General features: G+C 44.4%; 1 protein-coding gene across 6 annotated transcripts; it reads left to right on the top strand.

The window, feature by feature from the left end:
- The first annotated feature begins 149,347 nt into the window (after positions 1-149,347).
- On the top strand, positions 149,348-284,680 carry BAHCC1 (BAH domain and coiled-coil containing 1). 6 transcript variants are annotated; one of them, XM_089539693.1, is made up of 28 exons: positions 149,348-149,401; positions 174,297-174,822; positions 238,240-238,527; positions 242,403-242,525; positions 242,935-244,623; positions 247,160-247,265; positions 247,843-248,051; positions 249,312-249,470; positions 249,662-249,885; positions 252,613-252,928; positions 253,682-254,383; positions 257,217-257,416; positions 258,002-258,138; positions 258,447-258,572; positions 267,202-267,316; positions 268,017-268,284; positions 269,362-269,541; positions 269,988-270,295; positions 270,550-270,651; positions 271,064-271,196; positions 271,726-271,840; positions 272,766-272,841; positions 276,086-276,194; positions 276,354-276,473; positions 276,896-277,060; positions 279,620-280,701; positions 282,949-283,185; positions 283,769-284,680. In XM_089539693.1, the coding sequence occupies exons 2-28, from the start codon at positions 174,519-174,521 to the stop codon at positions 283,973-283,975; spliced, it is 7,800 nt and encodes a 2,599-aa protein (XP_089395819.1). In that variant the 5' UTR covers positions 149,348-149,401; positions 174,297-174,518; the 3' UTR covers positions 283,976-284,680. The 6 variants fall into 6 exon arrangements, with proteins under 6 accessions (XP_089395819.1, XP_089395810.1, XP_089395855.1 ...); XM_089539684.1 differs by lacking the exon at positions 149,348-149,401 and adding an exon at positions 169,176-169,644; XM_089539729.1 differs by lacking the exon at positions 149,348-149,401 and adding an exon at positions 169,177-169,644 and having other exon boundaries at positions 238,240-238,416; positions 249,665-249,885.
- The last annotated feature ends 3,678 nt before the right edge of the window (positions 284,681-288,358 follow it).

Here is a 288,358-nt window from a genome sequence, read left to right as displayed (position 1 = left end):
GTGGACAGACTTTTTGGCCCATGCAGATGAGGACTAAGTTACATTATGTTTGTAATTAAATGAAGGGTAATACCATTCCTTTAATACTTTTCTAGGCCGGAATTGTATGTCACAGTGGACACTACATAATTTTATGTACAGACTGGCCCAAAAGACTGGCCTGTGGGTGGAGTCAGGATGCAGTGTCCTGACAATGCTTGCTCTAACTCCGCCGAATGATGCAGCACCAAAGTGGCACCATAGAGCTGTGCTGTTGCAGTTATGGCGCCCTTTGGAGGGTGCAAAGGGCACAAAAAGGAGCAACTTTTTGTGGCTCCTTTTTGTGCCCCTAAAGGCTGAATCAGGGCCATGGCATGAGGTTGCCGTGGCCCCAATCCAGCCAGGAATGGGACAGCCTATATAGCCCTTAGTTACATGGCAGAGATATAGAGGAACCCTCCTAGTGAATTTGAAGATCCCTATCATAGCACTGGCAAGAGTGTTCCAGTGCTCATTGTGGGGTGCCCAATGCATATCAGCACCTATTCTGCATTGGTCCCATTGTGCAATGGCCACTTTGATGGCTCCCATATGTAGTAATGTCACGGCAGCCCCTTCCTGAATATGGACATTAAAAAACTGCTCAATTCTATTTCCCACAGAAGTAAGTCCACTTACAAAGTTGCAAGTCACCAAGTAAATTCTAATTATAGTTGCAAGGATATGGCTTCACTGAATGATGAAGGAGGAATATCACATGGATCAAGTACTGTCTTGTGCTCCATTGTCAATGCTGGGGTAAATGCAAGGTAGACCTGAGGACAGTTCATTTTGTAACTCCTCAAATCTTTCTGACGGTTTATTTTTTTAGCATGGGTCAGCAGCCTGTAGCATTCAGGCATTTTGGGGTAACCCCAAAGCAACTGTTGTTCTAGTTACTTTTTGAAAAGCTGAGAATTAGTGTTAGTGTCCAAATGCATCTGAGGAAGTAGACTTAAGTCTATGAAAGCTCATGCTGCTAACATCTTTCTTTCAGTTAGTCTCAAAGGTGCTACAAGATCTTTTTATATACTGGGACATTGTGTGTGCACACATGTGTGCGTGCGTGCTCATGTGTGTGTGTGTGTGCGCGCACACACACACACACACACATACCCCATAGTGGTAACAAATGTATTTTATGGGCTTCAGTACTGTAACTCATTACTTTTTAATACCAGGGGTGTGTGCATCCTGCAGATGTTCTTGGGCTACAATTTACACAAGTCCTAGAGCCAACATAGCCAATAGTGAGGAATGCTGGGAACTGTAATCCAACAACATCCAGACGGCCCCACTTTGCTCACCCCTATTTTGAGGTCACTTCCCAGGTGTGTTCACATGCTCTCCCTCAGCATGGAGAATCTGGGCAGTGGGTTGCGTGGCCCTTGGCTTCCTACATCTTACTGGTAGCATTGAACCTGGGGATGAGCTAGTACGCTTTCTTCTGGTCCCATCAAGATGTTCAGTTGGAGAGACTGGGGGAGCTTGCAGTGCCCCTGCTAACTGCATGTGGCCTCCTAAGAAAACCAATCTCCTACTCACAAAACTGTTGATCTCTATCTGTAATTCTACAATTGCTTTTAAAAGAAAGCGGCAGTCCCTTAGTGTTGCTGACTGACCTAATGGGATCACTGATGCCCTTGAAGTTTTGTGGCTTTCATGATAAAGCCTGAAATTCGAGGCACAATCATGGGAACACTTGCTGTTCCACCAGCCAGCACCCCATCCCACCCCACCCCACCCTACATTGCCTACAATAAGGAAGTTGAGCAGTGGAGCCATATTGAAACTCTGGAGCTCAGGGACAATTTTTTTTAAAGAAAGCTTCTCACATGAGAGCACACATATCAAGATGTGCAAAAGGAGCTGAGATCCTGAATGGGGTATATGTGATTAACCAAGCTGGGGAGGGGGAGCAGAATCTTCCCTCGATTTTCCTGGGCAGGACATACACCCTCCTGCCCTCACCGCTTAGAAATGTCAATATGAAGGGAGGTTGGAGACCTTGTCTCTCTCTTCAGAGATTCTCCCACAAGGGGGGTAAGTCCTGTAATGTTTAACATCAAAACAAAGAGGCCCTTCTTTGTGAAAGGAGCTGAGCTGCTGAAATGGTAACTGCACAGCCCTGTTATCTTTGCTCTCCATAGAATACCAGCCCCAGCAAAGCTGGCTGGCTTGTTTAATTTTTAACGAAGTTCTGATTGCTGTTTGGAAAAAAAAAAGGGGGGGGGGGTTAAAAAACACCACAGAACTTCAAACTCCACATCCCACCACCTCACTTGAAACTAATCTTAAAACACTGATGATGTGGCCCTATCTGTCTTTTAGAAATAACAGTTCTTTTTATGATGGTGGAAAGGGGGAGAGAACCAACAAGAAACTTGCAAAAGCATTCCAGAAGAGTAGCCATGTTCTTTTCCAAGGTTTTTCTCTCTTTAGAAACAGATTTATTTATGAATTTTCACAACAAGCTATGCCCTGCCTGTCATGCTGGTTTGGAGTAGCTGCTTATTTAAGAAGAACCACTAAAAACAACTCTATATCATCCTAAACCTGCCGCTCTATGTGTCTGGGACTGCAGTTCCCATAGTCCTGCAGTTAGTATAGCCCCCAAAGATCCAACATATCTGGAAGTCATGCCAGTTGAGGAAGGATGCCCTAAATTGTTAATTCAATAGCTACATGTATTGGTCAGATGTTGTCATTGTTAACTGTCATCAAGTTATGACCACCTTATGAATGAGAGACCTCCAAATCACCCTATCACAAATAGCCTTGTTCAGGTCTTGCTGACCCATTGCTATGACTTCCTTGATTGAGTCTATCCACCTGAAATGCAGATGTCCCATCAGACACATCAGTAATAAAATACCAAGATGGGTATCTATAAATGAACCCTTCCATAAAAGAGAAGAAACATTAGTGGGGAAAGTGAATGCCATATTTTGAAACTCTGGTAACAGATAAAGGAAAACAGAGATTGAAAACAGTGGAAGAAATGGGGAAAAAACATTAAGTGTAACTGGTTCTTATACATACAGATAAAGGAAAGATATAAAATGGATCAGAATATACATGGAATTTCAAAAGTAGAAACAGATATTGAAAAAATATTAATAAAGGAAAAGGAACATTTAATATCAAAACTTTACAAAACTCTACTGAAGTGGGATACAGAAGAGGAACAAGTCAAAGAATGTATGGTCAAGTGGGCTCAGGATCTAGGAGAGACAATTCAGATGGAAGAATGGGAGAGCACATGGAAGAAGAGACTGAAATATACTGTTAACTATGACATGAGAGAAAGCTACTACAAAATGCAGTTTAGTGGTACCTTACACCAGAAAAAATAGTAAGATTATACAAAAATACAAATAACTGTTACTGGAAATGCAAAGAAGGTAAAGGTTCCTTCCTACATGTGTTGTGGTTATGGAAGAGTGCCAAGGAATTTTGGTCTCACATTCATAAGATCATAACAAAAATTAGAGGAGTTATTTTTTTTTAAAAAAGAACCCAAAATATATCTGTTAGGAATATTGGATGAAGAAATAGAAAAGAAATATGGAAGGATTCTCTTTTACATGATAATAGTGGCAAGGATGGTATATGCCAGAAGATGGAAAGAGGAAGAAAGGCCAAATGTAGTAGAATGGATATGGAAGATGCTAGATTATATAGAAAGTGATAAGATAACCAGTATGATCAGAAATAAGCCAAAGGATAGATTTTAAAAAGAGTGGTTGGAAATGGTCAAGTTTCTGAAATTAATCTTGGGGTGAAAAAACAACAGGACAAGGAAATCATGATTTAAGAAACTTTGATGAAAAATGAGGAATATTTCTCAAGAAGATAAGATTGCGTAAGAATGAAAATTGATGTATGAAAATTGGTAGAAGTAAAGATAAAGAATAAAGCGATAGATGGAGAATAGAGACTAGGAAGTCTTTTTATTATTATTTGTTAAAATATACAGTATTGTATGAAGATTATAATATAGTTGAATGTTTGAAAGTTTGTTATATGATGTCATTTGTATGTTATGTTTGTCTGATTACATGTTTATTAGTTATATTATTAGTTCAAATAAAATATTTAATTAAGAAAAGTCAGTTTCTTGAGACAAATGAGAAGCTTGTGTATGGTGCCAGAAACAGAAGGCAGGATAATTGTCTGGATGCAAAGATCACCCCTTTCCATGCTGTTCTTATTATTTGTTGGTTTAAAGTCTTTTAACCTTGGCATTAACTAAACTACCATATTCTAATCATCAGCTAACATTAAGTGGCTTAGATCTTGTGACCTAAACTTTGTAATTGCCAACCCTGAGAGATAAACAAAAAAGCACAAAGACGTTTAAGAAAAACCCAAGAGATTTTTTGCTGCGTAGTGCTTTGAGTGTTGGACTATGGCTCTGGAGATCAGGGTTCGATTCCCATTTGGCCATGAAACCTGCTGGGTGACCTTGAGTAAGTCATATTCTCTCAGCCTCAGGGGAAAGCAATAGCAAACCATCTCAGAACAAATCTTGCCAAGAAGACTCCATGATAGGGTTGCTTTAGGACCACCATAAGTCAGAAACAACTTGAAAGCACACAACCAACACAAAGAAAAGTTGTGTAATGTAGTATTTGTCATCACTGTCTCTTATTCAATTATTTAATACTGTAATTTGGGAATTAGGCTAATACTAAATACTAACTTGGATGAATTAACTAATTTGCCCTGTTGGGTTAGAAAATTTCCAACTTAGTTGATAATTTAATTGATTTTAACTGGTTAGTTGCTATTCTGACTCAACTGTTTTAGACCACGTGTGGCTGTTCTTTAGGCACAGATCATTTCCTGGCAAGTGCAATGATTCTACACACTAACTGTGTACTATTAAATGGGAGTACAAGCTCATGCCAAAAGCGTAAATCACTTTGCGTTTTAAAATTACCTTTTTTAAAAAGAAGGTAATTGTTTGACCTGTGTTGATAATACTACTATGTACAAAGCATGTAGCCACAACAAATATTGGCAAAATACATACAGCGTGATTCAGCTTAAGTTAGAAAAGCTAGCTACACATAACACCAGATGGCCGTAGGCCTGGCGGATACATATCCCTGTGCTGTTTGAAAGAGGCACCTAGCCATTTCAATGAGATCTACCCAGGATGAACATTGCAATGTGAAGTGGAACTGGTAGATGCCTTTAAACATCCTGTATTTATTTTAGTCTCAATGAAATTGAAACACCAAGCTAATTTTTTGCCACTGTTCTCTATTTGGTGTGATAGATTTTTCATAACAGAATTGTAGTGCATGTAACTTACTTCTGTTCAAAATTAAAGTGAGTCTGTCTGTCTCTCGGTCTATGTAAAGCAAAGATGACAGTCATACAACTCTTCAGATGTAGAGCAGAACAGGAGAGAGGGAAGGAAGGGAAGGAAAGTGTTGATAATCAATGTGGTGTAGTGGTTATAATGTTGGACTACAAGTGAGGAAACCTGGGTTCAAAACCCTCCCACCACTCAGCTGTGAAGCTCTGTCTCTTCACAGGGTTGTTCTGAGCATAAAAACAGGAAGAAGGTACCATGTATACTCTCTGGAGCTTGATGCAAATGTAATAAATGGATCAAAAAGTTACTTCATGTTCTTGGTGTGAAGCAGAAACAGAAGTCAGGGGAGGGATTTGCAAAAATGAACTGGGGTTGAGAAAGGCAATGTTCTCTGTTTTAATGCAGCTTTTCCCTCACACCCCAAGTCTTAGAATGAGGAAGGGGCAGGAGGCAAAGCAGAGTGAATTCAGGCAGGGTCTAGAGCAAGGGTGGGCAAGTGCAGGCTATAAATGATATGCAACCCCAGGGCTGTTTTTGTGGTCCCTCCAGGCCCCCAAGAGTCAACATTTCCCCCCTCAAATTTTTCTTTCTCCTCCCGCCAAATATTTTTGCACCAATATGACCTCTGGGATTGGGGGCCATTTCCACCATGTTTGGAGTCCCCCCACCTGGGACCTTCCCAGGGGTCAGAGGAAATATTTTGCACATTTGAAAGAAAAACTTCAGCATGACCCCAAATACCTTCTTGGGGCACAGAAAGGCCCCCAAACATGGTGAGAATGCCCCCATGTCCCCTATAAGGCATTTGGGGGCAAAACAACCCCTCCCTTTTTGCATGAAGAGGTCCAGGGAGTGCAGCCCTTCAAGGTCCCTTAGGAGCTAAAACCATCTGCAGGAGGCTGCCCACAGTATACTTGCGCCAAGAGGTTCCACAATTAATACAAAGAAAGGCTGACAGGAATTCTTTATTACCCTCCACTGACAGTCATCCACAAGGGGCCTTCAGCCTAGCATAGCAAGAGAGCTTAGAAAGATACTTGAAAGTTAATATTGCATGCATATGTGGCTCTGAGTTACCTGTCGACTTATGGCAACAGGGTTTTCTTAAGCAAGGAATACTCAGAAGTGGTTTTCCAGTTACTTACTCTGAAATATAGCCTACAGCACCTTGAATTCATTACCAACATTTTAAAGTGAGCGAGTGTTACCATTCCAAGGTCCAAACAAGCAAATAGTTACTTTCATACTTGTATTTTTAAAATTATTTTCTCCTTAGTCAGAGTAATGAAAATAGTTACATTTGGTTACTTTCAAGCACACACACACACACACACACACACACGTTAGACTGGTACAAGCCATTTATCTGTGGTATAAAACACTGCTAAGTAGTGAATCAATTTAGCTATCAAAGTAACTAAAGGTGCTGTAGTTACTTCACAACAAAATGAGTGATGATATCCCTCATCAGTTAAAATATTAATGTAACTGAGATGTGGTTCACTATGTAACTTCTTGTTTTTAACTATTTCCTTCCAAGCTCTGTATGGAACTGGCTCACAGGTGAAGTGAATGTCCTATATATGAACATGGTGGACCATAGACTCCTAGAGTTGGAAGAGACCACAAGTGCCATCCAGTCCAACCCCCTGCCATGCAGGAATACACAATCAAAACCCTACCATCCCAATAGGTGGCCATTCAACCTCTGTTTAAAAACCTCAAAGGAGGAGACTCAACCACACTCTGAGGCAGCTTATTCCACTGTCAAACAGCTCTTACCATCTGGAAGTTCTTCCTAATGTTTACATGGACCCCAAGATTATAAGGAATTTTGTTTGCTTTTCTGCTTCCCTTCAGCCTAAGGTCAGAAGAAGTGTGCTTTGAAAACATGATGGGTGGCATCCTGTTAGTGACATATGCAAGCTCAATTCCACCTTATCCATGTGTATTTTGATGAGGGGGTGTTGTCATTGTTGCACAATATAGTATTCCCTTTCTCCCTCCACAATGGCAAAAGTCTCCATCCCAGAAAACTGTGCTGTTGCAGTAGCCATATGCAACTAAATTTGAATCCTAATAGAAAGCGAAGTGTGAGGAGCAAAGAAGCATCTGGCTATGTTCCCGTAGCCAGATGCAGACTAAAAACATCATCTGCTTGAGACTTCTGAAGGACCCCAGTGAGTCGTAGTGAATGTTGTCCTTGGTTTGCATCTGGTTATGGGACTATAAAGAGCTGTTGTGGTATATTGTTTGAAGATTTGACTGTGATTCTGGAAAACAGAGTTTGAATCCTTGCTTGGCCATGGAAACCCACTGGGTGACCATGGGTAGGTCACACTTTCACAGTCTCAGAGGCAGGCAAAAGTGAACCCCCTCTGAACAAATCTTGCCCCACCAAAAAACCCTGTGACAGGGTCACCTTGAAGTCGCCATAAGCCAGAAACAATTCAAAGGCACACAACAACAACAACAACAACAACAACAAGAATGGGAACATAGCATGATGCCTGTCCAACCCAACCCCCACACACTCTCTAAGAGCCACAGAATGGCTTTTGGGAAGGGGCTGTTGTACTGACATTGTAAGTCCTGGGGGTGGTGACAAGAGAGCTGTGATGGTTTCTCACGTGCAGAACTTGGACACTTTGCATAATCATGTACAGTCTCAGCCAGTGTCTACCTGAACCCATTCCATACATACTCTGTAATAATCCAGTATCTTTTAAGGTATGGAGCAGAAATCCCCACTTTGCAGTTTAAAAGACCATCCAATGTACTGCTTTCAGTGCATTATGCCCTGGAATAGGTGCCAAAATCCACCAACAGGAGTCAGGTGCCAAATTAGTGGAGAGGAGGTCCTGTTATGCTTAGCATCAAAGAACGAGCTGAACTCAGTTTTCTACCACACAAAACCAGTCCTGGAAGTTTGTTTTGTTTTGTTTTTCATTTTGAAGTCTAATCAGATGAGATGGTGAGCTAAGGTATTAATGTTGTTGTAGTAAAACTGTGCGGAACTTGAAACCTCTCCTGATCAAACGCCAAGGTAGATGGCATCAAAATCCACCAAGAAAGTCAACATGGTCAGACTTCTCCACCTCCCTATCTTTCCTTTGGCAAAGGTCACAGGACAATTAAGGCAGTTTCACCCCACCAGCCCTATCCCAACCATACCTGACTGACATCTTCCCAGACAACCAAGGGATTTTGAGATATTAGTGTGTTTCTAGTCAAGTCTAATAAGGGATCCAGATGTCTAGCCTCAAGAGATCAATTTAGTTGCGGCATTAACTTATTTTCTCTCAGCTCAGAAAATTCAAATCCTCTCTCTCTCTCTCTCTCTCTCTCTCTCACACACACACACACACACACACACACACTCTCTCTCTCTCACACACACACACACACTCACTCACACACACACCACAGATGGACAGCAAACACATGGGTTCCAACAGAGGTGACCTGTTAGAAAAATTATGAGTGCTATGGCCCTCCCTTGCATAAGGATTGTGACATCAAGTTAGGAGTGATGCCCGCAACAGCATATCTAGTGGTGTGGGGTGTGGACCACAATAAGTGACATCTTGGAGTGGAGTGTTTCCTAGTACACTTGTGTGAAGGGACTGTGTTCCAGTGTGTACTGCTGCACCTCTCCATAGACAGGCCAAGACTCCTGGAGATTGAAGATTCTGGGAAGGACCTGGTCATGGTGGCAAGAAAGATGGTTGAGATGCTGTTAGGATGCCATCGTGAAACTTGGAGGCCACTCCCTTCACCAAATAGTTCATGTACCCCTTCAGAAATTGCAAACAAGGCAGGCAACTCAGAATGGCTTGGGACATGGATGGTCCCCATTGGGTGCCATGGTCCACCAACTATTGGTGGCAAGTAGACCACAGTATTTCTCTTCCATTGTAGAGGCCCAATCTATTCCTGTGAGACCATTGGCCTGGTTGGAGAGGGTACCAGGCAGCCTGGGGTTAACATGAGTTACCATACTGACACCAACCCTGGTGATGCCACTTGGCACCTGTGCATGCCAGCTATTTTGTGACTCTTTTAAAAATTCATCTATGTAAGTTTGGTTCCACTACTTCAGAGGCTGAACACCCATTCAAGTACAGGAATTCATCTGCTCAATTTAAAAAAAACAAAATAATCAGAACAGCATGAAAACAGTCTTATCTTTTTTTTCCTTTCTCTCACCAAACCACCCAGCACTCGACCATTTTAGAGTCTTTTGTTTTTAATTGTAAGTCATTTGCTTAGTGCACTGAAGGCTCTTCAATTATGCACATTTTATCTGCTTGTTAAAAAAGAAAAGCTGGGCATAGTACAGTGAAGAGCTGGTTCAGCACAGTGGATAAGAGACTGAGCCAGCACTCATGGAATCCCAGAGCTTAAGGAAAGTCCTCAAACATCGTGTAGTCTAAACCCGTCCTGAATGCAAGAAACCCACCACTTCAGCATCCCTCCGCAGTGGCCACCCAACCTCTGCTTAAAACCTGTGATGAAGAAGCTACCACTTTCCAAAGCAGCCTGTTCCACTGTTGAAGAGCTTGTGCCATCAAAAAGGGTTTCTCAATGCCTCATCAAATTTCTTTATTGTAATCTAAACTTACTTACTGAATGCATAAAACAACCAGTCTCAGAGATTTCAGAGAAGTTCACAATAGATTAAAAGAAGCAAAGACAAAAGTTACCAAAAACAAAGCATTCATTTTTAAGTCCTACTCTCTGGAGCAATGGAGAACAATTTTGCTCTGTCAGCTATACTGTGTAACAGGCATTCAGTTATTCGGAAATGGCTAACCTTTGTTTTTCAAACCTCTCTTCTCTAGGTTATGGTCCTCCAACTCCTTCACTTTTCTTTAGTTTATTACCATCTTTGCCATCTATCACTATCTTTGCCATCTTCGTCTGTTTTTTTTTAACATTTTATTTATCAACAACCATAAGTGTGAAGTAATAGAAAAACAAATACTTGTTACATATATTGCAATCCATTACAACTCATTTTTACATACATATACTATGTTGTTTTATTTTTATCAATTATATATCAATTCCCCCCCCCCCCCATGGCAAACTTTATATTTCGTTTGGTTCTACATTAAGCATCAAATGTTCAATATTCTTTCTATACCAATTTCATGACTGTCTTTATCTGTGTGTTTCTACCAAAATTGTCAATTGTAATTATAATCTGTACTACCTGTACTTTAAGTAATTATCCATCAACATTAAATTATATTCTTACTGATTAATTAGTTTATTATTCTATCCACCTATATATTCAGAACAATATTTATCAGTTTTATTTAATTTTTTTATTCTTCTATCTGCAGATGTTTAATTTCACTATTCTTACTTAGAACATTCTTTAACTGTACACAATATAATTCTTGATATTATTATTTAATAGACCATTATACTTTACAGAAGTTTGATAACAATTCCCAGTCTCTGCTCCATCCTTCCTTCCATTTTCCATTTAATACCACAGTTAACCTATCCAATTCAATTATGTCCAAGCATTTTCTAAGCCACTCATCTAATGTTGGAGTCTCTTCCACTTTCCATTTTTCTGCAAAAACCAGTCTGGCAACCGTAATCATGTATAACATAAATTTTAAATGTTTTCTTTCCTCATTTTCTTCTATAATATTGAACAGGAAACTCTCTGGTTTTAATCTAATTTGAATTTGTAATATTGTTTGAAGTGTATTATGTGTTTTCTTCCAAAATTTGATTGCTGTTGGACATGTCCACCAAATGTGGAATAATGTTCCCTCATTCTTGCTGCATTTCCAGCAAAAGGGCCCAAGCTCGACTCAGGCTTGCATCCTTCTGAGGTCGCTAAAATGAGTACCCAGACTGTTGGGGGCAAATTAGCTTACTTGCTAATTAGCTTACTTGCTGTTCACCGCTATGATCTTTGGAATAGCGGTATATAAATAAAACAAATTATTATTAATTAATTTACCTTTTTCATCATGCCTTATTTTTGCCACTTTGGTTGGTGTAAGGGACCATCTATGTACCATTTTATAATAATTTTCTTTTATATCCATGGAGAGTGTGAATTTCAAATCCTGGCCCCACACTCTCCCCCAGCTTTCCAATTGTATAGTCCGACCAATATTTTTCTCTCATTTTATGGTACATTCTTTTATTGTTTCATTTTCTAATTCTCTCTTCAAAAGGAGTTTCTATAATTTAGATACTATGGATTTCTGTGACTTTAGTACGATTTCATTTGTTCTGGACCATGGCACCCAATGGGGTCTATCTGTGTCCCAGGCAATTCTGAGTTACCCGCTTATACCTTCCAGTAAATCCATTTTGAATCTCTCATTGATTTGTCGGTACGAGAACCAATGGCAGGTGTGACTATTTTCTTCCAATTCTTTACTAGATTTCAGGTTTGATTTTATTCCTTCCCAATTAATTAAATCTTCATATTTTAAAGGTCATTCTGATTGGGTTGCTTGTCTGATTTTCCATGCTTCCTGAGGGCATAACCATCTCGGTAATTTATTGTAAAATTTTGGCTTGATTTTGTTCCAATTTGTCAATAAAGATCTTCTAATAATATGGTCATTGAATGCTTTATTAAGGTCTTCTCTTTTGTACCATCGGTACCCGTGTCAGCCGTATCTCCTATTGAAACCTTCAGAATTTAGGGTTCTCATATCATTGAACTTTATCCAATTACTAATCCAATCCAATCTAGGGCACATGAATAGTAATAGATTTTGAGATCTGGTATTCCTAGGCCACCTCGTTCTTTAACATCCTTCATAATCTTCCACTTTATCCTTGGCCTTTTCCCTGCCCATACAAATTTTGAAATTTCTGATTCCCATAGTTTAAATATTTTATCATTATATAAGATAGGTAGATTCTGAAAAAGAAACATAAACTTGGGTCATATGGTCATTTTAATTGAAGAGATTCTGCCCAATAGAAATAAATTTAAGTTTTTCCATCTATCCAATTTTTCTTTTATCTTTCTCCATAAAACTGTATAATTATGGTCAAATAATTCTGAATTCTTTTTTGATAACATTATTCCAAGTTATTTTACTTTTTTACAAATTTGAAATCCAGATTTATGTTGTATTTCATTATTTTCTTCCTTTGACATATTCATTGTTAAAATATTTGTTTTTGGTTTGTTGATTTTGAGTTCCGCATATTTTCCAAATTCTTGATTTTTTCTCATAAATAATTCTAAATTTTCTTTAGGCTCTTCCAAATTTATCACCAGATCATCTGCATAAGCTCTAATTTTATATGTAGCTTGTGGTTCATTAAGACTCTCCAGTCTTTTCCATCTGTAAGGAGAGGTCTCCATTCAGATCTCACCTCTGCCATGAATTCATCAGATGGCTTTTGGGGAATGCCAGAGCGTCTCAGTTTCAGCCTCCTCCACATGTAACATAGAATCATAGAGTTTGGGAAGAAGGTTGGAAGAAATAATAATATTGAATTATCTACAACATCTACAAAGGTGTTAGAAGAATTACAGCTGGATAATGCATGAGAAGCACTTTGAAAACCTGAAAATGTTATACAAAGGTTGTTTGTTGTTAGTGGTACCCACACCCCAAAGCAAAGAGGCAGTCATACCCTCTTTTCGAAAAAACAGGCAGGGTGACTAGAGTCCTCCTTTTCCCAGACATATCCTAAATTTCAGACTTCTGTCCAGGAGGAATTTCAAAATGCCTTCCGACTGGAGCAGGACTAAGAAGCATTAATTTATATTTCTATGAGTGTTTTTTAGCTTTTATTTGGTCATGTCCTCCCTTCTTCTTGAATGTCCTCCATTTTGGTGCCTTGTCCTCCTTTGCAGTTAGGACATCTGGTCACCCTAAGAAGCATATTACTGGGCTAATTCACACATACCAGTGGCTGTGGCTACCATTTTGCTTTTTCTGAAGGCTTGAGTGGGGAACCCTTTATCTCATTCTGTATACTTGACTCAGGCAGCTACCTGCTGACGAACTGCACTCTTTGTTATGACAGTGATGATACCACTATCCAGATAGCATGAGCAAATAGCAAGCTGAGCTATTGCTAATATTTTTATAAATAATTTCTTACTGTTACTTAGAATCATAGAATCGTAGAGTTGGAAGAGACTACAAAGACCATTCAGTCCAACCCCCTGTCATGCAGGAACTCTCAATTAAAGCATCCCCAACAGATGGCCATCTTGATGTGTATTGTGTTAATAATTAATAACGTGTTATTTCTGTAATACATCAGCATTCTCTGAAGATGCCAGCCACAGATGCTGGCGAAACGTCAGGAAAAACTCTTCTAAAACATGGCCACATAGCCTGAAAAACTCACAAAAAACTATACTTCATTTATTTTTACAAAATACAATTTAAAATATAAATACTGTATGGTCCCAAATCCCCCCAAATAACCCCAGACAATACTTTAGAACCAATGAGTAAAGTTTACCCCTTTTATTTTTAAAAAGTAATGGTTTTATTATTTATTACACTGGATTTTTTTAAATGTTGCTATTTCCTCAGTATTCAGGGTGGGGGTGGGTGGGGATGCATTACTTGTAATGCCATTACATGTAACACATTAATTCTAAGCTTTGGAGCTCAAAAATGACAGGCACACTTGTACAACTCACTTCTGTAAAATGGGAATAATATTTAAGGAGATTGTTGACATCATAGAGGGTTCTGCAAGTCTATCATATCATTACACTTTAAAGTGTTTTCATAAAATGACGGTAATTTTAAAAATGTGAATATTTCATGTGGGGCTGTGTATAAGATTAGAATTTGGAAGTAGAACTTCTTTATATATGATTAGAAAGTAGAAGTGCCACTTGGGATAATAGTATGAGGCAGTCGCCTGGTGATATTTCTAGCAGGAGGGAGAATTTCCTATTTTAGAAGCAGAGAGCTTTAACCACAGTGGCAGATGCCGTTTCCATTCCCAGCTCCATCTAGGACATGTGTTAGATCAGTCCTTTGGATTGTCATACGGCTAATTTCAAATTTGCTTAATCATTAGGTAGACAACAGGCATCTTTAATTTTCATGTGCTTTCCCTTGAACTAGAGTCTCATGGGGCCACAATTTATCCAGTGATTCATACTGACCGCCCAGTGATGAAAGGAAATGGATATCTGAACAGCACACACAACTTTTTAATTTTTCTCTTATCATCTGAGAATTGGGGCTAGCAAGAGTGGCTCATTCTGAGGTGGCTGCTCAGAAACCACTAATTCAAACCTCATCCAAGACATGAACTTGTCAAGTGGTCTTCAGCAAGTTATTTTGCAGGACCCTTCCACCCTCCAGATGTGTAATATCAGGACAATTGTTCTGACCTACTTTACTGGTTTGTAAGTTACTGATAGAACAAAGGCAAAGTGTGTCATCCTAAAGCACCCAGGGGATCTTCATGCTATACAGTTGAAGCACTTTGATTCCTCTTGAACTGCCATGGCTGCATCTTGTAGGAGCCTGGAATTTGTAGTCTTGGAAGGGAATACTAAATACAGTACTTCGTGAAACTACAAATCCCAGGATTTCACAGGTTGGAAGCATGGAAGTGGAATCAAAGTACTAAAATTGTGTAGCATGAAAGGGTCTTTGGTAAGTCAGACTTCACCAATCTGGTGCCTTTCCAAATGTGATGGACTACGACTCTCATTATTTCCAGACAGCACAGACATTCACCGTCCAAGCTGAAGATGGCAGCAATTGTGGACCACACACCCATAGGGCAACAAACTAGGGGAAGATGCTACAGATGCTAAAGACGTGCATTTCTTGTGCCTGATGGAAATTTCTATGCGACTCTCAAGCTTTTATAAAATTTTAGAGAAAAAACATTAAAAAATAATCTGCATGTGTGTGTGCACCTTGTTGCTTTCACTGAGGCTACAGGGCTGTGCAGACCTGCAGTTTGGACTGACTTGGGAGCAGAGTCAAGGTGTAGGGTCTACACTACACACCGTGACACACACCCCAGCTCCACACCACACGTGGTATCACAGTGCTCCTCCGGCACTGCATACATACAACGCGGTGCTGAAGGAATGCCACCAAGCCACAGCAATGTAGCTATCATGCCCTTTGCAGAGCACAAAAAGGAGCTAGATTGGGGCCGTGGCATGCGGTTGCCACAGCCTTGATCTGGCTGCACAGCCCCTACATCCACACTGCAGAATTAATCCAGTCTGACACCAATTTAATTGCCATGGCTCAATGCCATGGAATTCTGAGAACTGTAGTTTTGTGAGACATTTAGCGTTCTCTGTCGGAGAGCTCTGGTGCCACAAAAAACTATAGTTCCCAGAATTCCATAGTATTGCGACATGACAATTAAAGTGATGTCAAACTGGATTATTTCTGCAGTGTGGATGTTGCCTGGGTCATGTTCTAATATCTCCTGAGAAAAGACCTCAGCAAGGGCACCACATGAGCAAACAAGTCGTCCCCATAATAGAAGACAATTCTTTGGGCTGGCAACATAAAGTGATGATTTCTCTACTTGTTGTTGGTTGTTTTTAGCCTAAGAAAACAGACAGACAAACAAGACAAATTGAAAGACAGATAGAGAGGGACACACACACACATCTCAGCTCTGCCTGTTGCAGCCTAACAAGGGGAAATTAAGCTTTTCCTGCTATGGGGATAAAGATGTGGAGAACTTTGTATGGTTAATGTCTGCATGTCAGGATACTATTATATGCAAAAGATGAAAGTCATTTTTTTAAAAAAACTTGGAACCCTAACACAGTGAATACACAGGAGCAGGAAAAAGAGTTGTTAATTTATTCATCTCCCATTTTCTTTCAAAACTAGGAGTCAAGGCAGATTACAATAATTAAAACAAAGATAAAAGTATATGCAAAGCCACAGGTAAAACCATACAAAAAGTTATTACTAAAACTTAATTAAACTACTTATAACATTAAAATTGTTTAAAGCAAATCCATTAAAAGGCAAAATAATAAAAAATCAATAGAACAGCACACTATTAAAAGCCCTTTCAGTCCGCACTTAAAAGCTTGTTGGAATAGAAAAGTTTTCACTTGCTGACAAAGGATAGTTAAGAGGGAAACATCCTATCATCTCTAGAAAGGGGTCCCAAAACCTGGGCTGCTGCCACACTACATAATTAATGCAGTTTGACACTGCTTTAACTGTAATGGCTCCATCCTATGGAACCCTGGGATTTGGAGTTAGTTGTAGCACCAGAAGTTTCCAACAGAGAAGGTTAAATATCTCAAAACCAGAGATCCCAGAATTCCATAGCATTGAGTCATGGTAATTAAAGTGATGTCAAACTGCACTAATTCTGCAGTACTGATGCAGCCCCGGGAGCAGGCACTAAGCTGACCTTCCCTCCTGTTCCCAGACTGAAAGAAGGCCTAAAGCATTTGTGCCAAATGATAATAACCTCCAATATTTGACAGGTGAAAACTGGAACAATTGTAGCCAAGCAAAATCAGACTGTGGCACAGATGGCAGTAGTTATGAAAGAGGAAGAACATACAAGTTAAGCAAGGTTGCAATAATTTGTTTTTCATGAACCCTAATAGGATCCCTCCTCTCCTCTCCCTGCTGCTGAGTTTACTGAGTTCAAATTGATTTTGCACCAGAAACTCAGTTTGCAGCAATTGAAGGAAGAGGAAAGGAAGAGGAAGAAAGAGAAACTGGGCCATTTAAAAAGTGGCTAAACAGATGGGCCAACAGATAGTTAATTGGGACCATCACTAAGGAATAGTTAGGACAAATGGAAGATTTGGATGGGGCAATCCTTCAGACAGCCTGGGCTTTATAGGGCATAATCAGCACTTTGAACTATGCCTGAAGCAGACTAGTGTCAGTGGAGCTGTTGTAACAAGGAAGGCATGTATTCCTCGTAAACAGCCCCATTCAATAGTTTGGCTGCAATTTTTTGGACCAACTGAAGTTTCTGAGCACTTTTCAAAGGCCACCCCCATGTAGCACTCAAATGAAATGTGACTAAGTTATATGTTACTGTGATGAGATTAGACATTTGCAAGGATGGGAAGGCTGGCACGCTAACTTTAAATGTGCAAAAGTACTCCCAGCCACCACAGAAACCTGGGCCTCCAGACTCAGGACAAAATTCAGAAGTACACCGAAATTGTAAATCTGTCTTCATGGGGAAAGTAATGCCATCCATGAGAGGCTGGATTCCTGTTCTCTGGCCTGCTTTTTGGCTGACCAGAACCAACTCTGTCTTGTCTGGATTAAGCTTCAATTTGTTCATCTTCCTGAAGTCCATCACTGACAACAAGCACTGCTTTAGAACTGAAACAGTTTCCTTGGAGTTTGGTGAAAGGGAGAAACAGAACTGGGAGTCTTGAGCCAACTGCTGACATGGGACCCCCAAACTCCAGACAACCACTCTCAGCAGTTTCACATATATGTTAAATAGTACTGGAGACAAAACAGAACAGTTAAAATGTTCAATCATGTTTGCTTATGGAGCAGTGCAGTAGCAACAGTTGCGCAGACTGAGCCAAAATGAAATAATTACTATCTGTGGCTTATCTTGGCATCTCCTCTAGGTGCAACTATCATCACCAGTTATTAGAGTACATGACACTTTACAGAGTGAAGTGGATGGCTCCCTGCCCCAAAGAGCTTGCATTCTAAAACCTGATACCACTGAGACAGCTGATAAGGAAGAGAGAAATGGATGAAGGGAAGAGCAAGACAAAAAACAAGTTTTTATTACACCAGCTTAGGTGACTGCATGCCTAAAGATGGTATTCATGGTTGTGACACCCTGTCATAGAGCTCCTTTCTCAGTGTCATTCTCCTGCCGCCAACGCAATCTTCTGGGGGCCAGGGGAAGATATTGCTTTTAATTTCCAAAGGCTTTTAAATATTGCTGTTTCAACAGGTTTTATTTCTATTCTGGCATGATTTTTGAATCCCCTCCCCCTGTTTTTGTAACACATTAACAACAACCCAGAATACACTATTGAAGGGTAGTGTGGTAATTCTCCCCATCCCTTCATTCTTTTGCTTCCAGTCCAGTGCCTTTGGGGCCTGGGGCAGAAAATTCAGATGACACTCCCTTCCTTTTAAATAAATAAATTTATAAATACATTTTCAAAATAGCTGTCAATTAGCTGTCCTTTGACATTGCCCTTCATCTTCCCCAAGACAACCAGCCTACTCTACTTAGGTAGGGTTCATCCTTTATTTCTTCCTACCTCCTTCATGTTTTTCAGTTCCTTACACATCTAACTCCTGATAGCAGCTCCAGGGAGTCTAGGGAAGAGGTAGGGATGAAGGTTGGAAGTACCTGTTTTCCCACACCCGTTTCAGCATGTCACTGCAGCACCCAGTTGGCAGCACAGGCAGTTGCTGTATGGATTGGACATGTCCTTGGGGACGGTCAAACCTTTTCCTTTTTTTTTTACCTTCCCAAGGATGGCTCAATGCTGAGACGAAGTTTGAGAACTGCTGATCCAGTGCTTTCTTTCTTTTTCTGCACACCTCTATATACACACATACTCACACCTGTCCATCAGTTGTCTTCACCTGTCTGCTATTTTATGTAATATTCAGATGGAAAGCTACTGGACTGTGAATAATGTTAACCAACAAGATGCCCTTTCTGTAAGGAGGGGGAAATAATCTTGCCCCCCACTCTTGTGCTTTATAGGACATGTGATCAGACTTCAATTCTGCCTATACTACCAGTCATTACCTTTAGCCAATGACTGACCTTTAATGGAAACAGTTCTTTTGCTAGGGATTTAAAAGCTCCAATGTAATGAGTTAAAGAACATCCTCATGGATGGTGTCCCAAAGTCATGCAACCCAAATCCTTCACTGAAAGGTCTTCACCCATTAAATCCCATAACATGGGTGCCCCAATTAAGTGGGGAGGGAGAACTTGGGGAGGTTATTTTTTGGACAACAGCTCAAAGAATTCCCCAGCTACCATGGCCATCGGCCAGGCTGGCTGCAGGATTTTGGGAAACATAGTTCAAGGCCTAAATCCATTTGATAGTCCCAACTCAAAGAGCACCACTGAATCAATGAAAACTTGGTAAAACCAACAGTTATGCAAGCTCCCTTGATTTAGTGGGTCTCCTCTGGTTGGGAGAAACAGTTGAATTTTAGCCCCTCCCAAAAGGTAACTTTTCCAGTCTCTGGGGAAGGGGGGATTTGACTGTTTTTGTCTTAGCCTTGCAAAGCAAAGAGAGAGGCCCTGTCTCAGCTCCATTTGCCTCTGCCCCCAGACTTGCCAAATTATTTTCCAACCCTTTGAGTAGGCTTTGTAGGATCCCAGCATCACATCTGCCTCAGTTCTTATAAATCAGTATACTCCTTCACTAGTTTTTTCCCTCCTGGTGTGTGTGTGTTGTATGCCTTCAAGTCATTTCTGACTTATGGTGATCCTTGCGGGGAGGGGGCTATCATGGGGTTTCCTTGATAAGATTTGTTTAGAAGAAGTTTACTTGCCTTTTCCTAAGACTGAGAGCATGTGACTTACCCAAAGACACCCAGTAGGTTTTATGGTCAAGCAGGGACTAACATTCCCACCATCCCCAGACAGCTGGGAGTTATAGTCTAGGACAGTTGATGGACTTGAGGCTGAGGGAGGCTTCCATAAACCTTCTGAGCATTCCTGACCATTAAAGTCAGCAAAATTAACACACACACACAAAAGAACTGTGAATGAAATGGCTGGAGGAATGTATACCCAGGTGTAACTGCAGCTCCATACAAATGCTGGCAGTTTTCAAGGTCCATGTGGGGGCCAGCCCTCTGTTAGGGCAGAGGCAGGATACTACCCCAGCTAAGATATTTCAGTGTTGCACTGAAAAATTGCAAACAATTTGCTGCTCTTTCATATATGCTTACCACTATAAGGGAGATACTTCGTTTGCATTCTCTCTCTCTCAGGAATATTTAAAAAAAAAAAAAAAAAAGGGGGGGGGGCTGCCAGCTCAGTGGGAGATTATTTCTAAACACAAATACAAACTTGGAATGTGAGGCAGTGTGGAATAGTGGTCCATGTGCATTCCCACCATCCAGATGCTCCTAGACATAGTAAAAGGCACACCAAGGAATCGATGGACTGCTGCCCAACAGTAACATTTCTGTCCAAACTGCTGGAGTTTTTTCTCTGCAGGCCCTCTCTGCATTTTGCTTCCATCCTGAAGGGTCTTCCATCATCCCTGCTGTCCCAGAATCATGTCATCCAATGGATTAAGCAAAGGACAATGAGGAGGTCTTAAGCTGCTTTCCCTCTAAGCCATTTTTATTGTTGTGGCTGCTGCTGCTTTTTCATTCATCTGGTGATCTAGGCTTCTGCCCAGTTTCTAACTGCCAACTCAGAAAGGAGAAGTCAAAGATATAGCTGTGTTAGTCTGTAAAATCAGTTTGTAGAGAGATCTTGTAGCACCTTTGAGACTAACTGAAAGAAATTGGCAGCATGAGCTTTCATAGACTACAGTCTACTTCCTCTGATGCATCTGGTGCATCTTCATCAAATGCATTTGAGGAAGGAGACTAAACTCTACAAAAGCTCATGTTCTCAGTTTCTTTCAGTTAGTCTCAAAGGTGCTACAAGATGCAAAATCCAGGCTCTTGTTCCCACCTAGCCCTAAAGATATCCAGCAGCCAACCAATTGCTCTTCTTAGAGAGTTGTTGCGAAGATAAAATGGGGAAGAGAACCCTATTCACTGCCTGGAGATTATTGGAGTAAAGGTGGAATATAACTTAATGCATTTTTTAAAATGGTGTCTTACCTCAAGCAGGAAATTGTCTTGAATTCCACTTCTCTATCCCAATTGCTTGGTTTAAGCCAGACTTCAGAGCCTTTCCCAAACTGAACAATGTGGGAATAAAGCTCCTGTTTGGACCTTGCATGGAAAACAGAGTTTTATGGCTTTGTTCTTTAAACCCAACAACATTCAATTGATCTTGTCTGAAGGTATTATTATTATTACATTTTATTTATAAAGCGCTGTAAATTTGCACATCCATATCATTCCAGTTTAAACTTTGGGAGTGTATTTGGGATTACTTTCCTTTCCTCAGAAATTATTTAATCTTTTTTACCCATGTAATCTTCTGAACCAAACCCTCATAGATTCAAGGGCTGACTCTTATCCCAGTGCATTAAATGCAGAATTGAAGGGGCAATGAAGATATACTAGATAACCAGCCATGGTTACAACCAATGTTTTCAGTGGGTTAGAATTGAAGCCTTAAAATGCAGTCATTGAAGTGACAATTTCAGGTGTAGGCAACCATGCTGTTGTTGTTTTCTTCACACTGTGGATCACTACTTGTGATGTGTGTCCTATCAATCCACTAATGCCTCTAGAAAATAGATTTGGCAGGTTTCTCTGTTGTAGTCAAAGCCTGCCCAACCTGTTTGAACAGAAGCAATTGAGAAGGGAGTGATGGCAGAGTGGGCACAGGACCTGGTTAGGAGCAATCCCTCTTTCAAGTCACTTTCTGCTCTTTCAGACACAATTGTTAATTTCCCCCTCCCCCCATGTTTACTGCAAAGTTTATATCTTCAACAAACAAATTATATGGAAGTTCAATGTGCTTAAGGAAATAAAACTTAAGTATATTGTGTTGTAAGTTTAGCATATTGGTGCATTCCTCTCCTTTGCTGTGTTAGTGTCAGGTCTTGTTTAGAATGTCGCCTCCTTCCCCGCAACCCTTTTTGGTGAAGTTTGTGTTAACACTTTGACGATCTGTTCTAAACACATTTATTTAGACACCCCAGTGGCATCAACAAAGTGGACTACAAGCCCTGTCCACAAACTAGCATGAGTATAGTTATTATTACAATGTGGCCCTATTTGGATCTGATCTGTAAACAACCTCAGAATGACATACCCTGCAGTGTAGGTCATCATGACACCTGTTTTTCAGAACTTGAATTCATGGAGGTATCAGAATTAAAATCACAAGTTTGCAAATCAAGACCAGTGCCCTGGTTCTGTGGACTATGAAATCAAGTGCCTGGATGTCTTCAAATGAATGAGGTGACTGAGGCCGGACATGATTGCACTCTTCAAATACAGTACTTCAAGGGCTGTCACAGAGAGGAAGAAGCAGGCCTGTTCCCTGCTGCCCCAGAGGGTAGGACCAGATCTAATGGTCTGAAGTTACAAGAGAATAGACTGAACATTAGACAGAACCTCTTGAAGGTAATATTGAAATGGTAGAGTCTCCTTCTCCTTCCCTGGATGTCTTCCAAAAGAGGCTGGACAGCTATCTGCTGGAGATGCTTTAGGTAGAGTTCCTTCACTGAGTAGGAGGTTGAACTCCATGGCATATGAGGCCCCTCCCAACGCTGTGATTCTGTGAAGCCACTTGGCTGAGCAAAATGAGACCTTTGGATCAACATCATTGTTCCATAAGACATCTCTTTATTTTTATCATGTGTTACGTACGTATTGAGTGACAATGGTATTTGTACACACATTCAGGGCACAGTTCTCCATTTCACATCCAAACAGCAAGAAAATGCAATTGCATATGAATGCTCTCTTGGGCTGGGAAAAGTATAGTAGGGGCTAGAAAGCATGCAGACAAGAATGGATGATTTGAAGAAGAGATGGCAAAGAAACAAGGGCCTTATGCATCCCTATAATGTAAACGCTTCATCTGAAGTTTGGACATCTGGTCACCTCCATTCCTATTCCCAAAGGGGAGCCAAAAATAAAAAGGCAAGCCATCTTTTTGGTCTGGTACACGCCAGCGGAGATGAAGCGATCAGAATGGAAAGCGTTCCTTGCACACTCAGGATCCATTTATAAACTACCTCCTCAAAGGTGAGCCAAGCAAGACTTTTGAAACAGCCAGGAGCTCCCTGCTCCTTCTCTTCTTTTCACATGCTTTCTCTCCTTTCATTTTAAAAAGTGTGTGTGGTATATGTGTGTGTATACACACCGACACACACTTTTAAAATGAAAAAATGAAAGGAGGAAAAGTGCATGAAAGGAAGAGGGGCAGGGGAAGCTCCTGGCTTCTTTTAACATGCATTCCCTCCTTTCATTTTTAAAAGTAGTATTTGTGTGTACAGTGTGCGTGTGTGTATACACACACACACAGACATATATATACACACGCACACTTTTTTAAAAATGAAAGCATGTTAAAAGAATATCTATCTCTTCATCTTATCTATTTAATCTTATCTATCTCTCAACCCTATCTATCTCTCCATCTAATCTATCTCTCCATCTTATCTATTTCCCCATGTTATCTATCTATCTATCCATCTAATCTCTCTCCATCTTATCTATCTATCTATCTATCTATCTATCTATCTATCTAAGCTATCCATCTATCTCTCCATTTTATCTATCAATATATTTCTCCATCTAATCTATCTATCTATCTCTCCATCTTACCTATCTATCCATCTAATCTTTCCATTTTATCTCTCTCTCTCCATCTAATCAATCTATCCATCTATCTCTCCATCTTTTCTATCAATTTCTCCATCTTATCTATCTATCTCTCCTATCTCTCTATTTCTCCTATCTATCTCTTTCCCTCTCTCTGCCTAATCTCTCTCTCCCTCTCTCCCCCATCTTGCCAAGGGCTTCACCAGACATTCCCCTGAAAGAGAGGCCTCATCCTGGCCTTCCTAACCGGGATGCAGGTCAAGGGGCTGGGGTTGCGGGGTTGTTGCAATGCCTCCCTGGCAGGCTAGGGCAGGCCTGGAGCCCCCCAGGGCCGGCGGGGGTTTCGGGAGGCTGGGCAGGGGAGCGAGGCCTGCTGCTGACCCTGCCGAGGAGAAGGCTTCCCGCCGACGGAGCTCTGGCGCTGGCCTTGGAGCAACTGCGGGGGGAGGGGGGGGCGGATTTCCTGCCGAAGGAAGGCGAGGGGGCGGGGGTCTCTCTCTCTCTCTCTCTCTCTTGTGTCCTTCTCTTTGTGTGCTTACAATGGGCCTTCGCAGCTCGGGGCCTGTCCCTGGGAGGACTTTGTTTGGCCGCCTCCCCTTCGGCCCCAGGGAAAGGCCCCCAAGACACACACAACTACACCCCCACTTTCTGACACAATCAACATGGAGGACGTTCCAGGGAAAAGGGAGGACAGGAGCCAAGAGGACAAGCTGCTAGAACCCCTCCTCGGGGGCTGTCATCACAGGGTCGGTTGACAGCGGAGGGACAGAGGCAGAGAGGGGCAGTGGCCGGAGTGCTGGGCTCAATGGCTCTGGAGAGCAGGGCTGGAGCCCTCCCCATCCAGCCATAGGCAGGCAGCCTCTGGGGGACCTTGGGCAATAGGGGCCACTCTCTCAGCCTCCTCAGGGGAAGAAGGGCAATGGCCAGCCTCCTCTGAACACCTCTTGCCAGGAAAACCTCCGGATGGGCTCGCCTTAGGGCCGCTAGAAGTTGGAAGGAACTGCCTGGAAGGCAGCCACACAACCACGGGTTCCATGGGCTGCATTCTATTCTGTCCTCCTTGCCGAGGAGTTGGCTTCCAATGGCCTCTGAGCCAGACGAACCCTTCCAATGGCCCTTCCCTAGCACGGAACCTTTGGCCAGTCTCCCCTTGAGTGATCCTCTGCCTTGAGCCTTTGAGCCAAGGACGAAAACCAGGGGCGCCTTCTTTCATCCTTCGCTTGTGTGCTTCTGAGTCAATGCTCCAAAGGGGGGACTTTTTGCCATTCCTCCAGGGCAGGAGGCTCAAATGGAAGACGGGTCCTGGAAAAGGAGGACTTCTGGTCACCCTGGCGGGCGGGGGGCCCTCCAACTCCCAGAATTCCATAGCCTTGAGGCAGGGCAGTGAAGGCGGTGCCAAGCAGGGTTATTTCTCCAGTGTGGATGCAGCCGCACAGCATTCACACTGCAACAAGAATCCGGTCTGACACCACTTTCAGCTGCCCTGGGGCTTGTTTGTGACTCCGACTGCAGCCCCCAGAATTCCATAGCATGGATCCGGGGCAGTGAAAGTGGTGTCCAACCGGATTATTATTTTTCCAGTGTGAATGCATCTTATTTTGCTTTCTTTCCCAACTAGGCTGGCACTCCCCCTCCCCCCCTCTTTCTGCCTGGGAAGGGGCCTCTTGGCTCCTGTTTGTGGCACCCCAAGGCTCCCTTGTCCGGGGTGGCTCTGGCTCCGTGTGTATTGTGTGTGTGTGTGTGTGTGTGTGTGTTGAGGGAGGGAGGGAGATGGCGTCCTCCTCTTCTCCCGCGCCTGGGAGGCAGGAGGCTCGGGGAGGCCACTCGCTAGGCTCGCCGGGCTTGGATGCTTTCTTTCCAGCGGAGGGAGGGAGGAAAGCCTGGAGTCAGTGCCGCGGAGGGAAGGGAGAAGGCGGCTGCAGGCGGGTGGCTGCTCTTCCAGAAAGGCACCCGTGGCCTCCTTTTCTCCCTCATCGGAAGCATCTGGGACCGGCCTCCGTCGGAACCGGACGGGGCTTGGAGAGAAGGCTGTCTGGGGTTACCTCCAGCCGGGGACCTAGGAAGGAAGGAAGGAAAGAAGGAAAAATGGAAGGATGGAAGATAGGAAGAAAACTGGGTGGATGGAAGGAAGGAAGGAAAAATGAATGGATGGAAGGAAGGGGAGGGCGCTTCTTCCATTCAGGCCCGGCCGTCTTGGAGGCTTCCTTCTGCTCCCCTTTGGCTTCCATCCGCCGTCCTTGGAGGTGAGTGGTTCATCCGGCCGGCCTTAAGGCTCCCCTTGGATGCCCTAGCCTTCCTTTGGGCTGGGAGGAAGAGGAAAGAGAGAGACCTCTTCGGAAACCCTTCCTGCCGCCCCCTCCATCGCCAGGCTGGCCCCATGGCCTTGGAGGACCGGGCCCCGCCAAAGGGAGGACAGGCAAGGGGGAAAGGTGGAGGGACGCGACCCAAGGAAAGCTCATCCCCTCCTAGAAAGGTCCACCCGTGCTTCTTCGTCGGGCTCCAAAGGGAGGCTACATTTTGCCATTCCTCAGGGCTGGGATGGAGGACAGGTCCTGGAAAAGGAGGGCCTCTGGCCAGCCTGTCCATCGGGGAGTGAATGGCAGTGTTGCATCTGCGGCTCTCTTTCCGATTAAGAGAGAGAGAGAGAGAGAGAGAGAAAGTGTGCTTCCCCCTGATCCCCCGGCCAAAGTTTTGCCTTTCCCGGGTCTCCTGCAGAAAAAGAGGGTGCGAAAGAAGGCAACGAAAACCGGGGGGGGGGGGGGGGACAAAACGGACCGCGATGATGGAGAGCAAGGAGCGGCCGGCAGTCTCTCTTCTCCACCCCCCCCCACTGAGTTTCTCCATCCAAGTGTAGGGCTTCGAGGAGTCCAAGAGACCCCTTCTTTCTTTATTTGTAAGGTGACCCTTGTATTGCAAGGGTCCCCTATCACCACAAAACACACACAGAGAAACACACACACACTCCGAGAACTCTGCGACGCTCCCTGGATATGGAACCGCACTGCGGAAATAATCCAGTTTGGCCCCGCTTTAACTGCCACGGCTCTAGGCTATGGAATCCTGGGAAGTATCGTTTGTTGTGGCACAAACGACATTTGCCAGAACTCCATAGCCTAGAGCCAAATCGGATTATATCTGCAGTGCGGATGCACCCAGTATTTATATTTCCTGTCCTCTCCGAATTCAAAGAAATTTGCTACTTAGTAAGGACAGGTTGCTTACCTGTAACAGTATTTCTTCGAGTGGTCATCTGCGAATACATACAAATGGGTTTCACTGCGCCTGCGCAGTGCTGCTCGGAACCTACTGGAATCACTGGGCAGAGTTTTACTCTGCAACATATTGAAACTTTTTGGCGGTAACTCCGCCCACCCGTTATAAGGCCCCTGCCTTCCCGCTCTTTTCCCCAGTTCCGCAATTTTTCCGCCAAGCAGGCGAAGGAAGAGAGCCAATGAGAGCAGGACACTGAGGGGACGGACGGGTGGGATTTGTATGTATTCGCAGATGACCACTCGAAGAAATACTGTTACAGGTAAGCAACCTGTCCTTCTTCTTCGTGGTCTCTGCGAATCATACAAATGGGTTTAGACTGACAAGCTTAGGTATGTGGCGGAGGGAGTGTCCTGAGACCAAAGCTATGGTAAACCAAAGGTATATTTATTACAAATAAACATCCTGAACCATAAAGAGTCAGTCTTTTTGTTCATGCATAGATAAAATAGCAACAACTTGCTAAACCTGAGAAGGGAGCAGAGGTCATGCAAGACCGATCCCATAGGAGTTGTGCAAATCAACATTCAACAGTATAAACAGTGTAAACTGTATAACACAAATACATCAGTAGTGCAATCAATGCAACCCTGAAACCAACACAGCCCTCCCGAAAGCTGCGTCTCGGATGGCCCTGGTGTCCAACCTGTAATGCTTAATAAAAGTGAGAGGTTGGGACCAGACAGCAGCCTTACAGACATCCTCCAAAGGAATCCCAGACAGGAATGCTGAGGATGCCGCCACAGCTCTTGTGGAATGTGACCGAACCCTGCCAGGGAGAGGTTTGCCCAGCAGTTCATAGCAGAGGTGGATGGTACTGGCCACCCATTTGGAGAACCTCTGCGTAGACACGGGCAACCCCTTCTTCGGTTCCGAGTAGCATTGAAAGAGTCTCTCGGACCGGCTGGAGGCAGCAGTTCTGTCCAGGTAAAACGCCAGCGCCCTCCTGACATCAAGGGAGTGTAGGCGTCGCTCCTCGTCCGACGTCGGATCGGATGCTAGAGTGGGCAACACAATGTCCTGGCACATGTGGAAAGCAGACACCACCTTTGGCAAGAAGGTGATGTCCATACGGAGGACCACCTTGTCCTTGTGGAACCTCAGGAATGGTTCGTCCCTCCGTAAGGCACAGAGTTCGCCCGCACGGCGGGCAGAGGTGATGGCCACAAGGAAAGCGGTTTTCCAAGTCAACAGTCTCAAGTCCGCTGAGGCCATGGGTTCAAAGGGCTTGGATTGGAGAGCGGACAGTACCGACTCCAAGCTCCAAGCCGGTGTTGGTACCGGCACAGGAGGATATAGGTTGGCACAACCCTTCAGAAAGCCCTTCACCAAGGGATCCTTAAAGAAAGACACCCTCCCCCCGAACTGATATTTTGCACAAATGGCAGAAAGGTAGCCTTTGATGGATGTGAGGGACAGCCCTCCGTTCAAAAGCGCCATCAAAAACTCTAGCACCACTGGAGTGGAAACCTGTGCAGGAGACAAGCCCTTCTGGTCAAGGAAGAGGCAAAATCTCCTCCATTTCAGGGCATAAGAACGCTGGGTGGAAGGTTTTCTGGCAGCCAGGATCACCGTCCTAACCGATTCCGGCAAGGCGGTCAGGGCCGGATCTTCCAGGCCACCAGCGGCAGGCTCTCGATGTCCGGGTGGAGAATTCGTCCGTCCTGGATCGAGAGCAGGTCCGGACGCGGGTTGAGACGGAGGAAGCATCTCCCGGAGAGGTGGAGAAGGGATGCGAACCATGGTTGTCTCGGCCACCACGGGGTGATCAGGATCGCCTGCGAGCGGTCCATTGTCATTTTGGACACCACCCTGACGATGAGAGGGAACGGAGGGAAGGCGTAGAGGAGCTCCCCCGTCCAGAGGAAAGCGAATGCGTCTCCAAGGGATCCGTCGAATCGCTTCCTGGAGCAGAACTGGGGACAGTGGCTGTTCCAGCTGGTCGCGAAGAGGTCGATCCGGGGGGTTCCCCACCGATCGAAGAGGTCGCTGACCGTCTCGGGATGGAGCCTCCACTCGTGGCACACCGATGGAGATCTGCTGAGGCGGTCTGCCAGCTCGTTGTCCTCTCCGGGAAGGTGAATCGCCTGGAGGAGGACACGTCTTTGGATGCACCAGTTCCAGATGCGGAGCGTGAGGTCGAGCAGGGTCCTGGACTTGGTACCACCTTGCTTGTTGATGTAGTACATTACGGTGGTGTTGTCCGTCCTCAGGAGGACCACTCTTCCTGAGACAGCAAACTCGAATGCCCTCAAAGCCTTCTCCACTGCGAGCATCTCCAAAGCGTTGATGTGGAGGAGCTTGTCTTGTGCGGACCACCTGTCCTTGACGACAAGGTCGAGCAGGTGGGCGCCCCATCCCTCCAGGGATGCATCGGTTGTCAGCGTCAGCTGTGACTGAGGCTGATGGAAAGGCATCCCGGTGCAGACGTTGGAGCCGTCTAGCCACCATCTGAGGGAAGCGGCTATAGGTCTGGGTACCGTGAGCCACTTTGAAGGTGGGTCCGTCAACGGAGAGAAGACGGAGAGGAACCAGGATTGGAGAGGACGAAGACGCAGTCTTGCCCAGGGGGTGACGAATGTCGTCGATGCCATGTGGCCCAGGGCGACTTGGACGTCTCTGGCTCTTATCCTTCTGTGTGAGATGCACGGCCTGAGGGATGTAGCCAGGGCCTGAAACCGGTCCGGAGGAAGGAAGGCTAGGCAGTTGTCGGAGTCGAGGATGGCCCCGATGAACTTGACCTGTCTGGTCGGCGTGAAGTGGGACTTTTCCCTGTTGACAACCAGCCCAAGGGAGTCGAAGAGGTGCAAGGCGAATGAGACTGCCTCGTGCAGCTCTTCCTGGGATTCGGCTGCAAACAGCCAGTCGTCCAGGTAGGGAAAAACCATGAAGCCCTTCTGATGAAGGTATGCCACCACCGGCGCCATGCACTTCGTGAAGACTCGTGGGGCCGTGGCCAAGCCGAACGGGAGCACGTTGTAGTGGTACGAGTCGGAGCCGACAGCGAAGGCGAGGAATCTCCGGTGGGATTCTCGGATCCCGATGTGGAAATAGGCTTCTTCGCCGCCGCCTTCATCCTGAACTTGCGGTTCAGGCGGTCGTCGGTCTCGGCGTGGAAGAGGCCGGTCCCGTCGAGCGGCATGTCCTCAATGGCCGCTCTAACCGTCGGGTTGAGGTCGGAGGCCCTGAGCCACGCGTGGCGCCGAAGAGCCATGGCAGCTGACATGGACCTCCCGGAGCAGTCCGCCATGTTCCTGGAAGTGGTGATTAGCCAGCTTCCGATGGAGTGCGCCTCGTCTCTGATCTCCACCAGCTGCCTCTGGAAGTCATCTGGGACGTCCGGAACCATGGGAGAGATCCGTTCCATGAGGGTTTGAATGTAGGCCCCCATGCAGGCGGTGTAGTTGGCGGCCTTGACCCCAAGAGCCGAAGCCGAATAAGCCTTTTTTGCCAGTCCATCGATCTTCTTTGCCTCTTTGTCGACAGGGGAAGTAGCCTGCTTCGGAACGAAGCTGTGCTGGGCCCCCTCCACAATGGCCGAGTTTGGTCTGGGGTGTTCTGCCAACCAGGAGCAACTCGCCGGGGCGACCCTATAGAGGGATTGGACCTTGCGGGAGGGTGCCGATAGGGCGGCCGGAGCATCCCAGGACCTTTTTACGATGGTCTGGAGAGAGGGGAGGAGAGGAAGGCATGGCGGAGTGGGGACCCGTCCATGCACCCTACGCTCGACCGGGTCCTCTGCGTCGTCCTCCGCAGCTGCGAGCTCGATGTCGAGGGCCCGTGACATCCTGACCACGTGCTCTGTGAAGGCCCTGACGTCGTCCGACGGCGAAGACGGCCCTGGGTTGTGCATCCTCTGAGGGGAGGCCGAACCCGAGAGGGCATCCTCGTCCGAGGGTGCCTCCGAAGGTGGCAGCGGTTCGTCCTCAGAATCCAGGTCGGAGGAGAGGGGGTCCGTCACCCTGACCTGGGATCTCGGGCGGACGAAGTCCACTGATGATCGGGAGCGTCTGCGGGTTGAGGACGGCGACCTCTCACGAGTACGGAGTGGAGACGGCGACCTCTCGCGTCTACGGGGCGGCGATGATGACCTCTCGTAGACCGACACGGTGGGAACCGATCTGGCCGGGTCGGCTCGGTCTACGGGGTGGGGGTTCAGTCTGGTGAACTCCCTCAGGGCTCTGTCCTCCGGCACCGACATGTAGTAGCGGCGCGACTGCACGTCGTAGAAGAGGTCCGGGATCCCCTGTATGTGGGCCGAGTGACCTTCATCATCGGTCGCCGGATGGGAAGGAGACCGATGATCAGGAGAGCGAGGGGCGTCATCCGTCCCGTGGATGAAGTCCAAGGCCGGGGGAGGCAGGGATGTAACTGGGGTCCCCTGGTCTACCGGCGTCGGCTCCTGGTATGGAGCTGGCAAGGCGGAGGCGCGGGCCTGTCTGGAGTGGGAGCGCTTCTTGTCCTTTGCCCTCAGCGGGTCGGTGGTGGGCCGGTCCTTGGAGGGCTTGGCCTTCTTAGGGGCCGGATCACGGTCAGCCTTGTCATGGTGCCTCTTCTTCCCAGGCTTGGGAGTCTCCTCCGATGGGAAGAAAGGGTTGTCCGGGAGGTCCAGGAGGACAGCAGTCGGTGTCGATGACGAAGGCCTCGGGGACCTTGTTCCTTGCACCGGTTCGGTATGGTCGCTAGGCATCGCATGCCGTGATCCCTTGGATGCCTTGGAGGACAAAGGCGAGGCGAGATGGACCTCCGGTTTGGGAGCCTCCTTGGAACGGGGGCACTCCGATCCCTCCTTTGGCTTGGAGGCCCGTTCGGTACCCTCAGTCCCCGATGGCTTATGGGGGCGCTTGGAGGGTTTGTCGGTGGCACTGGGCGGTTTGGAGCCACGGGCCACATCGGAGGTGGTGGAAGGAGTCCCGGCCGGGACGCACACCACGCTGGGGACGGCGGCTCTCCCCGATCCCACGCTGGAGACACTTGCCCGAGAAGATGAAGCGGGGGGTGGCAGAGGCGGGACAGAAGAAGACCGCGGACCCCTTTCTTGCAATTTCCCCAGGGCAATCGCCGAAGTAAGCCGGGACTCACGGTTTTTCCGGGCCTGGGAAGAGAGGGATCTGCAGAGTGCGCAGGCCTTGGGATCGTGGCTTGGACCAAGGCAAAGCAAGCAGGTGGAGTGCGGGTCCTGAACGGGCATCTTGCCCTTGCAAATGTCGCACTTCTTGAAAGCCGCAGGCATTTCAAAGTCGCCAAGTCGATGGGAGATCCGAAAACGAAGTCAACAGTCCGAAGGTCCGAAGTTACCAGGGGCAGGAGACAAAGAATGGTCAAAACGAAAGTGATTCCAAGCAAGCAAAGCAAGCGAAGGTTCCTCTGAAGCAGCTAGCGCGGCGGAAAAAAGGAACTGGGGAAAAGAGCGGGAAGGCAGGGGCCTTATAACGGGTGGGCGGAGTTACCGCCAAAAAGTTTCAATATGTTGCAGAGTAAAACTCTGCCCAGTGATTCCAGTAGGTTCCGAGCAGCACTGCGCAGGCGCAGTGAAACCCATTTGTATGATTCGCAGAGACCACGAAGAAGAAACATAGATGGGGAAAGGATCGGTCCCTTCTTAACACTTCAAGTAAAGAAATAGTAACAACTTCCCTATTGGGGAAAAAGAGAGGTGTGTGATCCAATTGGCTATGAAGCGCATCGACTGATGTAAAAAAAAAAAGGAGGGGAGGCAAACTTAATGCACCACAACGGCGTTAGAAACGTGCGATTTAACCCAAGGGTGGGTCCGAGAAGTGGCTGGATTCAAACCCAAACCTTTCCCCCTGCCTGAGGTTTCCTTCCCAAAGCCTTGGCTTGGAGAGAGGGTTGCCCCCTGATTTACCGAGGCCCTTACTTCTCTCCTTTCCCCGACACCCCCGTCTCTCTCTCTTTCCCCCCCTTTCTTACTTTAAAAATTATATATCTTCATGTCACAACCGTTTTCCTTTTAAAAGCACAAGCATCCAATTTGGCTCAGTGTAATAAAATCAGTCGGAGATCCTTAAACGCTACCATTCCCCTGAATTAAGTTGTGAAATCTAATCTATTATATCCATAAAGGAGAATGCTTTCATTGTAAATTCAGGTTATAAAGAAAACTCTACCTGGAGCAGTCAAGGCTCTCTCTCTCCAGCTCTCGCTCTCTCTCAACCCCCCCTCCACAATTTCCCCCTCCCCACTCCCCCCCCCCCACCTTCATCTCATTCGGATTTGCTACTTGATGGCTTATCAAATTACTTCAAAACGGCCGGTCTCCCCCCTTTTTTTCCATATCTCATTGGAACCGAAATTAAATGTGGCAAGACGTCCCCTTTTAACAGCATGAAAAGGTCATAAACCGGCAACAACAACACAGGAAAGGAGAAGACACACAAAATTATCCCAGCCCTGTGCAACCGAGGCTCTGCCATCAAATTGGGACCAGAAAAAATAAATACAATTTTAAAAAAAATCATCTCTCTCTCTCTCTTTTTTTTTTTAAAAATCCACAACAAAAGCGTGCAACTCAATGTTAACTCACTCCGCAAGGCTGGGGTGCTTTGGTCAAACGGCATTTACACAGCGTTTACTCACTCCCAATGGAGAGCGATCCCACTGTGGAAACAATGGGCGAAAGAGAGATCCCTTTTCCAACCGATCGGATCGGGCTGAGAAAAGTCGGAAGGGAAATGCTACAATAATAATAATAATAATAATAATAATAATAATAATAATAATAATAATAATTTAAAAGCAGGGAGGCTAAAGGGAAGGGCGAGAGAGAAAAGAGATCTTCCAAAAAAACAAAAGATCTGACTATTGCGAGATGAGAGCCCACAGGGATCTGAGATCCTGTTCAAAGAAATCTCTTTCCGGCAAAGGAAAAGGAGGAGACCCTATTTTCAATCCCATCCCCTTCCAATGTAGCCATCCACAAAGATTACACTTCTAAAACCTTTTTTTTTTTTAAAGACATCTTTTTTATTAAAACGTGGAGGAAATCACTCCCGCGTCCCACTCGGAGGCAGAGGGACAAAACCCATTACAGAGCAGATCCTCCCCAGTTTAACCATTAAGGGGAGGAATGGGGGCCGAGAGAGCTGCTGTTCTGTAGGACGCCGCTTTTGTCAGATCTTGGGAGAAAGATTTATTAATGTGTGGCTAATGTCCCCAGTGTTATATCCTCCTAAAGCCCTGACCGATTTCCTAGCCTAATCTTTTATTTCCATCTAATTATTTTTTTCCCTGCCACTTCCAACTTAAGTCTTAAAAGAGAGAGGGAGGGAAAAGGGGGGGGGGAGGAGGAGAGAAGCAAGGAAGGAAAAAAGGAGGGGGAAAAAACCCCTTGCAATTTGAACTCTTGCAAAATCTTCCCTTGCCGCTGAAAACCTCAAACGTCCCAATCCTAAAGACAGAAAACGAACAAGGGTTTTCTCGAACCAGATCACAATGTTTCTTTTTTTAAAATGGGAGGGAAAGGTGGTTCATCAAAAGGATCGTAAATAATGTTGGGGGGGGGGGGAAGGGAGGGAGAGATCGGAAATCGGGTGGAAGGGGGAGGGAGAAGAGGAGAAAACTGAATTAAAAATAGTAATATTGAATGTAAGAAAACCAAATAAAGTGTAAGAAAATCCAATAAAAGGAACTCGCCTAACCAAGGCCAGGCTGCAAAGAGGAGTTCCTAAAAGAGGCCGAAAATACAAATATGTTGTAAAAACAAGCACATGTAAACGATTCCGGGGCGCCCTCTCCTCTTTCTTTGTTTTTTAATTATAATTAAATCTGAGATCGTGTTTCCAGAACTAGTTAAAGTCATTAATGTTCCGATCGCCTAATTCAGACGACGACGACCGTGGTTCAATAGCAAGGGAAAGAGGCACCAGAATTTGTATTCCTTTCATCTATGTTTAAAGGCAATCCCTTTTGCTGAAGGAGGAGAGAGAATCAGTTTAAGATTTAGAGAGGGAAGAATAAAGGGGGAAAGCCTCTCTGGGATAATCTGTACCAAAATCAAAATAAAAACGTAGAGGGGAAGACGGTTCACTTTCTCTTTTTATTCTCTTTTTCTCCTTGGGAAACAAACACGATTTACATGGCAGCAGAGTCGGCCCCAAACCCCACCGATCGCCATAGGAAGGCTGCAGTCAAACCTTATCAATTTCAGTGCGACTTGCTCTCGAGTAAGCATCATGAAATTGCAGCCTAACCCATGTAATCCTGTATGGGACTAGTCCGAAATTAAGGTTTTAAGTTAAATGAAATAGGATTGCAGCCTCCATCTTTATGGAGTAATTTTAAGCCCCTGGGCGAGGAAAGATCAGATTTATGCGGCATGAGCCAAAATAGAAAGAATTCGAATAGAATAGAAATATTTGCGGGAAAGTTATTGCAAATAAATCTACAAGCAAAACTTGGGGTGTGTATTTATTTATTTTTAACCCCTCACCCTGTGAAATCGTGTTTATTAAATGAAGGTTTTCAATGAGAAAGCAGAAGAAACATGTCTTCTGAGACAAATTCCTAAATTTCTCTCCAGTAATGATTTAGATTATTTAAAGACGTGTTTGGTTGGGTTTTTTTTAAAGTTTTTTTTAATCAAATCTGTTTCTATTTTTACAAAATTATAAACTTCAGGTTTATAATTCATTTCCAAGCATTTAAAGGGCTTCCTCCCAAGAATTCTAGTTAATATAGAATATTTGCTCATTTCAAAATGGAATATATACAAGCCTTTGTGGGGGAAAAATGTCCCTTTTAAAAGCCTGGAGATCATGGTACCAATGGCCCTGGTATGTATGTATGTATGTATGTATGTATGTCTGTGTGTATATACACACACGATGCAGCCCTTTGTTCTGCAGACGACTAACACCTTATATTTATAAAAAACTGGGAAAGCCGTGGGCAACTTGAAATAAATGTGGGCCCTCTTTTGTGTTTTATCTACTATTATGCATTCTAAGCTTTTAAAGACAAAAGGAGCGCCTTCATAAAATCCCTTTGTTCGTGTCATTATGGACGAAAACAAAGCTATTTCTTGCGTCTTCTTGTTTTCTTCCTTTTAAAATTCAGAATAACCGGAATATCTAGAATTTCCTTCCTCACCATGTTAAAGGGTTTTTTGGGTTTAATTTAAATGAGACCGATTTCTTATCCGAAACTTGGGATTTAATATAAATTCTTTTCGTTTTCGACTAAAAAATATCTTGAAGCTCCCCAAGGCTACTCAGGAGTAAATCCCGCCGCCGTGAATGGGGAAAAAAGGGTGCATGGTGACAGCTTCAGCTAAACGTTTCCATCTGGCCCATCCGGAGCCCTGAATTAAATTTCGATCCGAGATATTTGAACACTGATCTACTGTGATCCACAGTGTTTCAAACCCCCTAAGATTTTATTTATTTTTGAATCCAAAAAGTCGAGGAAAGGAAGGCCACCCCAGGCTCACACCGCTCTTAAGAGTTAAGGGTTATTTATATCTCGTTAAGGCAATCTAATTAGCAATAACGTTATTGGGATTGTGGAGGGAAATGATGCCAAGTGCCAGTTAGCCTTCACTAAATCTGGATTTGGGGACTTCCCCACTTAGGTGGGCGAATTTCAACACACGTTTTTCATGCTTAAAAAGCAAACGTTTTCAGGTTGCTAGTTTAATAGAAAACAATACGATTTCCTTATCCCCAGCATTAAGACTATTAGAATTGCTTACTGCGGATGAGGCGGTAGGTAAGCACCGTTAAAATCCTGCATTGGAACCTCTTTTCCATTTGAACCTAACCCTGAAATGGCTGAGGTCTGGAAGTCTTTTGCCCTGACAGACATTTTAAACCAAATCCTAGCTGGCAACCCTACGCTCTGCATGGAGGAGAACGGCCTCCCAAAGCTGTGGAGCCAGCGTCTCCAGGAGAGGAGATAGGCTACTACACGGCTTTGATTTAAAATGTGCGGAGCGAGATCTCCGGGTGGCAGAAGGCATTTTAAATATAGCTGTAGCTACATCTATATGTGTATCTGTATCTATTCATATATCCCGGCTCTAGCTTTGGATACACACACACACACATATCCAAAGCTAGAGCCTGGCTTCCCCGTCGGGATTATGAATAGATATGCATCTATCTTTATAAATATGCACATACATCTACACACATATATAAATGTAGCTATCTTTATAAATCTATGTATGCATGTATGTATGTGTATTTTTCCATGATCCCGACGGGGAAGCCAGGCCCTGGGTTTGCATACACACACACACACACACACGTATCTGTAGCCATCTTTATATATTTATGAAATGATTAAATAAATAAATAAATTTAAATAAGACACATAACTCTATGTTCAATAGACGGAAACGACCTACCTGCAAATCCAGAAGTCAGGTCCTTCCTTCCTCCCTTCTTACCCACCCATTCACTCCATCCATGAAGAATTATTAATATATTGGGGGGGGGGGGGGAGCTGCACAGATCTCTTTTCCCCCTCCCCCTTCTCCCCATAAAATATGGCAAGGCCAGGCGGGCTTTCTGTGCCTGGCTTCCCCGTGGGGAGCGTGGCCTGGGGCCAAGCCCTTCTCTCTCCTCAGCCGGGGAGAGGAGTGGGAAGCGGCAGAGAACTGCCCAAGACCCCCCTCCCCCCCGCGTGGGCCCGGTCTCCTTCTTCTTGTTCTTCTTTCCCCAAAGGTCTCCATCTTCCTTTGGCTCATCCGGGCCTTTGCCTGGCCGCCCCCCTCTTTCCCCCTTCGGCCACCTGCGCCTCGGGAGGAGGAGGAGGAGGGGAGGTCTTGCCTTTGCTCTGCGCTGCCGTCCTCCTTTTCCCGGACGCGCCCTCCTCTCCGGGAGGAAGGTCACCAGCTCCTCCATTTGGAGCATCCCCTCAGAAGCATGCGTTGACAACGACACAGCGGTGCTTGGAGCATGTGCTCTGGTCCCGTCCTCCACAAACAGGAGCTACAGAGATCTCTGTGTCTCCTCTGGAAGGTCCTCCATTGGAAGCATTGGGTCAGAAGCATGCGTCTAGCGTTCCAGAGCAGTGCTGGGAGCTTGGTCTTTGCTCACCTCCTCCCGGTGTCCATGCATTCCCTCTGGAAGGCCCTCCCTTTGGAAGACCGGAGCACGCCTCTCCTTTACCCCGTCCTCCATCTCCTCTGGAAGGCCCTCCATTTGGACTCAGGGCGCAGTGACCCCGGAGCGTGTGGCGCTTGCTCTTCGGCCCCGTCCTCCATGTCCTGCTTTCTTTTTCCTCCCCTGGAAGGGCCTCCATTTTGAGGCATGGACTCAGCAGCGAGAGCAGCGGGGGGAGGGGGAGTTTGGTCCTCCTCCTCCTCTTCCTGGGCCAGAAGGGCCCCCGCCCGGCCACCCGGAGGGCCTGGGGGTGGGGTGGGGTGGCCCCAGTTCCCCCTCCGGGACAAGCTCCTCTCTCCCTGGGAGAAGGGCCAGGAGGGAGACAGACAGACAGACAGACGAGCGCAGGGGAGCCCAAGACAAGGAGCCCCCTTCCTCCTCCAGACAGAGAGTCAGGGCTGGCTCCGCCTTGGGCTCCGTCCCGCTCCTCCTCCTCCTGCTGCTGCTCTTCCAGCCTCGGGGCCTAGCCCTTTCCGAGAGAGAGTCCTGGCCTGTCCCCTCCACGAACCCGGTCCAGAGCCGCTCCCGGTCCGCTTCGGAGGGAAGCCAGCCAGCCAGCCAGCCAGCCAGCGAGAGCCGCCCAGGGGCCTCCCCTTCCTTCTCGGGCTCCGCTTCAGGTCTCACCCCCAGGGACTCCGCCGCCGCCGCCGCCGCCGCCGCCAAGGGAGAGGAGCTGGGGAAGGAGAGCCCGGGGCGGGAAAGAAGGAAGGAGACACGCCAGGGAAGGAGGGGGGCCTTGGCTTGAAGCGGCCGCCTCTCCGCCTCCCCTTCCCCCACCGCCGCCTCTCCTCGCTTTCATCAATGGGAACCACGCCGCCAACGCCGCCGCCGCCGCCACTCTCTTAAGGAGGAACCGGGGGCGGCCTAGTTGCCAGGCTGGCTTCCTCCTCCTCCTCCTCCTCTTCCAGCATATAGAGCAAGAGCAGCCTCATTGATTGATTGATTGGGGGCATTTATTGATTTAGAGTATTTATACCCCGCTCTTCAGCCCTAAAGGCTCTCAGGGCGGCTTGCAGTCTCAAAAGACAGGCCCCCAAAGGCGAAGGGGACCCTGCCCCGCAGTCCCTCTCTCCTCCGAGGCCTGGGCCAAGGCAGAGGGCCTGCAGGGAGGAGGAGGGCCCTTCTTCTTGCTGGACTCGGGCCTGCCTCAATTCCACTTCCTTGACATACTGCTTCCTACCGCCTAAGGCTAAGCTGCCTCTAAGGCGGGTTACAACTGTAACCAATCTAGAGGGTAAGACAAGTGGGTTCTTGGTATCCACTGGCCTGGGGACCTCCTCCGTGGATACCAAAACCCCTGGATGCTCCAGTCCCATTATACACACACTAGCGAAGTGAAATGATATATCCCTTATATAAAATGGCAAACTCAACGTTGCTTTTTGGACCTGATTTTCAAAAAAAGGATTTGCAAGCCCCAACTGCTGGAGGCCCCAATGCTTCTTTGCAGACCCCACCTGGGCCTCCTCTCCTTCTCAGGGGAAAGGGCCTGAGGGAAGAAGAGTTCATGGATGCCCGCATTTGGCCTATGGGGACCCTAAGGCAAAGCTACAGAGGGTTTTCTTAGCAAGTTTCTTCAGGGAGAGGTTTGGCCTTGCTTCCCTCTGAGGCTGAGAGAGTGTGACTTGAACAAGGTCACCCAGGGGGCTTCCCTAGCCAGGCCAGGATTTTGAAGCTAAAAGGCTCCCAGTACAACAAGTAAATGGGTGTCGTTTATATCAAGTGGCAAAGAGAAGCTCTGCTTTTTGGAACAGATATGTGTTTTAAAATATTTGCAAGCCATGGATGTTGGAATCTGTGGACGGGGCGAGCGGGCACTTCCGGATCCCAGCCGCCTCCAGCAAGTAGGCCGCTCTCTGCTCTTTGCTAAGGCCCGGTGGAGCTGCTCCTGGGGGGAAAGCACGGGGTTGTTGTTGTGTCCTTCCAGGATGACCCGAAGGTGAACCTATCCTTTGGTTTTCTTGGCAAGTTACTTCAGAGAGGGGCTGCTTCTGTGGCTGAGAGAATGTGACTTGCCTAAGCAAACCCTGGTCTTCTAGTGTGCAACTCCAAAACCACTACACCTCACTGGCCTTCAACATGACGCTGTCAGAGGATTTTCTTGACAAGTTTCTTCAGAGCGGGGGGGGGGTTGCCTCTGAGGCTGAGAGAGTGTGACTCACCGAAGGTCAGCCAATGAGTTTCCATGGCCCAGCCGGGATTCCAATCCTGGTTTTCTACTTAGTCCAGCACTCATGCCATTACATTTCACTGGGCCAAGGGCCCTGGTGTGGTGACCACGGGTCCTCCTCATTTTCTAGGACCTGGCCTACATTTCAGCCTTTCGTACAGGAGGAATTCCAAAAGGTCTTCCAGTTTAAGCATGGCCCTCAGGGTTTTGGGGTTTTGTGTGTGCGTGTGGCAACTTTCTTCAGAGGGGGGGTTGGCCTTTGAGACTGAAAGAGGATAAAGAGGGCTTCCATGGCTAAGAAGGGATTCGAACCCTGGTCTCCTGAGTCAGAGCCCACCTTAAATCCCCTCTGCAGTGCCCTCCCCCCTTTCCCTCCCTACACCCCTTCCCCAGGCCTGGCCTGACTGGCCCTTGTTCTTTGTTTGCAAAGGGAGGGTCTCTCCCCAGTGGACCAATGGGGAAGGGAAGCCCAGCTCTTGGGAGACACCCCCCCCCCAGCCAAGGGCCCAGGCAGGCTGACCCCGGCTCCTCCTTCTGCTGGCCCTGTCCAGGAGGAAGTCCACAAGGGCCTCCAGTTTAAGCATGGCCAAGGCTGCCAAAACCACCTTAAAATTTGGCACTGTGCATCCCCCCTCTCTCAAAAGCCTCCCAAAACACACACAACAGAAAAAGAAGCAGGAGGAGGGGAAAATCAGCCAAGCCTCATTTAAAATGGCAGCTGGGAGTGAGTGGCATTGGCTGCATCCGCACTGCAGACATAATCCACTTTGACAACGCTTTAACTGCATTTGATACAAATGCATGCTTCTTAGGCGGCATCTGTGCTGCAGAAATACTCTGACACTAGTTTAACTGCCCTGGCTCAAGGCTATGGAATCCTCGGAAAGGGTAATTTTGTGGGACATTTAGCCGCCACTGTTGTTAGAGAGAGCTCTGGTGCCACAACAAACTGCATTTCCAGAATTCCATAGCTTTAAGCCGTGGTAGTTAAAGCAGTGTCAAACCGAAGTATTTCTGCTGTGCAGATGCATCCTAAGAAGCATGCATTTGTATTTTATATTAGAGTTATGGGCTTTTTTTTGGTCATGTCCTCCGTTTTTCTGGAATGTCCTCTATTTCGCCTCCTCTATGGCTAGGACAATGTGGTCACCCTGGGTCCTTGCTCAGCCATCCTGGGAGTGCCCTGGGGATGCCCTTTCTGAGAGAGCGGCCCTGCCAACCTCTGCCAGCCACTCCTTTGTTTATTTGCCCTTTCCAGCTCCACTCATCCACAGAGCTATTAGGCTGTCTGTCTGTCTAGGCCAATGATGTTTGAACAGGCAGGCCTTCCAGCCTGGGACCATTTCAAGGGAAGGGCACATGATTGATGGTTCAAATATGGGTCTCTTTTTCAAAAAGAGGCCACATTGACAGGTTACCCAAGTTATTTTGGGCTGAACTCAATCGCCTTTCTAGCTGCATCCACACTGTAGAAATAATCCAGTTTGACAACACTTTAACTGCCATGGCTCAGTGCTACAGAATACTGGGAATTCTAGTTTGTTGTGGCACCAGAGCAGAGTCACCAGATGTCCTCTTTTCCCAGGACATGTCCTCCACTTCAGCCTTTTGTCCAGGAGGAATTCCAAAATGTCCTCCATTTTGAGCAGGCCTAAGAAGCGTGGATTTACATTTTTTTAAATGAGGGCTTTAAGGTTTTCTTTGGTAGTGCCCTACATTTTTATTGAACATCCTACATCTTGCTGTGCCTTGTCTTCTTTTGCGGTGAGAACATCTGGTCACCTCGCACTAGAGCTCAGCTCTGAAGGATGTACTGAGGAGTCAGAACCGTCCAAGCCATGGTATTCCCCCATAACTATGTACGGATGTGAGAGCTGGACAGTGAAGAAAGTGGGTAAGAAGAAAATCAACTCATTTGAGATGTGCTATTGGAGAAGAGTACTCTGCTCTGGTGCCACAACAAACTACAGTTCCCAGAATTCCATAGCATGGTGCCATGGCAGTTAAAGTGGTGTTAAACTGGATTGTTTCTGCAGTCTGGACGCAGCTAGCTGACGTTGCCCCCTCCCCACAATGACCTTCCAGTCCTCCAGGGAACCACCTGGTCGGGACCAGAGGAGAAAAAATAATCACAGCTTTTCTCTCTTTATTTTGAAGGGTGGTGTCAGCTTAAAATCAATCCCATCCAAGAAAAATAACAAGTGAAGAGAGTTGTTAACATTTCAGAATCAATCTATCCGTCTGGTCTGGGAGTTGTTTGTGGCTGTTGCTTTTAAACTAGGGCACTCAGACCAGTTAATGGCTTTAATTCTGTCAAGTCTTTCGCTTTTAACCAATTAATAGATCAATTATGGTGCAAAACTTTTAATACTCTGATCAGAATTAAGTCCTGATTGCAGTGGGATTTACTCACAGGTAAGTATGGAAGGCAATGGCAAACCTTCTCTGAAGAAACTTGTCAAGAAAGCCCTGTTACAGATTCGCCTTAAGGTTGCTACATGTTCAAAACAACTAGAAGAAGCAAAACAACAGCAACAAGTATGGATAGTACTGTGACTTGAACCAATGAAAACCAAGATGGTATCTCAATATAGGGACAGATATTTTTAGAATATTTGAGGAATATTTTTTTAAACAGTCTTTTACAGAGGAGGGAAAACTTTATTTTAGTGATGTTCTAAGAAATCAGTTGAAGCACCAAATATCTTTAAGAAAGACCAACTTTAATTAAATTCCAGCCTGATTACTGAATGAAATGTCAGTAAATGAACACCATTAATTCATTTACTTTTGTCTATTTTTACACTGTTTTTAATACAGCCTACAAAATTCACATTCAAAGGAGACAAAATTGTAGATAGCATAGGATGTGTATTCAGTTGTATTCTGAGGTAATATTGCTGTTTCAGACATGTATGTTTACATGGAAGTAAAGTGCCCTAATTTTAAGAGACTTCTTCTGCAACTCAAGGCACAGTTCACTTCTTGCAGCTTAATTCCAGAAATGAGTCCAGGGAAAAAAAACCCTAAACAGCTTTCTGTCCTCTTATGACTGTGACAGGCATCATACATTTAACAGTTTATTCCTGGGTATGGCTCTTGTAAATAATTTGTAAGGCTTGCACTGCTTTAAAACACCACAGGTAAACCACTACTGCTAAAATAAATAATAATCAATGGTAAGATCTCATTCCTTGAACTCGGACAGTAGATTTCAGTTTAATAATTTAAATTGTAATGATAACCACATTCCGGCAAAATAAGATTTTTTAAAAAAAAGTGGAGAAAGCCCCACTAAAGCATATGATTTCTATCCTAATTTTACTTGAAATTCGGATACGAATTTGGGTGACTACCAAAATGTTGTTTGAACTAACAGCGACAAAGGATTTTGTGATTGTGATCCTATTTATCCAAAAGGGATTCTAAGTAAACTTCTCTTAGGATAGCACTCTAAACGCTTACTGTTCACATTTCCCTGGAATTAAATCCCCTTAAATTCAGTGGAATGTGTTTTCGACTAGATGTGTGTAGGCCTGCACTGCTTTTTTTAAATATCAGATCTAGTAAATATTTTAGTGTATCTGGATCTAGAATTAATTTCTGTGTGATAAGAATTTGAATAGGGAGGGAGAGTCACAAAAAGGGGTATCTTGAAACATTCCAAGCAATCCACTTTTAATCAGAATTTTTCTTCTTTAATTACCCCTAGAAACCCTGGAGCAGTTCTTCCAGCCATTCAGACCTACTTCCTGCATGCATCTTTTCAGAACAGCAAGGAAAGACAGGTTTGATGCTATGGACAGAGTGAAATTGACTCGGGGTTGTCATCTGTCAATAAGCAGCACTGGGGACCGCCTGCCTTTAAATCCATTCCCATGACTGTTCTTATTGCCTTTACAAACGTTCTCGTGGGGTAATAATTCCCGATTCAGATTTTTCCTTGAGTAAGGCACTTTGGAATTCACCCTGGGAGCAAAAATGGGTCATGTGACGATGATGATGTGAGGAAGTCAACCATAAATTTCAGAAATCATTTATTCCAAGCACTTTCAGTAGAAGGAAATTGGGTCATGGCATTGTTATCTCTTGATGTTAATCCAGAGTAATACCTACAGTATGGGGCATTCACACAGTCTGGAGCAGCCATGCCTAGTGCCAGGCAAGGAACAGTGGTTTTCCTTAAGGAACATTTTTGGAGTGTGGTGGTTGATATAACTGAAAGGCACCAAATTGACAGTTATTGTGTGTTTGGTGTTTGTTTGTTTTTTAAACAAAAAACAAAAACAAAACTGTGCGGTGGAGACTTAAATTTTCTGCCTCAGGTACCAAAATATATTGGGTTGCATCTGACTACATTTGCTTAACATCTGCTGCAGAGTTCAACTGCTTCCTATATGTGCAAGATACACAACAGATATTGTTGGCTGTACATTCTAAAATCCACATAGCAGCTGCCTCTCATTTTAGCAATGAAGCACTAGGACTGGGAAAACAATTCCAGACACTTGGTCACTCAGGAGCTTAACCCTTGGCTGATGGTGCCTAAGCATTTAAATCTTTTCTTAGTTCTGTACAGGGCTTGTCCTTAAATATTTGGTGCTCACTGTTTGGAATTTGAAATATTTTCCCAGCCTGCAAACTGCTTGTGCTTTTATTTTCTAAAATATATCACTGACAATCTATCACAGTTTAGGTAAGGTTTATTTTAGTTGCTCCCCAGCACATAAAAGACCCCTGAATGCAACTGTTCAATGACTAGTGCATAGTGATACAGAGAACTACTATAACAATCAATGCAGAGAAGTAGAAGTTGACAACAAAAAAGGAAGAATTAGAAAGCTCTTCAACAAGTTCCAAGAAATCAACGGGAAGTGAAAACCTAGAGTGGAGATGATATAGAACCAACAGGGGAATATAATGCATGGCCAAGTAGAAATAAGAAGAAGATGGAAACAATACACCAAAGTACTATACAACAGAGATTAAAGGATGACAGATTCATTTGAATTAGAACCATATGAAGACTAAATTTTAGAAGGTAAAGTGGAAGCAGCAATCAGTGTGCTGAGGAGAAATAAATCTCCTGGGAAAGATGGCATAGCAACAGAGCTGCTTCAGTTTACAAAAACAGAATCTGCTTTAGTTCTTACTAAAATCTGTTAATAAATATGGAAAACAAACCAATGGTTTACAGACTGAAAATGATCAATACACATTCCAACCCCCCCACCCCCCAAAGAGGACCAAAGGGATAGTAGCAACTACAGAACTATTGTAATTAATTTCCATGAAAGCAAAGTGATGCTCAGAATTCTACAACTAAGACTTTTACAATATATGGAAAGAGAAATGCCAGATGTTCAAGCTGGGTTCAGGAAAGAAAGATACACTAGGGATCATATTGCAAACAAGCAAAGCTGAACAGTGAAAAAAGCTGATAGGAAGAAAATAAACTCATCTGAGATGCAGTGCTGCAGAAAAGTTCTGTGGATAGCATGGACTGCCAAAAAAAGGCAAATAAGTGGGTTCTACAGCAAATGAATCCTCTAGAAGTCAAGAGGACTAAACTGAGGCTGTTGTACTTTGGACAATAATGCTTGTAAGATAGAAGGAGTAGGAAAAGGGGAAGGCCACCTCTTGGTAGATAGAAAAGACACAGTCATGAGTCTGCAGGGGCTGAGCAAGACTGCTGAGGATAGGGTAACTTGGAGGTCTCTCATTCATGGGATCACCAAAGTTGACTCAAAGACAGATAACAACAACAACAACAACAACAACAACAACATGAAAGAACAACCCCCCCCCCAACCTGATGCCTTTCTGAGATGCTGGAGTACAATTTTCATCATCTCCAGTCCCCAACATCTCCAGCCAGAATGACTGGAGGGCACCACATTGGAAAAAGCTAGCTGAAATATGATTGCATATTTGTTAATGCAACATCTTTCAGTTTAGGGAGAAACAAAGCTTGGGAAAATTAGGTACTTGGACCGGCCAATGGAAGACCCTCTGTGGACATTCTGGGAGTTGTAGTAACTTTTCTCAGCTTTGAGAGTGAGTGGGCCACTGCATACCTCCTGACTCTTGAGCTCATAGGTACTCCTCAGGCACAGCTTGGTATGGATGACACACTCACAAACCTCCTTTGGCACATGCCCATTTAATTTTAAACACCCCCTCCCATACCAGTTCTGTAATTTCAGAATTGCTGTAATGAGCCCTTCAGAAAAAGTTACCAAACTCAGCAAACTGAAATATTCCAGAATATTTCCCCCCCTCTAAATGCTGTCAGTTCCAATTTTGCAAGCAGACAAACATTTCCAATCTGAGCATATTTTAATGGGTTGGCAGTTTATTTATTTAAAATGAAGAAAGTACTTTGGATTCCTAATATTGTCCTGAGAGATTGAAAATGGACATATTTTTAAATGCAGTAATTTGCTGTTCAGCCTTTAGTCTGCTTATCCATGTCAAGAGATTTGATTTTTTTTTTTAAAGCACCCTATTCCATTCAGTTTCATTTCACTTCCTTTCTTCTTCTTGCTTTCCTCATTTCTATGCACTGCTACAATCATGTTGCAATCTCTGGGTTGGGCAAGAGCTCTTTAGACCCAACCCAACTTCACCTATTTGCATTGAAATGAATCTTAAAAGCAATTAAAGAGATCCTGTTTGGCAAACTCCACCCTCACCTTTGTTACATCTGGGGTGGAGAGGGGGTTGTTAAGAGCAGAAGAACAGCTGCAGTGAGTCAGCCCAAGAGGCCACTAAGCCCAGTATCATATCTCCGACAGTGGCAAGATCCAGATGCCTGAGGAAATGTATGTAAGTACACAGTGTAGTAACCAAGTAATCTGTATGTGTGTGTGTGTGTTCATTCTCAAGACTGGCTCGGATAATAATTTTCCCTGCTTGTACAAGCAGTGCTTGCTCACGTCACTGACAGTGGCATCCATAATCTGAAGAAAAGAGCCCTTGTGTCTTGTGTCAGTGTTAATAATCTGGAACATCCTTCGACAACCTGGCACCGTCTAGATGTGCTGGAATAATCTCCTATCATCCCTCTGCAATGCCTATGTTTCCTGGTGTGATGGTTCTTACATATCTTGAGGATGCTGGATCATGGAACTAGAATACTAGAACTTTGGCAGTGTAGAAGCTGCTTCTGCACTTAATTCCCCTCTGCAGTTGTTGGCTGTTTTCTACACAAGGCTGCATTTTCCACATCTGTAATGGAAGTGTGTGTGTGTGTGTGTGTGTGTGTGTAAATAAAAATCTATACTGTGTCTGGAATGTATTTCAGGAATAAGGTCTCATTTTCTGTTCTTCATCATGAGTGAGAGAAAAATTCAAATGTTCTTCTACTAGCAACCTGTACTGTTTATTCATACCAAACCAAAGCTTGGAGAAGTTATTTTTCTGGATTTTTTTATCCCAAAACCTATAAAGCCTGACTATAGGCACTGGCTTTTCCAAGTGTCAACATAATTTCCCAAGCTTGGCAAACAATATCCAGAATTGCGCACACAGAGAAAACATTCAGGGGTAGCTGTGTTGGCCATTTAACAAATACAAACAAAAATCCATCAGTGATACCTTTATTGACTAACCAAAACGCACAGAATACTTGTTGCAAATTTTCTAAGTTCCATGGGCTTCTTCATCAGACAAGATGTTACAAACCAAACAGCAGACAAAACAACAACAACTGGAAATGTTAGACAGATACTTGCATGTTGTTTCAGTCCCCATGTTATGATGGGGAGGATATCTTGTGGCCATGTGGCAATAGGGAGATTTTCAAAGTCCAGGAAATTTAAAGTCCATTTGCATCTCAACAGGGGCCCTTCTTTGGCAATCCAACATGTCTCTATTCCAGTGAGGTCACAGGCCTCTTTGTAGGCAGAGAACAACCGATTCCTCAAGAAGTCTCCATGTTTTTGAATCAGGAAATTTTGGTAGAAGTAAAACATGTGAATTCAGTCCAAATTTAAGAAGAAAAAAATTGTTTTACCTTGGTTGAAGTCCCAGTCCACGGGCTACTCTTCATGGTTCCCCTATTGCAGCGACAATGCGGTATCTCACAATACAGAAAACATTCAGGGGTAGCTGTGTTGGCCATTTAAGAAATACAAACAAAAATCCATCAGTCATACCTTTATTGGCCAACCAAAATGCACAGTATACTTGTTGCAAGCTTTCGAAGCTACACACACACACACACACACACACACACACACACACACACGACATCTAAAAGGGACTTCTGACTTCAGCATGCTAGCAACTTGCAGAGAAGTGGGATTCATGGCAGCTCCCAGGATTCCTCATCACTGACCTTGATGACTACGACTGTTAAGAACTGCAGTCAAGCAATGTCTAGAAAGTGTATGACTGAATCCTCTAGTCTGGGGCATACTAAATTTCAACTAGTATTCTATCAATGGGTTACAATAGTGTATTTCAATTTATACAACCACAAGGCACTTTTCTGGTTGTTGCAGAGGAGTCAACAGAGACATGGCTATGTATTTTCCTGTTGGCAAGTGCCCTACAAGGACATCTATAGAGACCTCTCAAGGATCTTGCAGTGTGCCCAGCAACAGGAAAATAGCTGGACTTTGTCTGCTGATCTCCCTATCCTCCAATGGCATGGAAATGGCTGTGTTGGGAATGCTGCATGGTGATGGCAACCTTTTGGAGATCAAGTGCCCAAACTGAGTGGCATTCCTGCACTGGGTGTCACCCAGTGCCAGGGGTGGGGTGGGACTTTGGGGGCGATACTTCTGGGGGAATGGGCTTCCACCTTCTTGGGCAGGACATCCTGGGAGAAAAACCCAAGACACACACTCTCAGCCTCAGGCTAGCAATAGCAACCCCCCCCCCCCCCACTGATGAAACTTACCAAGAAAACTCCATGATAGTTTCACCTTAGGGTCGCCATAGTCAGAAACAATTTGAAGCCACTACACGCACAAGTCATGGTCATTCAGCCTCAGAGGATAGCAATAGAAAACCACCTCTGATGAAACTTGCCCTATAACAGTTTCACCTTAGGGTCACCAAGAATGGCCTCTCAGCCTCAGGCCAGCAATAGCAAAAAAACCAAAAAACAAAACCCTGGCGAAACATGCCAAGAAAACTCCATAATAGTTTCACTTTAGGGTCACTGTAAGTCAGAAATGACTTGAAGGCACCACACACAAAAGTTACACTCTCTCAGCCTCAAGGGATGACAAGGACAATCCTCACCCCCCCCCCACCCACTCTTCTGCCTTTAAATGGATCTGGGAGCCATTTAAAGGCATGGGGTGGTGATGGAGGAATACGCACATGCCTGCTCCTCAGGAAGCCAGTTAAAGGCATAGGAGGACTGGGGAAGAGGAGGAACAGGCATGCACTGGCTCTTCTTCTTCCCCTTTTGTCCCTTTAACTGCCTCTCCAGAATCAGTTGAAGAAAGGAGAGGGTGGGGGAAGAGGAATCACCAGTGCTTGTGCTGGCAGAGAGAGCTCCATGTGCCAGAGATTGACCACCACGGGCTTAGAAGCTGGGTTTGGGCTGAATAGTACTGCAGGTAGGGTTGCCATAATGGAGGACCTCCAAACCGGGACAAATGTAGGACCAGGTATGAAAATGTAGGACTTTTTTTTTTTTTTTTTTTTAATTTCCTGGCTAGGAAATTAAAAAAAAAAAAGTCCTACATTTTCAAACCCTGTCCTCCTCCTCCCGGCTTCGGAGGACGCCTAGGCTCTCTCCCAAGCCGGGAGGAGGAACAGGGGCCGCTTGGAATCGCGCCGCGGTTCCAGTGGCCTCTTCCTCCTCCCGGCTTCGGAGGACGCCTAGGCCGGCTCCCAGGCCGGGAAGGGGCGCGGGGAAGCTTGGCACTGTGGCAATCGCCACGGTGCCAGGCTTCCTCCTCCTCCTCCCGGCCTGGGAGAGAGCCTAGGCCGCCTCCCAGGCCAGGAAGGGGCACGGGGAAGCTTGGCACCGTGGCGATCGCCACGGTGCCAGGCTTCCTCCTTCTCCTCTCGGCCTGAGAGGGAGCCTAGGCCGCCTCCCAGGCCGAGAAGGGCGGGGGGAAGCCTGGCACCGCGGAGATCGCCACGGTGCCAGGCTTCCTCCTTCTCCTCTCGGCCTGAGAGGGAGCCTAGGCCGCCTCCCAGGCCGAGAAGGGCGGGGGGAAGCCTGGCACCGCGGAGATCGCCACGGTGCCAGGCTTCCTCCTTCTCCTCCCGGCCTGAGAGGGAGCCTAGGCCGGCTCCCAGGCCGAGAAGGGCGGGGGGAAGCCTGGCACCGCGGAGATCGCCACGGTGCCAGGCTTCCTCCTTCTCCTCTCGGCCTGAGAGGGAGCCTAGGCCGCCTCCCAGGCCGAGAAGGGCGGGGGGAAGCCTGGCACCGCGGAGATCGCCACGGTGCCAGGCTTCCTCCTTCTCCTCCCGGCCTGAGAGGGAGCCTAGGCCGGCTCCCAGGCCGAGAAGGGCGGGGGGAAGCCTGGCACCGCGGAGATCGCCACGGTGCCAGGCTTCCTCCTTCTCCTCCCGGCCTGAGAGGGAGCCTAGGCCGGCTCCCAGGCCGAGAAGGGCGGGGGGAAGCCTGGCACCGCGGAGATCGCCACGGTGCCAGGCTTCCTCCTTCTCCTCTCGGCCTGAGAGGGAGCCTAGGCCGCCTCCCAGGCCGAGAAGGGCGGGGGGAAGCCTGGCACCGCGGAGATCGCCACGGTGCCAGGCTTCCTCCTTCTCCTCTCGGCCTGAGAGGGAGCCTAGGCCGGCTCCCAGGCCGAGAAGGGCGGGGGGAAGCCTGGCACCGCGGAGATCGCCACGGTGCCAGGCTTCCTCCTTCTCCTCTCGGCCTGAGAGGGAGCCTAGGCCGGCTCCCAGGCCGAGAAGGGCGGGGGGAAGCCTGGCACCGCGGAGATCGCCACGGTGCCAGGCTTCCTCCTTCTCCTCTCGGCCTGAGAGGGAGCCTAGGCCGCCTCCCAGGCCGAGAAGGGCGGGGGGAAGCCTGGCACCGCGGAGATCGCCACGGTGCCAGGCATCCTCCTTCTCCTCTCGGCCTGAGAGGGAGCCTAGGCCGGCTCCCAGGCCGAGAAGGGCGGGGGGGAAGCCTGGCACCGCGGAGATCGCCACGGTGCCAGGCTTCCTCCTTCTCCTCTCGGCCTGAGAGGGAGCCTAGGCCGGCTCCCAGGCCGAGAAGGGCGGGGGGAAGCCTGGCACCGCGGAGATCGCCACGGTGCCAGGCTTCCTCCTTCTCCTCTCGGCCTGAGAGGGAGCCTAGGCCGCCTCCCAGGCCGAGAAGGGCGGGGGGGAAGCCTGGCACCGCGGAGATCGCCACGGTGCCAGGCTTCCTCCTTCTCCTCTCGGCCTGAGAGGGAGCCTAGGCCGCCTCCCAGGCCGAGAAGGGCGGGGGGAAGCCTGGCACCGCGGAGATCGCCACGGTGCCAGGCTTCCTCCTTCTCCTCTCGGCCTGAGAGGGAGCCTAGGCCGGCTCCCAGGCCGAGAAGGGCGGGGGGAAGCCTGGCACCGCGGAGATCGCCACGGTGCCAGGCTTCCTCCTTCTCCTCTCGGCCTGAGAGGGAGCCTAGGCCGGCTCCCAGGCCGAGAAGGGCGGGGGGAAGCCTGGCACCGCGGAGATCGCCACGGTGCCAGGCTTCCTCCTTCTCCTCTCGGCCTGAGAGGGAGCCTAGGCCGGCTCCCAGGCCGAGAAGGGCGGGGGGAAGCCTGGCACCGCGGAGATCGCCACGGTGCCAGGCTTCCTCCTTCTCCTCCCGGCCTGAGAGGGAGCCTAGGCCGCCTCCCAGGCCGAGAAGGGCGGGGGGAAGCCTGGCACCGCGGAGATCGCCGCGGTGCCAGGCTTCCTCCTTCTCCTCTCGGCCTGAGAGGGAGCCTAGGCCGGCTCCCAGGCCGGGAAAGAGGCGGAGGTTGCTCCTCATCGTGGCGATCGCCGCGGTGGGAAGCGGCCTCCTCCTCCTCCCTGGCCTCGTGGAGGCCTTGAGGACCCCGCGGCCGGAGCTCCGACCGCGGAGCCGCCTCCAAGGCCTCGCTGGGGCCTGGGAGGGAGCGTCTCCGCGGCTGGAGCTCCAACCGCGGAGAGCCTTCCCAGGCCTCAGCAAGGCCTTGGAGCCGCCGCGGGGCCTGAGGTGGCCGCGGTGGGCGGGGCCGTCCCGGTTTGGGCGCCAAACCGGGCCGGGACCGGGACAGCACCGCCCAAACCGGGATTGTCCCGCCCCCCGGCGGGATATGGCAACCCTAACTGCAGGATATAGCTATAGAGACATGGTTTTGTGCAACACATACCTCTCCTGATGCAGATTCTAGACTTGATGTTCTGTACCACTCTGATGACACAAATTATAATATGTGGGCCTCTGAAGTGCAGAGTCTGGAAAACCTACTTCTTTGAACTACAGTTCCCAGGATTCTTCAACCAGGATTACCAGTAATGTGAGAGAGAAGGGTTGAAAGGCCCAGTGGCCACATTCCCTGGAAGATTCTGGGAGTTGAAGTCCAAAAGTAACCTTTTCAAACTTAGTTGGAACTTGACTCTCAGTCCTCCTTCATGGTTACAGAAGAGGTAGAGGCTCATTACCACCTCACACAAGGCGTTTGGAGCTGCATGCTGCTCCCAATCAGGAGAACACCTATTTCCTTGCAGAGGGGCATTGCCTCCTTCACTTGTACAACAAAGCCAGCCTTGTTTTTTTGCTCATGTTCTTATCCTTGCCCACTATGAATCTGCCTTACCCGTTCCTAACTCTGTTTATGGTTTTTGGACAAGGCTTGTTAAACTTTGTGGCTGAATGATGTAGCGTGTCTGAAGTGCAATAAGGGGCAAACCCATGTCTCCTTTCTTTCTCTTTGGTGTGGCTAGCCATTTTCACAAGTTTGCCCTGAGTTTTATGGGGTTTATTTACAGATAAATACATGAGAGCCAGTATAGTAGTGGTTTGAGTGTTGGATAAATACATCTCTGGAGATCAGGGTTGGATTCACAGATTGGCCATGAAACTTGTTGGGTGGACTTAGGCAAGTCACACTCTCTCAGCCTCAGAGGAAGGCAAAGACAAACCTCCTCAGAACAAATCTTGCCAAGAAACTCCCCCATGATAGTGTCACCATAAATAAAAAAATGACTTGAAGGTACACAACAACTGATACCCCCTTGGTAACAAAGTTATTTTGGAAGAAAGTTGGCACCTCCCCCAAATATTATCTGACTGGCCCTCCAAGTCCTGCTTTCATGAAGCAGGGGAGGCTTTTCTGTCCCAGCAGCTTTATTTTGTTCCCAGGCAAATGCCTTCTATGTGGCCTAGAAGCCTGCAAAGTTTGTCTGTGTGTGTGCGCGTGTGTGTGTTAATGAAGCCAGTAGTCTTCCCTTTTAGACACTGTAACTATTTAGGGAGAATCTGAAGTGTATTCAACAGGTTGGTATAATGATGCAGTTTTGCTACTGGTAAGAAAAATAGTTTCTGAGTAACCCAACCTCACTGTCAGCTTTTTAGGCTGGTGGTAATAGGGGAATGTCTAACCCTTAAAAAAATATTTCTACATTCAAACACAATTTGGTACGTACTTGCCCTTTTGAACTTTTGCAATGGGGCGTGATGTTGGTGATGGTTAAAGATGTTCCACAAGGCAGCTGTATCCGGGAGCAACTCTAGTTCAGTAAATATGGAGCAAATAAGTGCAGCATTCACAATAGCCATACTGATGACAAATGGTAACACTCATTTTATAAAAAGCAAAGGATGTTTTTTAAAAGAACCAACACCACAAAAGGACCATCAATACATAAATCCAAATTGTACTACTGTTTGGAACACGGCTGAGCTCATTACCACACAGATGCAACATCCTGATTGGGCTTCATCATGCCTTTGCAGTATCAGTTTACCATAGGCCATTCGTTGTGTAAGGCTTTGGGCAGCAGCAGGGGGAGGAAAATTGCTTGGAAAATGCAGGGCTTCTCCAAGTTTTGAGTGTGAAAGCCACAGACCATCTGCTTCACGTGTGGTCTGTTCCAGTATCTTCCTGTTCCTTGCTTCAGTCTCCCTTCCAGCTATCTTCCCTCCCAGTCCTCACTCTGTTCCTGGCTCTTCCTCTAACCTCAGTTTGATTTACAGTTCTTTTGGCTTTCTGTCTCTGATTCTGATCTCCCGGCTTCTGACCAAAGGACGACATGGCTCCTGGCTTGGCTTTTCCCTTTAGTTGCACATTCAGCCCTGCCCTCTCTGGCTTTCATTCCACACAGACTCACTGCTGCGCCCAGCCATGCCTCAGGCTAGGTCTGACACAAGGACATCACTGTCTTGCTTAAGGAGGCAAGAACTCTCTGCTGTTGTGTCACACCAAGAGTCCTGCTGGCCAGCATTTTGTTTCCAGCAGCCAGAGCTTGGAAATGTTCTCGCTTTTTATTGCAACTCCCAGAATGCTCCAGAAGCACTGGCTGAAGGAATGTGGGAGATGCACTCCAAAAACAGGAACATTTCCAAGCTCCCCTAGTACTGGCCAGCCAGGTAATATTAGGAAGCTCTGAAAGAAACAGACCATGAAAGAAATGATTTGCTGGAATAATTTCTGAAAGGAAATCACCTAGTAGTAGTACTGAATGTAAACATCTTCAGTAAATAACTTCTCCTTTGCTCTGGTCTTTAACATATTTTTAAAGAAATTTTGCTCTTGATGCTGTTACCATCTTTTCTAATTTATTGTTTAATTTTGCTTGGTTTCCCACGTGCTGATGATCTTTAAACAATTTAATTGCCTTGGAATTCTCTGTTGAAACCAAAGTGGACAAACTGTTTATATTATATATAGCTTGCAACATGTGTTTTGTGCATTTTGGTTGGTTCCATAAAGGTAAATCCTGGGAAAGGTGGAGGGAAGTAGGAAGAGAGGAAGGCCACATACTAGATGGATGGACTCCATTAAGAAGGTCATGGGTATGGGGTTGCAGGAATTAAGCAGAGCAGTGGAGGACAGGGGGTCTTGGAGATGTCTCATCCATAGGGTCACCACGAGGCGAGATTGACTGGAAGGCAGTTAACAACAACATAAAGGTATTGCTGTCTTGTGGCTTTTGGATGTTAATCACTGTAACTATCATGGCTAATAGTTGTTGGTGGACCAGTCCTCCCTGATCCCATCTAATTCCTTTTGTTAAAAAGCCTTTGGAGCTGATAATTAATTGCCACCCGTTCTCTTGCAGTTGGTGATATGCCCTGAGTTACTTATGCATTGTATGAAGCATTTCTTTACAAATGTGTACAAATCTATAGTGAAAGGAAGTGTCTGGCTAGCTGTGATGGGAACTGTAGTCCAACACTGCCAAAGGATATCAGGTTGGGAAGGCTCTTTTGTGGAGTGAGTGGAAAAAAGATAGGGAATTTTTAAAAAATGATTTGAGAGCAGCACTAATGCTAAGGTTCTGTTTTGAATCACAATGGCTATTTTGGTTGTGGTGGGGGATTATGGGAGTTGTAATATGGCAATGCAGCTGCAAGACACCAGGTCTAATCAAAGCTCATATATGTTCCAAACTGCTTTTGTGTACTGCCTCAACAACAAAAATGATAAATGCTGATTTAACAGCATTTTGAAATGCATATACTGTACATTTTTAAAAACTCCCTCCATGTTGGAGGGAATTGCAAAATGCATGGCTCATTTATCCACACATAGTGAGACTTCAAGTGGGTTCAAGAGATGTGTTTGGGGTTATCTCTGATACTGCAAGCAAATGACTCCATCACACTCAGTGTTCACAGTTCCTTTCATTTACCAGAAAGCTCAAATAAAGCACAATGAGGTTATTCCATATTTATTAGCAGCTGCCCAGATGGAAATTGCCACCTTTTCCCCTCCCTTCCTTCCCCTTCCTCCTGCCTTGCCAAAATGCCCCAGATTGGAGTATATTGTGCTGGCTTGGTTGGAAAGACTCTGGCTGTTGACATTGCCAGAGAGGCAAACACATCCTTTTCTATGTTATTCCAGTTTTACATCACCCTCTTTGAAATGTGATATGCAGAAATTTGCACTATTCCCAGTGTGTCCACAGCACAGATTTGCATGCTGGCGTTATAAGGCTTGCTGTGTTATTATTAATCCCTTTCCTGAATCATTTCTAACACTGAATTTACTTAATGCATTTTCAGCTTAAGATGTTAATCCTTGCAGGGTCCCAACCACTGAAAAGGTATTGAATTGTTTCAGAGGAAGTAAAATCATTTGCTCTGATGACTTCTGTAACCATGAAGGAGGACTGAGGGTCAATAATTTGCTGTGATGACAGGTCTCTGCAGTCTGGGGCTGTCAAAGCATAGTGTCTGTGATGGTCACACTAGCAAATTTGAAGTATTTTTCAATGCACTCAGGCAAGGGAGGGAGTTCTGAGTTCTAAGGAAGATGGTTGTTCCTTTGCAGTACCAAGCTGTTCCTTTTGATTGGTGGACACAGTTGTCTATGCCATACCGTACAAACTGCTGGGCCACTCAAACTAACTGTTCCATTCAGTTGTCGTGAACACAGATTTGTTACCAGCCTGAAACAAGTGTCAACAGCTAGTCCAGCTGGATTCTGAAAGTGGAATGAAGATGACATCTTGTCCTTTCTCACAGGTAGAAAATGGTTTGGGGCCAGTTCTGTGAAACTGTACATGGAAAAACTCTATCAATACCAATAGTGGAGAAAGTCAGTGTGCTGTAGTGGTTCAAGCATTGAACAATGACTCTGGAGACCAGGGTTTGAATCCCGATTCAGCTGGGTAAACCCACTGGGTAACCTTGGGCAAGTCACGCTCTCTCAGCCTCAGAGGATGGCAATGGCAAGCATCCTTTGAACAAATCTTGCCATGAAAACCCCATGATAGGTTTGCCTTAGGGTCGCCATAAGTCAGAAATGACTTGAAGGCACACAACAACAACCACCTTATTTGCATACCCAGTCAAATTAATTCATTTATATCCTGCCTTTTTCTTAGCAGAGGACCTAAGGCGGTTTACATCTTATTAAAACAAAGCACAGCTAAAAAAAACAGTAGTGCAAAGCTTTAAACAGCAATCAGACAAGCAATTATATTAAAAACAGAAAGATATTTACAAATGCATTTAAAACATAATAAAAAGATAAAAGCACAACCTGTTAAAATTCCCTTCTGCCACATTAATTGAGAGTGAAAGCTCTACATAAATAAAAAGGTTTTTGTTTGTCAATGGAAAGGAAGCAGAGATGGAGCCCACCAAACTTCTCATGGGAGGGAGTTCTACAACCTGGGAGCAGCCATTGAGAAGGCTCTCTCCCAAGTCCTCGCCAAATAGGACTGTACAGGTGGTGGTACTGAACCAAAGCCCTCCCCTGAAAATCTTAAAACTCAGGACAGCTCATATAAAGCCTTTCAGATACTCTGGAAGGGTCTTTTGGGATCTCATATAGGGAGATACAGTATTGTCTTTTAGATAGCCTGAAAGATGCATGCTTGGAGGGTTAGTTTAGGACATAGCAGATCCAATCCATTCTTGATGCATTAGCTGTATTTGACATCCTTCTTGCAGAGGACAGGAAAGAACAGTCAGGCAAGGAAGCCAACTGCACACATAAGGCTGTTTCTATACAGAGGTGCCTACGAATATCAGATGTGGTAAATCAGGGTCAGAAAAACATCACTGAGAACACACCAGACACCTTTTATGAAAGTGATATTCTTTGAGTTTGCTGCTCACATACATCAAAAGTGTATAACATAGCATTATTTTCATTGTATAATGTCCTGAAGAAGAATTTATCATCACAACACACTGGGCTAAATAAACATGGTTACGTGTGACTGGAAGCTTTCTCCCTTATTTTCCTCAAAGCAACTGACATGCACAAGTCAACTCTCACAATGGCAGGAATCAGCTGTAGCTCAGTAGGAGAGGACATGCTTTGCAGGTAGGTAAAAAGACCTTAGTTTCTGTCTCTGGCATTTCCAGGTGGAGGTGAGAAAGACTCCTGCCCCAAACCCTGGAGAGTTGTTCCACGTCAGTCTAAGCAGCATTGAACTACTAGATAGTCTGAGTCAGTAAATAAGGCAGGTTCCCATGTAATCCTGCATCCACTGTGAGGCCTAAGCAGAGCTTGGAAGTGTGTCCCCCCCTTCCCCCCCCCCCCCCATAATCTCTGATCACACAGACAACGAATGATGGTTAGAGGGATTTGGGAGTTTTAGTTCCTCCACACACAAAAATCTCCAACTTCTGGTGGTACCACAATTGTAGCACCACACAGCAATCCCCGTGCCATGACTGAACCACTGAACCCTTTGGCTGGAAAACTGATTAAGTTGCCCTGATCCAGAACTCTGTGTGCTTAAGGCCCATAACACTTTCTGGGCACACAAAAGGAACCAGGGTTGTCAGATTGAAAACTGGAAATGGTTTCTATCCATTTAATGGTTGTTTAGAAAAGGGAATTTCAGCAGATGTTGGTTGTCACACAACCAGGTAAACAACACCTGTTGAAACTCTCTCTTCTACACAGCCTTAAAAGTAGATGATTAGTCTCCAGTTTTCACTCTGGGAACCCTAAAGTGAACACAATGAACAACTTCAACTCCTGCACTTTGGAGGCAAGAGACGGGCCCTGCATTGGTCAGGTCAGGTATTAAGTACTAGGTTGCTAGATGTCTACCTTAACAGGGTGCTAGGAACAATCCTTTCTGCCTGCTAACCTTTAGTTCTTGACCATAAGAGTACATTCATCTGAGTGCCAGCATGATGTAGTGGCTTGAATGTTGGGCCTAGGACTCTAGGAGACCACAGTTCAAATCCCCACTTAGCAATATTGGGGTAGTCACACTCTTTCAGGCTCAGAAGGTGGTAATGGCAAAGCTCCTCTGAATAAAACTTGTCATGAAAACTCAGTGATAGGGTCACCATAAGCTGATGTTTACTTGAAGGCATATGACGACGACAACACCACCTTCATTTGATGGCTGGAGTCCATGATTCCAGCCTAGGAGTATCCCTTGTTTTCAGGATGGCCCCTGAGCAATGTACTGTATCATGTACTAAAGGCATTGGTAAGCTTCAGTCAGAGCAATACACTAATTTTGAACTGATAACAGAAGAGATATGTTCTTACGTAAACTATGTATCCCATACAAAATAAGTGATGTTCTACTAAGCCTTGCCCTTACCTGCTTTACGCACTTGGAACTGTTTTCAAATAAATAGACAAATTAAAGAAAATAGACTAGAAAATAGACTAATGAAAGAGGATACTTTGGTGAGGTGTACAAAATGCCACTGGCTGGATTCTTTGGAGCTATGGACCATGGCAGTGGAACCTTTTGCCTTCTTGATATTGGTGGGCTACAACTCCTCTCATCCATCTCTGTTAGCTGTTCTGGATAGAGTGGGTGTGAAGTCCAACAGCTTCACCCATTGTTCAGTGACAGAACACATACAATCACTTTCTATCCCTGGTACAAGTACAACCCATTATCAGGCAGCACATGGATGTTGTGGAAGACCACTTGCCTGAAGCCTTGCACAGCGGCTGTCAGTAGTAGACAATGCTGGGCTCAGTAGACAAAAAATCTGGTGCAGTATCAGACAGGGCAAGTGGCATATAGCCTCCCAGATGTTGTTCAAAGGCAGCTCACCACATTGGCTGTCTAGCAAAGGCTGCTGTAAGTTGTGTTCCAACAACATCCAAAGGGCTACAAGTCATCCACCCCAGTGCTTTAAGGCAGCTTCCTATATTTCTAGGGGAGAATGTGTCCCAGGTACTAGTTGCTAGACAATACCATTTATCAGTTGCTAGACAGTTCATACAACTGGGATATGAAATATTGAATATTTCCCCACATAAAACAGTCCTGAGACATACAAAATTGGCAAATCAGGGAGAAATTTCTAGAGCAGCCACTTCTCCTGGGGCTGGACTCTCCTTTGTTGGAAGCTTTTACATGGAAATTGAATGACCATCTGTCAGGGTTGCTGTAGCTCTGGATTCCTGCAGTGGCATTGGGTTGAACTAGATGATCCTTGGTATCCCTTCCAACTCTATGATTCCTTGTTTATTTTGCAAGTTAGGGAGTTTTTGTTTTGTTTTAATGTGGTTGAATAACAGCTACATCACTTGGTGTACCAGATGAAATGACATCTCTGCCATCTCCCATCCTCTTAGTCTATTTTAAGCATGAGTCAAAGAGAGGGCTAGTAAAGAAATATAAATAAAGGAGGCTCTAGAGTCTATAACATTAAATGGAAAGCAGATTATGGCCAAATGCAAGCCTGACATGATTATTAATGATAATTAATGGTCCAAAAACACAAGAATGCTAGTTTCTCTGGGGAACTCTGAGAACTGGCTCCCTAGCTGATTATCTGACTGCTCATGTTGGTCACAGGCAGCCCCATGGACTGTGGTCTGAAAGTTCTGACACTGGAAGAGTTTTTATAGACTCGAAGAACACACTGAGACATAAATCCTTTGGAAAGCTGAAGGGAAGAGGGAGAGGAAGCTTTGGTTATGGAGAAGCTAGTCTATGTGAGGAAATGCAGACCCAATTAATCCCTGACAGGTGGACAAATGGAAACAGATCTTTAGATGGATGGAGATACCTGGGTAACAAAGTGAAAAAGCAACATACATTAAAACACAGAAGCCAGAAACCCTCTGCAGTCCTACGCTAGGGTAAAAATAGCTGCACAAGCAGTGCTTTCTCCTGAGCTGCATAAATGAGAATACTAGTGCAGCCAATCATTCCACAAGAGTGTGTGAGCCCTCTTTCACAAATACATTTTTCAACCACTACACAGCAGGGGAGCTCAAGGCCTAGGTGCCCATTTCACATCAACTTACACAACTATGAGACCCAGGATAACTATGCCAGCAAATATTTACACTGTGTTAGAACAGTATAAGGGACTTAGTCAGAGCCTGACGTACTCAAATGTATTCAGATCTCCCCACTATTTCACTTTCTTCATGTCCTTCGCTGCTGCTACTGCTGCTATTTTGCTGGTTTCTCTCAAAAGGAGAAGAAATGTTTACTTCTCAACACAGCTTTTGCAGCTTAGTTCATGAATAACTGCAGGCCAAACATGATTGCTGTCTAGTTTTTTTTTTTTGGGGGGGGGGGAATTGGGAGGGACACTCCTGTTTGCTCATATTTTGCATTGCTGTTTCATTTCTTCTCAGCCTTTAGCCTTCATTTGACTCCAAATCTTGACTTGATCTTATCCCCTATACCATTTCCCTCTACAAGGATGGATGCTCAGGGTCTTCTCCCAGCACAAGAAAGTTTCCTGCTGCAAAGGACACATAATTTGCTGTGGAAGATAAGTCCAATGGCAGATGGAATAAGAGCTCAAAGGGAAGGCAGAAAGAGGTGGAAAGGAGGCCATATGAGGGAAGGAAAAGAGAGAAAGACTCTTTTCAGCATTATGCATTAAAGATAGGAGAGGAGAGGAGAGGAGAGGAGAGGAGAGGAGAGGAGAGGAGAGGAGAGGAGAGGAGAGGAGAGGAGATTCTGAACTCTGGGGTTTAATGTCATTCCATCCAGAGCCCATACATTTTGTTGTTATAATCGTTCAAATCAATTCTCCACTGTATGGCAACCCTTTCATAGGGTTTTGTGATCAAGCTTTATTCTGAGGAGGTTTGCCATTGCCTTTCTCTGAGGCTGAAAGTGTGACTTACCCAAAGTCACCCAAAGGGTTTCCATGATAGAGCAGGGATTTGAACCCTGATCACCTGCAGTCATAATCTGGTACCCCAACTGCTACACCATGCTGGCTTGATGAGACAAAAAGTATAAGTTCTCCAGTTTGCGGAGGGGGGAGGTCAACTCTGAGGAAGCGGAAAGGTCCATGTGGCAAATCTCCAACTCAGCTAGTAGAACAGCAGTTTGTTACAGTTAGCCTTATCACACATGGGGGGGGGGGTTGCAGCTCAGATCCGCAGTCACTCCTAGCAACGTGAAACGTGATGTTTTTTCACACCAGATCTGGAGTCACTCCTGTCTAGCAATGTGAATGCACGTTAAACATTTTACCACACCTGGCTGCCTTTCCATTGCTCTTCCGAATCGAGGGAGAAGTGGAGTCAGTTCGATTCCAGACAAGTCACGTGATGCGGATTCAAGCAAAGTGTGGTGAGTGCACATTGTATTACCACACCAGAGGGTTCAACTATTTGAATCGGCACCCTTGCGCATGCTCAACAGGGCTCTGGACGCTGTTCTCCTTCCCTACCCCCTCCTTAGCGGTCATCCTTCATTGGGGTGAAGGAGCAGTTAGGGGATGATGGGATAAGTCGCAGGGGGTCACTGGGGCCAGGATTGGGCTGAAGGAGCAGTCAGGGGGTGATGGGATAGGTGGCGGGGTGAAGGAGAGGGGCAGATCAGGGTATAGGAGCAGGCAGGGGACGATGGGATAGGTGGCAAGGTGAAGGAGAGGGGCAGATCGGGGTGTAGGAGCAGGCAGGGGATGATGGGATGGGTCGCAGGGGATCACTGAGGCCAGGATTGGGATGAAGGAGCAGTCAGGGGGTGATGGGATAGGTCACAGGGGGTCACTGGGGCCAGGATTGGGATGAAGGAGCAGTCAGGGGATGATGGGACAGGTCACAGGGGGTCACTGGGGTCAGGATCGGGCTGAAGGAGCAGTCAGGGGATGATGGGATAGGTCGCAGGGGGTCACTGGGGCCAGGATCAGGCTGAAGGAGCAGTCGGGGGTAATGAGATAGGTCGCAGGGGGTCACTGGGGCCAGGATCGGGCTGAAGGAGCAGTCAGGGCATGATGGGATAGGTCGCAGGGAGTCACTGGGACCAGGATCAGGCTGAAGGAGCAGTCAAGGGATGATGGGATAGGTCACAGGGTGGCAGAGAGGACGAGATGGGGATGCAGGAGCAGTCAGGGGGTGATGGGATGGGTGGCAGAGTGGCAGAGAGGATGAGATGGCATGAAGGAGGAGGAGGGGGATGAAGGAGCAGGACGAAGGGGGCCAAGGGGGGCGACATCGGAGTGATCTTCCACACCAGATCAATTCGAAGTGAAATCGAAGTGAGCTTGAAAGCGAATTCTGTGAATTAACTTTTTTCCAATTTCACCAAAATGAGGGGTCACTTTGGAATCACTGCGGAAGCGCCACGGAAGGAATGCCCATAGAAGGGAATCTCGTCTGATATCACATTCACGTTATAACGTGAATTCGCATAGTTGGACCCGCAGTCACCCTGGATTTGAGCCGCAAAAAGCTCCAAAAAGCTCCGTGTGATAAACATCCATGAGACCTCAGTATCTGCACACTTGCCATCTGCCGATTCAAGCATCTGTGGACGGCAAGCCTGCATTGTCCCCAATGGCGACACATGCACATGGCCCCAGTGGTGACGCATGTGCATGGCTGTGCCACCACTGGGGCCAACAGAGGCTTACCTGAAGTCCTGTTCCCATCGTGCACTTGCTGCCATTGGGGACAATGGTACTTGAGCAGCTGCTGATTTTGGTATCTGCAGGGGGAAGGGTCCAGAACAGGTCCTCCACAAATACCGAGGTCCCACTGTACACTTTGCAAGACTTAATTATTTTGTTACTGCAACTTACAAACACTCTTCAGGGATCTGTGTATCAGCTTCCTCCTTCCCTCACAGTGAGGGCTCACCCTCAGACCTGATCTGGGTCCTCCTTATGGCTAGAAGCAAGTTGTTGTTGCTGTTGTTGTGTGCCTTTAAGTCCTGCTCAGTTTATGATGGGCAATTTCCATCTAGCTTAAAATTGGCGACTGTAAAACCATTGCTAAAAAAGCCCTCCCTCGACCCCCTGATGCATAATAATTATCGGCCAGTATCGCTACTGCCATTTTTAGGGAAGGTGATCGAGAAGGCGGTTGCAATCCAGCTTCAATCGATCTTGGATGAGACGGATTATCTAGACCCATTTCAAACCGGCTTTCGGGCAGGCTACAGGGTTGAGACCACCATGGTCTCCTTGGTCGATGATCTTTGTCTAGGCATGTACAGGGGTAGCGTGTCCCTGTTAGTGCTTTTGGACATCTCAGCGGCTTTCGATACCATTGACCATGGTATCCTTCTGGAGCGCCTGGGGGAGTTGGGAATCGGGGGCATTGCACTCCAGTGGTTCCGTTTCTACCTCTCAGGTAGGTTCCAGATGGTGCAGCTGGGGGACATGTGCTCCGATAAGAGGGCCCTTACATCTGGTGTCCCTCAAGGAGCCATTCTGTCCCTCATGCTTTTCAACATTTACATGAAACCACTGGGAGAGATCATCCGAAGGCACAGGGCGCGGGGTTATCAGTACGCTGATGACACCCAGATAGTCTTCTCTATGTCTCAGACTGATTCAGTGACCAAGGATGGCATCTCTCCTCTCGTTGCCTGTCTGGAGTCGGTAATGGGCTGGATGAGGGAAAACAGACTCAGTTTGAATCCAGAGAAAACGGAAGTGCTTGTGATAGGTTCTCCGGGCTCGGGGATGGCGGTGTTTCCACCTGTCCTGAACGGGATCACACTTCCCGTGAAGGACTCTGTTCGCAGTCTGGGGGTGCTCCTTGACTCGTCGCTCCACCTTACATCGCAGGTGGATGCGACGGTCAGGAGCACCTGTTATCAGCTTCGGTTGATACTCCAGCTGCGTCCCTACCTGGGCCGGGGGGACCTTGAAACAGTAGTACATGCTCTGGTAACCTCTCGTTTGGATTTCTGCAATGCCCTCTACATGGGGCAACCCTTGTACCATACCCGGAAGCTGCAATTGGTGCAGAATATGGCGGCAAGATTGGTCACTGGTACTTCCAGGGCCAGTCACATAACACCGGTCCTTAAAGACCTTCATTGGCTGCCTATTCGCTTCCGGGCGCAATACAAGGTGTTGGTTATTACCTATAAAGCCCTAAATGGCTTGGGCCCAGGGTACTTGGAGGACCGCCTCTCTCCATACAATCCGCCTCGCACACTCAGGTCAGCCGGGAAGCAATTGTTAAGGGTTCCAGAAGCTAGATATACTACCACCACTCAGAGGGCCTTTTCTACCTCGGCCCCCAAGCTCTGGAACTCCCTTCCCGGCGAGCTCCGCTCGGCCACTTCGCTGGACCAATTCTGTTCCAGCAGGCTTACCCCAAAACCCTGAAGTACTCCCCCCTCCCCTCTCAGCAGCATTTGTCGCTAGCTTGAGATTTTTTAGATTGTAGTAATGTAGATGTATGATATGAGTTAATTTTATGATGGTTTTTATGGTTGTTGATGATGTTATATTGTTGTGTTTTAATATGCTGTTAACCGCCTTGATCTCCGGAAAGGCGGTATATAAATAAATTATTATCATCATCATCATCATCATCATCATCATCATCATCATCATCATCATTATTATGACCCTAAGACAAACCTATCATGGGTTTTCTGAGGTTGAGAATGTATGACTTGACCAAGGTTGCCCAGTGGGTTTCCATAGCTGAGGAGGGATTCAAACCCTGGTAGCCTAGATTAAATACTCCTTATCTCATCTCCTTAAGTAGGTGAGAAAAATTAACATCCTCATTTCACCTTGATCTAGGAACAGCCACTTTAGCTAAGGGCAAAATTTTAATTTAATTTAAATTTAATTTTAATATCAAAATAGGAAAATATGCCCCCCCCTCTCTCTCTCTCTCTCTCTCTCTCTCTGTGTGTGTGTGTGTGTGTGTGTGTGTGTGTGTGTGACTGACAAGTTGTGAGCAACTGGGGTTAGTACATAATGTATAGCACATTTAATGATATTACTAGGGACTGCCTCAGGTTTTGACCTGGAAACCATAGGGTCTGTGAAGATCCCAAACTGGCAACCTCATTGTGCCTATAGCTCCCACCACTCCCACCTGCCAATGGAACAGGATTGTGGGAACTGTAGTCCAAAATATCTATCAGAGGCACAGGTTCCCTAGCCATGTTTGAATGGCTTTTATGGTCTGGCTGGGCCTGCATCACACAACTGCCTCTCCCCATTTCAGCTCTCAGTTGTCAGCCTCAGTCCTTTCATCCAAGCCTGCTTCATGTTTCAGCTTTGCATGAGGGAAGCACAGCTAGAAGCAAAGCCTTTACATAATTTGTTCCAAGGCTGAAAAATGATTTCCCTTCCCACCCGCTTCCTGAGGTACTTTGTCATGTCCCCCACCCCACCCCGCTGGCTCTTAGGAGCTGCTACAAGGCACATCTTTTCCATTTGGCCTTTGGTCTTGCCAGCCACTCCTTTTAGCCTTTTCAGAATAATGCTGTGTTATACATATTATTTTGCCCTGTCTATGTTTTTTTTAATTGTGTTTTCACTACTTATTTTGTAAGTTGGCCTGAGGTTTAGAAAGGTGGTCTAAAATGGATTTTAGATTGTAGTAATGTAGAGAAAACGGAGGTACTGGTGATAGGTTCCCCTGGTCCAGGAATGGTGGTGGTTCCACCTGTCCTGAACGGGGTCACGCTCCCCGTGAAGGACTCCGTGCGCAGTCTGGGGGTGCTTCTTGACTCGTCCCTTCACCTGACTGCTCAGGTGAATGCGACGGTCAGGAGTACCTGTTATCAGCTTCGGCTGATTCGCCAGCTGCGCCCATACCTGGCCCAGAGGGACCTTGAAACCATCGTACATGCTCTGGTAACTTCGAGATTGGATTTCTGCAATGTACTCTACATGGGGCAACCCTTATACCAAACTCGGAAGCTGCAAATGGTGCAGAACATGGCAGCGCGGCTGGTCACTGGTGTCCCCAGGACCAGCCATATAACACCTGTGCTTAAAGATCTCCATTGGCTGCCCATCCGCTTCCGAGCTCAATATAAGGCGTTGGTTATTACCTATAAAGCCCTAAATGGCTTGGGCCCAGGTTTTCTGAAGGACCGCCTCTCCCCGTACATTCCGCCTCGCACCCTCAGAACATCTGGGCAGCAACTCCTGAAGGTGCCTGGGGCCAGGTTGGCTGTTACTGCCAGAAGATCCTTTTCCACAGCTGCCCCAGCCCTTTGGAATACGCTGCCCATGGAGCTCCGCTCATCTACCACCCTGGCCCAATTCAGGAAGGGTCTTAAAACCTTCCTATTTAATCAGGCATTCCCCGACTAAATATCCTACGGGCCTCCCTCCTCTCTCGTGGCCGAGAGGTTGGGCTAAGGGGCTTTTTATTGTTTTTAAGGATTGTTATTATGTTTATGGTCTTGGCTGTTTTTAACTTTGTATGATGTTTGCACTTTGCTGCTCTTGTAAGCCGCCCTGATCGTTTGGAAGGGCGGGGTATAAATAAAAATTTTATTTATTATTATTATTATTTTAAAGAAATGATTTTTTGTTGTGGCTCAGGCTGGATGCCTTCTCTCTGAGAATGCCAGAGATTTGCCCAGCCCTGATGCTAATCCTGGACTGAGGCTGTGCTGTGCCCCAGTTTGCTCACCATGCAGTCCTGTACCCACTCATCTGGGATAAACCCTAGAGAACACTTTGGGATTAATTTCTGAGAAGAATTGGATAGGATTGCATGGCCAGTCTTGTTTTTTGTTGTTCCAGACATCATTTCCCCCCATGCCAGCATCTCACCTCTCCCACTTGGCTCTCCTCTTGGAACACTCAACTCTACATCCCACAAAAAGCAGATGAGGCAGTAAAAAACTGGAGCTCAAAGGATGCAGGTTGGAAGATGGGGGGGGGGGGGGGGGCGGCGGCGGCAACTGCATGACTAAATTCTCTTCCATGTTAAAAACAAGCCTTGTCTGAAAGGTAGATGTGGAAGGGAGCTATATCTTTATGGAAAGATACCATAGCCCATGGAGCTGAAATGGAAAGATAGCATAACCCAAGTCACTTCCTTTGCTTACAGAAAGTCCCATGCTTATTTCTTGACATCTCCATGTAAAAGGATCAGGAGAAAGGCAATAAAAGGCCCCTGCTGGAGAGAATGACCAAACAGTTAGCAGGGCAACTCAGTTAGTGTAGACAGTCTGTAGTGTAGACCCCAAATAAATGTAGTGGAATTATCCAGGATCTGTATGGCATACTGCATTATCTGCATTAATCTCAGTCACCTAGTTGTTGTAAATTGCTTTTAAGTCACCTTTGACTGATGGTGCTCATATGAATGAGAGATCTCCAAAAGACCCTGAGATCAACAGTCCTACGTAGGTCCTGCAAACTTGGCTATGGCTTCCTTGGTTGAATCTCTCCATCTGTAATGTAGTCTTCCTCTTTCCGTACTGCCTTTCTGTTTACTAGATATTATGGTCTTTTCTCATGAGTCATGTCATCTCATGATAGGTGCAAAGTATGAGATCCTCAGTTTGGTCATTTTGGCTTCTAGTTAGATTTCTGACTTGATTTGCTCAATGACCCATTTGTTTGTCTTTTTGGCAGTCCATTGTGCCCATACTACTCTTTCAACACCACATTTCAAATCAGTATGTCACTGCCTTCTTGTCAGCTTTCTTCATTGTCCAGCTTTTACATCCATACATGGAAATTGGACAGAAGATGTCATGAATGATCTGACTTTGGTATTCAATTTAAAAAGTAAGTCTTTACTTAGACAGAGCTATACAATTGCCTAAGGCGGGATACAAACGGGCAGGGGAAAACGTCTTGGAGGTGTATTCTGCTGAATACGGAGCCTCCAGACCGCCCACCCCGGGGCCGTGGCTCAGGAGATGGGGCTTCCACATGGGGGGCAGTGAAGACGCCTCACCTGGGTCCGTTTCTGACCCACAGTTTCCAAACCGCCACCTCGGAGGACGCTGCAAAGAGAGAGGCAGCTTCCTCACGGGCGGCCAAAAACGGGGCTTTTTTTTCCTTTGCCGGCTGGCGGATGCGCAGCTGCGCAGCTGCAGCGCTAAGCAGCGGTGGCAGAAAGCCTATGGGCACATTTAAAGTGCCCAAGCCCCTTTAAAACTTTTTTCCCCGCTCTGCCCAAGAACAATGGTGGTCTCCTGCCAGCTGGTGATCAGCTGGTGTTGGCATCCTTGCCCGCTTGCATTTTGCCAGTGTCACCAGCATCATGGATGCCTCCTCTCCTTTGGTCCCCGCGCTCCTGCTGAATCTGCAATGCACAGCTACAGCTGTCGCCACTGCCACCGCTGTCCCCCTGCTATCCCCCATCACCTCCCTTGTACATATGTAAATATTTACAGTTTTAGGGGTTTTTATTGTTAGGTGAAAATGGCACAGGAATGTGTGTAGGGGCTCACTTTAAAGTCCAAACTTTCCAAGCAGCGCATGCGTACATGTTGCTCTAGGGTTAGGGTTAGGGTTAGGGTTAGGGTTAGGGTTAGGGTTAGGGTTAGGGTTAGGGTTAGGGTTACGAGTCTTAAAATGCGCTGCAGCTGTGCTGCAGCTTCCACACCTGCATGGCAGCTGACGCTGCAATTAAAGCCTGACTGCAAACTGCGCATGTTCCAGGACCCCGACTCATTATGCGACGCAGCAGACACGGAGCTTTTAAATGGGCAACTTAAATTAGCGGCGTAGCAATTCTGGCGTACCGGTGCAGCAGCTTACAGACGGAGCTGCGCAGCTGCGCATCAAACGGAAAAGAAGCGGAGAAAAGCAGCACCTTTTTAATGCCGCCTCTTCCCACTTGGGGTGTGCGGGGGGCGTGTTCATGGCGGCATTCAGGTAAGCCCCGTCTGAAGGCTCTACCTTCATGACGTCATGAATACACCCCTTTTTGCCCGTCTGTATCCCGCCTAAGACTGCCTACTGAACTCAGCGCTCAGATGCCACCTGAATTGGGGACTACTCATTTTATATATGCATCCATTTCCAATGGGGCTTGCTAAGATATTTTGCTGGCTGAGGTAAAGGGTAAAATGGCACCTCTACCCCATTATCATGCACAAAAGCCAACTGAAGTCTTCAACTGACTTCAACACTGGTGACAGAACAGTGTTACAAAAACATGAAGGCAGCAAGATAAGTTACAAGCCAGGCCATATGGCACATGTAGCTCTATCCTGCAATAGAGGATTGGCAGGGATGATCAGGGGAAATGGCAAAGGTGTTTGCAGCTGTGACTGCCGAAGTTGCCCCCCCCCCCCTCAGCCAAATAGTAGAGCTGGCCCTAATCTCACTGGGCTCTTACTTCTTGAGCTCAGAAGAAGGCACAAATTATAGTCGGCAAACATTTACATATTCTCACTGGGGCTGGCAGGACAAATTTTGTCAGTCTAAATGGAATTTCTGTACTTTCCCTTCTGCATACCTATGAAGTAGCAGGAACAGACAAAATATTTTTACAGAAGTGCTCCTAAAATAAATGTTCTTCTAACTTATTATTTAACTTTAAAGATAGCCAAGAACTGGCCTTCGAACATTTACTGAGTGGTGGGGTGTAAGAAACAAAGGAGAGGCACACTGCAAGAGCATGTGGTGAGGGAAGGAGGGAGAAGGAAAAACAGGAGAGCAAGTGGCATGAGTGGTAGTGTACAAGAAGCAAAGAAGAGACAGGCACCAGGGCATAAAGTGAGAAGGAGAGTGAGTAGGATGGAGGGGAGGCAAGGGAGCAAGGGAGGGAGGGGAAGGAGGAAATATGGATGAGAACTGCAATAACATGTTGCAAGAATTCAGAGGTGGAATATCAGTATTAGTATGCAAAGGTATCTTGTAACACCCTTAAAACTAACTAAGAGAAAGATATTGTAGTATAAGCTTTTGTAGACTTGGATGACAGGGGCATAGACCTGGCTACTTATTCCATGCATTTAAGGAAGTAGACCGAGTCTATAAAGAAAGCTTATGCTAGAGCATTTTTCACTCAGTTGCTCTTAAAGATGCTGCAAGATCCCTTTGCAGGTTGCAAGAAACAAACAGCTTAATTTATATACTGCTTCATAGTGAACTAACAGTGGCTAAGCGGTTTACAACTGTAAGCAAGAAACAAGGGTAGTTTGCATTGTAAAGGTGTCCATGAAATGAGGGAAAGAGAGAAAAGGGAAAGTGAGCAATGTTCGGGCTTCCTGGACTATAAACATCACTGTCTTGGACCAGTTGTAAATGTAATAAAATAATATGAAGGTTTAAATACAGTGGAAAAAATGCAACAGTTAATGAGCTGGATTAGCATAATTAGAATAATAATTAGAATAATTTGGTCAGATTTGAGGAAGTGCAGTATGGCAACCCTATCCTTAATTGAGTTGATCCACTTGTAACAAGGAAGCAGAGCAACTGATAACAGGAAGAAGACTTGGATGGCTCTTGTTTATAGGGTCACCATAAATTGAAGTCAACTTGACAAAGATTTTTAATCTTAAAATTTAAGGATATTGCAGCAACAACAATTTATAGACAGCTTGATAAGGAGGGGATTGGGGTTGCTGTTTTGACTGCGGGTTTCAAAATTCACCACCCAGCATGGTCAGAACTGTGTTGGTTATGGGGATTCTGGGCATGATCTTCCCAAAAGGTAACTCTTGTAAACTCTGCATATACAAGAATGCGGGAGAGAAAGCATCAGTCTAGACTCATCCAGGATGCCAGGGGTATAGACCTGGCTACAGATCAATAGTTCTGAACTCTTTCCTTGGCCTGGTTCCCTTCTAGTAGCCAGCTTCTGATACTTCAGGGATGGAAGGAAAGGATGTCCAGCTTTCAGAAGGTCTGAGACCAGAGAGAGGGAATCTAACAGAGGGTGGAGGAGAACAACCTCAGCAACACTTGGAGGGAGACTTTTCCAAATATGATGTCAATGTCTCCTTGGCTTCCGAGTGGCCCTGCTTTTGCCCCTGCCAACTCAGAGCAGAGGGATGCAACAGAGCACGGCCGACCGACAGTGGAATGCCACACGAATAGGCACTGGGCCCAAAAGCCTCCCTTTTCCAAAGCTCGTCAATCACCTGGAGGGAAAACACTGCCATTTTCCCAAATCAGAGCAATTTCCCCAAATTAGCAGAGACTTTGTTGTTATTACCCCCATCCATCCTGTGTTTCCCCTTCGGTGATGGATCGCACAAGAGAGGCCTGGCCAATTAACTGAGCTACTCCCTGGTAGAGAACTGGGGAGGGTGCCAGGTTAACTCTTTCAGCACCAGAGGGGCACTTGGAAGGCCTTAGCTGACATTTATGCTCTACAAAAGCCTCTTTTGTCTTTACAATTGCCAGTTGGAAAGGAGAAGAAGGATTCTGGGCTTGCATCCGATGTGACTTTGTTTGCTATCAGGGAGGGGCTGTATGTATTCCTTTAAAAAAAATTAAAACCTACAAAACCACAAATTTTGCAAATGCTTTAGAAATGTTTTGCATCTATTGAAACTGGAGGACTTTAAACACAAACTGTTTTCTTGCCAGGAGTGAGAAGGCAGGAAGAATGGGGAGTCTTATCATAATGGAGGCTATAATTTTCTCCTTGCTCAGAATCACTGTCACATAAATGTATCAATTTGTAGAGCATGTGGGGGACATCTGAGGGGAGGATGTTTGTTTGTTTCCACCTGTGGCACAACCTGGCACTTCTCTCTGTCACATGATGGAAATGATGGAGCCTCCATAAGAAGCCAATTTTGGTAGCAATGCTCAAGAATGTGTGGTTGTGCAAAGGCACTGCAGTTTCTGTTGCAAGATAGTGAGGCAATCTGCCGTACAGAGGGTAGATCCAACCCCTTCCCACCTGTTTATGCAGCCATGGAGCACTAACCAGCAGGACCACAATTGCTGTTTTAATTATTTAAATGTTGCCTAAAACCCAGGACAATCCATGCCTGGAAGCCTCCAGAAAGTGTGAGTCTTCTCTAGAAGAAACTATCTGTCTTAGGGAACATATGTAAAGAACAAAATTTAAAATGATGTTATTTAAATCAGAAGTGGACTTCTGGTCACGTCCAGACTTCAGTGGCATGCCATGAGGAGAGAAGAGTGCATCTCACAGCAGGTACAAACAGGAGGAGGCTGCCCCCCCCCCAACCACCAAAGTTAACAGTCTTCTGCATTAGACAGAAGTTTGCTGTTGTGGTGGTGGTGATGTGCCTTCAAGTAATTTCTAACTTATGGCGCCCTAAGGTCAACTTATTATGGGGTTTTCTTTGCAAGTTTCTTCAGAAGGAGTTTGCCATTGCCTTCTCCTGAGTACAACTGAATAATTAAATGACACTTAGAACAAACAAACAGCTATAGGTAAGACTGCCACTTACCTATGGCTGAGATTGCCTCTACTTAGACCTCACATCACATCCTATCATGTCTACTCAGATTTAAGTTCTACTGAGTTGAATGGGACTGCAAGCTAAAAATCTCCCCCTTCCCCCTTTCTATCATACTTGAGCCAACGGCAAGCAGATAACACAGCACTAGAATGGCTATAGCATCTCTCTCCTCTTAACAACAACAATACTGAGAGTACTGATCAGCATCTCCTGTGTGATCTTTTTCATACAGAAGAGTCACCCTTCTAAGAAAATTAATGAAAATGGAAGATGCTTAATGCTTGATTCTTTAGTTCTGAGAATTTTCAGCAAGAGCATTGTTTATTTGATGAGTGCCAGTGGAACCTTGGATCACATTCTTAGCAGACAGCAAAACAGAGAGACAGATTTTTAGAATATTCAAGAAATGATTTATTTTAGTTATAGTGGCAACCTAGAGACAAAGATAGCCACAAATAGAATATATGAATGAATGCTGGGAGTACTGGTTTTCTTGCTGCTTACCTAGTTCCCACAACTCCTGACTAAACAAAAATAAAGCTTTCCCCAAGAATGAACATAACAACAATCTTGCTGCACCAAAGGAAGGTCTGCCCACTCTAGGATTCTGTTTCCAGTAGTGGCCAGCCAGAACTACATCAAAGCTATCAAGGATGGATATTAATGGGTATCTCCACCAGTATTTGGGGGATTCTGGGAGCTGTCATTTACAAAAAGTAACTTTTCCAGACTCTGACCTTCACATCTCACCTGCAAAAATAAGTGAGTAAATGACTGGGTGAATGAAAAAAAACTGGAAATTCCTGCTATTGTAACATCTATACTTTGTGTATGTTCAGGTGAATGGAGAATAAAGCCCTGTTTTACTTGATGAAAGAGCCAGCACAGTGTTGTGATTTGAGTGTTGGGAGAACTCTGGGAAATGAGGGTTCAGATCCCTACTCTGCTATGGAAACCTACTGGATAACGTTGAGCAAGTCACATACACTCAGACTCACAGGAAGCCAATGGTAACCCCTCTCTGAACAAATCTTGCCAAGAAAACCCCTTGATGGGTTGATTTTTAGGGTTGGCAACCACAATAACTCATTTTCACCTTTCCTCCTGGCAGGTGTGATTTGGCAGTAAGGAAAACAGACCACAGGACCATGGATCACCAAAGTGCTATTGTGGGGGGAAGTGTCATAAGAAATTATGTCAAACTGACATGCTTCCATTCTTAAACTAGCACAATTGAGGCAGGACAGCAGGCTGGTGTGATAAAGTCCTCAGAAATAACCTTTTGATTGTACAAGATGTTAAAAGTGGAAAACTACTCAGAAGGTGGTTGCCTCTTCTTTTGAGATTTTAAAGAGAGTGCATGAATACTTCTCAGAGGAACCATAGGAGGAAACTTCCTGCACTGGCAAGGATTTTATCTAAATGATTTTGGAGATGTCTTCCAACCCTAGAATTCTATTCTCTTTATATGGAAAGATATCTGGGGTCTTTGAAAACAAGTGAATAATAACAATGTCGTTACTGTTCTAAAAGGTAATTGGGAAAAGAACAAAGATGTATGACATCCCAGCACAGCCTTTTATTCTCTAGGATTTTCTGCCAGTTTTCTTCAAAATTCATCCATTCCAAGTCCACAACCATGTCTCCAATGCCTTTTCTTTGAACTCAGTCCAGCCTGAAAAACGTTTCTTTAGAAGCTGCAGTGCACCTGTTGATGCCTGACCTAGAATCAACTGGAGCAGAGAAGTTCAAATATACTGGAGATTTAAAAAACAAAAACCCACCACCTTTCACTCTGTCAAATCCCCCTCCCTCCCCACCTCTGTTGCAGAGTCTCCTCTGTAAAATGGAAGTAATATTATCTGCTTGGAGTCACAAAGACATTAACACCAGGAGAAGTATTATCCGTGATGCAGAATGCATTGCAAGATATGTACTGTATATCAGAACTGAGATGGATGGACAGACAGACAGATATCCCTGTGATGGCTCACTATTGATAATAAGTATCAGTTCAATTATCCTTCCTTGCTTCCTCATATGAGATCAGCTGTTGCACAGTCCTCTCTGTGTTGTCCCATTTCCGGCCCCCATTCTGGCATCCTTCCACCCAGCTTAACCAAACTGCAAGAGGAGGCTGTTCTCACACAAACAGACCCTTTGATCAGCCAAACAGAAATGGGGGCCAGAAGTGGAAGGGGGGAGGGAAAAGGACAGAATCAAAGAACACTGGTCTCACTTTCTCCATGAAAGTCTTTCTTCCATCAGTGATATTTGGGTTCCTGTCTCTGACAAATAACCCCCATTGCTATATTTCCAAGTACTGGGCTTGAGATGGTTGAGTCTGCTGGCCAAAGTGAATTGGCTTTTCACGAGACCCTCACCAAGATTACTGTTGAGCCCACAAAGAAACAAGCCTTAATTTCTGCTTGTGGCAACAGAGTATGAGCTGGAACTAAAAGGCAAAAAGAAAAAAAGAAAAGAAAAGAAAAGAAAAAGAAAGAAAGAAAGAAAGAAAGAAAGAAAAAAGGAATCAGCAAATGCCCCTTTTTCAGTCTTTAATGACATTCCCATTGTTACCCTGCAGCGAAGATCCATGGAAAATCCAGTGGGATTTAGAGAGGAGGGTTTTTGGGAATGCTCTTAGTCCAAGCAAGAAAACAAATATCAACCAAACTCTACTTCCTGTTAGCAGAGATAAAAGAGTGACAGCAATAGACCAGTGTTATTATGATTGTTGTTGTTGTTACTTGCCTTCAAATCAACTCCAGCATGTAGCAACCCTATCCTAAGGTTTTCTTGGCAAGAGTTATTCAGAAGAACTTTACTATTGCCTTCCTCTCAGGATGAGACAGTGTGACTTGCCTAAGTTACCCAATGCATTTCCATCACCTAGTTAGCACCATGACAGACTAGCATTCCCACACTAAAACTGAGCCTTTTTGCCTTTGGTCCAGGTTTACACACCTTGTAGTTTCATCAGCTAAAGCAGGGTGGGAATCATGGCCCTACAGATTCTGGCCTACAAGTCCCAGCAGCCCTAGTTGACATAACCAGTGATGAAAAATGGTCGAAGTTGCAATCGAACAGCATCTGGAGAACTGCATGAGGTATCCTCCTTGAGCTAATCATCTTCCAGTATCTGTATCTTCACACAGCCAATGTGATATCATTTTAGCTGTTGCAATTTCCTGATGATGCCTTTTCATCTTTCTGGCTTGGTTAGCTATTTCATTTTACTCTGTTTCCAGTTGTCTTCATATGGCCTAGACACATGTGTCTGCCAACATGTCTATATTTATTAATCATGGCAAGACCTACAGTTCTATGGATCAGTATTTCCTCTTCTTAAGTAGTGATTAAACCTATAGATATACATATACACAACTTAAAGAAAGGAGATTCCACCCCAACGTTAGGAGAAACTTTCTGACAGTAAGAGCTGTTCAACAGTGGAACTCACTCCCTCAGAGAATGGTGGAGTCTCCTTCTTTGGAGGTCTTTAAACAGAGGCTGGGTGGCCATCTGCTAGGAGTGCTTTGATTGTAAGTTCCTGCATGGCAAGAGGTTGGATTTGATGGCTCTTGTGGTCTCTTCCAACTCTGTGATTCTAAACACACAAAGCAAATCAGGCCTGAACACTCCCTAGAAGCGAGGATGACTAAACTGAGAGGAGCAGGAGGATTGAATCACTAAAAACGACAATATAGAAGACAATGGGGGGAAAGGAATACTGGATAGACTCGGTCAACGAAACCACAGCTGCCCTGAGTCTGCAAGACCTGAGCAGGGCTGTTGATGATAGGGTGACTTGGAGATCTCTCATTCATAGGGTCAACATAAGTAAAAGTCAATTTGAAGGCAGCTAACAACAACAAAACTACAGAGTGGAAATCTAGGCATATGCCTTTCATTTTTAGTCTTCACATTCTTTTACCCTTTTGCAAGTGCATCAGTCTCTATTCTCCATAAGAAGACCTGATAGATTTTGTCCAGTGTTAACTGCCATACAGCAAATCCTGTATCTAAGCATTATATGGGGAAGGGTGATAGCTTAGCAGTATAACACATCCTTTGTATGCAGAAGGTTCTAGATTGAATTCTTGAGATCTCCAGATAGGGCCTGAAAAGACTAACCCTGGAGAAGCACTGTCAGTCTCTATAGTAGACAACAGTGAGCTAGATGGGCCAGTGCTCTGATCTGACATACATGGATAGTTTCCTTTGCTCCTATCACACATTTTTCATAAAATTAGGAGTTCAAAGACAGTGGACATGATGTATGCATGATAAGAGAATGGATTTCATTATGACAAACAGACATCTAAAGCAGTAGCTGAAAGGTGATCAGGTGCATTTTTAAAAGGATCACTTGCCCAGTCATTTTGGCCATTAGGCAGAGATTAAGCACAAATGAGACTGAACACTTGATTTGCTCCATTTCATTTTAAGGTTACCTTCCACAGTCTATACTCTTCTGTTTTTCCCTGATAGTTCCTTGGTAGATGTCCCTCTTATTGTTTAGGACCAACCTCTCTACAAAAGGATGTCGAGCTGCTAGCAACACCACATTCTGCAGTTGGTTGCCGAAGGGAAGAGTGCAATCCTCCTTCTAACATGTCTGGATGTAGCAGCTGTGGGTGAAGCAGCTGGAAACAGTTGGAAGACGACGAAAGGGTTATAGAAGCAGAGGCAACAGACCAACACATGGGACCCAGCAGCTGCTCCATTTCCTATTAATGGCTTATAAGCAAGTAGTTCACAGTATGAAGTTCTTTACAAAGGACATTCCTCCTTAGAGTAAAGGCCATTTTGGGCACAAGATATCAGGTGCATTTCTCCTCCATGAGGTGCTTCCAAATGGAGAGCTCCTAGCACCACCAATTAGAAGACATTGTGCAGCTATTCCATCCTTCCTTCCTTAATAGATGTGTGCATGTATGCACATGTGTGTGTAAAGAACAAAGAAGGAAAAAAAGGTGGGCAAACACCAGGGATTTACAGATGAAATACAGAGAATTGCCTGTATAAATCTGTAAATGAGATGAACAGGTCACACAATGAAAGGCTCATCTAGGATTGCACCCAGCAGTAAACAAAAGCATCTTTCCTAAGCATTCAAGGACATAGATCCCTTCAAATCCCACCTCCTCCAGGGGCTCATTCTGTTGCCTTGGTCATATCTTTGTTTCTTTCACTCCCAGGTGCTCATCTGTAAAATGGAAGAACAGTGGCCAAGTTTCAAAAGCATGTTTCCAGTGTCGATATGCATCAAGAACTGGTAGGCCTTCAACAAGCCAAATAAGAAGAGAGGAAGTGACTATGGTGAGACATCTCCCTCTATCTAAGACAGCATGGTTTCCTTGGTGCTGCTAAGGTGGGCCTGGTGAAGGCAGGGGGGTGGCTCCACCACTGCCCACCCGCAGCTGCTGAAAATTCAGTGGGGCATTTTTGAACACATTTAATAGAATCCTATAGCTGGAAGAGACCCCAAGGGCCATCAAGTAAGACCCATTCTGCCATGCAGGAAGACACAATTAACACCCCCCCCCCCCCGACAGATGGCCATCCAGCCAGCTTGAAAATATTCCCCAAAAGTATAAATTCCCAAAAGCAAACCTTGATTTTCTGTTTTATATAAGGGACACCATTTTGCTATGCCATTATATTTAATAGGACTTGAGCATTTTGTTATCCACTGGGGATCCAGGAACGAAACTCCAACAGATGCCAAGGATCCACTGTATAAGAAAGTTTGGCTTAAGAACCTCCAGAGCAGGGGTCAGCTCTTCTCTGGTGCCACAACAAGAGACACTTTCCAGAATTCCAGAGCATGGAGCTGGGCCAGTTAAAGCGGTGTCAAGCCAGGTTATTTCTGCAATGAGAGGTTGACAATAGGGCCAGCTTCCTCTTCCAGTTTCCTTGCCAACATGTCTATGGGCAGGTTTGCCCAGAAAGAGGATGGGTGTGTGTATTGTGTATGTGTGTCCGTCAGGCAGGGCGCCTTGGCTGCCAACCAAGGGAAGAAGGCAACCACCAGGCAGCCTTCCTCCTCTCCGCCTGCCAGCCTTGGCAGGGAAGGAAGCCTTCCAGGTAGAGGTCTATTTATAGCCTCCTTCTCCTTCTCGGCTGCAGAGCCACTGCCAGGGCCGCCTAGGCGTATCGGCGCCTCCTCCCCAGTCAATATTTGAGAAGTCACAGCCAGGAGGAGGATTGACATTTCTAGGAGGGTATCATCATCATCATCATCATCATCATCATCATCATCATCATCATGTTTAGTTATATCCCACCTCGCTTCCAGTACAGGGATGCAAGGTAGCTTACAAATCTAAAACAGTCCAAATTAAAACACTATAAAACATGCAAAATACAAGTTTAAAAAAGCAATTAAACAATTCAAGCAAACAAAAACATTACATTATTAAAATTTAAAGTTTAAAACCCTTTAAAACAAACAAAAACAAACAAAACAAAACAGCATTCCTATCATGCAAAAGCCTGGCGGCATAGAAACATCTTTACCTGCCACCAGAAGGACAGCAGGGATGGAGCCATCCTGGCCTCCCTAGGGAGGGAGTTCCAGTGTTTGGGAACAGCCACTGAGAAGGCCCTTTCTCTTGTTCCTACCAAACACGCCTGAGATGGTGGTGGGACAGAGAGAAGAGCCTCTCTTGATGACCTCAGTATTCTTGGGGGCTCGTACCGGGAGATACAGTCCTTCAAATAGCCTGGACCCAGCCATGTATGGCTTTATAGGTCAAAACCAGCTTCTTTCTAGCTTTTATTTGGTCATTTTTAAAAGGTCCTCCATTTTGAGCATGACTGAGAAGCATGGATTGACCTTTCTAGGAGAGTTTCTAGCTTTTCTTTGGTCACTTTTTTTAAGGTCCTCCATTTTGAGCATAACTGAGATTGATGTTTCTAGGAGCATTTCTAGCATTTATTTGGTCCTGCCCTCCTTTTTCTTGAAGGTCCTCCATTTTGAGCATGACTAAGATCCAAAACACACGGCAGAAATAATCCAGTTTGAGACTGCTTTAACTGCCCTGGCTCAGTGCTAGGGAAACCTGGGGACTGGAGTTTTGTCAGAAACATTTAGCCTTCTCTGTCAGAGAGCTCTGGTGCCACAACAAGCTACAATTCTCAGGATTCCCTAGCACTGAGACAGGCCAGTTAAAGCAGTCTCAAACAGGGTTATTTCTGCAGACGCAGTGTGTTTTGGCCCTAAGAAGCGTGAATTGATATTTATAGGAATGTTTTGAGTTTTTCGGTGGTCCCATCCTCCATTTTTTCTTGGAGGTCCTCCATTTCGGTGGTCCCATCCTCCTTTATAGTCAGGACATCTGGTTACCCTGACCCCAGCCCAGCCCTCTGGGGCAACCTTTGCCCTCCCAGGTGAAGCCACCCATGGCCTGCTGACCCACTCAGCCAACTACCCTTTCCCCTACATTCCTTTATGCTGGGAAGGATGGACACAGAAATCTATAATAGCCAAAGGAAGATGCTGGATCCAAAAGGAATACTAAGTGTTGTCTTGTTCTGGGAAGCTTGAAAGAATTTGGGGGAGGGGTGACACTTCAGGGATAGCTGAACCCCTAACAGGAGAATGTGGGGAAAGTTTGGGTTTTGTTTTGTTTAGTTTTGTTTTACATTACAGCTTCCGGAATCCACCAGCTGGTGTGGCCAAAGTCCTGAATATGTGACTTTGGCTGTGCCTTGGTTGCAGAAATAATACAGGTTGACACCTCTTTAACTGCATTGCCTCAGTGGAATGGAATCCTGGGAATAGTAGTTTATTGTGACATCAGAGCTGTCTGACAGAGAAGGCTAAATGTATCACAAAACCACAATCCCCAGGATTCCATTTCATTTAGTTATGACAGATAAAGTGGTGTCAACCTGGATTATTTCTGCAGTGCGAGTGCACCTGAGTTTGTTGTTAACTGCCCTCAAGTGGACTTTGACTCATGGTGACCCTGTGGAGGAGACATCTCCATGTCCTCCTGTCCTCAGCCTCTCTGCTGAGGTCTTACAGGCTCAGGCCATGTCTTCCCTAATCCAGTCCAGCCATCTGGCATGTGGTCTTCCTTTCTTTCTACTGCCCTTCTCCTTTCCTATCATCATTGCTTTGTCTAATAATTCATTTTTTTCTCATAATGTGGCCAAAGTATGATGGCCTCAATTTAGTCATCCTGGCTTCCAGGGAGAGTTTGGGCTTCATCTGTTCTAGAGCCCATTTGTTTGGCTTTCTGGCCATCTGTGGTGTCCTCAGCACTCTTCCTCAGCACCACATTTCAGATGAGCTGATTTTCTTTCTATTTGCTTTTTTTCACTCTCAGCCTCTCACACCTGTACATGGTGATGGAGAATACAATGGCTGGGGCTAGCTTCACTTTGGCCTGTTACAGACAGCCAAAATAAAGCTGCTTCGGGTCTCTTTGGAGGTATGCTGTTTAAATGATGCATGCACCCCAAGAATCCAGAAGCTGCGCCAAAGCTGCACTCCAGTGCTTAGGAATGGAGTGTGGCTTTGGCGCGACCTCCGGACTCTTTGGACCCATGCACCATTTAAATAGCATACTTCCAAAGAGACCCGAAGCAGCTTTATTTTGGCAGTCTGTAACAGGCCAACAGCAAGTAACAATAGCAAGTACATTTCTATACCGCTTATCAGTGCACTTAAGCACTCCCTAAGCGGTTTACAAAGTGTAAACTAATTGCCCCCAACAAGCTGGGTACTCATTTTAGCGAATTTGGATAGATGCAAGCTTGAGTTGAGCTTGAGCCCTTTTGCTGGTATTGAACTCGCAACCTTATAGTTTGTGAGTGAGTGGCTGCAGTACAGGCATTTAACCACTGCACCACCAGGGCTCTTCTTTAGTGTTCAGTCTTTACATTTTATGATCTTGTCCAGTTTTTGCATAGCTACCTTTCCCTATCCTAGTCTTTTTCTTATTTCTTGACCACAGTCACTGTTCCAATCAATATTCAATCCAAAGTATGGGAACTCTATTTCTATGCTCTCATTATTTATTGTGAATTCTTGTAGATTTTTAGCAGTCATTATTTTCAATGTGAAGTGGAAGGCTTTCTCTGAAGATGCCAGCCACAGATGCAGACGAAACGTTAGGAATAAATTATTCTAGAACATGACCATATAGCCTGAAAAACCCATTAAAAACTATGTCATTATTTTCATTTTTTAAATGTTAAACAGTTAGCCTACCATGGCACTTTCCTCCTTGACCTTCAGTAATTGTTCCAGGTCTTTTGGTTTCTGCTAGTAGCATTGTGTCATCTGCATATCTTAGGTTGTTAATGTTCCTACCTCCTGTTTTCACTCCTCCTGCCTTGGGGTGTTAGCCTCTTCTGCGTATGATATTTTCTGCAGTTGTGACTCAGTACATATGTATATTTGTTGTATGCCTTCAAATCATTACTGGCATATGGCAACATTATGGTGTAATGTATCGTGGAGTTTTCTTGCTGAGATTTGTTCAGAGGGGGTTTGCCATGGCCTATCTTTGAAGCTGAGAGAGTGTAACTTTCCCATTGTCACCCAATGGGTTTCCATGGCCAAGAGGGGATCTGAACCCTGGACCCCCAAAGTCCTAGTCCAACCCTCAAACCACTGTACCATGGTGGCTTTTTGCATATGTGTATCTATATATAAATACACTGTGAAACCTCTGAGAAGAGGTGGAATACATTGTTTAACCTACATGATGTTGTTCTTGTGTGCCTTCAATTCATTTATGACTTGATAACCTATCAGGGTTTTCTGGGGTTGACAGTGTATGACTGGCCCAAGGTCACCCAGTGGGTTTCTAGAAAAACCATTCTCCCAGCCCTGATCCTTATGTACTCAAAACAGTATCATCTATTCACAAAGAGGAAATACCAAAAGGCTTGGCTGAAGAACCCCCAGGTCAGGAGGTACTGTAGCCTGGAAAATTGTACAGAATCTGCTCACATAGCCACTTTTTCTTTGAATTCCCACTTGTAGAGCTCTGTAGATCACCACCAGTACTTTATACACACAAAACCAAGTAGTTGGCCAATAAGAGTATTGCTATGTTGTGATTTTGTATTTTGGTGTATTTTACACAAGACCGGAAACATCCTAAAGTCATTAGCTGTTGTGCTGTATCCCTTCCCAAGCCCTTGCTGTGACATCACCAAATATTTGCCCTGATGTCATGAAAAGTTGATAAAATGGGGTAGGGGAGTAGACCCTGAAAGAAAGGGATTAATGTTTTCAGTTAGCAAAAAGAGAAGATAGGTTGGCTATTGCTACTGGGAAAACTGTAGGGCATTAAATATTAATTTGAAATAATAACTCATGTTTGTCAGCAGGCCTCTAATGTTCAATATTTTGAGAATGTTGACCTCGAAAGTTTAGCACACTAAACACACACACACACACACACCACTGCATTCTCTGTCTCTCCCTATATATCTTTTTGTCAGCAGCCTTGAAAAAGAATCAGTTGATAAACCTTCTCCTATATGCTGATCTGATGCAGATCTTGCTCTTTGGCTGGGCAATCCAGTTCTCTGAAAATCCTAGGTGAGCTTCGGCTGGTCACTCAGCCTTACCTACCTCACAGGATTGTTGTGAAAATAAAGGGGAGAGGAGGAGAACCATGTATGCTGCCTTGAGCTCAGGGGCAAAAATGTGGGAGAGTTATGTAACAAGAGAGCCATAGTGGTGTCATGTTTTGAACAGTGGATTATGACTGGAGGCCAGGGTTCAAAGCTCCACTCAGCTGTGAAAACCCACAAGATGATCTTGGGCAAGCCACACTCTCTCAGCCCCAGAGGAAGGCAAATCTGGCCAAGAAAACCCCTGTGACAGATTTGCCTTAGGGTCACCAAAAGTCAGAAATGACTTGAAGGTAGAGAACAAAAACAACATGTAACCAATTTTTATTATTACTTTCATGTATGCATTGCATTGCAGTCCCTTTTGACTGGCCTTTCAAATCTATCATGGCCACCCAGTAGACAGTGAGTGATGGTGGATCCCTAGCATCTCTTTAGCATTGTCTCCTGCAGCCTCTCTGTTCCCTCACCACGACATAAAGGTAAGGAAACTATGGTGTGCAGGCCAAGGCTTCACACAGGCAATTTTATACACATGCTGCTTTTTCTTCTACCTTCCCTCTCTGTAGCCTCCAACAGCTAATGGTTTGAATGGAAAGCCCATTTCCTCTTAACCAGGCCTCACAAAATTAAGGCCATCCTGTTCCCCTTTCCCCATTAAAATAAATTGGTGGTAATTGTACTTAACTCTGCAGAGAATTAAAGTCTTCAAATGGTTAGGATACCACTGTAGAGCACACCACTCAAACTGGGTATCTTAGTTGCTGTACAAAATGTCTAGTTACCTTCCAAAACCGCTTGTGAGAAATATGACAACAGTGTCCTGAGCATTTATGATCAGTGTAACAGGGAAGAGGAAGCTTCATCAGGTGTAATTTGTCATGCAAGTGACCTCTGCTATATAACTTTTAAAACTTTAGAGTTCTGTCCTGTTTTGCATCTGGACCCCTAATACTGTTTCCTAAGGGAAGAGGAAAGCCATGGCAAAACTCCTCTGAACAAATCCTGCCAAGAACCCCCCTGACAGGATCATCTTAGCATTGTCATAAGTTGGAAACAACCTGAAGGCACACAACAACAACAGGGGAAGAGTATGCTAAAAAGGCAAGAGGGAAAGAACTTTATTAGAATTTGTTTTCCCTATCTGCATATTCCTATATTGTTTTCTAATGGCAAAAAATAAAAATAACATACAGTACTTCATTTTTCCCTGAACATTTCCCACATTATACAAAATTAAACATTAAAAAGAATTTACTGAGTGCAGGATGGGGGGGGGGAGAAAATATAAAAAACGAAGTATCTAAACTTGTTTGTTTGTGATGGTTGTAGTAATAATAATTGCTAACATGTTCACAAATTAGTTAAGAATAAAATCTGTCAAGAAATAAGAAGAAAGCTAGGAATGGGGAGGGCAGCGATGAAAGAACTAGACGAGATCCTAAAGAGTAAAGATATACAACTGAGAACCAAAATTAGAATCATCCAGGCCATGGTATTCCCCCATCATTACGTACGGATGTGAAAGCTGGACAGTAAATAAAGCAGATAAGAAAATCAACTCATTTGAAATGTGGTGCTGGAGAAGAGTAGTGAGGATACTGTGGACAACATATCCTTGGGTCCTTAACAAATCAAGCCTGAACTCTCCCAGGAAGCCAAAACGATCACATTGAAACTGTCATACTTTGGCCACATCATGAGAAAACATGACTCATCAGAAAAAACAATAATGCTAGAAAAGGTAGAAGGTAGTAGAAAGAGAGGAAGACTGCATGCCAGGGGGCTAGACTCAATTAGGGAGATCATAGGCCTGAGTCTACAGGACCTAAGCAGAGCAGTGGAGGATAGGGAGTATGGAGATGTCTCATCCACAGTTCAAGGTTGACTTGAGATCAGCTAACAACAAAATGTATAACTTAGAGATGGCTTCATCTTGAAGCACATATTCACATACATAGGCTTGCCATATCCCGCCTGGGGGCGGGACTTTCCCGGTTTGGGGCGGGGCCACATGGTCCCACCCTGGTTTGGCCCCTCCCCCGGGACCTCCCCCCCCCCCCCCCAGCAAGGCCCTGGAGGCAGCTCCAGCCCTCCCCACGGCTGTGTGCCACCCTCCCCGCCTCCCTGCCTGACTTAAGCCTAGAGAGCAGGTCTTAAAGACATCTGCCACTCAGAGCTATTGCCAGCCCACTTGGTATATATACCCTGCAAAAGGCATTACTTTCAGGGTACAGTGAGCAAAGAAAAAAAAGGCCACCAATCGTTCCTGTTTCCCTGGGAGTCTAAATGCCTCCTCATCTTTTAAATGTATAGCACTCAGTATTGTTGTAATTCTTTATCTTTTTGAGGCCCTAAACACCTTTCCTTGTAATATGCAAATTTCTCCCGAAGCTGACCAATGGGAAAGAAGCAATCAGCCCTCCCCTTGGGTTGGTTTTCAAGGGCTTGGAAGGAAGAGATTTTGCCTTGCAAGTTGCTGGTAAATAATAGAAGGCTTTGGGGTTGCAAAAGGCTGCAGAAATAGTTTGACCCCCCCCCCTTAAACATCCATGGCTCAGTGCTATGGGATTCTGGGAATTGTAGTTTCTTGTGGCACCAGAGCTCTTTTGACAAAAGGAGACTGAATGGAGGCGTTGCCTGGCTGGGGGCAGAGCCTCTTGCCAGCAGTGAGAAGGCTGCGATGATGAGGAAAAGCAGGGGCTCCTCTGGTGGTCCTGGCCACTTCCCTTGGCTCCCTCCCTCCTCCTCCTCCTCCTCCTCTCAGAGCTCATTCACACTCCCTGGCTTTTCTCTCCCCCCCCCCTCTGCACTTTGAGACCCCTTTAACTGCCAAAGCTCAATGCTCTGGAATTCTGGGGTCTGTGAGGCATTTGGCCTTCTCTGTCAGAGAGCTCTGGTGCCACAATCAACTACAATTCCCAGGATTCCATAGCACTGAGCCCTGGCAGTCCAAGCAGTGTGTTTTGGACACAGAGATCCTCCAAATGAATCCAGTCCCTAGCTTTTATATCTCTCACACACACTGCAGGAATAATAACCCACTTTGAGACTGCTTTAACTCAGTGCTAGGGAATCCTGGGAATGCGAGTGTTTGGGAGACATTGAGACTTCTCTGTCAGTGATGGCTCTGAGGCCACAATAGACTACAATTCCCAGGATTCCCCAGCACTGAGCAGTCTCAAACTGGACCATTTCCTCAGTGTGGATGCACCTGGGGAGGCATTCTGGGCACTGCAGTTCAACTACGTTTGGAGGGTTATGGGACTCCCTGTCAGAGATAGCTCTGGGGCCACAATGTACTACAGTTCCCAGCATTCCCCAGCACTAACCCAGGACAGTTAAGTCACTCTCAAACTGGATTATTTCCTCAGTGTGGATGCAGCTTTGGTGAGGAACTCTGGGCATTTCAGTCCAGCATTGTTTATTTCTGCAGTGTATTTTGGACCAGAGACAAGGTGACCAGGCATCCTCCTCCTTTTCCAGGACATGTCCTCTTCTGTCAAATTTCAAAAGGTCCTCCATTTGGATCATGGCTAAGAAGCATGGATTTATAAGTACATGGGTGTTTTTAGCTTTTATTTTTGGCCATGTCCTACATTTTTTTGCTTGGGTGCCCTACATTTTGGGGTGAGGGCATTGGTCACCTTGGTCAGAGAGCTTTCCAGGGGTTAACTGCCATTCTGCTGTGGTGCTGGAACAAACCACCATTCCCAGAATTCCATAGCATTCAGGCAAGACAGTTAAAGTGGTCTCAAACCAGATTATTTCTCCAGTGTAGATGCAGCCCAAGCCTTTTGCCTCTCTTATGCCTGAGATTTCAAAGCCCAGCCTTGGCACCACAACAAACTACAAATCCCAGGATTCCATAGGATGGAGTGATGAGAGTGAAAGCAGTGTGGCAGCAGCCTAAGTGTGCTTAATGCAGTTCTTAACATGGTGCACCTCTTGCCTACAGAGTCTCACAAGACTTTTTTGTTGAACAACTTGTACCCATTAACTCCATTTCATGTCTCCTTTATTTAGTGGGGAGGAATACAGACAAAACAAGTCAAAATGAAGAAAAACCAAAGTCCCTTGACCAAAGGGTTTGGTTGTGGAATAAGCCTCTGAAATATGCAAGAGGCAATGTTAAAATAAAGCCATGTTCAATGCTCAAATGTGCTGTTTGGAATGGGGAGAGGGGGGTGGTCAGAAAGGGAAGTACATTTCCATGATCTGTCTACGAATAATGTCAAAATGTCCTCCATTTTGATCATGCCTAAGAAACATGGATTTATATTAACATTTCTAAAAAAGCCTCAATTTTTTTGCGTGTCCTCCATTTTTTTAAATGTGTCCTACATTTGAAAATGTTGTCCTGCATTTGTCCTACATTTGTCCCGGTTTGGAGGTCCTCACTTATGGCAACACCACATACGTATGCTTGCAACAGTTACATACAGAACTGTTGGACCACAATCTCAGCTATACTGAATTTAGTAGAATTTAGTTATTACTACAACCATCACAAACAAAAAATTTAATTGTTTTGTAAGATAACTGGTTTTAGATTATGTATGGTATGGGTGGTTGGTTTGCACATTGCCGGGGATATATGTTATTGTTTAACTGTTTTTTGTTATACTTTTTCATGTTGGGAACCGCTGTGATCTGCACAGGAACAGCGGTATATAAATAAAAAATTTATTATTATTTATTATTACTTAGTGGCCATAGGCAAACTACTTTTTCTCATTTCAGATTGCATCTCATCTGCAATAGGACAATAACAATACTGACATCTTTCATTCAAGATTATCTTGCAGTTAAGATTCCTGTTATATGTGAAGTGCTTGAATACTTTAAAATGCTACATCATCATTCTCATGTTACATTTCTTTATGAACAATTGGGCCAAACATTTATCAGAGCTAGTTTGCTGCATATAAATATTTGGGCATAATGGTAACATTTCACAGAGAATTAGTTATTTCACATTTTCTATCTTATTTTTAGGTGATTATACAGCCTCAAATTTCTTTTACTCAATAAATACAAATCATATTAAGGGCCAGAGTATAGTTGTTTCCTTCATCTCCCCTCTCACTGGGCCTCAGTCCCAGCTATCTTAAATTTGAGGGACAAATTGTGATGAGGTGATGGAGCTTTAGCTAACATGAGAAGTCTGTGATATGCAATAGAACTTTACCCTGTCAAATGGAAGTGTTTTATATGCTATTATCCAAACAAAGAGAGTTGTCCCTCATCTGAAATACTGTATGTACTTAGACGACTCATCTCAGAAAGGATATTGTCAAATTGGAGAGTGTTCAAAGGAGAGCTGCAAAAATGATTAAGGACCAGGAGAAGCTCTCCTGCAAAGAGAGAGATTTGAAAGATCTGGATTGTTTACTTTAAAGACTACACGATTAAAAGTGGCAAGGCTAGAGGTCTGTAAAATAATGAATGGTATCAAGAAGGCAGATCAGGAGTTATTTCTTTCTCTGTTTTACAGGCATGGGAGTATGACTGAATCATAAAGATGGCCGTAGTCTAACAAAGAATCATCTTTTTGTCCTGTGGGGTAAATTTAGCATGTAGAACGCTCTGACACTGGACAGAACTATGGCCGAGAATGTTTGAAGATACAAAAGACATTTGACTCATCTAAAAAATATTGGTGGCAAATTCAACCATCGTAATCACTGCTTTGTGCATTGCATTTTCAAGGTACCATTTTTTGTTAATGTTATTGGCTGTCAAGTTGGCTATGACTTACAGCAACCCTACAAATGAGAGATGTCCAAGAGATCATCAACAGCACTGCTCAGGTCTTGCAAACCCAGGGCCTTGGCTTCTGTTTTTGTGTCAATTCATCTATAATGTGGCCGTACTCTTTTCCTACGGTCTTCCACTTGTAACATGTATTACCATCTTTTCCTATGAGCCTAAACAGATAGGATGATAAAATGCAGCCTTGTCTGACCTCCTTGCCAACTGGAAACCCTTCTGTTTCTCAGTACTATCTTGACAGTGGCCTCTTGTCCACAAAATAGGTTACCTATCAAGATAATCAAATGTTGTAGTGCTTCTGTTTCTTTTAGAATGAGTTGTAGTTTTTCATGATCTACATAAAGGCTTTGCTATCAGCTGAAAAACAGGTTTATTTTCTTCTGAAATTCTTTGGTGTACTACATTAGCCAACATGCCTGCAATATGATATCTAGTGCCTCTTCCTTGACTGAACACAACTTGGATTTATTTATTTATTGCTCCATATATAATGAAAGCTTTTGTTGTAAAAACTTGAGCATCAATTTCTTTGCATAAGAGATTATTTACAATTGTCCAATGATTGTTACCTTGTGCTCCCTTTATTGTGGAATGAAAATTCTGAACCTACACAATGCCTGTAATAGGAATATGGCATGCTAGAATCAGGAATCAGGGGAAGTTAGAAATTGTGAAACATGAAATGGAGTGTATAAACATTACAATAATTGGGGTTAGTGAGCTACAGTGATAGGAATGGAACATTTTCAGTCAGATAATTTCAGTCCATAGTGTTTTACTATGGACATGACAGTCAAAGAAGAAATGGAATGGCATTGAGGCAAGATGTAAAAAAAGCAGTCCGGTGCTATAATATAAATTCTGACCAAATAGTATCAATAGGGCTTTGTAGAAAACTTATCAGTATAGCCACAATCCAAGTTTATGCTCCAAATGCAGAGGCAGAAGAGAATGAAATTGAAAGATTCTATGATTATGTTCAAGAGAAAATAGATCATACACTCAAACTAAACATGTTCATAATCATAGACAATTGGAATGCAAAAGTAGGAAACAGAGTCGAGAAAAATTTGACAGAAAATTTGATCTATGATTTTTAAACAAATGAAGCAGGAGAGTGAATGTCAAGAAATAATACTTGTCCCAAATGGAAAAGCATTCTAGTATAGCAAGCAGTACACTAGGAAACACTAGGAGATTTTACAGTCTAACAGATCATCATAGAAATCAGTGGAATTCATGGGTTCATAGTGTGAGCCATTTGTTATATGTGTCAGCTAAGGCTTCTGCCTGTACTATCTCTCTAATATTTCAATATAGAAACAGAAAAGCAAAAAGAACAATGGGTCCTCCCTCCAACCTTTCCCCCAAAAGGGATCACCATGTTGCATGAATTTTTCTGAGTGATACAGTGGAACCTGGGCTTCACAGGGCACTTTCTGATTAACAGGGACCATGATGTCATCTGCCATTCTACTCATACTTTCTTGTTCCCTTTGAATTGCAACCCTTGCAGTGAGGGGAAGTGGATTTTTCCAACAGTAAAATATTGTTTCCCAACAACAATATATTGTGTACAGTCCCCCCCCCCCCCTTAATGAAAAATATTTTCAGATGGCTTAGTCTAGAATTTACAATTAAATCCCATTAGCTTTACAAAAAACCTGCTGCTAGTGGATCTAAACACTGCTAGAGCTTGTTTATTGATATGTATCAAGACAGCTACTTGCATTTTTCTGATTCCTGGGAGTGAGAATGTTGCTATGGGGACTGCCATGACAAATGCCTACTTGCACTCTAAACGTTACCAGTACTATATTGAATTTTCTGCAGTGATTCCCACACTTAGCACTTCCTTACTAATGCTAGTGTGCTAACTATATTACAAGGAATCAGCACAAAGGCTGACATGGCAGCCATGTGGTGTTCAGAAACCAAATACACCTGAACTGTTGCCACAAATACCACCTGCTGTGGACCTACCCATGTATTCCTATTCATACAGGGTGATTTGTTGTTGTTGTTGTTGTTGTTGTATTGATTTATAGTTGTTTCCAAATTATAGTGAACCTAAGGCAAACCTATCATGGGGTTTTCTTAGCAAGATTTGTTCAGAGGAGGATTGCCATTGCCTTTCCCTGAGGCTGAGAACATGTGGATTTTAAAATATATTTCTTGTGATTTGTGACGGTATGTATATGTATTATGCAGCATAGTGTCATGGCTTCTGTGTTGGATTCCAAATCCCTGGAAACCCATGAGGTTTCCTTGGGAAAGCCACACTCTCTCAGCCTCAGAAGAAGGTAAAGTCAAACTCTTTCTGAACAAACCTTGCCAAGAAAATCCAATGATAGGGTGACCTTAGGGGTAGCATAAGTCAGAAATGTCAGCACACAACATCAACAAGAACATTTTGAACAATGGAGAAATAACTATTGCCAGTTTATATGCTTTCTGCAGTACCTCTCTGTAATGCCTGCTTAGTCTGCACCACTGGAAAAAGTCTTTTTTCTTTCTTTCTCCTATATGATTTTTAATACCTTTTCCTGACAAAGAAGCCAGTGGAGCTCCGAAAGATTGCACCATGTATTTTGTGCATTTTTTGGTTGACTCAATAAAGGTATCCCTTATTTATTGTTTTTGGGTGTTATTTGTACTGTATGGACAACACAGCTATTGTTAAGTCGAAGGCTTTCATGGCCGGCATCCATAGTTTTTTATGGGTTTTTCGGGCTATGTGGCCATGTTCTAGAAGAGTTTCTTCCTGACGTTTCGTCAGCATCTGTGGCTGGCATCTTCAGAGAACACAGCTATCCCTGGATATATTTTCTGCCATGGGTAAAAGAATAACACTGCTACCCAGCAAATCTGTGGTTCTACTAATATATTAACCCTTGCTTTTCAAATAGAGACAATGAACCCCAGGTTGATCTAGGATGGTATCCTTTGTATTGTGAGCCTATTTCTAAAGCAGACAGAACAGGACAACAAGAGTCTCCCAAATTGAGCCTAAGGGGCCTGGTCCTCTTCAGAAAGGACCTGGGAAAAGAAATCTAACCAGCACCAAAGTGTTCTGCTGACATCTTGTTTGGCTGCATTGATTCTCCTTGCTGCACACTGAGTGCCATTCCTTCTCGCAAATGATCTGTGCAAGTGGAGCAGAGATTTACAATGGTTGACAACTGGCCCCTTCCACTCCACTTGTAACACAGTGTTCCCATCGATCCTCCCCAGACACTGACACTCCGAAAATGAAATGAGTGGCTTGTTCCCATTGGCAGCAGGGAAGGATTCTTCAATATTCCGCTGAGCAACGAGGCGGCAGAAGAAACAGCAGGAGCAGTGACTGCCAACCGCAGCCACTGTCCCTGGCCCTCTGCTGCAGTCCAGCCTATATGCCAACACCACATCACAAGCCCCACAATCCACCACACCCTTCAGCAACCACCACAATTGACATCCAAACCGCCTCCAGCCATGGCAACATGCCACCTGCTATAGCATAGCTCCTTGCTGCTACATCTCACTGTGACTTTCACAACCTGACCACACTGTGCACTGCTGAAAACCTATTGCCTGCACACAGAAAGAACAGTAGCATGCTTCAGAAGATGGCAGCGCATGACAAAGGCTCATTTGTCAGAGGGACCCTTATTCCCAAAACTAAAATTGTCACTGTTTCTCATCCTGGAGCATGAAAAATCTGAGAAGAATGTAGTGCTGTCAGGTTCAGCTACTGAAAACTACAACAGAGAGACCTATAATATATAAACCAAGTGCTTCAACCTGTTGCAAAAAACAACTTTTTGAATAATAATAATAATAATAATAATAATAATAATAATAAACAATATTATTAGGTATGTGAGCTTTGATCTTTTTAGTTGGTAGAATGTGCAACTAAAGCTTTAGTTGATTTGTCAGTAGGGGACAATTTTTGCACTGAGGCTGTGAGTTAAAGGCATACCTGGGTTTGGTTTGGCTTTGCTTTATTCTAACTCTGATGCATTGCTGTAGCACTGAATTCAACAGAAACTATTACTCACAGCCTGTCCATCTAATAGGAGGTGGTGGACTGTTCAGTAGAACAGTATCTTGCACTGTTTTGCCTTTTAAAAAAGGCACCTACATGCACATTTGTTTAAATATGAGTTCAGTAGAGCTTACAGCCAAGTAAGTGTGCATATGAACCCTATGTGCACTTGCATGTTTATTCGCTGAGTGGTTGATTGGATAAAAGAAAAACAGTTGATCAACATGCTTTAATTGAGTCCATCCATCCATAGTTTGCACATTTCTGTTGCTTTTTTTAGCATTCAGGGGTGGATCAACACTGTAGAAATAACGTAGTTTGACACCACTTTAAGTGCTGTAGCTCCATCCTATGGAATCATCCTGGGAGCCATAGTTTTACAATAGCCTTCTCTGCCAAAGAGTGCTACTGCCTCACAAAACTACAAATCCCAGGATTCTGTAGGAGTGAGCCATGACAGTTAAAGTGGTGTCTGCATTATGCATGCAGAGTCTTGTCTATGAAAGGCCAGTCCTGTCATTAGACAGATGGCAGGGTAGCAGTGGCACTGATGAAAAGAAACCCCTAGGCATTCTTCTCTCTTAGAAATCAGAGCTGTGTGTGCCACACAGTCTGTCCTGCACTTTCTAAACCAGCCTGCGACCTTCAGGTGCAATGGAGGAGGCTGTTCTGTAGCTATTATTGAAAGAAGATTCTACTATCAGTCCAGTCAGCTTTTGGATAGAGAATGGTGGCAGTGGGGACATTGACTTTTGCCTCAGGAAGCAAAATAGTCTTGAGCCAGCTCATGGATCTATACAAATGAGAGGCACTCAGTTCTGCTTGACAGTTGTACTCTTGGCCCCAGCAGTGGTGGAGTTGTTGTGGTTATGCAGTGGTGAGACATCTGCACTCTCTTCATGCTCAGGGGCTTTATTATTTCACTGATAAAATGTCTGATATCTGGAACTGCAACTACATCTCAAGCCCTGGAGCCCTTTCACATTATATACAATTATAGCACTGTGATTACACTTCACCTGCTATTCTGTTGAATCCTGGGGTTTGTAGCTCAGTCAGAGGCACCAGAGGAGGACCTCCCTAGCAGAGAGTTCTAAATATCCCTCCCTAATCTTCAAATGCGTGATTCAATAGGATAGTGTTATGGCAGTCAAAGTGGAATCATTGTGCAATAATTGTGTAATGTGAAAGGTCCCCAAATGGAGCTGTTCTTTCACATAAAGCCTTGCGTTTATGAGAAATCACAGCTGGAGGGCTTCAAAGCAAGTGTGTGGATTGCTGGATTAGAACCAGGCCAGATGTGAGATTCTGTCTATTTGGATGCAGCCCACTAGGAACAGCTAACCTTTGGGAAACTAAAGTCCATTTATCAGGGGACTAGATATGCATTAACCAGGGGCTTTCAAACATGATTACTGTGAGCCCCTCCTATCTAATGCTTTGAATTTCTCTTAGCGCCATAGACAATTCAGGTTCCTTGGCTGGCAATATGAGTTTATTCATTTGTGCCTTTATTGTCAGTCATGACTTTTGGAGGCAGTTTGTCACTTCTGAGCTTACATTAACTTCTTTGAGTGCCAGTAAGAGCAGGTGTGAGCCAGGCTATCTAAAGTTGCCAGGGTAAAAGATGAGAAATGAGATTTCAAGACTAAAACCTGAGACCAAGGAACAGCCCCTAAAATGTCGTAGGGGCCAGCCTCTGGTGATGTTACAAGATGGTGATGTTACAAGCTATGCACCCCTGGTGGTGTCATAAGAGGCAGGTCCTGGTGATGTCATTAACTTTGATACATTAAATGTATGCCAAAAATTGCTCAGGGTATACAGTTCAAATATCAAAACAATCAGACTAACAAAGGAGAATATATATAGGTACACTTTTCAAGACAATGCTCCTGCCCAGAGATTTTTCCTCCTGGGCTTGAAGACCAGAGAAGAAGATCAACCAGATCCTGAAACCCTGGAACCATATATCTGACTGTTTCAATGCCAAAAACCATGGTTAAGCCTGGAGGGCCTGGCTGCCACCAGGAGCATGGAAGAAGGTGGTGGATCAAGAGATTGTGAACAAGGACTTCATGGCTGGGTAACAAAAGCTGCCATAGCTGAATCTTAGCAGTAGTCAACCAAGGCCAAATTTCAGCAGTGGGTCTCAGCAAAACAGGTCCCTAGCACAATTTCATTAGCCATTAGCTTAGAGTAGCAAAGTCTTTCAGAGTCACGTTTTGGACACTTTCTCCATTGCAGCGTCAGTGCTGTGATTCTCAAGATGTCTGGCTGTGAAAGAGACAGGTCCCTTTTTTTTAATTAAAAAAAAAGTCTGCATTAAGCCATAAGTCAGAAATTGCTTTTTCTTTCTGCCTGCACAAAGTGCTCTCTGCCTTAGAATGAGGTGGGTAGCCTCACCCAGGACAGAAACAGATTGGATCTCAAGATTGGTTTCCCATAGGGCAGTATACAAATAAATATTATTATTATTATTATTATTATTATTATTATTATTATATAGTAAGTTACTCTTTCTGTTGCTAATGGAGTTTAAATTTTATTACTTCGATCGTATGACACTATGGGGGGATACAGACTGGCACTTTGTGCCAGCCTGTTGGTAGAGTCAAAGCGTAACATTCACACGCTCGATGCTGTTACCCCATACCCATGGTGCCATTTTGGTGCATGCCCATTTATACTGTGTGCGCCATGACACCACTGTGGCACAGTGCCCAAATGGCGCAGTGAGGAGGGGCATCATCATGGCACACCACTGCACCTGTGACTCCCCTTCCAGGATGCTGAAAAGAAGCTGCTTTTCACAGCTTCTTTTTGTGTCCTCTCAAGGCCACGGCATGTGGTTGCTGTGGCCCCAATCCGGGGCGAAAAGGGGTGGCTGCATGCCACTCGTCTGTATAGCCCCTTTGTCTCCCAGAATCCACATGGCCAAAGAGAAGAATGGCTTCTGCCTCCAGGCCATCTTTACTGACACCAAAACATCTTGACAAAATGTAGGCCTGTGACACTAATACTGTCAATTTTCCCTCTTCTTCTGTGTGATTTTAAACACCTTCGCCAGATGAAGAAGCCAGTGAAGCTTCAACAACGTGCATGATGTATTTTGTGCATTTTTGGTTGGCCCAATAAAGGTACTGCTGTTTTGTGGATTTGGGGTGTTGTCATATTTTGCTGTATCACCAACATGGCTACTGATGGATATCCATGAAAGGGAAGAAACATGAATGCCACAAATGAATGCTGTCACTGCCATCACTGCTGCTTGTTCTTCTGGTGACCATAGGAAGTGATAATGGGCCAGGTCCTGTTACTAGCCAAAAAGGAAGGGGGCCAATGGCAGGCCTTGGAGCCTGACCCCCTTATCTTAGAAGGTTAAGTCTGTGACATTCCTTTGACATGTTTGACAATGAAAGGCAGCCTGGCTGGGTCAACCCCAAAGGAGGTGACCCGTGACCCGGCATAAGGTTGCATCTCATTAAAAACATATCTCTCCATTTCTGTATTGATGGGCTCACAGGGTGTCATTAAGGAAATATGGCAGGCCTAGGGCCATGGCGTCAGCCCATGATTGCCTGCCCACCGGTGGAGACGGGTGGAGTAAACACGGCAGTGATGGTACAGGGATGAACTCTCAGGGCTTACAAGCCAAACCAAAGGCTGCTTCAGGCAGGCACAGATGGACAGGAGGGGGTTTGGCTCATAGCATCCAATGAAAGATGATACTTTGTTTGGGCAAGAGGTTCATGTAATCAATTCCAGAAGATGGAGCAGTTGGCAGCTAGCTGCTTACCTGGTAAGGAGAAAGCTCAATATTTGCCAAGGTCAAAGAATGGTCAAGTGCTCTTAGATCTTGGCGGCAGCAGTGTTCGTCAGTGAACCCTGATGCCAACCATAATTGGATAAGCCTCCTCTAGAGTAGATTTCAAGTCATAGTGGATGTCTTCTCTTCAGTAATTGCTACCTTTTGTGTATATGTGTGTAGTGATTTATGGTTACCTATGAATTTCATAGGGTTTTCTTGGGCTAGGAAGACTCAAAAATGGTTTGCCATTGCGTTCTTCGCATTAGCAATATAGACCAGATCTTGTAAAAGTTACTTTTTTGAACTGCAGTTCCCAGGACTACCCCTGAGCATGGGAGGTTGTCCTGGGAGTTGAAGTCCAAAGAAGTAACTCTTCCAGGATCAGATTTGTAGTCTTCATATGATGGACTCTGCCACAGTCCCTAATCCTTTCCACTTCCCACTGCTCTGTTCTTCCTACACGATGCTTCAAGAGGGGAAGATTTTTTTTTCTTTAAGGTTTTTTTGTAAGGTATTTTTGCCAACTCACTATCTGAGGCAGTGTTTTGGAATCCCTGTGAGCTTCAAAGAGCATCTGCACCTTTTAAGGCAATCCAAATGTTATAACCATTCCAAAACTTGGTGAATCCTCCTAGGTAATGAAATGGGAAGCAGGGGAAAGAAGGCAGAAGAAAAATAATTAAATTTAAGTTCTATAAAGGTCCCAAATGGATCACTAAAGTTATGATTTGGTTATCACCTCTTTGTTGACTTTTTGGTGTAAAAGTTTATGTTACTGTTTAGTATATTACATGAGACCAATTTCATTCTGTTCTGTTGTGCCTAACATTTTCTACACAGCAGTCATAAGCACAATGATTTACATTTTAATTCTAAAACTATATTTCTTCATTTCTGAAATTACACCTCAGCACACACTGAGATTGTCCTTGTATGTTCCCAAACGTATTAATACTTTTTGCTGTTTTTGTTTACTATAATATCTAGTTTGTAATTATTGCTGAATATCTTATAACATTTTGTTGTTGTGTGTTTCCAGTTTATGGCGACCCTGATGCAGGATTTTCTTGGCAAGCTTTGTTCCACAGGGTTTTGCGGGTTTCTGTGGCTGAGCAGGGGATTCAAACCTAGGTCTCCAGAACTGTGATCCAGTGCTCACAGTGCCTGTAAATAAACATCAGCATAAATAAACATCTATGAGGGAGAGAATAGGCTGGCCCAGCTCCATCAGGGCTAGCCTGAAGAAAGAGGCTCCTCCCTCCTTAACTGTCATCTTTCGGCCTATGAGGGGGAGAATAGGATGGCCCAGCTCCATCAGGGCTAGCCTGAAGAAGAAGAGCCCTCTCTCCGGTCCATCTACCTTGGTCCAGGCCTCAGAGGGAGAGAAGAATACTGGACCTGATACCCCCCACACACCATTCCCTTCTCCTTTTGTGTCATGTCTTTTTAGATTGTAAGCCTGAGGGCAAGGAACCGTCTATTATCACCTCTGTTGTAAACCACCCAGATTCCCAGTGATTGGGTGGCATATAAATAAATCCTATTATTATTACTATTATTATTATTATTATTATTATTATTATTATTATTATTATTATTATCAGTGGTTCTCAATATCTATGGGATTAATGCCCCTGGTTATGGTGATTTGATTGCCATCATGAGTGGTTCTTCATTCCGCTGGGACTGGTAATTCCTGAAAGAGCATTTCATAGAAGGAAACACAAATCTCTGGGTAGCAACTTTGCTCAGAATATTTCCTGTTCTACTCTAATGTTGCATCTGTGATTGGCTCTAGCAAATCGTACAAGATCTGGACAACAGGCCTACAGATCCAGGAAGATTCCATAAATACTCTCAAACACACAATGTAACATCAATTTTCCTTGCTTGATTTATAATGTCAGGATTGTCAGCTGGATTGGGAAAATATATCCAGGGATAGCTGTGTTGGCCATGTAGCAAGTACAATAGCATCCAAAATGCACCTCAAATGGAAGTACACATCAAAGAGGTTAAACTTTACCTGGGCTCTCCCAGCTCAAGCTGTTAGTCTTATAATAACTTTACTTTACATGGCCAACACAGCTATCCCTGGATATATTTTCCCAATCCAACTAACTGAGGTTAGTTGTCATTTTCTTTTCTATAATTCATAAGTAAGTGTGACTTTTCGTATCAGTCACCCCTCTATTCCTTGAAATATAAATATTTTAATTAATGAATAAACAAAATATGTCAAGAAAACTCTGGATTACTGTAAGGATGTAGGAGCACAACCAAAAGAAGAAAAGAAAGAAAGAAAGAAAGAAAGAAAGAAAGAAAGAAAGAAACCTGAATAACCCAACCTGACACCCTTCACTGAACATGCTGGGATTCAACAGTGGGCCTTAGAAGCTTTATTTTCCTTTTTAATTGAGAATCTTGAATTAATATTGTCATATTTTAAAGCATAAGATACCTATGAAACTGTAGGCTTTCTTACCAAACAGTGGCAACCTTAACACCATTAAGCCCCCCTACAGTCTTTCTCTTATCCAATGCTGTAGAATTAAGACCTGCTTTCCTCATTCTCCCCCCCCCCCCTTTGCCAGTGTTGGATCTGTGCATCTATTTCCATAGCTTCTTTTACAGAGGCTTCCTGTTGGCAAAATGTGCTGCAACCCAAATACTATAACCTGAGCAAAAGTCCCCTGAGTAGTAACTCTCTCCATGCAGCTGCCTATCACTGTAGCATGTCTAAAGCAAAGCTAATATATGAAATAATTCTCTGTAGAATAGACCCTGTAAGTTACTGCTGTTTGAAATGAGTCCTTTGCTAAAAAGGTGAAGGGCAATGTAATTTTTGCCATTACAGGCGACGTCTGACTCCTGTGTTTGACTTTTCAAATCCCCTTTGGAGCACCGGAATGGTCTGTTTGTCAAACTGAGAGCTCAGCCTCACTCTGCCAACTCCCAGTCATGTATGGAAATTTACTTCCAGTGGGACAAGGCTTCCTGATCCACGTAAGGGTCACTTCCTTTAATCCAGACCCAGAGGAGCTTCTGGACAACTCCAGTGAGAATGACAAGCGGCTTTCCTCTCTTAATTTCCCCCTAAGGCTGTGCTTGTGACAGGCAAGTTTAAACACACACACACAGGTAGAATTCAGAGACATAGGTCTAACCGGCATTGCAAAAATAATGTAGTTTGACACTGCTATAACTACCATGGCTCCATCTCATAGATTTTGCCATTTTGTGAGATATTTCACCTTCTCTCTCAGGGCACACTGGTGCCATAACAAACTACAGATCCCAGGATTCCATAGGGTGGGGCAGTGACAGTTAAAGCAGTGCCAAAGTGCATTATTTCTACAGTGCAGATTAAACTATAGTTGTGTTACTCTGGAATATCAGTATGCAAAAGGATCTTGTAGATTCTTAGAAATTAATTGTATGAAAGACATTGTAGCACGAGTTTTTGCAGATTAGTTAGGTCTGCATCTGATGAAGCATACTTAAGCCTACAAAAGCTTGTGCTACAACTTCTTTTGCACATTTAGTCTCAAAGGTACTACAAGATCCCCTTGCATACAGACACTTACACACGCTCATGTGCTAGTACCAATTCAGAATCCTACATGTGTTCGTTTAAAGCCATTTCACCACAACCTGAATACCTTATTATTTGGACTGCAAATCCCAGGACCCTTCCATCAACACGTAACTTCGTATTGACTTTTCCAATCTCTGCATCTCATGTATTCCACACCCACAAACCTGTTTTTTCAGCAAATGCATAAATACCCAAATGGGAGCCATAGCCAATTGTCTCTGCCTTTAGCTGGTGAGTTCCATATACTTTCAAACCAGCATTTGTCATTTTTACAGGTTTCAGGTTTCAGCATGCAATTAGTAAACCCACTGAGGAGCACACCAAAGATCTGTAATATATGAAATGTCCCCTTCAGAAGACTGCAGCTTTCTCCATTCATGTAAAACTGTTATGAAGAGACCCTGCCTATCCCTTGGCAACAGGGGTGGGAATTATGTGGGCCTCTAAATTTTGTTCAGCTGCACCTCCCAATATTCCTTACCATTGCCTATGCTGGCTAGGGCTAAGGATAATTGTAGTCCAAGCACTGGGGAGGCTGCTTGATTCCTGCCCCTTCTCTAGTTTGTGTCCCCCTTTCCTTGTGTGAAATTTTCCTTGTGAAAACCAGCGGGATGAATGCTATTTTTAAAACATTTCTACTGAACTAGAACTCTTATGGGTTGAGACACTGCACTGTTTGCAATGGGCTGATTTCTGCATAAAAGAATATGCAAGCTATTACAGAAGTTCACAGATTTACACGCTTACACACAACTCATTGAACAGCCTGCATACTACTTTTCCAACAGATAGCAGCCCAATAAAAGATACCATCTGAACTCTGTTGTAGTCATGGATCATCATGGCAACTTAAGATATTGCTCTTTCTTTCCCTATATCCCTTGGGAACCTGTAAAACATTCCTTTTCTCAATAAACTCTGATTAATTTCATGACCACAGTAAACTCAGAGATCTTAATGGTATATACACCTTTGTATACAACACAGCAGTGAATGAGAGATAGTGGTATTTTACCACTGACGTGCCTGATATTTAGTTTTAGGCTTTGAATATAATCATTCAGAAATTTGGGGAGGTGAGGCATCGATATACACACTTTTCAGAAGAAAGTAGTAGACCTTTTTATAGATTGTATTAGTTCAGACTGCCATTGGAGTATCGCATTTTTTAAAAATGCCCTGCACATAGAAATCTAGCCTATTAAGCAGAAAGCTACCTTTGTTTGTTTGTTTGTTTACAGTTTAAGTATAAAGTGCTTATATCTGAAGATTTTAAAGCAGTGTATAACAATAATCAAACATACAATAGAAAACAATATATAAAATAAAGATACAATATTTACATTAGCCACAAAATTACTGTATAGTTGGACTAAGCTGAGAAAACATGGGTTAAAAATTAAAGTTTTTACTTCTTTGGTATAGTGTGTGCTACTGTGCTGAATTTCCTGTTCCCATTGCTGCAAGTTGGACTTCAGATATACGTGGTCCCTCTGGAGATGATCTCTGGAGAACTGGTCCAAAGGTAATAAGTTATTTCCACTTTGTTTGTTCATAGTCATAATCCTTTTCCCTGGCACTCTCTTCCCTATGGAAGGTAAGTAGGTAGGTAGGTAGGTTTGTTTATTTGGAGAAGTATTTAAATATGCCTCCTTCATGTCTAACCTGAAGTAGTAAAGCCCGTGAAAAGCTTTCTAGTTTGATTGCAGTGTAAATACGCTGGGCAAAGAAGGAAGTGTGTGTGTGTGACAGAGAAAAACCATGCATATACATACAATCCAGTGCCAATGCCTCAGTCCAATTGTCAGTTCCGGTTAGAATAGACCCACCGAAACAATGAAATTTACATAAATCTACAGTTGCAAAATTTCCATTGATTCAGTCACTTTCTACTAGTTGGGACTAACAAGTGAATTGAGCCTGCTGCCACACTTCAGAAATGAAGCAGCTTGATACCACTTTAACTTCCATTGCTCAATAGTTATGGAATTCTGAGGTTTGTAGTTTTGTTGAGCAACAGAGCTCTCTGATAGGGAAGGCAAATTATCTCACAAAACTACAAATCCCAGAATTCCATAGCATTGAGCCATGGAAGTTTACGTGATGTCAAAGTCCTTTATTTCTGCAGCATGGCAGCTGCCTGAGTCTACTAACCCTAAACTCAGCATAGATCTTGTAGTCTGCACACATTGTGGTGAATTGGGAAGGAGGTTATAATTGCTTTACATTGGCAAACATACTCTGTGCCACATACCACAATGCAATGGCTGTTGAGCAAGAGCCAGTGTACCATGCTTTGGTTGTTACACACACTTATCCAATCCTTCTGATGTGGCTCAGGCAGAGTCTTGTGATCCGATCCCAATGTATAATGTGCACAAGCTAGTGTAAAAAAAGATATTTGTATCACTGAAACTTGAGTAATTGGGGATACCATTATTATAACTTGAATGTAAAACACAGTTGCAGTAGACAGAAGAGGCTTTCAGTGTTCTGGATTCCAAAGACTTAACAGAAAAGGAACCAGGTATTGCTGTTTCCCTTGGCTATAAATATGAATGCTTAAAAACTGGTTCTTCAGCTGGTGGATCAGGACCCACTGTTCACTTGCACTTTGAACTAAGGTGAGCTTTAACAGCAGCACTGACAGCATAATAATGTACAGTTACAATAATTAAGATATGATCTTCAAATCCATGTTTAGGTTAAATAAAGGTAGATGCTGGGCTTGAAACTATTCCAGCTTGTATTGTTGTTTCATGCCTACAACTTGTTTCCAACTTAGGGCAATCTTATCAAGGGGTTTTCTTGACCAATGTCTCCATTGGGGGTTTGTCACTGCCATCTGCGGCAGAGAGAGTTTAACTTGCCGAAGGTCACCCAGAGGGTTTCTATGACCAAGTGGGGATTTGAACCCTGCTCTTCATAGTCATAGTCCAGTGCTCAAACCACTAGCTTATTACTGACAAAAAATAACTTAGAACTCAGATTTTGGAAAAGTTGCTAATTTTGGACTACAACTCCCCAAGTTCCCCTGCCACATGGTCAGTGGATATGCTGGCTTTGAGATTTCAAGATTTTTTGGTTTGGTCCAAAAAATGTAATCTGTTTAAGCCCTGGATTCATCCCACTGTAGGCAAAGGTTGATTCGTGCAAACAGTTCTTATTCTGTATCTGCCATGTAAGCATGTTGCTGTTTTGTGAGCAAAGGGCCAATTAATTTGATCAGTTTTCTAGATAAAAATGTCACCCTGGGATGGGGGTGCAGGTGGGAACTTTTTAACTCAGCCCAGGATTTCCTCTGCCCCATCCTGGATTCGCCCCCTTTCACTCGCTGCCCCTCACTCCTGGAACCTTCTTCCCCCACAAGCAAGAGCCATCACTTCTTTAACCAGCTTCAAAACGGAGCTGAAAACTATCCTGTTCAGAGAAGCCTTCCCAGGCATTGCATAATTGTCGCTTACTATTTGATGTTCTTTTGGTGCCTGTTTATCAAACCATTTCCTGTATTGCTATGTACTGTATATGTATTATCCTACTTGAGAGTATGTATTTTCCCTGGAAGAAGATGAACCATCCATTATGAAGCCAAGCCCTCCCTCCAGTCCATCTGCCTTGGTCCAGACCTTGGAGGTAGAGAGGAACTGCTGGACCTCTTACCCTTTCCCTCCATCACTCCCTTCTCCTTCTGTGTCATGTCTTTTTAGATTGTAAGCCCGAGGGCAGGGAACCGTCTAACTAAAAAGATTGTATGTACAGAGCTGTGTAAATTTACAGTGCTTCATAAATAAAGGTTAATAATAATAATAATAATAATAATAATAACTTACAAACATCACACACCCCTGTCTCCCCAACAGACAAACTCACCCTCCCAAATTATTATCTCTCCTCTCACTTGAAACATTCTAGAGGCTTCTCACTTCTTGTCACAACAATCTATTCTTTCTAAAATGTGCAATGGGGAGCAGGTGGGTAGGCATGTTGGTAGCTGCTCACAGCATTTGTTCTATCTGGGGTGTGGTCATATTGAAGTCATTGTGGTTTGATAGTACTTTAACTGCCATGGCTCAGTCCTATGGAATTCTGAGATTTGTCATGTCATGAAATATTTAGAGCGCTCTAATATTGCAGTTTGGGGTAGCAGACTAGACAATTCTAAGTACAACACCAAACTACAAACTCTCTCTGTTAGGGTCATGGCAGTTAGAATAGTATCAAACTGCTTTTATCCAGCAATAAGGCTACACTGCTCTACACTACAACAAGGCCAGTGTGAAGTGACATCTACAAAAGAGGTGGTGACTTCACCATCACCTAGGGTGCAATCTACACTGTAGAAATAATGCAGTTTGACACCACTTTAACTACCATGGCTCCATCCTACAGATTCCTGGGATTTGTAATTTGTAGTTTGGTGAGGCACCAGCACTCTCTGGCAGAGAAGGCTAAATCCCATAGGATGGAGCTACAGCACTTAAAATGGTCTCAGACTGCATTATTTCTACAGTATAGATGCACCCTTAGAGGAATGTAGAGGAAATAATTGTGAGTTGTATTCCTAGTGGGAGAAGTACTGTGGGCTATTCTGAATCAAGTGAAAATAATATTCCTTGGATGGCTGTGGGGCCATATCTGCAGTTCTGCCTCAGGCAGTAAAATGTCTTGAGCCAGTCCTGGAAAAAAGGTTATGGGGAAGGGAGGTAGATGACTCACTTAACCTGATTTGCTTACATTGGGCATGCTCTATAGCAGTGATTCCCAAAGTGGATGGTAGGTATGCCTCCCCCCTCCGGGGTCAGTGGAAGGATCCGTGGGGGGAGGACAGTGAGGTAGAAAGGGGGCAGTGGGGGGGGGGCAATGAGGGCAAAAAAGGGTAGCAGGGGATCCTTCAGTCAAAGTGTTGGTGTGCAGGAAAGACAAAGGGAACTAGCGGCCTTTAGGACCATGGTGGGGATAAGGATTACATTACACTTCTTTTCAGGATCCCCAGAAAACCACCACAAAGCCTCACTGATCATTTTGTGTGTAGTTGTCTCCTGCTCTTTGCCTGCTCATGTGAGTTCACTCCTCTTTCGCTAGTAGTGGCAGTTGGGAAACTTGTGTGAGGCTTGGGCACAGGGCATCACTTCTGTGGCTCAGAATGGCGCCATTTTGAGACAGATTGGAGCAAATAATAAGAGCACATGGGGGGGGGAGAAGTAGTGGCAAAATTGAGCTTTCAAATTTGGGACCCTGCTTAAGCTTTGTGAGCTTTGCTGGGAGTTGGCTAGCAGGCTGGAATTGCACTGCTGCTCCTGCTTTTTTGCATCAGACAGGCTGAGAGAAGAGATAGCAGAAGAAACCATTTTTGTGGGAAAGTGGACACTTGGAATTCTGTGAGGAAGACATGTCTCTGGGGAAGGAGTATCTGTGCTTGATTCTTGGAAAGTCCCTTGTCTTGAAGCGGCTCCTGTAATTAAAATCTCTCCCTTTCCTGGTCCAACCAGTGTCCAGTCCAGAGCAAGCAGCCTCTGTAAACTCCCTACAAACACACTGGCTGTGCCTTTCTCTGCCGTGATGAAGGATTGAGTGTCCCTCATCTCTAGAGAGCAGTGTCTCCCTTGTACCTGGTCACCCTGAGAGCAGCAACTGAGCAGCTGCCTGAAAAGCAACCAAGAGGCCTCTTGTATGTACTGGACTTTGCTACAAGGTTGACATGGGTGAGAGGCTTCTCAGACACTGCTTAGTTGCTTTTCCCAGGATGACAGAGCACAAAGGGAGCAGCAACTGAGCAGCCACTCAAAAAGCAGCCAAGAAGCCTGTTGCCTGAGCTGACCTTAGCTACAAGGCTGACATAAGCAAGAAGCTTCTTGGTCGCTGCTCAGCCAGCTGCTTGGTTGCTGCTCCCAAGGTGACTGAACGCAAAGGGAGCAGCAACCAAGATTGGTTGTTTTGAATTTGCAATAGAAAAGGTAACGGTAAAGGTTTTTCCTGGACAAGATAGTCTAGCTGTGTCTGACTGTAGGGGGTGGTACTCATCTCAGTTATTAATCCAAGGGACTCAGCATTGTCAGATACTATTCCGTGGGCATGTGGCCAGCATGACCACATGGAGAACAGTAGACATACAGTATCAAAAAATATGTGCCGTGGGGAGGGGGGTGCTATGGTTGCAGCCAAAAAGGAAAGTGGGCGATAGTCTGAAAAAGTTTGGGGACCATTGCTCTATAGGATGGCGTATGAGCCTGCTGCCTTGTGTAAGAGAAAAGTCTCTAAAATGACAAGGAGGCAGCTGATCTGAATGCAGGTATTCCCCCCCCCCCCCCTCTGCCATTTAATTGGGCCAGAAGTTTTCTCAGGCCCCATCTGACTCCAGTTTGGATACATCCCTGGTTAGCAACTTTTAGTTTTTTATTTATAATCATATAATCACAAGTGCAATTAGGTAGCACCATTGATAGCAGGGCAGGGATTGTTGTAGCTCTCCAGATGTTCTTAGACTGCATCTCCCAGCATTCCTTAATACTGACTATCTTGGCTGGGTCTGTTAGAAGTGACAGTCCAACAACATCTGAAAGGCTACACAATTCCCACCATGGATTTATAATGACAGTTGCTTTTTGTGTTGTAGTAGTCTGACATCCACTTATGTGATCCAACAATCCAAAGTCTTGCTAAAATTAAGCCTAAGGGTGCTTTCACGCTATACAATTATACTGTTATGATTCCACTTTAACTGCCATGGCTCCATCCTATGGAATGGGGATTGGTGGTGGAGAGAAGGGTGATTAGAAGTGCCATTGGAGCATTTGACCAAATTACCGCACCCTGATTCCATAGGATACAGCCATGCCAAGTGGAATCTTAGTATTATTATAATTATGTACTGTGAAAAGGCCCTGAATATGTCTCTGAGAAATAAGGGTGTGCAATGCCAGTCCTGTGAAGTAGGACAGATTCCTGGCACTGTGTGCTGCATATTCCCAGATGCTTCCACCATCATCTACATAACCCTTAGCATGAGCTGATGGACAAATCAAATTTATTGCCTACACTTATGGAGAAGGAGAGGCCCCTTCTATAGAGCTTCTTTTAATCTTTGTAAAAACTAGGTTAAGCGTGGATGCCAAGTAGTCCAGGACATGAGTAAGACCAACCTCAGGCTAGGCCAAATAACTTAATCAGCTCCAGTTTCCAACTGAATATATTTATTTAAGCACCTAGCAATGAAAGTTTCAGAAATGGTTAGTTGCTTCTTAAAATAATATGAAACATAGAATTAGTTAAGCAAAGTTTATTCATCAGGAACTGAACTCACACAAATATTTCATCAAATGAACTTGCAGGTGTGTATGGGGGGGGGGGCATACATTTCAGGTGGTAGAGAGGCAAATGGCCCTCGCCCAGCAAACATGAAGACTTCATCACCAGGGGTTTTTCTGAGGAAATTGCAAGTCTCTCTGGGTGGGCTTGGTAATTCAGACTTCAGCACTGAAAAAAGAGGAATCATGGAAGGTATGATAGATGTGTAGATAATTATGCATGGTAATAACATGACTAACCTTAGCCTATTGTACTTTGGACATATCATGAAATCACGTGATTCATTAGAAAAGATGGCAATGCTGGGGAAAGCTGTCATCTCCACTGTCACTGAGTTGCTCAGCCCACCTCCTTCCTGCAGCGGAGCGGTCAGGGGACAGGCAACATGCAAAGCCAGCCAACAAGTTTTTGCCTTGGCTTCTGCTACACATTGTTTTAGCACTGTTTGTTTTAGCCTAATGGGATGCTACCTTCAGTGTCATATTGGGAGAAAGGCAGGATATCAATTAAATGGGGAAAAAATACTAAACAGAAGGAATTTCCACTTAGCTGTTCTTCACTTGCCTTGTACCCTCACCAGTTTGGAAAGGCACAAGGCTGAGGAATCTCCCTAGATTGAGGTGCTGGTGGCAAAATTACTCCCTAGTCAAAGTCAGGTTCCTGACAAAGCAGGGAGGCATGGCCCTACTGCCTGATGTCATCCAGCCCACCCCCCTGAGGTGTGGAGGGAGACATCATCTGCCCAACTCACCCCAAAAAAGCCTCCCTACCTCTGCTATACTTGCTAGGGCATGTCAGTGGTGTCACTAGCTAGGGTGTCATCGAGTGCAAAGAGTGTCACCCAGGAAGGGTGTGTGTTTACCCCTTTTGCTCCTATATTGTCGTGTGTTCTCCAGTGATGGAGCAGCTGGAAAGCACATTCACCCCTCCTGTTGCTTCTTCCCCAGGGAAACATTCACCCCTCCTGTTCTGAAAGGGGATGAGGCCCCAACTAGGTATCATCCTCCTCTGGGGTGTCACCCAGAGCAGTCTGCGCCCCCCCCCCCCCAGTGATGTCACTGTGGTATATCTATGCTGGTTGTTTAATCCAAGGCAAGTCCAGAACATTATGCCATGGACTGACCACAATGGTAACCACATGAACTGGCCCAAAATCTGGTGTGACACCACAGCATTGTGCCTATGGGACAACTAGGCAACACCACATCTGCCCCTCTGGCCTGTCCCTGTTTTTGAAGCAGCCACCGTCTTCTTTGTGGGCAAGAGCTCTGTGTAAATTCTGTGCAGCATGCCACCATTTCTGCTGCGGTCAGAAACAATCCCCTGGACATGTGATCAGCAAGGAGCTCCTTCCTGTGGGGAAGGAAAAGAAGAAAAGGGGCTGACAAAGTTACCACAACAAATTAAGGGAACTGCAAGCACAATGAGGTAAGAGTTCTAGGTGTGAGCAATTTTCAGTGTCTTACTCTATACAATAGTAGAAATTTGGGACTGAAATAAAATTTTCATTGTGGGAGGAGGATCCCTATTGGAAGGGGCAATGCCCTCATTCCCTCCCCTCCACCACCATCACCCAGCTACAGACCTGACACTGCAGCCTGAGTTATAGCTTCTCAAGGGAGCTGCAGGGAAAACCAAAGTGAGGGGACTTGTAGGGACAGGGAATTTTTGTGTTCTCTTTGGATCAAAGTGCATTCTTTGCTCTTCCAGACAGATACAAAGGAAAACTGCTACAGTGGGAGTCTACCCATTTACTTAAATAATATCTCATAGTTGGCTCAGCTCTGCCTTAAGAACCATGTGCTGCTATCTTCTTCTGTAGGGTTTGCAGTCCATGATACTAAGGAATGGAATGGGGTGGGTGTGCAGCAGGCGGAGGCAGGAAACCCCAGATGAGTGAAAATGAAAAGGAGTGTGGGCCATCTGGAAGGAGGGAAAGAGACAAAGACCTTGTGTCAGCACTTTGCATGTCACTGGGGTGGGGTGGGGGAGACATAAAAACTGCCCTTGAGATTAGAGAGGAGGGGGGAATTGCCCCGCAGCAATGGGAAGAAAAGGCCTTCTGTTTAGTCGCTCAACAAGTGGAGAAGCTTTTGATGTTGGGGAAGATAATTAATGTCACAAATGTCTGTGATGATAATAAATGCAGATGGGGAGGTAGACAGAGGTATTGGGAGTCCAGCAGCTAATCCCCCAAGGGGGATCCCACCCACTGGAGCAACCACTCAAGCTACATTCTTCTGACACCCCTTCCCCCATTTTCCCTCTCGTGGGAACCCCTCCCTGTATCAGCATCTCTCATCTTCCAGACAGAAGCAATCTCTGCTGCTCTGCACTTTTCTGCTTCAGCCTGGCTCCTATTATCTTGCTTCTGGATGTTCTTTGTTCTTTCCTCTTTTGGCCCTCTGTTTTGGGGCAAAATAGCCCATACCCACAATTCATCTTCCCTCTTTCTCTCTCAAGAAAATGGTATTTATATACTCAGCCTGACCCTCTGTTCTCTCTATTGGTAACTGGATACTTTCTTAGAAAATGATCACCCAGCATGGATTACCAAAGGATTTACCAGGGAAACCAGCAAAAGACTTTCAGCATAACACACACCTGAAAACCTGCTCCCATTTTATGTTTGGCTTCGGCCCTCATGAGTATATGCAAAAGCTTGGAACCTTGATGTGGATCTTGGAAGTAACAAGTAATACTGTTACCTGTCACTACTTGCCTTCTTGGATGACAGCAGTTCAATAAAGTTACATTTCAAAAGTAACATCATAAAGTAAGAGCAAAGCTACTTTACTGGTACAGTATGTAACAATTTCTAATTATTTTCAAAAACAGAGTTTAAAGGGCATTTTTAGAGGCATTTTGAGAGAAAACATTCCAAGATTTGTATCAGTCTCTTTTTCACTCAAAGTAAAGTAACAGGATGTATCTGAAAAAGTAACAAGGAGCACTGCAAGGGAGTAACAAGGGACTTTGGCAGTGTTGTTCTGAGTAACTGGCAACCAGTTTTATTTTCAAATACTGTAACATGTAAACGTAGCTTGCCAATCTCTGATCCAATGGCCACATATACCACAAGATCTTAGTTTCATGAGTAGGTACTTTGAGAAACTGTTTCCCTCAATCCACAACATTATAGTTTACTCATAGTTTTTTAGCAAACATAGTTTGTTAGCATGGTGTATGTTGGACTTGTGATCACAGCTATGCTCACCCCTGATATTTCTCTCAAAGAGTCCAGAACCATTCAAGAGGCTGAGCTGAGCCTTCTCTTTTCTATGGATGTTTATCTTTGTTCAAGAGTGAGTACTACCAAGGTTTAATAAGTGGAGTCTAGCTTCATTTTTTCTCTTCTCTTTTCTGACGCAGAAGGGTAAAAAGTAGGAACTGAAAACCAGGTTTTACATCTTGCAATTTTAAGTTTTGGTAAAAACCCAGCCACAGTTTTTCCCTCTTGCTGTTGGAGGTACTTTGCTTTAGACCATTTTCATTTGACACCTTAAGTTATTCTCCACCTTCTCTGTATCTGTGCCTGGAATGTAAAATCTACCTTGTCTAGAGTCAGAGTTCATGTGCAATAGGTTCCCTTCTTGAAAAGGGACTTTGTGCCCTGCATGGTTTGAAAATAATGCTTTAAAAGTACTGCCAAAAAAAAAACCCACCTTAGGCTGCAGTGCTATTGCCTGAGATATCCTGTTAGCTGCAATCAGACAAATTTATTTCTAATCAGACATTATAGTAGGGAAGAGAAACAAGTGACTATCTAGATATGCCAGACTACAGCTCCCATCATCCTTTACCATTCTTTCCTATGACCAGTGCTGATGGGAGCTGTAGTCAAACAACATATGGAGAGGCACACATTCTCCACCCCTAATATAGTGTTGTATACAGTAATGCTTGAGAGAACCTAGTGCACGCCCCCACACAAATACACACTCAAACACACAGTGCCTATTTTTCTTCATAGAGGGGATCTATGGTATTAAATTCTCCCATTTCGTTTGACTCATGGATTCTCTGTAGCTCAAGAATTAAAAATTGTGCAACTCATCTTGTTCATATGTTGCACTAGTAACTGTTCCTTTTATTTCTGCCTGGAACAAACAATCTTCTCATCAGTCTCTTGAAGTCATTCTAATATACTGGCAAAATGTCTGTCATTATGATGAGCGATGTGTGTTTGTCCATGTGTGTGCATGTAATGTAAGGTTTATATACATCTAGGCCCTTAGAGTGAGCTCCATTGTCAGTGCACCCCTTATAGCATCCCCACAAGTCATGGTCAAATTATGCAAAGACAGGTTCCCTCCTCATTTTAAACCACAGTGTCCTCAAGAGCAAAGAATCCCATTTACATAAAAGAGTGGATGAACAAGAGCCAGTGTGGTTAAGTGGTTTGAGTGCTGGACTAGCATTCGGGAAGGCTACGCTTTGAATTTCCATTCAGGAATGGAAACTCACAGGGTGACCTTGGGCCAGCCACACTCTCTCAGCCTCAGAGGAAGGCAATGGCAAACCCCCTCAGAACTAATCTTCTCAAAAAAAAAAAAAATCTCTTGACAGGGTTGCCTTGGGGTTGCCATAAGACAGAAACAAAGGCATGCAGAACTACAATAAATAATTGGCTACCATTCATTTCCACCAGATAAAGTAAAGGGATGGTTTGAAAGGTATGACTGGGGTGGGGCCTAATTATACCTGTCTTTCTGCTCTGATGACTTCTCTGACTCCATCCATTGACTCTATCTAAGGCATTCCCCCTGGTGCCCATAACACTGCTCTACATTTTGTTTCTTGGTCACTCTTGACTGGGATGGTATGCTGGACATTTGCTTTCATGTAGCTAGAAAGTGTTTCAGTAGCAAAAGTGTCTGAGGCTGTGCAGACCTAAAATAGGAGACAGATCTGTGTCCCTTTGCAAGCACCAAACAGGACAAACATTAACTTTTTATTGCCTTGATGTTTTGCTTTTCCACTAATCCAACTTTTTTTTTAAGTGCAACTTTAATGTCACTCAGTGGTGAGTTTTCAGTCTACAGTCATTTCAAAGAGTTTGATACACAAAATACGCAATGGTTCCCTTCTTTTTCCCCTCTGGGAGAGGTGTAACCAGTCAAGTGCCTAAACCGCGGCCTTTCTTAAACTAATCATAGAAATTCAGGCACGCTAACCACAGCCCAACCGTTGTTCTCTCATCTATTTTTGTTCTGGTCTTCCAGAACAGTCTAACTTCCCCAATTTGGACAGCTAAACAGTATTTGCCACCCACTGGCAAGAGAAGAGCCAATTTGGACTGCAGAGAAAAACTTTTGTCTCTGAAAGCTATTCACTCACCATTTCCCAACAGCCTTTGCATTTTGGACACCCATCCACTGATGCCTTGTGAAAGACTCTGTGTGTCTCATCAAAGTTGCCAACAGGATTTTCTGGGACTAGGACACTGTAGGTGATGGGAACTCTGCCCCAATTGTAAAAGTGGACACCTAGCTCCAAAAAACATTTATGAGATTATTTGTATGGATAGACATAGGTAACTATTGTTTGAAGAGAAAAACCACTCATCACATCACTGAGAGAAGCCTGTGACAGTCAGTGACACTTGCCCCATTTGGACCTCTGTGTTAAGTTTCAGGGAAGAGTGATATATAGTCAAAAGCAAGCAAAGTGTTTTAAGGGCATTTATTGTGTTCATTATATTTATACCTCATGATTACTTTTTTTTTACATAGTGTTATCAGCACAGGTCAGGCAATTATACTTTTTCCTCTTTCTTTTGTCCTCTTGATTTTTGAACAAGAAGAATTTGAACTTATGACACATACCAGAAATGGATTGTCTTCTGTACATTGCTACTGATAAATTTAACCCACCCACCCACTTACCAACTGCATCTCCCTAACAAACCCAACATACCAAGATACTGAAAACAACACTAGACTACACTGCAGGATTGTCATGCAATAGTCCAGTGGTGGGGAAATGTGTCTCACATGAGCTGCAAGCACCATTACTACAGGGCCTTTAAGACTCCTTAATTTTCTCCATCAATTAAAGTTCTTGTCTTCACTAACTTTTGCTTTTGTCCAGTCATAGCTACACTAAAATCTGGGATTTCTTAATTGTTTTCTCTGGGCAACCATTGCTTCTCTACCAAGAAATATGGATTTACTATGAACAAGGAAGTCCCTACTTCAGACGTGTGCATAGGAGACTCATTTCTTTCTCTATAGCCCCACTTCCCTCTACATCAGTCAAAGCTGTGGCTTTAGTTATGGCTAAAAATACTGAAATGCAGGGATAGATCCTTTTCTTATCACAAGGGTGAGGAAATCTTTCAGCTTGAGGGCCAAACACAATTTCAGAGACCTTTGGGGCTACATTCTCAGGACGTAAAGGGAAAAGAGTGAAGCCAAAAATACAAGAATGTTTTAGTTTAAACCTCTTACTTCCCTCTAAGCCAGTGATTCCCCAATTTTGGTCCTCCTCCTGATAATTTGGAGGTCATGACTGTTGGCAAAGCTGGCTGGAGTTTCTAGGAGTTGAAGTCCAAAACACCTGGAAGACTGAACTTTTGGGAACCACTACTCTAAGCACACCTCAAGCTGATTCCTCACATTTGCAGACTTCATTTGGGGACTTTAGCATAACTACAGATCCTATAACTTCAAAATGTTGACAGAAGGACTTTGGAACTTTTCTGACCCCTGCTATGGCCATTTTGATGAAGAATTCTGGCACTATCAACAGCTCGACCTTTAAATGGTTTCTAAATATTTTAAATTATATTTTAGCAGTTCAATAAAAGCATTACCCAACACTGGGTTTTGGGGTGATTTTGCTGGCAGGAGAAAATAAGAATTTGTTATTTGGTGACATGGATATGGTGCTGGTTACTGATTAGGCATGCAGATCGAAGACATTTTGCTGCCTGAATCAAAAGACAAGGCAGTGGCTCTGCCTCTCCATTTCACTTACAGAAGCAAACTGACTTTAATATTGGCAGTGCGGGAAGGTCCTTCACTGCCCTGGGGCCAACAGCATAATTTATATGATGCCATACAGGCTGTGTGACACACACAGTTCTATCATCCAACAGAGGAGAACTGCCAGGGGGCTCAGAAACAGATGCTATTCCCTGATCTTCTGCCAGAGGAAGTTGCCTCATTCTGTGTAATGTCAGGACTAGCATTGTATATAGGGCAACTGTGGAAGACTAGGGAGCAGTGATGTCTTTTACTCCAAGTCTCAAGTCAATCTCAAGTCTCTATCTTCAAGACTCAAGTCAAGTCTCATGCCTTGCAAGATACGTTCAAGTTGAGTCTCAAGCCTGGGAGACCACTTTAAACAGAAAAAAAGGAGGTAGGGTGCAGTTCTCAGAGGGGAACACCAAACACATTAGTCAGTGGGATTGAGGCAGGAGGATCCCATTAGCTTTTCAAAAGTTTTAAAAGGATCCTCCAATGTGCAGCAGAGACAGACTGCTGAGCAGACCTCAACCCCCAGCCCAAGCCCATTGCCTAACATGTTTGCTGTTCCCCTCTGAGAAATGCACCCCACGCTCTGAGGGCAGGTCTTCCCTGCTGCTCAAAGTGAATAATGCCACCAAGTCAGTTGCTAAAAATATACAAATCATGAATCAAGTTGAATCAGTATGTCATTGCCAAAATGAGTCCAAGTTAAGTCACTTAAGCGACTTGCGTCCAACTTGAGTCTAAATCAATTGACTTGAGCCTACATCACTACATTTGCCCCCAGGAGAACTTGGAGGTCTGTACCCCTCCACTGCACCACCCATCACAAAAAAGAACACTTTTTATGTCCTCAAATGCACTCTAGGGGCTGCAGGGGGTATATTTACTATGTTTTAGCCCCTCACAGAGGCATTTTAAGCCCAAGTGAGGCCTTTTTTCACATAAAGATGTAACCAGATGTCACCTCTGACTTACATCCAATTTTTAAAAAGGCTTTTTCTGGACCTAAAATGGACCAGGCATTTAGGAACCAAAAATCGGATCCCTGCGGAGGCGCAAAAACACACACACAGAAACAGCCTTGGGAGGCCACATGCAGACTGCCCTTTGCCCAGCTCTGATACAGAGTATGCCAGCTAAGAGATCTTTCCCAGACTTGACATCCCTGGAGGAGGGGATTGCACAACTCCTGTCAGCTCCAGCTGCATAGCCATCAGTAAGGCAGGTAAGAGTTTTAATCCCAAGCAGCTGGAGAACACCATGTTAGAGAAGAGCTTTATGGAAAAGGCTGATTTTTTGAGGAGAGGTTTTAAGGAAAGAGGAGGCATTGCTGATGGAGTCTGGCAATTCTAAGCAGAAGCGCAGCTGGGGAAAGGTGAAGTCATGGTAGAAATCAGGAGTTCTTAATTAACTGGTTGAGAATGATGATGCTGGAGGAAGAAAGGTCAAGTGCAGTTGGGATGTGCTGGACTTTAAAAGCAGAGAAGAAAAAGGAGCAAGTTTACAGAGATGCTAGATCCAGGAGTGGACATGGAATCATGATGAGGTTTTCATTTTGTGCTTTGCAAGGAAATTTGTTTCTTCCTTCTCATTCCTGCCTCCAGAATGAAAGGCCAAGCAGATAATTCAGTCCAGTGTTTGGGGCAGGACTGTAGGGCTGCAAGGTCAAGACTAACCCAGGCCCTGAGATTTCAGGGTTGAACCCTAAGTCCTAAGCTTATGGGACTTTATGGGGAGATAGGAGGTGGGGCCCTGGCAATGTTACAAGGACAATGTTGCAAGGGCAGCCCCTTATTATGTCATTAACCATTATAAATTAAGCATCAATGAAATTTTCAGAGTATAGCATTCAATTAAAAAGCTTCAAGTCTAAATAATAAATAAAGTGTACACATACACACACACACACACAATTTTCAAGATAGTAGTCTTGCTCTGAGATTTCTTCCTCTTCCCTGAGAACTGGAGAAGAGGATTAAGGCCATGGACAGAAAACTGCAAACAGAGGATGAGCCATTTTTCCTCCCTGCTTCGACCCAGCAGGCTGCACCAGCACATTTTGGTGTGTTGGCAATGACGCAATGGCTGCATTCGCACTGCAGAAATAATTCAGTTTGACACCACTTTAACTGTCATGGTTCAATGCTGTGGAATTTTGGAAATTGTAGTTTGTTGTGGCACCAAAGCTCTCTGACAGAGAAGGCTAAATGTCTCACAAAAGTACAATTCCCAGAATTCCATAGCCATGGCAGTTAAAGTGGTATCAAACTGGATTGTTTCTGCAATGTCAAAGCCACTTCCAGTTGCCATTTTAAATGATACTTCGCTGTTTTTTTTCTTTTATGTGTTCTTTCTTTTTTGGAAAGCTTTTTGGGTGATGCAAATGGACACATTTTCAAGTGGTTTTGGCAGATTTTTGCCAGTTTTCAAGTAAAAACTAAATCCCAGGAAAATTGCTACCCAGTTAACTTTATGCAGGGAGGTCTGGGGGATTTGAGGAGCTTCTGGGAGGGGCTTCCCAAGGACTACACATTAGGGTTCCAAAGGCTGCATATGGCCCATGGACTGCATTTTGCCCACCCCAGGCTTGGGTCATGAGATCTGAGTGGGAAGTATTTGCACAAGAGTCCTTGGTTAACTCACCTCCCCCCTCAAAAAAAGCATATATGAAACAAAATCTACAAGAAGATGGTCACCCTAGAAAACCTCTTCCCTGTTCACTATTGTGAGTGCATGTGTGTGCACATGTGCGTATGTGAAGCCATGGCAGGATGCTTATACATAGTGCATGTATTTTTAAACTCCCATTATTAACTGCCTAAAACACATCCCCCCCTACTTTGGGATGTTCAGATGACACATGAGCATAACTCTTTGAAAGGATTTGGGTGGGGGGTGCCCTTAGCTTCAAATAAAGAGTTCCTGAAGTAGTCTGCCGGGACCCTAAACTCAAGAAGGGTGTTGACAGGCTGGAAAGGCTTCAGAGGATAGCTACAAAGATGATGAAGGGCCTAGATAAAAAAAGGTTCCTATGAGAAAGGCCTGAAGAAATAGGCTTCGCTTGACCTCCTAGAGAAACAGTGATTAAATGGGCAGGGGAACTGTTAGGGAGGTAATTGTCAGATATTGATAAAGTTTTTAGAAAGAAGGCAGGGAATATCTGTTGCCTGCACCCACTGTTGTTTAAGTAAGATACACTGAGAACCTTGCATGTCCCACTTATTGTATAATAAATAATCAACATTTGTTACGGCTGTTTCACTCGGTTGCAAACACCAAGGCTTGCTACCAAGCATGCATTCAACTGTGAGCGGCAGTTAAGTCTGGCCTTCTGGCAACTATAATTGTGCAGTACAGCTGTTTTCAGACATTTGTTTGACACGTTCAGCATTTACATTTTAGGGTATATATCTCAGGCAAAACTAGCATCATCCCCTAAAACATATGTCTACTGGTTTGTGTACATGTGGGGAAGAGGGGCATTTCCAACAGGTGAGAAGAGTTCAGCTGGTGAAAAACTGTGTCCTTGAAACCTAAATAATTCCCCTTTTCCACCTGGCAGTGGCATCCCTAGGGTCAGTGTTACCCGATGTGGGGGGTCAGTGCGGAGGCAGACTTACACAGCCTCGGAAGGGCCATTTGGGTTCTGGCATGGCTGCAGGGTAAGTAAGAATGTGACACAACACCCTTTCTAATTTGCCCAGCAGCTGCACCAGTCTCACAGTGTTGCACTGAATGTATACCCATGCAATCTCCATTCCCCTAGTGACACTGCTGCTAGCTGGACCTATGCTTCTTCTTGTCCCAGGGCTCATTCACACTTCTGAATTATAGTGCTTTGATCCCACTGATAATTTTGCTGTGAAAAAATATAATATAAATAAACTATTAAAAAAATAAAAATATATAAAATATTCTCCTTCCTTAGTGTTACAAGCAGAGATGGTTTGCTCTGTGACATGCAGCTCTACCCTTATGTGTACAATTTTTAAAGATGTAATGTATGAAAAGGCTGTTCTCACAGTCCAGAAAGCACTCCTTGTTATTACTCTTTTCTGCTGAGGTGACTATCTTTTATGGGTGCTCTACGCTTGACTTCTTTGTAGCTGGGAAAATGTTAAACTTCCCACAGATAAATTATGCATTGTTATTCTTACTGGTATATGGAATGTGGTTGAAGGAGTATCACAAGCATCTATTGGTAATTTGTGGTGAGTGGCACAACTACAAATGTATATGCGCACACATGTTTGTGCACATGCTATTCTTTTCAGGACTGGTATCAATACCTGGCATCCTCCATGAACTGCCAAGGCCACTGCATCCTACTTTTTTCCTGGCCCAGTGCTTTGAGGATTACCAGCTGGCTGTGTTTGTCAGTCATTATAAAAGTTCTGATGTAACACAGCCATGAGACATTCTTTCCCAGCCTGGTGCTCTCTTTGTTTCTGTGTGCTTTCAAATCCTTTCTGACTTACAGCGACCCTAAGGTAACTTTATCATGAGGCTTTCTTGGCAAGATTTATTCAGAAGGGGTTTGTCTTTGCGTTCCTCTGAGGCTGAGAACATGTGACTTGCCCAAGGTCACCCAATCAATTTCCATGGCTGAGCAGGGATTCAAACCCTGTTGTCCAGAGTCATAGTCCAATGCTCAAACCGCTACACCACACTAGCTCTGGTGCCCTCTAGATAACCAATAAGTGTCATCATCCAACCAGAATGGCCAGTTATGATGGGAGCTGCAGTCCAAAACTTCTGGAAGATATCAGGCTGAGGGATGCTGCTTTGGGGTATTTTGGAAAATTTGAAAATGTCCCACACAACCTGCAGCCACTGATGCCACTGGTATCAGAGGTTTCTATTAAATATCTCTGTTCTGTGCAACTTATTCAAGGTATATGATATCCTGTCATCTTGTATGTGGACTCATATAGCAAATTTTATTTAAGGCCAGTGAATCAGTCATTCCTTAGACAATCCTGATTAAAAAACATTCCCCGTGATCAGACTGAGTAATTTCCTCAGATTTAGAAAAAGATAAGGATGTTAATTCTGTCCTATTCCTTGTGATGTGTTTGTCATTTATCCTTATGCAACAAAGTACAATGATGCAGCTGTGTTTCCATACAAAACTTTATTTTATGAGTGTTGTCTGAGGCAGATGTGAATGGTAGCATGTGATACAAAGCAATGGGAATTCAGAGCAACAGTCCTGCCTCAAGCAGTTCGCAATCAATTCCAAGTTAGGTTGTTAGACAATAGAGAATGGCTCAAAATTGTCCTCTTTGAGAAGTTTTCCTTGGTTAATTTTGCTTTCTTATCTCTAATTGTTCCTTGGGAATGTTGGTGTGAGGAAGTAACATGGCCAAATTGTGGATATGTCTACACTGCAAATATAAAATTGTCTGAAACTAATGCAGCTCTCCTGTCTTCCTCCACCAACACATTTTGGGGACAATGGTGCTGAAATCATACTCAGGGTTCCTTTTTGAGCTCTTTCACACTGAACTGTAGTTCCTAGGATTCACAAACTAGGTGCTGTAACAAAATCTTTTTTTATTTATTTTTAAAAAGAAATTACATTAACCAGTTAATAACATTTCTCAGTCCACTCCATTTTTGAATTCTGATTCATATCTTACTGGCTACAATTAAGCTTTACTGTGAGTCACATTTACCAATCAATATGTATTTATGCAAATAGAAGAACTGGTGGTCCTAATAATATATTATTATGTATGTGTGTGTGTGTGCGCGTGCATGCGCGCACGCACGCCTTCAAGCTACCTGTTGACTTATGGTGACCCCATGAATTTCATAGGGATTTCTTAGGCAAGGAATATTCAGAGGCAGTTTTGCCAGTTCCTTCCTCTGAAATATATTCTACATCACTTTGTATCTATTGGCAATCTCCCATCCAAGTACCAACCAGGGCTGACCTTGCGTAGCTTCCAAGATCAGATGAGATATGGTGCCTTTAGGTCTAAAAAGTGTAATAATCAAGGCAGCAGCTCAAAGCCCATCTGTCTTCCACAATGCCACACACACACACACACACACACACACACACACACACACACACACACACACACTTTGAAGATGATAGCCTGATTCTGCCTCCAGAAATCCCAAAGACTTGGGCCTACCATTTTGTTTACAGACATGAGCTGAGAATACAGTGCTGGATATTTATCTAACATCATTATTATTCCTCTGCCTATTTTTAGTGAAAATGACCAAGTTCCTGGTTGCTAGCCAAAGTTTTACGAATTTGCTGCACTTCTCTAGCATTGGGGAGACAAATCCCGGGGTGAGTAGCACTGAAGGAGGAGATTTAGTGGCTGCTGGAAAACACTCTAGCTCTGAGCTGCCATATTCCCTCCCTGGTTTTAACCAAATTCTGGACATCTTGCCCTGATATTCATTTCTACCAGCTGACCTAGAAGCTGTTCCAGCCCACCACCCAAGCCCTGCCTGCCCTAGCAGTTTATTATTAAGGTATGTTTATGGACAGAAAAAGGACAGAGGCTTGTGGGATTTTCTGCCTCAGGTGCCCAAATAACTTTACAAGCCTTGGGTAGTATATATATCTTGACGTCGAGGGAGGAGGTGCATTTTGCTGCTCTGCCCCAGGCAGTAAAATGATCTAGGCTTGTAATGTGCATCTATATTCTCATAACGAGTATCATTTTGTGTACGCCACACTCTCTCCATTATGGCCAGGGCTGGCAGAAGATGTTCAGCTGCCTGAGGCAAAGTTCAGCATCCCCTGCCTCATATCCATTCCACATAAAGACAGCAAATTCACAGATGCAGAGCAGAGCATGTGTGGCCAAGCAACATCAATGTGGCCAAAAGGGTGTGGTTAACTAACAAGAGGACAAAAGTTATTACTGAGGAAGAACAAAAAACTACTGCTTACAGCAGAGAAGCCTGCATTGTTAAGGTTAATGGAATATTGCTTTGCAATGCAGAAGAAGCTCTCAAGTTAAATCATCAGTAAAGCTCTCCAAGTTCTGGACCTCTACATGTTAGTTTCTTCCTATGACACTTTGCATCCCTAGCAGATGTGCATGCACACATACACACACCGAGGATCAGTAGATCAAAGGAGAGAGAGGAAGAAAACCAGTAGAACTAAATCCTAAAATATACGGTTCCTGCAAATCACAAAAACAAACAAAATGAATCAAAACAGAAGAGGGGGGAGAAATATTTTCAAACCAGAAATGCTTCTCAGCAGTATTGATCTTATTTTAAGCAAGTTAGAGGTGGAGTGGGAATCTAAAATCTAGAAGTGAAATTTATGTGTTTGTGAAGGAGAGAGAGCCTGTTGTACAATTCTTTGGTGGTAACTCAAGGTTGACCTTCTCCATGGCAGGCTTCTCCATTTCCTTGGTGTCTGTAATGTTTATCCCTTTGTTTACCAAAAGAAGAAGAGGTACTGGGGCCATGTAATGTAAACCTCCATCTCTGCCATCTTTGCTTTTGCTACTCTGACTCCACTGTCTTCTCTCCTAAAGCAGAGTGCATAGGCTCCCTCCTGTTGAGCCAAATGTAGACAAAGTACTTTGAAATCTGTTTGCAGGCTGTAGCAAGTAATATGTACCTGAGTGGTAGGAGAGAGAAGCTGAAGCTCTTTAAGACCAGGTGAGAATCTGGGAATGCAAAGGGCTACCCATGGCAATCCCATCTGGTCCATGATTATTGGGGGCTATGCAAATTAGGCCAGTGGATCAGACCAGTTGTTGAATTGATGATGGGACAACTCTTCTACAGTTGCCAGATTAAAAACTGGAAAGGGCTCTTGTAGCTTTCATGATTGTGTAGAAGAGGGAATCTTGACATGTGCTGATTGTCACAAAACCAGGTAACAGGCAATACCTGCTTAAATGTTCATTTCCATACAACCATGAAAGTTATAGAAGGCGACTCCATTTTTCAGTCTGGCAACCCTAATCGCTTTCATTATATCCAAAGGTAGCAGGCTAATTTAGAAGCTACAGGACAACTCTGTGTCACATACACCTTTGTCCTCTGACAGAGCGTAAATGCTGAGGAGCTGCTGCTTCTGTTCCCCTAGTATTTGCAACTTGAAGCAATTGGTTCATGTAGGGTTGCCATAAGTGAGGACCTCCAAACCGGGACAAATGTAGGGCAACATTTTCAAATGTAGGACACATTTTTATAAAAATGGAGGACGTGCAAAAAATTGAGGTTTTTTTTTTTAAAAAATGTTAATATAAATGCATGTTTTTTAGGCATGATCAAAATGGAGGCATTTTGGCATTATTCCTAGACAGATGGCAGAAATGGACTTGCCCTCGGATTCAACTTTACTTCTCAGAAGTGTGTACTTGGTCAAGGGACTGTGGTTTTTCTTCACTGCGCATGAGTTTGTAAAAATCACTGCAAGTTACATTGGCCATGCCTCAGAGGCTTCTTGATATCAATATCACCACCACCACCACCATCATCATCATCACTATAATTGTCCAGGAAAGGCAGACTTGTTAGCATTCAAAGCAACATAAATACACAGAAAATGCACTTGCATATATTTAATAATAAAAAATAATGAAAAAATAAATAAAAAACAAGGCAGGGGTGTATATATTTGATAATAAAAATTAATGTAATAAAATAAAAAACAAGCAATAATAAAATTAATAGAATAAAACAAAAACAAGCAATAATAAAATTAATGAAATAAAACAAAAACAAGCAATAATAAAAATTAATGAAATAAAACAAAAACAAGCAATAATAAAATTAATGAAATAAAACAAAAACAAACAATAATAAAAATTAATAAAATAAAATAAAAACAAGCAATAATAAAAATTAATAAAATAAAACAAAAACAAGCAATAATAAAAATTAATAAAATAAAAAATAAAAAGCAATAATAAAAATAAAATAAAATAAGTATTTTATATTTTTAAAAATAATTTAAAAACCCCAAAATACCAAGGCAGACCTAATGGCCACTGACTCAGCTTTCCTCCTCCTCCTCCTCCTCCTCCTCCTCTGGCCCAATTCTGCCCTGGCCTTCAGGCACCCTTCCTCCGGCTGCTTCCTCCTCCTCCTCCTCCTCTCCCCCCCTCCTCCTTATGATGGCTGGTGCGGGAGGAAGGGAAGCAGGGCAGGCGCGCGCACGTGCGCACGTGGAGGAAAGCAGGGCAGGTGCGCGCGCGCGCGCGGAGGGAAGCGGGGCAGGTGCGCGCGCTGCCACTGGCCCCTGCTGAGGCCTGGGCGGCGCACAAGCCCTCACAGTGGGGGCGTGGCACTTCTGCCGCCGAGGAAGAGGAGGAAGGCGGAGCCGGAGGAGGAGGTGGGTTGGTGCCGCAGCAGCCGCGTTAGCAGCAGCGGCAATGGCCGGAGCGGGCCCCCAAACCGGGAACAAGGCACGGGTGGGGGCCCAAACCGGACCGGGACCGGGAGGGGCCCCCCAAAACCGTGATTGGCACGGGGGCCACCGGGTTATGGCAACCCTAGGTTCATGCTGCCTAATGAAGAGCCATGAATGAAGATTATGTTGGTATTATATTTGCTTATTGACTTACAGTGCCTATATCCTATTTATTTAAAACCCAGAATGGTGATTTGATTAAAAATATAGTGAAAAACATTCTACTGTGTGTTTCACATAGGCATTATGCTACATGTTCTGTTACTCTAGGTTTGTAACCACAAGTGTGTTGTTGTTTTTCTACAGATCTGTTAATAACTGATTTGGCCTGACTCTTTGGAGTTTATAGCACTGGCCCTAAAATGGGCCCAGTGCATTCTAAAACGTGCACGCGTGCAGGCACGCATGGAACGGGATGGGGCCAAGAACCCCATTTTATTGTATGCTGGAATGCTGCCTTTGCTGCTAGGCGTTCCAATTGCGTCTCCATTCAGTTCCAGAGGGCGCCATTTCTGTGAACTGTTCTAAAGCGTTCTCAGAAATGGTGCCTTCTGGAACTGAACAGGGATTCAATTGGAACACCCGGCGGCAAAGGCGGCATTCCAGCATGCGATAAAATGGGGTTCTTGGCCACATCCCGTTCTGTGCGCGCCCGTGTGCGTGCATGTTTTAGAACACACTGGGCCCGTTTAGGGCCAGTGCAATAAACTCCTTTGTGTCAAGTTTGATTAGTTGTCTCCAGCGGATTCACTCTCTGATTGGCCTGGGTCTCCACAAGTATTTTTTATTTTGCAGTCTAGAGGAACCGGTCTTCTCATCCTCTTTTTGCCTCCTCTGACCATTACATTATACAGGTTGAGTCTCCCATATCGGGACCTCCAAAATTCGAAATACTCCAAAATCCTAAATTGTGCAGTTGGTTGGCTGAGACACCTTTCCTTTCTGATTATTTGGTGTACACAAACTTTGTTTCATGCACACAGTTATTACAATAGTGTCTTTAAAATTATTTTCAGGCTATGTGTATAAGGTGCATAAGAAACATAAATGAATGTAGTGCTTAGACTTGGGTCCCATCTCCAAAATGTCTCATTATGTATATGCAAATATTCCAAACTCCAAACCCAAATCCCAAATCCCAAACACTTTTGGTCCGAAGCATTTTGAATAAGGGGGAAATTAACCTGTATCAGCTTACCTTCTGTTTCTTTCTTTCTCAGTTCAGTATTGCTCTCCCTTTTGTGACACTGTCCAAGTTATAGAATAAAGTTGAAAGTTTTGTGTATCTCAGAGCAATTGGACATCAGTTTTACCATCTCTCTAGACTCATACAAAGTGCATGTGTCAAAGCCACTGGAGATGAACCCACCTCTCCAAGCAGAGATTCAACTTTTAGGGACTACTTGGGAGGAAGAAAGTCCAGTCCAAGGCTGCTGCCACACTGGAATTAATGTTGTTTGACATGACTTTAACTGTCATGACTCCATCCTATGGAATCCTGGGATTTGTAGTTTGTTGCGACACCAGAGCTCCAACTGAGAAAGGTAAATGTCTCTCAAAATGACAAATCCCAGAATTTCATAGCATTGAGACATGGCAGTTAAAGTATTGTCACATTGCATTAATCCTGCAGTGTAGATGCAGCCCTAGCTACTCAAAGTAACTGCTGTAATCCCAGAAGACCTCAATACTAGCACATCATGTTCAGTTTTAAGCTGAAGGGGATGCTAGGCAGAAGAAATGAGGACCTGTGCTGCCTTCTCAGAAGCAACAGAGCAATCCTGGGTTTATTTGGCTGTAACAGAAACTGTGAAAATGTGTTCAGTTAAGTTTGCATCTTTCTATCAAATCAGATGTTGATCTGTGATCAAAGAGATTGTGAGGAATGTTGGTTAAAGGCATCAGGGCATAATGCTGTTTTCCATATTCAGCAGTAACAAAATGTTAATCCACAAAAGAAAAAAAAATAGAAACAGTGAAGATTGGCCAGGTATGAGAAAACTGGGGGAAGGGTGTTCCTGGTAAATAGGGATGGCAAGAGCACATGTAAAGTGGACACTTATCAGACTCCACCAGTTGGGGTTGATAGATGCTTCTCCTTGGAAGCATGGGAACTGATCCTCAGGGGGCAATGATCATTTCTGCTATTAGGAAAACCGAGCACAAATAAATAAATAAATAAATAAAAAGCACCAATCCTATGAACATAAACTTCCTAAAAAATTTTAAATGATTTAGACATGTATTGGCTTTTTAAAAAAACACAACAGAAGGCATCAGTCCATCAATATAACCTTAATCCAGGTTTATGCTCCACTTACAGAGGCAGAAGAAGAAGAAGAAATTTAAAGATTCTGTGCTGAGTTCCAGGAGGAAACTGATCACACACCATAACAGGACTTATTGTTAATCATAGCTGATTGGAATACAAAAATAGGAAACAGCGCAGAATCAAAGATGGAAGAACAAATTGGCCTAGGGTCAAGAAATGAAGCAGGAGACTGACCGACTGAATTTTGTGAGGCCAACAGTTTGTTCATCGCAAACTCACAGTCTTCAAGCAACCCAAGACATGGGTATACATGGACATCACCTGATGACCAATACAGAAATCAAATGGACTGCATGACTGGAAGCAGAAGATGGAGAAGCTCTATTCTCTCTGCAAAAACAAGACCAGGAGCAGATTGTAGCACAGGCCATAAACTACTAATATAAAAAAATTAGACTAAAGCTAAACAAGAACACTAAACCAGCCATCATGCCAAAATACAACCTGAAGAACATCCCATAGAATTTAAATATAATGTGAAAAATAGATATGCATTAGTTGACAAGGAGTCAGAACTGTGGACTGAAGCCAGGGATATTATCAGGGAGGGATGTAAAAATACACTATCTGTAGCTAAAAAGAAAGAGAAGCCTTTCTTCAAGCAGGTAAGGGTAGACAAGGAGAAAAGTAAAATGTGACAGAAATAGAGTCAAAACCTTAAATGGAACTGTTCAACACCTTGTGCACAGGGAACTATTTGATAATCAATACAGAGAAATAGAAAAGGACAACAACAACAAAAAACAATTGTTCTCCCAAAGAACAATTGCTCTCCCACAGAAATCAAAGAGAAATTTAAACCTAGAGTGGGGATGTTCTATGACCAGCAGGGGAACACATTACATGACCAAGGAGAAATAAAAAGACAAAGGAAACAATACACAGAAGAATGATGTAAATTTGTTTGTTTAATACGCTGTCCTTTTCCCAGAGTGGGACCCAAGGGGACTCACAGCAGGAAACCAGTCAGAATTTTCAATGCAATCTTAAGAGATGGAAGGAGCCACAATTCATTTGAGGAAGAACCATATGAAGAAGCAGCTCCAGTTTTAGAAAGCTGCACTCAGAGCTATGAGCAGATGGCATACCAAGAGAGCTATTTCAGTTGACAAACAGAATCTACTCTAGACTTAACTAAAATCTGTCAACAAATATGAAAAACAATGAACCACTGATTGAAAATGCTCAGTATACATTACAATCCCCATGAAAGGAGATATCTGGACAGTAACCAAAGGACCACTGCATTAATCTCCCATGCAAGCAAAATGATGCTCAAAATACTACAACAGAAGACTTTAACATATATGGGGTGAGAAATGCCAGATGTACAAGCTGAATTCAGGAAAAGAAGAAGCAGTAGGGATCATATTGCAAACATATGTTGGATAATGGAGTGCACCAGCAAATTTCAAAAGAACATCAGTCTGTGCTTTATAGATTATAGCAAAGCCTTTGATTGTATGGATCATGAAAAACTATGAATCACTCTTTAAAAAATGGGTGTACCACAACATTTGATTGTCCTGATGTGTGTAACATATACACAGGACAAGATGCTACTTTTAGGATAGAATTTGGAGAAACAATATGGTTTCCAATTGGGAAGGGGATCAGGCGAGGCTGCATTTTATCACCCTATCTATTTAATTTGTATGGTGAAAATATTATATGTAAAACAGGATTAGACTCAGAGGAAGAAGATGTAGAAACTGGAGGAAAGCAACCACAGATGATTTAGGGCCTAAATAGACCAGCGATAAATGCGGGCATTGGGGCAGAGTGGGGGATAGTGACCACATGCCGTGCGCCTCAACTCCACCCCACGCCAGCATGATGCTGCACACCCACTGCATGGCGGGAGGCATCATGACATCTTTGGTGCAGTGTTTACATGCACTATGCCAAAGAGCCACTGCGGCAGCAGCTAGTGTGCCCTTTCTGTGGTGCAAAAAGGAGCTTCTTTTTGTGGCTTCTTTTTGCATCACGGAACTGCCAGGTTGGGGATGTGGTGTGCAGTTGCCACGTCCCCAACCCAGCACTTCTTAGGGGTGGTCTGTTTAGCCCCTTACATAACTTTAAAGGAGATAATGAAGACATTTCCAGTGGTAGCTGTGTTGATCATGTACCAAAGTACAGTAATATTCAAAATCTACAAAACAGTGATACCATTAATGGGAAACTAAAATGCACAAAATACATATTTTAAGCTTTCAAAGTTCCACTGGCTTCTTCATCAGGCAAAGGTGTTTAAAAATTCATACAGCAAGGGGAAAAAACTACAGCAATGTTAGTCACAAGCCTGCGTACTGTCAAAATGTAGCTGTTCTCAGTGCAGGTGGTATGGAGGGACATTCATGGAGGCAGGCTCCTCCTCTTTTTGGCCATACTCCAGGAAATTTTTAAGTTCTATTAGCAAGACAAAAAGAGATGCTCTTCTTGAGATCTAAGTTCCCTTCATCCTTTGTGATGCTTTGTGAGGCACTAAATTGTGAAATTTAGTGACAGCACTAAATTTCTAAAGAAGCCTTGCATGCATTTGCATTAGGAAACATTTTCAGGTGCTCTTTTGGAAAAACATGCCAAATGTAGTCCAATTTTTTTTAGAAGAATGTTTTATCTTTGTTGGAGGAAGAAACCTAAAATGGTAAAGTCCCAGTCCATTGGCCCTCTCTTTAGGATTCCCCTGATAAGGCTAAAATGTGGTATCTTTACATCCAGAAACCTTATCCAGTGGCAGTCATATTGGCCATGTACAATAACATCCAATATCCACAAAACTGTGATACCTTTATGGGACCAACCAAAATGCACAAAATATATGGTGCACTGGTTTCTTCATCAAAAAGTGTTAAAAATCACACAAGTCTCATTCTTGCTAATGAAACTTAAAACTATATTTCCTGGAGTAGCTGCATGGCTAGAAAGAGGAGGGACCTGCCTACGTGAATGTCCCTCCACACCACCTGAACTGAAAACAGCTACATCTTGGCAAAATGTATGCTTGTGACTAACATTGTCATAAATTTTTTCCTCCTGTATTATTTTTAACACCTTTGCCTGATGAAGAATCCAGTGGAACTTCGAAAGCTAGCAACATGTATTTTGTGCATTTTGGTTGGTCCAATAAAGGTATCACTGTTCTTTGGATTTTGAATGAAGACAGTGAAATAGTTGAAGATTTTCCATACCTTTAATTAATCATTATAAGAATAGAGAGTGCAATCAAGAAATCAGAAGAAGACTAGGACTTGGAAGGACAGCTATGATGGAATTAGACAAGATCCTGAAGTATAATGATATATCATTGAATATTAAAGTTAGAATTGTCCTTGCAATCATCTTTTCCATTTCTATGTATGGGTGTGAAAGCTGAGGAAAACTGATTGGAAGAAAATCAATTCATTTATAAATCTCCAGGAGCAGATGAACTCCATCCAAGGGTATTAAAAGACCTGGCAAATGTAATATCAGAGACATTGGCAATAATCTTTGAAAACTCCTGGAGAACAGGAGAAGTCCCAGCAGACTGGAGGAGGGCAAATGTTGTCCCCATCTTCAAAAACGGGAAAAAAGAGGATCCCAACAATTATCATCCAGTTAGTCTGACATCAATCCCAGGAAAGATTCTGGAGCAGATCATTAAACAGAGAGTCTGTGAACATCTAGAAAGCAATGCCACAATCACAAAAAGTCAACACGGGTTTCAGAGAAACAAGTCATGCCAGACAAATCTGATATCTTTTTTTGATAAAATTACCAGCTTGGTAGATGAAGGGAATGCTGTGGATATAGTATATCTTGATTTTAATAAGGCTTTTGACACAATTCCCCATGACAATCTTGCAAACAAGCTTGTAAAAGGTGGGCTAAACAAGGTAACTGTTACATGGATTTGTAACTGGTTGACTGGCCGAACCCAAAGGGTGCTCAACAATGACTCCTTTGCATCCTGGAGAGAAGTGACCAGTGGGGTCTCACAGGGTTCTGTCCTGGGCCCAGTGTTATTCACCATCTTTATCAATGACTTGGATGACAGAATTGGGGGTATACTTATCACATTTGTAGATGACACCAAATTAGAAGGAGGAGCTAATACCCCAGAGGACAGGATCAAAATTCAAAATGACCTTAATAGATTAGAAAGCTGGGCCAAAGCTAACAAAATGAATTTCAACACAGAGAAATGTAAGGTACTGCACTTAGGGTGGAAAAATGAAATGCACATATATAGGATAGGGGACACCTGGCTGCACAAGACTACATGTGGAAGGGATCTGGGAATCCAAGTAGACCACAAGTTGAACATGAGTCAACAGTGCGATGCGGCAGCTAACAAGGCCAATGCCATTTTAGGCTGCATCAATAGAAGTTTAGTGTCTAGATCAAAGGAAATAATAGTGCCATTCTATTCTGCTTTGGTCAGGTCCCACCTGGAATATTGTGTCCCGTTCTGGGCACCACAATTTAAAAAGGATGTTGAGAAACTGGAGCATGTCCAAAGGAGGGTGACTAAAATGGTGAAGGGACTGGAAACCATGAAGCCCTACAAGGAATGACTTAGGGAGCTAGGGATGTTTAGCCTGGAGAAGAGAAGGTTAAGAGGTGATATGATAGCCTTGTTTAAATACTTGAAGGGATGTCATATTGAGGAGGGAGCAAGCTTGTTTTCTGCTGCTCCAGAGACTAGGACCCAGAGCAATGGATGCAAGCTCCAGGAAAAGAGATTCCACCTCAACATTAGGAGGAACTTCCTGACAGTAAGGGCTGTTCGACAGTGGAACACACTCCCTCAGAGTGTAGTGGAGTCTCCTTCCTTAGAGGTCTTTAAACAGAGGCTGGATGGCCATCTGTGGGGGTGCTTTGATTTAGATTTCCTCCATGGCAGAATGGGGTTGGACTGGATGGCCCTTGTGGTCTCTTCCAACTCTATGATTCTATGATTCTATGAAATGTGGTGCTGGAGAAGAGTTCTATGGATACTACCAACTGCTGAAAAGACTAATAGATGGACCAAGAGGAAATCAAGCCTTAATTCTCCATAAAAGCCAAGATGATTAAACTGAGACTGTCATATTTTGGCCATATCATGAGAAGACATAACTCAATAGGGAAAAAAGGGAGAAGCCAATAGGAAAATAAGAAGCCCACATTCCAGATGGAGAGACTCAATGAAGGAAGCCATGGCCCTGAGCCTGCAAGACCTAGTCAGTGCTGTTGATAGTGATTTGGAGGTCTCTCATTCATCAGGTCACCATAAGTCAAAGTTGACCTGACAGGTGTTAACAACAGCAATACTGGATTTATATTGATTACTGAATTTCCCTCTGTCTGTAACGTGTGGATATTTTATGTGTCTTCTCTTATCCTCATTTTTTTGACTGATGCATGTAGTCATCTTCACAATATCCCTGCTCTTTGTTCCAAAATTTGAGTATTATTTCTGCTGCTGCTTCTTTGGAATCAGTCAGCACATGTACATTTTGTTTTACTTTTGAATATTAGTGAGCAGGAGCAAGGAGAATCTTCTGAGTAATGACATTGTTATAACTCACATGTGTATGTATCTCTGTGTGCGTGTATGTTTGATTCCTCCTATTTCACTGTTGGTTTCATTTTGTTAAAAAAAACAAAACACCGTCCCTTGCCAACGGGTGTATCTAGGTACCTCATTTGTACGATTTATGATCTTTTGTTGATGTTCATTTATCCATTGGCAGGTGTTTGCAAACAACAAGGGGGGAATGGAACACTAAGAGGGAAATGGTATGAAAATTATCTCCCACGCCCCTTCCATGTTTGATGAAGAAATGCAGGAAGCTCTCCTATTAGGGGTTATGACTCAATTACAACAGCAATTCAATCGCAAGTCAGCATTGTAACACCTTAGTATTGAGTCCCTTTCCTCTGCCAGCTTCTTTGTTATCCAAAATGCTAAAGGAAAAGGTCCAGAGAAAAACTAGTCTCTGCCCACCATTTTCCCTCCTCTGTAAGTCAAACTGTTGTGCTGAGACTTTGACATAACAGACCGCAGAAGTGTTGCCAGAGCCTCCACAGAGACACAAGCTATCAATATATATGTTGAATCATGTTAGGCCCAGAGGCTGGTGTCTGGGGAAGAATGGGAACAATAGTAGCATTGGGACTGCAAGAGAATTGTTGTTTTCAGCCCACAAGAACTGTTATTTTGTGGTGCAATTTAGCATTCAGTATGTCTCTTTTCTTATGCCTGATTTGGGTTCATTCCTAAAGCAAGCAGGTTAGTAGCTGCCAATAAACAATACTGGTTGACTTTGACACAGATTTGTCTTTGCTTCTTCCCCTCTCCCAAAGAATTTCATAAGGAAAAGAGATTTCTGGAGAGTAGGGCCAGACCAAGGCATTGTGCTGTCTGAGACACAGGACATAGTGATGCCTCTCCCCTCCCCCTTTAAGACCAGCAGCTAAATCTTATTTCAACAATGGAGATGGAACAACATTCTGTTTACGGTTGCAAGGGTCCCAAGGCAGGCTTCTTGGCCCACGCAGCTCTGTCCTCCTCACACCTCATCACTGCGCCACACCCTCCAGCATCTGCTGCCTAAGGAAGCTGTCTAATCATAAGGTCATCTTTAAAGGACCAAGATTCTCAGCAAGTTTAAAAACTTCTTGTTGCTCAAAATCAAAACTGAATTGCTTGGAAGCTATAGGTTTTATAGGTATGGATTGTGGCTATTTTCTGGGGCCTCATTCAAAAATCATAAGATAAGAAATGCTGTCAGAGTAGACCAGCCTTGGCCATCTCACTCTCTTTAAGTAAGCAGAGGTATATGCTCCTTTGACATGCACTGTAAACCCAAGGAACTGTTAAATGACAGTACTCAGCAGGCACAACCTACAGGCTGGTCAGAAAAATAGGTGTTGCTGAGGAATTGTCACATGATGACCAAATGGATGTAGAATACAGCTCCCTTTGGTATCCCTCTTCAATACATCTCCCAGGATGGAACGCTGTCCCTTCAAACCCAAGGGCATTTTGCAGACCTCTCGCACCCATCCACCCCATAGAAATGGGTTGTGACAAATGCCTTTGTACAGTCTGCCAGAAGAGAGAGAATGTATTCTCCTTTTCTTCAGGACCCCCTATTGCCTATTTGCTGACTGACCTTTCTGCAGCTGGAGTGGGGGGAAATCCCAGAAGCAGCAAAAAGCAGGGAGTGGTCTGCAGAGCTGATTGGCCCATCTAGATGGATATTATCCTGGGATAATTTGTGAAAAACCAGACAGGCAAACAAAGAGACAAGGACATACATCCAGATAGGTCAAGAGAAGCTTATGGGTAGTGGTGGTGGGGTTTGCTGCTCCTGCTCCCTCCACCCCCCCACCCTATCTTTAAGCAAATACATTTCTGTAAAAAGAAAATGCCACTATCTGCACATCTGGTTCTTTAAAATGTGCCCTCCCCCAAGATATTCAATTTCCTCATCTGCAAATAAATAAATAAATAAATAAATAAATAAATAAATAAATAAATAAACAAACCTCCCACCAAGTATCTTCAGTTCCCAGTTCCCAGCCTGCCTTAAGCCTCCACTCCAGAAATAAATCAAGGTGTCTCTTAAACTCACTCATGTTCTTTGGCTTCACAGCATCTTCCATGCAGTCTCTCTGCCAAGCCCTTTGGGCTGAATCACAGGCAGACATTAGCAGAGAGTACTTCATCTTGCCAACCTTACATATCTGTTTTTGTTTCTTAGGGTGGGGAAGAAGAAAGGGAAGGATGAGATGGTAGGGCTTATGCAGGTTGGGGTGGGGGAGATGGAGAGTTGATTCAGTGCAGAAATGAAAAGGGCCTGAGTCAGAATAATGAATTGGGGACATTATCCTCGCTCTGCCACACTGCTCCGAACTTTCCCAGACCTGCATGGATGACACTGACCTTTAAAATGTCTGGCAAAGATGCACAGTGAGCCATGCTACAAGCAAGATAGCAAGGCAGAGATGGAGAGTGGGGGGTGAAAGGAGAGGAAGAGATATCACATTCATTTGTTCTCCATTTCATTATAGTTGCAAATGAAACCATAGTCTTAGCACTAGTGCTGGCCCAGACTGGGACCTTTGACATCACTCCCCCTCCATCCACCAACCATTGATCTCATAGATCCCATAGGCAGGAGTGGGCAACTGGGCCAGGGTGAAGTTTTTATTCCTTTACCTGGCAGGCCTCCCAATACATCCCTTGCAAACCACAGTTCATAGAATCATAGAGATGGAAGAAACCTCAAGGGTCATCCAGACCAACCCCCTGCCATGAGGGAATATACAATCAAAGCACTCCCAACAGACTGCTATCCAGTTTCTGTTTAAAAATGTCATATAACTTCCAGTTTCATTTTTGGCTGAAAACAGATCACAGAGGTAGGAATGGATTTGGGAGGTTGGTGGGTCAGGGAAATCAAATCTAGGAAAACTGCCACATTTTAAGCCATTCTGCAACAGTTTGTGTTATTTATAATAAAATTTCCAAAAATGATTGGGGGATCAAGGATTTTTGGTGCTCATCCTGAAGTCTTTGCTGTAAAAAAAAATAGGGTTGCAGACTGCATTTTCCATGCCACTGGTCTGTAGGAGTTTCTGATATGCAGACTAGTATTGAAGGCCATGTTTAGAGTGTCTCAGCTTTTCTTCTTCTCACACCTGCTTTTCTTTTATACCAGTTAAATTCTTCAGTGCAGTTTTGTGCTTCCACTCTTCAGCTCCATCAAGTGTATTCCCAGGGCTGATTCCTGATTATCCTGTCTAGAGCAGTCAGATGCCAGCCCTGGTGAAGCTTCTATGGCATCTTTGAAGTCAAGGCTTAGGACTTGAAGTGCAACTTCGAATTGGTATATGTCCTCATTTCAGCTAACATAGGACTCATTTCGTCTGTTGGTGCTGCTGCTCAGCCTTGTTGAAATGTACAGAGGAAAAGGACAGACACAATATACCTTGCACATGTTAGCTGCTTCTAAATCTACTAAAAACAAGAAAGGTGCTAGGTGATCCCAAATGTCTTGCCTCTCTAGAAAGGGTCATTTGACCCATAGGCAACATTTATACAAAATCTTCTGTTCGTCTTCAAGAGTGTAACCATGCAGCTTTGAGGGAAGATAACATTGACCACCATAGATACAATAGCACACCATCCATGCTCGGCAACAGTTTTAGAAAAGAGGTGAAAGTCACCCATCCATTCTGTCAGGATAGGGTCAGGCTCCATCTCAGAGGTTTGAGCCCCAACAATATGTTTAATAGCAGCCAGCTACTATTGCATCAGTCCAATGCAGTGCAGTTCAGAGCTATCTACAAAGTTTCCTATCTGGGTTTTCTTTTCCTGATTCAGCTTTTTGAACACTTGTTATTTAGAGCAGCAGACGGTGCAGTTAATGCAGTATATTCAGAAATTTGGGTTTTGGAAAAAAACATAAGTGTGTGCCTTGTAATGAGGGACATTGGTGGGCTTTGCTCCAAGGGACACCGAATTAAACAGCCCTCTCTTACAGCTGGATGGACTATTTCTATAATCATAGAGCTGCAACAAACTGCCTTTGCCACAGGCTTTTATTTGAGATTCTAATAACAGGTTGTGGTTTTGAGGAACTAGAGCTCTCGCTAGACAAGTCTCGGTCTTGTCGAATTATTGACTTTGTAGTGTATATCATTCCCCATTGTAGCGAGGTAATGGCAGCTCTCGCTAACACTCTTGGAATACGTTAAGGAACTGCGTGGTGCAGCAATGGCAAGTTTCTGTTTTATCTTGTTAGACTTTCCCGATGTCACGTTGGTATTCAACCCAGCTAATGCTGTGCCGTTAAAAAAAAGTCTTACATTAACGACTTTTGTCACAAAAGTCATTAACATAATAGGACTTCCACATCAAAATTGAATATTAATGCTACACCAGGCTGAGGTAGTAAGAGGGATAATTGCTCTAATACATTTTCCAGTCGGATTTTCGCATCGTGGTAGCAATTGCATTAGCAAACCCGATTATTAACACATCTGATACAATGGCAGTGGCTAATAGGAGTTAAGTTGGTTCTTTTTCTTCCCCCCTCTTAGGGCCACAGCCCTTGTTCCAAAACAGAAATCGCACATGCTGCCAAAATCTGCATGCGTGTGTCAGCGGGAAATGCTTAATCATGATAGTGAGCACAAAGATAGGCCAATGGTTTAGGACACATACACCAAAGGGCAGGCGATTACTCTCTTCTTGCTTCTCCGCAGGCTCCACTTTGTTCCCCTGGGCAAATTGCTCTCCGGGTTTCCATCTGTAAAATGGGGGTGAGGTTCCTCCTTGCAAGGAGGAACATTTTATTGTCATGTGTAATATAGAAAGCTGTGATCACAAAGGAATGAAATTTGTGTGATTAATAAAAACATATAAAGCACATTCCACACTCAGGCTGAATGGTGAATTTGGCCTGTAGTCCTGTGCGCAGTTCGGCCACATTTACTTCAGTGGGAGTTAAGCAGTCTAACTGTGTACAAGAGCACAGCCAATGTTATTATAATTATTTACTTTATGAAAAATTTATGTAACATTTTAGCAGTCTGATCCTGTCAGCACACAATCATGGAAGTAAGGCCCTTTGATTTCTTTGCTTTCAAGTGAATGTGCATAAGAACATAGCCTTGCCATGTGGAGGTTGTAATTAGGGTTACACACCTTCACAGCATAATTCTAGGTATGTTTACTCATATGTAAGTCCCAGTGTCTTCATTGAGTCCTACTCTCAAGTAAGTATGCATAGGAATGGCAGCCTCAAATACTTTTTATCCCTTTGTATTATTTCTCTTCCAAATACCTTTTGAGGTGGGTCTTTATTCCTTCTCTCTATCTTACAGGTGGGAAGTTGAAACAGGGGCAGTGTGACTTCCCTAACTTCATCTGATTGCAATGTTTGGATTTTTGAAGAATTTCAATATTATGACAAGGGTGTGTTGATGGAAAGCAAATATGGAGGCAGACACAGTCTGCATAGAAAGAGGTGTGGGAACAGGGTAACAAAGGGCATTTGGTGGGAGGAAGGAAGCTATGCAGAGCATAGTAGCCATGTCTTCAGTGATCTCTCTGGCAGAAATTCCAACTTTACTTCAAGAAATCAAATTCCTTGTCAGGGAACAGATTTCCAGTGACATGAATGTGGATGAAAGGAATAGATGCATCTCTGAAAGATCAAAAGCTTGCATCCACAAATCAGGGAGAGGGAGTTTCTATTATGTGTCAAAAGTAACATAGCTTAAAACTCCTCTGGTGTCAGTTCGTCCGTGTCAACCATACAGCCTGTAAAACATAACTGCAGGATAGACCCAGGATAGCATTTCTCTACAAGTCGGAAAGGACTTGAAGGCACACAACAACAACAACAACAACCAACAGTCTGAGGACAGCATTTCTTCCTCTTCTACATGCAGGGCTTCAGTTGAATGAGGAAACAGAAGCACCACCTTAATTCACATTCACAAGCAATTTCCTATGCTTTTGTATCATGCTGATGCCTAATAGGAATCAGCTTGGTTACTGTCATGAGGCTGCATGTTTTACACAGCCCCTCACCCTATCCCCCAAATTAAATATAGTCAAAGAACATGTATTTTGAGCTAAAATCAGCATTTTTATTTGTTGCTCTGTACCTTCAAATTGTTTTCTGATTTATGGCAACCCTAAGGTGGGTTTTATTTGCAAGCTTTATTCAGAGGTGGTTTGCCATTGCCTTCCTCTAAGGCTGAAGAGAATTTAACTTACCTAACGTCACCCAGTGGGTTTCCATGGCTCAGTGGGGATTTGAACCCTAGTGTCCCAAAGCTTAGTCCAAGACCCAACCTCTACAAGACCACATGGGCTCACTATAGCCCTATTTATTTTTTATTTATTTTCTTTGTTATAATTATATTCCAACTTCCCACCCTTATGACTTTGCTGGCTGTAACTAACCCAGCATAAATCCACTGAAATGCTATTTATAGGACTTGTTAGCTATAAGTAACACAAGTCCTATTTTTGCACTGGCTCTATGCTAAATAGGACTAACTTTGGAGTTATTCCTTTTCACCCAGAATATACTATGCAATTTAAGGGTATTTAAATGCAGAGCATCTGTTCTACTGCCACATTCCCAGGTTGTGAAAGAATGGAGGGAGGGGAAGGGCCATGTTTCCGAGTTTTGGCTGCCACTCTTCACACCACCATCACTGAACTTCAACACTTCCTCTTCCCTTTCATCATTTTGAAGGTTTCCCCTCAGATTTGCTTTACTATCCCTTTCATAACTCTCTTCTGCCCTGTGTCCTTGTTCTCCAACACTTCCCCATCTGATATATTGTTCCAAGCCACCTGTCTGACAAGAGTCACTCACGGCAGTTACTAATGAATGAATGAATGAATGAATGAATAAGGAAAGTATGTACAAATAAAATAATAATGAAATCAAACTGTCAACAATATTCTGCATAATCTGAGAAGAAAAAAAGAAATATTTTATACTGTAAGAAGTTTGTTGTAACAGCAGGATGTTCACCTGGCAAATAGCTATGTGAGGCAAACTGATACATTCTCCTTTTAGAGGGGTTCCCAGGTTGACTAACAAAAAAAGTTATAATTATAATACAAGTTAAAACAATAACAAAAGTGTGAGAAAATCAAACACAGTATAAAAATTCAGTAAACAACACAAAGATGATTAAGAGGCTTGGGAAGAAAAATGGCCTTTGCTCTGCACCAAAAAGACATCAGAGTACACACTTTGCAAATTCACTGTGAGACTTTTCCATAGTTAGGTATCACCACCAAGTAGGCCCTGCCTCCCAGACCTGCTGACTACATGTGATATTGGTAGAAAAACCCCAAAATTGCCTCCTTTGAAGTTTTATTATATGTGGAAGCCTGTAGTGTTTCAGGTATCCTGGTCCAAACTTTGCATGTAATGTCTGAAAGAATACTTTGAACTAAGCCTGGAAGTAAGCTGGCAAATGTAGTTGGCAAAGCACAGAAGAAAGGTGATCTTATAGTAAAGGCATTTGTTTCCCTGTATCATCCCTTAGCTGAAATGCCACTTTAACAACAGGATATTCCTTGAAGTTCATTCTCTCTCAAATCTTGTGTATTCTTTAGGTCATAGGTGGAGAAACTGTGGGCCTATGGAGATTGTTGATCTAAAATTCTCCTATCTGGCTACTGGCCATGCTGACTCCTGTTGATGGGAGTTGGAGTCCAGGAACATTTGTAGTGCCAAACAAACCCCAGCCTGGCTGTAGACACTGATCCTGATCTTAATTTATTTAATTCTTGACCTTACTATGTAAATTCTTCCTTATATAAAATATGATTCCATAAAACCGTCAATACATGTGTTAGAGATCTGTCTCATTCACTGGAGAAGGGAATTCTCCAATAGTCATGCAGGAATTCAATTTTCTAGAGGAAAGGGGTGATTACCACCCTGCAGACCTGTCTTTGTTGTTGAAATGAAGGAAACTATCAGCTGCCACCTTGCAGCAACTACTTCTAAAGCCTCAGTTCTTCTGCAAGACAATTAAGAAAATAGGGAAGCCAAGTTGCTGTAATCACTAGTGCAACATTCTTCTCCTCACAGTGCCATATAATAAAAAGCAACACTCAAATGTATTTGTAATACAAGAACAGAGTTCCTTGAAGAACTTTAGCATACCTTTATGTTAAAAAAAAAGTGAGATCACCCTTGCAAGAATATAGCTATAGATCAGTGTTGATTTGTGGTTTCCAAACAGAGCAAAAGAAACAATATTTAACTCTGTTATTCAGGTTTAAAACATTACCCTGGTGAGCATTTTAATATTTTCCTCATAATGTGCTTTTTGGAATGTGTTTAAATAACAGAAGACCATATCTAGTAACATTATCTGAAGACGGGCTATAAAATTGTGGGACTAAAGTTGTTGATGAACTCAAATTCCCATCAGCTCCAGCCAGCATAGCTAATTGTAAGAGATGATAATATATATATAGCCTTGAAAAATCTGAAAGGCCATAAGATCCTTCCCATGCTCTAAAAAATGGATAGAGAATGTGTTCCACAATAGTAAAATTGTAATAGTGTGATATGGAGGCTAGGCCTGCATCCAAATTACAAAAATAATTGAGGTTGACACCACTTTAACTGCCATGGCTCAATGCTATGGAATTCTGGGAATTGTAGCTTTGTGAGACATTTAGCCTTCTCTGTCAGAGAGCTCTGGTGCCACAACAAACTACAGTTCCCAGAATTCAGTTGCATTGAGCCATGGCAGTTGAAGTGGTGTCAACCTGGATTATTTCTGCAGTGCGGGTTCCGCCAACGACATCTGAGGAAAGCCCTATATTGTCTTTTTTTCCCTCTGAAGTTTTATCCTAGAATCAGACTCAAGCATTCTCTGGGTAAATTTGAAAGGAGTCTGAAGAGCAGAATATTTTCTCATCTCCCATTTTCCTGTGAATAGTAGACTGGCCAGAGTTTTCCTCTTACCAGTTCTATGGAAAGAAACAGTATTGAAAATCTGAGAAATAGTCATAATCTTTGGAAATCTACCTGGTTCACCAGGGACTTCTGACCCACTTGTACTAAGACTGTAGTGACAGACCATTGTACTTGATACCTTTTAGAGATAGGCACACTCTTTCAATCTAATCAGAGTCAGTCTAGGAAAACCAGATGAATTCCGTTAACGTCTGATGGATCTCCTTGATGAATTCGGGTTCCTGGATTGGTAACCTCAGCTCAGATTTATTGATGGCATTTGGCATATCTTTTAGACCATACAAGCCTCCGAGCTTGCTGTGACTTTCCTGTATGGATCAGGCTCTTCCTTTGCATTCTTAAGTTTTGCATTCTTAGGAAAGGGGAATTAGACATGTTAAAAGTCTTTTAAATATGTGCCCTTTAATAACAATGACCTATGCCCATCACAGAAGCTGATATTCACAAAATTAATGTGCTTCTCAACCAAATGAGCCAGGCCATTTAAACCCAATCACTGGATAAACCAGTTTATAATCAAACATAAGTGTAGTCCAAATGTATAAAACCCAAGATGACATATGACTCCTAATACCAAGTTTCTAGCCATGTTTAAGGAAAAGGCTTAACACTGAAAGCTGTTTTCTGGCTTAAGAAATCAATGAAGTTGCCATTTATCAATAGTACCAGAGGCTGGGCTGAGAGTGATGAACCTTAGGGCCATCTAGCTTTATATCAGTGCATGGATTTGAGCCCAGGGCTCCCGCATCCAAGGACCGAACCACAACTGCTTCCGAGATGAGCACCAGAAGCATAGAAAGCAAAGGGTGATGTTTTGCCACTTTTCAAACAGAATGCTATAAATAATCTGTGGAAGATTTCAATTTTTTCTAGCTCTTCTGCCCCCCACTTCATGCCACCCACACACTTTCTGAGCTTTTCTGATGTTCCTGCATCAATCTGTCTTCTCATATGCTTTACCATAAAGCTAAACCAAAAATAAATACCCAGACAAGAATGTCTTTCCATGTGCTTGGCTCTGACTTGGATTCACACACCATACCCTTTGACTGTGGTTTTAGATGGTAGCTCCAGGTTCATTTCTTTTTTATTTTCTTTTTTTGGCAAATTCCCAGAGCAACCTTAGGCATATCTAGATTGATTCAATGCATATCTAGATTAAACAAAAATAAGTGGGATGGTTAAAAGCTGCTTAACAGAGCAATCTTGTGCATATTTATTGAGAAGTCAGTCTCATTTGCATCTAATGAAGTTTACTCCTTGGGTTTGAAACTTTGTCCCAGCTAGATTAGAACCTTTGAATCAACTGAGTTTACATACATGTTGTCTCACAACTGAAATGATTTTGTAGGGGTTAGTTGGAACTACCAAGAAGTTACAGGCCTTGCAGAATCCAGACTGACAGACAGAAGGCTATCATACTTTGGACCTATCATGAAATGACATGACTCACTGTAAAAGACAATAATGCTGGGAAATGTTGAAGGTATTATGAAAAGAGGAAGACTACATCACAGATGGATTCATTCAATAAAGAAAGCCACTGTCCTGAGTTTGCAAGACCTAAGCTGGGCCTTTGAAGACTAGGTCTTGTGGCGGTCTCTCATTCGTAAGGTCACCATAAGTCAAAACCAATTTCATGGCAAATAACAACATATGTATAGAATTTCAGTGTAAAGTAACCCATATGAGCACAGTCTGTATTGATCTAATTAAGGTAGAAATATAAGGGTTTGTTTGTTAGTTATCAAAGTGATGTGTGGACCACGTTGAGTTTAAAACTGGTCTTCACAAAGGTCTGTCCAAAGAGATAAAATGCAGCTAAGCAGGAGCAGCCCAAGATATTTTGCTGCCTGAGGCATAGAACATTATTTGTTGTTCCTTCCCACCTACATTTCCACATACTGAAACCAGTATGTACTGAGTATTACTTCAAGGAAGAATATTCTCCTTGGAAGGACAGCAACCTGATTTAGGGATACAGGGGGATCCTTTTATCACAAGTGGTTTTGCCTAATAGTAGGACTGGAAAGAGAGCTTGGCCCCATACAGACTGCCAAAATAAAGCTGCTCCAGGTCACTTTAGAGGTATGCTGTTTAAATGATGCATGCATCCTAAGATCCGGAAGCTGTACCAAAGCTGTGCTCCAGTCCTTGAGACTTGATCGTGGCTTTGGCATGGCTTCCGGAGTCTTAGGACGCATGCAACATTTAAATAGCATACCTCCAAAGTGACCCAAAGCAGCTTTATTTTGGCCTGTCTGTATGGGGCCCTTGTTTGGAAAGAAAAAGCAGCAAGGAGAGTCAAAGCCAGGCCAAGGGTGTTCCCAGATGCCTCCAGACAGGCAGAGGAGCATACTGTCCTTATGCATATGAAGCTACACAAGTGAAAACTCTCTAGATTTTTCACTTTCCTTGCCTCGGTTACAGTTCTTAGTGCAGAGGGTATTTCTGAATTCAATTAAATACCCACATTCTTCTCCAAGTGGATAAGATATTCAAGCTGCAATGTCCTCTAGGGCATTTCCCTCAATGGTCTTTGCTTTCTGCTGTATTCTGGGGAAAGTCTCTTTGGGCCTCAGCTACTGAACTGAGCTGGACATTACTGTTTTGCCTCCATAGGCGGCTTGTGAGGTACTCTGACATAGCATTGGAGATGGAGAGTAGATAAATACCACATAGTGACATTTTGCTTATGTAGATACAGGTCTCTGAAAACAACAACAACAATGCACCACCACTTAGAAAACACACATTAAAAGATTCTACTAGTGTTTGGTGCAAATGACTACGTTAGGTCTATCAAGTTATCAACATCAGGGCTGGGAATTTTGTGGACCTTTAGAGGGGTCCAGTGTATCCCTTTAGACTGTTAATGTTCCCCCTAAAGCCCTCAACCCCTCTCAAATTAATCTAAAACTTCTTGTGTTTTTATCAGTTGAAACAAAGAACACAAAACAGATTTAAAATGCCCCACAAAGTGGTTTTAGGGGTTTTAACCCCCACCCAGCAAACAGCCCTGAAGAACACTGGGAATGACACAATGTCACTTCTACAAATGCAAAATTGTGCATCACCTGGAGGGCCCAGTGGGTTGAGAAGCAATAAATAAATGCTTTAAATAAATAAAATGTCAATGCTCCAGAGGATGACACCAGAGGACTCCAGAGGATACCAAAATGGGGCATGCCCATGCCTGAGCTTCTAGACGTGTTTTGGACTGCAGCGAGTGCTGCCTATCCCTTTTGGTGGGCACCAATTAGGGCCTTACAGGTGTTCAACAACCCAGTGTTCAAACAGGCAACAAACCCAAGCAGAGGCTGCTGCCATATGTGGTTAATGAATCTTGTTTGGCTTGTTGGGTATTACGTTGTGCAGATAGGGCAGGGCTGGCAGAATGGTGTGTGATGCCCTCCAACAGGGCTGGCTCTTCACTCTCCATAAAGCAGAGTGAAGCAGCTGACTCAGATGGCAGAGTTGGGGTGATATGAAAGGGCAGGAAATACTTACTTACTTTATTATTACATTTTCACAGCCAGGGAAAAAGGAGTGGTTCTTCTGGGATTTTCTAAATCAGATGCCAAAATATCTTGGCTACCATGGGTACTATACATCAGAGAGCCAGTTGTTTCAGGCTAGCCCTGGCTTCCAACTTTATAGCCAGACTAGTCAACAACCCAAGAATGGAGTCAGGCACAGCTCTCTAAGGCTCAGTCCCAGGATTTTGAGGGCATAACTGAGTCCAGGAATAGTGAGATTGTTGCTAGGATGCAGAAAAAAACTATCTTCTGTTCCAACATTGGGGGGGGGGGGGGGTTTGAAGGTCTTTAAACAGAGGCTGGATGGTCATATGTTGGGTATGCTTTGATTGAGAGTTCCTGCATGGCGAGGGTTGGACTGGATGGCCCTTGCGGTCTCTTCCAACTCTATGATTCTATCAATGTGCCTCAACACTTCCCATTTCACATATTAAGCCCTGTATGAACTTCCTTCCATACGCAAAGGAAGCAAGTTGTCCAGTGGGGTTGCAGTACTTGCACTCTCAGCTTTACTGGGGCAATGAGCACAAGGCAGCCTGAAACATGATCCTTGTGAAAAGGCTGGTAGCAGTATAGCCAAGTTTGGTCCCAGTCACATAAGAATGGAAAGTTTTAAAGAAGCAAAAAGTCCCAAAAGTTCCAGAAGTCTAGTTAGATGATCAGTCCTTGCAACTCTAATGGAGAGTAGGCAAGAGAACAGGGTTGAAGTAAGACTTGGAAGGCGAACTGCAGAACCAGAGTCCTTTAGTACAGGGATAAGGCAAGGCCTGGTTAGAAAAGCCAGAGTCACTAGTTGTGAAACAAAATGCAGGGGACAAGAACATGGACTTGAGAGTCTGTATCAGCATTGTTCACAAGAACAGGTGTGGTCAAACTCATCCTGATTTCATGTAGACAAATCTCAAGGAGAAGAGAGGGAGAATAAGTGTCAGATAGAGACAAAAAGAGGCTGATAAAAAGAGAGGGAAAAGAGGACTGGCAGAAAGAAAGGTGGCCCAACCCACCGTTGGCTCTGGTCTTCTCACTGGCTTTGGCTCTAACAGTGGATGTGGCCCTTGTGGATTATTATTTTTTTTAAATGTGGTCCTTGATGGGGGAAAAAGATTTATTGATTCTGAGTCTGGATCTGGCAAGTCTAATGGAGAGTAGGCAAGACAACAGACCCTGATTTTGAGTGGATCTTGGCAATCCAGTCCACCATCATTAGAATAGGCTGAATTGTGCAGTGGGAAGTTTATAATCTCAGGAACTATGAAGACACTGATAGCCCTTATATACATACTGTACATACATACACATACACACACCTTGGTGTGGTAATACTGACAGTACTGCCTTTCCTCCCAACTAGCTACCTTTGATCTAGTGTCTTGAAAATACACTTACTCCTGAGGAGTTTTAATGGGAATTGCCCACACAAGTCCAAAGTAAGTAGGCCTGATAATTTGGCCTATGTAAGCAAGATTTTCTAGACAGTTGTATTGGTTCATTGTAAACCATGATCCCAGATGCATTTGACTGTAAAAGTGACAGATTCAAACCAAGCCAGTGATAGTATAGTCCTTTCCTAGCAGACTCTATGTAGCTACTAGGACTCTCTGACTCCAGATTTGGCTGTTGCCAATATATTTTACACTTGCGGGAGGGCTGCATGCATATGGAGGGACCGGAGAATTGCCTTGGTTGCTTGAGTGAATGTTTCCAGATTTGGGACCAAGCACCTTGCACTTCGGTATTAAATTGATTGAGACATAGCTTCTGTGACAATGTTAAACCTATCTCTTGGAAGATGGTGTGCCTCCTTCTCTTCTGTCTGTCTGATGTGTTAGCTTCTTCTGAGGGAAACTGCAGGTTGTGAAGGGAGAGGAAAAAATATTAATCTTAGTGGGACTGAGACGGATCAGCTGCTCTGAAACTTGAGAACAGTCTTAGCAGAGAGAGGGCAGATAACCGGGAACAGTCTGTGTTCTGGAGCAGGAACTTACCTGGAGTCCCAAATTCTTTGAGGCCTCTGGTTTGAGAATGTGATTACCCACTTCTCCCTGCTGGGTCCTTTTCCTCCCTCTCTTCCTTTCCTTCTGTTTTTTAATGCACACATTTCCTTATAGTTTGCATCACAATGAGTATCCCCTTCCTTACAAGAGACCTGAAATTGTAGCAGGGTTCCCAGTAGTTGGAAAATGAATAACATTGACCATGCATTTGGAGATGGTTGGTTGGCTGGTTGTTGCAGAAAGGTATCTGGTCACCCCTTACAGATTTGTGCTATGGGTGTGGGAAGCATGGCCCTCAGCTAAAGCTACTGGGAATTGCAGCCCACCATCCTCAGGAGTGCCACAGAGACCCTCCCTGGCTGCTCTGCAGAGCCCATGATTTGATTTATGGCCTATTTTTCTCCCAGTATGGTATAGTGATAGATAATGAGACCCCAATACATTTCCCCCCTCAATCCACAGGCTTTTAAAGTCGTTTTCCCTGCAAACTTTAAATAAATGAAAGGCAGGATGTATAAACATGTTAATAAATAGACATAAACACAGGACACAGATTTGGATTCATGTCCCTTTGGGCCTCCCAGTGATGGGCTTCTGTATCCTTAGGATCCTGGAAATTGGGGTTCTTGTGTTATTTGAGAAAAATCCAACTGTTCTTGCCATGTGGAGGGGCATGGAAAGCAGAAGGATCAAGCCTGAAGGGTCTGGTGAGGCTGGAGGAGGAAGCTCCCGGGACTGCCCCCTTGGGATGGCAGGGACCTTCCAGGCGAAATGGACTACAGAGGCCAGAGAAAGAGGGCGCTTCCTCTCGGTTGCCCCCTTCCCCAAGGGCGGTTCGTAGGATCCAGGTCGAACCGATCCTTGTTGTGTCTGAAACAGCATGGTTGTTAGCAGAAGCAGCAGCAGCAGCAGCAGCCCAGGTGTCAACTCAGCTCAGACAAGGCGAGTGTGAGGATGGGACTCTGGGGAAGAGGGAGAGGAGACGCCAAAGCACAGCTCTGGTCAACGTCCTCCCCCTCCTCCTCCCTGGCCCCTGCCCTCTTGCAACTCCTCTCCGGTGGGTTTCCATGGCTCGGCTGGGGGAGGTTTTACGGAGAGGAGCGTGGGGCTCGGGTGGGCAGTGCAAACTCCGCCATCGGGGAAGTCTGTGTGGAGTGGCCAGGCTTGCAACACACACACAATATACACACAGACAGAGGGTTGCAAATTGCAATACAGAGACAGAGAGGTTTGCAATACACACACACACACACACACACACACGGCTTGCAATATAGATGTGTGTGTGTATATATATATAGATACACACACACACACACACAGAGAGAGAGAGAGAGAGAGGCTTCCAATATACACATACACACAGTCTTGTAATATCCGCACACGGGCTTGTAATATATACACAGACAGGGGTTTGCAATACAGAGGGGGGGGGGCTTGCAATACACACACACAGGCTGCGCAGGACTAGCCAGAGAAGAGCTGCAAATCTCAGTTTCCTCTTCTTGTCTGGAAGGTGGAGGAGCAGGGCTTTCCTCTTCCTCCCCCCTTCCCTTTCCCCTTCCCCTTCCCCTTCCTGCTGGTGTTTGCAGCTGCAACAGGGACGCTGCAGCTGGGTCTTTCTTCCAAGAGATCCAGCTCGTAGGTCTCTCTGTCTCTCTCTCTCTCTCTCAGTCAATCTCTCTCTCTCCCCACCCACCCACCCACCCGATCCTCTCCCCCCTCCAGTCCCCGCGGTGTGTGCTGGAGAACCAGCAAGCAAGCGCCTCTCTTGTAACACACAAACACACTCACACACACACAGCGGAATGTAGCCGCCTTGAAAGGCAGCAGGAGTCAAACTTCCCCTTTGGCCCAGGCGTGTTTTCTTTTCCTTGGGAGCCCTCGGTTTCTCTCTTTCCGAAAAGCAGGCGGTTCCGACGAGGATCTTTTGGGCCGGATTGGGGGAGGGGGAGAAGGGGGGCAGGAGAATGCCAGCCGGGACTCCGAAAGACGAGGAGGCGAGCCAGGTAAGTCCCCCGGGATCAAAGGGAAAGGAAACTCCAGGCGGCGTCCACACTGCGGCGTGAGTGCATTTCCACTGCCCTGGCTCCTAGCTGTGGAATTCTGGGAAGGGTAGTTTCTTAGGGAATTCCATAGCATGGAGCCAGGGCAGCTGAAATGCCCTCAAACCGGTATGGATGCATCCAATGTGGATGCAACCAGAAAGAGATGGAGATCAAGATTTTTAAAAAAGAAACCAGCCTTGAAAACCTACCTCGGTTGCTCAGGGAAGGAAGTGGGGTGAAGAAGTGGTTCCGATCCGATTTGGCTAGAGAGACCCAAACCCTTCTCACCCCCTTCGAAGCCGAGGAGAAAAGCCTTTTTCTCTCCTCCGAAAAAAGCAAAGGCGAGGGAGCCCAAGAGCGGCAGCAATGGCTTAGAAGACGAAGTGGGGGGAAGGAAAGTGTGTGTGTGTGGGAGAGAGAGAGAGAGAGAGAGAGAGATTAGATTTCGCTTCTCTCTCATCAATTTTGTGTTTAATGTCACTGGTCTCCATTGTGGGAGAGAGAGGCACGTCATCCGGCCATAAATTTGAGATTATAGAGCCTCCAGCTCCGTCTTGGTGCCCTAATTGAGTGGATTTACTCCACGCGGGCAGGTAGCCGAGGAGACTCTGTGTGTATGGACCTGTGTGTGTGTGTGTGTGTGTGTATAATCTGGAGCAGAAAAAATACTCCCGACTCAATCCTAAATTCATAATCTGAGTTGTCGTCGTAAAAGCAAATCCTCAAAGGCCTCAACGGTTGGGGAGAAAAAAGCAGTGGGGGTGGGAATAGCTGGGGTCTTCGATGAGCACAGGGAGGGAAAAACCCACCTCCAGTTTCCGCTTTGCACAGAGAGAGAGAGAAAGACAACTCCAGTGAAAAGCAAGCGAGGATTTCTCTCTAGAAGGGAGAAAGTGGGGGGAGAAACCTCCCACCTGTATTCTAATCGAAGCCTTTCCCGACCCACACCGTGGCTTGGAGTCCCCACATTTTTTGCAGTGGAGTGGGATTTCTTTTTTCTCCTTTTTTCTTTTTTCCTTTCCCCCCCTTCCCTCCTCCTCCTTCTTGTTTGGCGTTTTGTTTCTGTGGTTTGTTCCACAGAAACTTTGACCCAGGAAAGCAGCGATCTGTAAGTAATTGTTTTGTCTCGATTTGCTCTCATTGTTTGCGCCGGGGAAGCCTCGCTCGCCTCCTTCCTCGCATTGTCCTCCTCTCTCTCTCTCTCTCTCTCTGTCTCTCTCTCGCTCTCTCTCTCTGCCTTTCCCATTAATTGCCACCTTAATGGAGATTTAATTCCAGAGCCAGCAGCAGAAGGGAGTTTGCTTTCTCCCCTCATCCCCAGCGCCCCTGTTCCCTCTTTGCAAGGCAAGATTTTCAAATTTCTTTGTGCAAATCCTCCTGCCAAAAAAATCCAGCCAAAACCCACTTTTCCAGATTATTATTACTATTAGCAGCAGTAGTAGTATCTTTCTCTGAAGATGCTAGCCACAGCCTGAAGATCAGGAATAAACTCTTCTAGAACATGGCCACATAGACCGAAAAACCCACAAAAAACTATGGATGCCGGCCATGAAAGCCTTCGACCTCACTTATTATTATTATTATTATTATTATTATTATTATTATTATTATTATTATGTATTTTAGAGTACTACTAGTAGTACTATTATGTAGTTTACAGCACCCTTCCTTCTAAAATGCGACTTCTTCTAGAGGTGCTTTCCTGCTCTCCGGAAACTCATTCATTGAGAGTGAATAAATTGATTATCCTCCCAATTAAAGCGTGGCGTTAAAGCATAGATTAAAGATTCTTCCAGGAAACCTTTTAAAGGGGGACACGAAAACGAGGCCTCGTAGATCTACTTTTATAAAAGTGCGTTGATGTCCTACTCCTGCTTTATCTCTTAAAGATATTTGGGGATTGGCTGCTGTGCAGAGATTCCCAGTTTTCCAGGAGGCATTGGAGACACAAAATAATTCAAGAGTCCCCCGCCTTTTGTTATATGTTTTAAAAAACCAAGCAAAACGAAGGCCTAGAATTAATCTTTATTGAAGGGTGTCTTTTTCGAGTGAAGGGTTTTGCTCCTACGTTTGCTTTCACGCTGGGAACGGGAGCAGCCCTCCAAAGGCACGGTCCTAGGAGCATTTTCGGTAGTAAATCCCAGAATGTTGCATGGGTTTTATTCCCAGGCAAGTAAACTTTGGGATGCACCCTGGGTCAAAATCCCTAGGGCCTCTGCGTCGGGTAAAGAGAGAAATAAGAGGCAGAAACAAGATCTGGCCGCTGCTTTCACAGGGGGGAAAATGGCCTCTGAATCCCGTCGGCCAAGCCCTTTTGCGCCATGAGGTCGGCCGTTTTAAACTCCTAGCAAAAGGAGGGTTTAAACTGCTTTTTAAAATTCGCCCCCTCCCCCGATCGCTCCAATTCCAGATTCTTTTTCAGGACTATTTGAAAAGCAAGCTCCCTTCTTCCTCCTCCTCCTCCTCCTCCTCCTCCTCCTCCTGGAGAAAAAAATTGCTTTGTTTCGGCCTAGCTTTGTTTAGAAGCAAGGAGGGCCCTTTAACACCCCCAGGTCTCCTCGGAAGTAAGTCCATTGGATGCAGGGAAAGGGGGGCCCATGTCCTTGCAATCCGAGTCCCACTCGCTTTCTGAGAAAGCTCTGTTTCATATAGAGGGATTTATATGAAGGAAACATGCCTGCGATGCCGTGGTCAAAACACAAGTAAAAAGTCTCTTTACATGCTGAAATATCCTCTGTAGTGTGTGTGTAAACAAACAATGCCTTGATACATTTGATGTTTTTCAAAGCAGCCATGGTGTAGAGGTGTGTGTGTGTGTACACACACACACACACACACACACACACACACACACTGAAAAGTCACTCTGCTTTCTTTCTCGGTCTTCCCCCCCTCCCCATTTTTCCCTCCTCATCTTATTCTTTCAAATCAAATTATCTCAGGACCCTGCCCGCTGGAGTTTCTATTGATAGCTTTGCAAATTCGGTACAGAAAGTATATTTGTGTTAGTAAAGAGATAGATTTGTTGAACGATTTTTAATTAAAAGGGATTGACTTTTCTGTTAACAAAAGAGGTAACGAAAGGCTGGGCGGGCGAGAGGGGAGCAGCAGGGCTCGCTGGCGGCGCTGAGCCGGGAGCCAAGGAGGGCCCGACGGGGGTCCTTTTTTGGGAGGAGATCCCCTTCTCTTTGGCCCCCTTGATCTTTGCGGAGGGCTCTCTGGTCGTGTTTTTCGTCGCGGGTGCTGGGCTGAACTCTCTGTGTGTCTTAACATTTGCTCTAAAATGTGCGATGCAAGGCCAGGGCGTTCTTTTCCTTCTGTGCAATAGGTTCTGTCGACTTGGTCTTTGGGAAACACAAGACAAAAAGCCTCCCCCTCCCTAGTTCTAGCCTCCTAGGTTAAGCCCTGAAACTATGGAAGGGGTTTTGGCATCAACCTCACCTTCCTCTCTGTCTTTCCTTTCCTGCTCGTTCCCAGCCCAATGACCTAGAAGGATCTGGCCGGGAGATCCGAGGGTAGTCAGAACGGGGTTTGGGGTCCGGAATTTTTGGTTCTCCGGAGCCGATCGGGGAGCGAGATCGCCCCTAAAAGCCCGGCCTCCCTTCCCGGTTGGGTCCCCGGCTGCTGAACAGAGCCCAGGAAACTGAGCCGAAGCCGGCCTCCATTCCCCAGACCAGCCGAGAATCAGCAGGAGGAAAGAAGGAAGGAAAAATGGAAGGAAGGAAGGAAGGAAGGAAGGAAGGAAGGAAGGAAGGAAGGAAGACGGCCGGCTGAGACTCTGCCTCCGACTCTGCCGGGGAGGGAGAGAGTTTTTGGGGGGGCTCTTGTTTGGCTTCTTTGCATCTAGGGCCTGGGATGGAGCCTGGCCTCCCCCGATTTCAGCTCCCAAATGTCAAGCACCCGACCCGAAGAGCTCTCTTTCTGCGAGGCGGCGGGGAGAGGCTTCCAGGGTTCCTCCAAACCTTTTCGAGGGATCCCGGAGTGGAGCCCGGCTGCTCCTCCGGTCTCCTGGGCGACGAGGCTGGCTTTTGTCTGCGGAGGCCAAGAAGGAGCCCTGGGCTGGCCGGGTTGGCTGCCTCCTTGCCTGCCTGCCTGCCTCCGCCCCTTGGCAAGCGGGAAGCCAGGGGACGAGGCTCTCCTGGGGAGGAGAAGGAGAGTCGGGGCCCTGGAGAAAGAAGAGAGATTGGGAGGGAAGGGGAACCCAGCCAGGGCAGCCCTGAAGGAGAGAAGAGTTGGGCGAAAGGGAAGAATGGGAGGGAAAAAAGAAAGGGAAGGGAAAAGGAAGAAAGGAAAGGCAAAGAAAGAAAGAAAGAAAGAAAGAAAGAAAGAAAGAAAGGGAAGGGAAAAGGGGGGGGGGGGGAAAAGGTCTGAAGGAGAGAAAAGAAGGCCAGCTCTGAAAGAGACAAGAGTTGAAGGGGGGATGAAGACTGGGAGAAAGGGGAAACTGCCCCACGAGGCCAGCCCTGAAGGAGAGAAGAGTTGGGGAGATGAAGAGAGGGAGAAGGGAGGGAAAGGCACCCCACGAGGCCAGCCCTGAAGGAGAGAAGAGGTCAGGGGGGTGTAGATTGGGAGAAAGGGGGAAGGTACCCCACCAGGCCAGCTCTGAAAGGGAGAAAGATTGGGGGATGGAGAAAGGGAGAGGGGGAAACACATACCCCACCAGGCCAGCCTAAAGGAGAGATTGATCTCCATGCCCCACTCCCGGATCTAAGCCCCCCCCCCCCAACTTTTCTCTTTTGGTCCCGAAAGGCTTGCTTTCCCTTCTCACCAAATGGTCCGCACTTCTCCCAAGGGCTGCCTGGAAAGCCTCGGATGTCCCATGCCTTGGAGGGAAGGGGGGATTTAAGAAGGGATCCTCACTGTCCCCCCGGAAAGCTGGCGGGGGAGATCTGGTTCCAGACGCAAAATTGCCGGTGATCTCTCCTTCATCGATCACCTGAAGCTCAAAGGAAAGGGGGGCTTGGAGAGGATGAGGGAGCCGTCCTTTTAGTTGGAGGGGGGGAGTGTAGAACAGAAGGGCCCCCCTCAGAGAGAGAGAGAGAGAGAGGCTTTTAAAACAGCGCTTTCATTCTGAAATGGAAGAAACATGCACCATTTGTTTTTAAGTATCCCCGAACTTGAGGTTTGCGCCTGGTGCAATTCAAACCCCGTTACAGCAATGCTTGTATATTCCTATTGGGGGGATTATACTCGCAGGTGGGGAGTAAAAGTGCTTGGAAAAGAGGGGGGGCTATCAAAGAGGAAAACAAGAACCCTCCCTTTTTTAAAAGGAGAAAGAAATCCTGCCTTTTCGATTGGAATCCATTGATCTTTAAAAGCAATCATACTCCTAATGCATGGCGCTTTGTCAGAGCCCCTGAGTGTGTCCGCCTTGTGTGTGTGTTGCCCTCCTTCTCCCCCCCATGTGTACACACAGAGAGAGAGAGAGTGTGTGTGTGTGTGTGTTTCCCAGTGACTTTCTTCTCCGGCAATCCGAAGCAAACCCTTGCCGCTGTTTTTTATCACAGAGCAGTGAAGTTAAGAGTGTTAAAAGTTGCTGGGAAATTGGGGGGGGGGGGTTTGTGAAGGGGGGGTGAATAAAAAGAAGGGCGTGATATCGGCAGTCTCGGTTGGAAGCTCTTGGCCGGCTCCTTTTCTGCTTTCTTCCCCAACAGGAGCCTTTCTGATTCTGCGGAATCGAGGGTCCCCCCAAGATACCTCTTAAAGTGGGGACTCTGGGGGTGTGGAGGGGGGAGAGAAAGGAGTTTAATGTCTCATTTGAAGGAAGGCACGCACGCACACACACACACACCCGTCTGGGCCTTCCCTTCCTTATAGTCCCCCCTTCCCAACTGGAGTATCTAGTTGGGTTGCCTAGGTCCATGGCAAGCCTGGAGGGAAGGAAGGAGGGCGACCTCTACAAAGGAGGGCCTTCCCCAAAAGACAACACACATACACTTTGCCATCCCATCGGATCTCCCACCCCGACTTTTTTGATAGAGAAAGACTTGGTTTTTAGATGGATGGATGGATGGATGGATGGATGGATGGATGGAGATAGATAGATAGATAGATAGATAGATAGATAGATAGATAGATAGATAGATGACGATGAAAGCCCCTCCCTTCTGAAAAGAGTTTCTAGATATTGAACAAGATTTAATGAGGGTCGCTGAGTTTTCACAGGGCACGGTGGAGAGTGACAAAATTCTCCCATCTCTTGCTCTCTCTCTCCCTCTCTCTCTCTCTCCATTCTCTCTCTCTCTCTCTCTCTCTCTCTCTCTCTCTCTCTCTCACACACACACACACACACACACATTTATACAGGCAATCACAATCTCTCGTGCAATTGCTCTCTCACACACAGACACAATCGCTGCCTCATTCTCTCTCGCACGTGCATCCCTACAATCTCAATCTGTATCTCCTTCTCTCACACACAATCACACTCTCTTTCTTTCTCTTCAGACACACAGGCATACAATCGCAACCTGTATCTCTCTCTCCTCCATAATCACAATCTCATTCTTTCTCCTCGAACACGCATGTATGGTATCTCTTTCCTTCACAATCACAACCTCTCTCACACACAATCACAATCTCATTCTTTCTCACACGTGCACACGCACACAGGCACTATCTGTATCTCCTTCTCTCAGGCACAATCACAATCTCTTTCGGGCACAAATACAATCACAGTCTTCATCGCCCTCCTCTCATGCACAATCACAATCTCATTTTATTTATTTCTCTCACACACACAATCTTTCTCTCATTTTCTCTCTCTTATACACAATCTTTCTCTCTTTTTCTTTCTCTCTCACACACAACCTTTCTCTCTCTCATTTTCTCTCACACAATCTCTCTCTCTCTCTCTCTCACCTCAGGGCCTTCTCTTCTCTTTACACGACAATAAAAGTAGCTTAGCATCAGCAGCCTCGTCTCTTCCCCCCACTTCCCCATTTCACCCCAAGGGGAACCAGGCCAAGAGAGAGGCGAAGCCATTTGATCCTGGGGGGGGGGGTGCCTCTTGTCCGGCCAAGTCTCTCAAAGCAATCCATCCCCCTTTCCCTTTTTTCGTGCCCTTTGTGCTTGTATGTGGACATCCCCTCGGCTCTCTCCCCACGGATCATCCCCATGCCAGTCGGGTTTGGGGGGTCAGGATCCCCCAAAAATGTTCCCTCCATTCCTGATCTAAGTCCTGCCTTCCTCCCCAGCTGCACGCACTCACACACACACAAACACACCCTGCCACTAATGATGTGTTGATCAAAACAGGCACCCTTTGGACATGTCACAACACAGTTGCAGGAAAACCTTCTCTCGTCATGTGTCCCCCCCCCCCACCACACACACACAGAGAAACACACAGAGAAGGCGCAGGGAACCCCCCCCCTCTCCACACGCTTTCTTCCCAAATTTTCTGTGGATGATCTTGTTTTGCCCTGTGAAAATTAGGGAAGTGGGGGAATGACAAGCCTGAGGAGAGGGACATTATTTCTAGATTTGCAGGTAGCGCTGGGGAGAGTGGGAAATCCCCCCCCCCCATCTCCAAAGCTCTAGGTTTTTCTTCTCTTGTAACTTAAGGCTGCATCCACATGGGAGAAATAATCCGGTATGAGCACACTTTTAACTTCCAGGGCTCTAGGCTGATTCTGGGGATGGTACTTTGCCTGGAGCAATGGCAGTCAAACCAGGTTATTTTGTGTGTGGACACAGTGCAATTGTCTCTATCTCTGGGACATAACTGGAATGGAAAGAGCAAGATTTGGGCCTGTTTATATGAAACTCGTTCTAATTCAACCCAGATGGGCCGGGCTCTTGATAACCTCCCACAACAAACACATTGAATTATGCTTTTGGGGGTGAAGACATATTTAGCCACAAATGGCAACGCTGCATTGAACAGAGGCTTTAAGGAAAGGTTTGGGGGTGTCCAGGAGCACCATCTTCTGAGCACCTTTAAAATAAAAATAAAACAAGCAAACAAAACCCAGCAACCACCCACCCTCTCCAAAAAATACATTCCAGGATCCCATAGGGAATAAAAATCCACAGCACCTCGATCCATGCCAGGTCTCTCCCCCCACAAAAAAGAAAAAACATGTATTTTTTAAAATGCGCCTGTGAATGTGTCCATTTAATCTGGATCGGAGAGGGATGATCTGGTTGCACATACATTACAATTCTTGCTGGGTTCCAAATGTTTGTTGTTGTTGATGATGTGTGCCTTCAAGTCTATTCTGATTTAAGGCAACCTGAAGGCAAACCTATCACGGGGTTTCTTAGTGAGTTTCTTCAGAGGGGGGGTTGCCAATGCTTTCCCATGAGGCTGAGAGAGTGTGACTTATTGACCAAGGGTCACCCAATGAGTTTCCATGGCCCAGCCAGGATTCGAACCCTGGTCTCCAGAGTCCTCTAGTCCAACACTTTTAACCACTACTCCTGGATCTCAAATGGTTGGTACCTCTGAGCAAAGACACCCCCCCTTTATTAGAAGTCACTCCTTGCCCTACCCAGCACCCACATGCACAACACACACCCCAAACTCCTGAGTTGGAAGGAGCCCAGAGTTCTCTTTTGCGGTGTGCCCCGGCAATTTCGGCCTGTCTTCCACCATCCACTTTCTCTATGGATATTTATTGGATTAACTCATTTGTCTGTTTCCCCTTGTAGAGAGGGGAATGAATATATATATATTAAAATCAGGACTCCAATCCTTTCTTTTGACTGCAGCTCCGTGGAGAGAAATAAATAAGTCTCTCCTCCCTTCCTCCCTCTCTGTTTCTGTTTTCCACCCCAAAAGGGTGGAATCCATTGGATTTCTGGATCGCTTTTTGAACAGGGAAACTTAAAAAAACACAACTTGATCTATCAGATCCTAGAGCTGACTTGTCTGTCTGTCTCTCATCAGGGGTCATTTGCTCAGTCCTCTAGAGGAGGCTTCCATTTATACACACCTTTTCTCCTCCTAAGAGCCTTTTCCTAACACACACACACACACATTCTTGCACACACACTTTTTCTTTCCGGGTCTCAAGGCGACTCTGACCAGGCCCATAAATAAAGCATCCTCCCAAATTCTCAGGCCTTTCCCCTTCTCCCCATCATTTCTCTGAGAAGGGTAGATATGCAATCCAGGCTATCGCTCTCTCTCTCTTCTGGGTTGCATCTGCAGTGCAGCAATGGTCCGGTTTGACACCACTTTAACTGCCTAGGGAAAAAAAAGGGGGGGGGGGGAATCCCCATGTTTTAGATATCCCAATCCACTGTGGAAATAAGAAAGACCCCCCTCAGCCTAAGGCTGGAGTCCCTTTTCCTCCCCCTCCTGGGCAGGGTGAGCAGATATCCTCCCCGCAAAGGAGGATCAGCCACTGCAAAATGGAGGACATTCAAGAAAAATTTAGGGCATGACCAAAGAAAAGTTTGAAACACTCACCTAAATGTAAATGCATGCTTCTTCTGAGTCCTGCTCCAAATGGAGGACCTTTGGGAATTCCTCCTGGGCAGATGGCTGAAATGGAGGACAGGCCTTAGAAAAGGAGGACGTCTGGCCACCCTGATCTGGAGGGGCTCTTTTTCCTCTGCTCCAAACACTCATAGAAATATGACTGCACACTGCTTATTTGTGCTCAGAATAGAGGACATTTGGGAATTCCTCCTGGGAAGAAGGCTGAAATGGAGGATGGGTTCTGGGAAAGGAGGACATCTGGCCACCCTGACTTTGGGGCTCAGGACCACTTCTCCCCAGGAGCCTTAAGTGGCCAAGTTAGTGGATCACTGCCCCCCCCCCCCAAAAAAAAAAAAGTCTCTTGTCCAAATTCACCCATTCCAGGGGCCTTCTTCTCTGGAAGTGGTTTAAGCCAATATTTCTCCAGAAGGACAGAGAAGGAATCCCTTGAACCAGGCCAGCCAGCCATAGGACACACAGGGCTCAAAGGTGTGTTTGTAAACTATTTTAAACCTCCCCCTCTTCCATGCTAAGGCAGGGTTTGGTCAAAGGAGAGCTTTAAGGCACCCTGGCACAAAAAGCATGGCCAGCGTGGCCTAGTGGTTTGAGTGTTGTTACTCGAGACCAGGGTTCGATTCCCAGCTCACACACTCTCAGCCTCTCCCATGGCAAGAACTGGAAGGACTTGAAGGCACACAACAACAACAACAGGAAGCGTAGCGATCTAGAACCAGACACCTTGCAGGCTAGATCCCCTTGGTCCTGGCCAGCCAACTTAAAAAGGGGCAGATTTTGAAACAAACAAACAAATCCAAGCCTTAAACTATAAGGGACCAAAGTGGTGGCCCCTATGGCTCCTGGATCAGAGGAAGCAGGGTCGCCTAGTCGCCACGGGGATTTCTTGAGATGACCCTCACCTTAGTAATGACCTCCTTGCCTTAAATCCATCCCCAAAAGAGAGCCCAAGGGCCTGGGGGGTGGGGGTGGAGAGGAGAATAATGATAATGATACATCTGTGTGGATGGATGATGCGTGTTCTGTCTGCAGAATCCGGATCCCTGCAGACAGAACACCCATCATCCATCCACACAGCTGTATTATTCTTTTCCCCCTTCTCACAATCCCCCTCCCAAAGTCCTCCTTCACTTTGCACAGAAAGCAAAGCGCTACCAAACCCGGGGGCGTCTCTGTCTGTGTCCCAAAAGGGTTTGATTTGGTGTGTGGTTTCTTTTCTCTCTCCTTCTTCTTCTTCTTCTTCTTCTTCTTCTTCTTCTTCTTCTTCTTCTTTTAATCCTCCAGTAGTCTGTTTTTTAACAAGTAATATAAAACAGGGCATGTTCCGCGCGGGGCTATTGGCAGCCAAGACTCAGCACGTGCTCTCTCTCTCTTTCTCTTTCTCTTTTTCTCTTTCTTTCTCTCCCGCCCCCCCCCAAAAAAAAAGATCAGAGTGGTGTTTGGGGGGGAGGTTGTGGGTGGAGGGATCGCGAGGTGGCTCCTGGCTTTAACGAGATCTGGGTTGCCTGTTTGAACAAATAAAGCTGGACAGCCTTGGAAGCCCCCCTCTGCCCTAGACGGCTACTTTTGCATTGGGCCCCGCCGACGAGGTGCAACTTTTGGCTCCGCTCCTTTGTTGTTGTTGATCGTAGTAGAGATCAGGGAGACTTACTGACGTGTAAAAAAGTTTAGGGCCCTGGCCCGGATTGCCTGCTGCCTCCCTTCCACTCCTCTCCCCGCAAATCCATATATATAGATATAGATATAGATATAGATGAGGTGCGGGGAGGGCTTTGTTTTGGTTTTGTGGTTTGTTCTCAGGATTTCTCAGTCCGGGGCTCCTCTGCCCGTTTTCCAGAGTAATTCTTCCCAGCCAAGAAATGGTTCCTAATTTGCTCGTTGACCAAACTGCGCCTGGAACAATGAAGGAGGCCCAAACAATTGCACCCAACATACAATTACCCAAAAGCAAAGACTTGCGTCTCCCGGCCCTTATTAGGCAATTATTTCGCGTGCTGCGTTAATCCATAATTTTATTTAACATACTGGGGGGATTATTCCCCCCTTCCTTTCCTCCTTTCTCCCTCTCTCTCTTTTCCAGATGGAAAGATATTAAATTGCAATATTTTTAACACATTTCCCCAGAGTGGGAAGGTTAGCCGAGGTCTGAGAATTTAAACCGACTGCATATTCATTTGGACATGAAAAGGAGATGTTTTCATGTTGGCTACCTGGAGCCAAAGGGGGGGAAGGGAAATCTGCCATTTCCTCCACCGCCAGCTCCCTTCAAGGCTGGAGGGAAGGTGAAGATTGCTCTCTCTCAACCTTTCATTCAAAAAAATGGGAAAGGGGATGCGAATTGGCCGAAATCCTTCAGGAAACAGGAAGCCAGAGTGGGACCTTGATCCTAAAACCGTTCTGGGGGACAATTTCACAACAACAACAACAACATCAACACCAAAGGCACCCCAAAGGCGACATCAAAGAAGCCAGATTGATCCCTTGCCCTGAGGAAGGTGCAATATGGTTGCAGTATAATTCAACATACATCCGTAAACGTTTACATTGGGTATACAATTCAAAGATACAGCCATGCTAGTCTGTACAATCAGTATGTAGAGACATCTGATCTTGTAGCACCTTTGAGACTCAATGAAAGAAAGAAGTTGGCAGCTTTCCTAGACTAAAGTCTACTTCCTCAGGTGCATTCATACACAAAGAGTATTGCAGTCAGGGGAAAGCACCCAAAAGGGAAGGGAGAGCACATAACAGAATGGAAGAGGGGCAACGCATTTTCCTGGAAATAGGCCTGGAAATATCAGTTGGGGAAGAGCTGTGATCTGAACCCTTTAAGTCAAATGCTGCCTTAAAAATGTGCTTTTTCCGAAGCTGTTTGTTATGGGTCGGAGCAGAGTTTGCAAGGAGTGGGATCCTGACCCCCTACGTTTTATGGGCGTGTCCTGATACAAATGCAGAGACAAATGTGTGTGTATGTAAAGTCAGTCTCATTGATATAAACAGAACTGGACAGGAAGTTCGACTGCTTGCCTGATCCTGAACTCCTGTGGGTTGGATGGGGTGGCAAGAGAGAGAGAAAAGAGAGAAAGGAAGAGAGAGAGAGAAAGAGAGAGAGGGAATGCCTCCGATTTCCCTTTGCTTTCGAGGCAGAGAGGGCTTCCCACTCCAGATCATCTTACTTCAGATTTGCTTTAATCTTCCCAAATGCTTGGCTATCACTGCGGGCCAGGCTGCGCATTATGCCTGAAGAGTTATACCTCGACTCGCAAGGCGCTTGTTAAATTTTATTCGTAATTATCTTATTTATTTACTGCTGCTGTTGTGTTTTCCCACCGACTTCCTCGAGAGTCAGGAAGGAAAACCCGGGAGCCAGGCTTTTGCTGACCTAACCCGCCGCCTTCCTTCCGAGGGAAGAGGGAGGCAGTTTGGCTTTTAAATCTGGCCGTGAGAGATGAACCAAATCTCCTTAATGTGTCCCGAGATAAACGAGCTTAATTCTCTCCAAGAGGCCGGGTGTATTAACTGAGTCCCGCAGACGGGGCTTAAGTGGCAAGGCAAAGCTAGGCCCGGTTTACTCAGGAGTAAAAGACCACTAAACCTGAGCCTACCTGCGGGAAAAGAAAGAGTCACAGTCCCTCTCTGGATCTGTTTCTTTTCTCTCCCCCCACTAGTTTTTGCCCCAAGGCCTCTGAATAACCACCTCTGCAGATCTGTTGTTGTTATTAATATTATTGTTTAAAAACGACAACAACAAAAAACTCAAGAGGTGAAGGGGTCTGTTGAGGGGACTTTTCCTTCTGGCGCTCTTTCCCGGCACGACTCTAAATATTTAGTTCTAGGTGCATTATCTTTCTTTTAGAGGAAGTCTAAGAGATACCGAGGCTCTGCTCCTGTTAAATTAAAAACATTTGTTAGCTTTGGACAGATTTCTTTTTAAAAAATGAGTTTGTGGGGGGTGGGAGAAGTTGTAACTTCTGCTGACAATGTACTGCGGCCCATCTAACAGCTAAATGGAATTTCCCTTCTCTTCTTCCCCTGGTAGCACTATTCCCTTCGTGTAGAATACAAAATGATCTTTAACACACACACACACACCCGCCATCACTGCCCCGCCAATACTGTGTAAGTGAGCAGGCAGAATAAGAGTGTACTGGTAATTTGCCAACAGATCTCTGGTTTATACACCAGTCCTGTCTAAAGTTATTTGCCCTAACAACTGTTTTGAAACAATAAAAGTACTGGGACACACACACACACACACACAAAACAACAACTCACTCTCACGCTTTCCTGAGTGAACTGAAGGAAGAGAAAGAAAGAATGCCCACTCTGCTCTATAGATAAGAAAGAGGGGAAAAGAGGGACCTATTTAATACCACCTTCCAAAAATAAAAAAAGTTCCACCTTTTGAAGTGTGGCTGGGAGAGGGAAGGAAAACCGAAAACCTCTGTTTCTGCTCCCTAAATAATAATAATAATAATAATAATAATAATAATAAAAAATCTGATTCCTAGTACAGGGCCATTCCTAAGATCGCTCTGATTAGAAATTTGGAGTGGGGGGGGGGAACCAATAAGGAATCAAGCCGGGAGCTTTGGGATGGTTATTGATTCTTCTTCCCTTTCTTTTAATCAAGCCAAGCTGCGTTGGGTCAGTTTCATTTCTGATGCGGCGCTTTATCTTTTCCGAGGCCCATCTCTGTGCCTGCCACCCAACCCACCTCCAGTGTGTTCATGCAAGATTCTTCTCCCATCCTACCCCCATTCCCTTTAATTGTGAAAAAAGAAAACGTCTTGGTGATGTTGTTGTTGTTGTTGTTGCCTGAAAAGCCCTTCCTTTGCTATAATCCCTGGTTCTTGGAAGGAAAAGAAATATACATAGATATATACATATTCCTCTTCAAAAGCCCACAAAAACCAGGCCGCCCCTTGGTAACGGTTAGAGAGATGTGGCGACCCTTGGCCTAAGCCGGGGCCCAAAGGCAGGGCTGGGGTCCCTGGGCCTGGGGCTTGGAGCTGGAGAGGCGAGTGTCACTCAAGCGCCGCTCCAATGGCCAGGGACAATCCCCTTCGCCGGCCTGGCCTGCTTCTGCTTCTTCTTCTTGGAGAGCAATCAGTCACTTGGCATTAATTACCCTTCCATCCAGGCCCCTGGGCAGGGCAGCCCAGGCTTTTCTCCGGGACCTGGCCCATTCAGCACAAAACGCCACCTGAAAGAAGGGGCAGGGGCCCTCCCCCCACCCAGACCCCCACAACAAAACAAAACAAGTTCAGGGGACCAACAAGAAAAAGAAGGGGGAAAAACGAGGGGGGGACCTTGTGATACTACTGCCCAAAGGTCCAAGTGTGATTATCTTTCCCTTCCAAACAATTTTAAGCACGCACGCACACACACACACATTTTACACTCTAATATGGTGGCCCCCTTCCTTGTTTTGGTTTCCTTCCACAGGTCCATTTTGGGAAGCTTTCCTCCAAAAGCTTTCTCAGGAAGGGTGCAATTTTTTTTTTGTAACCTGCCTTGATCTTTTTGGAAATAAATCTATCCTTATCATTATCATTACCATTATTATTATTAATCCTTTGGCACGAGGAAAGAAGCCCCACTCCACTTTCCAGTAAGGATCCTAAGGATCCAGATCCCTCCCCTGGCTCACTAAACAGTGATCTTACAGACACTGACCTGGGAGCGAGCAGAGAGAACTGTTCTGGAGGAATCCTGCCCAAAATTGAGTCCTAAAAGTTTCCCCTTTAGGACAACTCAAGCGAGTTAGATCTAGCTGGAGGGAGTTGAGTGGATCACAATGAACCTTCCCTCCACCTATTTTAGGATCCCACTCTGCGTTGCCAAAGATCCTGACTTTTGGAAAGGGGTTCCCTCAAGACCCACCAGAGTTTCCCGGGGGCTGAGCGCCTTGACTCCTTCTTTTCTGAGGAATTCTAGCATTTCTAGCATTCCAGCCCCAGTAAATAGGCTGAGTATCCAGGGGCAAAGTGTTATCCTCACGTGATAAATTTTGAAGTCCTTCTTCCCGGCCTCTTATGAAGAGAAAAAATTTTTAAAAAATGGAAATGACTTTTTTTTTACCCCTTTGCTTTATGGACCGCAGAAAGAAAAGCTGCTTTTTTGAGCCTTGCAGAACAACAGCCTAAACATTGGGAAATTGGAAGGGTTTTTTTTTGGGGGGGGGGGGGGACATGGGGAAGAATACTTAGGATTTCACTCCAGGCTTATTATAAACTCTTTATCCGAAAAAATAAAAAATAAAGGAGGAGGCAGAGGCGAGTTATTTATTTATTAATTTATTTTTGCCAGGGAGCCCCGATTCAATTAAGCTGGACATTTTTCACATTTTTCTGGGGCGAAGAACTATAAAGTCAGGCAAGTAGGGAAATCCCAGCGATGGGGATCCAAGGGAGGGGGAGAGAGAAAGGCGAGCTCTCGTTGCTGCTGCTGCTTCTTTTTTGCTTTCCCTTCATTTGTTCTCTCGGAAGACGAAGTCTGAAAAGAAGGAGACAGACAGAGGGATGGACAGAGAGAGAGAGAGAGAGAGAGAGGCTGAGTTTCTCCCTCCAGTTCAAAATGTCCCCGTTTCCCAGCCGTTTTCTGATGCCTTGGCCTGAGCCAAGGGCGAACTCTGAGTTTTTTCCTTTCCGGAGTGCAATCTATCTTTCTCTGGATTTGGAGGAGTGAATATATGCCATGCGATTGGAGATCCTCAGAAGACAGGGTTTTCTTAAGATGTTGTGGCTCTGTATTGGGAGAGGATGGCACCGGTCTCCGATGCCCTGGGCGAGGGCCTGGCTTTGGTGGCCCAGCCGAAAGGGGGGCAGGAGGAAGAGATCGGGGCCCCTTCAGGCATCAGAGACCAGTGCCATCCTCTCCAGTTATGAAGTGCCATCCTCTTGCCAGCATCACACTCTTCATCCCGGCCTCTCCCCTTCCCATCCCTTTGCTTTAGACCCCGGCTCCTCAGAGAAAAAGGCTGGCCTTCTCTGGATCTCCCTCCCTTCAAGTCTTTCTCTTTCTGCCCCTGGCACCTTTGGTAACTCTGGAGTTGGGCTTCCAGGAATCCGTCTTTCTCACTTTCCGCAAGAGGATTTGGGTTCCTTTCCTAATTTTCTTTTTTTAAAAAAACAACTACTTTTATATTTTTAGTTTCTCCATGAGGTTTATTATTATTATTATTATTATTATTATTTGCTGTGTATGTGGGGGTATTGCTGGGAGGCCGAAAACTGGGCATCCTTGGGCATTTTATTTCTTATTGCACCAGTGTCGGAGGGCGTCTGCATTGTGTTACCCAGAATAGCAGACCCTTTTCTTTTCCTTTGCTTCTTTTCTACAGTTTCCCAACATTTCCGACTTTTTTCTTTTTCTTCACATTATTCTACCCAAAATATCAGACATTTTCCTTTTTCATTCTTGAGACACTTGCCTAAAATATCAGACTCATTTATTGTTGCTATACGTTACCTGGAACCTCGGCCCATTTTCTTTTTTCTTTACGTTGTTTCTCCACTTGCCCAAAATGTTAGACTTTTTTCTTTCTCTTTGCATTGTTTCTACACTCACCAAGAATATCAATATTTTCTTTTTCTTTGCATTGTGTATACACTTACCCAAAAATATCAGTCCTTTTTATTTTCTTGTATGCATTGTGTGTACACTTACCCAGAATATCAGACTTTTTTCTTTTTCTTTTACTCTTAACTTTTTTTTAACCATTGCACGTAAACTACGCCGTGTTTACTAGCCGTACACTCCAAACTTGGAAAGGGGAGATCAACTCGGTCGATCTATCGACCAGGATCTCCCCTGTTGGCAACTTGGGATCCATTGGGATGCGGGTTTTCCCCACGAGGGTGACTTCGGCATCTTCCCATTTGCCACGAAAAGGGTGAGAAAGACACACACACACACACACACTCCCCTTCTCCTAATTCAATTTCGCTCCTCCGGCTTAATGAATAGCTCCATTGTAATCTAATATCTCTTACGGGTTATTTTGATTTATTCGGCATTTTCCAATCAATTACGGGCCTTTTAATTTCTTTATCTCCCCCCCAACCCACGATCGTCGGAATCGTGCGTGAATGGATCGGGGAGACCCTTCACTGAGCCGCACCGTGCTTTCTTTCGGATTCTGCACCCGCACTGGAGAAATAACCCGGTTTGACACCGCTTTAACTGCCATGGCTCCATGCGATGCAATTAACAAACTACACTTCCCAGAATTGCATCGCATGGAGCCATGGCAGTTAAAGCGGTGTCAAACTAGGTTATTTCTCCAGTGCGGGTGCAGCCTCTTTCCTCCTTCGCAGCTTGGCCCTAGAGACTCCCTCCCTTTCCCCCTTCCCCCCTTTGCTCCTTTTGATCCTCTCCACTCTTTGACCTTCTTTTTTGGCTCCAGGGACTGGAAGGGGGGGTCCCTGTGTGTGTGTGTGTGTGTGTGTGTGTGTGTGTCTGGGCTGGAAACAGTCCCCAGCTTATCTCCTTTCATCAAACCAGCCCTGGGCCCCCTGCAAACCGCGGGGCCAGTAATTGCTTTTTTCAGGCAGCCCAGTGCGGACTGGCGAGCGGCCAATCAGCGCCTTGTTTACACTGGGTGATGGACAGCGGGCTGGGGGGCTGCCAGCCAATCGGAGGCCTCGCCTGGAAGTGGGGAGGGGGGGCTGGGGAGACACCCGGGGAGGGGAGGGAGGGGAGGGGAGGGGACTCTCTGAAGGAGCCGAAGGCTGCCTGCTTAACCCTTTCCTGGCCGGGGCCAAGCGGGCGGTGCGGGGGCGCCCACATAGGCAGCCTTTTCGTCGCTCTCTTTACTAGTATAGGGTTTTCTTGGCAAGAGTTGTTCAGAGGGGATTTTTTTGCCCTTGCCATCCTCTGAGGCTGAGAGAGTGTGACTTGCCCAAGGCCACCCAATGAGTTTCCATGGCCCAGAGTCGTAGTCCCGACCCTCAAACTGCTCTCTCTCACTTTTAGCTGCTGAAAATAGATTGGTATAAAACGATGCCCAAGGAGGATGGGAGAGGAGAGGATGCCGCCCGTTTTTGAAAAAGTCGAACTGGGAAAAATGGGGAATCGTGCGTCAAGGACGATCTGGAGGAGAACGGGGTTCACCCCCTCCTCTCTCTCCCTTCAGGAAAGGCGTCGGGAGGGGCTTTCTTTGAAGCCGGGGGGGGGGGGAGCAGGAGTTAAAGGATGATGCGAATCAGAGAAGGGGAGGCTGCACTAATAAATAAGATCCCCTTTTGTGACGACCCACCCGGAAGTTTTCCGGCGTCTTAGCCCAGGAGGGCTTAGGAGCAAGAGCACACCAAGAGGGACTTTCTTTCCATTTCCCCCCCTGGAATGTCCTTCATTTGGAGCATGACTAAGAAGCGTCTCCATTTGCATTTCTTATGAGCGTTTATAGCTCATTTGTTGGCGTGTGTCCTCCATTTTCCTGGAATGTCCTCCATTTGGAGCATGACTTCAGAAGGATGTATTTACATTTCTAGGAGGCTTTTTAGCTTTTTAGTCTATCCTTCATTTTTTCCCTTGGATGTCCTCCATTTGGGGCATGACTTCAGAAGCATGCATTTACATTTCTAAGAGTGTTTCTACCTTTTCATTTTGTCATGTCTTACACTTTTCTGGAATCAGTACATAGAGAGATCTTTTGAGACTCACTGAAAGAAAGACGTTGGCAGAATCAGTTTTCCTGGACTTCAGCCTACTTCCTAAATGCATCTGAGGAAATAGACTTGAGTCTAGGAAAGCTCATGCTGCCAACTTCTTTTAAAGGTGCTGCAAAATCTCTCTCTACGTACTGATTCTGCAGACTAACACCGCTATATCTTTGAATTCTCCTTTTCTGGGATGTCCTCCATTTGGCGCACGAATAAGAAGCATACATTTACATTTCTAGGAGTGCCTGTAGCTTGTCATTGGGTCGTGTCCTCCATTTTTTTCACTGAAGTGTCCTCCATATTTTTTGCGGTGCCTGGTCCTCCTTTGCAGTGAGGACACATCTGGTCACCCTGGGAGTGTTTTTTTTCTCCTTCCTTCCTTCCTTCCTTCCTTCCTTCCTTCCTTCCTTCTATCCCCCCTCCCTCCCTCCCTCCTTCCTTCCTTCCTTCCTTCCTTCCTTCCTTCCTCCCTCCCTTCCCTTCTTTCCTTGCTTCCTTCCTTCTCCCTTCTTCCTCCCTCCCTCCTTGGCCCCATTGCTCCAGCCGAGGGAAGCTGGGGCGAGGGGGGACCTGCTGCGCGGCCAGTGTCGGGACTTGAATTCGGCGCCCTTGGGCCGAGTAGTAGCCCCGCTGCTCCCTGATTGGCAGCTCCCTGGCCCGGCGCCAGCCTATGGGGAAGCCTGTTTACGCAAGGAGAGTGGCACGAGCTTATGGCCGGGGAGGGCCGGGCGTCCAATCAGCGCGCCTCTTGGCCCAGAGTGAGTGGCACGAGCTGATTAGTATGCAAGGAGAGTGGCTCGCAGGGCTGAGCTGCGAGGTTGGGGAAGCTGGAGCCCGCGACAGGGTCCCTCGCTCGTCTCCGGCTGCTTCTCTCCCCCCTTCCTTCCTTCCTTCCTCCCTTCCTTTCTGCAAGCCAGGAGCAAGCAGCCGCCGTCGCCTTCGCCTCCGCCTCCGCCGCTGCCTCCGCCGCCAGTGCATTCACAGTGCCCCAGTCTGCCCAGTGCAAATACCAATAGGAATACCACCAGGTCCCACTCCCTGATTTTAATTGCATTGCCTTCCCTCTGTGCGAAGGGACACCCCTCCCTCCAGTAAGTAAATGAAAATTTATTCCGTCTTGTTGAAACGTGCATTGCTTCGGCTTTTAATATTATTTATTTAAATTAAAATATTAGTTATTAATTAATATTTTATTTCATTGATTGTATTTTTACCCCCGCTCTTCAGAAAAGCTCTCAGAGCATCATTATTATTATTATTATTAAAATATTATTTATTCATATTTTATTTCATTGATTGTATTTTTACCCCCGCTCTTCAGAAAAGCTCAGAGCATTTATTATTATTATTATTATTATTATTATTATTATTATTATTATTATTTTAAAATCAAGCACCCTCCTAGACATCGGTCTTGAAATTATCATCATTATTATTATTATTGGCATATCAAAAATGATTGCTAAAAAGATCATTATTTTTTTTCTCCTTTATAAAAGCATCCCAAGCCTCTCCTGTTTGCTGTGGATTGTTATCAATCCCTCCATGAAAATGAGGACTTTTTAAAAAGGCATTTTGGGGAGGGGATGTGTGTGTGTGTTCTATGCAAAAGAAAATCTGCGAGAAATACGCATGTCTTGTGTGTGTGTTATGTGTGTGTGTGTGTGTATAATTTTAATGTTAATATTTCTTGGAAATTTTGTACCCAGCTCCGTTTAGAGGCTAACAAAGCCAGCGATTGTTCGCGTGGTTCTTACTGAAATTTTAGTTGCTCTTTTTTTCTTTTCTTTTCTAAATAGAACCGTGAATGAGTGCATTGCAAGGGAGACAAAAACAAGCCTTGTACTTAATTTTTTTCTCCTTAAAAGAAACAGAAAGAAAACGTGTAAATGCCTGACCTCCCTGTTTGGAAAAAAATGAAATCACAATAGGGGAAGGCGAGGTTTGGGGATTTGTGTAAAAGAGGAGAAGGACTAGAAATGCCGGGTGCACTGAGGAATCTGAAGGAGAAAGAAAATGAAATATATTTTATGTATGTATGTATGTATGTATTTATTAAAAAAGAAAGGTGCATTTTCATTTGTTTGTCTTGGAGGCGCGTGCGTGGGGGCCGTGCATGTCTCCCGGTTTCTGCACCGGAGACAAAGCTGCGTCTGCAAATCTGGAGCCAGGAAGGTCTCCTTCGGAGCCGATCCACGAGCCAGTCGTCCTTGGCTGCCTTTTTGGTGGGCCTTTTTTCTGCCATGGAAAGAGAAGCCTTTTTGGGGAAAGAAAGCCCAGGCGAGCCGGCCTTTGTCTCTCTCCTTCCCCGATGCTTTTGCTTTGGAAGCCTTCTTTTCCTTTTTTTAAACGCCCCAGCGATTTTGGGAGGTGGCCTCGCTGCTGGTAAACCAAACCCAGGGAAGCCATTCAGGTTGGCTACTGAAAGATCTATATATCCATATAGATCTATTATATATATTCCGATTTTACAGGTAAGACATGTGCGGTTTTAAAAAAAAAGCTTGGGCAATGTTTAAATAAAAAAATTTAATTTAATTTAAAAAAAATTAAAAAGCCAGAGAGTGGAGAAGACTAAAGCAGCAACGGAGAGCCCAGAGGGATCCTTTGGGATCGAGGGAGACCTTCCTAGGTCTGAGCCGGGGGCGATCTCTACAAAGACGGCAGCAAGAGAGGCCTTTTCCCGGGCCTGGCGTCCTCGCCCTCGGCTTCCAGCGAGGCCTCAGACCACAATCAGGAAACCTTTGGAAAAAACACACCGGATCTGCCTGCCTGCCTTCCTTTCTCTTTCTTTCATTCCTTTCTTTCTCCATCAGGGGAGAAAAGGCGATAGTCTTCTTGCAACGCCAGAAATGGCCCGAAACTGGATTGTTGCATCTCTCTCTCTTTCTCTCCTCTCCCCCATTTTCCCCTCCCTGCCCCCCGTTTTAAAAAAGACAAAAAGAAAAGGGGAAAAAAGAAGGGAAGAAGGGCTTCAGGCGCTGGAACCGAACCTTGCAAATCTGCCGCCCTCCTTTTGTTCCTTTCTTTTGCGAGCTCCGAAAGCTCCCAGTTTGGTTCTCCTCCCCGGTCCTGGCGGCTTCTTGGAAGACAAACCCGGCAAGATCGAAGGGATCTCTCCAACCTTCCCCCACATCACACACACACACACACACACCCCTACCTTTTGTCCTCCCCCTTTGCTGCTCAGTGCAACCGGAGCCTGCCTTCGGTGCAACCTTGCTGCGGTGCCTTCTTGCAACATTCATCTCGAAACTTTGCATCTGCTGCTCGGCCATCGGGATTCCCCTTTGGTTTATTTCCGCCGGATTTTTGTTCTTCTTTAAATCGCTCTTCCTCTCTCTATATATATAATTTTCCAGTTCCAGGGAGAGGCGCGCGGCGTTTCCGTTCCGCTTGATCGAGCGAACCCCAAACTTGCTGAAGCTGCGAATTCAGCTTTTGTCTTCCATATTTCCTTCCATTCCGGCCCATGCTTCCTTTCCCCCTTCCCTTCCCTTGGACTCTTTTGAAATGGATTTTCCTTGGCTCTTGAAAAGGCTTTCCCAAGACTGAAAACAAATATACTTATTTTAAAAAGATGTCTCTAATCATAAAGTTGCAACGTTTGAGCACGAAGGGAGATCTTGCAGCAGCACCTTTGAGGCTGGCTGAAAGGAAGAAATGGTCTAGGAAAGCTCCTGATGCCAATTTCTTTCTTTCAGTGAAAGGTGCTACAAGATCTCTCTACCTACTGATTTTACAGACTAACACGGTTGTATCTTTGAATTTTGCCACGTTTTGGTTGCTCTTAGAGATTGTAGTTGCTGTGGAGAGGAAAGCAGAGAGAGGGGGGGGGGACCCTGCTCTTTTGTGCTGAGGTATTGCTTTTATTTACAATGCAAAACTGCCAGTATATTTCTCCCTCCCTCTCTTTTCTTCCCCCCTCTTTAATTCATACACACACACACACACACAGAGAGAGAGAGCTTATCAGCTGTGCAAATATGTAGTCACTTAATACATTTTGTTTTCCCTTATAGATTAAATCAAACACCAAATAGTCCACCAGCACGGTTGAGAGCTGGATGCGTTGGGTCTAGCCATTTCAAATGGTATACAGTAATATATATATACTACTGTATATGGGATTGTTATGACCAGAACGCATTAAGGAAGGGTGTGTGTATGTGTTTGTGAGCCAAAAATCCTCCCTCCTTTAAGGTTAAGAATTAAGTATGTTCACAACAGTTTTACCTTTTGGGGGTGAGGAAGGAAGGAGGTGTTAGGAATGCTTTCAGATATATGTAAAGAATTCCAGGAAAGTTGAGGTGGGCTCAATGAACCGCCTGGATATTTAAAAATATGCGTCTTTCTTTCTCCCATCGCAGAAGCATTAGTTCTCTCCTTTCCACAATTTCACATCTCAATTACTTTGTTTACTGGGATGATGCGCATTTTTGGTAGTTGGAAGCCAAGGCAAAACCTTCCAGGGCAACACATATTCTTGCTTGGTAAATCTGGTAGTTGCGGGAGGGAGAAAAAGAAAGAGGGGTGGGGAGACCTTTTATTAATCTCTTCCCCCCTTCCCCCTCCTCTTCTTCCTCTTGGCTTAATGTTACCCACCTTGGGCCTGGGCCAAACCCACCCCCACCCCCTTGTTTTAGGCGTAAAGGGAATGAATGGACAGGAAGAGCCTTACATAACTGTTTTGTCTAGGAATACAGTTGTAGGATTTAAGCCCCTGCCCTTGGAGGAAGAGGAAGAGGAGGAGGAGGAGGAGGAGGAGGCCATGCCGGACTTGGCTTAACTCAGGGGTCGGCCGGGAAAGAGGCCTTGCCGGGCAAAGGACTGGAGAAGCGCCTGCAAAGCAGGCAAGCAGCAGCCAGGAGCCTGCCCTGGATCTCGGAGCCTCCGGAGGCAGCGGAACCATCCCCGGCCCCCTCTTTCAATCCTCCCCGACCCCATCCTCTGCCCCATAGAGGGACCCCAGGGAGCACACCTTCCAAACCCCCCCCCCGAGGTCGCGGGGAAGAAAGCCAGGCCCCCCTGGAGCTGGACCACGCCAGGCAAGGGCACCCAGGGGGGCAGCTTTTGGGGGGGGGGAGAAGACCCCTTAGCAATTATTATTATTATTGTTATTACTACTATTATTTAAAGGGGAAAGAACACCAGGATGGTTAATCAGTTCAATAAAAACTCCCCCAGCGTTGGAGAAAGCTAGGCACCCTTTTCGTTCCTATCCCCGTGACTGGACAGGTTGGGTCTTTTGTCGGGAAGCAGGGCTTCGTCTTAGGGCCATCCGCGCCCCCTTCGGATCCGGTCCTCGGCTCGGGAGGCTCGGTGGTCCGCAGAAGTTGGGCCCCTGCGTCCTTTGTCCTTTGATTCCCGTTTTTAGGTGCGTGTGTGTGTGGATCGTTATATGTATTGCGTGTATGTGTATCTATGTATGTATGTGTATATATATCTAGGTATATATATCGATATGTGTATATATGTGTGTGTGTCTGTGTGCATATATATATATATATATACACACACACACACACACACACGGACCCGCAGAGTACATATGTGTTTGCCTGCATATATCTATATCCATATCTCTACATATGAATTTTTGGGGGAAGGAGGATTGCTTGAGGGATTGTTTGAGGAGGGGGATCCAGCCAGGGAGGCTGGGGGGGGGGGAGTTTGTGGGGTCGTGGCTTCTCCGCTGGCTTTCTCACCCCTTTCCTCCTCTCTTTCTCTTGGTTCCTTGCAGAGGATGAGGCTGGATCCGTGGGGCCCGGCGAAGGAGCGGAGGAGCCCCGGGGGAAGGAGCGCCGGAGCCCGGTGCTAAGAGAGAGAGAGAACGAGCGAGAGAGAGAGAGAGAGATCCCGGCCGGAGGGTCCGCGGCTTGCTCCCCCGCCTGGGCTCCGGCTCCCTCCTCCCGGTTCCCGGCTTCGGGGCCTCGGGAAAGCGGAGGCAGGCGGGGCTCCCGGCATGGATGGCCGGGAGTTCGCGGCCCCGCCGCCGCCGCCTCCCCCGCCTCACCACCCGCACCTCCTGGGCCCCGAGCGCGGACACCACCACCACCGACACGCTTCCAGCCGCCTAGCCGCAGCCGCAGCCGCCGCCGCCGCCGCCGCCACCCCGGGACCCAACGCCGCCCAGCACGGAGCCCCCGGAGCAGCAGCAGCAGCAGCAGCAGCCGCGGGGCAAGGAGGAGGAGGAGGAGGAGGAGGAGGAGGACACTTCCAGCCCGGGAAGTACTTCCCCGCCCCCATCTCCATGGCCGCCCACACAGGTCAGTCCCCGGCGGACGGGAAGCCCCGGGAGAGAGAGAGAGAGGGGGGGGCAGCAGAGGGAAGGGGCTCCGGCGGAGGAGGAGGAGGAGGAGGGGGGCCCAGGAGGCCCTGGGCCCAGAGACCCCCGACGGAGCGGAGGGAGGGAAGGGCGGAAAGGGACACACACAGGAAGACATGCAGATATATATATATATATGCACACACACACACACACACACCAGTCGGGGGGGGGCGCTGTGTTGGCCATTAAACAAATGCGAACAAAAACCCATCCGGGAGACCTTTCTTGGCCAACCGAAATGAATGGCCGAGAGGCTTCTTGCAAGCTTTCCAGGCTCCAGGGGCTGCTTCTTCATCTGCCAAGATGGCAGGAACCAATGCCCGCATGTGGTCCAGTCCTTAGTAAATACACACACACACACACACACCCATAATTACAAACACAAACATATGTATACATGGACACACACCCTCCTATATATATATATATATGTATATGTATATATTTATATACACACACATACATATTCCTATACAGACACCCACCCACACACATATAGAGAGAGAGGTACATATATTACATACAGATATCTATTATATCTATATATCCAGACACACAGACACACATCGATCTGTAGACACTGCCCCGGGATCCCTCTGGCCGTGGCTGTGGCCCGCCGCTCTCTCCTTCCCAGTTTGGAGTCCGCCTTTCTCCCGGGGCCAGCAGGCCGTCCTCCTCCCTTCCCCTTCCCCTTCCCCTTCGCTTCCATCCAGGGGGCATCCCCAGAGGCCCTCCATTGAGAGCAGGCCCTGAGCGTTGGGAGCCTTGCCTTCTTGGCCTTTGGCGGCGCCCGGTGGGGCCCCTCTTTCCCGGGAGGGAGGGAGGGGAGGGGAGGGCAAGAGCAGCAGCCCCTTCCCCTGCCCCCGATCCCCGCTGGCTTTGAGGCGGCAGGGTGTGCCGCGGGGTCCTGCAAAGGGGAGCTTGAGGGCTGAGGCCCTTCGGCGCGCTCAACCCCCCGGGTTCTTTCTTTCCCCCGTGCGGATGCAGCTGCCCCAGATCGTGGGCCCTTTGGGCTTCCTTCTGTCATGCTGAGAGGCGTGGAAGAGTCCTTCCAGTCCCCTGCTTTGCCCCGAAGGAGAAGAGGCGGCGGGGAAGCCAGCCCCCTTTCCTTCCGCCTGAAGCTCCTTGAGCCAGGCGCCCCTTTCCCTCTCCGGAGGCAGGCCCGGGAGCGGCTTTGCAGGGGAGCCCCTTCCATCCATCCATCCATCCCCGGAGCCCCAGACGAGAGAGCCCTGCGTCTGCCTGGAGCCCCGAAGGGCCCGGGGGAGAAGGGGCTGCAGGGCAGGGGTGAGCTCCAGCCTCCCGGCCGAAAGGCAAGGAAGGCAGGGCCGGGCTCCTCCGGCAGGGCATCCCTGGGAAGCCATCAGGGGGCTGGGGGGAAAGGGGCCAGCTCCTAGGTACCAACCGGGGACAGGGCTGGAGGCTGCAGAAGACACACACACACACAGAGCATTTATTATTAGTATTATTAATTAATTAATTTATCCCCCGCTCTTCAGCCGAAAGGCTCCCAGAGCGGCTTAGAAATTAGGAATTAGACATTTCCCTGGATTGGAAGTGCAGCCCCTGTCCAAGATCCAGAAGCTCCTCTGGATCCCCATCTTCCTTAATGTCTTGCTCTATAGGAGCAGAGAGAGAGAGAGAGAGCCGCAAGGCAACAGAGCTGGAAATGCAAAGGGGCATTTGCCTAAGGAAGGAGGGAGGAGATGCTGGGTTAAGAAGGGCAGGGGGCTTTTTTCGTCGCCGTTCGCTCTTTTGTTTCTTAATGCCAGAGACCCTTTCTTGTTTTCAGAGGCATTGATTTTGTCTTCCCTGCCATTATTTTGGGACATTTTAAAAAAAGAAAAAGAAAAAGGTTCCTATCTGGAATAAGTGGCTCAGAGTTGGAAATCTTTCCACTGTGGATATTTCACACACACACACACACACACACACACACACACACACACACAGTGTAACCTAACCAGCCACTATATTTGTCCCAAAGTTGATATATATCTTTCTGGCTTCCCCATCCCCGCTCCATAGGGTTGATTTTCAGATCCTGTGGCACTTTCTGTATATTTAGTGTGCACCTTCATTTTGTGTTTGGGATATATATATATATATATATATATATATATATATATATATATGGAAGTGGGAATTTAATCTTAGATTTACAAAACCGCACACAACCACTTAAGTTTTGTTTACAAGTTACTTTAAACATCAGAGCAAAAAAAAAAAAAAAAAAAAAGGGGGGGGGGAATGTGCTGTAGTTTTTATTTTTCTCCCAACCCAGCAGTAACTATGACTAGCTTGATGAACTGCAAATGCTAAGAAAATTATATCTGCTTTAATGGGATTACAATTAGTACGTGGATTAAAACAGACGTCATGAGGTAGGCTAGAAAGGGTAAAATTTATCAGGATTGCAAATATTTTTTTAAAGTGCATCATGTATACATATAGTACATACTCACATGCAGAATTAGTAATGGGCTTTTAGCATGATGAGAGTTGAAAAGTGGTAACAAACACAGTTAGGCTCTGTACACTTATTTTTGGGTTTCCTAATATATATATATTTTTAAATTCCCTCCCTCCCTCCTTTTTTCTTTTTCTTTTTGTCTCTCATTTATATATATATATATATATATAGGATGCTCATTGGAGTGAAGTCTTTCAAATAAAACTATTTGGTTGCAGCAATCCCAGGAAGGCACTTTAAAATGCAAGCCTAGGCAAATTGGAAGAGGGATATGATTTGTGTCAATCACTGTGCTTTCCTTCCTTCCTTCGGCTGGATTCAATACCCCCATGCCCTGCTTCCAAGCCATATGAAATCCTTCTGCTGGTCTCTTTTATTTCCCCCCTTTTTTCTTCTATTGTGTGTGTGTGTATTTTGAATGGGAATTTGGATTAAGCTCATAATTAGAAATATCAGTGGGAAGAAGAAGAAGAAGAAGAAAAATGTTCCCTTCCATTTGTTCTGCAGGGTGCGTAGTCTTTAGCGCTTTGGGTTGTGTGCATGTTTTCCTCCCTTTACATCCAAGGAGCAAACTGACAATTCCTGTAGAATAAATTATTGATAGGATCTTGACACTGATGCACAATTATAATAGAGGGAAAGACCTCTCCAGATCCAGAGGTCACAATATGTGAAGGTACAGACGAGGCTGTAATGGATCTTAGCCAGATGCATTATTATTTCAGTAGTAGTAGTAGTAGTAGTAATACTACTACTAGTAGTAAAGAACAGTAATTTAGCCTACCTAACCTCCTCTTCTGCTTTTATTTTGAACAAGCAAGACTTCAATGCAGCCATGCTTCAATGCAGCCATGCTGGAGTAAGTTCTGAGTAACCCACATCCATGGTGTATTAAAAGACGTGAAGCGTACCTGTTAAAAGGCTGAGTTTGAAGGGGTGTGCTCAGCTCTGAACCCACCTCCTGGATACCTGGAACCATTAAAAAATTTTTTTAAGGCATCTATGGCAAAAACAAAAACAAAATGCACATTTCCAAAAGGCCAGATACAAAGCAGAGCTATTGAGAATAGGCTGGAACACGAAGTGCCCTGCAAGAGAGTGCTTAATTTTTACATCCACTTTGTGAAAACTCTACACAGCACACATTCATTGATCAAGCGTGTGTTTTAACAAACACTCCCTCTCCTCTGGAATCCTTTCCCGCTAGAGATATCCTGCACCCTCCCTATTCCTCCTCTCAGGCAGGGTTTTTCATACAGAAAGCTGGCCACAGAAACCTTGGATGTTTGAAGTTAGCCTTTAGTGTTTAGCAAATTGTTTTTCTTAAAGCAGAGTGCTGATAGTTTTATAATCCTGCTGTAGAGATTTTTATGGTAAAGCACTGTTATAGTAACCTTGTCGCAAAAGGTGCAATTGAAATGTTTTGTCTCATGATTTGTGTGTGTGCGTGTGTGTGTGCAGCATTAGATTTGTTTGTGTGTGTGTGTGCAGCGTTAGAGTTGTGTGTGTGTGTGCATGTCTCTAACGCAGATGGCCCAAAGTCAAAGCTGTGAAAAATATGAAAAGAGAGAGCGAAAGAAAGACAGAAAGAAAGAAAGAAAGGAAAAGAAGAGGATATTAGTAGCATTAGTCATCATTACTCCTGCCTGGAGCGGTTTGGATTTTCTCATTGGTGTTGACTGTTATTTAATATGCAAGAGAAAATCTTATCAAAAGGGCTGGGGGAAAGGACACCTAGATACTCCTCCCAAACCAGGGCAAGGTGGTTGCATGTCATATGATATTTTTTCCTTAAAGGTTTAGTGAAACCAGTAAAGTGAACGAACCACGTGCAAGTATGTACAGTTATAAAACAAGTAGGCCAAGCGTAGGTAATTAAAAGAAAGAGAGAAGGATATTCATCAGCAATGGACTTAGGTCTCCAGTAGACATAGCAAAAGATCTCAGAGCAGACGTTTCTTTTGAACAGACATGGCTACAGTAGTCCTAAGCTGGAAAATTTCTTTAATGAGTAAAAGAGTTTTCTGTCTATTTAGTTATCATTAAATCCGGTGAGAAGGGGAAACAATACATTCCTGGGGAGGTGGACTTTGTACAGCCCCCCCCCCACTGCCTTCTCCTCTACTGCCCCCCTTTAAAGAAAATACATTTTAGTAAATATCTCATTAATTATATGACACCAGTGGATGTTTCTGCAACACAGTTACTAGCATTAAATAGGTGCTAAAGGAGTTACTGTTCAAAGGCATGTTTTAAAGACTCTAACCATCTTTACTTATAAATGACAAGTAGCATGAGACATCAAAGGCAATGCAGAGATAACAGCTAGGAACTGCCAGCCTGGATCCTTTGCACAAGAACTGCAAGGCGCACGCGGTTATGCAAGGCAGTTGTGGTTGTATGCCAGCTTGCCTGCGCACACTCACCCAACGCATACACAAATTCACAAATTAAAGTTCAAATTTGAAATGTACATTATCCCACTGGGAGTTGCTCTGCCATCATGTCTAATTATTCATATAAGAGGTAGATTGCTTTTTCCACAGGAGCAACTAGGCTGTGTGTGTGTGTCTGTGAGAGAGAGAGAGAGAGAGAGAGAGGGAGAGAGACTTTGTGACTGTGATATTTCATTAGAGGCAAGGCAGTATTTCCACGTATAAGACAAGCATTTTACACCATTTGCTTCTTCAAAACAGGCTTAACCCTAGAGCAGAGGCTGTTCAACATATGGGAGTCCAAATTCACAGAAAGTTGTTTAAAATAACAGGCGGAAACCTAAAAATATCTTTTCAGAACTCACACTTTCTTTCTCGTGTGTGTGTGTGTGTGTGTGTCTGTGTGTAAGAAAAATGCAGAACCCTAGAACAGAAAGATCTAAAAATATTCAAGACTTTGGCAAGGCGCATGAAGTTAAATAAATTATACAAGAACCATTCATGGGAGAGACTCTACTTTTTCTTAACAGGAACATTGTTCAAGCTAATAAAAATTATAATTTACTAGCCACCAAGCTTTTCATGAGTCTAAATTTAATTGGTCAGGCTTCTGGAGTCCATCATTTCCTGCTGGATTAGTAGATTGGTATTGGAGTTTGTGACATAGCAGAGAAGAAAAAGGAGAGAGAGAGAATCGTGAAATAGCATATTTCTGGGTGAACATGGAAAGGGGTGGCGGGGAGGAGGTCCTCCTTGTTCTCCCCCTAGTGCTTTCTCTCTCTTTTTCTTCCCCTACAGCCCCCTTCCTTTTGCATCCTGAATGCTTGGAAAGGTGGGAGGAGACTTCGAGAGATGCAGAAATGCTGGGGGTATTAGGAACACTGGGACACAATTTAGATATTCAGAGGCCTTTGAAACACAGCACAGTTATTTTAATTTGATAAATGATCGGGCACCTTTAAGAGTGTGTTTGAACAATCAAGATACACTTCAGCAAGTTGATAGGATGTATGCTGTCAACTTGCATATGCCATTAGCACAGACTGCACGCATAAATAATGTGAAAGCGCAGCTCCTCTCTCTACCCTTCAATTCTCCATGCGATCCCCACTCACAAAAGAGCCCTTTGCCCATTAAACTAGAGGTCTTGCCAGCCAAAAATCCCAATATTTCTGGCTCCCCTCTTGTCTTCCTCTTTAAGGACAGGCTTCTCTAGCAGAGTGCTTTCAAACCAGAAGCGTATTAAGAATAATAAATGCCCCAAGCTGCTCCATCCCCTGGATGTGTGTGCGAGAGAGAAAGAGAATGACCCTGTGAGCTATGAAAACCGCTTCCCTTTCATTCCAGTTTTACCTCCTAGCACAATTACGTTCTTTTCACTGTTTTGCCTGTCGAGTGTAAAACTAGGAGGGAGTGCGGTGTGTATAATGTGTAGGGAGAACTGGCATTTAAAGTACAGCATGTAATAATTAATTAGACCAAGCTAATTAACACCAATCATTCTCAATAAATAATAAAATAAAACCATCAGTTAGCTTTGACTTACGGGCGAACATCAGAAAGGACTTTAATGGTAATTCATAGGCATTGTGTGTGTGTGTGTGTGTGTGTTTGAGTTTGAGAGAGTGGGTGAAATTTACCCAAGGAGATAAACCCATTCTCATTGGGCCAGTTACTTTTGCAGTATTATTAGTCAACTATGTTCCAATAATTTAAGGACTGAAACTACTGGTCAGTTTACACTTTTTAAGTCAGAACTGTACAAAGGGCATCTTGTAGATTGAAATGAAAAGCATGTGGCAAGACTTTTGTCTGTTTTTTTTTTTTTAAATCTTCTGCATTCCCCCTTCTTGAGGCTATATACGTCTCTTGCAAGTAAGACCTGCTATGGGTTGTACAGCCTGTCCTCCAGTGGAATGTAAAAGGCTGATGAAACAGGATTCCCTTTAACTTTCTATAGTCCCCATGTACCCCACCCCATCTGCTTCAGACAGCTGGTAGATCTTGCAGAGCAGACTTGGGATATGTGCGGAGAAGGGGATCAATGCAAAATCCTGTTCTATGAACAATGTTAAATTCCATAACACTGGAAGTTCCTCCTATTTGGACAGAAATCTCCAAGCCATTTCAACTATATGGAAAATGCCATTTTTTGTTTGTTTTTGGCCTTGTTTACTGCATGCAGCCCAATGGTTATTGCAGACTTTGAGTTTTATCCAGACTTAGTCATACTTAAAGTAGACCCAGTGATCATTAAAATTTAGTTTGCAACTGGGCCTAATCTAAGTATGACTAATGTTAGGATTCTGCTCTCCCTGGGTGCGTTTACACTGTAGAAATAATGCAGTTTGACACCACTTTAAGTGCTTTTGTCTTCCCTGTCAAAGAGTGCTCCTGCCTCACAAAACTACAAATCCCAGGATTCTGTAGGATGTAGCCATGCCAGTTAAAGTGGGATCAAACTGCAGTATTTCTACACTGAAGATGAAGCATGAACACATATCAGCAGGATCTGAAATACATGTGGACATTGGATTATAATCTCAATTTTCTTTTTGCATTTTTTAAAATGTAAATCTCTTTGTGTCTGAGTTTCCATATACATGAGATATGAATGCAAATATTACAGCCGTTTTTGTCCAGTGATCTATATTGAATCAACGCATAAGGTAAAGTCAGCAGTAACATGTCAGACTCACATGTAAAATATGACTCTGCTTTTGTAAATGTTTCTTCATACTGTATATATATTTTCGATAAGGTTGAGAACAAAAGAAATACACGAACAAACCTTCAATGGTTCAAAGGGTTCTTAATTCTCTAATGTAACATGCGCACACATATGTACACGTAATATATTGGCCAGTTTGTGGTTTATTGATTTGTGTAATTTCTCAGAAATAACCATTAATGTTGGTCTATTCACATCACATTATTATAAAATACATTCAGTACAAAAAAAAGAGAGAACAGTGGTGATCCATGGTGTCCATGATGGAATGCTCTTTGATCCAATGCAGGTTTCTCTATTTTGAACAGAGGAGGGAGGTTGTGCATGATTTTAACTCTCCCCACCAAGATCCCCTTCCCTTTGTAGACATAGAACAGATCAGAGATAAAAGACTGATATTGAGACTTGGCAAAAGCTGCCCATCTTTCCTCTAGCTGAGGGAAACCTCTGTAAAATAAAAGAGCCTTCCATTAGTTGAAGGGTAGGGGCTATATACAGTCTATGAAGCTGGATTTAGGACTGTGGGCTGAACATTAGAAAATCATCTAGTATAGATGATATGTTGGTGAATATCAAAACAAATGCAACAAAAACCTTTCCATTTGCATATCACAGTTGCGCTGTTTGTGGACTGTGCATTAATTTCAGGTCTGCGTCAAATATATATGCACTAACTTTAAACATGGGAGCCAATGGGTTGTAGTGGTCTGAGTGTTAGATTAGGACTGGAGACTAGGGCTTGAATCCCATGAAAACCCACTGTGTGATCTTGGGCAAGTCACGCTCTCTCAGCCTCAGAGGCAAACCTCTTCTGAACAAATCCTGCCAAGAGAACCCCATGAAAGGTTCTCATTAGGGTTGCCAAAACTCAGAAATGACTTGAAGGCACACAACAACAACAACCTTAAATATGCTCAGAATATTGTACTTGATGCCTATAGCACCTGTACTCCTGAAAACTTTGTTACCGGCATTTCCTTTTTCCTGCTTTTTTAAAATATGTGAAATCTGCAAAAATAGCAAACAGTGTGCGTTTGTGCCTTCAGACCTAAAGGGCTAAGTCTCGATTGTTCTAAAACACGTGAAATAGCTGAAAAGTCTAATTAGAGTGTCATAATTAATAACATACATACAATGGTATTAAAGCCTTCAAGCAATTAATATTCTCTCAAGTGACCAAAAGGGTTACTACAACAGGCCCACAGTCACCTTGTAGCTGGAAGGATATCATAAAGGGAAAAACCTTGAGGGTGCTGAATTTTAGACAGGGTAAATTAGTGAAATTTACTCTGGTTTCCCTCTGGTCCTCTTATGAGTAGAATCTGTCCCTTTGTGTTTACTCTAGAATGTCATTTCAATGCTCTGGATGAATACATAAAATGCGAAAGGCCAGGCTCTGGGTGGAGTATTTAGGACTGATGTCTCCTGCAAACCTAATATTGTAAAATGGCCTGAAATTGGTTTTCTTCCTCTTGGATATTGTTAACAATGCAAATACAGTAGAAACTCCATTTTCTCCCAAAGCGTTGGTTAGCTGAAGGTCTTGATGATCAAAACCTGCAGTGGATCTTCCATGTAGCTCCATGTTAACTCAACCTTGTATGTAAATAGCACGCCTATTTATCCAAGTCACTGGATATCCCCTCAGACTGTGCGGATAAATGAGAAGCTGAAGTTGCTGTATGCAATACCAGTACAATAGTACAGTCATTCTGTGTATTGCAGCAAGATTTTCTGTTCAGCATAACAAACTAAATAATACTTGGGGATGATGGTCCCGCAAATTGTTTTGGCGAGAAGGGGTTTGCATAAGAGAGAGTAGGACTTCTATGTGAGCAATCTCTCGGGTGTTAGCAAATGGCTGGATGGAAAGGAGACAGTGTCAGCTCTCTCTGGGCTAAGTCTTCCTGGTAAATTGTTTATTTCATTTGCCTATCAGATGGTTGTGTTCAGTGCCAAAGTTGCAATTGTCTCTCCTTCCTTCCTTCCAGCTGTCTCTGAGGATTAAATTCTAAACTGGAATCAGAAGCTGTTGTTTTTTCTTGTTTTTTAAATGGAGGCAGGGTAGTATGGCATTACCGGGAAGTGATGGGGCCAAAACAGGTGGAATTGTGTACTGCTTTAAATTTTTGAGAGAGAGAATTGTTGCTTCCAGTTTTCTAAGACCTTGAAAAGCAGCCCACAGTCGCTGGAGACTGGTGGCTCAGAGAGACAGTATCCCTTGATCTCTCTCACACATTGATATGCAGCTGTGTCTCCAATGCATGTCCACTGAGCATGGCAGAAAGGAACAAAAGCAGCCCCGGGTGGGAGTGAATAGATCTTGAGGCAAGCTGCCTTGAAACTTCTTTAAAAAAAAAAAAACCTTTAAGATTTCATCTCAGTCATTAGAGAAGCATGGGCTGAGAACACATGAACACACGAACACACACGCACCACACACACCCAGTTACAGCCAGCCAGTTGCAGTGCAGAGATGATAACCCGTCATCTTTTATGGAGCAAACTTGAAGATTTCCCCAAGTTTCATTTAGCTATTTATCATCCTGGCAGGAGATACCCCCCTCCCAAGCCCATACTAGTCTATCTTTTCCTTCCCGTCCCCCCTCCTCCTATTTCCCCCTCCTCCTCAGGCTCCCGAGAACATGAATTGTATATTTTTTTCCCCTTAAAAAAGAAAGAAAATAAAAGTGTGTGTCAAAGTTAAAACAGATTTTGAGATTAACTTGTCTACTCCTTATTAGTGGCACTCCTTCTGAAGATTAGAGAGGACAGGGCGGGAGTAGAGGAAGGTAAAGACACATGTGTCAGGCAGAAAGAAAGCAGAATCCCGAAAAACCAAAATCTTGCAGAATTACAGTTGAGTGGTTTCATCTGTTCATTAGTTTTATTATTTGGATTTTCCCAGAGATGCCGTTAGTCTGGTTGCATCTGTAAAATACTGATGGTTAGGGCTGGATTAACTGTGGGGTATGTCCAAGTAGTCCACTTTGGATGTTAAAGGGCTCTGGGCAGCCCACCACTTCCTCCCAAAACCTGGTAGAAGAAAGAGGCCTGAGACTGAGGATTGGAGCTTTGTTTCAGAAAGGGACTACTGGTTTAGCAACAACCCTCTCTTTGATATATTGAGGTTTTGTTGTCATGTTGTGAGTCATCCTGGTGAAAGTCAGAGGTGTAAATTCAAGCAGTGGCATGTGATCTAAAGCTCTCTCTCTCTCTCTCTTTCTCTCTCTCTCTGTATGTGTGTGTGTGATAGAGAAAGAAACCAAAGTTTGGATTGTATACTAGACAATTGTTAATTTAATCATAAATATTTTGAAATGCATGTAGCCTGCTTTGCCAAAGTGGTGACTTCCCAGTGAAATAAAAGGCCTCAGTCAATATACAGATTGCAAATAGTTGGGAAGCACTAGTGAATTTCACTAAAATCTTTATGGTAATTGGCACAAGAAAAAAAGCTGTTTGGTTTACTTTTGGGTGAAGCCCACCATAGCTGTGCATTCATTTAAATGTTCAGAGTTCTGTACAGGGGCCGAGGAAATGATGGAAGTCTGGAATAGAGACAGGTAAATGTGGAAATGTAATGTAAGCCAGTCCTAAGCAGAACTTGGAAAAGTTATTTGTAAAGCTGTAACATCCAGAACCCTCCAACCTACATTGGGGGAGCCATGGTCCAAAAAAGTAATTTTCCCAGTAGGAGCATATATTAATGTCCAGACGCCAAGGGGCAAGAAACACAGATGGACTCCTTCAATATGGCCACTACTCCCTGGCCTATCAGAGGACTGCAGTAGGGTAGGCAATGCCCCTTAGTCCAATGGTAGCCATGTCTCCATTTCCATGCTTTGTTCTGAGGACTGAAATAAATCAAATGCCATGTCTGCACAAAGTCACAAAGCATCTCCATTTTCAAAGGCGATATACCTGTACCCTCTAAAGGCAGCAGATGTTGGCTGATTCTGTAAGTCAAGCAGGGTCAACCCTGGTTAGTACTTGGATGGGAGACCAGCAATGAATCCCACGTGCTGTAAGCTATATTTCAGAGGAAGAAACTGGCCAAACCACTTCTGAGTATTCCTTGTCTAAGAAAACTCTATAGAAGTCATGTGGTCAGCATAGGTTGACAGGCCACTTGAAGACACACACACATATACATATATACCTGTAACAGATACTAGAAGCACACAGAGAATGGCTTTCTTCATGTTGGCTTAGTTGCCCCAAATCAGGGCATTGTGGCCACTGTTGAAAGAGAATGCAGGACCAAATCAATCTTTGGTGCCATCCAGCAAGGCAGCTCTTACCTTCTTTTTATCAAGGTTTATGCAACTGCAATAGATAAGGCACATAGGCCAAAATAAGCCCAAGGTTACACGGGAGTACATTTGAAAGCATTATGGCTTTCAAAGATTTCATGCAGCAATGAAAGAAGCCTCCTCCTCTCAGGGATGTAGCCAGGATTTTAGGAAGGGGGGGTCCAGACTAAGTGCCACCATTATAATGGGGCTTGGGTGCGGCGGCACAGCAGCACACACCATTCATTTTTCTAATGGAAGGGGGGGTCCGGACCCCAAGAACCCCAGCCTTGGCTACATCCCTGCTCCTCTCCTCTTTCACTAATTTAAAGAAAATCCTGCAATTCAGAAGCTGTTTCCTTCATGATGCTTAGACTCAAAGAAGTTGCACACCCTGCCATGAGAATGCCTTTAGCTGTCAAGAGAGGAACAATTTTTCTACCAAGTCATTTATAATTGTTGCTTGCATTACAACAGAGGCTTTCTGTAAAAATCATCCCTTTGTCCTGACAAGTTCCACATCCCAGGCCTGTGCTTGATTATGGAGAAAAAAGGGCTAGAGACTGGACACTGGTCTCCTACAGGGATATTTCAGGACTCCACAAACTCCAAAAGAGTGTGAGATGGGCAACTGTATTGGCCAAGAAACATTTGTTCTGCACACTTGCTGGAAATGTCTGTTTGCCGTCTCTTTCTGATTTCAGAAGCATGTTGCTAGGAGTCACTTGGAAGCTGTGTGCTCTGTGTGTGGTGTGCTTGTGTCACACACACACACACACACACACACACACAACCATGTGCAATGTGATGATAGCATAATTAAATATTAAAACACCCTGGTATTACAGCATTTTAAAAATGTACTTTTCAGAAGCATATTTATGACAGTTCCTCTCTGTCAGGACTGACTCAGCTGTCTCCTGGAAAGGGTGCATTCATTTTTGGCAGGCAGAACTAACTCAGTCCATTTATAGGATCATAGAGTTGGAAGAGACCACAAGTACCATCAAGTCTAACCCCCTGCCATGTAAGAAGACACAATCAAGGCACTCCTGACAGATGGTCATCCAGCCTCTGTTTAAAAACCTCCCAAGAAGGAGACTCCACCACACTCCAAGGCAGCATATTCCACTGTTGAACAGCTCTTACCATCAGGAAGTTCTTCCTAATATTTAGTAGTCTGAATCCATTACTCTGTGTCCTGTCTCTGGAGCAGCAGAAAACAAGCTTACTTCATCTTCAATATGATACCGCTTCAAATACTTAAACAGGACTATCATATCATCTCTTAACCTTCTCTTCTCCAGGCTAAAGGTACCCATCTCCCTAAGTCTCTTTTAATAGGGCATGGTTTACATCCTCCTTTGGACACACTCCAGCTTCTCAATATCCTTCTTGAACTATGGTGCCCAGAACTGGACACAATATTCCAGTTGAGATCTGACCAAAGGAGAACAGAGTGGCACTATTACTTCCTTTGAGCTAAACACTATACTTCTATGGATGCATCCTAGAATCACATTGGCCTTTTTAGCTGCTGCATCACACATTCCTCTGTGTAGGGAAGAAGGATTGGAGAAGAGGCTCCTCAGAAATTCTGTCAGTGCCTCTGCTGGATTGCTGAGCTCCTTCCTTCAGCACTGGGAGGAACAGAGTCATGTGTAATATACACTGGCTAGAAAGGGCTTTAATAGACAATAGGAACAGGGTTTCCTTTAGCCTAGGCAGTGAATCTTTTACAGCTGATCTACTGAAAATTCTATAAATAATACATAGCAGGCTCTAGTAACATTATGGTAAGTACAAAAATCCATGCCTCTTAAGTGTATCCACACAACAGAGCTGTACCTGTTCGATCTCACTTTTACTGCCCTGGTTCCATCCTATGTAATTTTGGGTTTTGCAGTCTGGTGAAATACTTGGAATCCTCTAGTGCACTCCCCTGAAGTATAGCATTAGAGCTGTCTAGGAGAAAATTCAAAGCACCTCACCCAATTGCCAACCCTAGGATTTCATAAGGTGGAACCATTACAGTTAAAATGGTGTCAAAGCACTACAATTGTGGAATGTAGTATAGATATGCACTTCATCATATTGCCTCAGAGGCATTATGGTTCTGTGAGCACAGTTGCTGAGGAATGTGAGCAAGAGAGTGCAGGAACTCCCTTGTCCTCCTTGGAGGGAAGCATATGCATCTGGCTGGTTATGGTAGGAACAGAAGGCTAGATAGGCCTTTGGTCTGAAGATCAGGCCTTTAACTCCCCAAAAAACAAAGAGTACAAGTGTATGCCATTCTCCTCCATACTATCAGATAACCACATTTGATGGGGAATGGAATAGAGAAGAGAGTATATTCCCATAGCTAGCACAGACCTAGATAAACAGATCCAGCTCAAGAAATGTTACAGCTGGGAAAGAGGGTGCCTGTCAGCCCAGTGCTCTGATAGCCACACTGGTCCCTCTGATTCCATAAAGTGCTGGCAACTGTTTTATTTGAGCTACTCTCAATATTTTACGTAGAATTTTTAAAAGATACAATATTTTGAAATCAACACATGCTTGTTTACAGGAGCTTTGGTCTACTACAGAAGATGTGTGAATTATGTTAGAGAAAAGCATGTAGTGGCTAAATACATCTGCCTTAACTCTTTTTTTTTTTTAAATAATTTCCATGATTTAGGGTTGAAGCCCATTCACACTAAAGAGTAATTCCAAATAAATATAGTGACCCTTATATCTTAGTAACCATAAACAGGATAAAGCTGGTAGAATAACTTCTAAACTGAAAGGCTTCTCTTCATTAAATAAATAAAGGTAGAATCTCACCAGCCTCTCCATGAAATATATTTTAATGTAGGTTTGTGGACAGCCCCTCCTTGGTCTTGTCTAAGGATGCGAGGACACTAAGTGAGGGCAATTTTGTAAATCAGAGGACACTTTTTCCCATTCAGCACATTGCAATGCCCAAGATGACTTGAAACTGGCATGAATTGGCAAGTGGGCTAGTAAATTTTCTGGAAATGTTAAAGATTGCTTTAATAGGTGATCATGTTTTTTCATATATCCTTTGAAAGAAAATGAAACAAGATGAAAAGGCAAGTAACAATGTGAAATTGCAAGCTAGACCTGTGATTTGTCACCCACAATCTTTTTCCTGGACCTCAGCTTTGTTTCTTCTTAATTTTTTTTTAAATCCAGAGGTAACACATTGCTTTCCTTCATTTCTCCCCATTCTGCCAAATCTGCAGCCATCCACTCAGGTAGCTCAAAGTTCACAATCCTCCAAGGCCAGTTATAAATCTTGTTAAATAAATAAATAAATCCTGTCTGTGCCTGGCCAACTTCAAACAGAAGGGACATCACAAGTTCCAGTGATGATGGCTTCTATTTTGTAATCTTGGTCTTTACAAAACATGTATTACATGGTTAATTGGTAAATGAATTAGGAGTCCAGTACTATTTCTTCCCATGCGTGAGCTTACATTTTAAAAGTACAAGTGGATGCTATGCAGGATTAGACTGGCTAGTACTTGGATGCAAGACAGCCAAGGAATACCAGGTGCTTTAGGCTATATTTTATAGGAAGACAATGGCAAACCAACTCTGAGTATTCCTTGCCTACCAAATTCCTATGAAACTAATGGGGGCACCATAAGTCAACAGGTGACTTGAGGGCTCATACACAAAGCAAGTGATTTGGTAGTGTCTGGAGTGTATCGACGGTTTTGAACAGTTCTTGGTCAATAGGGTCTATTTGTTCAATCCTTTTGGACATTAGCAGAGTGTACGCATGTTAGAAGCAAGCAGGCAGGTTCTCTTTTCTTCACCCCGTCCCCTCTTCATTCCCTACCTGTATCTTTAAGACATGAGTAAGGAAACAAATGTCAAAAGCAAACTTTGAGTCTTTCAAATGCAAATATGCAGGGTTTCAACTGAATCTGCTTTGGTTGTTTAAGTAGAAGGAAAAATGGTAGTTCTTGAGATCTCATCCATTCTTTAGGATGTACAAATTCTGGAAGTTGTAAGGCAATGGCAGAAGGGATGGACATTTGGGACAGAAACTGAAATGAGTGTAATACCTACATATTAGGCCTAAAGAAGATTATCACACAAAGCTTCCCTCATCATGCTGTTGCGGCTTTGTAAACACCCAAAACAACAACAATTCTTTTCATACTACCATACAATAGCAAACTCATAATCACACTACCATTCCGTTTACTCGTCAGCTATCCAAGATTAAATAAGTAGTCATTCCAGTTGAGATCTGGGCAGAGAGTGGGCAGAGAAACCTCTTTAAACCTCGTTTCTCCTGCCAAATGAAATGATTGCCTCCTCGTGAGTAAGGAGGCTTTCCTTCATTGGTAAAGAGTGGGAGGATGCAGAGTTGTTGTTTGTTGTTAACTGCCTTTGTGTCGACATCAACCCATGGTGACCCTGCCAATGAGACACCTCCAAGACACCCTGTCCTACACTGCTCTGCATAGCTCCTGCAAATGATTTCTTTAATGAAGCCCATCCATCTAGCATGTGGCCTTCCTCTTTTTCTGCTTCCCTCTACCTTTCCTAACATTATTGTTTTTCCAACAATTCATGTCTTCTCATGATGTGTCCAAAGTTTTGTCATTTTGGCTTCCAGGGAGATGCAGTGAAACCTCTTTTAAATCCCATTTCTCTTGCCAAATGAAATTATTGTCTACTCGTGAGTAAGGAGCCTTGCCTTCATTAGGAATGGGTGGATACAATAGGAATAGCAAGTACATTTCTATACTGCTTCTCAGTGCACTTAAGCACTCCCTAAGCGGTTTACAAAGTGTAAGCTAGTTGCCCCCAACAAGCTGGTACTCATTTTAGTGACCTCAGAAGGATGCCAGGCTGAGTCGATCCTGAGCCCCTGGCTGGGATTGAACTCACAACCTAATGGTTTATGAGTGAGTGACTGCAGTACAGGCATTTAACCACTGTGCCACTAGAAAAACCTCTTTTAATCCCCTTCTCTGTGAATTACCCCAGAATGACCTATCGCACATACTTCAATAATGGGTTAACTGCATGATGGACAGCTATTCATGGGATTTTCCCATTCATTAAAAGTTGTGGCAGAAGCACAGATGGGTTACAGGATAGCTACTGTCCAGCTACAAGGCTGTGGAATAGGATCTTGCCATTAAAGTGAACATCAAGCTTCTATCCTGCTATTAAAGAGCAGTGTGATAATTTCAAAATTTACATTTTTGCTTTCAATTATGCAAAATACACTGTTTAAAATTTAGTAAACAGTAGTATTTTGACATATTTATGAATTTATAGCTCAGTTTTATTCTTGTATTAAACATTTTCAGGCCACCTTTAAGCGTACAAAACTGTCCAAAGCAGCTTGCGTAAAGAAATCCTATGCACAGTTACTCAGATTTCAGATCCAAACTATTTAGTGCATCTTATCCCTAGATAAGCCTGTATAGGATTGTAGCCTCTAAAGTGCAAATACCTTACAGGACCATCTTAAACCACATGGGCAGCCACTTGAGAGAATTTGTTGGAGGAGTGGACAGCAGCGGCAGAGCCTCTCTGCCACTGAAGAGAAGTTCTGCCAACCGGAGTATGCATATAACTGATAGTCTCCCCTTGCCTAGATGTACATCTACTGATTCATCTGAGGAAGTAGACCAAGTCTATGAAAGCTTATGATATAACTTCTTTTGCAGTTAGTCTGAAAGCTGATACAAGATCCCTTTGCATACTGATATTTCAGGCTAACACAGCTAGATCTCTGAAGTCTCCTGCTCCTGTTCTTTTTAGTGGTAGGACCCAAAAACAGAGCATTTCAGCAGAAGAGGTAGCCTCAGATTAATTGGATCCCAGATACCTCCATTGCCCTATAACTTTCCAAAATAAGACCCTTGCTTATGACACCTGCACCACTGGAACTAATAGGAGAGAGAAGTAAATGAGAGCAAACAACTGCTTACTTATGACACAGTTTACTTGTGGACTTCCTTCTGGCAGGAATAGGTTGAACCAAAGGCCTCAGTTCAAGAAGCTGATTACACAGGCCTGCGAAAATTAACATCATAAAAACATTTAAAATGTATGCTGGTTTTATAGGAATTTGGCATTTTAAATCCAAAAAATTATCTCAGATTTTCTCCATCATGGACATTTTTTTACAGCTTGCTTTCATGGTTTTTTGTTTGTTTGTTTGTTGTTGTTGTTTGTAATATGTGACAGAATGAAATGATCCTGTGAAGAATAAGAAAGGGGTTAAAGTTTTCTTATGGACTTTCAGAACATTTTAATTTGCTCATATGAAACACCAAAATCCATTCAAAAGCACTGAAAGAAATTGCACTGAACATCAGTATCTGTACATAATCAAAGCTGAGTAACAACTGGATTGATAAAAACATATCAGATTTGTGAAGGAACTGTGTGTGGTATGACATTTTTTTTATTCAGCACCCAAAAATATATTAAAAACCACTATAATATTGAAAAAAAGTTTTTTTTTTCAATGACAGGTCTGTTTTAATGATTGCCAATTTAACTAGATTAGGAAGAGTGATTTTGGCAAAATGTGTGTGATTTCTCAAAAGAATTAAAAATTACATTTTCATTTTTTTACATGATTATATGTCTTTTGAGGGAGGGAATCAATTCCTGTTGACATGGACACAGATATGAGAAGTCCATGTTTCCTTTACAGCCATTCCTCTCTGTATAAATAGTAGTGCCTTCTGAGATACTTTCAGCTGTATGCTTCCCAAATCACATCTTTATCTTTCTCAATTAAGCCTCACTGTTCCAGATTTGGTTACATTTTATTCACTTACATTTTGCTTTTCACTCATCTACCTGTATGTAATCTAACACCAGAGCAAAAAAGAAACCCTCTTTTTAAAGCTGAAGTGGGATTCACAGAATAAAACCAATATTTATCTTACTGGTGGTTGGAAGGCACACACCTATAAATTTTGCTTTATTGCATACAGTTTGTTTTGGTCATTCGTTTTCTCCCACCCTTTCCCTTCTTACTTGAGGCATCAATTTGAAAAAACCAACAACCCACTAGATTTAAGTAGCTCTTTGCAGGAGTCTTGTTTCTTTGAAACCCTTTCACAGAAGTTACAAATTCTGAGCCATTAGAAGTACCTCAGTTCCGACCTTCAGAGCGCTTCTTATTTATCTAGAGGGGCAGAGGGCAAAGGCAAGCTGCAGACACTCAGTGTTTCTTTTTCCCCTACTTTAAAAAAGAAAGTTCGGCAGCTTGTTTTAATATAGCATGCTTTGTGACTCCCCCTTCCCAGGCCTTTCTTCTGTGCCTCCCAGAAAGCTAACTGTGACCTCAAGTCGGACAGTGAGATGCTCACCTTAGAATATTAAGGGCCATGGTACTCATTTTAACAAGTAGGTTTCTAACGTTTATGTCCTCCACTACTGAAAATGTTTATGTGGCTGAACCAATTGCAAAGACAGTGGTATGTGCATTGGTCACAGTCTCTGACAGTCTTCTACAGTATGTGGCCAAATAACAGTGAGCAAGCATTATTAAAGATGGATGTTTTGGACATAATCCATTACACCAGCCATGTTTTGTTGTAGATCAAACTATTTGGAATGCTAAAGGATTTGAACTCACGCATTATGACCATAGCACGGGCTGAGGATAGCCACTTCCTACATTTCCAAGGCTACTCTGCTCTCTAGATGATGCAGGAATTCTTATTTTGCTCCCCTAAGGCTTATATATTGTCAGGCTTTCCATAATATAGTTATGCGGACATTGTTTCTTGATTCTAATTTGACTGGGCTAGAGACTTAGAGGTTTTCAGTTAGCCATCCTTGGTTTATATACCACTGGCATATTGCCTCACCTACAACCAGGTGAAGAGATTTAACTATATAAGTTATAGCCACATATATTCTATTTAGCTTCAGAAATGCTAGATTTTGTAGCCTGTACATATGCAGACACACAGGTCCAAATATTATTGTAATAGTCCTAACTAGAGTTGGTTGGTGTTTGCCTTCAAGTCATAATCTGCCTTATGGAGACCCTAAGGCTGCTCATGGGATCATGGCAGAATTGGTTCAGAGGGGTTTGCCCTTGCCTTCCTCGAAGGCTGACAGAGTGTGACTTGGCCAAGATCACCTGGTTGATTTCCATGACACAACAGAGAATCAAAAGTTGGGGGGGGGGGGGCAGAGCAGGGAATTAAAACCTGGTCTCACAGAGTCTTAGTCCAACACTTAAATGATTACACCATGCTGGCTTTTACCTAACTTAAAAAGACCCCTTGAATCAGTGGGATTTACCTATGTGTTAACTCATCAATCAACAATTGGGTCTCTCTTTTATGCAGTGCCACCTTCTTCCATACAGACACCATGCTTTTAAATAAGTTATTAGCCACCTTGTGCACAGTTATTGGGAGAAAGGTGGGGAATAACTAACTGAATATTCATTTATTGACTCATTTATTACTACAAATGAGTTTTATCAAGTCTTTTTTGGCCTGCCTTAAATGGATTCTGGTCTGCATATGGCTAGTGGGTTCACACTTTGTGCAGTAATATGGAGCTTGATTTGGCTATGCTTTTATGTTTTCCTGTGGTAAGGAGCTCAAGAAGTATATGGCAGGATAGGTGCAAAATCCTTGAGACTGGAGAAAGTGTGACTCTCTCATGGTTATCCAGTTGGGCTTTGAGGAAAATGGTAATCTGATCTCAACCAGTCCAATGCTGTGGTCTCTTTCACACAATATAGTTATATCATTTTGATGCTAATTTAATTGCTATGGCTGCATCCTAGGGAATTGTGGGATATATAGTTTAATGAGGCACTAGAACACTCTGACAAAGCATTCTAAATAGCTCTTGACTCTACAAATTCCAGGATTTCACAAAATAGAACCATGGCAGGTTATGTGCTATACTTATGGAGTGTGAAAGAGACTTGTAACTACACTGGCTCTCAGAGCAAAACTAAGAGCAAATATTGCTGATATCCCATTTTCAAAGCATACGAGGTGTGTGTGTCCCAGGTACACAGTGCAGATTGGTAGAGTTCCACCATAAGCCATGAGGCATTTCTGCATCAACAGAACCAGTCAAATGTGCATCTCACTATCCACAACCACCTCTTATGTGATCCCTGCAGGTCTAGTCTACGTCAGTCTTCATCCCCACAAGTCTAGCCTACATAAATCCTTAGGATATTGCTTCATGTATACAGGAGTGGTATGTATATGTCCAGAGAAAGACATCATGATAGCATAAAACTAACTTGAAGTACATTTTTGACTTTGTATCCTTTAGGTACCTATGATAGGATTAGGAGGCCTACAGGTTACACTTTCTTTGCTGTAGTAGACTGGACAGGGAGTTGGGAAGTAAAAGACTTGATTTGGAAACCACACCAGGGTAAAGGAGGCTATGTGCCATCATTTATCTTTTATATGTTCGACTTGGGTAGCCATATCAGACAAAAGTGAGAGAGAGAGAATTTCCAGGGCTCCAGCAGTGGATGAAACTATGCACATCATATAGCAGCCACCCTACCCTAGCCACGTGGATCCACTCATAGGAGCTTGGATCTCTCAGATTGCAGGAGGGAGCCCTACCTAGGTAGAACATTTTATAGTTTACTTACATTGATTCAAAGTTTCACTCCGGGGGTACAAATCCACACAAGGAGAGGTAATGCTGACATATCTAAGCTGATCAGGAGGAGGAGCACTGCATGGGCCAATTGTCTGATTCCAGTCTCAGCCCTTTTAAGCCGCCCTTTTCCAGGAATCAATTTCCACATGCAACTTGCTATTTTGTCCAGCAGGCCTCATTCCCCTCACGCCATCCCTCTTCTTACTAAGATTGAGCTGGTTTTAGGGGAAATTAAAAATTTGGGGGGAGAATTGGAGATATAGGAGGAGGTAGGATAGGCAACCTGGCATCCTCCAGATGTTTTGGATGAGAACTCCCAATTATTATAGATAACGGGAATTGTTATTCAGAACATGTGGAGAGTTGCCTAACCCTGAAAGCAAGCATTTACTAACTAACATACATGGGGGGAACTCTTGTTTTATCCTGAATATATAATTCCTTTATATTAGCAAGACTCTTGTCTCTGTTGATGACAGGAAAGGTTCAGAAAGAGAATTGAGATAAAGGCACAAGATCCAAAATGATTTTGTCCCTAGACATGGTAGTTCACGCTGCTGCTATGGAGCTGTGAAACTTACCAATGTCACAGTAACAGCAGTTTTACACTTGGTCTTCTAAAGTGTGAATTACACCACCCAGGGTGAAGAGGGAACAATCACAAGCTGAAGTTGATACAAGAAACTACATAGATGTGACAGGAACCAGCTCTCCTTCTGATTTCATTGGCTAAGAATATCCCACTGCAAGGCATGGTTAAGGATGATTGGTTGCACATTTGCATTATTATTTATGACATTCTGCATCATGTAGGGCAAATGTTATCCTTAGCTGAGAGAAAAGAACATCTATTGACTATTGGAAGGTAGCCTCTGTTCATAGCACATATAGAACTGCTCCTAGAACTCCTAGAGGGTTGTGATCTGCATTGAAATAAATAAATAAAATGTATGTGTGCAAACCACATGTGTGTGTGTGTGTGCGTGTATGTATGAATGAAGAACAGCTATGAGCATAAACTAGAGTTCTTAGAAAAAAATCTATAAGAATTTAAAGATATATACCCAGGAGTAGCTGTTAGCTAAGCATATTATGGCGATATCTTTATCAGGCCTACCAAAAGCTCATCATATATTATGCAAGCTTTGGAAGCTCCCATCCTTCTTTTTCAGGCACAGATGTTAAAAATAATTTTTGGAGGAAAAATGTAACGATGGAGAGTTGCAGAGCTACATCTTTCCTGAGATGTTAAAGGTATTTTTAAGATGGTCTTGGAAGGAGAGTTGTTGCAAGTAGAATGCCACACCCCTTGTTGACCATGAGGCATCTGGGAACACAAACACATGAAGTAAAGCAATACATTTTCCTTCTTTATTGGTACAAGCAGAGACTCCTTTGAGATCAAAAAGATTCACCTCTCAGTAAAAGAAGGTTTGATGACTATTGATTCAGTTTGTGTCTCCTGAATCTAGTGTAGTGGTTGTCAAGCTGCTCTTTAGCAATGTTTGCAACTGAGACCAAAGAACATACACAGTGGCCATGAGTGGAATGCATCACAGTCATAGCCCATGTCAGTCAAAGGAGTAAATCATCACCTCAGTGGCATCAGAAGTCACTAATGGCCATCTCTGGGACAGAATGCATTATTACAGTGGTGGGCTATTGTGGTCCTCCAACTGTTACTGGAGTGCAACTCATACAGGACTTTTCAATTCAGTGGTGGCCAAAGAGTTGTAGTCTGACAACTGGAGGCCCACAGTTGCCTACCCCTGCTGCAGTAGATTGATACAGAGCATAATTAAATAGGACCTAATGTGAAATGTCAACATAGTGATGGCCTACCTATGAATCTGGCTGCATATATGAGCTGGATTCTCCATTAGTTCATATCAAGTATGGCGTCTCTTTGAAAACCTTGGCCAAAATCAACAGGTCTCAAGGGAATTTGTTCAACTGGCTTGTGTGGAACTTGACAGCCCCCATCCTGTCCTGAAACATATGGTCTTCTGTGCTTATTCATTTTCTGGTGCAGAACAGTTCTTTCATACTCAGGTACCAGTATATTAACTCTTACGTTTGCTGCCTTTCAGTGGCAGTGGTTCCCAACCTTCTTATAAACAAGGATCTTCTGCTGAGAACATATTCATTAGCCTCAGCCTTTGATCCTTTAGCCACCCATCATCTTCCCATGGGGCATATTTCAGAACATCAACTGCTAGAAGGCCTGATTTCTAGCCCAGAGATTTGCAAAATCCATTGGCAGGCCTTGCATATTTTGCAATCTATATAGTTGTTGTATCTCTTGAGTATTTTCTTTGCTCATCAATTCTCATTAAATTTGTCAGGTTAATATAATTAGTTCTATTGCTCATATGGAGGTGTGGTCCAAAGCCAGATACTGTTTCTGTTATTCTGAGAAGCCTCTGGGAAAGTAAGGTATTGATCCACCAATATGAAGATTAGTATAACAAGAAGAAAAAAGGGTGTTTATGGTACCTTTAAAATAAACAGATATATTTGGGCATGAGTTTCTGCAGTTTATAATCCAATTCCTCAGACATACAGTATATATGAGCCTCAGCCTTATATGAAATGCTACATAGTTACTTCATACCTTCCATGCCAGTCTTACTTGAGAGCCTAGTTTCTGTATTTCTCAAGTAGGTTGTGGTTGCATTTAATACTAATAACCTCTCTTGCAATTGTTTTTATGTGGTCTCTATGAAGCAAAAATCATGCATCCTCTCATCTAATCATAGCTTATGGAGATAAAATGGAACATATAGCTATATATTCTTTCCATACAGGAAAAACTATCAATTCAAAAGAAGCTATAATGATGCTGCTGATCTTACCAGTAGTTGTCCTCTGCAAACACCATTTCATAATCTTTAGCAACACAAACTCTGGATATGCAAGTTACTATAGGGGGAAAGTTTTTTTCTTGTGGTTTTTGCAATGTCCCATGATTGCACCAACGGTTAAAAAGCCAGTGGTCTTATCTGTATGTTTCTGTAAGGGTGGTACATAAGTGTTGCAAAGGACCTGTGTATATCCAGAGAACCATTTTGTAACAAGTAAAGTAGGATGTTGTCAGGTCTCATATCCACAGTGCACAGTTACAGCAGTTTGATTCCAGTTTAACTGCCATAGCTCCATCCTATAGAATACTGGAAGCTGTAGTTTCATGAGGTACTTACAATTCTCAGCCAGAGTGCTTCAATGCTGTAGTTCAGCGATGTGGATTACAAAGGTCTAAGGTCACAGAATGGCAAATCCCAGGACCTATGGTAGTTAAAATGGGATCAAACTGCTATAACTGTGCAATGTGCATACATCCACTGTTGGGTATCTTCCACTCTGTTCCTTCAGAGTGAAAAGTGAAGGATGGTTGGAGAAAGATAACCTTGGAATTCTAGAGAACTGATTAGTCCACCCAACACATTTCTTATGAAATAATTATTTTTTAAAAAAACCTATTTGACTGAGTTTTAACCACCCACCCAATTCCTCATGAAAGAATTATTTTTAAAAACACTCTTTGGCTGAGTTCGAACTAGCCTGCTGGCAGGACACAAGTTCCCACTAGCATACTAGTCACTTGAGTAACAGAGGCTAAAAATGCCCATATTTGAAAGCCATATCAAATTATTTAAAAGACATAATAGCAAGGCCAAACCGTTTTTTTAAAAGAACACAAAAACAATATATATCTATATCTATATCTATTTATCTATATCTATATACACACATACACACACACATACACAGAGAGAGAGAGAGAGAGAGAGAGAGAGAGAGAGAGAGAGAGAGAGACTTGGAGGTACTGTGCTAAAAGTAACTGTGTTACCTACAGCATGTTACTTTTGTGGGTAAAAAGGGCATAAAGTAATAAAGTAACACAATAGCATTTTCCATATGATAATATTTACTTGGGTTTTTATTACTTTTTTATTGCTAAAAATGTTTTCATACCTTTTTAGATCTCTCTCTCTTTCTGTGTGTTTTACAATTAGCAGCATAATGAGTATCATAATGAGGTACTGAAATACACAATTGTAACTCTAAGCACTTTCTGCACTACTCTCAGGATGGTCTCTGCAACAAATTATGTAACAAATTACCTGTAACTTTCTCGCTGTGGCATGAAATAATAGAAGGATGATTGTAGGCCTCTGTAGGATAGAGGCCTACAGAATCATAGTATTGGAAGAGATCTCAAGGGCCATCGAGTTTGATATGACTTAGAGATATGTAAAATCATGGTGCCCATCATCCCCACTTAGCATAGCCATTGACCAAACTGTTTGGAGGTGAAGGTAGTTTTTATAGTCTGACTGCTTTTCCACACTGCAGAAATAAATAAGTTTGATACCCCTTTAATTGGTGTGGCGCCATCCTGTGGAATCCTGGGATTTGTAGCCTTGTCTGTCAGAGCACTCTAGTGCCTCACCAAACTAGGAATCACAGGATTCTCTAGGTCAGAGTCGTGCCAGTTAATGTGGTGTTAAACTCTGCGGTGTGGACACATCTGCAGAGCATCAGTTGGGAACTTTAGTAACTACGAAGGGCAATTATCCCTTTTTATACCACTTTCAACACTAAGGTGGGGGGGGGGCGGGATTATTGTTTTAGTGGATAGTTGTCAGAATTATGTACATCCTGCCTTTAACATTTGTCTCCTACCAGACTCCTAAGAGCACTTTATAGTTGAGTTGCCAAAGGACTTCAGGATCTACATGGAGCTTTTAACCATTGGCATTGATCAGGATATCTGTTTTGCATTCACTCCTTTTCTTTCCCTCTGCCGCTCTCCCCTTTCTCTCTGTCAAAAGCCGGCAGATTGCAAGTGGCACTTATAACGTACAGACTAGGTTGTGATTACCCATTGGATAACATTTTAATTGTGCTTCTGGCACTCTGTCAAGCTAATTTGAACTGCATTTCAATATTACAACATTTATTTAGGGCCATAACAATATGGATTAATCTTAAATTATAATACAGGGAGAATTCTGTTACACTTATTTCCTATTTGCCAAATATTTTAAAATGAGGTCCTGACAAGTAACAAAAACAACAACTAACCAACCCACCCCCCTTTCCAACCCCCTTAAAAGCACAGATGGGACTGAGACGAGCAAGACAAAAATGACATGTATTTATTAATGATACCGGCAGCACTTCTGGTTGCAAAACAGAAAGTAAGTAAAAGTAAGGATTTCACTTTTGGAGTCTGCCTTTTTTTAATTGCAGTCAGGGGCAAAGCAGTGACAAACCACCATCCAGGTTGTACAAGTGGCTGGTTGCAGTCTGTTGAGAAATTAAGTCCTGCTTCACACAGTGAATTTAATGTGGCAGGAAGCAGCTTGGAATATCCATTGGTAAACATGGTAATACACGTGTGTGCAGGCTTATGCATACACTCACAAATGGAGTGGAGAAATACTGCAGTTTGACACTACTATAACTGTCATGGCTCCATTCTATAGAATCTAGTCTTGTGTGGCACCAGCAATACTTGGCAGAGAAGGACATCCCAGGATTCAATAGGATGGTGCTACTACAACACTTAAAGTAGTGTCAAAGTGCATTTATACAGTGTAGATGCACCCACAGTTATAAAACCTGTTACCATAGTTAAACCCTACAGTCATAATCACCATGTTTTCATACTACACTAATATTAATACAGTGTCCCAATGATGGTTAGCCTGTGTGGACAGGAGATATAATTCATGAACTTGCTTTAGGTTCCAGTTGAATCTTTTAGCAAATGAACTTGGCTTGCTCTCTGGTTTCAGAGTGCTCCTCCCAAACACAAAGCAGAACAAAATAAAACAAAACAAAACAAAAATCCCATTTATCCAATCATTTTTTTCAATGACGCTGCACCCATTCATTCACTTATTAATATTTTCATAACTAATTTCAGCCAATAAGCCATCAAACCATGGTTTGACATTAATTATAGTTTGTTAGATTTGAATGACACAGTGTTCCTTTTCACAATGCATAATTATAGTGCTATATTCCACTTTTAGTGCCATGGCAACATTCCACAAAATCCTGAGGTTTGTTGTTCCCTGGCTGGGAATTCCAAAGGCCCCTTCCTCCACTGCCATTCCCATGATTCCACAGGATGCATCCAATACAGTTAAAGTGGAATCATAGTGCTATAACTCTGTGGTGTGAAAGAGCCTAGGCATTTGTGGTGAATCTAAACTAGAAGCAAAAGTTTTCCTATTCCTGATCATATTGGACAAGGGGGTGCATTAGCATGAAGCTCACTATAACCCATAGCTGTCATGCTAAGTGAAACTATAGTTTAGTTTCATGTCTGAATGCAGTCCAGGGACTGATGTTTTCATGTAAAGCTTAACTGTTTTTATAATGCAACTGTTTGTGACCCTGCAGGTATCAGATGCTGGAGAACTGTATGGTTCATTGATTCATTCCTCAGCGCTCTCCAAATCTTACTTTGTTTTTCCTGGTTCCAGTAACACAGAAAAGAAAAAAAATCAAAGACATAGCTGTGTTATTCTGAATCAGTATGGAAAGGGAAGACAGAGGTTAGGAAACATGTGATGAGAGAGGTTGTTCTAAATATCTGATCAAATCTTGTATTAATTCATATTTTAAGTTAATATCCTACCCAGTGACACAAGTTGGTGCTTTCTCTTGAATGTTCTTCTCTTAGGTTCCAGGAAAGTGGCAAAATGGCACTAGAGGAGATTAGGGTTCCAGAGGAGTGTTCCTAAGTCTCCCAAGTCCTCTCTGGGGATTTATTTTAAGAAGAGAGGTATTGGCTGAAGGCACTCTCCTGGCCAAGTGCAAGGCAGAACCCATGTAGTTGTAGTGAAAATCAGAACAATTCTGTAGGATCTGTCTGTTCAGAATACAGTCAGAAGTAGTCTCCTCCTGAAATAAATACAGCCATCTTTGAAGGCAGGAATGGCAGAAATTGTCCTTCAAGGAGGCTTTAGAAATGTATGTAGTCTTGTCATCCTAACAAGTTCCGATAATTGTCAAAGAAAAGAACCAGAAACCCAACTGGGAAACCAGGGAGTGGGAGTAGGAGCTAACCATGTGTCTTGCCAGTGAGTCACTGGAGGAATTGTGATCTTAGCTTGCTCCTACTTGTAATGGGTCCATTCATTAAAAGAGCTAGTAAGCTTGCCCTCCGCTGTTTGTGTGCTGGGGACAAGAGCCCCTGTTGCAAAGATATCCCTGGTGGGTTGAGTAAATTGGTCCCTGTGCTGCAAACCCAATTGCTAGGTTAAGTTGCCAACCAGCAGCCTCCCTTACTTCTGTGATGGGTAGGGATTTCTCTGCAATGTCACTGCCTGTCTGTGCCAAAGAGTATCTGTGTCAGAAACAGCTTTATTCAGGACCTTTCCCCTTTGCTGCAGCTTGTTTACGGCAGGAGTTACCAAACAGTTTATGTTTTGATGTTTTCTTGGGAGCGGGGAGTTGCCAATCTTTCCTTTACAGTACAGATAGGGAACTTCTGGCCTTCCAGTTAGACCACAGCTCTCCTCATCTGTCACCATTGGCTAGTGTGATTGGGAGGTGCAAGCTAGCAACAGCTGGAGGGCCACAAGTTGCCCACCTGTTTTAGAGGTTCCAATTACATATAGGCCACAGCAGAGCCTAAACTGAACCACCAGACAGTTTAAAGATAGTGTGGGTAAAGTTGTTTTTGGACTATTACTTCCATCAGGCCCCTAGCCATTATAGGCAATGATGGAATGTTGCAGTCCAACAATAACTGAAGGCTTGCCAACCTCAATTTAACTATGATTAGGAAAAGAAAGGAAAAGGGTAAGGCCTTTGAGTTTGTGCAGAGATTTCTCTCTATCAGTGAGGAATCATAGCCAGCAGCAGTACCAAGGATGAATGTTTCCATGATAGAGACCAAATGCCTTCCAAACAGGCTTGTGTCCTGGCACACTTCAGTTTAAAAACATTAAACATGGAGTGTAACATTCTCCATTACTTGCTGCTAAAGGGTCTGGAACCTCACCATTGTTTATTCCTGAGTATACTCTGCGCACCAGGCTATCTACAGGATCCCTGACTTCTTGTGTACTTTTTCCAGGCAGGTCTGTGCCTGTTTGCAGCTTTCTTCATGTTAGCCTCTGTCCTCCTTTTTCTTTCCCTCTCCCAGTCTTCCCTTTCTCACAAGGATTTCAGTGCTCTGCTCTGTGAGAATCCTGTTCTCCAAGGAAGGAGGAAAGGTGCCAGAAAAAAGGAGAGGGTGTTGTAGTGAGAGCCAGAAGGACTAAACTGTGTGCAGAAGGCTATAAAGCAGCCCTGCATCCTTAAAAAAAAGATATAGAGAGAAGATAAAAGGGATGTTCATACCGGAAAGCATTACGTTTCTGAATTTGCAAGAGACGGTCTTGGTCTTTTTAAGGGCTGGTCCCAGAGGCAAAGCACAAGATAGCATTTCTACCCTCTTCCCCTATTCAGTATGCATAAAATAACCAAATGAATCTGACTTCAATACCAATAGTGGGAATCTGTCTTCCACTGCACCTGTAACTAACAGTGCAAATTAGGGTACACAAAGCCAGCAGCAAGGCATCACCCTGCTTCATCCTCCAGCGTCTTGCCCCTGTTCCTCACCCTGAACTTCAATTTGCTCTTTCCCTCTGCCAAATAGTAGGGCCTGCCCATCCCCTCAGCATGTTAGCTTTTGGAATGAGATCACAGAATCAGGTCCAGGCCTCAAGTTGTAATGAAACCAAGAAATGGACTGAACATGAATTTTCAAAGCTAGCAATATTCATTCCTTTATTATACCTGGGATGGGGATGATGCATCATAATGACTGGATTAATATTTATATTTTTTACTGTTTGTTTATCTTATTAGTCATCTGCATAAGGAATGGGATACAGATACAGTCCATCCTTGCCTTACGCAGGGGATCCGTTCTGGATCCCGCCGCGTAAGGCGAATTCCGCCTATGCTCGAACCCCATTGGAAACAATGGGGCTTGTGTGCGGTGGCGTGGCAGCGCGGGAACGCGCGGGGCGCAACGGGCACGCGCGCCCATTCAATTGAATGGGACGCGCCACCCCTTCCACCCCGCACGCACCCCGCGGCTTGAGCGCGTATGCTCAAGGCCGCGTATGGAGCGCCTGCGTATGGCGCGGGCGCGCTGTATCTCAGAATTAATTGATTAATTAGCTACCATATATACTTGTGTATAAGTCAAAAACTTCTGTCCAAAAATTAACCCAAAAAAAACATGGATTGACTTAGCCATGGGTCAGTGTGGTAGCTCTGTCTGCCACACCACTGCTTCTGGCCCTTTGTAATGCCTGTTTGAAAAAATGGTGGCTCTTTTGGGTCTTCCCCACCATGATAGATAGAGCAAATGGGGTGAATGTTTCTTTCAGGCTCTCTTGGCATGGGCTAAGCTATGAAAGCCCGAGAGTTTAGCCCTTGCTGGAAGAGCCTGAAAGAAGCAACACCACCCCACTCCATTTGTCTGTTTCTTTAATTCAGTTTTGGGGGGTCCTTGTCCACCTTTTGCATGCTTGTCTTCTCAGTAGGGGAGGATTGTGGGGAAGCAGCCCAGCTGCAGACAACAAAGGACAGTTGAATGGGAGATGAAGAGTCTGAGGAGATCCTACCATAAAAGAAGCACTAACCCCCATTGCTCTCCCCAGCCAGGGAGGGACATACCAAAGAGCTACCACTATCATTTCCCCACCCATACATTCAAAAAGGCCAGAAGCAATGTTGCAGTGGAAAGAGCAGAGGGGGTCTGTGCTTCTTCCCCAACCTATTCAGAGAAGAGGATGGGTTCCTTTTGTGTTAAGAGTTAATAAAGAGGATCACAAGTTGTCCACTACTGTAATGTAAGATGATTCAGTGTGATGTAGTGGTTTGAGTCCTGGGCTAAGGTCCCGGGACACCAGCTTTCAAATTCCCACTCAGCCATGGAAACCGACTGGACAAGAGGAAGGCAATGGCAGACCCTCTCTGAACAAATCTTGGCAAGAAAATGCCATGATCCACCTTAGAGTTGTCATAAGTGAGAAACAGTTTGAAAGCACACTACTGCAAGAAGAAGTAATGTAAGACAGTTTCCTGCATTCCTAATTGTGGAGCCTCGTAACAAACATTTTCTTCATAGTGAGGTCCTTATTCAAGCATTCTCTTGTAGGGTTAACTAAGCACCCCATGTCTAATATTCATGCAATTCTTTTACCTGCCATGTGGGGTCATTAGAGGGTTCTCATGAGACACAGTCACACTATCAAAGGCAAGCGAGTGTGCTAGTAGTATCTACTATCAGCCAATGTGGTGTAGTGGTATGAATGTTGGACTAGAACTCTGGGAGATCAGGGTTCAAATCACCAGCCAGCTGTGGAAACCTTCTGGGTTGCCTTTGGCAAGTCACACTCTGTGTCTCAGAAAGACAATGGCAAACCACCTCTGAATAAATCTTGCCAAGAAAACCCAATGATAGCATCCCCTTAGGGTTGCCATTGAGTTGGAAATGACTTGAAGGCACACAACACACACATACAGAGAATCTACCACCATTTTTACTTGGTAGTCACCAATGTATGGGTAGGGAAAATGCCTTTTAGTCCATGCAAGATGGAGAGATGATCCAAAATGGTTTGTGATGCACCTTCAGAATGATCTCTGTCTACCTTCTGAACAAGTTAAACACTTCTTAACAGTTCTCCAACCTTTTTTTTTTCAGGAGTACACTCCCAACAAGTTCTAAGAATAGACTAGTACAGTGCGCCCGCGCCATACACGGGCGTGCCATATGCGGACTTGAGCGTACGCGCTCAAGCCGCGGTGCGTTCGTGGGGCGGAAGGGGCGGAGCGCCCCATTCAATTGAATGGGCGCATGCGCCCGTTGTGCCCCGCGCGCACCCGCGCCACCGCGCATGAGCCCCATTGTTTCCAATGGGGCTCAAGCATAGGCGGAATTCGCCTTACGCGGAGGGATCCGGGACGGATCTCCCGCGTAAGGCGAGGACGCACTGTACTACAGACAGAGGTGTTACCATTGTAGTACTATATACTCTGTCTTCCTTGCTTGGGCCAAGGAGGCGGAAACAAGAACACAACAGGATGTGTGTGTTTCATTGTTGGTTCAGGTTAGCCTTCCCCAACTCATGCCCTCTAAATATATCAGACTTCCATCTGAACCAGCCAGCATAGCCACTGGTCATGCTGTTTGGGATGATAGGAGTCAAAGACAATGCATCTACTTATTGCTTGTCATGTAACAACTGTTGAAATTCTCTTCTCTCTACCACCAATACCGGTACAGGAGCTCTGTCCAGTTTTCACTAGGGCAACTCCACTTTTGCGGGCAATGGGCTGGGATACCTGATACAGATGTATGTTTGTTCTTCTCCAGAGCTTTTAGCAAATAGATCTCACACTGGGAAGTGAGATCCATCTAGCTTTCATGCCAAATGAACCTAAAAGGCAGGGATGGAGCAGGAGGAAAGACGCTGAACAAGTGAACCAGCTTTCATCTCCTTCCCTTCTCTATTTGCTTAGAAGTCAGTTCCTTTCCAGAGTCTGGGACTGTGCCTAAGTATTTGGGCCCTCTGTTTTCACTCCTCCTTCCCTCTTTTCCAGTAATGATCTGAAGTATGTCTGTTCATTCAGATTTCTTGTGAACATGCAATGTGATGAAAATGGACAATTACAAGTCCTGGCTTGCATAGGCGGGATACAGATGGGCAAAAAGGGGTGTATTCATGACGTCATGAAGGCAGAGCCTTCAGACGGGCCTTACCTGAATGCCGCCATGAACACGCCCCCCCGCACGCCCCAAGCGGGAAGAAGCGGCATTAAAAAGGTGCTGCTTTTCTCCGCTTCTTTTCCGTTTGATGCGCAGCTGCGCAGCTCCGTCTGTAAGCTGCTGCACCGGTACGCCAGAATTGCTATGCCGCTAATTTAAGTTGCCCATTTAAAAGCTCCGTGTCTGCTGCGTCGCATAATGAGTCGGGGTCCTGGAACATGCGCAGTTTGCAGTCAGGCTTTAATTGCAGCGTCAGCTGCCATGCAGGTGTGGAAGCTGCAGCACAGCTGCAGCGCATTTTAAGACTCGTAACCCTAACCCTAACCCTAACCCTACAGCAACATGTACGCATGCGCTGCTGGAATTGGGGAAAGTTTGGACTTTAAAGTGAACCCCTACACACATTCCTGTGCCATTTTCACCTAACAATAAAAACCGCTAAAACTGTAAATATTTACATATGTACAAGGGAGGTGATGGGGGATGGCAGGGGGACAACGGTGGCAGCGGTGACAGCTGTGGCTGTGCATTGCAGATTCAGCAAGAGCGCGGGGACAAAAGGAGAGGAGGCATCTATGATGCTGGTGACACTGGCAAAGTGCAAGTGGACAAGAATGCCAACACCAGCTGATCACCAGCTGGCAGGAGACCACCATTGTTCTTGGGCAGAGCGGGGGGAAAAGTTTTAAAGGGGCTTGGGCACTTTAAATGTGCACATAGGCTTTCTGCCGCCGCTGCTTAGCGTTGCAGCTGCGCAGCTGCGCATCCGCCAGCCGGCAAAGGAAAAAAAAGCCCCGTTTTTGGCCGCCCGTGAGGAAGCTGCCTCTCTCTTTGCAGCGTCCTCTGAGGCGGCGGTTTGGAAACTGCGGGTCAGAAACGGCCCCAGGTGAGGCGTCTTCACTGCCCCCCATGTGGAAGCCCCATCTCCTGAGCCACGCCCCCGGGGCGGGCGGTCTGGAGGCTCCGTATTCAGCAGAATACACCTCCAAGACGTCTTCCCCTGCCCGTTTGTATCCCGCCATAGTGTATACTTAAGACTTTACAAGGTTGTTGTATCTGACAGTGTAGAGTGAATGTGACATATCTGTTTTCAGAGACATGCACTGTATAGTTTCGTTCATATAGGCATGCTCATCTGTAAACATCCCCTGTCCCCTGTTCCTCTTTCTGCCTCCCTACCCATTACTTATGCTGTATGTATCCTTCAATGGATTTTCATTTTGACCTGCTTTGGGAGTTTATTGTGTCTGAAAAGCAGGGTTTAAATATAATATTAATAAATAATCAGGGAGTTGCAATTGGCTGGACTGTCATGTTAAATGCACATCTGGCAGCAATTCTGGATTTGCTGACCTGCAAAATGTGAAAGAGCCTTTAATCACAGTGGATGCCCACAAGTACTGAGAGAGTCTCCCTTCCAGAGGGAGACTTACCTTACCAGGTTGGGTGAGGTGGGACTGAGTTAAGATTTCTACCTTTCCCGCCCCCACTCCAATCCCACCTTCTTTCTGATCTGTCTCTGTCTCTAGTTTGTCAACCCGCATTTACCACAAAGCATTCACCACATTTTCTGCCTTAGTTACAATTTATTTTTCAGTCACTAGCTGAAATTTTCCCAGTCCCATTCCATTTTACAGACATACAGACATATAGTGATTTCTTGCTCCTCCCATTACATCTCTTGCTGCTCCATGCTTTACTTGATGATGATGATGATTGTAACCATCCTCATCCTCAACCTCATCCTTGTTATTTTGCTATAAATTAGGAAGCATAATCAATATTTGGAGAGATTGTCTCTATTTGCATAAACTGATTAAGTGGATGTTTCTCTGATATGTCAGTGAGTTAGATGACAAGATGAGATAAGTTGATTGATGATCAAGACAGGCTACCAGATTACATCTGGTAAAGGCAAATGCTTATAGGGGAATACTTGAAAAGACCCAACAAGTGTCTGTGTGTGCATTTGTGATGGGGGAGTTTTTACCATGTCTTGCAATGCTACTTGGGTGTTAATTTGTAACTGTTGGCTTTCCTATTCCTATTCCTGCACCTGCTAAACTGTTTGCAAAAGGGAGCTGCCAGATTGCTGGTTTTGCTGCAGGCCATTTCACACTTTTAGGGCCAAAACTTTAAAGAGATTGTCTCAATAAAATATAACATTATCATCTTTGAATGCTGTGGAAATATGCCACTTTCCTTAACACTGAAGTGTGGTTGCCCCCCTTCTGAAGTACTGTAGTTAATTATGTATACTTATTTTTAATTTCCAGTGTAATCTACCCACCATTTTATTTGCTGTGATATATCTCTGGATTAGATCACTTGTCTTAACAGTAAATTGAGCCATTGCCATTTTCATTTAGCTCTTATATTCACTTACAACATACGTACATGCTTTTGACCACAGGACAGTGTGTAAGAATTGAACGTTTTAGTATTCACTATAAAAATAAGATACTGGATCAGAATTAATGAGTTGTTATTATCTAGTCCAGCACTCAGGAAGGGTGTTGTAGTTTTTGATGGTGATGGTGGTGGTGATGATGATGTTATTTGGACTACAACTAGAATCCCTGAGCCAGCATGGCCAAATTATAGTCCAAAAATGTAACTTTTCCAAGCTCTGCTTTAGTCCTGTTCTGGTATTAACCACACTAGGCTATGATTTAGCTTATTGGAGGGTGGGGGTAAATCTCAGTTCATTTACTCCCCCCTTTTTATCACATGTTCATCACCTATATTGGAGGAGAAACTTCTGTAGAAGGGAGAGTTCTCAACATAAATATGATCTTTGTGAAGTTAAGAACTCAACATGGCCACACATGGTGGAAGATGACAAGATTTATTATCAGCTTACTGGAGACTTTTAACCTGTAATTAGGGTTGCCATACGTCCGGACCTCCAAACCGGGAAAATGTAGGACAAAATTTTCAAATGTAGGACACATTTTTTGTGTGTCCTACATTTGAATAGGAGCCTCGCTAAGGGGAGGCTTTCCCTTGCCGCCTGGGCCCCGGGCCTCGCCGCGAGCGCGGCGGGGAGCGGAGCCCAAGCGGCGAGGGAAAGCCTCCCTCAGCTTGCCATATCCCGCCCGGGGGCGGGGGCAAACTGGGGCGGGACCGTGCAGACCCACCCCAAACCGGGAAAGTCCTGCCCCCAGGCGGGATATGGCAAGCCTACCTGTAATGGGCATATGTAGTTCTAAGTCAGAGATGTTCGGCATTTTTGGCCTCAGTGGTCACTTCTTATATCAGCCAGTGAGCGAGGAGCCATGCTTTTGCAAGTGAGGCATACATTTCAGTGCCTGGGAAGAGAAGATGTAAACCTTCCTTACCTGCTTGTTCAGACCTAGAGATCATGGTGTGTGGGTGTATGGGTGCATGTGAAAATTTTTCCCTTCCCATAGTGATCTAGGAGGCCCAAAAGAGTGTTATTATTGTTTGCTTCATAGACTGCATGGGCTGTGCCACATATGTCCTATTCCCACCATACTACCTTGAACACACTGATCTTGGAAGCTAAGAAGGATTGGGACTAGCTAATTCTTGGATGGGAGATCACCAGGGAATATCAGGCATCTCCATGTAGGCCTAAGAATGACTTTTGCCTAAAAACCTGGAGAACTGCTACCAATCAGAGTTGTTAATACTAGATGGATTATAATAGTCTGTTTTAGTATAAGATAGTGTTCTGCGATCCTGAGTATACTTCCTCCCAAATTATTTGCTCTGAGCCACATAGAGAATCTGTGGCAGAGAGGGTGAGTGTGGGTACATCTACACTGTAGAAATAATGCAGTTTCACACTGCATTTAAGCCCTGTAGCTCCATCCTATAGAATCCTGAGATTTGTCATTTTATAATGGTTTTAGCCTTCTCTGCCAGACAGTGCTGGTGCCTCACAAAACTCCAGATCCCAGGATTCTGTAGGATGGAGCCATGGCAGTTAAAGTGTGTTAAACTGCATTATTTCTACAGTGTAGATGTGCCCTTAGATACTAAAGCAGATCTCAGGTTCCAGGGTGCTATGCTAAATTCTTGAAGCATCTTAATCTGATAACACAGGTTATTACTAAGAATCTGAACTCCTGCTTAAAAGTAAAATCAAAATCATGAGATAATAATTAACACTCTACATCATATGAGCAGGATTAAATATACATTTGTAATTTTTCACTTTTGTTTTTGTTGTTCCTTGTCCAGTTTAATTGCAAAGGACTGATGGAAAAGAGAAACCACAGAAACCAGTGAATAAGGGTGCTAACGGGGGGGGGGGGGGGAATAGGGTACATAGACTTTTCAAATCCTGAGAAGCTTTCTGAGTCTTGAATAAAGTTTTGTATCATCTTTTCAATCGCCACCACCACCACCACCCCACACACGTACCTTGGGAACATAACATTTCCCTTTAAAAAATAATAACTGACAAATTCTACATGCGCCAGCTGGGTTCCACACCAGACAAGAATTTGCTGTGCTGTAAAGCACCACTATTAGAATGCAGATTTTTATCAGTCTGGCTACTGCTACATGGAAGAGTTGTAACCTATGACATATTTCTGGTTTTCTATTTTGTACTAGCTAGTTGCAGCGTGTATTTATTATTTCCTGCTGCAATAGATGTTGCGTACCCCAAATTGGGTTTGTCTATGTAAATCAAACACCTTTTCATGGATGCACTTACACAGTGTACTCTGCTGGTTATTAGGAAGGGCAAAGACACATGTGGGGGTACTGAAACATTACATTAACTTTCATCCTAGTCTGTCCTGGCTCTGGAAATTTTACACATTTACAAGTTACTTATAATCAAAACTGATTTGTAATCATTACAGGTAGAAATGGGGGGGGGGGGGGGAGGGAACGAAGGAAGGAAGGAAGGAAGGAAGGAAGGAAGGAAGGAAGGTGGATTCTTGCTCAAGGCCATATTCCTTGGTACCACTAATTCAGTTCTGCAAGGGTATTTTGTGCAGATGGTCTAATTGGGACCTTGGGAAGAAAATAATATACACAGAATGTGAGAAAGGAAATGGAAGAATTAAGGAGGATTAAGTGTTTGATGGGGTATTTCTCTTCATTCTTTACTAGGGGAGCAAATACCTGCCCCAAAACTAATGTGGCAAGCCATTATTCTATTGCTTTTAATAATAAAAATAATAAATAATAAAATTTTTATTTATATACCGCCCTTCCACAGATCAGGGCGGTTTACAGCACTTTAAAAACAATACATTAAAAACATCAATATCATTACAATAAAAACAGAAAAGCCCCGAGTTAGCCAGTCCCCTTGCCAGTGAAGAGGAAGGAGATCCATAGGACATCTTAATCGGGGAATGCATTACCAAAAAGGAAGGTCTTCAAATCCCTTTTAAATTGGGCCAGGGAGGTGGCCAAGCGGAGCTCTATGGGCAGCGTGTTCCAAAGGGCCGGGGTGGCGATGGAAAATGTCTTCCTGGTAGTGGAGACAAGCCTAGCCCCGGGAACCCTAAGTAGTTGCTGCCCAGATGTTCTGAGGGTGCGGGACGGAATGTATGGGGAGAGGCGGTCCTTCAGGTATCCTGGGCCCAAGCCATTTAGGGCTTTATAGGTCATCACCAACACCTTATATTGCGCCCGGAAGCGAATCGGCAGCCAATGCAGATCTTTTAACACCGGTGTAATGTGGCTGGCCCTGGAAGTACCAGTGACCAGCCTGGCTGCCATGTTTTGTACCATTTGTAGCTTCCGGGTTTGGTATAAGGGTTGTCCCATGTAGAGTGCATTGCAGAAATCCAGTCTCGAGGTTACCAGAGCGTGTACCACAGTTTCAAGGTCCCTCTGGGCCAGGTATGGACGCAGCTGGCGAATAAGCCGAAGCTGATGACAGGTGCTCTTGACCGTCGCATTCACCTGAGCAGTCAGATGAAGGGACGAGTCAAGAAGCACCCCCAGACTGCGCACGGAGTCCTTCACAGGGAGCGTGACCCCGTTCAGGACAGGTGGAACCACCGCCATTCCTGGACCAGGGGAACCTATCACAAGTACCTCCGTTTTCTCTGGATTCAGCTTGAGTCGGTTTTCCCTCATCCAGCCCATTACTGACTCCAGACAGGCCACGAGAGGAGAGACGCCATCCTCAGTCACTGCATCAGTCGGAGACATAGAGAAGACTATTTGGGTGTCATCAGCGTACTGATAACCCCGCGCCCCATGTCTCCGGATGATCTCTCCCAGCAGTTTCATGTAAATGTTAAATAGCATGGGAGACAGAATGGCTCCTTGAGGGACCCCAGTTTTAAGGCCCCTCTCGTCGGAGCACACGTCTCCCAGCTGCACCATCTGGGACCTCCCGGAGAGGTAGGACCGGAACCACTGGAGCGCAGTGCCCCCGATTCCCACCTCTGCCAGGCGCCCCAGAAGGATACCATGGTCTATGGTATCGAAAGCTGCTGAGATGTCCAAGAGCACCAACAGGGACACGCTTCCCCTGTCGATGCCCAGACGGAGGTCATCGACCAAGGCGACCATGGCCGTCTCAACCCCGTAACCCGCCCGAAAGCCAGTTTGAAATGGGTCCAAGACCGCCTGAAGCTGGATTGCAACCGCCCTCTCGATCACCTTCCCCAGAAATGGCAGCAGCGAGACTGGCCGATAATTATTATGTACCAGGGGGTCGAGGGAGGGCTTTTTTAATAAAGGTTTTACAGTGGCCAATTTGAGATCAGATGGAAATTGCCCTTCCCTCAAGGATGTATTAATGATCCGGCGTAACAGTGAAGTCACTGCCGGTCCCCCCTGGGCTGCTAGCCATGAGGGACAGGGATTGAGAGAGCAGGTCGTTTTCCGAACACTTCCGAGGATCTTGTCCACATCATCGGTACTTACCAACTCAAACCGATCCAGTTTAACAAAGTCCACGGAGGCTCTGGATGCCTCTACCCTAGGTTCTGCTTGAATGTCGGCGTCAAGACCTTCGCTTATCCGAGAAGTTTTATCCGCGAAGAAGTTGTTAAATTGGTCACAGCAGGCCTTAGAAGGTTCAAGGATCTGGTTCGGGGCAGGAGGGAGCTGAGTTAGCTCCCTGACTACCCTGAACAACTCTGCTGGACGCGACTAAAGAATGCTAACCTCAGAGTGAGACCTAGTTCTCACTGAGGTAGCAAACCTGTCTCTGAGGTGTACTATTTTGTTTTATTTATTTATTAGTTACATTTTACATCTCTACTCCCAGTCCAATATTTCCCAACTAAAACACTACAGTGATGTATGTAACTGTGTGGAGCCTCCGCAACTACCAGGCTCCACACAGTACAACACTCTTCCAGTGGCATCAGTATGGTTGGCATCTTTTGGTGCAGCAACTCTTGGCATTACCCTCCCATTGACCTCCTCCCATACCACACCATACAGAGTTTTTAGTAATGTTTTTGTATTCATGTTACTCATAAATCGTAATTACCATATATCACTAAATGTAATCTCAATAGTTGTGACAACCAGCAAAATTAAAATTATACCTGTAAATTATGATATCATATGCACAGCTTAAATGTATTTACAAGTACATTGTTTCATGTGGTTAAAGTGAAAATTTGGTAAAAAGTGATGTTTTTACAGAAAATTTTAAAATAATAAATATTTATTTTTTTAATTTAAAATTTTATTTTTAAATAAAACCTGGGCCCTCTTATTTCTCTTCCCACTGAGCCTTGCTCCATTCACACCATCTCTTTAGTGTTTTAAAGGGACACAGGCAAGTGCCAAAGCCTATTTTTGCCAAAAAGCAGATGTTTGGGGAGCAGTAGTATATAATAATAAATAATAAATGTTTATTTATAAACCGCTTTTCCAATGATCAAAGCGGTGTACATGTTGTTAATCAAACAGTAAAAACAGTAAAAAGAGTCTACATCATAAAATACATATTAAAATAGAATTAAATTCAAACGACAGTAAAAACATCAGATAAAAAACTATTAAAAACATAGCAATCTATTAAAACCAAACTGCAAAAACAATAGAGGAGGTAGAATCTTAGATGGAATTGGGAGGGTAGGCTTGTTGAAAGAGATAAGTCTTTAAAGCCTTCTTGAAGGCTTCCACCGTTCCTCTGTGGCGGATATCTTCAGGGAGGGCATTCCATAAAGAGGGCGCTACAGCTGAAAATGCCCGTTGCTGTGTTGTTACCAATCTCACCTTAGGGTGGTCGAGTAAACATTTTCCTGTAGTTCTGAGCGTGCGGGGAGGTTTATGTAGGGAGAGGCGTTCCCTCAAGTAACCCGGGCCCAAGCCATTTAGGGCTTTAAAGGTAATAACCAACACTTTGTATTGGGACCAGAAACGTATAGGCAGCCAGTGTAAGGATTTTAAAACAGGTGTTATATGGTCGGACCTCGGTGTCCCCGTAATTAACCTGGCTGCAGCATTTTGAATCAGCTGTAGTTTCCGAACCTGATACAAAGGTAGCCCCATGTAGAGCGCATTGCAGAAATCCAAACGAGAGGTTACCAGCGCATGTATCACCCCACTCCTTAGGATATCACCTGGTGTGGCCAGCTGGCCTTGTGATGTCCCTTTGCTCCTTCACTAAAAACAAAATCCTTCTAGAAACAGAACAAGATTTCTGGTGAAAGGGTCCTGACCTAACCTTCTATCTGACATTCCTCTTTTCTGTGTATAGGGAATTATCCAGATCATGAAAACATTACTCTTTTGGAGGGGGGGGGTCTACAACTTCTGGAACCCCCCCCCCCTTGACCATGCTGGCTGGGGACTCTTAGAACTGTAGTTCAAAAAAGTAACATTTTAAAAGTCTGGTTACATTTTATATAAAGGAGCATTTCATTGTGTGAGGCCACCTCCACAATCTGAAGTGGTACAATTCAGATGCAGGTTACACTTTGGGTTGAGTCACTTGTTCTCAGGGTGAGACTTGGGAGTTCTGTAGCTTCTGGAGTTTTCTGCAGGATTAAGTGCAATAACCATGCAGCATATATTTTTCCAAAAGTCAGGGAGGTGCAAGTCTTCATTATCTGGCTACTGTTTGATTCATCTTTCCAATTTTTAAAATTGCACTTGCGTAAGAGAAAAATTCCCCAGTCATTTGCAGGAAAGGGCAAGTCACTATAAGCCACTATTCTGTGGGCAAAGGCAGGGAAAAACCTCCATATAATTAGTGAAAAATTAAATTTAGGAAACAAGTTTCCCCTTTGTAACAGCCAGAAAAATAAATGTTTAAAATCATTAATCATCAGTTACTTCTCTCTGATAGCATCTGTCACTTTACTACTACCGCTTAACTCTCTGGCTTAAATAGACAGGTCTCTTTGAATCTTGAAGTACAAAGCCTCAGGTTTCTGTGTAATGAGCATCTTGCAAACACGCTAGAGTTCTTGAATTCTTGAAATTTAGAGAATTTTGATATATATATTACCGGTGAGAATTTTGGCTTTCTTTTTGAAAGCTTGGGAGTGAAACTTCAGTGTCTTTAGTCCTCCTATGAATAGTAAAATAAATTATTCAAAAACTGAGAAAGTGAAATTGCAGTTTTGTTCCATTTGTAGACTTCATAAAGGCTGAATAATCCAGCTTTGCTTGCTACAAAATTAGAAATTACAAATGTCCCTCCATCTTCTCATATTATTTTTTGTTAAATGCAGCCTTGCTGATACTCTTGCTCTGCAAAGCCAAATACCTGTACATTCACATGTACTGATTCAGGAGACAGGGGACTCAAGAGAGATCTGTATCATCATCTATTTCTGAGCAAGTCCCACTGAAATTAATGTGTGCTGCAGGGGATCACTACTAGGTTCACACAAGCTCTTGTTCTCCTTAGCAAGATGGGTATAGCAGTACCTCCAGGATTGTTATCTATCACCTCTGGAACATTTTTCAGTTCTGAGATTGTTCTGCAAATTCCTGTCTCACTTTGGCTGACTTCGCACACTGTGATTGTAACAGGTACATATTATAGCCTCACACTGTGTAACTGGTAAAACCATAATGTTTGGAGCATATGCACAATTAAAACAACAGCAACACACACACACACACACACACAGAGAGAGAGAGAGAGAGAGAGAGGTACTCCACAAAAGAGGAGCCAAAGCTATTTCTGGTTCTTTGCAGAGAGCTTTAGCATTGTATGGAAAGTTTGAAAAAGTGATGTATCCTGTAGAATTCAGATATTACTGTTTTAGCTGGCACATAAAGGGGTTCTTTCCTGTAAAAATGTGCAAAGTTGCCCTTACCCATAAAGTAACCATTTGGAAAAATAACATGCCCAAGACTACAGGGGAAGGTTTCTGGTCAAGCAAGGACTTGAATCTGGATCTTTCCCAGGCTTGGAAATGTTCCTCCTTTTTGGACTACAATTCCCAGAATCCCCTAGCCAACATTGGGTGCCTGGACACTGGGTGGGATGTTCCAAGAAAAATAGCTTTTCCAAACAGTGCTTCTCTCCTGTGCACACTCTTTTACCCACAACATTATGCTGGCCTTTTGTGAAAGACCTCAAACTCCTGCAAATGTGGTTTATTTTCCAGAAAGCTACACCCAGCTGTGGCCTCTGCTGCCACCACCAAGTAAAATGGTTAGGTATCTGTCACATTTCAGCCCATTCCAGGCAAAGCCAGGAGATGTCAACCATTTAATTACAGGACTTTTGTACATAAAATAGAACATCTGTATTGAATGCATCAAACCTTTACCCAGATAGCCACTTCCCACGTGAGCTAGCTAAGCATCTTATTGCTGGCTTCAGACTTGCATCCATGATGAAATCTGGGAAAAGCTGAATGAGTGAGAGACCCCAGCCAAATGCTCTGTGTTCTGCAGTTGCTCCCCTGCCCCACCCTCCTTCATGCATTTGCACAATGTTCTCTCTGCCTTTGCTCCCCATAGTTTTATCACCTCTTCCCCACTGTCTGTTACCCATCCATTCCCCCCTGAACAGAGAATGACTCACACAGGGAACATTGTGTTTGTGAGGGAGGAACCTGCTCTAGGGATCATGGGCCTGGCCAGGAAGAGAGGCGTTTCTGGCTGCCTGTATATAGGAATCGATGGAAACACAGGACAAGCCAGGCCGGCAATAGGGTTGAGGCTACCAAAGAGAGGTGGAGATGCTTGTCTTGGTTGCTGGATGCCAGTCTGAGGTTATACCTTCTGCTTCATTGCTGTTGAAGTTGTTAATGAGAGGAGGAACCTGGAAAGCTTGCATTGTTTGGGGAGAAGGAAGATTTTTGATGCAGTTATAAGTAGCATGGGAAAAGGATGGAGGAAAAGTCCGTGGCCTATGGAAGAGGTTGTTTCAGTGCTAAGTAACCTTGCTCACACTGCTTCCCCTGGTGCTGCCACCATCACTACCCCACCACAGTAGAACTGTGTCTTTGACACCTGCAGAATAGGCAGAAACTTGTGAAACATTTGTCATCCCCAATGCTGTATCTCCACAAAGGAAAGAAATGATGACTTCATATCTCTCGTGTGACTGTTGAAAGGCATAGGATCTTTGCCTGCTCCCAGCTCCCCCAAAACTGGCAACCTTCCTTGGCTCTCATGCTGCTTAAAAGTACAGGCCATTGGGTAGTGTATATGTATTTAGATAAAGTATTTAGACCAAGCTTGGTGCAATTTCATTCTCCTGTATTGGAAAGCTTCTTTATCCTGTTGACTCAGGAGTGAAACTTATTGCACAACCTTGAAGGAAGATCATTGTATTTATCAGGAGGGGGCACATTTCACCCAGTCTCCTCCAATTTTTGCAAAGTAAGGTTGAAGAATATTTCTGACCAGTAAGTTTATAATCTAAAACTCTACTGGTCTGACGTGGAATCTTGTGTTTGACATCCTCAGAAACTTGTAGCATAATCCTTTTTTACAAGAGGGCCTCTGTATCCCATATAGCTTGCTCACAGAAAAGCATGCATAGGATACTTGGCAATTGTATATATCTTTTATTAAATCAAATTGTAATTCTAATGGTTGCTGAGAAAAGTTAATGCAGGGATGGGCAATTATGCCAGATTTCAGAAAGCCTCAGTGGGTATTAGTTGACACCTCTCTGCCAAAAGTCATTCCACCCTTCCCCAGCATCCCACTAGGTGGGGAGGAAGGGGAGGAGAAAGAAAAAGGGAGCAAAGGGAATGAAGTAAGGAGTGGTTCCTCCCCACAACTGGTGACATAGGACACACACACCCCTAACAACAAAAAATGCTTCACACCATTGAGCAAATAGATCACGCCTGGTGAAGTTGCAAAAAAATCCAAAAAAGATAGAACTCTATCCCTAAATTACTTTTTGCCACTGTATTGATCCTGCCAACTACCTATCCACACTTTCTAAGCTCTTTCCTTATTTCTTTTGGGTTGTCCATCTGCCCTTTTCTGTTTCTTTGAAGAACATTTTCCTTAATTTTTGATAATGTGAGTGGTGGAAGCTGAATCAATCAGTCAACAAACTTACTCAAACTGATTTATTCTTTATTCAGATTGCAGAAGTTACTGCAGAATTTTGAACTGAGCTCAAAACATAGCCCTTACTTCAAGCAAAGACCATTAAAGGGGAGAAGAGAGAAGCAACTGGGTAAAAACAGATTACAGGGGTGACTTGAACTCTACTACCTGAACAAACCTTTGTCCTGATTTGCTTAAAATAATAACAAAAACAACTGGAGTCCCTGGATATTATTAAAGGAGCTGCTGGGTCTGACTCAGCATGCCACACTTTTGAGCTTAGAGCTGCAAGCTACCTTCATATCCCTTGATATGGCCAGGAGAAATTTTGAAATGTACACATCAGAGTTCCACATCAACATGTGTACAGTCTGAAAAAACCCAGTGAGTGTTTATACCCGATTACAGTTAATTACCTGTAATTCAGACCAGTTTGAGGCTATTTTTCTCCTATTTCCCCCCACTGTTGGCTATTAGGGCTGAGTGTTGATTATGGGCCTCACTCAGACACCCTCTGATGAGATTTGCAGGCTGGGGAGGTGCAGAATGGACAGAGGGAAAGCTCCAGGCAGGAGAAGAAAAATGGATATAATTGGACAGGGTGTGTTTAGATTGCATCCAGGTGCTGCCTCACAGTACAGTGTGTATATATACACACAGTGAGGTTCTAGTGGGAACTGTCTGAACTGAGAGGACAAGAGGGTGCTTGGCCTGGGGAATCTTTAAGCCTTGTTTGTTTTGAAAAGGTGAAGGCTTTTCACACATTCTTGGACATTAGGGCTGGCTGCATAATCTAGAGTTGGGCACAGGACAGCTGGCTGTGCATCTGTGCAGAGAGCTTGGGCAGCCAGGCGTATATAATGCCAAGTACTACATGGATTGCTAACATTTGTTGTTCACCCACAGACCAGGTCCACAGCCATGGCCTGAACTTGGGAAGGTGACCCTTTGTACTATGAACCCCACAGCCCCCCATTCTGGCTGAGGAAGATTCTGGGACCTCTAATCCAAAAATATACATTTCCAAACTCTGGACTCACTTCATATAACTGCTTTTCTGGAGAGTGGACGCTCCCAATTCTTTCCTGTGCAAAGTGGACCATTCTATTTTTATTTTCATTTAAGATCTGCTCATTAGTTCCAGTTCACTGTGTTGTGACAAACAGGGTAGGGGAAGAAATATACTTTACATATATTTAGAGGCAGCCCAGCCCACATGACCAAATTTCTGAAAACAGAACCAGGATCTATGTACATGGGATATGTGGTGTCCACTTAAATGCCTATGAAAGCTGGTGTTTGGGCAGTATTTGGCTTCTGGGCTTCCTTAGATCTATTAGGTTTTTTTTAAAAGATTTACTTTCTCCAGATCCTGAGATGAATGTGCTAATACCCAGGGCTATTCCTGCAAGCTGCTTCTATTCTCAGAATTTCTCCAAATTAAGATTGTTGAGCAACTCTAGCCCTAGACCCAGGTTTTGCCTTCCTCACACCCTTTGGCACAGCCTGCCTTAACCAGTCCCTGAGTCATGTTGTGGTATGCCTTAAGGGCTGAAGAGTTTGCTTTGAGAGAAACATGGACTAGGCTGAGCCCTGAGATGGGTCCAGAAAGCAATGAGTTGCCTTTGCCACTTCTATGAACTCTTTTTAAGGCTCCCCCCTACCTTGTTCCAGAACAGATTTTGGTTTGTATGGACACTTATTTTCCTGGCATCCCCAAAGAGATGGAGAGGAATTAACTTTATATGTACAAAAGTCTGAGCAACTTCCATATGGTTCATTTTCTGCCTATGATGGTTAGGTCCTGGGGGTATGGCATTGGTTAAGTTTCCCAGTCTCCTTTTCTGTGTAGAAATACATTCGCAAAATAGCTGGTCCCCCTCAAAAAAAGTCTTTCTGCTTCATAGTACCATCTGCATGCACAACTGCAGTCAGTGCTTGGACCATCCTTGATTGAGTCTAAGCATGAATGTATGGCATGCATTTGATTTTGTGTGTATCTTGCTGGGTATGTGCTTCTCATATATGGCTATGCCCAGTGTTCAGCATTATATCTCTGTTGTTCAGCAGTATGCATGTAAAATGTGTTCTCCCTATCTTGCTTGCCAGGGTTGCTTTATATATGTTTTGAACAGGTATGATTGATTGTTGACTGTTCCCTTAGTTTTGCATTCAAGGACATGCTGTTGGCTGGTAGGTTTTGTTCACTGTGAAGGTACAGCTGAAAATAGGCACGTATGCATCACTTCTTTGTGACAGAAAATGTGCAAGGAACAATCTGCAAAGGGCTTCATCTGAACCAAGATCCAGACTTCAATGCCAGGCCTTGATGGTAACAGCAGAAATTACATTGGACCTGAAAATGTGCAGAATGTCTATAGAAAGTACTTCCACCACTCAGGTAACTATAGCTTTCAGACAGACTTAGCCTGAGTACTGACTATGGTGGGGTACAAACTGCCAGAAAGAGGTGCCTCCCTGATGTCTCTCTTTGCTCCGCAGGAGGGCCACAGCAACCAAATTGTTAAGCTCCTGCAGAGCAAAAAAGGAACGCACGGAAGCAGCTCCTCTTTGCTGTGTCGCTGCGATGCTGCAAAGTGCAAGAGACATCACGATGATGTCGCAGCTGCGACGTCATTGTTACGAGCCCCTTCTAGTGGGCGTGCCGCAAATGCGGCACCCTCATCACATGTGAGGGCTGCCGGGCATGTGGGCACTTGGCCCACCAGGCAACCCTCGCATGTGACAAGGGTGCCTCAAAGGCCCGTCTGTTCTGGGCCTATATTAGACATGAATTCCCAAATGCATACGTAGGGATGTAAATCTTGGCAAACGTTACCATTTTTCTTCTCATTGTGATAAAGTTGTTGACTGCAGTTTTCCAAGACTATCTGGAGTGCAGGACTATTTGTGTGGGGTAAAATGCATATGTGTGTGTGGGGGGGGGGGGGGTTGCTTAAAACACAGAACTTTCTGTGAATAAAGTAACACTTCTGCACAGAAAACAGCATTATCAGCATGGAAAACTTTTTAAAAATTAAATGTTTTATTTGCAAAACACACATGCACGCACACACGCACACAAAGAATAAGTCCCAAACAATTAAGGTTCTTGCCTGCCTGGAATTCTTCTCATCAGGGTTGGCTGTCACTTGAGAACCCTGTTTTTTGACAATATTTCAAACATTTGTTCCATTTTTAGAGTTTGCTATTGTTAATTGCCATCAAGTTGGTTATGACTTATGGCAACCCTCTAAAGGAGAAACCCCCTGTCATCAGTGGCCTTGCTCAGATCCTGTAAACTTTGGCTTACTTGAACTGAGTCTATCTGCCTGCAGTGAAGTCTTCCTCTTTTGCTGCTGCCTCTTGCTTTACCAAGCACTATCTTCTTTTCTAATGAGACATGTTGTCTCATGATATGGTCAGATACAATAACCTCAGTTTGGCCATTTTTGCTTCTAGGGAGATTCCTAGTGTACAGGTAGGAAAAATGGTACACATGAGGCTCCGTCCTCTGAGTTTCATCCCTAAAGGATGTCTGTGGCTTCTTTGTATCTCTAGGCATGGACTGTCTTTCTCAAACTGGTGGGTCAGGACAGCTCTGGCTTAATCTCTAGGTATGTGCTAAGGTGGTGGCCATTTGCATTTGAAATTGAACCCAAAACAGAGGGTGAGCCAATTGTAGTTGCTAAACTTTCCCCCCAGCAAAGCTGGTTTGCATCAGGCCTCTCCTTCAGAACTTGGCTTCCTTTACCAGCCACTGAAACCTGACTGGGAGCTGAGCAGATGTCTGAGCATTTCCCACGTAGCCCCTAGAGGCTGGGGCTGCCGAGTGAGGCCTCCCCCACATGGCTGTTCTGAAGAAGTGAAGCATAACTTATGACCTGGCTCCTGGGCTCTCCTACAACTTTCCAACCACCAGAACAATCTATTCTTCTTATAGTACTGAAGCATGAACCAGAAGCAGGACTGGGGAAACCCAAGGCCGCTATAGGAGCTCTACTGATTTCTAGCTAACCATAACATGCCTGTGCACATGCACTCATATAGACAATATTAGAGTTGGGCCTTTCTAAAATTTGGTCCAGATGCTCCTCTCAGTTTTATCTATTTCAGTCAGAACACCTCAAATGTCATACATATACTTCTCTGCTTCTGCATGACTTCTAATTTCTCCCAGAAAAGGTTTCTTCTCCTTTCAGGCCCAAATCTGTTGTCCAAGCCAGCCCAGTACAGGGCCAGCCCCACCATTAGGCAAAGTGAGGTGCTTCAGGTCAGAGATGCTGTAGGGTTGCAGCACCACAGATGGACATAGGCACAGATAGCAGGTGTTTCTCCTAAGACCTTTAGGCATTTTCCTCTGTTGATAGATATGTGGCTGCCATGTGGTCTGTCTGAGCCTCCTAATGTAGCTTGCTGTCTCAGGTGCAGTGGACAATGCTATCCCAGCATGAAGATTCAGCTGCCAGGCCAGTTGTCTTCGTTATGTGGAATGTGAAGCGGATGCCATCTTGTACGTTGCCATTGGTAGTAAAATGCCTTGGTCCAGCCCTTCTTATATAGCTTCTTCACGCCCTTCAAGATCATCCTATAGATTAACTGTCTCTCACTTCTCAACTCAAGCTGTAATTGCAATACAGCAAGTTATTACTTTAAAAATAGTCTGAGATTTCTGTAGCACCTTTGAATATGGATGGAGCTACACTATTGCCTTTTACTTTTTTAAGTTTAAACCAACCAATCTTGCCTTTTGCCTGGTAGTTGATTAGGTTAGAGGCATGTAAGTTATGTAGTGGGTGTGCACAGATGATGTATACTGTGAAGGGAATACTTTATATCTTTGTGGGTGAGCTGCTATTTCAATTGTCTGAAATCAGTGATTGCATTTATAACCAATTTTATTCCCTGTATACCCAGGAGGCAAAAGTGCTTGTACTTTCATTTTATTATTTTCCCAGAATTGTTGCTCTCTCTTCTTAGAAGCTCAGTCCAGTGAAAGAGACATATTGCCTGCTTTGTGCTTCTGTCTGTTCATATCTCTGCCACGTGTTGTGAAAGTGTAGCAGGAAAAGGCCTACTTGGGCTCTGTTGAATGAGGAGCTCAAACTCAGTTAGCTCAGACTCTAAACTGTGGAGCTAGTTCTCATTTGGTAGGGTGGGAGGGAGGTGGTTCAGGACTGGTTCAGATCTAAATCATTCTTCAGTAGATTTCAGAAAGCCCCTCTCCCCACCTTCAGACCAAGTGTGTATGTGAGTCGCAAATGCCTGAGACTTAAGTATAGTTTGAAGAGGGTTGTTCTACTCCCAGATCAGAACAGCAGTGGAAATGCCTCATGAACCAAGGAGAGCCACAGGAAGCAGGTATGTGCTGCCTGAGCCACAGCAGGGTCAGCGGCCAGAAAAGGGAGAGGCCTAGACTTAAGGGTTTGGAGCAATAGTCAGTTCTTGCTGATGCCCACAGCAACAGGGCAGGAATGGAAAATTGTTCTTTGCCACAAAAAATGGCAATTAAGGCAGCTGCTTATGTAGGCCAGGCTTCGTGGAGAATGGGTGTGCGTGTTGTATACTGTTTGAATGGATGCTTCTCAAGCTGATACAGTTACCTTGGTAACATGGAGCAAATGGGGTCAACCTGGGTAGAGCCCCCACCCCTTCACTAATGATGTGGCCACTGAGGTGGCATCCCTTCCCTTTTAGGCAGAAGACTCATTAGGGTTGCCAAATCAGAGTTTCAAAATAATTAAAAAAAAAACACTCTGGAGCAACAATGTCTGAAATTACAGACATCAAGGAGTTTGTGTTGGGGTTGGAGGGCACAGAGAGAAAAGAGGCTTTTGTGGGGATGCCCTGGAGGAATGGGTATTGCCTCTGAAGCAGAAGTGAAAATTATGCAAACCTCCAGAGGTCTGCAGCTTCCAGCAGCCCCAGCCAGCAAAGGTAATGGTGAGGCAGCAGTAGCATGTAGCTTTGAGAGAGTAAAGGCCACTGCCAACTTGTGCTGCAGAAAAGCTAGAAGTTAGGGAGTAGGATGGGGATCTAGTGACACATCTGCAGTGCTTAAACACTGGAAGTGATGGTAGAAAGAAATTCTGGGTGGACATAAACAGCCACCTTCAGGGAGTTGAAGCTGCAGGGCATAAACATAACTAAGAGCAAGAAGAAAAGAGCCAAGGGACAAGGGTGCAGCAAAGGAGAGGTCAGGTTGAGGAGCATCAGATGGTTTTAGTATAAGAGCTATAAACTGTGGCTTAATCTCCTGCTTATGCCCAATCTGTGGCAAGTTGCTTAGTTCAAATAAGATTCACCAGTGGCTCCAGTGATTCAGAATAGATCACTTATGTGTGGCTACCATAAAGAATCCATTACAAGCCAGTCAAACAGGCCATACACAGGTCTTGCTGAGCCCAGTAGTCTGGGCTTTTCAGAACACACACAATGCCTACCTCAGAGGATCTACCTCAGAGGAAGATTTCCTCCTTTGGCCAGACCCCTGAGTGGGACTGGATGCATGAAACACTTTTGATTCAGCAGAGGGAGCGTCATCCCCTGTGCTTGGATGAGGTTGGCAGGTCTTTGCTTAAACATAATGCCCTCCCAGCTGGCACCTACTCTACTGGGCTGCTCACAGTTTGGCCATCAGACAGATTCTGGCACTTGGTGCTGCTCTGTTGGCTGCACACCTTTCCCCCGCCCTGGCTCTATTATGCATTTCATTCAGTAGTAGAGTCACGAATCCTGAGGATCAAAAGACTTTGCAACAATTTGTGGTTCGTAAAGACCTGTCTGCCCTGGAGCAGAAACCACCAACACATGTCTATGAATTTACTTCCACATGGGAACATTTTTACTAGCCCTTAAAAAAAAAATAAACACAAAATCCTTGCAAGGAGAAATGGTCTGCATATGTGTCATGATCAAGGACCTGTGCCAAAGAAAGGTTCAGCTTTCTCATCTATAGCTGAGCACCATGTCCATTGTCCTTCAGCCACCTCTTCTCTCTTTCTCTCCCTCTTTTTCTCAATTGGCAGCACATTCTGTCCACATTATGCCACACGAAGGCCTCTTCACACTGGCAGGCTATGAAGAGTGGTAGTACAGTTAAGGCAATCCCCAGTCACAAAGAGGTGGGGTGGCAGGGAGATTGGCAGATTGTCCAGGTAGTTTTGGGCATCTGAAAGGTGACTTTGAGCTGAGTTGTTGGCAATTGCTGTCCTGTTCAGATATTACCTGCTTTTGTACATGAAGAGTTTGTGCGACATCCGAGGCAAGTGATGCTTAGTTGTAGGGCCCATTTTCAGTATTGCCCCAGCTGTGAGGCACGTGAAGGAAAGAAATGGTATCAGTGATGGGACCAAGTAGAATGGTCTGGGACCACCAGATCAGAGCTACCTAGGGAAATTAAAGCTAGACAAGTATAAATTAAACATGTAAATTACAGGTATGGTCCCTCTTGTCTGGATGAAAACCATGGTGGGGCCAAAGGGTTAAAGTCCCTGCTCTCATAGCAATAGCAAGTACATTTCTATACCACTTGTCAGTGCTCTTAAGCACTCCCTAAGCAGTTTACAATGTGTGTAATTAATTGCACCCAACAAGCCGGATACTAATTTTAACGACCTCAGAAGGATGCCAGGCTGAGTCGACCCTGAGCCCCTGGCTGATATTGAACTCACAACCTTGCAGCACAAGGATTTAACCACTGTGTCCCTCCCATGCTAGGGTTCTCATCCAGAGTAGATCCCCTGTTTTTAAGGGTTTATCTACAACAGCCAGAATATTCCAGGCAACTCCCAGAGGATTCTAGCCCTGGAGCTGCCCCAGATTCCCCCAGATACCTCTATACTCTGTAGCGATGCCAGGAGGCTGTCTACACATGGATTCCACTGTGTCACCCAGCATCACTAGCGCTGGTGTGAGTTTCTTCCTCTGAGTTCAGAAATGAGGCACCCTGCATTAATCACATGGCTGGGTACCTCGTAACCTCCAAGGGAGCAGCTCATGCCAGCAGTGCCAGTGCCAGGTGACACAGTAGGACACATATGTAAACAGCCACCCTGTGTTACTCCAGTGCGCTCTGGATATTCCAGCAAAATCCAGAGCAAAAGGTGAGGTTGTTTTTACAATGGTTTAGCCAGGGACACAGCAGATTCAATGCAGAACTCCCTTTCCCTCTTGAAGATAGTCTGCACTTGAAATTGGGGCTTTAGACCTGTGTTGTGAAGACAGATTGTGGTGAGGGCAGGGGGAAACTGATGTAATTGGCCCATGCAGACATGTGTTAATTTTGAGGTTTTACAAAAGGGACATCACAGCTAGAGTGTCTTTAAAGTAAAGTATAGTTTGATCCTAGGACAGGAGTGGAGGGTTTCATACAGTCTTGAGATCAGCACCAGTTGAGAAAGTGAACTCTGTGCAATTGGCAAAATGCATCAAAATCTAATATCCACAAAACAGTGTTACCTTTATCGGCCAACTAAAAAGTGCAAAATACATCTCGACATCAGAGTGGCAAAAAGAAGGTAAGGTAAAGGTAGTCCCTTGACATGAATGTCTAGTCGTAACCAACTGTAGCGGGCGGTGCTCATCTCCGTTACAAAGCCAAAGAGCCAGCATTGTCCAAGGACTGCTCTGGTGGTCATGTGGCCAGCATGACTGCACTGAATGCTGTTACCTTCACACCAAAGTAGTACCTATTTATCTACTTGCATTTGCATGCTTTCAAACTGCTAGGTTGGCAGAAGCTGGGACTAGTGACAGAAGCTTACCCCATCATGCGGCACCCGGGCCTCAAACTGCCAACCTTCTGACCTTCCCGATCAGAAGAAGGTACAAGCTGGGTAATTCCTTTTGGATAAAGATTTCTTTTGCCTTTCTGACAGCTTCTCTGATCTATATATACATTTGGGGAAAGAGGAATAGTCCCCTATTTCCTTGCTTCATTTCTCTGACATGTATGTCTTTATGGTCATTCCTCAGTGGTAAAAAGGATGGGGAGAGTTAAAGTGGAAATTCCCATTTCTTGCCACTTACTGAATGAGCGGGAAAACAGCCCAGCCCAGTTTTTTTCCACAGGCAGTGTTAGATGGCATTCCTCCCAGTCCAAATGGTTTTTTTCATAGCTGGATCCTGTCTGCTTCTATGAGGATTTTATTAGAATTCATATTATTAATTTTCCTGGCTTCCTGTGGCCATAGAAGAGTGAAACCCCCTGTAGAGGGGAACCCATAGAGCTTTGGTCTACTGAAACCACAAGAGAGTTTGAAGCAATGGAAAACATGGGAAATGATTGCTCTCTCAGCTTTTCTTGTACCATTAAGTGAATGTTCCTCTTCTACACATGCTCCCCCGCCTTCCTCTTGTCCGCTTCTTGTAATGAACCCATTACGTAGAACAAACTGAATCTGAAGAATTTAGTGGGATGGGAGTTGGACTTCTGTTTGACACTGGCAAACATTTCAGTCAAGGACTCTGTATGGAACTTCCTACTTTGTTACCCTACTGGTGCTGCACTCCTTGAAGTCCTGAATTTCTGACTACCTGGGAGTGGGTGTGATGCAGGAAAAATGTAACTATTGTGTTTGAGCTTCAAGTTCAGCAAAATTCTTTCCCCTCCACCATTTTAAAAGGCACAGACTAAAAGTATAGGAGAGCGTCTCAACACCAACTACTCGTTGATGGGTGCATGCATGCATAAATACATACACTGTGATACCACAAGGGTTATTGGATTACTAAAATAAACCCACCTGGCTTACTTTGGTGGTGAGAACAACAAGCTAATGTGAAGAAATTAGCTGGTAAGGGCAAGGCTTTTATGGAAATAAATATTATCATCATCACTTTCTAATTAATATCTGCTATTCAAGATACTGTGAACAGCTGAGAGGTAAAGACCAGTAAAATACTCGGAAACTAGCTGCACCAAATGATCCCTGAATTTTTTACAGTTGCACAGAAATAGGTTTTTTTTTCCAGAAGTGGGCTTTTCCTTTTACAGTAACTCTACATTTTTTAAAAAAGTGAATTGTTGATTTCTTAGAAGGAAGAAATGAGGAAAATGACGGGAGCAACAGAACCACAGGTGAGCAAAAGAGTAGGTGACTCAAAATGCCTGAGCCACACATACAGAAATGGTCTAAATTATAAACTGTGCTGGGCTCAAGAATAAATGTAGTCAGAGCCCTTTCTTAGGGCTGGAGTGTTAGAGAAATGAATGCTGCCTTCATTAAATTGGGTTCTCTCTTTGTTATTGTTATTCCTATTACTGGCTCAAACTTGCTAAGGGGAGGGAATTGCTCAGAGCTGGACTTCCAGTTCATGGGGTCCAAGGACTGCAAAAAAGAGGGAGTAAGAGGTTTGGCTGAGGATGTTGGTTGAGGAGTGGGCGGATGGGAAGTTGGCGAAGAGTGGATCAGCTGCAGAGTCAGGGGAGCAGAAGCTGCCAGAAGTTTGTGACTCATGGGCTGGGAAATGCTGGCAAGCGTGAGAGAGCCAAGGCAGGGGCTCTGTTCTCAGGGACATGGAAGCCAAGGGGCTGCACCTTGGCTTCTTAAATAAGCTTGGTCTGTAAAAGGCAAGTCCACCCACACCCACCACCCTCCCCAAGGCCAATGGTCCCTCTCCTTCCTCTTTATCTGGTCTCCCTGGCAGCTCAGCCTGAAAGGGCAACTGTTTTGCCCAAGATGGCATCAGGATTTTCAGGGCTTTAAGCAAGCGAAAGATTTACTTTCAGTAACATAATTTGAGTTGCCTGAGACCTAGAAGGATTACCTGTACACCACACAGCTAGACTCAGGATGAAGAGGGAAAATGAGCTGTAACAGCTGGCTGAAACTGCACTGGCTAGTTTAATGCTGAGCTGCAGGACAAGAAGTGTTGTATGATTTGAGACTGTAAGGCCAAGTGGGTAGAACTTCTAAGAGTTTAATGGGCCCTCAGCTGCCTGATTTCACTGCAAGATAGGGCATCTTGTTGAAGAGGTGGACTTTAAAGCATACATGCCTGGGCCACAATGAAGTAAGGCTAGTCCTTGATCGTAGCATTGGCTCGTCACTGTATCAGTAGATGCTTGAATGAAAGAGAGGAAGGAAGACCTGGGCCACTCTCTGAGCCTCAGATAAGCAAAGTAGCTGTAATTCTATAAACTATAATTTCATCTGAAGCAAAGGTAAGATCTACCTCTGCTGCAAACTGGCTTTAGAACATCACTGTTCTATGAGTTCTAGGACTGAAGTAACTAAGGGCCCATACAAACAGGCCAAAATAAAGTGGCTTCGGGTCACTTTGGAGGTACGCTGTTTAAATGACACACACGTCCTAAGAGGCCGGAAACCATACCAAAGCCATGCTCCAGTTCTAAGGACTGGAGCACAGCTTTGGCACAGCTACTGGCCTCTTAAGATGTGTGTGTCATTTAAACAGCATACCTCCAAAGTGACCCGAAGCAGCTTTATTTTGGCCTGTCTATACAGGCCCTTAGTCTACTACTGACTATGCATTGTTCAAAGGATGCTTCAACAGGCATTGACTTTAGTGGGAGTGTTCTCATATTTCCAGATATGTAAATGTAGGATTGTGTGCCATTAGTCTACATTTTTTAAGAACACCTAAAAGTAATAACAACACAATAGTTTCTACTGACTTTTAAAAAACGGATAGAAATAGTGGTTTTTAAATTATATAAACAGGATTGCTTTTTCCCCATCTCCATAGCTATGTCACACTCAGTAGTGTGGATAGAAATACACACAGAGTACTATAATCTCCCAAGGTGAAGAGTTGGTTCTAATTCTGCTGGTAGCTCTTTTTCAAAAGTGCAGTCACTGGAGCAACCAGTCTGGAAACACAAGTGACAGACCCTGTAACCACATTTCTAGCAGAGTCCAAAATGCAGGTAGATGCATTGATCCAGATCAAAAGAAGAGGGAAAACATGTCCAGCAAATTCCCACCAGTATTGGCAGATCTTTTGTAAAGCTAATGGGTCTTAGTTGCCCAATCAAGAGCAATCCTTCTCAAAGTGCTTTTTATTGCAGAAAGGATAACTCACAGTAATAAGTTGTTGCTGGGAAAATCTCATTTCTCTTTCACATTACTGTGAAATTTACAGCTGTAGACATGAAAATAGGGTGGCCAGAGGGGTGGCAGATGACATGATCATCTTTGCTAATCAAAGCCCTGGCTCCACTACAAACCTAGCCAAATCACATAAGCAAACTAAGCAGCCCTCTGAGGTGCCAAGATTCAAGGATCACTCCCTTATCAGGTGGAGATAGCAGGATTCCATTGAAAAGGCTGCAGACCTTGAGATGTGACAGTATGTGTGTCTGGAAAGGAAAGAATCTAAGTAAAGAAGTGATAGGAAATAATATAAAAATAAGCAAATAGCAGTATGGTCAATTCTCTGTCATTAAATGATTTATTGTTATGTTGTGGAGCATATCAGTAACAGGGTGCAACACTAGTAGGGGAGGGGGTTAATCCAGCTAGAGTAGCAACAGATAATTTGGACTGTTTCAATGTGGATTAGTAACTTCTGAAAACATGCAGAGATTGGGTAACACTCTTTTAATCAACATTCTCACTACAGACTCTCAGCACCAAGTTCAGATATACCAGTCTGTACATAATCACTTCCTTTTGTGTACATGTATATGTAAAAATGGGAAAGAGGCAGAAGTGAGTTACATTTTATCTTCCAGGACTAGTTTGCAACATTTGAAACTGAGCATGAATAGCAGGGAGGCCACACATGCAACTCCATGTAGGGAGAGAATTGCAACTCTGTAGTGTTTTCCAGTGGCATCACAAGGGGGATGGCCAGCTCACATTGGGTGACATCTCAGAACAAGAGTGACCCTCGATCATGCCCTCCTTCTCCTGCAGAGTGAGTGCACCCTTTCAGGCTTTGCTGTGGAGACAGCTCCCTCCTCAGTAGGAGGCTGTCACTACAGCAAAGAAAAAGTGCACCCTTTTGGATGCTGCTCCTCCTCCTGGAAGCTCCCCTGTCCTAGATGACACCAGGTGTGGGAATGCCACTGATGTCCCCCCCCCCACCACCACACACACACCTTTGTTATACAAAAGCTGGGTAATATGTATCTGTTCACCTTCCCATCAACTGATCACATCACACAGCCAGACTGCCTATGAAAGTCCACGTAACACTAGGTGGGAGGAACCATGGAGAGTTACAGCTTCTTCAACTCCAAATCCTTTTCCAGTCCTTTTTTTAAAGTTCTCTGATTGATTTGTTTCTGTGATTATTTCTGTCAATCTCACAGCAGCAAATAGGAGAAAATTATGGAGACCGACATGCGCAACGCTACCCAGGTCAGCTAAGATTTGAACAATGGTATAGGTTTTTAGCCACATTGTTTCTGTTTTCCTTATGTACACTGCATGCAAGTAAAGCAAGGCTCTTAGGGCATGCTTTAATGCTTAGGCCACTGGATAAAAAGTTAATAGGGTAGCTGCAGACTGTGGCCTGTTACAGACAGCCAAAATAAAGCTGCTTCGAGTCACAGTGGAGCTATGGTGTTTCAATGATGCATGCGTCCTAAGAGTCCAGAAGCCACACCAAAGCCACGCTCCAGTCCTTAGGGCTGGAGTGTGGCTTTGGTGCAACTTCTGGACTCTTAGGACGCATGCATCATTGAAACACCATACCTCCACTGTGACTCAAAGCAGCTTTATTTTGGCTGTCTGTAACAGGCCTGTGTCTGGAAGAGGCCAGAATGTGTGATATGTTTTATCACTGGACAAGGTAGATTTAGGGATGGGAATGGGTGGGTGCATGCTACTTCGTGCGGCAGGATAGACTGGGGAGGTGTTATCCTGGTACAGAGGCTGCATTATAAAACAGTTTAACATTGGAGTTAGTGAGCAGATAACAGAATCTGCAGACCTGAGCACTAGTAAGAGTTGGAGGTTACTGAGAACAAATGAGATAAGTGTCTTTGGAGGAAAGACATTCTGTTTGCTTCCTCCCAAGCATTAAAAATGTCTCAAGGCAGATGCCCCTTGAGGAAAGAAGCCTGCGGTCTTGTCTGATGATCTGAGTTATGCCTGCAATCCAGCAGTCCCATTGGTCCACACTAATCTGTGCTCAGCCTGTGGGAGAGCCTGAGGTGAAGGGTTCTCAAAGTCCCCTCGGAGACTCTCCTCCTTCCCCCTCCCCAAATATGACCGCCCCTGCACAGTGTCCAGAAAGGGACTTCCCTAGCTAGCTAGTGCCTAAGCTCTCACCCCCACCCCAGCTGTGGGGAGTGGCCTTGGCCCTGCCCTTGTAACCACATCCCCACACTCATCAGTGTGGCATCCCAGTGAGATTAGCCAGGGAGCGTGGGCTGGCTTAAAGTGAGGAGTACTTCCTGCCTCTTGGCTGGATGCCTCTCCAGGCATTCGCCCACATCAAATACCTAAGGGTAATGACTAAAAATCCAGGCCCATTGCCCATAGATAGCATACAGTATGGTTTGCAGGCCAAGCCAGTTTCTTCAAGTAGCCATAAAGTTTCCATCTTTAGTTTCCTTTTCCCCCCTTTAGTTAGGCTTGCCATATCTCGCCTGTGGGCGGGACTTTCCCGGTTTTGGGTGGGTCCGCACGGTCCCGCCCTGGCTTGGCCCCGCCCCTGGGATTTCACCCGCCCCCGGGCTGAGGGGAGGATTCCCTCCCCGCTCGAGCTCTGGTGTCGCCGCCGCTGCAGCGAGGCCAGAGTCCAGGCTGGGAGGGAAAGCCTCCCTGAAGGGAGGATTCCCTCCCCGCCTTAGCCCCGCCCCCGCCCCGCCGCAGCGAAGCCGGGGCTCAGGCCGGGGGGGGAAGCCTCCCTGAAGGGAGGATTCCCTCCCCACCTTAGCCCCGCCCCCTCCGCCGCCGCAGCGAAGCCGGGGCTCAGGCGGGGGGAAGCCTCCCTGAGGGGAGGATTCCCTCCCTGCTCGAGCTCCGGTGTCGCCGCTGCTGCTGCGGGGCCAGAGCCCAGGCCGGGAGGGAAAGCCTCCCCTCAGCGAGGCTCCTATTCAAATGTAGGACAAAAAAAAAGTGTCCTACATTTGAAAATTTTGTCCTCCATTTGTCCCAGTTTGGAGGTCCTGAGGAATGGCAACCCTACCTTTAGTACTATGATATAACCTTTAATAATCATGTGGCAGGCAGAAAGATAAAGCTTTTCCATGTATGCAGATAGCACTGAATATTGGCTTGCAACTCTCATAGTGGGTCATTTTGGTTTCTGTAGGCCTGACTACAGAGGATGACTTTGAACCTGAGGAGGTAGGAACCAGATGTGCTTTGCATTGAGGAGTCTTCTGCCTCAACAGGGGCTGGAACAGTTAAAGCCACATACAGTGAGCCCGTGTCATACGCGGCTTTCAGCATACACTGAAAGCCACATGGGGAGGAAGGGGTGACATGTCCCATAGGGACAAAAGGGGGCGTGCTGCACCACCACATGCACGAGCCCCATTAATTTAAATGGGGCTCGAGCATAAGTGTTATTTGTTTTACGCAGGGGAGTGCGGAACGGATCCCCGCGTAAACAAAGGGCGCACTGTACTTTCCAGAGCTTCCATTATACAACGTAACTGCCTCCTTCATTACACAAAGTAGGCTGCTGCCACACTGCAAAATTAATACAATTTGACACTGCTTTTAACTGTCATGGCTCCATCCTATGGAATCCTGGGATTATTTGTTGTAGCATCAGAGGTCTCTAACAGAGAAGGCTAAATTGCTCATAAAACTACAAATCCCAGAATTTTATAGCACTAGCACATGGCAGTTAAAGTAATGTCAAACTGCAGTATAGATGCAGCCATAGACACATTAGTGATTAACAGACCCAAGAGGTCCCGATTAGAAAAATTCCCTGGATTCCACAGTAACTCAATGTCATAGAGCCAAGACTAAATTAACAACTGACCTGAATAAAAGCACTGCTCGCATAAGCATTGTGCTTCCAGTGAATAAGACCAGAGCCCATGAAATCACCTGTTTCTACCTTCCCTTAGCAGACAGGACTTGCCAATCTCACATGATTTCACTGCATCCACATTACTTTGCTCACATGGGTGTTACACCACAAGTTAAACTCCACTGTTGTCAGAACCAACCTTTCAGTGTCTATTTCATGTGACTAAACACAAGAGCCTCATTAAAGTTTTCTTCCCAAGGGAAATGGTTTCCAGATGTGTGCTGAGCTACATCAGAAAGATCCAAGACACTGCAGAATGAGGCATGGACTGTTTGCCAAGAAATTTGGAGGCTGAGTTGTCTAAGCTAGGCAAAATTATTTGTCACCAAAGATTAGATGATTCAGTGCATTGAAAGAGGGGATTCCTTCCCCTTCTTCCTGATATTTCTGATGCATATGTGCAGTGTGGTGTTTCTGTACCATGGTTTCACAGTTTATGTATTTAGGTTTACACTGTATGTGTAATTTCTGCATATATTTTTGAAGAGAACTTGCTTCAATCCTATTTGATTCCCTATAACTAATTGTTTCACACTGACACTGTCCTAGAGTTCGGTAAGCTGCATGTGGGTTGTTCTCTTTTGCTTATCCCCCAGGGCTTGTAAGATGGTGTTGAAGTTACTGGTGTTGAACTGATGTGCGAGTGCTGACAAGGTCACAGACATGTATACCAAAGGGTTCTGTATGCATGCCAGTTACTATCCAAGTTTCATTGCCCATGACATGGTTACCTACAATCTCGTTTCCTAATAACATTGTGTAGGCTCGATTATTATTACATAACAAAAGGGTACTCCACCCCTTGCTTGCATGTCAGTACTACATTTATGAGATCCAATATGTGCCTCCCAGAGATCTTCCCTGGACATTCTCATTAATGTTCTGTCCCCAATGTGGCCAGTAGGTTGATAATACTGTATGTCCATCAGAGTTGCCAGTTTGTATGGGAAAATCCTGTTTATGCATCGAGACACTGCCTGTGAAGGTGTACAGTGGGTGGGCCCATACATCTCCCAACACTGTTATTCTTGTCTCTTCAAGCCTGGTACTTGGGATGAATGTTCCAATGAACTAGGATTTTAAACAGATTGGGAATAGCTAGATTTAGAAACAAAACAAATTGCACTGTTTTGCAGTTGCTTCCAAATTATTTTTTTAAATTTATTATATTTGCAGTGTAATGTAGTAGACTGGATAACATATCCAAGCATGCATCTACACTGTAGAAATAATGCAGTTTGACACCACTTTACTTGCTGTAGCTCCATCCTATGGAACCCCTGGGATTTGTAGTTTTACAAGGTTTTTAGCCTTCTCTGCCAAAGAGTGCTAGTGCCTCACAAAAGTACAAATCCCAGGATTCTGTAGGATGGAGCCATGGCAGTTAAAGTGTTGTCAAACTGCATTATTTCTATAGTGCAGGTGCACCCTCAATGAGTTAAGGGTTCACCATTGTGGAGAGTTTGATGAGCTTCTTGCTGTACATCTGCATGCTGACACTCTCCTTCCTTCTCTCTCTCTCTCTCTCTCTGCTTTGTATACCAACAGGAAGCGGGTTGATGGGAAACTCACCTGCCTCATCCTTTATGGGTAGCTTCCTGAGCAGCAGCTTGGGATCAGCGGCACCTCCACATCCCACAGGCCCTGTGTCATCTCCATCAGAACCAGCCTTCCGTGGCCCCCACTCGGGCACCTCCCAGATTTGGTTCTCACACTCCCATGAAGGTAAAGAGGCTCAGTGGAAGAAGACTCATATTGTCTCGGTGGGCATGCAGTTGCCAGATGTACAGGATATCCTCAGGAAAGAGGAGCCCATGCTCTACAAGTTCTTTGAGGGTATATAAAACCTGTTTGTATTTTCCTCAGTCACCACCATCAACCACCCCCACATCCCCAGAGAAATTCAAATAATAAGCCAAAGGAGCTGAAATTCTGTGCTTGGACTACTGATGGTCATCTAGCAGAATAAATTCTGAAAAAAGTATATGTCTCTTAAAGGGCTTAATTTGTATGATTGTACTATATGCAGGTAATTTCCAAAAATATAAACTATAGGATAACAGGAGAAGATGGATGAATCTGAAAAGATTTATGGCAAGGGAGGACATAAATGCAGGTCTTTAAGAGAGAGCTGAGTAGGCATGAGGGTGTAAAAGCTCTGCCTCTTGGGATATGGAAGGCTCTTGCAGACACTGCTGTGTGACCATCTTCGTGCTGATTGTTTCAGCCATGAAGATTACAAAGGTGATGTGTAGAAAGTCAAATGAGAGTCTCAATATTCTGTGCCAGGCACCAGAAGCCATACAATAGCCTGTTCATGTAAACTCACAAAAGACAAATAACCCTGACTGAAGAGTGTGGAAGATAACATGCCAAGAACCAAAGATGAGCCAACACACACACACACACACACGAGCGCCTAAGCACTTGGAGAACGCAGTGCTCTGCAAGACAACTTCTGCTTCTAGGAGTCCCTACAATGCCAGCTGTCTCTGTGCTCCACCTTCTGACCACAAACTATGAAACTGCTCTCTCAAACTATTATGCTTTACGTAGCACAAGACATTGTGGCATTTTTTTCCTTTCTGCTGGAAAGAAATTGGCAAAGAGCACAATGGAACAATTGCTTGCATTTTCTCTTCACTAATACTGAGGTACCCTTTCCCTTTGTTTTAGCTTCAGGAATTCCCCCGAGATGTTCCAAGCTGCCTCATTCTGTTTCTTTTCTTGTTCTAAGGATGCTTGAGCAAACGGTTGGGATGGAGAATCTGCCAAAGGCCCAGTGGATATGAGATAGCTGGCCTTCTTCCCCACCTCAGCCCCCCCCCCCCACGCTTTGTCAGTGCCTTCACTCCCATCCCAAAACTTCCTGTTTATTCTGGCCCTAAATCTCTTTCCTACACAAGTCAGCCGACTGGCCTTCAGTCTCCCAAGCTGCAGCCCCGCTTGGCATTTGTTCCAGTCTTAGCTCATTAGCACCAAGAAAAGCCCTGTCATTTTGCTTCACCATTACTTGGGGCACCTCAAGAAAAACCAGCACCCAGCAACTAGGCTCTCAAGAGGCAGCTCTTTCCAACTACTCCCATGTACCATTCCAGCTGTGCTGGGCTGCTGGCCTTGTCCCCCTCCAAATAACCTTGTTCTTCGTGGATACTTCCCTCTCTCCCCACTATGGTGACTGCCTCTTGCTGTGCCCTTCCTCCCTCCCCGACATCCTCCCTCCCTGTGAGAGGCAGAAAGTTAAAGTGTGAGAGGCAAGGTGCTGCTGGCACTGTGCCCTGGCAGCCAGCCTGACTGCTAGTTTGAATGGCTGCCAGCTGGCTTCCGGCATGCCGGGGCTGCTGGGGGTGGGGTGCAGGCAAGGCTGTCGGCATCATGCTGACAGGCGGCCGGTCCAGGGTGTGTGTGTGTGTGTGTGAGAGAGAGAGAGTGTGTGTGTGTATGGGGGGGAGCAAGAGGGCTGAAAGTGCTGGTGTGTGGCTGACTAGGGAGATTAGTTGGGCAGACATAGGGAGGGCCAGCTTCCTCTTATGAAGAACCATAGGGAGGAGTGGAGCAGACAATGGGGACACTCAGACACGGGTCTGGTGACAACGCTTGGGCCTGAGCCTGGGCAGCTCTGAGTCACAAACGGAAGGAAGGAAGTCCCTGTGTTAGCCTCCCCCTTGCAACATAAAACAAAGGAAGGAAGCGGGAGGAAAAAAACAAAGAAAAAGAAAAGTGGCAGCACCTTTTAAGACTTACTGGGTTTTATTTTTGCATTAACTTTTGTGGCTAGAAGCCCACTTATATCTTTGCCTATGGTACAAAGTGATAATGTATGCTCAGCTACCTGAGCATTGATTATCATTCTGTGGTGCATCCAAAGAAGTGGGTTTATATGCATGAAAGCTCACGTGAAAATAAAAACCAGTAAGTCTTAAAAGTGATGCTACTTTTTTTCTTTTTTCCCTTTCCCCTTCCGTACCATGCAAACATATATGTGTGTGTGTTTGTGGAGCTAGCAGGTATAGTAGTTTCAGTCTTGGACTATGTCTTTTGGAGACCAGGGTTTGAATCCCTGATCAGATATGTAAACTCATTGGGTGACCTTGGCCAAGTCACACTCTCTCAGCCTCGGGGTGGCAGTGGCAAACCTTTGAACAAATCTTGCTGAGAAAACCCCATAATATGTTCACCTTAGGGTCATCATAAGTTAGAAATGACCTGAAGGCAAACAACACACACATTTATAAGGCAAACTCTTTGGTTCCTATGTTTAAGGCTTTACCCTCTATTAGAAGGTCACCCATATACCCACCAGTGTTGTTCAGCACCTAAAAATATGACCCTATTCTGTTTCTCTCAATGTATGTCTCTGTTATTTCCCCATTTAATAATACTTTTTTTCCTGGAAGATTTCTATAATTTATCACAGAATGTGTTTCTGTAATATAATTTTTTGTTGGTTTCTCAGTTTGTTGGCTTGTTAGCTCAATTTTACCAATATTATCCCATCTTTTTAGCCATTCTTATAGTATGGCATCTTCCTTTGCATTTTAGCTAGAATCAATTTCAGTTTCTGAAGTGGTAGAACAGTTGAGCACTTTCATATTTTTTAAAGTTGCTCTAGTTCTTTTTTTTTTTTGCCACTTTTAAAATGCATATTGATGACCTAGTGTTTACAATATTTGTTAGCTGAATCATCAAGTCCTCTAGTTTTACAAATGAGGGAGCTGACTTTCACCTATGACTGAGGTATTTATTTGAACTCAGTCTGTGGAAGAATTAGGAATTAAATCCAAGTCCCCTGAGCTTTAGGAGCCAAAACCCACAGCTAGTGTTTGTGGAGGCCACATTTGGCCATTCTGGTAATGCTCACCTTGGCAGCCATCTAAGTACTTGGTTATGCCCTGCATTCCTCCAACTAAAATCCTTAGTGGCACCACTTGACCCAGACACAGACTGGCAGGAGTCCAGGAGGATACTGTCCTAGTGAAGGTTGTAAAGTTAATAGCTGTAAGTAGGTTTCATCCTCCTGTGCAAACATGGAGTCAGGGATACAGTAGCAGCCCCAGATTATTTAGAATCTTCTTTTCCATGTTAATATTTTGAAGAAACCAAGTTTTAACCTGTATGTCTATAGAGAATGTCATAGTAGGACTGAGAAGTACTTGCAACAGAGCTCAAATCCTTTTGAAAGCAGGCAGTACTCTAACTTCATGGTTTGATGCATTGCCAGAATTCACATCACTACCAGTTAGTTCTCTCTATCCAGGCCCTCATCCCTTATCAAACTGTTTAACAAGTCATAGTTTTTGAAAACCTGAAGCTCTGAAACAATACTGTATTTGCAGGTGATTGATTTTGTATAGATTTATTCCAGTAACAGGAGTTTAGTCACTTTGGTGCAAAATTTAGACATATTCAGACACAGGAATACACACACACTCAGCACCACTCCAGGCTAACTTCCTACACTGCCAGTTTCTCTGCTGCTTGAAATGGAAGAGTTCCCCAACTGTGAATATTGGTGGTGATTAGTACCATCAGTACAAGAAGGGCTATGATAGTTTCCTTGATTCAAAGGGCTTTGAAATTGCCACAGTATTCTTACTGGTATTGCAACATAAGCATAGAGACAGAATGGGTTAAGGGACTAGCTAGTGACTTGGCTTTGTGACTACACTGTTGTGATTCTGACATTTCATTCCCCACTGTCTCTTGTTTAGCTCCAGGTTACCCAAGGTTCTCTGGGAGCTTAGCATCCACTTTTCTTCCTATGAGCCACTTGGATCACCATGGAAACAGCAATGTCCTATATGGCCAGCACCGTTTCTATGAAACCCAGAAAGGCAAGTTTGGGGGCTTGGTTGGAAGGTGTTGGTTGGAATGTGCCATCATGGGATAAAAGAACCAATGTGGAATAAAACCCACAGCAAATTGCAAAAAGAGAAAGGGAAAGGGAATAGAAAAGTGCTTGATTTCTATGACTAAAGTCTACCAGATGCCACTTCCTTTTCCTCACTACATCTTTCAGATGAGTTCCTGATATTCATTATTTTAGTTTTTGCATGAGAAGTTGCTCTGCTTTTGTACTACCTGACAATATTGCAGTATGGCAAAAAACATCTTACCTACAAGCTATTTGGGCCAGAGGCCATGGGCTGGGATATTACGAGACTTGCAATATGGGCTGCCATGTCTGCTAGGGCAAATGTAAAATGAGGAGATCTTTTCTAATTATTTGTCTCTTTTCTCCAGACAATTTCTATTTGCGGAACCTCCCAGCTCAGCCTACCCTGTTGTCAGCCAACCACAACTTCCCCAGCATTGCCCGGGCAGCACCTGGCCACCCAATTGGATCCTGCAGCCGGGACCGAGAGGCTGGCCATGGACAAAAGTGTCACAAGGACTATGAGCGCTTTGTGTTATCAAAAGACAAAGGGGCCAAAGGAGAGGGCAAGGAGCGGGCAGCAGATGATGAGGCTAAGGAAAGGCACAAACTGGTGATGCCGATGACCTCAGAAGGGAACTGCAAGGAGGGTGCTCCTCAGCGAGGAGGTTCTTGTGACAGCCGACCCAAGCACCTGCCCTCCTGCCTGCTAAGCTCCAAGGTATTGAATGGTGACTCGGGCAAAGCTGTTCTCCCCAGCTGTGGTGGAGGCATCCTGCCACGCCATGCAGGGGCCCAGAGCCGCTGTGCCAAGGAACTTGGACACCATGAGCCTCCCCAGTCCTACAGTGAGTGCCTGGAGCGAAGACAGATGCTGCACCACTCGGTTTCCTACACTGTCCCGTCTAGTCTGCCCACTGGGCCCCCAGCCCTGAGCACAACGACTGGCAGTTTCCCCTGCCTGCAGCTTCATTCCAGTCCAGATGGGTTGTGCCCTCTGCAGGATAAAGCCGGCCGGGAGCTACGCATCAGTGGGGCCACCTTTGTGCCTTCTGTAGGCCACTTGACTGACAAGAGCCGCTCCTTCCAGGTGCCCTCTGAGCCCTGTGAGGGCAAGGAGCGCCCCCACGATGTGGGCCAAGAGCACCCACCCTCCTATGGAAACCACCCGTTCTCTCACCTCAAAGCAGAGGGCAAGGCTGAACGGCGGCTGGAATGGCCACAGAATTCCAACACTCGCCTCAAAGGCCTGGAGTACCTGAACAACACTGGGTCAGACGGCCATTTTGGTAGCTTGCCCCATCAACCTAAGAGTGGGCACTTTGAGATGGTGCCACCTCAGGACTGTGCCCGCCCCAGCCCTCAAGAGACACTGTGTAAACTCAGCCAGTCCTGCTGCACTTTAGACAAGGCCCCCAAGGAGCCGCCAACGCCCAGCACCCAGAAAGTGGCTCGCATTCGCCACCAGCAGCACTTGCAGACGGACATGGAGCAGACAGGTGCCCACACAGAGTCAAAGCGCAAATCAATGGAGCTCAGCTCTCTAGGCTACAACGGACCACCACACTTGCCCCCGTGGCCAGTGCAGGGCCAGGGGCCCCCTTTGTCTATGGCAGAGGAAAGGAAAGGTGCCTACCTGGACCCTTTTAGCACCAGCCTGCAGCAGGCAGCACTCATGACCCAGGGCTCAGTGCTCACCCAGGAAATGCAGACTCCCCCCGATGAGGTGTCAGCCATGAAAAACCTGCTGAAATACAGTAACCAAGCACTTATTGTGGGCCAGAAAGCTCCTTTCGTGGGGCTGGGCAGCCTCAAGGGCAGCTGTGCCCACCAAGATGGAGGCAAATTCCTGGGAGCCAAAGGACAGCAGGAGCTGGAACGACCTGATTGTGCCCGCAGTAGGGACCATGAGCTGGGTCATGGGGATGGTGAGGTGCGCCAGCCTCCTGTGGGCATTGCGGTGGCTGTAGCTCGTCAGAAGGACACCCTGAATCGGCCTGAGCCAGCGTATGGGTCCAGCTCCAGTCGGCAGGGCCGGGCTGCTATGGGCCTCAAAGGTAATGGGCCAGAGGGTGTGATGTGGCAAGGATCCATATTCCCATGTGGGTTTTAAAAAACATCAGTCTGTTCCCAGCATTTTCTTCATTTTCTTCTAAGAAATATGACTTGAGGTGCCCACCTCCTTCTCTAGAGAGAGAGGTCTCTAGTCTCCCTCCTTCTTCATGCACTGGTCACATGAAAGAGCCTTCACAAGTTGAAGAAACAGTGAGAAAACATCTAGAGGTGGGTGTGTGGGACAGGGATGGGGAGTTGCATGGTGTCAGAGGTGAGGGCCTTTTTCAGATCATGGAGCCCCTTTAATAGAATCATAGAGTTGGAAGAGACAAGGGCCATCCAGTCCAACCCCTTGCTATGCAGGAAGACGTATAAGTTTATCGCATGGGGCATAAACCGTTCCCCAGCGCGTTCTAACGGGGACGAGCGTGGGCGCGCACGGAGCGCGATGGGCACTGGATGGGGCCCAAAATGCGACTTTATCGCATGGGGGGCCGCCGCCGCCGCTCATTCCCATCGTGTCCCAATTCGGTTCCAGAGGGCGCCATTTCTGGGGACGCTTTGAAACAGTTCCCAGAAATGGTGCCCTCTGGAACAGAATTGGGACGCGATGGGAACGCGCGGCGGCGGCGGCCCCCCGTGCGATAAAGTCGCGTTTTGGGCCCCATCCGGTGCCCATCGCGCTCTGTGCGCACCCACGCTCGTCCCTGTTAGAACGCGCTGGGGAACGGTTTATGCCCCATGCGATAAACTTAACAGTCAAAGCACCCCCAACAGATGGCCTCTGGAGTTTATCAGACAGGAGGGATTCCATGCAAAAATGGAATTTAAAGTAAAAAAAAACAACGCAAAAGCAGATTTATTATCAGACAACATCTGAGTTAACCCAAAATTAACCTGAACAGAAAGTAGAAAAGGGCAATTGGTTTGCAGACGACGTCGCTGTTAAGATGCATTAACGCAACTTAACATAACATTAATGTGACTCTTTCTCCTCACCTTCCCACCCGTGCCCTCTGTTCTGGTAGTCAAGGTCTGCTGTCTCAGCCCAGGATTTTCTCTGCCCCATCCTGGATTCATCCCTTTTCACTTGCTCCCCCCAGCGACGTAGCCAAGGGGGGGGGGGGTTCTTGGGGTCCAGACCCCCCCTTCCATTAGAAAAATGAATGGTGTGTGCTGCTGCACCGCCGCACTCAAGCCCCATTATAATGGTGGCACTTAGTCTGGACCCCCCCTTCTTAAAATCCTAGCTACATCCCTGCTCCCCCTCATTTCTGGAACCTCCTTCCCCCACAAGGACAGGTCATCACTTCTTTAACTAGTTTTAAAACTGAGTTGAAGACTATATTGTTGAGGGAAGCATTCCCAGGCATTCTGTGATTATTATTTGACACTTGATATTTTACACTTGATGTTTTTAATTTGTTGCCTGCTTAGTTTATCAACGACTCCTATCATCTATTATTATGTATTATTTTATATGTATATTGTTCTCATTTTTTAGAATGTAAAATGTACGCCATAGGCAGGTTTCTTTTTGTCTATTTTATTTATTGTATGTACAGCGCTGTGTAAATCTACAGCGCTATATAAATAAAGTTATTATTGTTATTATTATTATCATTATTATTAGCCTGGCTAGACAGTAAACAAAACATGATTATTTTTACTTCTGGAAAATCCCGAAAATACACTCTTACCCCGGGATACGAACGCGCCGCGATACGAAATTTCCGGGTTACGAAAAAAATTCTTTTAATTAATTATTTCCGGGTTACGAAGGTTTACCCGGGTTGCGAAAAAAAGCCGGCGCTTTTTAAAATGGAGCCGCGGCGGAGCCGCGGCTTTTCCCCATTAGCGCCTATGGGAATTCGGCTAACGAAAAACTTCCGGGTTACGAAAATGGCGCCGGAACGAATTAATTTCGTAACCCGGGGGACGAGTGTAAAAAGAATTGTGTATTGTCAACTTTCTAGCCAGTTTAATGTTGTGTTAGCCCCAACGTGTCTGAAAATCAATTGTGCTTTTGTATGTCTTCTTAGGAATTTTTTTTTTTTTTTTTGGGGGGGGAGGTTAAATCCTGTTTTAAATCCTGTTTCTACATGGAATGCGTCCTGCATGATAAACTCTTCTATTTATATACCTTCAGCCACTGATTGGATGTAAAAGAGGGTTCAGTGAGTCTGGAGTCTGATAACTGAGTCCTAGCTTCCCTTTCTCTCATATAAGGCCTCACATACCAGCATTTACCACATGGCTTGCAACCCAGCTCTTCAAACTCAGCGAAAGTTCCTCAAATGGGACTTCTTTCCTTGCCTTATTTTAGTTGCAACTCCCACTGAGCTGCACAGAGCAGGAGATGATGAATTCCATTGTGCTGTGACCTCTTTCCTAGGGCCTTTTTCTCCTTCATTTCCTGCCCCTATTTGTGTCCCCAGGAGAAAGGCTAGGTCTTAGAGTAGTCCTCCTATATGTGCTGCCAGAAGGTGTGATTAATCTTGCTTTTTAATTTTTTTTCTCCTACTCTGTTTCTCTTAGCTGGTGCAGCACGGCCTGTGCATGTCATCGACCTGGATGCTGAAGAGGAGCGGAGCCGACTGTGTGAGGAGCGCCTAGGCCTCGCAGGGAGAGACCTTCTGCTCCAGTAAGAGCCATTCGAACTACATGGATTGGGAAGGGTGCAGGCATAAAAGAATATTGAGCTGCAGAAGTACTTAGTGTTAAGGCAGGAGTGACCTCTTGAAGGCACACAAAGCATCTCAGAAGGATGGCTATGGAGCTGGTTATTCTGGTGAATTCAATTTTGGGATGGCATTGTTTGGGTGGCAGGTAGTAAAGGGTTTTTTATCCACTGGTCTAATGATGGCCTTAGGATGGACCTGTCCTTATGAGAGCCAGCCACCTTGTTTTTCTGAGATCCTGCCACTTCCTGACTGTGAAGCCTGAAGACCATAAGGAAATAATTGTGTGATACTGCTACTGTTATTATATAGTATGATGTTTTATTTGTATTTTAGCAGAAGGAGGGAGGTCTAGGGGATTGGGTTCATGTTACTACTGTTTTTAAATGTTATACTGGGCTGTTGTTACCCGCCTAGATCCTCGAAAGGGAAAGGCGGGATATAAATAACAACAACAACAACAACAACAATAATAATAATAGTACTTTGTTCCAGCTTACCTGCCTTTGTTTTATCTATTTTTTAAAAAAAATCTGTCAGAGATAACAAAGATCTAGTGGAATTTGCCCGCATCCACCCATCAAGCAGCTGCCCTGGAGACCTCACCCCTCACCTGATGATTGCAGGCAGTTCGTCATTGCAGACCAGCCAGTTGGGAGGAGACCCAGCAGCTCACACCCATCCAGCTCATGCACACTGGTTGCCCCGGACACGCAGCCCTTCAATCTGGATGGGTGGACACTCATACGGTCAGTATAGTCAGAGCTAAGGTGTACTTCATAGCCTGCACTGAAACAGAAGCCTCAGCTGGGCCTTGACTGCAGGCATCTGGTCTCCTTATCCTTGATGTGGTTCTCTCCAGAGTTACTGCTTTCTACCCTGATGTCCAGCAGTTTCAGTTTCTGTCCTTTCTTCCCTGTTAGACCTTCTATGTCTTTTCCTTCACTTCTTGTCCCACCAATCACACTTCGCAACTGGTGCACATTTATTGTTGCTTCTTCCCATGTTTGAGTGGATCACGATAAGATATGTGGGACTCAAACAAAGCTCCAAGTTCAATTGCTTTGAGGACCAAAGGCAACCCTGCTACCCAGAATGATAAGTGTGTGGGGATGCTTCACATGTTACAAAACACCAAAGTTAAAAATAGTTACATATCAGTGACACAAATCTATGATCTATGCAGTCAAAGCTCCTCCATATAAGCACACAATATCTTTTGTAAACATTGCAGTATGAATGGTGGGCCAGTCTCACAATTCAGTCTCACAATTCAGTCCTTACAGCTGTTTCAGACCAGGGACAGACCTTCCTTCTAAGGCTGTTATTTGTTGCCAGGTAGAATCAAAAACCACCTCTATATATCCCTTGCCTAAGAGAACCCTATGAAAAATTCAGGGGGTCTACATAAGGCGACAGGCATAAGTTGACTTGAAAGCAAGTACACACACATAATCAGATGGAGGTAACAGCTGCATCAAGTCCCCTTATTTCTCAGGGCTGCCTAATTTCCCTATACATAAAAGGACTCTAGAGCCAGTATGATGTAGTGGTTTCAGTGCTGGACTTTGGCTCTGGAGATCAGGGTTTGAATGTTTATTCAGCCATGAAACTTCACCCTTGGCAGGTCACACTCTCTCAGCCTTAGAGGGAATCAAAGGCAAACCCCCTTCTGAACAAATCTTGGTTTGCTTTAGGGTAATTGTATGTTGGAAATGACTTCAAGGCACTTAGGAACAACAACAAATGGTCTTTGTGTGGTAAAATAGCATGTATGGCATGCTGTCCCATGTGGTAAATGCACATGTATGTATTTTGCCATGAGTACATGGTGTTACATAAAAAGTTCCCTTAAAGGGTGTGTGAGCGGGAGAGGTGTGGACATGAAAAGCATGACCTTCCTCTGTAATTCCCTTCTCATTACGCCAGAGAATACAGGATTGTTGTGAGTGTACATAGAGTTGGGCTTTCTCTCCATCTCAACTGTGTTCTCTTTCCCAATTCTCCAGGCATCGGGCACCCTGCTCTGCATCAAAACCTACCACCTGGCTTCCCAGCTTCTATGCCTAGTGCCATGCAACCAGTCTTCCCTCTGTCGCAAGAACCACCTGCACAGCTAGTCATTCTGCCATCTGAACCTCCAACCCATGGTGCCCCCCACACACTGGGTAAGTAGCAGTAGAAAGGGATTGGCAAGAATACCCCTGCCACCACTGCCATAGATATGCTAACAGGAATAATATGTATTGGACTGCCTCTCTGATGAGAGGAGACAGGTGTGGCTCTCTAGGACGGGAATCAGGGAGGCCTTTCTTGGCTGGCTTTATTTATCTCTCTGATTAACCTTCCTATCTCTCAGCAGCTGAGGTGATGGATCAGGCATCAATTTGGCCACCCATGTATCCTAGCCGAGGGCCTGGCTCTCACCTGCAGCATACAGGGCAACTCCCTGTCTATTCCCACTCCCAGTTCCTGCGTCAGCAAGAACTCTATGCCCTGCAGCAACAGCAGCAACAGCAGCAGCAACAACAACAACAGCGTGTAGCACAAGCCCTGGAAGTGCAGCGGCACTCACACAGCCAGGTAAGTGAGTAAACAGAGGGCATCACCAATGTGGCCCCTATTAACTGGAAAAACAAGGTCGCTTATTGGAAGAAGAACCCTTTGTGTTTTGGAAGCCATGGCAAGCCAGAGTGCTGGGAATCACATGATAATCTAATATTTCCCTCTACGTTAGGAGAAGGGAATCTTTTTTTTAGGGAAAAGGACTTTATTCCAACTTGAGAAAGGCCCTGGGATTGTGAAGAGGCCTGTGTATAAGCAGTGGGTAGCACTGAGAGGGTGGGAACAAGGGTGGAGGCAACAGAGATAAAGCAAAGTGGATAGGGTCAGATGTATCCAGTCTCAGCATTTTCCTAACAAGCACTGCTTAATTGTAGACATGTCTGCTGAGGAGTAAGCCCCCTGTGTAGCAGTTTTTTGCCTGCAAAGCTCAGTTCTGTTCCATGTAGCTCAACAAGAAAGCCTGGACCACCCATATAGCCTGCTTTAATATAGATCAGCCTATGGATTCCAGACCACAGGGTGACACACATGCAAAGCTAAGTGCATTGCAAAAAGGTGACTGCTCTGCTCCAGATGTCTCATCCAAGGAAGCCAAACCACATATAGCAGGAAAGGCATGCTCACATATGTACACACACCATGTATGTGTGCACTCTCTCACTCACACACACATACACAAACACTCATTCACTTTCAAAAGATTTTCTACTCAGCCCAACTAAGAGCAATCCTGTCCTGATGCTTGTCCAGATCATGACTGAGAGTGAAAGTTATCTTCTGAGTCATCTCAAAGGAAGTTATATTGGCTACACATCCACGCTAGTCAACATCCTGCTTCTAAATGCATGGTAGGGGTAATGATGGAAACCAATATCATAAGTGGAAGAACACTTGCTGACTCCAAAGGGTCATGATCAGGGCTTTGTGTGTGTTGCGATTTCTGTGCAAGCACAAAAGGAAGTGCCAAGTGTTATGCTGTGGCTAGACTTCAATTTTTCCTGAAATTTAGTTTCCCAAAATTAGGTACAGAGATGATTTCCGAACAGTGTGAGGTTGTTGCCTGGTGAAGCCTTAAAAGTGGCTGTATAAGATTTCCTGTGTTCAGAGAACCAGGGTTTCTGCAGTTCAGAAATGTCCTTCCATTCCCCACCCTAAGGCACTATATACATTATGGAAATTCAGCAGACAGTCATCTTTCAATTTTAGGTAATGAAGTTAAAGAACTCAACTTTTAATGGTGCTGAATGTGAGTTGCTTTTGGCTAGAATTCTGATTGCTTATTTTTAAACAAAGAGCACTCCTTAGTCCATAGTGATACAAAATCCTACAATAGGAAAAGCAAAATAGTTTTCCTCTCAAGTGTGTTCATCTCTTCCATGAACCCACACTGTGGCTCTTCTCATCCACTCTGTAGAACAATGGTGCACAAGTACCTGGCATTAGGGGACTGCATTGGCCCATCGTGGGGTTCTGGAGGAACCCCCCCCCCCATTTTCACCTCATTTCCCCAAATTTTGTCTGAAACATTTTTAAAAGCAAAAAAGTACCCCTCAAAACCATTGAGGTTGGCTATTTGATCCCACTTTTTATGCTGTGTATGGACCTTATCTGACGAGGCACTTACCGCTGCACAAATATTGCCCAAACGTTGCTGAAGTGTGGCAGAAGCGGCAGAGTTGTGATTGTCCATTCCGCTTCTAAAGTGTAATTGAAGCTTCCTGCTTTCCTTCCATTGTGGAATCGTTCGCGGAGAAGCCAGGAGGAGCCATTTTGTTAATAATGGGATATCCCTTTATTAACAAAATAGCTCCTCCTGGCTTCTCCGCAAAAGATTCCACAATGGAAGGAAAGCGGAAAGCCTCAATTACACTTTAGGAGCGCAACAGATGATCACACCCCTGATGCTTCTGCAACACTTCAGCAACATTTGGGCAATGTTTGTGCAGCGGTAAGTGCCTCGTCTAATAAGGTCCTATGTGTATGTGTGGCTGAATTGTTTTAGGACCATACAAGTCCTAAACTTCTGGTTTTGAAGAAAGACCTATACTGGCTTAAAATAGACATGAATATATAGTCAATCACTTGGCCATTTTTGGCTGGCAACTGACATGATTCATCACTTTTGGTGGAAAAGACTTTCCAGACAAACATTTTGGGGAGAGGATGGGGGAAGCAGAGATGGTGGGGGAAGCCTCACTTGCCCACCTCTGAAATAAAGGGCCACTCACTCAGCCTGACCAAATCAGGATGGGAGCTGAACACTGGTGCTCTGACAAAGGCACATCAAGGTGAAAATGTGAACCAGAAACACCAAAATGCTTGATGACTGTTAGTACCTTAAACTATAAAGCATTAGGGGCATTTAGAAGTCGAATACACACTTGCTGACAGTTTCACCATCAGACTTAAATGATTTTCTGAGAGACTGGCAGAACTTGGAAAAATTACTTTTTAGACTGCACTTCCCAAAGTGACCATGCCAGCTGGTGGATTCTGGAAGATGTAGTCAAAACAAAAGCAATACAGTGGGCCCTTTGTATACGCAAAGTTCTGGACTCCACCCACCCCCACATATGGGAAAAAACACGGGACCTCAAGTCCCATTGATTTTAGTGGTGGCACAATTCTGCGTGTGCAGGGGCACACACACGCCATTTTATCCCCACAGGTATGTATGGGGCAGGTGGACTGTATATCCAGGCTCTGGAGACAGCTTGTTGACCATCCATCTCTTCCATCTTTCAGAGGAAGCCTGAAGAGCCACCCCCAGAACTGGAGATGCCTGGCCCTGAGAAGCCACTCAAACCATCCCACAAAGCAGTTGCCTTAAATGCTCCCCCAAAGGGCCTGTCACCATCAGCTGCCTGCTCAGCCAAGCTCTCTCCATGCTGCCACCCACCTAAATGTCCTGCTCCCTGCACTTTACCTGTCTGTCCTGCTGTGGTGCCACGCTCACCTGCTGTAAGTCCAGTGCCCTCACAGAACTCCACGGGTCCTGAAATGGAGGACAAGCAGCCTGAGGGGCAGCCAGCCCAGGACTACCCCAAATCACTGGAACCAGGTAGACATTCATGCCAGGGTTCAATACGTGGAAGAGGAGGTGGCATTCACAAACGCATGTCATGGCTGCAAGAGCTCAGTCAGTATGCCATTCTAAGGGAATTCAATATTGATATAAAAATTGCTACCAGCTTCTGACTTGAGCTTCCTTTTACTAATAACTGAGAGGATATTGGATATTGGACTTGCTTGAGGCACCATGGTTTGATGCCATCATGTTATTTGGAATCCAGTACTGCACAGAATATGACAAGCATATTCAAAATCCTATAGCAAATCAGGTTTCTAGATCTCATAGTGGTACAGAAATAATTGAGGTTATGGAAAACAACTACCAAAAGCTAAAGATGAGTCAGAAAGAAATCTGGAGTTGGTAAATGTCAGATTTCTACTGCTCAGGATCAAGAGCTTAGCCTCTCTTAGTCCCTGTCCTTCCTGCAGCCATTTCATCCCAGTACTTTGTACCATTTTTTCTCAGGCAGTTTGCAAAAGACAAAACTTTTCAAATATTCCAAAATGAATACAATGATTTGAATTTGTTATAATCACAGAATGTGGGAGCCTTCACACACTATACAAAAAGAAGGATGTAAAAACTTGGGGCCAGGTTATATGGCTCAGAGATGCCCCCTTTTTGCATTTTGATAGATAACTTTGTGTGGTTTAGAGAGCCTAAGGTGACCTGAACTCAGTAGGCTGTGTGGTTTCCCCCTTTTGCTGTGGCTTATCTCAGTGCTTGTTTTTCTCCTTTCAGATCTTCCCCCTGGTTATTCCTACCCTGGGGCTGGCTTGGGCTATGCATCGCCATTACCCCTGGACCCAGCTGATCCTGACACTATGCAAACTGTCTCCACAGCAGCTGAGCCTGAACAGTCACGCACCTTCCCACCAGAGCAGGAGCCACACTGCGAGACAGAAGCCAGCCCACCCAGTGGGGCTGGGGACATTGAAGTAGAGCCCTCTCTCCCTCCCCCTCATCTCCTTGTGCACCCCCAAAGGCCCAGCCCCACAAACTTGGCCAAGGAGACCCCTTATTGCTCCCTGCTGGTCGGGGATGGCCGAGATGTCTTGGACTCTGCCTCACAAGAACATCAGGAAGATCCCAGAACAGATGCTCCCCTTCCAGGGCCTTCCCCTGAGGTGATGGCTGTGGAGGGGAGCCCGGTTGCAACACTGGAAGATGGCTGCCAGGAGGATGAGAGTGATGCTGATTCACCTGATGCCTCCTCACCGCAGACTGACGTGCAGGTGGCGCCATGTGGCCTGGATGCCCTGATAGCTGCCAGCATTGACCTGGGCGAACTCCCGGCCCTGGAGTCTCCTCTTCCCTCTCCATCTCCTGTGCCACCCCTCCCTTCGCCCTCTCCATGGAGCTCAGGGATTCCTGGCATTGCCCTGCTCAGTGAACTGGCTGAACTGGAACTCCGTCGGCAGCACTGTGACACCACCCCGCATGGTAAGGATGCAAGGGGCTATCTTGTCACTTTGTCCTGTCCTTCCCACTGAGGCTGTGAGTTTCAAGGGGGAGGCAGGGATTAGTGGTTATTTTGGTGCCTTTTCACCCATTTTGTTGGTGTGTCTCCTTCAGTGAAAGGAAGCAACCTATCAAGGGGTGGCTCCTCCCAGCTGAGTCAGAGGTAGGACCAAATACCTAATGGTTATAACATCTGTCCCTGCCTTCCAGACTAACCAGGAGGGAATTTATCACCACTTTTGTGCCCATTGTAGGGACTCAGCTAGGAGGCAACAGTGACTAAAGAAACAAACATGAAAATGTGTGCATGATGGGAAGATTGTCCTATGTCTGTAGAAGCAGAAACCCTGGAGTCTTTCCTCAGACCTTGAGGGAAAGTATGTCAATGTTTTACCTTTGACAAATATCGCAGGTGTATTGGCATTCTTGCTAGGTCCTTTTTCCCTGCTCTGTTCCAACAACCTGTATAGCGTTGTCTTTAACAGCTGGTGATCAGCTTCATTCTCATGAATGCTGTGCATCTCCCTGCCTCCCCCTCCACTACCCAGACTACCCTGTCCAAAGTCATAGAATCAGTGAGTAGGAATGAACCTCAGAAGCTGTCTAGTGCTAATCCTTGATGATGTCGGAAATCCAAGGTTTCCCACCAGGCAGTGGAAGGCCAAGGACTGTCAGAAAATCCACCACTTGTCCTCATTCATTCCTCACCTTGTTTGCAGCTGGTTAGAAAGGTAATCACTCTCCTGTTTCATCTGTGACTCCTTATTCTGTTGATGTAAAGATGAGAATTGGACTTGCAATTGTCCATTGGCAATCCCCACCTGCCCTGCCTTGACAAACAGATTGAATAAGCTGAAATAATACATCTGACTCTTTTCTGTCCAGAACTTCTATCTTCCTAGTATTCTCCGCTCCTTTCCACAAAGAAGCTATCTTCTTCACAAACAACCCTGCAGGGCTGCACACCTCCTCTACATTAATCCAGTTTTGCCTTCAAACCCTGTGTGGGCACACAGAATGATATCTGCAGTTCTAAAGGTCAATGAAGAGACAGCAGTTACTTTCTGAAGGCCTTGCTATTATTGTGCAGTGCATCTATATAACCCAGGCAGGAACAGGGGACTGTGGTCAGCCAACCTGTAGCTACAGGTATCTGGAACATGAGAATTATCTCTTTTGACCAAAGTTAGACCACAGACCTAACAACTCTCACCTGAGCAATTGGGAAGTGGTCATAGTAGCTGAGGGAGCCAGAGTTTTAATCCAAAAAGTTTTAAAAGCTCTTTCTAAATGCACTGTGTTGTGAACCAATGGGTCTATGTTACACCTTGAGGCACCTTTTTAGTGTCACAAATCCTTAGTGTCACCAATGGAAAATGTGTATGCCTTCCACACTGAGTCTGAGAGGCAAGAACCTTTAAGACCACCACTCTATTCTCTGTGTAGAAAGCAATATGGAGAGAGGAATTATGGATCCTGAATTGTTGCCATAGGGAGATTCGGAATGGGCCTGCAAGCCTAGGAAAATCCTTGTGTTCATCTGGTAAGAGCTACCAGATATGAACACTTCCCAGTGAGAGGAAGTGTTTTGGAGTTAATTTTGATGTCTGTTGTTTCTGAATCTCTAGAGAGCAGGATACACTAGAGTGCCACATGTTTGCAAAAATTATCAGGAGGGTGAAAATAGTGAAAGTCTCCCTTTTTAAAAATAGTCTCTATACCTTTCTGTTGCCATTTTTAAGCTTTCCATTTCCTGTCTCAGCAGAGACGGGAGCTACACCAACCCATATGTGCAGATGGTTATCTGTCTGTGGCTAAGCAAAGTCTGTACTTTTCATCCATATACAAATGGTTACTGCTCACACACCAGAACTGTTCTTTACCCACAGTGAAACAGAAACCACATGCAAGAAACCACGTACATTGCTTCTTGCACATGTGTGTAAGCCAATTCTCAGAGAGATGTGTGTGACGCACACGCACGTGCGCGCACACACACAATTTTGTCTTTGCCTTTTCTTGCCCCTTTTGTCTTCATGTCATCTCTCAGAACTCTTAAATGCGTAGCCAGATAATTATATTTCTCTTAAAACCCTCCCCTCTGAGTATGGCTTCTCCAAGAGGCCTGCTTACAGTTCTGTTGTTGCTCTGAAAGCTCCCCCCTCCCCATTATGTGCAGGCAATACTAGATCCTGGCTCCTATTTCTCGTCAAATGGCCTTGCTGTGGCCTGTGGCATCCCAATAACCTTTGCCTGGACGGACATGTTGTATATACCTGTAGTAAGCATCATCATGTGCCCAATAGCTCTAGGCCATGGTGTTTGGAGAGTATGATGGGTGGAAGCAAGGGAGGATTAGGTCTTGTTTGCAAATGCTCCAAACTGCAGAACCTGCTGCATTAGTGACAGCAGTGCCCAGGCTAATCCCTTCTATCACAATCTTCAACCCTTCATAGCAGATACATGTCATACATGTTCAAGAAAGAGGACTTGAGTTTACCTGAAAAAAGTAGATCTGTGAGACACAGGAGTAGAAACAAAACCATGATAATTGGCTGGACCCAATTACTGTACAGGAAATAGATTTTTAGTCAAAGAGAGCACACAGTTTGCACACAGTCACGATCATAAACTCTGAGTAAGGCTAGCTCTTATGCCTAGGATGTATGCAATAGGATCTAAAGATTATGCTGGCCAGCATGTAATATAGAGTATATATGTTGTGCATTTATATCATATATGTTTATGTATATATCCTTTAAACTGTAGAAGAGAATGCTTTTTCTTCAGGAGTAAATCTTTCTGCTTTCCACAGTGCTGGATGAAGACTTGGCAGCATTCAATCTGCAAAGCTTGGCCACCCTTGCTGCTGCCTGGGCACTGGTTGAGGCTACTGGCCTGGAGAGCAGCCCGCCTGACCTCCTCAACTTAGCAGAAGCTGCACCATGTGTGGAATTGCGTCCTCGCACACAGGTCTCCCGTCGCAAATACAACTGGACCCCTAAGACCAAACCTGTAAGTATCTTGCCTCCTGGGCACTATTGATGAGCAGGCTGCTAGAGCAGACAGCCACTTCCAGAGTTCCCCTGTCCCAGCATTCCACTCTGACATGTTTCTAGTATCAACCAGACAAATCAGAAGTGTCGTATTTAGTTTCTTCTTGCGTCCTATAATACTCTGCTCTTTTATACTTGCTGCATTTTTAGCCTTCTTGTCTGATGAAACTTCTGATAAAAGCTCTTAGATTCTATTTCTCAGAAACTGCTCATTATTTACCCCAGATAGCTTTTTCCTCTGGGGGGTGTGTGTGGATTATTTCTTCCTCTGACCCTTCAAAACACCAAGTCTCAGTGAGTTGAGTCTATAGAAATAGTCTGTTGTAAAACACACTTTTGGTTGTTGCCACCTGAAATCAATCTTTTCAGCATACAGGAGGGACTAGTTAGCCTTACATAGCACTTCCTTTCACTTCAGGAGTGCAGCTGCTCCTCAGGTTTGATCCACACAGGAAAAGAGAAGACGCATACAATTTAGGAATGAAACTACAACATTGCCATTTGCTTTTGATCATGATTATTTAGTCTCCTCCCTTGCCCATAGGTTTGTCCTTTGAAAGCTGCCATTGAGAACTTGGACACACAGGAAGTAGAGATGCGTATGCGTCTAGCAGAACTGCAGCGGCGCTATAAGGACAAACAGCGGGAACTGGCCAAACTGCAGAGGAGGCATGACCATGAGTGAGTGTCTCAACGTCTTCATTATTAACATTAATTTCCTAGCAAGAGGTGTTGGGTCTGTTGTCTTGAAGGCATGCGGAAAAGGCATACTAGAGCTAAGAACAGGAGGAGGGCAAGGGTGTGAAAGAACAGCACATCTGTGGGCTGCTCTTTCTGCTGCATCTGCATTTGTACAAGAAGTTCAAAGGCCTTTTCAGTCTTGTAAACTAGGCCTGCACCACCTCTGAAAGTCTACGCAAGGCCTGTCAAATGGGGGCTGAGAAGTTCTCATCCTTTACCTAGGTGTTCATTGTGGTTTTTGCCCATAGGCGAGATGAAAGCTCCCGGAGTCCAGCTCGACGGGGACCAGGGCGACCAAGAAAACGCAAGCACTCCAGCACACTCAGCTCAGTGCGACAGGGCTCCATCAGCAAGAGTGACAACAGGAAGGTCAAGTGAGTGAACTGTCGTGACTTCTATAGGTGTGGAGTGGAGAAATGGCACTATGTGCACAACACTGCAGGCCTCCCTAGAAGTGTGTGGAGCTACTTCTTTACATTAATGGCTATGTATAGACATTATCAAGTCAAGACGATGTAGTGGTTTGTGTTGGGCTGGGATTTCCATAGACCAGAGTTCAAATGCCTGCTTAGCTATGGAAACCCACTGGGTGACTTTGGGCCAGCCATACTCTCTTGGCCTTAGAAAACAGTAGCAAAACCTCCTCTGAATAAATCTTGTCAAAAAGACCCTGTGATAGGGTCACCATAAGTCAGAAATGATTTGAAGAACAAATAGACACTACTGTGAATGCAAGTGAAGAGTAAAGGTATATAGGACACCAGCAGATCTGTTTAGTCAAATATAAGTTGCTGCCAAAAACCTGTAAAGTAGTGAGCAAGAGGGGAAGAGGGCTGACCTTTTTCTCCAACTGCTGCTTTTTCCTGTTCCTCCTTCCCCATCACTTGGATTTCGTATCTCCCAATTATGTACTTTTCTAGCCTTAGAATGCAGCTGTGGAAGGGGGCTACAAGGAGAAATAAGTAATACTGTCTACAAATGGACATTTCAGACACTAGGACTATATTTCTGTTGTTTTTCTTTTGCCTTAGAAGCACTATGATTTTTTACATCAAGCAGAATGTGGCATGTGGTACACAGTTATAATTTGTTGTGATCTTGTGTATTTGTATATTGGAAACTGTCATTACAATTGTCAAGGAGAAAAGCCAGATCTTCCCTACCCCTACAAGACTCTGTGTTTATAGTATAATTATCACAATAAAACATTGTTAGGGGGTGGGTAGAAAAGAGAACATGGTGATAGTGTCCATGGAGTGTTCTGAGGGCCAAGTATCTTCCTGTTGTTGATGGCTACTCCTGTTACTTCCCCCCTGCCCAAGATGTGGCTGCATTTCAGCACCAAGTGTTGCGATTCCTTTGAACATCAGAGTGGACCTCAGGACCTGGGAGACTTACAGACCTGGAGAGATGCCTGTTTCTCTGTGCCCCCCTGCTTCATGTCTGCCTTGCCTCCTGCACCGCTCTGGGGAAAGAACTGCCCCTCTTTGAAGAGGAAGGCAGTGTTGCATAAAAGCCTCTTTATCTGTGCTGTATAAAGTCATTGGTCACGCTGCAGTGGTGTTCATTGCTGCTGGCGCTTTATGATTATCCATTAGCCGCCCGGCACAGTCATTCCCGCACTCACGGGCCCTGTATAATTGTCCTTCTCTGCTACAAATTGCCTCTCCCGGCAGGCCCATTTGCATAAATCCTCCAAGCTAGTCCAAACATGATTGGAGCACGCGTGTGTGCGCTGCATCAATCCTGATGATTTGGTAATAATAGTTAAATCTGTACTAAATGGTTCCTTCAATTAAGACAGAAGAAAAAAATTAATCTCTAGGTTTTATGTCACAAAACATTAGCAAATGTAGTGAAGGTTACAGGGGAAAAAAAGCAGTTAGTGTTGGCTTTGGGTTGCAACATGGCTCCACCATATGGCTCATGGAAACCTTCCAGGGCTCAATGGAGTACTTGCTTGCCTTTTCTCCCAGTCCTTCTTGCACCATCCCCCAGCCCTATGTATGGATGTATCCTGGGGTAGGAAAAATAGAATCTGTGCTCCCTCCTCAAATCATGTAAAGCAGAGAGAATTCATGGAGAATTGAAGTCAATGGGGAATCAGTTCTTAGCTGATTTCAAAACAGTCCCAGCTTTGGTACTGCTAAACTATCCTGTGACACCAGAAGAACAATAGAGTGGAGTACAAAAAGGGCAACAGGCAGGACTGCACATGCCAATATTCTCACACTTTGCTTTTTTAAGATTACATCTACACGATACCAGAAGTCACTCCCATATCTGGTGTATTTTTAAAAGCAAACCTTAACAGTTAGGTTTTAGTTTTGAAATATATGAGTATTCCATCCTTTCAGCTCTGTGACTTCCAAAATGGCCCATAATGGCATTCTAGGTTGCTTTTTTGCCTGGAAAGGAAAACTACTGGGACATAAAATTCTTCTGCTTTAGAAGAGAAACCAATATGTATTACCAGTTTCACACAGTACTTATAAACCAAGGCCTGGACTGGGGATTGATAAACCATCATTGCCTAGGGGGCATAGACATTCTGTTCTGCTGTAGTCTCTAGTTGAATATTTTGCAAGTTTTTAAAAGCACAAACTTTTTTCAAACCTGTAAAATTTCGTTTGAGCGCGGACCATATTAGCAGGGAAGCAGAATGACCTTCTGTAAAGGTGGTCAGTACCAGTTCTATCATGCTTCCTTCATATTTACCTGAAATTATCATATTCTGTATGTGGCTCCAGCTGATAGTTGTTCCCACTCCAGCCATGCTAGTGCTGCTTGTGATATGTTCACCATCCTCAGGGAACAGGGTCAAGTATGTGTTAGGGACATAGCTTCTTCTCTCTTTCCAATTCCTTAACCATTATACTTGTGGAATATTACTGCATCCATGAACTCCAAATTAAAAAGTGCCTGTGAAAGGTGTGACCTGCTCTGATCACTGCACCAGGCTCAGAGCCAGTGATGCCTGATGCTTTTCTGTGATCTTGTAAAATGAGCTCAGTCTGCCATTTCAAAGAGCCACAAACACACACACCAACATCCAGTCACAACACTCTTCCCATGTCAAAGCAACCTTTTCCCACAGATAAAAAGGATCACAGGAAGCCTCTAAATCATGCAAACTCCCAGAGAGAGATTGGCTTATACACCCATGATACTTGAACAGCACACCAGAACGGTGGCGTGTGCTACTTTCTGCTGGCTTCTTTACAGTGTGTCTGCCTTGTAAACCTGCCCCAGCAAACAACCGTGGCATAGGATTCCCTTTCTGTGTGCCAGGCCAAGGCTCCCAGCCATAGTGGCATCCCTTCCCTGTGTAGCAGGCAGAAGCTTTTGGCTTCCGTAAAGCAACACATGCTTATGTGGCAGCTGCAGGCCCAGCCCCTTGGCTAGCTTCCTATCAGAAACATTCCTGTCCTTTAAGCTTCCCACGCTGAGCAGAGATTCCTGCCAAGTTTGCCTCCTTTCAGCCACTCCCCGGAACTGAGCTATGGCCTTGAGCCATGGCAATTCCTGCTTGAGTATGCCGAGGCACAAATCTCCAATCTCCAGTATTCTGAGGCACAAAGGTTGGGTTTGGGGTTTGGCCTTGGCCTTGGCCTGAGCTGGAGTTACTTGCCATCCCTAAGCCAGCCCATTCCTCTTTCTGCCTGTCACTGTGGTCCTTTGCCTGGCTCAGGGTGCTCTGCTCCCTTCCCATCCCTCTGTTTAACCAGGGAATTCCCTCCTTCCTTTTCTGCCGCCACCACTGCTGCTGCCAGAATGGAATTTGGCACCCGCTCTGGGGTTGACTCAGGGTCAGAAGGTTGAGGTACAAGGGCGCAGCCCTGAGAGAGAGGTGTGAACAGAAGCTGTCTTGGGAAGATGGGGTTTAGGCGGCCTCAAGCCCTGGGCTGCATTCCCAGGGTGGAGCAAACAAGAGGCAGTTTCTCTGGAGCCTGGGTGCTGGAGTGGAGCAATTAGAACTAACGAGCAATGGAGATCAGAGTGGGCCGGCAGTCAGCTGTGGGGGATGGACCCAAGCCTTCAGGGAGCTAATTCATTTCATATTTACTATGCTAGGAGGAGAAGCTGTGAGAGCTTTGCCAAAGCATAGTGGAACAGATATGCTAGAAAGTGTCAAAAGGTGACCCATCCAAGATAAAGTCAGACCTAATTTGTCATTGTTGTGGGTGGGGGGGAAAGGTAAGCCTCCTCTGTTTATTTTCCATTCTGGAACCAAGCTATTTGGCACTTCTTTCCTTTTTCTCAGCATCAAGCAAGACATCCCTTCATTGCTCCTCTAAAGTGTCAGATGGATCAAATCCTAATCTCAATCTCTCCTCTAGGCTGGTTTGAACTGAATGCACACTCTACCTAAAAGGGACAGGAAGGGTTTCAAAGGGAGTTGTAATGATATACTAATTCTAGAGATTTTGGAGCTCTCATTCCACAGATTTTACCAAAACATGGTATGGAATGGAAGCATGTGAAGGAACAACCTCTAGGTACTGGGTTTTGCATATGCTGCAATTCCATGGAAGCACAGAAGGAAAGCAGAAAGGGGTAAAAGGCATATAATTCAGCTTTTTGCAATTTTCAGATCCTCCTCCCCCAATTCCCCTTCCACTACTACTCCCACTATTCCTATTAGCCAAGGAAGTGCATGGGCAATGCCTGTTGGAATACCTGAAGCCAAAGATATTGCTCAGTGAGAGTGGATGAAAGGTGGGCTTCCATGCCCTGTATGATTTTACATTGCTATGTATGACTAGATTAATATTCTGAATATTGCATGCAAAACAGCCCAGAGACCAGAATAAAGTATGCAAAAAATAAAGAAAAATCATAAACAAGCCCAATTTCCACAAATATGTGTAGAATGTTGGTTGTGTGGTGCAGAATGTACAGAATGCATACAGCCATGCCCACCAAAGTTATTGCCAACAGCTCTAGACTATCTGTTTGTGGTAGTGCACTAAAGTACAGAAATTGATTCCCAGAACAAAATCCCTTACCTTGTGTAGAATCCAGAGCATTCAAGCTCATTTCTCTTTTTCTTTAAAAAACAAAAACAATTTTTATCCCAGTGCTAGTTATGGAGAATAAGCTCAAAATTATGTTGCCAGAATCTGCTCAACCCTTAAGGATAACTTTATGTAAAAAATCCTGGAGAGAAAGCACTTTGTGTTGGAAACAGTATAATGTTTCTTAGTTTTCTGGTGCACATACACTTTGTATACATATGCTGGGGAACTGCAGCCAATCTTTCTTATTGCATGTACGTGCAGGAACATTTCCCAGCACACATAAAGGTCTGTGTGGGAATTTAAGTGCAGCCCTGAGAAAATGGGAGAGGGTTGAAATAGGGCTTTCATTGGTCAAGAGCGTGAGACAACTTAATTCAGCATTCTCCACCGCACGACTCCAGTCCCTATCCTCCTTTCCTTAGAGACCTATAATGCATCACAAATTTTTTCCATGAGTCCTTGCAATTCTTTCCCATCACCTCTCTAAGTAGAATACATATTAAGAATTTTGGAAAGAAAAGACAATCAGAATAATAGCACAACATATATAATCTTTGGTCATTCAGAAAATATTCTGCTACATCACTGGGGGCATGGAGAAATTCTGATCCAGAATCCTTATCACTATGTGTATGCATTAAAGCATGTACTTTTGATGCCTCTCTTAGCTTCTTGATTCTTATGAGACTTAATATTTGCCAAGTGTATGTGCCCCTACACCTGCCCATAAAATCTGTCACTTTGGAGCAGAGCGCAAGGATGGCACTCAAACTGCTTACACAACCCACATTGCCCCCAGTATTGCTATCTTCTTGGTGCAGAGGGAGTTAAGCTGCCAGGGCAGGCACTACACTGTAGTTCCTCTGGCAATTCCCTTGCACATAAAACCTTCTGACAAGCTCAGCTGAAAGAGGCAATTGTCCCAAAGCCCCCACCGTAGCTGGTGAATTAATGAGCTGCAGCAGAAGTGGCAGCCGCTCTGCTTTGGAATGTTGCTGGAAGGCATGAAAAGCCCAGGAATGTCTCCTCCCTTTCATAGAGCAGCCACGGGACATGCGAGAGGGGTTCCGTGTTGTGCCCTCATCTCCCTCCCTCTCGCCCTCAAAAAAAGAAGAAAAAGGAAATGTGCAAGAGGGGGTGCAGTCAATGTTCTGGACTCAGTTCAGCCTCTATCATGCAACTGCTGTATCCTGACATTGTTTAGCTAGGCCCCTTAGAAGCACGTTCTTCCACTAGAGCACCCAGGGTCCCCTCACCAGACCCACCCTTTCATGTGTCCTTTAGGACAGTGCCTAACAGGCTATCAAATATAGGCTGGGGGAAATAAGCTATCTCCCCCCCCCCCCCCGGCCAGTGCCAGGAATTAGTTCTGTATTTGTGCACTGTTTCTTTCTTGCCTGGAAACTCACCATAGAGACCAACACAAGTCCACAGACCACCATTTGGAGTAGTTTGCATGAGGAATCAGTTTCTTTTCAAAAAGAGTAACATAATAGTAACTAACTACCTTTAAAATTCCCCCTGTAACTCATTAATGGCCTTAAAAATAACGTCCCAAGTTTGCAGTCAGAACTTTTTAGTCATGATCCCTTCTCTTGGAAGAGCACTGCTGAAAAGAACTAGTGTGGCACAGTGGTTTGAGTGTTGGACTAGACTCTAGAAACCAGTGTTTAAATCCACGCTGAGCCATAAAACCCACTGGGTGACCCTTGGGCAAGTCACACACTTTCAGCCTCAGAGGATGGCAATGGCAAACATCCTCTGAATTAATCTTGCCAAAAGAAAAAAAAAAACACCATAGTAGGTTTGCCTTAGGGTCGCCATAAATCAGAAATAACTTGAAGACACAAAATAAGTAAGTAATCCTGTAAATAATAAGGATGTTGTTGTTGTTGTTGGTTTCAAGTAATTTCTGACTTTTGGTTACCCTACAGCAAACCTACCATTGGGTTTTCTTGGCAAGATTTGTTCAGATGAGGTTTATTATTGTCCTCCCTTGAGGCTGAGAGAGAGTGGCTTTCCCAAGGTCACCCAGTGGGTTTCATGCCTGAGCTTAGAACTGAACCCTGGTCTCCAGAGTCATAGTCCAACTCTCAAACCGCTATGCTATGCTGGGTTTCACAACAGAATTACTTAAGAAAAAATGCAAATCTTTTCCACAATGGAAAGTTTTTATAAGAAATTATTTGAGTGCATATTAAGCATTGCTTATTTGGATTTATGCAAAGTTGCACTGTCTCATGGAATGGACGTATACATAGCTCAGTGTGGGATTCTCATCAAACTAGATTTAAATGTGCATGAATGATACAGAGCACAAAGAAACACATTTTACACATACATACACACAAACACACAGTCACAATTCCTTACAATATATCAGGCCTTTTGCCTCCCTGCCAGTCTGGAAGATTTTTCTAGTAACACTAACTAGCGCACATATGTGTCAGGAGAAATTTGTTCTCTCCTGTTTTACACAGCTACTACACTTCAGTCTTCACCCAGCCAGCTTCTTGACGAAAGAGTGTTCAATAGAACCCAGATGTCTTGCCACCTAGTTCCTGCTATGCCCTCCTGCTCTGGAGAGACATGAGGAGTCTTGGCCTCATCTGCAGGCAGAAGGAATGCTCAGAGCAGATTTAGAATCTTAGCGGGCATCCAGCACTTAGATGGCAACATCACAAATGAGACCAGGCTTAAAAGCTATATTTGCTTAGCCCTATCCACCTATCTCTTGCAACTGTGGGACTATAATGTTTGTTTGTTTGCAAAATGAAGCCCCCTTCCTCCCCAAAAAACACACCTCTTCTAGATAGTGTTGACCGAGGCATTACCATTTTTCTGCCTGAAAAAAACTGTGCCAAGCTGATACATGCTTAATATAAATGTTCTTCTTTTGTATTTTGAAGCAGTCATTTGCCAACATATTTTAATATATAACCATCGGGTCTTGAATGAATGTTGTAAATGGTATTTTGAGTCAAATGATGCTCTATAGAAGTTAAAGGAGCAGAGAGAATTGGCTATACCATGTTTGCATAGGCATATCTAGTTCATGCTACATGCATATGTGGGGAATTCCAAAAGAATTCTCAAAGGAGGCTTTGCACAGGGATAGGGAGGAGAAAGAATACATTTTCCCACGGTCCAGAGATTTGGTTTACCAGGAAAAAACATCCAAGACTAAATTGCAGATGATGTTTCAGAATGTGAAAACTTGGTTTCCCTGCACATGCATTCATTTTATCCAGATTTTGTAAGATTTGTTGGAGCCATTAAGAAGCTGTTTTAAATCAAAACAATCAATATTCCAAAACAGAGTTGCTGGTCTCAGCTCTTATCTAGAACTGTGTGCCACTTGTGCAGAATCTGTAGCTTGAAAGCAGTTTGTGTTTCTGTATGTGGCATGCTATTTTAAGAACTACCACATCCAGAGTTCCTTGTGTATACAACAGAAGGAAGACCAACTGGTAACAGGGACAATCACCATAATAAGCAAGGACCTTGATGCCTAGGACATTGAGAATCAGTGCTACTGATTTCCAAGGGAAAATACAGGTGAATAAATGCATAACATAACACATAATAACATTTATATTACATAATCATGGCAAGACCATGTTGTGTCTTGCTATAAATAAAAATAAGACAGCCAGCATAAAATAAAGGTAAACAGAGGAGCAAAACAAAAGCATATCAACCAGTTCTCCAGGTTTTCAAAATGATCAAGGCCTTTCTGAAGCTTGGCTTGGGCAACACACTGCAAGATAGGATGGGATCTGGGCTGTTAACTGGGAGAAGAGAACTGTGTGCTGCAAGTTTGTATTTGGTCCAAAACAGTTATACATCTTGCTTGGCTCTGGGTGGTGCTTACCCTTTTATCTCATCAACCCACAGTCTCCCTTCTTAATAAGGAAGACAGTGAACTGTGTATCTTTCCACTCGACTCTCTCCCAATCAAGCATTTTTTCCCCATTCACAGGTCAGTAAAAGCCAGCTTATCACTACTGTGTGCAGAGCTGAGGACTGACGGGGAGCCCAAGAAGAAGAAAAGGAAAATATCAGAGACAGCCTATGGTGGCCTCAAAAGCTCCCAGGTGAGCACACTTTGCTTTCCTCTTTTATCTTTATCTTGTATCAGAATAAAGAATTAGCCAAGTTAGGCCTGATCAGAGAAAAGTCCAGCCATCTTCTGGCCCTGTTTCTTAAACCAATCAGAGGGTAATATTATCTGTATGGATGCATTAGGCTCCAAGGACCACTCCAGCACAATCGGTAAATCCTGCATAGGCTTAGCTGATATGAATATTCACATTTTCTTTATCCTACAAGGTAGACAGACAGACAGACAGACAGACAGATATTGCTATATGTTATCCCACTGCATAATTACTAAAATAAACTGTGCATAATAAGCATACATGTGCACAATTGTATTATTTAAACCAGATGTCTTGCTTTGTTTTGTTAGTTTGGCAGTTTGTTTGCAGAGAAAATGGGGCCCTGGTTTTTACTGTATTTAGGAAAAGAAGTGGCAATGGAACTTGCCAGCAAAGCAGTTCCTGTAAAGTATAGAAACCCATTCCTTGAATCATTAAGGTCTGGTTATGAAGAATACAAACTCAGTTCTGCTGGTGGCAGTGCCAGATGAGATTTCCCAGTCTTTTCCAGTGTCCTCATTCTGACATGTGTCCCACAGCTGAGCAGGAGGGAGAGGGAGTCATGAAAGAGTGACAGTTTTGTGCTTCTTCTACTGATAGTAACATGTCTGCTTCTGCACTGCACTTGTTTCTACAGGAGAAAGTGCACTGCAAAAAGAGCAGCTCCCAAAGCAAACTGGCTTCCAATGTGGTGCACAAGGTCTCCCATCTCAAGCAGAAGGTCAAAAGCAAAGACTTGCCTACAGGCATTGGCCCATTTCACCGGAAAGAGCTTACACAAGGTGTACAGATCCAAAAGAAACTTTCTCATCCCAAGAACTCCAAAGGCATGTCTTCTGCCAAATACCCACAACAGGACCTTGCTACCATGGAGACCAAGCAAAGCACAGGGAATCCTCATGCAGGTAATGGCAGGTTGAAGGAATGACATCAACTGATGCTTGGAAAGTAAAGATGTTGGTGGTGGGAGATGTGGGGCTGATATTCGTAACATATTCCTATTTAAAACATCACTAAAGCCCCAGAGACAATTATGTGTGTGTGTGGGGGGGGGGGGCTGTGTGTGTCCTTTGGACTATCTGCTAGGTTCATAGGAAGAAAAGTCCCTGCTCTTCTGTATACTTTTGTACTGCAGAAGGTGAATGTGATTAGTTTTCTCCCAATCCATTCAGAGGCAAATCCATGCTCCAACACAGCTGTTATTTCCAACTTTGGTCAGGAGTTTGTGGCATAAATGTACTTCCTGCTGGTGAGCAGAGGAAACAGTGGGATTTTAAAATAGCTGTACGTGATGGTCTCTGCTGGGGCCAGTGTCCGCTCCCATTTGACTGCAGTCTTATGGGTTTCCCTTGGAGCTCCTAGGGCATCTTATCAGGAAACCAAGACTGAGACAGGAATCCTGCTTCCACTCCCCAAAGCCAAAAGAACAAAGACACATTGTCAAGGGGGCAAGAACCAGGATGTAGGCACTGAGATCGGAAGAGGGATGCACAGCCTGATCTATATTGTGGTTGACACAGAGGGGCGGTCATTCTCAGCCAAAAACAAACTCATAGCTATTGTTTTTGTTCCATAGTTTGAAGTTTTTACCCCATAATGAGCATGCCAAGGCAGCTATCCCTGGTGTTCTCACTTCATGTTTTCACTGCAGTATTCCCGGCCAATGATTACCAAAGGATAGATTGTTGAATAATCATGTGGCCAATAATGAGTGAAAAAAGGCAATACAATACCTGAGAGAAATCCTTCAAACTGACCATAATAAAATGTTTAATGAATTACTGCCTTTCAACCCTTACTTCTCAATTCATGTTGAGATATGAGCCTTAAAATCAATGTAGGGATGGTTCTGGGTGTGCTTTAATGACAGAAGAAACTGGGCATCATGAAACCAGGGACCATGAAATACATCAGAGTTTCCTTCCTATACTGAAATGACCCTTCAGTTGTGAATATCTCCTAACTCTTCTCTCCATCCACAGATGACAATCGTCACAGAAACTATGAAAGTGATGGTGGTGGTGATGACTTGACCAGTGACACCAGCTCTTCCCTTCATGTAACAGTCAGTCCTTCTGTAATTGGCCCCTCTCCTTCCTCAGTAGTAAAAATGGAAGCCAATCAGAAGGCAAAGAAGAAAAAGGAAAGGCAGGGGTTATTAGGTAATGAAAATGTTTTGATAAAATGCTGAATCCTCTTCAGCTGCTAAAGAACAGGGCACTAAAGTCTATTGGGTGGGTGGGGGATGACTCAGGCTGTGTCTGGTCTTCCTTGTCATTTTGTCTTGCCAGATTATTATATTTGACTCATGGCTGAGGATGGATGGAAGGAAGGTGGCAGAGACATTAATTTACAGGAAGTCCCTGGGTTCCTCTTATAGATTGCAAGGAGAACCAAAAAAATCCAGGTCTTCCTCTTTTGTGAAATAAATATGAGGACATCAGACAGGCCTACAAGATACTAATAGGGGGAGGGACTGTGCAGTACACTTATTCATGTCATCACAGATCTTGAGAACCAGACTGTGCAGATAGGAGGAATCACCAATATGGCATGTAGTCTCCCTTTGGCCCCTTTTTCATTGTTATGCTCTTCTGGATCTCTACAGGGCCCTGCCGAATCCCTAGTCCTGAGGGCCAAGTCAAAATTAAGCAACGTCCAGTGAAGCCTGGTGTAGCAAGGCTGGAAAAGGTACCAGTGTGTCGACCAGGATCATGTGAGGTTTCTAGCAAGAAGAAGTTAAAGAACAAGGCCAAGGAGCTTCATTGTGGGCCTGGGACATCAACAACAAGTGAGGGACTCTTCTCTAGTAGCCAGGCCCGGTCATTCACAGCTCGGGATGATGCAGGAAAACTCAGTAGTGAACGCCTCAAGAAAGCCACACGCAAGAGCAAAGTGCTGCAGTCAGCCCTCAGGGTAAGCAGGGACAGGGCTGCAGATGCCCCTCAGTGAACTGGGATGGCTCCTTTCTTGGAACAAAGAAGGGATATAATGAATGGGAGAAGGGCTGCTCCCACAGGAACAGATTGGCCATGTGGGTACTGCTAGTCATTAGGGTGGTGTTGGTCCCTCTAGTCACAACTGTCAGATCAAAACTCTTGAGTACACTGTTCCTTTTGCTGGGTACATTGGTTGACTTTTTTCCTTTTCTCTCTATATCCTCTTGGCAGAGAAAGAATGGGGCAATAGCACTCTCTCCCCGCAATGCCAAGGCCATCCTCAGCAAGGGCAAGAAATTATCCAAGGTGAAGAATAAGGTGGTCAGCAAGCAGGTAAGAGATTATAACCACTCATACCATGCAAAACGTAATAGGTCAGCTGCAAAAATGAAAAAAAGGAACAAGGCCCTACAACCACTAGGTTGTTCTGTGAAGGCTTTAGGCTCCTTAGTCACTGCCAAGTTAGGCAGAAGGAACTGGATTTCCTAGCCAAGAATAAACAAGGCAGATAGATAAGCCCACCAGCTTTTCACTGTAGGCCCAGTGCTTTGAATTCCCCCCAAACCCCTTTAATGCATACTGAGTACCATTCAGCAAGGCCCAGAGTGTGTCATGAATGATTGATTCAGGATGTATGACACCCTTTTGCAGTTCATTCTCACCATCTGCACATGGCTATTTGTCATGTGTTTGTGGAGCATGCCTGTGTACAGGGAGAAGACATGCTTTGCTTTTGCTTTTGCAGTGCAAAGGCCGAGCAGTCAGCCGGCTGATGGAGAGCTTTGCCATTGAAGATCAGTTTGAATTTGATGATAACAGCAGTTTCTCTGAAGAGGAGGAGATGCCTCCCATTGGTACAGAGCAAGACATGACCCCTGGTGAGTTTCTGCACATATCCTAAACTATAGTTGAGCCTTTTGGGGTGGGGGAGAAAGGACCAGTAAGGCTCTGGGGAAAATAAATGACAGTAACCACAAAGAGCAAAGCTGTAGACACAAAAATAATAATGAGATGGGGTGGTGGTGGTTCTGTTTTCAGAGCAAGAAAGGAGAGTGAGAAGTCAAAGGTGTTGCATTGAGCAGCTTGGACAAGTGAGAATGATTAGGAAGAACAAATTGGGGATGACAAAATGTGGCAGAGTCTGAGGTTCCAAACTGGATTCTTTGATAAGCTCCAGAAGCTGAATAAATCTCTGGAGACTATTGAAGCCACCTAGCTAATTTTCAAGTCCATTTTTATCTTACATTCCATGGAAGGGATATGAATACTGAATGGTAATCTCAATGTCAGGGCTGGCTGGCTGGCTGTGGGCCAACTTTGTTTGATTAGCACCCTGGAGCCCAATTTTCTGATACAAGGAAATGGGGGAAATGTGGTGTGCATACATGTCTTGCCTTGTGGTTACAGCCCAGTCATGCACCATCCACAAGGAGGATCTTCAGGATGGGCTGCGGGTGCTCATCCCCAAAGAGGATAGCCTACTCTATGCTGGTAGTGTGAAGAGTCTGCAGCCACCAGACATGTAAGTGTCTGCCACCACCAGACATTGTGCTTCTCTGGAAAATGCATGCATGAAGATAGGGCAGTTTCTTCCAGAGGGTGGAGGAAGTTTGTTCCTTAAGAGGGTGGGCAGTTCTTTTCTTCTGCACTCCAGAACTTTCCTTTCCAGACTTTGCTTCCTCCTTTCTACCCTGTGGCTTGAAAATAATTGCAGTCCCCGCTAAAGAGAGACTTGGGTGTCTCTTCCTTAAAATAATCACCCCACGTGAATTGCAGAGCTTCACGACCTTAGTTCAAAGGAAGGGTCCATCTGCCCCACCTGCAATCACAAGTGTCTTCACATTTTGTCTTCACCTGATGCAGATAAAGTGTTTCCCTACCCTTTCACAGATCCTGTGTCAAAGAGCCCATATAAGTTTATAAGTCGGAGAGCTGCATTTGGGAGACATGTATTTGGAGATCCCTTCTAATATGAATTTCTTACATGTTAGTTAAGTCACTGTCTTTCACCCATCTAAAACCTTACATTTTAAAAAAGAACAATCTGTACAATTAAAAATGTGCTTCCTTAAAATAGGTATTACACTGAAATGATTTGTCAATAAGCCCCAGTGAGAGTGACATCTAAGTAAATATACACAGGCTTGTGCTGTTAATCACTGTAATATCTTTTCAGCCATTCCCAAACTAAGCTCTCAGCACTTCCTTCTGCCCTCAAATTGAGCACTTAGTGCTCTTTGCCACATACTCTTTTGGATTTCTGAAGTATACAACAAGTATCTTGCACTCCCACTGGACTGAGATGCAAGTGCTCTGTTCTTTCTGCTGCAACTTGAGAGCTGAATGCCCCATTTCACATCTATCAAAATTAGCCAAACTGAGTTCTCTTCCAGCCTTACAAGTCTTCAGCAGTGTAAATCCTTGTCATTGATTTGTCCCTCCTGTAGCTACAGCATTGTCATTGAGGGAGAGCGAGGGAACCGACAGAGGATCTACTCCCAGGAGCAGCTGCTGCAGGAGGCGGTAAGTCCCAGTAGATCATGGCATGGGATTAATCAGGCCTGCTTAGGCAGTTGGGGGTGGAGAAGCTGGGCTGCTAATGCAGCTGGGAACAATACCTATGAGACTTTCCTATGGGGCAAGGAGCAGAAAGTACTGCTCCCCTGTGCAAATGTGCAAGCAGAGAAAGGAAGGAAGGAAGTAAGTAAGGAAGGAAGGCTGGCTCTAAAAGTAAGTATAAAAGAAAGAAAAGGTGACTTCTGACTTTCCTTTCAGCAGTTATATCCATATACAATATAGTAAAATAATAATAATAATAATAATAATAATAATAATAATAATAATAATAATAATATCCCTTACCCAAAATGCTGAGGACTAGATGTATTTTGGATTTTGGATTTTTTTTAGAGTTTGGTATATTTATATATGTATAATGGGATATAATGGGAGATGGGACCCAAGTCCAACCATTAAATCCATGTATGTTTCATATGCATCTCATAGACATAGGCTGAAGGTAATTTAATACACAATATTTTTAAAATAATTTTGTGCTTCTGTACACTGAGCTGTCCGCAAAATCCTGAGACCACTATTCCTTGTATAATTCAGTAATTTCTCTAAACCTTCAGGATTCCCAAGTTTCCTTGAGTTGGGGTCAGACCAGATGCTCTCATAGTCAGTTTTGGATTTTGGAATAATTCAGAATCAGAAGTCCAGATAAAGGAGACTCGGACTCTACTCTGTACATTTCTTCTGATAATGAACTCAGGTTTTCAAAACAGTCATTTCTGGATTTTTGCAACAACAACAAAGAGGAGGGTCTGTGATGCAAAAAAGCAAGACGCTTCCTTCCAGCTTTGTTTTTTTTTCCCCTCTTTTTTAAAAGACAAATAAAATAAAATACAGTTAGCTGGCTCCATTTCAAAGTCAATGGGGATGCTTTGATTGAGAGTTCCTGCATCGCAGAATGGGGTTGGACTGGATGGCCCTTGGGATCTCTTCCAACTCTAGAATTCTAGGATTAATTAACGTAAGGAATCAGTCTCAGTGGGTCGCCAATGAAAGGTCTGCTGCAAAGGTCTGGGCCTCTCTGCCCTCCTGCCTTGGAAGCAAAGTCCATTGGCAGACCTCTGGGTTTTACTTTGCAAGGAATTTTTATTTTCCTTATTTTCACCTTTTTAAAGGGGTTTCCCCCAAATTCTGCCAGATAATGAATCGGGGCTGTGGAGTCCTATGGCCCTGTTCCAGGCAATGCTAGACTGCAGGTCCCATCATTCAGCAGCACCACAGACTGCTGGGAACTGCAGTCTAATAAGGCTGTACACTGCAGAAATAATCCAGTTCGACACCACTTTAATGCTATGGAAAATCCTGGTATTTGTAGTATGTTGTGGCACCAGAGCTCTCTGACAAAGAAGGCTAAATGTCTCACAAAATTACAATACCCAGATATTGTTGTTGTTGTTGTTGTTGTTATTATTATTTTCTTATATCCTGCCTTTCTCCCAATATATGGATTCAAGGTGGTGATTTTCCATATCCTTAATCTAAAGTATGTCTTTCTACAGTGTACAATGTAAATTACATAATTTGTTGGGGATGCTTTGATTCAGAATATGGTTGGACTGGATGGCCCTTGCGGTCTCTTCCAACTCTGTGATTCCATGATTCTATAGCACTCTGATCCTACTGTGATTTTGTTTTTAAAGTTATAAAGTCTTATAATGCAACCCATGCACTGATGGACTATTGTACTATAATTTTTTATTGATTGATTTTATATCCTGCCTTTCTCCCAAAATAGGATTCTCTTAAAGGGGTTTGTTTTTTATAAAAAGAAAGGAACGTATAATGTCTTGGAATTAAAAATTATGATAGATAGATAGATAGATAGATAGATAGGTAGGTCGGTCGGTCTTGGAATTAAAAACTCTGTGTGTGTGTGTGTGTGCATGCCTTGGAATTAAAAATCCCTCTTGGAAGTGGTAATGAAATGTTGTGTGGATGCAGCCTGGGTTCTTAGTTAGCTCAGAAGTTGGAATGCAGTGTCTCAAAGCCTGAACAGAGTGGCTGCCGCTCATTGCTTGAGCAGTTACACTTTGCTTTATCGACCTGAATTTATCTGATGTAAACACCTTCAGAGGAAGGACTCAGTTTGCATCTGCACTGAAAAAATAATCCAGTTTGATGCCACTTTAACTGCCCTTGGCTCCATGTCGTGGAATGTTGGGATTTGTAGTTTGTTGCGGCACCTGACAGAGATGGCTAAACAGCTCCTCAAAACTACAAATCCCAAGATTCCATAGCACAGAGCCATGACGGAAGTTAAAGTGGTGCCATTCTGAGGTAAATGCTCAACCTTTTTGTGTCTGGGGGGGGCTCTTAGCCTCTCAAAATGGTGGCACTTAGTCTGGACCCCCCCTTCCCAAAATCCTGGCTACGTCTCTGTAGAGCCTGTATGTGTTTTATAGCCATAGCTAGCTTCTTGTTTTCAGTGCTGCAGAAGTTCTGGGGGGGGCAGGGCACCTGCCTTTCCTAGCGATAATTGCATATGCATCACAGGGCACAACAACATGGAGAGAAACTATTCAGAGGAGTCCTTTAAAGGGCTGACTTTGTTGATGCTTTAGTCAAGCCTTTTCGTCCTTTTAAGTACAGAATAACAAAGAGCAAAAGGCAACATCAGCCTTTTACTGAAAACACATCATGCAAAGTTGTTGATTTGAAAATTAGTTCTATTAGCAGCACTCTTTCATTCCAAACCAACTCTTTAGAGCAGGAATCTATCTGACCCTCCAGATGTTGTTGGGCAGCAGCTCCCAGTGCTCCCTCATGAGTAGCTGTGTAGGTTAAGGCTGCTGGAGTAGCAGTCCAACAATCTCTGAGGGGCAACATGATTCCCAGCCCAGTTTATATGTATATGAAATATTTACAGTTTGGAATGCAAAAAGCTTCATAGCTGGAGCAAAATGTGCCATTCATTGGTTTAGGCAGAATGCAAAAATAACAGGACATGAGTGATGGCCATGAGAGAAATCTATATAAACATGTAAAGCATGGAAGGTCTGCTGCCCTCTGAATACTAGTCTTCCCTGGGCCTTAATTTTCTATTAGGTTATGTACAGATTTAACCGTGACCATCTTTGCCTGATGACAGAAAACACACCCACTCTTGGTAGGCAGTAGCATTACCAGTGTTTCTTGTGTCTAGCTAAGAGCATGGTGGTATATCTGCTAACCAGGGACCTTTGTTTTTTTCCAGGTTCTAGATGTGCAGCCACAGTCGAGTCACAGTCTACCACCTGGCACTCGAGTCTGTGCTTACTGGAGTCAGAAGTCCCGCTGCCTCTACCCAGGGAATGTTATCCGAGGTGAGATGGTCTGGCTAATAGTCATCCCATGGCAGGGAGGAAAGGAGGGCAAAGCAGGCAACTAAGTCATTGGGACAGAGTTTCTCCCATGCCAATTACATAACTGGCCTGAAAGATTGTCTCTCTGTTCCCCAGATTGTGACAGCTTTTGTCCCACAGGTTCCTCAAGTGATGAAGAGGATGATGCAGACTCAGTGCTGGTAGAATTCGATGATGGGGACACAGGACATATTGCAGTGTCCAATATCCGCATGTTGCCACCAGACTTCAAAATCCAATGTAAGCATCCTTGGATGAGATGAATGCCGAGAGTGTTGTGGTATATTTTGACAAAATTTACCACTGCTTTGAACTTCATCCACAGTGAAGCCTCTGTTAAGAAGAAAATCCCTGTAGCAATTGACATCATGGGGGTATCTGTCTTTCATCTTGAGCTTGGGATCCTTCTGAATCATAAAATCTTGTCGAATCTCCCTGTACCTCCCTGTACCTCAGTTCCTGAAGGTTTTTCCTTTTGTACAAGAGAATGCCATACTTTCTGTATTGTACAGCACATTGTGAGAGGGACCCTGCTAGTCTATGTGGGGGAAATCATGTGCATATTGGCAGGAAAGCATATGACCAAGAAACATATGATTAGGCAGGCATCTGTCACCTCGATCTGTTGGTGAGATTTCTGAGTCACGTTTCTCTTTTTGTAGGCACAGAACCTTCTCCTGCTCTTTTAGTCTCAACTTCTTGCCGACGTAACAAGAGGTCTTCCAGTGATGTTCCCCATTCCAGTGAACCAGTACCAAGCCTTTGTGTTGAGGTGCCTGAATCAACTAAAAGCACTGGAAAGAAGGCTACCAGCAAAGAAAAACCTGGTAAGGCACTCTCTTGTCACTCTCTCCTGCCTGTCTTTCTTAAAGGTACTCAAGGATTATCCAAGTTTATAATCTCAAGAATCCTGCAAGGTGCATTTAGGCTGAGGAGATGTGTTGCCACTCTGTGTGTGTTCTGTATGGCCAGGAGTTTGATTTCATTTTACATTTGTACAGTGGGCTGTTGGTATCCGCTGGGGTTTGGCTCCAGGACCCCCTGTGGACACCAAAATCCATGGATGCTCAAGTCCCATTCAATACTATGTAAATAAAATGGTATCCCTTATATAAAAATGACAAAAAAGGGTTGCTTTTAAAAATTTATATAGATTTTAAAATAAATAAAATTGAAACTAAAGCTGTGAATACTTGAATCTGTGGATACAAAGGGCTGACTGTATATCAACTTTCTACATTGGCATCTTTAAAGCAGCTTTTTTCCCTGTAGAGAAAACAAAACTTGCACATCCTTTAACAATCCTATCCGATGAAAGTAAGTCATCATGGGAAATATAACTATAAAATGAATTTAAATCAGGTAAGGGAACATAATAATAATAAATAATAATAAAATTTATTTGAATCCCACCCCTCTGAGAACAATCGGGGCGGCTAACAAAGTTAAAAATACAAGACATATAAAATCCCTGGTACCCTCCTCTCCTTAAAAAAGTATTAAATCCAATTTAGTAATCCATTCCATATATAATACTATGAGATAATACCAAATTGTTTAAAAGCAGCAAGAAAGAAATACAAAATCACTCCACAAGATCACAGGAAGTGATTAAATAATTATAAACAACCAAAGTTATAATTTGTGCACAATATATAAAATAACACAGACCATTCCAAAAAAGAAAAGGTCAGCTCAGCAGCAATAGAAAATTATAGAATTACATCAACATAGATGATCCCCTGATCTGGATCCAACAGCCTATTCACTGTGCCAGAAAAAAGTCCGTGTCAGCATTGACCCAGTAGTGCTGAAGCCTTCTGGATGAAAATGCTACAGAAAGTGGGATGAGAAAAGCACTAATAGGAAAACTGAGGCTAAGCCATCAAGAGGCCTGAAGAACAATAATAACATCGGGCAAGAAGGACAGATGTGGCTGCAAAACAGGACAGAGTTATTAACAAATGTGTAACTGAATCAGATATATAACTGTTTCTCAGCCTGTAATTTTCAGCCTTTTCATTCATGTTCAGAGCCACTTCATCTCTGCCCCTTTTGCTGCTGCTTCAGTGCCATTCATTTTATTTTATTTTATTTTATTTTATTTTATTTTATTTTATTTTTTCCTGTTTCATTGCTCCTCAGGGTAGTCCCAAACTATCAGAGAATGACCAGCTGGATAGAAGGACATCATAATGCAAATATGAAACCAATGAGGATTTGCTGTTTACTGATGTCACTGCAGACAAATGAAGCCCATTTAGAGTGAAGGCAATGCTTTCTGTATTGGGCACATGAAAGATCTTAGCCCATTATGGATTATTCTGACAAAACAGATACTTTTACAGTTTTTTTCAGTGATCCATTTAAACAAAACACACCCAAAGATTAGTGCTTCTTTTGAGTTTGACAAACAGTTTCACAAAACAGAACCTTCCTTTTGGCAAACTATGTCAAAATAAACTATTTTGAAGTTTGTTTTGACAGATCATGAGAATAGAAACTGTTTGCAAGTCATGTATTGCTGCTGGGCTTCTCATGGAATCCCAGACAATGGAGAGTGAATGGATAATACTTCATCTCAACCAGTGGCAGCTGCTGCCTCCTGTCCTTTGTCATCCTGTTACTACTGGCAAGATTTGTAGAAATTGTTTGACAATGTCTGAGTTCAAATACTTGCAGATCTACAGTACATGTTGAAATCTGATTCCTACCTAGTTAATAATATTTTAAAAAAGAAAAACCTGCTATACTTCCTCCAGAGATGTAACAATATTAGCTTCAAAACTGAGCTGAGGAGTTCATAGAAGCTTAGGGCCCAGGCAGGAGAAAAATGATCAGAGAGGAGGGAGCACATCTAACGTTGCAAATGAGGAGGCTGTATGATCAGTAAAACCTGTGTGATTAGTTGCTGAGTTAGAGAAATAAAAGTAATTGCTTAGAAAGGGTAGATATCAGAAACTTATGTCGTCTATGGGTTGCATATGGCTCTTTTGGTGGCCCAGTGCATCCCTGGGTCCCTGACCCACAAGCCCTTACTCTTTTCTCCTAATTTCAGCTGGAAAAATGTTCTTTTTGGCAAAAAAAGCAGTTTAAAAACCCTTTGTGGGGTTGGAAAATGCTATTTGATGGGGCTACCCATTCCCAAACAGCCTCCAAAAAACAACATCCCAAATGGTCTAAAAAGCAACAGGAAGTGATGCAACATTGCTTCCAGATACCCAAATTGACATTTGCAGCAATATTCTGCAGCTCTTCAGTGGTCTAAGGAAGCTGAAAGTGGGGCAGTGAAACCTTTCAGACTCTGGAGTGTGCCTACCCGATATAGGCAGGTTAGATCCAGATCCTTAGCACAATATTCCTCTGACCCTGTCTTTTCTCACCAGGAAAATCTGACATGCTGCATTCAAGTTCAAAAGCTCTGCTGGGAGATCACTTTCTGGGCCGTCGTGCCAGCCCCCTGTTGAGTTGGTCAGCTGTGGCTCAGAACAAGCGCAAGGCATCCAGCAAGAACACAGCTGTGAGGCAGAACCTCTTCCAGCTCAATGGCAGCAGCAAAAAGCTGCGTGCCAAAGAAGTGCTATTCCCTGTCCACAGTGTAGCTGCCCCTATCTTTGGCAATGGCTTTGGATCTGACTCGTTCAGCCGCATTGCCAACTCCTACTCAGCTTTTGGAAGTGCTGGCCTGGTTTTGCCATGTACCCAGAAGCTCTTGCGTGCCAAGAAGGCTGAGCGGCTAGATGCTGAGATGAGCAAGGGAGGGCGTCGGAAAGTGGGCGGTGAATATCTGGTCAAGCTGGATCATGAAGGTGTGACATCACCCAAGAACAAAAACTGCAAGGCCTTGCTGATGAGTGACAAGGATTTTGGGTCACTGTCTGGCCATGGCTACACTCACCCAGCCTTGGGAATCAAAGAAAAGAAGAGTGCGTTGCCCATGGGGTTGGCGTTACGCAAGTACACGGGTCAAACAGAGTACGGACTACACTGCGACAGTGATTGTCACAGCTCTTACTCAGACATGGATGAAGATGAGGTGGATGAACTGAGGGGCAGCGTCCCCTCTCGCTTCCTGACACGCCTTTCTGTCTCTTCCTCTTCTTCTGGATCATCCACCTCCTCCAGCTCTGGCTCAGGCTCCACCTCCAGCCTTTGTTCTTCTGACAATGAGGACTCGTCCTATAGTTCTGATGATGAGGACCCCACATTGCTTGTGCAGACCTGTCTCACACACCCCGTTCCAGCCCTGCTGGCTCAGTCCGAGGCCCTGCGTTCAAAGAGCAGTGCCCTGCAGAGGTGTTTTGGCACTGGTGCCAAGGGCAAGCTCAGGCGCAAGGAGGCCCTGAGCTTCTCTAAAGCCAAAGAGTTCTCCCGCCGGCAGAGGCTGCCCTCGGTGGAAAACCGGCCAAAGATCTCTGCTTTCCTGCCAGCGCGCCAGCTCTGGAAATGGTCTGGGAATCCCACACAGGTATGGGAAATGGCTAGGAGTCAAACAGAGCTCTTAGATTATTACTTTGGGGGAAGGGTTGATATTTAACAAGGATCCCACATGGCGTGACTGGGCTGCATTGTGCAATTGGAGGGAAATGGTTTGAATTTGCCTTGCTTGCATGTTAACATATTCCTGAAGGAGGCTTTAGAAGTTTTTTGGCATGAGCTAGTGTGACACAGCTAGGAGGAAATGCTGGAAGGAAGTGTGGCTATTAATCCCAGTCATTCTGTGGCTTTGGCCAGGAGCATAGGGTAAACTTGGGAAGTTTCCTCCCCTCTTCATCTGTCTTCCTGACCCTGATCAGAACGGAAAGGCCAAATTTCCCTTTCTCTACTTTGTGACAAAAGAACAGTTAATTCCGGTATTCATACTATTGTAAGACTAACAAATTAGAATACTGATGTTGCAGTTGTGTGATCAGAACACTGAAAACAACTGGACTTGCTTATCACATCCTTAGGACTGGGCTACAAAACTGCTGCAGGGAATAACCGAGCATCACAAAATTTTGAATGAAATTTGCTGGAATGAATTAGTGGTATTAAATCTTCTACACTAGTAGTTCCCAACCTTTGATCATCCAGATGTTTTGGACTTCAACTGTCATAATTGCTGACTGTTGGCCAAGTTGGCTGGGGCTTCTGGGATCTGAAGTCCAAAACAAAGGGAGGGCCAAAGTTTGGGAACTACTGTAATCTGTGCTGATGGTGGTCATTATGCTTATGTTTGAATTGTCAGAACTCAACTTCATAAGCTGTGATACAAATGAGCTGTGCCCCTTTATGCAGACCTTTTTTTGAAACCCCTCAAGTATAGTAGACTCGGTTAACTATAGTTTACTGTTAAGTCCCCATTGAGGAACTTTGTTTAATGGTTTTGGAATACTCTAGGATGTGAAGCAAATTTCAGACTGGCTTCATATTCTGGGTTGTTCTGAAGCCATTAACCATAGTTTCCTGAATCTGTTATAAAAGGAATCTATGGTTAAGTGGGGATTTGTCTTGTTCACTTATTTTTGTAAAGGGAGGAGTGAAATAACAATGTGTTGGGACACAAGGGAGAACATCCTGTATGGCTCAGCATAGCAATGTAAATCTGCATGCAGAACTATGCTACAGTTGGTCATAGTCTGCCTCAGACTTATTGTAGAGCTGCTCCAACTCTCCTGGCCATTCTGTGTCCGGTGGACAATAGGTGATGGTGTGGAGATTGAAGAAGCCAGATGTCACTGAGGTCTTCTGGGGTCCTCCAGAGGTCATAGCAGATGATGTAAGCCACCTCGGATCTCATTTTGGGAGAAAGGTGTGATACAACTGCAATCAATCAGTCAATAATAAATGCAATCATTTCACATTTGGCTACATAGCCAGATGCTTCTCCAGTTTCTCCACATTCTCTGCCAGGCAGGGAATGGCATGGGGAGGGGTCTATGGTAAGTCCCGAGTGGAGGCTTTGGTCAGTGTGGAGAGAGAGAGGAAGTACTCATTGACCTACCCCCCCCCCCAGCCCCAAATGCAGGGGTAGACTTAGACCTAAATATGCTACTAACAGGATGCCGGCCAAGATGTGTTTATATTTGGACATATTTTGCCCAAATACAATTGTCCAGAAATGGTCTGTGTCTCATTAGCTGATATTCAGCCATTCCAGATGCTTCACATAAGAATTTTGCGACATTGACAAAAATCTGTTTCCATAACTGTGGGATCCTAGCAGGCTTTTCACAAGTAACAGCTTTCTATGAGTCAATTTTCTGGAGTAAAATTTGGGGGGGGGGGGGGGGGGAATGACAAATAGGACAGGAACTGTATGCCGCACTAGTGGGTATAGTCGACCAGCACCTTCCTCTTTAGCACAGCCAGAGTTTAGCTGTTGTCTCTGAGACACCAGCCATGATCTGCACCTCTTATTCCTTGTCTGTTGTCCTGCCAATAAGCCCCCATGGGCACTAATACAAAAAGTATACAGATAATTCGGTAACCCCATTTTGCTTTTGGTTGGTTATCTTTTCCCAAGCAAAAAACACCAGGGACTGTATTTTGCTACTGGCCCCCAGTTGCCATAGGCTCTGCAGGACACATTCAGCTACTGACGTCCCAATAGCTTTATTTCTGTGGTAACAATCAGAATCCCTGGAGTAAGATCCAAGAGGATGGAGAGACCCAATGTGTCCTGCAGGCCACTGTTTACTCTATCTTAGCATGCTCTGTCCCTTTCCTACAGCGTCGTGGCATGAAGGGGAAAGCACGAAAATTGTTCTACAAGGCAATTGTACGGGGCAAGGAGACTCTGCGCATTGGTGACTGTGCTGTTTTCCTGTCAGCGGGCCGACCCCATCTGCCATACATTGGCCGTATTGAGAGTATGTGGGAATCTTGGGGCAGCAACATGGTTGTCAAAGTAAAATGGTTCTACCATCCTGAAGAGACCAAGTTAGGCAAGCGACACAATGATGGCAAGGTGAGTGGCCAGGCCAGAAAGTAGATAAAGTAAAATCAGGAGCAGAGTTAGGTGAAAAAAATGAGTGAAGAGTGAGTTATGGGGTGGGGGACTGGACTATATGAACAAATAGTAGACCAGGTCCTATTGATTGGTCATTGGATGATCAGCAGTGGACTTTGATGGCTTTAAAGGGGAATTGCACAAATTTATGGAGAACAAATCTTGCAATGGCAACTAGGCATGATGGCTATATTCTGCCTCTAAGAACAGAAACAGAATGGATCTTAGTACCAGCTGTTCAAGAACATGATCAGGAGGGTTTTAGCACATATCCTACTTGTGGGTTACCCAGAGACAATGCCTTGTGGGCACAGAATGCTGAACTACTAGGCCTTTAGTCTAATCTAGCATGATGTCTCTTCCTGTGTGGGATGTGGTGAACCTCCTGTAATAATGCCTCTCATTACACCTCCCTGATGGCTGGCACTGGTCTCTGTGGAGGACTTTTGTCCTTTAATAACCTAGAGTCATTGTCATCTTTAAAAATTGTATTTAAACTTAGTGCTGGGGTGACATATTCTGACTTCTGACCTTACTGCAGAATGCACTGTACCAATCATGCCATGAAGATGAGAATGATGTCCAGACCATCTCACACAAATGCCAAGTGGTTGAGCGTGAACACTACGAACAGCTGACCCGCAGCAAAAAATACCAGGACCGGCAAGACCTCTACTACCTGGCAGGGAGTTATGACCCCACCACAGGCCGGCTTGTGACTGCAGATGGTGTGCCCATCCTGTGCTGAGACTGCGAGACACAGCCACTGCTCCAGGGCCAGAAAATGGCTGGGGGTGGGTGGGAAGGAGGGCCAAGGGACAGTGGAAGGACTTCTCATACCACTTCCTGAAAGTTGGTTGCAAGGCCCTGAAATATGCAAGGTGCCCAGCTTTGCCATGCCCGGGGTTGCAGGCTGATCCCGGCTCCCCACACGGCTCTGTACAGATTTGAATCCAAGCCATACTTTCCCTAGTACCTCTGACTGTTTGCCACAGGCCAAACACAAATCAGGTTACCGCTCTATTTATTTTGTGTGTAAATATTGTATTTCTGATGGGAAGTTTTATGGAAAAGGAACAAACAAGACAAAAAGAAAGGTTGGGAGGGAGGGTTATTTGATGGTTTTTATTTTGTGTTCAATGCACTGTTTTCCCTCCAGCTTAGCTGGAGGTGTGGACGCCAGGCAAGTGTGTAAATATAGAAGGGGGCACTTGAATGATGTGGCAGCGCAGACTCCAAAGACTCCGCTGAGCTCACAGGACTTTGTATTATAGACTCAACTCGCCTCGCCTGTCCCCTCCTACCTTTTTTATTATTATTATTGTTATTATTATTGTTGTTATTATTATTATTAATTATTATTGTTATTCTAATGATAATTATTCTGACAATGTCTGCGGATGTTAATATGCTCCTGTTAAAGAGAAGATTATATATATTATTATAAAATCAGGATATTGCATTTTGGTTTCCATCTGGGGATGAGGGGATAGTCTTAGATTTGATCTAGGGCTGCAGCTCCATGACAGAGTGCATGCTTTGTATACAGAAGATCTTTGCTTCCACAACGACTCCAGGTAGGCCTGGAGAGCCCTATCTCAAAACTCAGAGACTTGCTGCCAGTCATTGTAATTCAGGCATGGGAACTGTCTGGCTCACAGGCTGCAAGTGAAGGTTATTTTTACAGTTTCTGAGCTTTTCCCAACCACCCCCATTTTATTCTATTTTTTAAAGTGTGGTTTTCTTCCCCAAATCTACAAACCACTTCCACAAGCCTTCAGGTGCAGCAGATTTAACTGCTAAAAGCCCCACAAACCTGTCACTGAACCCAGAAACAGAAACTGGAGGTACTGCAGGTTCCGCACAGGGTACAATTTGTCCCTCTCAACACCCCATGACTGTCCATCCCTATTGTAAATGTTTTGGGCTACAACTTTTACAATCCCTCATCATTCACTATGAGCAAGTGGGACTTGTAAACTAAAAAACATCTGGAAGACTCCTGCTGTCCACCCTTTGTGTAGACAGTACTGGGCTAGATGGCGCAAAAGACTGACTCAGCACAGAGGAGTTTTCTGTAGAGAGAAATCACTTGGTCTGTCACATAAATGACAAGGAAATGTTTTTTTTTCTGCAAGACTCACTGGAATAATTGCATAGTACCATGCACAAGATCACATTCTTCTACTTGTGGGCAATTCTTATTTATTTCAGTGGAGCTTGAGTATGAGATATTTGTATCTCTTATGTACCAACATTTACTTGAAGCTGGGAGCTGAATGTAGCTGGCTGTGCCAGATTGTGAGCCCAGACAGATAGATAATAGAACTGATGTGTCCCTTTTTGAGTTGTCCCTATGGCATACACTTTTGGCTGGCAAATGCATGGCATGTGATCTTTCAGAATTTTATCTGAAAAATAAGGGGACCATTATACTACAAAGCACTTGCAAGTATCCTTTCAACCACGTTAACTGAACAGGATACCAGCAAATGGGTTGCAGTGCTGAGATGATGCAAAGTAATGTTAACAATGCTTTTTGTAATGTGGAACAGGTTATATCTAAACAACTTGTGACTTAACATCCTTAATGAATTTCACGAACCTTGCAATATGAACAGATATGCTTATTGACTATTCCCTGTTTTTGCAGGCATAGTAACACAAGGAGCTTTAAGGAACATATGGAGATTTACCATATAATCAGTCACATTCAATCTATGATGTTGTGGTTGTGTGCCTTCAAGTTGCTTTCAACTTAAAGCGAACCTCTCACGGGGTTTTCTGGGGCTAAGAATATATGACTTGCCAAGGTCATCCAGTGGGTTTCCATGGCTGAGTGGAGACTCAAACCCTGGTCTCAAAGTCGTAGTACAACTCTCAAACCACTACACCATTCTGGTGTCACCAGCATAGATATTATAAGTACACATCTGTTGGAAGCAGGATGTGAAGCACAGAAGGCAGAGCTTGTATATAATATGTATATCTTGCACTTTTCAGGTATTCCACTTTTCTTCAAATTACTCTGTGCAGACATCCCCAAGACAAATATACTGATGCCCGCACCAATTATTGGAGTCTTTGAACAAGCAATACAGGTGAAATAGAAAGTACGCCCACTAGGAAGCAGAAATGAGATTTGTTGAAGCAGGACTTCTTCATGTTCATCTCCTCCCCCATCATTCTTATTAATTTCTGATTAAAGCAGGGCTGGGTATCCAATAATCCTAAGAACAGGTCTGTCTTTCAAAAGAAGTGCAGAGGATCCTATTTTCCTGCTTCTGAATAATCCTGGCTATCTCAAAAGCTTCATCATTTGGCCCTTAGTCTTCCAGCTGGGGCCTAAATTGACACAAGCCCTTTAAGTTCAGTGCTTCTGAAGGACTTTATTCTTAGCTCTCCTTAATGCTGCATGTAGAGTTTCTAAGAAACCTGCTGTAGATCTCTTGTTCCATAAAAGTTTCAGCTGTTGAATTTTTGCATACCATAACAGCTTTGAAAAGGACAGTGGTCCTTTAACAGCTATATAGTGTAGCACTAAGAACATCTTCCCTCATCCACAGTGTTTCTATCTACAGCAACAGCCCTCCATTTCAAGACTAGAGTTATGTTTCATATTCCCATCAGGTAACTTTATCATTGAAATTTACATTAATTGCTGCTCAGCAACTCAATTCTGAAAGTGGCATTTCTCTTGCAGAGTACCTGTCTCATTTTTGAACAAAGTAGAGATTTAAACGTAAACTAAAAGCTCAGTACAGACAGGCAGGAAGCACCATCATGGGGCCAAGACTAGGGCTCAAGAGAGCGCAGCAACCGCACACTCCTGAGCCCAGGTATGTGCAGGCAGCACCATTACTGAGCGGCACAGCCCACACAGGGAGTGTGTCCATGACATATGGGCGTCTGAGCACCCAAACGTCTGTGCCAGGAAGGGGCATCATAGGGCCGTCTTAAGGAAGAAGCCGCTCTAGGCAGCTTCCTCCTGCCTGCGTATCGTTGCCGTGCGGTTTGGTTGCTGCGGCAACAATGCGCAGCAAAGAGGGGTGGCGTTTCGCCACCAGTGTGTACCAGGCCTAAAATTTCCTATGCACTATTCTTCCTCCTCATTTCTGAGTCATTGATTCATGTTCACATATGCAAGAGAGTCACATCAATTCTGCAATCTGCTGCTGCTCCACTATGTTTAAAGGTGTGGCAGAGTCTGGTGTCTGTTTGCTCTGCACTTATGACTGCAGAGGGATAAGGAAACTCCTTCAAAATATATCCGTATGAATAAAAAGTGGCAAACCTTCAGTGTGAGCAAAATACATTTAAATGCAGCGATGTATACTTCTGAGTAAAGTTACTTAAGAGGACGGGACTGGAAAGACTAGGAAAGTGCTTCCTTGGGATTGCCAGTGCTTGAGAGAGGGGCAGGGTGAAGGGTGCCAAGTGGCTTTAACAGCTATGGGGGCGGCAACAATGGATGCAAGCTACAGCAAAAGAGATTCCACCTCAACATTAGGAAGAACTTCCTGACAGTAAGGGCTGTCCGACAGTGGAACAAACTCCCTCGGAGTGTAGTGGAATCTCCCTCCTTGGAGGTCTTTAAACAGAGGCTGGATGGACATCTGTTGGGGATGCTTTGATTTGGATTTCCTGCATGTCAGGGAGTTGGACTGGATGGCCCTTGCGGTCTCTTCCAACTCTATGATTCTATGATTCTAAGTTTAGCTTTGTGCATCTCTGCTTGACTTTGTTTTTTTGTTGTTATTGTTTCATAATACTTCTTTTCTGAAACAGCTTTCAAAATGTCTTACAAGACGTCATAACATCAAGAAGAAATAATGTGTCTACGAACAATGCACAATACTCAGCTAGCATCACAATAATAACAATTAAAAGCAGCAAAGTTTCAAATCCCTAAAAGCTGCAGATCATTAAACATTAAAAGCTTGCTGAACAATAAAAAATTGTTCAATAGATCCTAAAAGCGTAGACGGGGGTTGATAGATCTTTGCTAAAATAACATTCCACAGCTTTGGCTCAATTGACAAAATGGTCCCAAATCTTGTTCACACTGGCTGCTTTCTTATAAGGACTGGGAGGAATATAGGTGCTCTGATTTTAATCTTCTTTTTCAGGC

Source organism: Sceloporus occidentalis, unplaced genomic scaffold (assembly GCF_023333645.1).
Source record: "Sceloporus occidentalis isolate IW3139 unplaced genomic scaffold, rSceOcc1.0.p SCAF_1, whole genome shotgun sequence".
NCBI classification, from domain to species: domain Eukaryota; kingdom Metazoa; phylum Chordata; class Lepidosauria; order Squamata; family Phrynosomatidae; genus Sceloporus; species Sceloporus occidentalis.
Note: the sequence above shows the minus strand (reverse complement) of the source record. Positions and strands in the feature narration are given on the sequence as shown.

Bases quoted from the DNA above. Each gene is read 5' to 3' on its own strand.
- BAHCC1 (XM_089539693.1), top strand. From the start codon at position 174,519: ATGGATGGCCGGGAGTTCGCGGCCCCGCCGCCGCCGCCTCCCCCGCCT. The intron at 258,139-258,446 runs GTGAGTGTCTCA...TTTTGCCCATAG, and splicing joins CAGAGGAGGCATGACCATGA to GCGAGATGAAAGCTCCCGGA. The intron at 271,197-271,725 runs GTGAGTTTCTGC...TTGTGGTTACAG, and splicing joins AGAGCAAGACATGACCCCTG to CCCAGTCATGCACCATCCAC.